This window comes from Podarcis pityusensis (genome assembly GCF_964106645.2).
Source record: "Podarcis pityusensis genome assembly, chromosome: 8".
Classification (NCBI taxonomy): Eukaryota; Metazoa; Chordata; class Lepidosauria; order Squamata; family Lacertidae; genus Podarcis; species Podarcis pityusensis.
The window spans coordinates 28,167,063-28,425,028 of NC_138033.1; the positions used below are offsets into that span (position 1 = coordinate 28,167,063).

Genomic DNA, 257,966 nt, shown 5'->3' on the forward strand with positions numbered 1-257,966 from the left:
TGCTTGCAGCAAGGGTAGCATCATTAAGCTTTTTATAGAGCTGAAGGATTTAAGGGACACTGGGGAAGAAGCCGTCTCAGAGAGAACAAGGGGCCAAGTTAGGTCATACACAAGATATGTAATGCCTTTCATGTATCTGGTATTTACATATCAAATAGAAACCATGTTGGGGGTGAGAGATTGAGGCCATGCCTAGGGGTGAGGCACTGATTTCTATTCTAACCTATGTTTTCTGCATGCTGCACTATTTCTGTTCTGCTGCAGTTCAGCTTCCGACAAAAACGTTCTTCGACTCGCTGACTGATGTGACTGAATTTTACGAAATTACATTATTATGCTTTTCCACACAATTCAATTCAATGCAAAGGCCAATCAGTTCAATGCAAAGGAAACACAATGCAAATGAGAGGGGGCAAAATGTCACCAATCATGTATTGTTTGCGGACTGGAAACAACAGTGAATACTGATAATATTTGCCAAACTCATTTCTATTCTGAACATGAGACAAATTAACAAACATTCATTATTTTCACTCCCACTTCCACTGTAATTTTCCAATATCCATATCCATGCTACCAAGAGGTGGGTCGGTTGTTAAACCTTCTGTCCTATGCCATGGTCCCTAATGAAAATTGCTTCCCTGAAGCTGCTAACGTCCCTGGAAGAGGTCTCCATTGGGGCTAACAGAAGTATCCCTCCTGACATGAACTGCAGGTTTGAGGGAGATGTCACTGCTACTGTAGTGAAGGAGGAATGAAAGATTAGCTGCTCTCACCACATATCATGCTTCTGATCCTAATCTGGTTCCCTTTCTACCCCTTGAGGTTGCCATTTAAATTTTTAAAACAAAGATAGCATCCAAAGTGTAAGGAACTCTGGAGCTTGAACTGGGAATGCTTAACATGTGGACACTTGTCTTAATAGCTAATTTACCCAGCTTCTTCCTCTCTCAATTCCCAAGGAAAATAAGCACAAAGGGAGTAAGGGAGATAAACAAAAGATGGGGAAAGTCAGCCAGGAGTCGCTACACCACAAGAGGAAGGGGTTTTTGTATTTCTCAGGGGAGGGGTAGTGGGAATTTTCTATCTAACTTTTCCTGCCTTTTTGTGGAAAGCCTTGAGAATTCTCAACACTGTTGAGTCAACAGGAAGAATTTTCTTTAACATGGAGAGGGTATGCTAGACTCTGAGAGAAACAACCACTGCTTTGAAAAAGATAGAACACAAATACTGTAGAATCAACCAATTACATGGCATGCCCCAGTTGTGCCTCAGTTACTTCCTCAAAAGTTTGCAGGGTGGGTCCTTCCAGAGAAACCTGATGACTGCTATTAAAACAGCAGAGCAAACAATTCACCAGCTCAAGAACTGCAAAGTATTTATTTTCTTATCCAAATACACACACTCATTAAAGGTTTCGTAACCCTTACAAGTGGCTCATGCAGTTTTCTTGCACAAGCACTGTGACCGCATGACAGCTGACTGAACTGCTTAAACAGCAACTGCGTAGGGGGAAAGCGTGCTCTGCTAAGGACCCATATCAGTGTCATCAAACAGGCCTTCTCTACACAAAGAAAAGTCAAAGTTGCTTGGATGCTTATGATGGAGCAGCACTAATGCAAGATTTTTACTTTCACAAACAGCAGTTGTGGAGTGGGGATCCAGATTGAGGCTCTGGTGTAAGGCTTAAACTCTTTGCCCCCTACTGCTGTCCCAATTCAGAACAGGAAGACAACATACCACCGAGGATAATGGGAGCTTCTCCCAGCCAAAAAATGCCCCAGGTGGTTTCTGAAATTTCTAAAATAATGTCAGCATACAATGAAAGCAATTCCAAGATATTGTGAATTGACCATAGGTTTTTATCAGCATAATAGCTAGGAACATGGGCTGAGATGTCTTCATTTTAAACTCTCTGGTTGTCCTCTCATTAGTAAGATTAGAGCAGGCTTCCTCAAACTCGGCCCTCCAGATGTTTTGAGACTACAATCCCCATCATCCCTGACCACTGGTTCTGCTAGCTAGGGATCATGGGAGTTGTAGGCCAAAAACATTTGGAGGGCCGGGTTGAGGAAGCCTGGATTAGAGTAATACAATACTAGGCTAACCTTATCAGGTTGTTGTAAATATGACCATAAGCAGTACTTTGAGCACATAAAAATGCTGTTTAAGCATTATTTTTATTACATGTATTAACACAGACTGCAAGATCATCAAACCTATCCTTCTTAAGGAAATCAGCCCTGAGTGCTCACTGGAAGGACAGATCGTGAAGCTGAGGCTCCAGTACTTTGGCCACCTCATGAGAAGAGAAGACTCCCTGGAAAAGACCCTGATGTTGGGAAAGATGGAGGGCACAAGGAGAAGGGGACGAGAAAGGACGAGATGGTTGGACAGTGTTCTCGAAGCTACCAACATGAGTCTGACCAAACTGTGGGAGGCAGTGGAAGACAGGAGTGCCTGGTGTGCTCTGGTCCATGGGATCACGAAGAGTCGGACATGACTAAACGACTAAACAACAACAACACAGATTGTAGCCTACACTATTGACCTTATGTTTATTACAGGCTTAAAATAATGAAGTCAGTTACAGATCTTTGATGTTCCAATGCAGCTCTCAGAAGTGAACCAGTTGCTGACTTCAGATTTACCACAGCACGTTATATTAGCCTTATGTTGCCTCCAGTTTAGAATAAAATCAATCAATTAAGAAAATGCAGTTTTGCCACATTCATGAATCTTTCTCTCTCAAGAGATTGTAACTAACTCTGACAGGGTAACAGAAAGAAAGAAAGAAAGAAAGAAAGAAAGAAAGAAAGAAAGAAAGAAAATTTCACTGCAACAATTTGCAATTACATTGTTGTTTGAAAACAATGGTGGCTTTTTAAAAATTGCATTGTAACAGCTAGACAATATCCACTTTCTACTGAATAAAAAGCTGTGTGGAACAAAGAATTTCATTCTTCAGTATGTGAATATTCATTATGGAGGTGGGAGTTAAGAAGAGACAGATTGTGACAGTTTAGTACGCTGGAACAATAATTCTAAATTCCAATAAAGCAATTCTGTAAGTTATTTTAAAAATGTCCAAAATCATCCTACTACTAATCTTTGGGACTCATTTTGTTGTGTGTATAAAAGTGGGAACAGAATGCACTGAAGTAGGCTTTTCAATGGCAAAATGTAGGTTTGTAAAGAATTACATTCAAACAAGGCCACAATACCTTCCACCATAGAAGCCTCAAGGTCCCCCTACCCACCCACACAAATTATCATAGCTATGGTTAAACAGACAAAAAAAGCCAGTGGTTTTTGAAACACGACTCCAGTAGGCTCAGGAAACAGGAAACTAATCTCAAAAGAAGAAAAAATAAAAAAGAAGCAGATCCATTCTAACTTAAAACATGTAATGATTACTACTTACTCTCTACAACTAAAAAGATAATAAACCATGAATTTTAAATCAACTTTGTGTGACAAGCTGGAGATTAATGGTTCACTTACTGCACATCAGCTTAATCAAATTTCCCAATTGCCGAAAGTCAGAGACAGCATAGGATAATTATGGAGATTACAGCAGCAGCCCTGTCCAGAAGGCAGAGATTTTGCTAACTATAGTACTAACCCATTGAGATCAAATGCAACTGAGTCAGTATAAGTGATCCCTCTATTCTCTGAAAAAAGAGTAAATGTTACAAGTTTGCCAGCTGGAAGGCTTATTTTTAAGAACTTTTCAAGTGGCAGGGGGCAGTGGGGAATTAAGATAGAAGAAATCTGTGAAATAAGTTACTCTTTGAGAGGCCTTAACAAACCACTCCACTCCACTTTCCTGCTTTCATCTGTTTCAAATGTTCTTCGTCATTTTAGTTTAGTTTATTACATCTAATAAATAAAAGTCCCAATGTAATTTAGAGCAAAATACAAAATGTAGTAATAAACATAATTAAAAGTGTAGCCAGAGTAAAAAACAACAACACATCCCATTGTTGCTGCTGTCCAAATGCACATGAAAATGAAAACAGATTTGATTGCCACTGAAATTAGACAAATTTGATACCAGGTTGCCTCCCTGGTAGGAGAATTCCATAAGAGGGAAGCTATTACAGAACAGGCTCATTCTCTCATCACCACTCTCTGGACCTCCCTTGGAGGAAAGCACACAAAGAAGGGCTTCATCTCAGGGTTCATATGGGGAGAGATGGTCCTTTAAGTATAGAGGTCTTGAGCAGTGCAAGATCAAAATCAGCACTTGTCACTGTTACTAGTTGTGACAACAGTAACAATGTTGGATCCAAGAGTACCTCAGACTGTGAACCAGCTCCTCAAGGGTAGTGTGACTCCATCTAGAACAGGATGCATTCCATCTGTCCAAATAATAGCACCAATAGTGCCTGTGTTTTATCTGGATTAAGCTTCAGTTTGTTGGTTCTCATCCAGTCCATTACAAAGGATAGGCACTGATCCAGCATATGCACCACCACACCCACTTGAGATATAAACATTGTGTGACATCAGCATACTGATGACAACACACATCAAAACTCTGGATGGCGCCAGTCATTGGTTGATGTATGCCAGGCTGTATCAGAAACTGTTTTTTTTAATATAATTCTTATGTAAAACAATTTTACATATAAAATACTTATATCTTTATTTTATTGTGAAATTGCCTTGAGGTGCTTTGTAGGAAGCAATTCATAAAAGAAATAATAATGCTGATGTTTAAAAGCATGTGGGATAATACTGAACCCAGAAACCCCACATTAGAGACTCCATAGGACTGAGCAAGCACCATGTTCTAGTTTAGTCCCTGCTCAGTTTAGGAATCTTGCTGCTACAGCTTCTCTGATGGTAACCCCAACCATCACAATCTTAAAATAAATTATCAGAAAGAGAATTGTGAACTATTACCTGCATATGAACAGGCGGCATTGAGGCAGGCACACATGTAGAGAAGATGGAGATGGCCCGGGCACGTGGCAGCTTTTCTAAATAAGTATCCCAATATGTTCAGAGAGCTGGTGCTGAAATTGTCTTCCAACCTTTTCTCCATGGCCTTTGTGGGAAGACCCAGAACTCTCTAAATATTAAATACACAAGAGACACAGTTCACCTTCAGGAAAGATGAATTGAGACCACTTTATGCAAAGCAATTACATCTCTCATGCGGGTACGTAAAATAAAGCACACAGAGCAGAAGCAAATAGTTGCCACAGTTTACCATTAAGCCTCAAAGTTTGTTACTGAATTATTACAAAATTCTCCCAACTGTACCTTAGGACACAACTTTTAGTATATGCCCATTTTCTGGAGAAATTTTGTGAGTTATAAAGTCAGTTAGCCTTTGAACACAATGAGATGAGAGCAAACCTCATTTATCCACAGCAGTTGCCCACACAAACCTAAAAAGCTGCCTTCTTGGCACTTGTCTACTGTTGGCCAGCTGCTTTCACACATTACAACAGACAGCTCAGAAGCAAGCTCACATTTGTAGCAGCTTCCAGGATTCAATTCAAAATGAACCAAACTCCAAGCAAACAGTGCTGAGCTGATGAATTTTAAACAGGTGGATCTTTTGGACGCTCTGTTTGAAAGCCTCCAGTGCAAAGGTGGAAGTCACTTCTACCTAGGGTGTGTTAAACGCCAATAAATACAGCCCAGCTGCTGAGCAGGTGGACCTAATATCAGCAATTGCTTATTTGCACTGCCTGGCACCAGTAAGAAAACAAAAGGGGAACAGGAGCTGCACAGCCCACACAAACAGCCAATGAGAAGCTTCTCATGCTGCCATTCACTTTGCTCTGATAGACACATAGCCTAGTGTTATTGGTGTAACAAGCTGTTGAGCTGTTTTGCTCTGCCAAGAGAAAGAAAACAAATGTTCAGATAGAGAATAAATTTAAAGCTGCAATCCTTTGGGGACTTACCTTGGAGTAAGCCCAACTGAGCATACTGACATTTAATTCCAAGTAAATGTGTACAGGACCAGGTAACTAACAGCATAACTCTATACTTCTTTACTCAAAAATTCAATTCAACAGGATTTATTTCCAAATAAGTGAGGACAGGATCACAGCCTTTTAAGTCCCAGTGACTTTAGACTGGTTCACTTAATTTGAACAGAACCGATTCTCTGTGTAGTGTACTTCTAAAAATCATCTCCAACAAATACGTTGTTTTTTTTTGTTTTTTTTGCCTTCCTTATTGTGTTTTCTCAAGGGTTCTGAGACACATGAACAGAACAAAGCCCATAAAAGTCTCAAGTGGCTATGTTTTTCATGTCTCTAGAGAGTTTGCATAACCCCTAGTGAAGAAAAGGCCACAGCTCTGAATTTCAGGTAACAAACTGAAAGTAGACAGACCATGACAGAGGGTAAGAGTTGTTCTATCCCTCAGACATGCACATACTCTCCTCTTTGGTGCAAGCCTATTTGCCTGGCAACTGTCGCCACGCAGACAGCAGCATTCAATTTGATAACTGTTCAATTGTCAATTGAACTGCAGTGGAACTAGAACCTCTTCATGTAACCTGAATCTATCCATTCCTCAAAGCAATGTCCATTCCTCATAGCAATGTCTACTTATCTATAATCTAATTAGCACAGGCCACTCCAGGATGCATCCAAGAATTGGAACTAAAAGGGAAGCAAGGGAGCCAGTATGTGAACAAAAGCTGTGCAAATTACATGGAGGAGCAATTACAATCCCAAGACAATTCATCATTTGGAGCATGCCACCAGTACCAATACTAATAGCCCAGCAGTTAGCAAGCTATACATTTCCTGTGCTCCTAGTGGACCCTGAAAACTCTACAGAGCAACAGATTCAAGTGACTGCTGGGGTCAGGACTCCCCCAGTGCCATGCATCATCCTAGGAAGGGAGAGATAAAGGTGTTCCCATATGACCTAGAAATATGATCCATCAAAGAGGATCTTAGGGATATCCTCAGATTGCACAAGGAAGGAATTGGCCATGCAGGAAGCAATGCAAAAGCCCAACCTTCTGCAATGCTGTATAAAAACAGAAGATACACCTAAAAACCCCTTCATAATGTTGCAGAGGATTCTAAGGGCATATTTCCAGGTTAGCAACTCTGGAAGAAGCATGACAGCCTGACTTACACTACCTCCAGCATGGCTAAGGTACCCCTGACCGTTAGGTCCAGTCGCGGACGACTCTGGGGTTGCGCATGCTTCTTGCTCTATAGGCCAAGGGAGCCGGCATTTGTCCACAGACAGCTTCCGGGTCATGTGGCCAACGTGACTAAGCTGCTTCTGGCGAACCAGAGCAGTGCACGGAAATGCCGTTTACCTTCCCGCTTTCGAACTGCTAGGTGGGCAGGACCAGCATGGCTAGCACCAACTAAATTGTGTCAGCCAACTGCCCAGTCACTCTGTACCACTGGGCTGATGCTGAGATCAGCCTATGAGTAGCATCTAATCCCATGTTTTGCTCTGAAAACCTATGCAGGATGACAAATTAAATCAAATTCCTGCTGTTGTGCAAGTCTTTAACAACACCCTTTGAGGAGTCAGGAACAGCTCAAAGTTTAATTCTGTCAGCTACAGGCCTGAAAGTCCGTTTCCACAGAACAATGAATAGCTTTCTGATCCAGAAGCTGTGAAGCAGGTTATTCAACTGCTATAATGAGGAGTTCTTACAAAAAAATTGGATGAAGTAGGCAATAGCAATTATGAATTGTGATCAAATGTCCAGGGAACTTTGAGAATTGAATGAAAGTTTAAACACCAGCTTGTGCTATGACTAACTGTAAGACATCCAGCTAGGTTTATTTTATTTCAGTGTCTGGTTCTCAATACAATGGAGAAAATGTGATGGTAAAAAAATGTGCCAAAGAGGAATAAAACTGCAAAAAGAACCCAAAGAAACATTTTCCTGTTGTCACTTCAAAGTGCCAAACTAGACAATACTGTATGTTAAATGCCTTCATGAATTTAGCCCTTTCACTCTGCACTGTTTTCTCAATTAAAGTTGCCCCCAAAGGAAAGCTGACATTGACACCAAGGCAGCTTCACTTCTGGAGCAAATAGCAGCTTAAATTCATTGGGACCATGACTGGAGTGGCAAGATGAAAAAATGGACAGGGCTCCTCCAACTTTAATAGTTGTGTAGAAAAGAGAATTTTGACAGTTGTAGCTTGTCATGTAAGCCCTAACAGCGATGCATAAAAAATGGGGAAACAAGTACATTAAATGCTTTCACACATTTAACACATTGTATAGTTTGGCTCCAAGATTACACGAGGATCCTAGTAGCTACAGCTTTGCCTCCGTCTGATTTACAAATGACACACACATTAATTAGCTGCCCCTAAAAAGTGCAAATTAAGCACAGCCTTCTATATCACTATGTGCTCCCCAAGGGTTCCTTGACACAAACCACTGTACTCAGTGCTAAATCAAAGAGGCTATTAAATGCACTTACTGAATGGCATTTCAAACGGCTTATTAACAAGGTATTTCTTCTCAGTTAGCTTTCAAAATCTAATGCATTCCTACAGAATTTACAACTTGCTCATATTCAGTAGAATATAATACTTTCTTTATACTTTTTAAGGTACTTTCATTCTCCATTCTCCATCACAAATAAGATTCCAGCCATTCAACTTAAGTGAATGTATTAAGCTCTTCTTCCCACTATATGCATGCTTTTAAAACTTTCACTCAATGTCTAAAAGTCTACTAGACACACTGTAGATCACTTGACTCAATCTGGATATATTTGCTACTTTGTATAGTTAAATATTCTATTTTGCAACAATGCTCTTGATCAAGCAGATTAACTAGAGCTGCAAAAGATAAGATACAGTACTTAACAGCATTAGAAGAAACATTTGAATTCACGAGGTGTTTTCAAAACCAAAACAAGATTTCTGTGGCCAACTAGGTTCCTCAATTCTTCCTTTATTTATTTATTTATTTATTTATTTATTTATAGGCCAAGACAGTAAATTTTTGCTACCTGAGGTTGAGGTTGACTTTTTCTCAGAATTAAAACTGGAGCCACATATTTATCTCAAAATTTCTACTTTCACAGTTAAAATGAAAATTACCATCCTTTAGATGTCCATCTCCTATGTGTCTGTGCAAGTCACAGTTCTGCATGAGCCTCCAGATGGGAAAATGTCAAGACCAGAGTAATAACCCATACAGTCACACAACAGACAGCTTTGGTGGGTAATTTTGATATGTGTTTACATGAGAAATGATCCCATCCTTTCTCAACATGAAGAAATACCTGTCTCCAACTGAAGCTGATTGGAAGGAGGCAAAATCAAAGCACCAGTTAAATGCAGAGATATAATGGACAATCTCCTTTCTGGGTGGCTACTTTAGGTTCACACCAATCCCAGTAAACAGTATAGGAACTACCGGGCTAAGAGAAAAGAGATTCAAAGTAGAATTAACTGGTACAAAATTAGTAGTGAAAGATTCCTTAGCATTTATATACGCAAAAGCTTCCAAACTAGCATGAAGAGTGTGCATCCTCAAGACATACATAAATAAAATGCATCCCACTGATACCCATAGGGTTACTAATCTCTACTCCTCAAAAATTTTATGGGGCATGAGCAGGCTCACAAATAAGAATAAATCAGGTTGATTTCCTCCTCCTCTGGAGAATCATGGAAGTTTTTAAAATACAAGAACAAAAGATTACAGAATTTATTTAAAACACACACCCTGCCAGAGAACTCAGCAGGAAGATAATACCTAATGCAAACAACTTGCAGGAAGACAATTTGATACTTTTGTACGGAGAGGATCAACAAACCAAATCTTTGCCCAAGCCTAGAATCAAGTCCTTTTCACTTCAAGCTGCTCATCTTGGGGTTAACTGAGGGTTTGGGCTAGGAGAGGGTCCTTAAAACTAGATTGCCACACTCCCTGGCACACCTACAAAGGCTTGCTACAAAAATAAGCTACTTCTGAGCATTGTTTCGTCCACTTATTGGTACTATTTTGTCCAGCTTCAGGCCACAAATCCCTCCCCGTGCCACTTTTATCTCTACGTATTTGCAGGAAGAGACTATGATTCAAGAGTACCTGTTTTGCATAGGTAAGGTTGCAGGTCCTCTCTCTCTCTGCTTAAAGGATTTAAACCGAAGCTGCACTTCCTACAGCCCCAACAAAAGTTTGATTTCTCTGTTCAGGACGGAAACCGCCACTCTTGAGTGGAGCCCAGCTGCTCCAAAAGCCTCCAGCGTCATCTAGGTACAGGATCTCCCTCGCGTCGCTTCCACCCCCCACTGCAGCGCACTCGGCGCCGTCCAGGCAGCCAGGACCCCTTCCCTCCGCGCTGGCCATGCCTGTCACAGGAAAGGACGGACAAGGCGGGAGGCCCCACCTCGGTCTCCGCCGTTCTCCACCCGCGCCCTACTTTCAGGAAACGCAGTAAGAGCGGCACTTACCAGAGGTGCATGGCGGACGCGGAGAGAGAGTCCTCTTCAGTTACCCGCTGAGGGTGGCGAAGGGTCCGCAGGCCCCGCGACTGGGAATGGAGGGGAGGCTGTGGGGTTGAGGGGGCAGCGGAGGAGGTCGTCGTAGGCTTGACAGGCTCAGGTGAGGGGAGGGGGCGTCACCCTGTCAGCATCCCCCCTCAGGGTGGAGGTCTGGGCGGCAGGCCTCGCGTTCACCATGGTAACCACGTAGGCCTCAGGCTCCCTCACCAGCAGCCGCCCCCCGTCAAAAAAAAACACCACAACACACCTCAGTGTCGGAGGCTATTCAGCACGCGCCTACAGACGCTTACACGTCAGCGCGACATTCCTAGAGCAGCAGCAGCAGCGGCACCTCACTCGACTCTGCCTAGCCCCGCCCCCATCTCTCTCTCTCTCTCTCTCTCTCTCTCTCTCTCTCTCTCTCTCTTTCTCTCATCCGGAAATACAAAAAGGTACGCCTTGCAGGCCAGGCCGGCCAGCCAATCAGGGCTCGATTGGCCGGAAACGGAAAAGACCGCGCGCCGTTGCTACGATTGTGAGGTTTTCGCGAGGGACAATGTGTTTCGCCCCCCCAAACACCACGGTTTGTTTTTTTTTAAAGAGAGGGGGTTTGTGGAGGAGGTGGAAAATGTCCATATCTGACATGGAGGCGGTGGCTTCTTAGGGCACGTCTTATGAACTCGAAGCGCTATTGGCGAAAGGGGTAGTAAGGGGGAGGTTGATTGGTTAAGGAGCGCGTGCGTGGGCTGGTGAGGCTAGTAAGTGCGGGGGCTGAGAGGAGGTGAGACGGAGGTAAGAAGGGAAGGGGATGTAATATAGTGTTTTTCTTGCGCCAGTGACGGATCCCGCTTGGAGGAAAAGGTGAGTGTCGGTGTTTGCGGAGATGAGGCGGGTGGAGATTAGGGGGGTGGTCTTTAACGAGAGCAAAAACGAAGTGCGTCACGTATGCAGGGGATGAGGGTTTGGGTGGGTGTCTGTGGGTGCGCTATTAAGGAGGGAGCAAATGCACCTCTGGCAGAGCCTGCGCCTTCTAGCATGCGCCACGCGCGCAGGGTCTTCCTAGTTTAGTGGCATTTCGCATCTCCCGTTTGGTGTCCTGGGGGAGACTTCCGGTCAGCTTTTGCACGAGCCTAGAGCTGCGATCCTAGCAGGATTTGCTTGGCGGTAAGTCCCACTGAATTCTATGAGGCTGTCGCTAAGGTAAGCGGGGTTAGGAATGCAGCATCGATCTGTTTTATGCTGCTGGTGCTGCTTCTGCAGCGGCTGCTCTCAGTATTTTTTTAGATGCGTTTGCAGAAAATGTTTTATGCTTGCAAACATTTTTTTTGTTTTGTTTTAATATGTTGTGAGCAACCTTGGAAGAGGGTAAGCAGTGAAATATTTTTGGACCTGCACTGGGTAGACCCAGGTGCAAATCCCCACTCAGCGACTGGCCTAGTGAAAGCTTTTTAGCTATCTCCTCTGAGACTAGGCTATTTCATGTTAATTCCTGAGGGCTTTTTGTCCAGAAAGTTCAGCTGAAGCAGAATGCTTGTAGGGGCTAGGCAGTTTTATCTTATCTCGCCGATTTTTCACCGGTTGCGTTGGTTACCCGTTTCCAGACGGTTAGCCATGTTAGTCTGTTGCAGTAAAAATAGCAGAGTCTTGTGACACCTTGTGGCAAAGACTAACACTTATGGCGTAAGTGTTTGTGGACTGCAGTCTACTTTATTAGATGCAAGACTACTTTATTAGATGCACATCTGAAATTCAGGTATATATCCACATGGTTTAAGGAAGGAATTGTGCACAGTGTGATCGGAGAGAAATGAAATGCAGAAAGTACAGATATGCTGATAATTACATAATTGGCAATGGTAATTCACAAAACAATTGCAGATAATGCAGACAGATGGTTACTTATACGGTTCAAGGTTCAACTTGCACATAGTTGTATGTATGTACACCTTCCTAGAAGTATGCCCTGTTGATTTCTCCGGGGCATAAATCCAGATAAGGATTGCATTTGACAGACCACTTACGGTACTCCTATACGAACCTGCTCAGGTGCTAAGAGCAGTCCTGCATTCTGGTCCATCACAATGGTCAAACAGGCCAGTAGCCTGATGTCTGTATCAGGGAGAATGCCTTTTCAGTGGTGGCACTGTATTTGTGAAATTGCCTCCCCCCCCCCCTTCCCCAATCTATTGTGGCTTTTAAGTAGTCCCCTTATTTTTCCAAGCTTTTTATAGATCTTATTGCTGCCTGTGTTTGACAAGTTGTTTTTGTTTAACATTTTTTATTTTTAGGCTTTCAGAGGGCTTGTTCTGCAGGGGCGAATAGAAATATGTTAATTGAGATTGTTGTGAGGATGAAATGGGAAGGTGGGAAAAACCATGTCACCCTGGAGAAAAGAAGGGATATAAATGTAATGAATCTCCACAGATGTTAGAATAGTAGGAGTGCAGTGTTATTAGGACAGGGGTCCCTGCCTCAGAATCCTTGCTATACTGGTCTAATCATAGATCACAGTAATGGATCGTTGTAAGCCATTTTCCTGCCTCCCCACCCATCCCAATCTGCAATTTGGGTATACTAACAATGGACAATGTTACAGATTTGTCATTGGTTTTCCTTCTTCCACCCCCCACTTCCAGCCCTGAATGAGTATTTTGGCTTACAGGATATGTATACACACCCCATCTGTGGGATGGGAAAAATAATATTGGAAATTTTATCATTCCTAGCCCACTGCAGTTAATGTCTGCAGGGCAGCTAATGAAAAATTCATTTATTTTTCACACAAGAAGACACATGCATGCATTTCTGTCTTTTGGGGAGCAGGACTGGGGGCAGACATAATGTGACCGCCAAGTCTTGTGCTACATTGTTACTGATGAGCAGATGTCGCTATTACCACTTAAACAATCTGTTGGTTTGTTAAAGTGTCACAAGACTTTTTGTTCTCTTTTCTTCACTGAGGTACAGCCAAGTCTTCAAAAATAACCAGGAAATCTGGATTGCAAGCAAAAAACTGCCCCCACGTGAAATTTGTTTTAAATTTGGGTGGGGTTTTGGTGGTGTGTAGTTTTGAAACATTCATGGTCTAAATACCTAATCTTTGTCTATTTTATGTAACTTTGTGGTTTATATAGTGCCTTATTGCCACATATATGAATTTTATTAAACAAAAATAAATAAACCACTTGATGGGGGGAACGAACCAAATAAACTCAAAGGAGTTTACAAAAATTGACTTGTTTGCCATATAATCTACTGCAGAATCTTTGTGTCTCTCTCTCTCTCTCTCTCTCTGTGTGTGTGTGTGTGTGTGTGTGTCAGGGTAGAGATGTGGTGCCTTTGGCCCTGCAGATGTTGCTGGAGTAAAATTTCCATCATTCTTTATGACTGACCAGGGCTAATGAGAGTCGGCCAAATTAAACTTTTATTGCTTATCACCAAAGGCCTTTGCAGAAATTCAGACAGGCTGAAGAGTGTACAGTAAATCATGTTTGCCAATGCAGGTACTAAAAATATTTAATGAGAGCCAGAATCAATTATTTAAAAAGCAAGAAAAACAAACAGTAAAAACAAGGGATGAAAATGCAGTAAAATAATAAAACTATCATCAAATCATGGCATTACCATGACAATTTATAGCTATCTCTGAAAGCACTATTTGCACTCACTGCTGCAAAGATCCAAACATAAAAAAGACACAATATAAATCTTTGAATGCTGACGATATAGCTCTTTACCCTGGCCTTTGACATTCTAGTTGGCAGAGTCCTACTCAGAGTAGACCCATTGAAATTAACGAATGTAAGTTATCCTTGTCCATAGTGATGTGAGATGAGAATATTCTCCAAAAGCTGTAAATTCTGTGTCGTCTACACAGCTGCTTTAAATGTGCACACCTCATTAATTGAGAATATTCTTGAAAATATTCTCCAAAAGATTATTCTCTAGAATAAATTATTATTATTATTATTATTGTCCAAAAGCTACAATAATAAAATGTGTCGTATTCAGTCTTTTACTACTCAGAACAGACCTATTGAAGTTAATAGAAATGGCTAATTTAAGTTTATTAATTTCACTGGATCTACTTTGAGCAGGACTTAGTTGACCACATCCCTATATTTCTAGGGCCTGCTCTGGTTATGATAGTAAATTGTTCTAAACTCTTTTAATGTTGCACTTTACATTAGTGGAACCCTGCCTTGGACTTTCTAGTGAAAAGCAAGTAATTAATGATGATAATATCTGGCAATAAACAAAGTATGTTTTCTAGGATGGTTTTGTTTGTGTGTAATCCCAATAAAATAGTATCTAGAATCCTTAAAACAGGATTCCAGGCCTAAAGAACAGAATTAAAAGTAGTGATTGCATGAAAGTATCTACATTGAGCCAGAAAAGCTTTGCCTGAGTTTAGCAGATGTAAGACTTAACCAAACTGGCAACTCTACCATGGTCATTTTTTTACTCTACCATGGTAATTCTTTACCTTAGAGCATTAATTTTATCAGATGAGATTGACATCTCTGTTGAGGTGACCAAAGTGTATGTAGAAACATATTAAGATCTGAGTATCTTCTGATATCTGGAAACCCAGTCCTTGCAATTCAGTATCAATTTAGACAGATTTTATTTTTAGTAAACCAATTTATAGACTGTGACACAAAGCGTAAAAACAGAACGAAACACAGAAGCATAAACTGAAAAACAACAGAAACCTTTTACCAGGTATAAAATTTATCTTTCATAAATGACTGGGTTACACCTTGGGGAAAGCCTTCCTAAACAAAAATGTCTTCAGAAGGCGCCTACACAGCCCCATGCTAGGCATCTGTATGACTTCATCTGTGTGATTTCAGCTGGTCATCGGTTCCAGAGAGCTGAAGCTGCCGACACTAAAAGCCTGTTAAATCTATCTGAAGAATTGTCCATAATTATAACAATAAATTATAGCATTATGGTTACTGGATGAGACTGAAGAAAGTTGTATTTCTGAATGAATTAGGAGTAGTAGGGCAGAGCCAACAATTTCTTCAAGAAACTGTTCTGTAAAGATTCCAGCTTCAACATTTGGGAAACATCCCAGCCCTGTACTTTATTTATTATTCCATTGTGTATGCTGCTTCTGCACACGTTTGCCCAAAGCAGCTCCCAATGTGACAGCAAAAAACACAGAACAATGCATCATTACTATAACAGTCTAAATGCTAACTCATTTCAAAACAGAATATGCCAATCCGAATAAATAGATCACTTTTGATGATATGGATATTATAACATTCTAAACTAATTATAAAATAAATGATCAAGCACATGTATCAGTTAACATCAGTGAGCTGAACTATATCAACCAGAATCAGCTTGGATAAACATTTCCAATTCAATCAATTATTAGCAATGATACAACCAGCACACCTTCCGTGGCAGTACTAACAAATAAAGAGCATAACATTTTTTTATAGAAGTTAAAAATTAAAGTGCACACATTTCCTAGCAACGCAGAAATTGCCTCTCATTAATCCTTGCAGGGAGCCACTCTTCAGTCGACAATAGACACTTCAGCCCTATACAAAATCAGCTCTATAAAAAAATCTGAGTCATTACCTTGTTTTGAAACCACTTTAAAGCAGGGTCTATTAGAACACCCCTTTCTATACAAAAACAGTTTAATATGGTGTCCAAAGTTGTAGAAGCTGAAACATCTCTCTACAAATTTCCCAAGAAAATGTATCATTAAACTGAATTCTGAATTTCTAGGCATTTAAATTCACCTCTTAGGTCAATCAGTTACTCATATGTTTACAGTTAGAGTTTCTGGTGTCTCTTTCCAAATACCACAGCCTTGCTTTTTGGGTACTTTAGGGTTTTTTAACTGCCTTCTTAAACCTACACGCGTATGAGAGAGAAGATGAATATTTCAGAGCAATTGCCATTTAAAAAAATCTCTGAGAGAATCTACCCTGGCACTTGGCAAGAGCAGATAACTATGGAAAGCTGACTGTCCAAACCCAAAGATGGATGTCCTCCCTCTTTGCATTTACTGGCACTTGAAGATGGTGAGTGTTGGAGTCCCAGCAACATGTGGCAGACCATAGGTTCCTCATCGCTATTTTGGGCATGGTCTAAAGCTGACATTGCCTACCTTTTTGAGCCCACCGGCACGTTTGCAATTTTGAATGGATACCACCTCTTCTAGTTGCATTCTTTCTCCCCTCCCCTGGAGGTCACTACATAAAAGAGAGCAAGTGTGCACACAGGTTATTTGTTTTTACATAGGGTGTGGGTCAGGGGTCTGCAACCTTTAAGACAAAAAGAGCCACTTGGACCCGTTTCTGAAGAAAAAAAAAACTGGGAGCCACAAAACTCGTCATTATAAAAATAACGTTTTTGTCACTTTTTTATTATTTCTTTGTTTGACCCCTCAGAATTACTCCTCCTCATAGAAATAAACGTTAAATTAACAAGTTACCTTTTTGTGTGTGTGTGTGTTCTTCACTCCCCTTCAAAACAGTGACCAGCGTACATGCCCCCTTTCAATGCAGTGACCAGCGTACATGCCCCTTACAATGTAGCGGACGGGCGGGCGGGAAGGTGACCTCGGGACAGTGCGTGACTAACGCACGCACCCCCCCCATGCGACGTCACAGCCAGTACAGCACCCGCCACAGTGGGGAGTGTCGGGGCGCACAATGCGCCTCCTCCCCTCGCTAGTATCCGCCCTGGAGCCGCGGCAAAGATGTAAAAGAGCCACATGCGGCTCCGGAGCCGCGGGTTGCAGACCCCTGGTGTGGGTAAAGTCAAATCAAGCAAAACTGCAACGTATGTTGAATTTGCATTGCTTTGCTCAGAGTCCCCCCAACCACCATCAAGTTAAAGTTTGCATTGGCACAGTAGAAACCACAGATTTGGTGCTTGCAAGCACCACAAAACAGGTGCCTGCTCTATATCCCCACCCCACCTGACTCCTGCAGCACTCCCCCTTCTTCCCTTGACTCTGCCCCCCCCCCCCCATTTTCATCACTCTGCTTTCTGTTCACCTGGCCAGGTGCTGTTCTGAACCTTAAGAATCATATAGAGGTGAAAGAGCATCACTTTGTCTCGATTCTTCATTCAACTCTACCTTTCTAAGAGGAAAAGAAGGTAATTGCCCATACTCTCTCTCGGGACAAAGGTTGCAGTGCGAGAGGGTGGGGTCTTGGATTTTTTGTGAAAGCGATGGCCTCAAGGGTTCCATTGCATGCACCACTGTCATGCTGGCAACCTCAGATCTAAAGTGACTTCATTTGGAGTGCTAAATAGGCCTATTACGTAGTTATCATTGCCTTCTAAGAATGTGCACGGTACCACAGCTGCCTATTTCTGAAAAAGCATCGAGGCAGGATGCTTTTTCAGGAAGCTTGCCCATCACTTTTACTGATCTTACTGCGGTATCCCAGTAAGCATCAAGCTTCATAGCTCAGTCTTTCTTAACTACTACATTGTGCTACCGTTAGCTGCCTTAAAACTTGGGAATCCTGAAAGGTCAGTAAGTTTTGGGTTCTTCCCTGTTGTTAGCCAATTAATTCTAGGCATGAGCATTGTTTCTTTGCCAGTAACAGCAGCCACTGCTGTAGGGGAACTTGGTCTATCCAGTGTCAATGTGATAGGTGATCTTTTGTCTATCCTGTTGTATGAAAACAATGGTGGTCTTTATGTACAGAGCTGACATCATGGCTTCAAATTCGGGAATTGTCCCTGATGATGGTGAGAGCAGCAAGAATCCTACACTGGAGAGATGCCTCAATGTGCTTAGAGATGCAAGCAACGATAGCGAACAGTTTGCTGCTCTACTTCTGGTAAGAATATGGCCTTGCACTGGCAGGAATAGACTGCTTTGGAAGCAAATTTGGGAAGGAAGATAAGCTTTTTGAATCCAGCTATTCATGGTAGCTGGCTAACTGGGTGAGTGATCAGTAGTTTTCTACCTGTAAAATGACAGTCATAATTACTAATAATTGCTTAAGATAAGGACTTGGGCTAGATAATAGCATCCACTCTTGTCCTGTAGACTTAAGATGGACACAGATCCTTGTAACAAGGAAAGAGCAAAGCCTTCCATGTCTGTGGCATGCAAGAGGAACTTAGGGAGGGGGAGACCTAGTAAGCAATTATAGCTGAGGAAGGGAAACTGCTAGCTCAGTCAAGCCATGTCACAAAACTGCACGCTTCTGATGCCTCCTGATTTTATCCTTCAGGTGACCAAAGCAGCAAAAGCTGGAGAAATCAATTCCAAAACCCGCCGGAGGATCTTTGACGCGGTTGGTTTCACATTCCCAAACAGGCTTCTGACGTCTAAGGATGCCCCTGAGGGCTGTACACAGCACACATTCCAAGCCCTGGGCCTCACCCTGCTGGCCTGCTTCTGCACCGATCCAGATTTAGCTCGGCATCCCCAGGTCCTTAACAAAATCCCGGTTTTCAATGATGTGATTTCAACTTGCAAACCAGGAGATGCTTCCTGTAATGCCATGATTGATGATGCTTATCAGTGCCTCAGGGCTATCATGGCCACTCCAAAGGGTCCCAGAGAGTTGGTGAACAGGGGCACTGTCCCAGCACTGTGCAGGGCTTATGTGAAGCATGGCTATGGCTTTGATCAGGCCTTTAAGCTGCTTGTGGGGCTTCTGATTGCAGCCGAAGCAAAGTGCTGGCAGAGAGCCACTGTTGACCTCATGGGGGTGCTGAACGTACTTAGTCTAGAATTCCAGAAGGCTGAAGACATGACCAAATTCCAGCTGTGTGAAGTGCTGCCCCGCTTCATCCCTCCCCTTCTCTCGCCCAACGCCGAATGCCTCCTGCCCCTCTACCGAGGCCTGGCTAGCATCCTGACCAGCAAGCTGAGCACTTCCCAGCGGGACCCTGCCTTGAAGCTGGCAGCCTGCCTGTCACAAGCCTGTGGCTCAGAGTGGATCCAAGGAGGGGGTGCTGGCAGCAAGTTCTTTGCCTTGCTGTCCAACCTGGCATGTGTCGAAGTCCGCCTGACTCTGGAGGAGCTGGATCTGGCAGAGGTGGACAAGAAGCAGGAACTGATGGCTGCTTGCTACGTTCTGATGGAGACGGCAATTGTGGAGTGCACAAAAGAGAAAGGTTCTTTGCTGCTGGAGACGCAGAAAGTGCAGCTGGTGGGGATCCTGGAGGAAGCCTTCGGGGCTGTCATACACTACTTGAGACAGGTATAGTAAGACTCCCAAAATCTTCCAATCTTATAAGGCTGCCTCCCTCAGGAGTTCAGGAAGCAGTTAACAGCCTTACCTTTATGAGGGTCCGAGGCTGTCAACTGTGCCAGGTTGGTAGGAGTCATCTGGTGTCCAAGTGAGGCAATTCTTGTGGGTAGGAAGCCCAAACTAGTATTGAGGGAAATGAACCATAGTACAGGACAAGGAGCAGAGGAGGAAAGGGGGAGATAGAAATGGCGTCCCTGGACTAAATGAAAATGTGGAAGTTCTGAATAACACAGCAGGGCAAAGAGCTCTGAAACGGGGGCTGCCTTAACTTTTGTTTATGTAGGAAAGACTGAACTGGGAGCCAATCAAGGCCTTTGAAATCCATCAAGGATGGTAGAAAAGGTGGAAAGAATCTACTGCTTCCCCAGATTGCTGTTTTGGCCAAGTAGCTGAAGTGCTTGTGGTCCTGCAGGCTCTGCGGCTTATCAGCTTGGATTTAACAGATGGTACATGCTCACTTTCCTTTGTCTGGCTCACAATGTCACTCATCCCAGCCTCACTGACTTACAACATGTTTGTGACTGCTTTCTCTGTCCCACAGGTAGGGCGAAAGAAGCTGGACGACCCTTTCATCTTTGCCTCTGTTCGAATCCTTGGGGCCTGGCTGGCTGAAGAGACATCTTCCCTCAAGCAAGAGATCTGTGACCTTCTGCCTTTCCTCATCTACTATGCCAAGATGCGGTTTGAGGAGGAGAAGAGAGTCAGAAGTAGTTTGCAGCAGGAGGCAGAGCAGGCTGGGCAAAGCAGCATCCAGCCTCCTGTTTGGCAAGGAGATGCTATAAGGTAAATTACAGCGTTGGGTGTTGAAATATGTTGTTTTGCTGCTTTATGCCTTCTAGATTCCAGTTTGGGAATCAGAACCACTTTAGGTTTATTCTGCTTAAACACTTCTAATGATGAGCTGAGGATCAGGAGCATTCTGGCTGGAGTTTCAGCTTGGACATTAAAGTCCTTGAGGGGCCTTAGGCAAACCTCTGCCTCGCTGATACACTGATAAAATTCTGCGCTGTTACATTTTTGGAAACGTTCTTCACAGAATAGAATTGTAGACTTGGAAGGGACCCTAAGAGTCATCTGGTCCAACCACCTGCAATGCAAGAATCTCAACTAAAGCATAATATGAAGCTTTTCTTTTGTCATCTTAGTTATCAGTGTGGAAATGACTTGGACTAGATTCCATCTTGGGGTGGCAGCTTACTCTCCTCCGGAGATAAGAGGTGTAGAGTTTTTACAGGGGTCTTATATTGCCACCAGGGCTCTTTTTTAAACATTTACATGAAACTGTGGGGCAGAGTGTTGATGACTCCCAGTGCTGCATATTTTAGCTAGGCAACCAAGAGCAACAGCAGTGGCTGTGATCAGTTGGATACAGGCAGGGAAACTGAGGCTGAATTCCAGGCAAGACAGAAGTGATGCTAATTGGAAGCCCAAGTATTTGATAGCAGTAGATTTATTGTTGTTGCAATTAGCGTGTATAAAACTTAGCAGTTAACAGGATTCCTTCAGTAGTGCTGCCCCCTTCCCCTCTACCCTGGACCAGGATGCTGTTGAGGGTAAGCTGCTTACTTGCCAAGCCTTCTTGTCTATCTAAGGCAGCTTCTGGCCACCCATCAGCAATGGCATGATGAGCACTAGAAAGGCTTATGCAACAGCTCTTACTGATGGTTTCTAATCCCGAGACCATGTGGGAACAGCATTTGTTCGTGGGCGCCTGACTATAGCACAAAGGTTCCCAAGTGAGTCATCTGTGTTCCCTGGAGAACTCTTTGCAACCTTCCTGATGTGGAATGGCATTACAAGCTTGGGTCTGGAAAAATCAACCCATCAATATTGACTCCTGTGATTCAGTTTACTTTGAGTTCACTCTCTCTGCTTGCTTTTCTTTTCTTTTCTTTTCTTTTCTTTTCTTTTCTTTTCTTTTCTTTTCTTTTCTTTTCTTTCTTCCTCTTTTCCCCAGTCTCTCAGCTCTGAGGTTGGTTTTGTTGGATATGTAGGATCAGGAGCCATGTAGGAACAGCTTCCAGGATGCAAATCCACCTTGATTTTAAATATGCAAAGTTCCATCAAGTTCCTTTGTTCCCATCTTTTAAGCAACAAAGGCTGGTTCATTAAGGCAAATGGGGCACTGCCCCACCAACTTCAGCCTGCCCCATAGCCAGTCCTGCCTGCCTTCTTACTTAACAGCACTGGTTGTCGGCTTCCTCCTTCTTAGCCTCAGTGCTGTCACACCATATATACTTCAGCAGGGGGCAAACCTGGAATTAGTTGGCTCTGGCCTCGCCTGCTGTTGATTATCCTCCCTTCTATCCTATCAGTCCCAATGATCACCAACTTCCACTCTAGTGGGACCAGTAATAAAAGCTGTGGGAAGGCCAGACCACCAATAAGCTTCTTGAGTTGAAACCAGCCCTTCAGCTGCGGTCAGCTGTGTCACTTGAGAACCAAAGGTAGGATGTGGTCCTGGCTCTGTTAAGGATTGGGCACGGAGTCCCTACCAATTAGCATCAAAGGAGGGGAGAGAAGACCCAACCATGTGCAGCCTTGTCATGTTCCCCAACTGTTAAAACAGGTCTTGCTGGAGTATGTGTGATTCCCAGCAGTCACTGCATACCCAGTCCCCTCCTCCAAAATTGGCCTCCATCCTGGGTGACCTATAACCTTTAACCAGGTTCCTGAGCTCCCTTGTATGGCTGTACTCTTCTAAGAATGTTTGAATTGTTTGGAGCCGGTCCGCGCTCCTGCATTTTACAATAAGGCTATAATGTGTAGTGTAATACTGCCTAGCTGCTGCAGTGTCACGAGCTACAGTACACCTACCTGCCATCTGCTTAGGTGGCGAGGCAGGGGTATGGAGCGGTGCCTCTGGTAGTTGTCCCAGTTCTGTGCAACTACCTCTCCCTTCATTCTGTTAGGACTTACATAATTTCCTCCTTAAAAAAAAAAAAATCAGGACTTTGACTAGTGTAAGAAAGGAGCCAGGGGTATCTAAGGCTAACTTTATAAACCTGTCCTCCTGCGGTCTGTTATTATGTGTTAATCATTGTGGGCTGCCCGGAAAAGAAAAGAAAGACTTAGGAAAGACTGGGTACAAATGCTTTCAAGAAACAAACTTTATGGGATAAACAAGACAAAATGCCCAGACCCCATTATAATAAGCAGTCTGAACATTTGAACATTTCAGATCTTACTGTGATATTTAATTTCCCACCCCTAGTCATGTTTTCTCAAATATAATGAGAGGGACCCCATTATTGGTCAGATTGGCAGAAGGTGCAGCAGGGTCGCATTACTTTGTGCAAAAATTGTTGGGCCTTTTTTTGAATATATTCAGCAGTAGCCAGTGCTAGGGTATGGCATTGGGCTGGCTGTTGAGCTGACCTAGGGTGGCAGCTCTTCACCAGCAAATCTTTTGTAACTGGCTTGGGTTTTTTACTATAGAAAATCCATATTCCAGGTTGAAATGCATTTTAATTTCACCATGGTCATAACAACTTCCTTGTTAAACTTTGCTGTCAGAAGCTTGAGGCCATGGACTATCTAGTTAGTGGTTTTTGTAAGCTGCTCGAGGGACTTTTTTGTCTTAAGAGCTTGGGTATATAAATGTTTTAAATAAAGGGGAAAAGCCCTCTGCTTTTAACTTAGTTCCAGCATTTCCATGTCCCCTTTCAGATTCCTCTTACCTGGCTTAAGCCACTTGACTGCAGAGGATCGACCCCGTGGAATCCTCATTTCAGAGGGCGCGCCAGTACTCCTGTGCCAATATTTCTTGTACCGGTGGGAGATATTTGTTTCAAATACAGATACCCTGACTACATCGACTACTGTGGAAACCAGCCTTCAGACGTGTTGTGAAATTTTCCTTAATTTGGTTGTGACTGCTCCAGATTTAATCAGGTAATGGGTAGAGGAGGAATGCAAATGAGTTAACGACACCTTAACATGTTACAGAGGCAAACCTCTGTTTCGAAATGCAGACTTCTTATTCACATATTTTTAAAAATATGTTATAATTTTAATATGTATAATAATTTTTGTAATACAAAATGAAGAGCATGAAATATAATACTTTAAATATTCATCAAGTGCTCGCTCAATGAATTTCTTTAGTAAGAGATGTACACCTAAAAATGTAACAAATGAATTCACACATGATTGAGGAAATCATGGTTTAATTCTTCACCCAGGGTTTAAATCCCCACTCAAGTTATGAAACTCAAAGGGTCCTAGCCAACCCCTCAAGCTGGTGTGGGAACAAAAATAGAGAAGTTTATGCACATAACCTTGAGTACTGTGGGTGAAGGGTGGACTGCAGATATGATTAACTCAGAAAGCATCTCGTGTTTTGCTTTCTCTCTCTCTCTCACCTGCAGCCGAGAAGATTGCTTTGCGACCTTGATGGACACATTGCTGAAGTCCCTTCCTTCTCTGCTGCCACAGAGAGAACATCTCGGCCTGACAGCCAATGTGGCAACACTGGGACTCATGATGTCCAAGAGGCTGTTTGCTTACCCAGGCAAGAAATAGCGCTGTCAGCTTCCACTGCCAAAACTGAGTAGGAAGTCAACAAAATGTAGCCATGCCCTAGTTTTTCTTCAGCGGCAAATCTGTTGCTAGGCTGTACCTCTTCAGAGTGCAGGTGTGTGCCCACATGACCTGAATGCTGTCTTTACAAAACAAAAGGCCAAAACCCTTTCATGTAGAAAACCAGAACATCATAAGAGAAGGGTTCTAGCCAAACCTCCTCCCTGATGCAACTCGTTTTTCACTGTGGGGGGATTATTTTGGGTTTTTTGTTTTTGCATAGAACAGCATGCGAGCACCCCTGCAGTAGCCTGAAGTGGTATAGCCCAGGCACAGGTTTATTAGCTCAGTGAAAGCTAGGCCTGTGTGGGCAGACAAGTGGTTCATTACCATCCATCTCCATGGCAACTCCGTATAGTATCGTTTTCTTTCTTGAGTTGCCCAACATGAGACTCTCTCTTTCCTCCTCCACTACCCTCCCGAGTTGGGAATTGACAAACAGTGCGCTCTAATTATATGGGGAGTCAAATGAGAAGGAAAAGAGCTGGGATGAGAGGGTGCAAGCAAGAGAAGCCTTACAGAGGCAGTTCCCTCAGAATAAGCTGCTGATCACTCAGCACAGCAAGTGGCCCAAAGCCCACACAGCCATCCCAGTTGGGCTAATTAAAATGTACTTATTTTAAGTATTAAGCTTGTGTCTTTCCCTCCTCCGAAAAACTAGGCGTAATGCACATGGAGGTGCTAGCCCATTCTGTCCTTGCAGCAGCACTGTGAGGTAAATTAAGCTGGAAAAGAGCAGCTTGTCCCAGGGGTGATGCCGCCCGGCGGGTACTGGGTGGGGGCGGGTCATGCGGAGGGCTATCTCTGCGCTTGCTCATCCCACCCCCAGCCTGGCTGCTAGGCAGAGGCTGAGATGTGCAGAGAGTGCACAGCAGTGTCAGGGGGTGATGGCCCCTCAATATTGGGGGAGCTGAAGCCCCCTCCTCCTATACCCGGCGCCACTGGCTAGTCCTGAGGTCAGCCAGTGAGAGTCATGGCTGAGTCTGGCCCCAGGCCTCCCAGGCAAAAGGCTGGGACTTCATCTTACAATGGTGAACCCTGTTATGACACTGAATGTACTCCTGCGATCAGTTCTGATTAGTGTCACCTGAAAAGGGAGGGGGTGGCATACCACTTCTTGCCCTATTCTGGAAACAGTTTTGAAAACTGACCAAGGAAGGGGTCATGGGGGGACGGGGACTCAGGTCTCTTCTTTGTACTGGCCTGGCTCAAGTTAAAATATTCCTAGAGGGGTTTCAGCCTGAGGAAGTAGTAGGAAGGCAATGTCATAAGAACCTAAGAAGAGACTGATGGATCAGGCCAGAAGTCCAGCATCCAAGCCACACATAGGCCGACCAGGCACCTGTGGGAAACCAACAAGCAGAATTCAAGCGCAAGAGCCCGCTCCCTTCCTGCGGCTTCCATCAGCTGGTATTCAGAAGCATTTCTGCCTCCACTGTGGAGGCAGAGTATAGCCATCCTGGCTGATATCCATTGATAGCACTCCTCCATGAATTTGCCTAATCCTCTTTTGAAGCCATGCAAGTCTGTGACCATCACTGCTTCCTGTACCTGCCCAGACCTTGGAAGGAAGCACATGTTGTTGGTGAATGCCCACATTACCTCTCTTTCTCTCTCTTTTTTCTCCCTTTCTCTTCCTCTCTTTTTCACTCAGGTCTGCAGGGGACTCCAGAATCTGAGGGCTTCTTTGATGCTGCCATCCGCTTCCTGGCAGAAGCCCACGTGGCCCAGACTGACCTCGATGGGGAGAAGGTGACCATGAGCGTTTCTCCAACCTATAAGGCGGCCTGGCCAGCCATCCGTGAGTTGTGGTTTCTGGGCATGCAGGCTTTCGCTAGCTGCGTGCCCCTCTTCCTGTGGCTGCCGCAGGATGTCCTGCGCTCTGGCTGGCTTCAGGAGCTGCTGGCCTTGCTGGGCCGTGTGGCGCCGTCGTCCGTAGACTTGGAAGTTGTCCGTGCTTTCCAAGGCATCCTGGTGGAGCTGGCCCGAGCTAGCCAGCCGTGTTTGGAGATGATCCAACAGCACCGGGGTTTGGAAATGGCCAGCCTGTATGGCATGGCTGCCTTGGAACAATGTCTCTCTGAGCAGTGAGCAGTGCTCAGAACACGTTGTGGTCGGGTGGGGGGAAATGTTTTCCCTGAAGCAGTTTTTTATCATCCTGTTTCATGCAGATGGATGATCTTCTTAATCAGTAGGGCATGGGATGTGTCGGGCACCTCTTCCCAGATGGCTGCACAAAGTTTTAAAACAAAATATGATGTCTCATAAAGCATGTGTCCTAGCTCTCTGTGATATCGTAGAGTAACATGAAACAATTGCACAAATGTATGCCAGTGCACGTTAGTGCTGTTCAGTTGACTCTAATGCACTGTGGAAAAAGCTAGTTTTCCTCTAGAGGGGAGAGTAAACAAATGCTAAAGGAACTTTGGTGGCATTCTAGCGTGGAAGGGAAGGAATGTTTTAAACTATGTATAGTGATTGTTTCCAAGGTGTCCTTTTGCTACCTTAATCAGGCTTCAGGGTAGACTTAAGTAATGCACTTATGAAGGGCATACTGGATAGACTTCTGGCCATCTAATTATTGATTACCTCAGGACTGTGCCATTGTTGGAGCTCTTTTCTTGAGGATACTATTTATTTACCTATTTATTTATTTATTTGAATATTCAATTTTTAAGGATACAAATTCTTCCTAGGCAGCTTACACGTAACATTGAAGTGTATTGATAAAATCACAGTGAAACAGTATTGAATAACATACAAGCCTTTGGGATCCTTCCCACATGGTAGCTGATGTCTTTATTTAATAAATTTGTACCTGCCTTTCTGGACAAAACAAAACAAAACACCAAGGTGGCTTACAATTTTTTTAAAAAGCAGGGACAGTTTAAATGTGATTAAAACAATTGGGGAGGGAGGAAGTTCACTCTGTGGACTGGAGTGACGACATCCCTAGTTGGAGCAGGACCAAGGTCTCCTTTGCTTGCCTGCCTGCTCCCACATGGCTGCTGGCATTAGATGGCCCTGTGGGGGGAGATGGGGCAGGCAATGAGGGGGAGGGTGCAAACTATTTTGCTGTTAAAAATAATTGACTCCCTTTTGAATCAACTGCATTTCAAGGAAGAGGGATTTCCGGGGCCAAATATATAGTATTGGGATCTGTACTCTCCGGAGTGTTAAATGTTTGCTTGTTTTTCGCTTCTCTGTATTACTCCGCATGTAGGCTCTTGCATGCAGCCAGTAAATATTATGTTCATGAGTTGGAGGCTGGATTAGCCCCTGAAGCTGTGGCCTTGGCTTAATATCTTGGTGTTTACAGTTCAGTAAATAAAAGTGCTTTGTCTTGTAATAAATGCCTGGTTCTTACTGACATGTGGGTCTTGTTCACCAAATGGATGTCTGCTGGAAGCAAGCATCGCCTTTCCTCTCATTCCCTCCTGTAATCCCTGTGAAGCAGAAGGGAGAGGGAGGGAGAGCCCTACTGTGTCAAATCAAAGGTTCCTCTACTTCAGTCTCCAGCAGTGGCCAACCAGATGTCCTATGAAGAGTTCACAAGCAGGGCATGGAGGTCTTAACCCTTTGCAGTTCATCCATAGCAGCAAATATTCCAAGTCCGAATGATTCTGGACATGGCTAGTAGCCGTTGATGGGCCTCTCCCAAAGCAATACATATTAGCTACTGATCTTTAGTCCGCCTTGAAATTTGCTTTGATAAGGAATTTTCTGTGGTGTCTCTGGGTCGGGTGGCTGGAGAGCCTCCAGGGTTGGCTTGGACTACAACTCCCATCATCCCTAACCCCTTGGCCATTCTTGCTGATGGGAGTTAAAGTCCAGCCAGTCCATGAATGACCACAAGCCCTGATCCAGATCCATCTGATCTGTTGGGTAGCAGCTCCCTACTTCGAACCTACAAAGTAAGGGCAGAGTGGTTGGAACTCACTCAGCACTTGATGGAGAAAAGTATGGCTATCTGGCCGTTGTCTTCATGCCAGTTGGGCAGCTTTATGAGGCTGGTGCCGGTTGGTTCTTCAAGCAAAATTCAACTTTATGGGAAGAAACGTCCTTTTACAAAGCAGGTACAGTCTTCTCAGTGTTCTGGTCACAGACTATTTCTTTCTCATTTATGCACTGGTGGTATGAAGTGGGACAAAAGGGCCATTGATACTCTTGGGCTCACCGGGATGACATGCAGGTTCTCAGCGGCAGATGAAGGCAGCCATCTCCCATCCAAGCCTATAAAACCTTTTAAATAGCATTGCTCTTGCTCCTAATCACAGACCTGTGTGTACTTGTGAGTACAGGAAGCACCGTGCTGCCTCTTTTCTGCCCCCCGACTGAGGGAAGTTCAAGCAAGGTTCTTTATTTCCCAGTTAAAATATTTCACCTCAGTACCAGGAAGCACCTATGGGGATGCGGTGTGTTCAGAGCCCTGAGTAGGCATTGTGATGTGGGAGTTGTGGTTCAGCTGATGGGTTCATGGGATGTTAGGGGAGGGGTAGTACCTCTGGTGGGGGACACGTCATGCTCCAGGGGTAGTTTGGCCACCTTTGGTCCTCACCATGCTCTCAGCTCTCACCTGTGGCTCCTAGCAGGTGTCAAATGTGACAGCATCCACAGCCTGGGAATGGATTTGACTGGTCGGCTAAAGCAGGTAAGGGTAGCCAATGAGTCAATGGTCAAGCAGGCGGTTTCTTCATGTGCTGTAGAGGGAACTAAGGGGCAGATTGGACTCAGCCTGGGAAGATAGCTCCTAAACCTCCGCTGCCTTGTGGGAGATCTCCAGGAGAAGAAAAAGCTAAGGAGTAAACCCTTCACAAATCCAGAGTGGGTTCCCTAAGATGGTTGGGTGGCACCTTGTCCACCACCTCCCAGCTGTTGCTTCAGCCAAGCTGGTGCCAAGTGTATTGCTCTGCTTTCCTTCCAGTGGTTCTCAACCTGTGGGTCCCCAGATGATGTTGGACTACAACTCCCATCACCCCTGAGCTCTGGCCTTGCTAGGGGTGATGGGAGTTGTAGTCCAACAACATCTGGTGACCCACAGGTTGAGAAAGGCTTTTTTAGACCACATCAGTGAGGCTGAGGGGTGGTGGTCTTGTTTTCTAGGCAGCCCAGGACCTCCATACACACTTCCCAGGCTTGGTCACTTCAGCGCTGCTAGGGCAGCAGTTTGACTACCCCAGAGGCGCACTCTATTGTCTCTTGAGACAGATGGATTCCAACAACAATGGTTCAGTTGACTTCTCTGCCTTTAAGCTCTTACTCAAGCTGGTGGATGCAGCATCACAGTGCCAGGTGCTGCACTGGTACAACTGGCAAAGAGCATCCTTGTTCCATGATCTTTGCCTGGAGAAGAGCCATAGCTCAGGGATTAAGCACCTGCTTTGCATTCGGAACATCCCAGGTTTGAGATCCGGCTTTAAAGGATGGGATCACCTTAGCCTGAGATCTAGGAGAGCTTCTGCCTGTCAGAACAGACGATGCAGCTGGGCGGATCAGCGGAATGGCTTTATAAAGCAGCTTTTATTTTGTTCGTAATGAAGATTCTACATGAATAACCAGCTCAAAGTGTATCTTTACTACATACCTGTTCTCATATCACTTCCTGCTCATGAGAACAGTGCTGCACACAGTCATGCCTATAATAACCTTTTTAGGCTGCCTTTTCTAGGTGTGCAGTGTAATTTCATTTATGGGAAGGAACAACCTCTGAATCAGTTTAATGTGTAAGGCGGTGTATGGCCCTGGGGGCAGAACTGGAAAACAATTCAAGAGGCAACAAAGGCTGCTATTGCCCAGGCAAATTCCCAGCCCTACAGGAAGCCTTGGCCATCCTTTAAAGGACAACTATGGCAAGCTTGGGTGATGGAGTCATTCCACTGCTTGGTAACCCTTTACTGTCCAGAACAGGGGTGGGAAGCCTGGGGAAGTCCAGTGGGCACACAAGTTCCCCATCCCTGCTTTACATTTTTGCTGTCTCAGACTGTCTTCTTTTGCCCCCCACTATGTGTCCATAGAGGAAGGTAAACGGCGTTTCCGTGCGCTGCTCTGGTTCGCCAGAAGCGGCTTAGTCATGCTGGCCACATGACCTGGAAGCTGTACGCCGGCTCCCTCGGCCAATAAAGCAAGATGAGCGCCGCAACCCCAGAGTTGGTCACGAATGGACCAAATGGCCAGGGGTCGCATTATCTTTATGTGTCCATAGGACATCTCACCGCCACAATGTCAGTCAACTTTGTGGCTATAGACATTTCTGGGACTAAAGGCATTTCTCATTGACAGTATAATTCCTCTGCATCTTATTTTCTTGTTCTCTTGGGCAAGTCACCCTAGTGCTGTTATCAGAGATGAGTATTTCACATGAAGTATCAGCCCTGAGTGCTCACTGGAAGGACAGATCGTGAAGCTGAGGCTCCAATACTTTGGCCACCTCATGAGAAGAGAAGACTCCTGGAAAAGACCCTGTTGTTGGGAAAGATGGAGGGCACAAGGAGAAGGGGACTACAGACGACGAGATGGTTGGACAGTGTTCTCGAAGCTACAAACATGAGTTTGACCAAGCTGCGGGGGGCAGTGGAAGACAGGAGTGCCTGACGTGCTCTGGTCCATGGGGTCACGAAGAGTTGGACACAACTAAACAACAACAACAACAATTTTCACATGAGTAAGACAGTACTTCAATAATAGTGAGAGCAAGTAGGTTAAGGAAACTTAACAGTGAGATCCGAACCAGGTCTGCTCAGAAGCAGGGACAGATGAATCTGTCAGTCTGTGGTTCTCTCATTTCTCCAGTCTTAAATTCATTTTTCCACATTTCTGCAGCAATCTGCATTAAGAAGGAAAAAAACCTTTTTTACAATTTGTGTGCAGTTCTCCTAATAAGCACATTTTTGTATTTTGACAAATACACACATTTTTGCAAGCCATGCCTGCTGCTATAATGCATTTATATCCACACTTTACCCCAATGTATGCATTTTTTGCACACATTGCAAAATTTGGAAACACAGCTCTCCAGTCAAGCAAAGTGCCAATTTCAAAGGAAATTGTTTTTGGGAAAGTACAAGTTTGATAAGTTTGCCTTTAACTGTGAACTGAATCGAATTTCCCCCATATCCCCTACTTGGAAGTAAGTCTTGTTGGATTCTGTGGTGCTTAGTCCCAGGTAAGGGAGAGAGAGAGAGAGAGAGAGAGAGAGAGAGAGAGAGAGAGAAGCTTTACTCTGAATACAGTAGTTGATGCATTGTGCTGATGGGCAGTAGAGAAAGAAAACACAGGGTACTTCTTAGGGTGTGCCACTAGGGGTCACTCTTATGTTAAAAAAGGGCTTGCCCTCTCTGAGAAAACAGGAATTCTGCTTGTCCCTAGAGTCACTCCTGAGATTTTTCTTACCCAGCTGTACATGATGTAGGTGGGCAACTTGGCTGCTCATATATTCAAGCCGGGATCTATGGATAAAGGGTTGTATACTACTACCACTACTAATAAATTGAATTACATAAAAAAATTTAAAAATTGTCCAGTAGTACCTTAGCTTCTTCAGATACGCTGAAACAGAAGTCACCAGACCCTTATATATAGTGGGAGGGTGGGGTGGGTTTTTTCCAGAAGGGTAGTAGGAGATGGGTGATTGACTCAATGGGTATGGTAAACCTGTAGACGACTGTTAACGACTGCAATTAGCCCTACAGGAAAATGCAAGGTATAGTATGCAGATGACCAAAAATAGCTTTAGCATGTGTAATGAGACAAGAATCCAATATCTCTATTCAGACCAAGTCTCTCCGTAGTTTTCAGTTTAGTAATAAGTTGTAATTCAGCAACTTCTCTTTCAAGTCTATTTCTGAAATTCTTTTGTAATAAGACAGCTGCTTTGAGATCCTGTATTGAATGTCCTGGGAGATTGAAGTGTTCTCCTACTGGCTTTTCTGTCTTGTGATTCCTGATGCCAGATTTATGTCCATTTATCCTTTGGCATAGGGTTTGGCCTGTTTGTCCAATACAGAGAGCTGAAGGGCACTGCTGGCAAATAATAATAATAATAATAATAATAATAATAATAATAATAATATAGAAAGCTCACACGTTTCACCAGAATCAGTACCTCCAGTTCCATTCCTGACAGGCTATGGAGAGCTTCTGCCTGAAGCTTCTTATACCTCAGTTGCTGGAGCCTGATGCTCTTAATCTCGGGGTTGTGGGTTTGAGCCCCACGTTGGATGAAAGATTCCTGCATTGCAGGCAGTTGGACTTGGGCTCCTCCTTTCCAACTCTATGATTCAAAGCAATGGTCCACCTGAGGCAGTTGTCTGATTCTCTGTAAAGCAGCTTATATGTTTACATGGACACATGCCATCATAAAAACTGGTATGGTTTTCACATGGGAAACTGCACAAGCCTTCCCAGCCACCCAGCTACATTTATGAACACAGCCAGGAAGGTGCGGGGGGACATCATGGCTGAGGTGGCAAAGCATTAACCCCTGTTAACACAAGACTGCCATGGACACACTTGCTATGGCAGGTGCACTGGGGGTTGTCACAGACTCACTGGCAGAGGAAGGGGGTGCGGTGGGTGCTGTCTGCCCCAGGTGTCATCTGGGGGGGGTTGACATCGGGCCCCCCGCTCCCCTGGGATGCTAGCCCCGCCCCCACAAGCGGTTAGCCCCACCCCCGGGTGCGCAGCATGTGTGCCGCTCCAGGTGCCGCAGCAGCTAGCTCCGCCTCTGCACAGACTACATGGGAAGGATTTGCTCAGTGTTGGGCATTTGGAAGATGTGCTATATTTGCATACACAACAAATACCCAATCCTGTCTCCTGTTAGAAAAATGTGACTGGGCCATCCCCAAGAATGTTTGTTAAGAGCATACAGTGGTACCTTGGGTTACATATGCTTCAGGTTACATACGCTTCAGGTTACAGACTCCGCTAACCCAGAAATATTACCTCGGGTTAAGAACTTTGCTTCAGGATGAGAACAGAAATCGTGCCGCAGCGGTGCAGCAGCAGCAGGAGGCCCCATTAGCTAAAGTGGTGCTTCAGGTTAAGAACGGACCTCCGGAACGAATTAAGTACTTAACCCGAGGTACCACTGTATTTACTCTTACTCCTTAGGCCAAAAGGCTCCATGAATGGCTTGCATGCAATTACAGTGGTACCTCGGGTTACAGACGCTTCAGGTTACATACGCTTCAGGTTACAGACTCCGCTAATCCAGAAATAGTACCTCGGGTTAAGAACTTTGCTTCAGGATGAGAACAGAAATCGTGCTCTGGCAGTGTGGCAGCAGCAGGAGGCCCCATTAGCTAAAGTGGTGCTTCAGGTTAAGAACAGTTTCAGGTTAAGAACAGAACTCCAGAATGAACTAAGTACTTAACCCGAGGTACCACTGTAATTCAAACAAGACAGTTTCCTGTCTGCAGGCTTACAGCCTGAAGGAAATGACACAAAAGGAAAGGAGATGAGAGGGAAGGGGGGGGGGAGGCAAACTCCGGCACCAATCCTTTAAATTACATGAGAGTTACTCTATGTATGAATGAACGACTGAAACAGAAATGGGTTTGGGAGAGGAGGAGCTAGTCTACTAGTTGAACTAATGGGATCATCCTGCTTCTCATCTTTTCCACTGCTGCAGCTTGCTAACCTGCTAGTATGTTTTGTAATACTGTATTCAGATGGAACACAACAATTGCTTTGCTGGTGCAGACCAAAGATCCTTCTAGTCCAATACTGAGTTTCTGTCAGCAAGCAGTCTCTGTAAACTTACAAGTCGGATATGAAGTTGAGCATCTCCACCCCCATCATTCTGCCCTGGACACTGAGGTCCAGCTCCGAGGGCCTTCTGGTGGTTCCCTCACTGCGAGAAGCAAAGTTACAGGGAACCAGGCAGAGGGCCTTCTCGGTAGTGGCGCCCACTCTGTGGAACGCCCTCCCATCAGATGTCAAGGAAATAAGCAACTTTCTGACTTTTGGAAGACATCTGAAGGCAGCCCTTTTTAGGGAAATTTTTTATGTTTGATGTTTTATTGTATTTTTAACATTTTATTGGAAGCCTCCCAGAGTGGCTGAGGAAACCCAGCCAGAAGGGCAGGGTATAAATAATAAATGATGATGGTGATGATGATGATGACGATGACGACTTCCTCCTGTTGTTCATCCCAGTTCAGGGATATCCTCCCCCTGTATATGGAAGATCCATTGCAAGTGGGGGCAGTTGTGACAAATCAGGATGAGCAGAGAAGAGTATTAGCTTTTGTTCCTTCTCATGGTCCACCTCTGCCTTTTTAAACAAAACAAACCACATCGCTGCATCTCAGCAGCCTCTCTTTCCGCACAGAGTTGCCCCCCCTGCATTGTTCTGACTCTTTCCCTGTAAAAAGAGAATTGGAATCATACACAGACTACTAGATGAGCAATGGGCTTTAAGAATTAGGTGGAAAATCTCTACAAAATATAGCATGTCTGATCCAATTTTAGCAAATGAAACAGATCTGGTGGAAAACAAATGCAATCCCACAGAACTTTCAGGCACTGTGTCCTTGAAATTCATTTTGGGTTGTCTTTGTTAGAGACAGAGCAGGAACCAGGGAGGGAGGGAGGAATAGCTCCTCTGGTTTCACTTCTACCTCCCCCCCCCCCCTTCCCTGCCTCTCCCCCGCCCTGCTTTCATTGCTCCTTTTAATGCCATATTTAATAGAAATAAATTAGAATAAACAGTCAGCCCTCAATGTCTAAAGACAGGTGGCAGAGTAATATTAAAAGAAAGGAATAAAAATTCATTTAATGAGCATTGTTAATTAAACCTGGAATTCAAAGAGGCCTGAGTTGTGGGAATTCAGAGGAAAAATGAAAATGAAGGGAACAATCGCTCCGGGCAGGAAGAGTGGAATGAAATTAAATTTAATGTGGGATTCTGTTTGTTAATGTCTATCACACATCATAGTGTATTACAGTTTAAGCTAAAGTGTTTCCCCGCTCCCAACCCTCTTCACACGCAAATGACCCCCCCTCCCATTTTTCAAGCAGGCAGATTTCTGGAATGAAGTGGACAGGCTAGTATAACAGCAGCTCCTGCCCAAAAACAGAAGACAGAGAGGCCCAGAAAGAGAGGGCTGATCTCTTGACCACACCTTAGTAATTATTAATGGACCTTGGTTGTGTAGCAAGAGGCACTGTTTTAGGAAGGCTCCCAACTCCTGGTGTTTCAGACCATTTGCAATTATTCCTCAGAAGCATCAGTATTTCTGATCAGCTCTCTAGTTTGACATACTGTTGTTACAAACCAGAGCTGGAGAACCTTTGGTCCTCCAGATACTATTAGACTTAGACTACAACTCCCATCATCCTTGGCCTCGCTGGCTGATGGGAGTTGGAGTCCAGCAACAACTGGAGGGCCAAAGATTCTCCCCACATCTGCTGTAGTGTAAAGAGAAGTCCACAAAACTTGGTGGGTTCTGGTGCGGCACGACTCCAACTCCCACCATTAGGAATGGTGGAAAAATTATATTCACATTTTAAGTGGAATGTATCAAAACTGCACTTTCCAAAACAATATGAAAAGCACAACATAGCCATCTATTGAAAGCTGCACTTATCAGAATTTCAGCGGAAGGATGCCTTTGGCTAAGCTGTGTGTATGTTCCCATTCCACACAAGCATAGAAACAACCAGGTTCCATATTCAGTATGAAATTCCTGAGAATCTCTTTTCTTTTTAAAACCATCTAGCTCTCATGGTTGCAATAATATGCTTGAGAGTGTATGGACAATGCCTGGCTAAATCTCAAAAACCACAGAGTTGATTAATTTTCCGGTGGTCAACAAGTGGCCTGCATAGTTCCTTCTCCCTTCCTGTAATGAGCAGAAACAGAATAAATAATGTGAACTATGGTTATACATGGTTCCAGTTACAGATGGGTAGCCGTGTTGGTCTGCCATAGTCAAAATAAAAAAATTCCTTCCTGTAGCACCTTAAAGACCAACTAAGTTAGTTCTTGGTATAAGCTTTCGTGTGCATGCACACTTAGTTGGTCTTTAAGGTGCTACAGGAAGGAATTTTTTTATTTTGACTATGGTTATACAGATTTATCTAATTTGCATAAGGTTGCAGAATTCAGTTTTTCTTGGTGCAGATTATTATTTTTTTAATCCCAATCAGAGTACATGTAGGCTTGTAGAGGTAATCTTATAAGAGCCATGCAAATCCTAAAGTGGACTCCTCTTGAAAATCCTTAGAAAATCCTCTTGGTGATACTTTCCTTAATAGGCTTCCATCATCTTCCCGTTGCTCCCCAAACACTTTGGCACGCCAGAGCCTTTTGGTCTGAAAATTAGGATGGGGAATGGTTTGCGGTTTGCTTAATCTCCTCCAATAACAGTTTTCATCCACAAGCGCAGGGAATTTTTCCACTTCCATTGGAGTCTGTATCCCACGGAGCCCTTACTGTACCACCAAATATTGTACCACTACCACCGAAACACAAAAGCAAGAGGAAAAGGTGGGAGGAAAGGGAGCAGGCGATAATGATGACCAATGGGAAACACCCGGTAAAGATGGCATGCAAACATTGTGGTGGAGCTGGGAATCTAACAAATACTTATTATTTCTAGTATTATATTTATATAGACTGCAAGAAGATCAAACCTATCCATTCTTAAGGAAATCAGCCCTGAGTGCTCACTGGAAGGTCCGATCCAGAGGCTGAGGCTCCAATACTTTGGCCACCTCATGAGAAGAGAAGACTCCCTGGAAAAGACCCTGATGTTGGGAAAGATGGAGGGCACAAGGAGAAGGGGACGACAGAAGACGAGATGGTTGGACAGTGTTCTGGAAGCCACCAGCATGAGTTTGACCAAACTGCGGGAGGCAGTGGAAGAAGACAGAAGTGCCAGGCGTGCTCTGGTCCATGGGGTCACGAAGAGTCGGACACGACTAAACGACTAAACAACAATAATTATATTTATATTATTGTGCCAATATAGCTTGGGGGGATGGGCAGCATACAATCCTGCATTTGCTATTCCTAGTCTGGTCCATTGAGCTGCCTGGGCACTGTAACAGCCAGCATTTAGCTGGTCATAAGGGGGAGCAAATGCTTGATCTAGCCCCACTCCCAGCTTCTTCCAATCAATGATATTGAAGTTTAGTAATCCACCTTATCTAATTTAGGTCATAGAGAGAGAGAAATGGTGTGGCGGAGTTATTAGAGTGTCAGAACAGTGCTGCAACAGACTAGCATTGCCTACATCTCTGGAAGAGACAAGAGTGCTTCTGAGCATACTCAAAGTACCTGCCGCTGAGGCTGTGCGCACATTTACCATTTATTCCACTGCCAGTGCTCTGTTTGATTGTTTGCTAGTTACCATCCCTAAGTATTCCTGCACTTTCTTGATGATTGCTACTGATGGATGATATACCGCCCCTCAGACTAGCTTCTGGCACAGTTAAGATGAGGTGTGTACATTTCTGGCAGCTGTTGCACATGCTCAGATAACAGCTTCACTGAACAGAAGTTTGGTACAGGAAAACAAAGCAAGTACAGTACAGTGGTACCTCTGGTTAAGAACTTAATTTGTTCTGGAGGTCCATTCTTAACCTGAAACTGTTCTTAACCTCAGGTATCACTTTAGCTAATGGGGCCTCCTGCTGCCGCCACGCGATTTCTGTTCTCATCCTGAAGCAAAGTTCTTAACCCGAGGTACTATTTCTGGGTTAGCGGAGTCTGTAACCTGAAGTGTCTGCAACCTGATGTACCACTGTAGTGTGTATAGGAGCCAATTCCTAGGGTCTGAGGTCACTTCAGCTTCCCCACCATAAAATACTTGAGGGGGCCAGCCCTGGTGGTGTGCATCAGATGAAGACAGTCTGCTCCCTCTCTGGTGTTTACAGTCAATTGAAAATGCAAGTTGAACTGGTGCTGGTGTGCACATAGCCTGAGAACGTGGGACTCTTAATCACAAGGTCATGGGTTTGATCCCTACATTTTCAGGATGCAACACTGGGCAAAAGATTCCTGCATTTGCAGGGGGTTGGACTAGATGATCCTCGCGTGGTCCCTTCCAACTCTACCATTTATGATTCTATGTCTGGAATGTGTAGGCGGGGCTAAGAAGTTAGTGGGTGTGTCTTCCGGACCATTCTGAGTCAACTCTGCTTCCCTAGTGAGGGCTGTTCTCTAAGCCACGACTATAGCAGAGATGGGGAAGCCACAGGCAGGGAGCGGAGAGCCAAGCCTCTCCATCTAGCCCTCAGGACTCTGCCGAGGCCACTCCAGCTACAGAACTACATCCCTCCCCAGTCCTGCCTTGCACCCTCCTTGAGCGTTGTTGCCTTGCTGCAATGTGTCCTTGGAGCCTGTGATACTTCTTGCGCAATTACCCCTGGAGTGTGAACATAACCAGCCTACTATACAAACATGAAAGGAGGAAAGGGGGAGGCTTTATGTTCGGTGGGTGGGGAGCAACAAAACCTCACTTAGTTATTTTTATTTATTTACTTGATTTAGGAAGGACAGCTGCCCCCCTTGGCTACGCCCATGGGGCTTTCAATGGCTACCAGCCATGCATAGTGACTCTGCTCTACCTCCACAGCAATGGTTCTGAATACCAGTTGCTGGAAACCACAGAAGGGGAGAGAGGCTCTTGTGTTCGAATCCTGCTTGCGTGTTTCCCACAGGCCATTGTGAGAACAGGAGGCTGGATTGGATGGGCCATTGGCTTGATCCAGCAGCTCTTCTTATGCTCTTAGGGAACTCACATGTATTGCTCTGCTCGTTTTTGCACGAGGCCCCTGGAAGGCACCTAAACCCACCCAAGCCCACCCCCCAAACATCTACTCCTGGCCTCTTGGCTTCCTCTTGGCTTTGTTAGGCTTTGTTTTCAACTTCCACAGCAGCAGCAGCCGCCCAAGAGAAAGGGTGGTGTAAGGAGATCGAGAAGTCTGGATTGCACGATCGCCACGAAGGCCGACCCGTCTCTCTGCTCCTTGCAGCCAGAAATCTCTCTCGCAAGTGTTGCTCCGAATTTGGGGAGGGGGGCGGCTGGCTGGGCTGGAAGAGCAAATATCCCCCCGCAGCACCCAGGAAGAAGGGCTTAAGAAGAAGAGGCCTCCGAGGTGCCAGAGCAGCTGCCGCCCCCTCGGGGTTCCGCGCAGCCTCTTGGACTCTGAGCGTCTTTCGTGGGGGGCTGCTCCGAATCGCCTCCAAGGTGCAACTTTCCTGCCCACTCAGACACACACGCAGAGAGAGAGAGAGAGAGAGAGAGAGAGAGAGAGGGAGAGGGAGAGGGAGAGGGAGAGGGAGAGAGAGAGGCTCGCCTGAATCTCACAGGAGTGGCAAGACGGAAGGAAGGAGGCAGAGGAGAGCTGGGCTTGGGGGTGTCCTGTCTCCACCGCTTTGCGCTTCGCACCTTTGCACCGCAGGGATGCATTGGAAGTCGGGCAACATCAAAGAGGAGCGCTACTACCTGCAGGTAAGCAAGCAGGACGCATCCTGGCTGGGTCCAAAGCCCCCCTTGCCTAGCTCAGCAGCCACGCTGGCTGGACGCGCCAGGCAAGCGCGCCTGAGGCCGGTGCGAGAGGTGAGCGGCTTCCTCGAAAATAAGGGGCGCAGAGCCTCCGGTGCGCGTGCTTCCTCGGAAGTAAAGCGCCGCTGCACGCAAGTCGGCTTTGTATCCGTGCAAACCTGCAGCAGACGATCTGGGCTGTTAAGGCTGGCGGTTTTCGTTCTATTTGCAGCGGAACTCTCATTTAACGCTCGTTGTCCTCCCTGGGTTTTTGCTTGGGAGTCAGCTCCACGTATGTTCGCGGGGGTTATTTCCACGTAAGGGTGCCAGCGCGTAGGCACGATCCCTCGGGAGTAAATTCCCTTGAGGTCAGACGGACTTACTTCCGAGGAAACATGCACAGGCTCGGGTTGCTGCTCCAGATCCTGTACACGATTCCTCGGAAGTAAGTCCACTGAGCTCAAGGGGACTTTCTCACAAGCAAGTGGGCATAAGATGAAGGATGGAGGCCCGGCAACCTGCCATGGACTTACTCGAGAGTCACTGGCGCTTAAATTTAAGTGAGCCCAAAGCATCGAGGGAGTTATTGAATAGAGTTACAAAAAAAAATGTATTTTATTGTATTTATTCGCAATTAATGTAAGTTGCTAAAACAGTGTTTTATTTTTATTTGCCTAATTAAAGTATTTCCATTCAACTAATAAGACAGCTGGTGTGCGTGGCGCTGTAAGTTGCCCAGGAATGCCGGGCCAAACTCTCTCCGCTTCAGCCCCGCATCTGTAACATGGACATCATAATATTTGCAGGGCTAAGATCGTGAGATGGTGCGCGGGAAGTATGTGGGACGCTGGAGCTGAACTATGGAAATGCTGCAGCTATCAGACGCAAAACGGCGTCCCTTTAAAGGCCTCGATCCAGCACAAGTTAGGCACCAGCTCCACGGAGGGAACTCAATGGAAGGCATCTAGGGAAGAGCCCACGTCTCCCAGTGAGATCAGTGGAGCTCCCTCAGAAGTCCAGTGCCTTGTCTGGATCGTGCCTTTTACTCTAGAGGAATCCCTTGCACGTCAACTAGGAGCAAGCTCAGGGATGCCGAAAGCGAACCGGATGAGGACCCCTGAACTTTACTTTGCCTCTGGCGGTCCTTTTAAGACCTCTTAAGCCTCTTCCTTTTCGATATTTCACCTAAAAGCAACCGACTTCAATCAGGGCAGGATCCGTTTCCTCCTGACGGCCAACAACCTTCCGGATCGGTTTCCCACCCGCCCAACCCACGCCCTGGTAATCCGAATTATGAGTTCCTATGCAAAAAACGTTCCCCCAGCTGGTTGGGGGGTGTCCTTGTTCTTGTCGATATTAGTGGCCTCGTGACGCTGATTTGCCCGCAGAGCGAACCATTAATAATAATAAAAAGACTATAGATTCTCTGTCGTGGCAGTCATCACCTTTAAAGCAATAGCCAAACGGCACATAAAATAAATAAAAAATAAAAAATCGAAAAATATTCCCCATACTGAAAAACCCTGATCGAAATGCTGAAAGAATGCATTGTATTTTTATTTATTATTTTTAGTTTAGTGTTTATTTAAAGTTGTACCTCTCCATTTAGCTTCCTTAAGGCTCCGAAGGCAGCACCGGCTCCTGGAACAAATATGGTTTTGTTTGTTTATTGCCGTTTCTTATCATTATTGGCCACGATCCAGCCAAAGTCCGGCTTCCTTTCCCCCATCCTGAGCCTATCTTTGCTTACTTGGAAATAATTCCCTCCTGTGCTGAGTGCGTCCTAGTCCCAGGTAAGTATGCCTAAAATTGCAGCTTTTGAACCCCGTTGGTTTGCAGGCACGTGCTTAAAATTCTCCGGGCGAAATTCATGGGACCTGGTGCCTGAACCTAGCCTCGTGCACGAAAGCGAAAATCCCTGGGGGCTTCCACCTTTTCTAAGCAAGTTTGCTGAGCATTGCACCTTAGCTAGGAGTGTTTCTAAATTTGACTGGAGCCTGTTGTGGTGGTTGTTGTTATTTCTTCTTCCCTCCCTCCTTGAAGGCTCTCCCCCCGTCTCCCCCTCCCTTCCCCTGCACCTGCCCCTTTCTCTCCCCCACCCCCCTCGCCCAAATAAAAGGAACCAGCTGTAAGAAATGCCACGCGACCATGTCCTAAGGCTTCGCAGTGATTTATTGAAACGGTCTCTAAGAGATTCAGAAGCCACATCAAATGAATGAAGCCCACTTTAAGTGGCGGGAGTGGCACTGGCAGAGGAAGAAGCGGGGAGGGTGTGTGTTGTGTTCCTGCTGCGGGAGCCGCTTGCTGTGTTTTTCTGTTTCTTTTTCCCGCCTCCCCCTTTTAAAGATACAAATAGGTATCTCCACTGAGTATGCGTGGGCGCAATTCAATCCATAGTGAAGCACGGGTTCAGCCCGATCCTGTACATAACTGCCAGGAAGTCGATATTAGATTATGCGCCTGCGGCCCCAGGGATATTCATTCATTCTCTCTCTCTCTCTCTCTCTCTCTCTGACACACACACACACACACACAGATGCTTTTTTGCAAACCGCTTGCGCCACCCCCCAAATAAGCGGTATATATAAATGTTATCAAATAAATATATTAAGCACCTTTGCAAATAAATAACAGCAACCAAGGAGGAAGTTTCCTTCCGTTTGCACAGGACTTGCTTCCAAGAAAGCGTGCCGGCGCTGCAAGGCGACCCCCTTTCGCTCTGCTGCAGTTCCTTCGATGTGCAAAGACTGGCTCGCCTAGACAGCAGAATCTTCCCCGCGCTGTCCTGAGCAGGGCCAGGGCTCTCTCTCCCTAGTCAGAAGCAAATCTTCGCATGGGTTCAACCGGAGGCTTACTCCCATGGAAACCTGTATCGCCAGCCACCGCTTCTCCCCCCATGAAATGGTTGAGATTTCAAAGCGGTCGCCTTGGGATGGATCGTGTCCAGAGAAGTTTTGGAGAGAGCGAGTCTTCGCAGGGACATGAAGAGAACTGCGCGCCCCACTTCCTTTTTCCCTTTTGAAAAGTTGCTTTTCCCTGTCCGGCTTTAGGACGAGCCAGTCATTGCTCTGTCCACGCTGGTGGCGGAAAACAAATCCGCAAATATAAACTGATCCGAAAATGCTATCCTTCCAACCCAGCTTGTCTTCGCAGACCTGAATAAAAACCGAATATCTGTCCAGTCTTCCTCCTCCAAACGGGCGACACACGGCCTGGTTAGGCTCTCCTCTTTTCCTCTTTGAACTTCCAAATAAACGGTGGCAGTCCTTGCCTTCAGGTATTGTGTCCATTATGACTTTTTAGAGCTTTTGGCAAATCCATTCCTAGATGCCCCGGTTCTTCTTTCTCTGTTCCAGCTGAAAGTGAGGCGGGTGGAATCGACTCCAGGTCTTTTCGGATTACTTCCAACTATCCACAAATCCCGGGGTCCTCTTCACTTCGTTTTTGAAAGAAAGCAAAAAAAAAAAAAAAAAAAAAAATAGAGACAGAGAGGATATTGTAGATCTTGAGGGAAAGTTCAGAAAAGGGGTGGGGAAGAAACGTTCAAAGGGCTGGAACACCGAGGAAAGACTTGCCTTTCAGATCGTCACGTCTGCAGCTTTTTCGTTTAGTGGAAAGAAACGGGCGAGTGAGTCAACAGCGCCAACTTTTCAGCGTGCTTACCAAGAAGCAAGTCCTGCTAGGTTCAGTGAGGCTTAGTCCCAGGGTAGTCTGCACATACTTAACCTGAGAAGCCCTGACGTATACAGAAGTCTTTCAAGGACTGTTTAGCTATGGTAGCTCAATTGAACCTGCATGTACAGGACCAGTATACCTCTGAATGTCGGAGGCTGCTGGAGCAAAACGACAAGGAACGCCACGACTCCCCATCACCTCCTTTGTGCACACACCATATCGCACATTAAAAGCATGCATCTCAAAATTATCCTGGGAAATGTAGTTTAAGGGTGCTCTGTGGGGAACAAACTATAGTTCCCATGATTCTTTGTGAGGGGACAGGGCGGTGCTTCACATGTATGGTGCGCGTGTGCCAGGAACGGGCCGCTCTTGTAACGTCCTTGCTTTTCCACTCAATGGGTTTTTGGTCTCATCCTGCGAAGGTGGCTCTTGTGGAGAAAGGCTCGTTCGCCTTTCACGGGTGCTCGTACTTTTCAGTGCGTGTGTTGAGGTATGTAAAGACTGGGTGCTGAAGGAGACTAACTTTCTGCGCCTCCTGGAGGCACCTATGGGTGCCTGGGCGGCCAGGCAGCAGGACGTGTGTTGATGGGGAGACTAAACGGAGGGCGAGGTGGATGGGCTTGAAGAAGGCGCTCGGCAGTTCTCCAGTGAAATGACACATCACTCAGCTTATAGATGGGTAGGTAAACAAATTGTGCGCACATCAGAACGGGATCTTGTTGCACGGAAAAGGAGACAGATCGTAGCGAGGGGGACCTTTGAAGGGCCAGGTCGCTGGGTTGGATATTTGCTCGTATATTTCAGTTTCCTTCTGAATATAGCTTAATGTTGGCTCTCTCCCCCTCGCGCCCCTCTATAATGCCTGGTTAACCCTCTCATTACTACATAGACATACATAGTTTTTCTGGACAGAGGCGACACATTTGTGTCTCTTTGAAGTACATGTGAAGAGGGATCCCATTCACGTTTACTCAGTGGTAAGCTTCTCTAACTTCGGTGGTGTTTCACTCAGGAGCGAGTGTGAGCTGGGGCGCTCGCCTCTTGGGTACGCTGTATTAGGCCGGCTGTTAACCAGCGAGTTACGCGTGCGTTCAGTTCCATACGCAGCGTGTTCGCACGTTACACCGAACACAGGTACAAGCTGTCTCTACCCATGTGCAGGCGCTTGTGTGAAATTGTACATTTGTACACTTAGCTATTAGGCACACAGACTGTTCATGACACTTCTTGAACGCACAGGTACGCAGATTGCGCAGTCCTAAAACGTTAATCGTGAGCGTCCCTCGTGCGTGCGTGCGTGTGTGTGTGTAAAAACACGTTTGTATCTAGCTGAAGCGTCATAGATTCTACAGCGGGTGGGATGTCTCCAAGGGTTCTGGGATTCGGGCCCCAGCTGCTCTGTGCGGAGATAATTTCTGCATGCTGAGATACGTCTTTGGTACTAGTGATATTTCAGGCAGACACTGTTAACCAGCGCGCGGGGAAATGCACTGCTTGCTAGTTGTGCTTTCTCAGGTATTTGCAAGATTGAAAAATGAGCTGGCCAATCATGCCACCTGCGACAGAAGGCGGGGATCTACTGGGACTTCCTCCTGTTTTCTTTTGGGCCTTAAGAAATAGTAATCGTGGGCCTTCCCCCAGATTTGGCCTCAGGAACTAAGGACGACCTTCGCCAGCGTGGCGGCCTCCAGATATTTTGGACTACAATTCACACCAGCAGGGGCGTAGCCAGGGTTTATGTGTGGTGGGGCAGGCTTCATATTAAGGGGAGCAGAACCTCAGTTAGTTAAGTATTTTTTATTGATTTGCTTGATTTGGGGAGGGGGTAGCTGCCCCTCTTTCCCCCTTGGCTACGCCCATGCCCATCAGCCCCAGCCAACATCTGGAGGGCGCCCGGCTGGCGAAGGTCGTCCAAGGAACTGCGCTTCCAATGTTATTCTAGCATTGATTTTGTTCTTGAGGTCAGAAATGTAAGCACCGTTTCGTAACTCTCTGGATGCGCAGCTTTTCAAAGCAACCTGCCTTTGTATATATGGCAAGCACAGGGACAAGATCCGGACTCAATGAAGAGAATTCTTAAGGCTGCAGTCCAGAGCACACTCACCGGGGAGCAAGTGCCACTGAATTCAGTGGGACTTCCTTCTGAGTGAAGACGTTGCACTGTAAGGGTGCCATCCTGCGGGCACAGATTCCAGAGGCAAACCTTATAGCACTTGAAGTGTCACAGTCGCTTTTTGTATTATTGTGCAAAGACTCCAGTCCCCCACCCCTTAACTGCCCCCTGGAAGTCGATGAGACTACAAGGCCTGCACACATCTGACCTGAGCCCTAAGACGTTCCCTTAACTCAGCCCTTGCTAGGACCTAGATAACTGATCTGCCTTTGGGCGAATTGCTGCACTTCAAACCACAACCACCACCACGCACCCCAATCCTCCCCCTCACCCCTTTCCTTCGCACCCACCTGAATAAAAAACGATGTTAAAATTCATTTCCGACGGGGGAACGAGGCGCGCCGCTAGGATTAAACCCATCACAATCCTATAGCAGGCGCGTCTCAATATCCAAATTGGGGCCTTGAGTTGCGTGTGTATGGGTCGTTTCCCCGGGGGCTGACCCCGTGGGATTTACTTCCGAGAAAACTTGCTGCAAGGCTCCGATGCTAAATACCCCCCGCAGCTCCAGCCTTTGCTTAATAATCACACTGAACTCAGCGGATAGCACGCTTGAATCTGCGGGGCTGAAAACGCGCCACGTGAAAAACAGTGGCCTTGGCTCCCACGTGCAATGCAATTAAAACGGCGACGAGAGTTAATTTTTCAAACTTTTGACTGCAGGGGGGGGGGGGGACGACTGTGAAAGGGAATATGGCCTGATTAAAACACAACCACCCACCTAACAGCAGCAACTTCAGGATGAATCAAAAGTGGAGGCTAGCTCCCTTCTCTCTCCTAGGGATGCCGTTTATCCATCGCCCTTCGTTTTTTAAGAAGGAGCCAGCCTTCCTTAAATAAATAAAAGAAAGCTCCAACTCCCCCCCCGCCCCCGCCGCTACTACGCGTCCTAAGCTGGAGCGCTTTTTCAAGCGCAGCAAAGCCCTTGTCCATTTCAGCAGCCGCGGAAGTCGCGCTTCGCTTGAGAGTTTCTGCGAGCTAGCTGGGCGGATCGATGTTTTTCCATCGCTGCGGGGCCTTCGCTTTCCTTGCTGTCTTTGATACGGAAGAAGCAGCAGGAAGGGAGCGGGGAGGTGGGGTCAGAATTATCACCTTGTTGGGCCTAATAAAATTAAAGCTAAGAGCGGCACGGAGAAAGCCGCCGCTCTCCCCACCCGTCCACCAACAGCCAGGAAAGAGAGTCTTGGGGACCCCGCTCTTCTGCCCTGCGCGTTCCCCAGATGTCGGCTCACCCGGGACACGGCAGGCACTAGTGGGGCTCGGGTCCTTCTCTCCCATTCACCCCGTTCTTTCACAAATTTAAGTCGCTCTTTTGAAGTTTAATGAGAAATCGCCAAAACCAAATCTACCCGCCCTTACAAACGCAGAAGAGGATTTGAAGTTGTAGCCAACCAAATATACTCAGAGGACAGCCACCGAAATTAATGGACCTAACTTAGTGATGCTCATTGATTTCAATGGGACCACTCTGGGTAGGATCCAATCCGCAGTATTGTCATAAAAAAGTAAATAATAATATAAAATGCCCCTTCTCCTCGAGGATGAAACACTGGCCATTTGTGAAAGCGGCACTTCCACACATCCAGATGTTTTAGGTTGCATGAAGTGGGATTGGAAGGGATGTGTAGCGAGAACAGACCGCTATTGAAGTTTCACCTTTTATTAAATATAAATCTTTTCCCCCCAATAAAAGCTAAGAACGACAATCAAAGCAGGGTTTGAATTTCTGGCAAACAGTTGTGCCCCAGAGATAGGCAGATCTACTAGCAGGGCAAGCCTATACAAGTCTACTCGGAAGCAAGCCCCACTGAGCTCCATGGGACATGCTCTCAAGGAAGATTGTGCACAGGATTGCAGCCTTAAGTGATAATTAACTTAGCTTTACTGCTAAGGGATACTCTGCAACCCTAAAGCTACTCGCCCGGAAGATGCGTCCCGAATCAAAGTCTGTTTAGTGAGATTTACTTTTAAGTAATTATGCCTAGGAATACAGCCCTGCCCCTCGATCCTATGTCTGTTACACTCTGACTTAAATCCCACTATATTCAGTATGGATCTATGTGCGGGTAGGATCGCAGCCGGATCCTGAAATGATTCCTCGGAGATACCGTAAATCTACGCTCTGTTCAGAGGGGCTTATTCCTCCTCAACCTCCCTGCTAACTTATTTCGTAGTCACCACATTTGGGCTGCCATGCGCTGGGTCTCTCTTCCTCCGCGACCCCGCGCGTTCAGACGCCGTTTTGAAGTCGCTGCGGAAGCCGAATCTATCCTCGAAACACCCAAGGCGACGGCTGTGCGCTCTGTCTCTTTAACGCGCGCTCCCGGCGCTCTGGGCGCGCTCCCGCCTCTATAACTGGAGTCCATGGAGTTGCATTGGGCTCAGAGGGAGCAAGAACTCGGGAGCATAGGCTGTTAAAGGGAAAGGCTCGCGGGGAAAGAAGCAGCCACCATCCCACCGCGCCGCTCGCTGGGCTACCGGCGGCGAAGGCCATCCATGGCAGCGCAGATCACCACCAGATTTTGACGGATTCTTTCGCCAGGGTTGGGGGCTGCTTTCGTCGTTGTTATTCTCATCCACCTCAAACAACAAACACCGCCCCCCCCCCCGGTTTGGGGGCATTTTCCTAGAAGATTTTCGTTGTTGCTTTTTTGGCTGCTGTCCAGATGTTGGTTCACACTTATTCCGCCATGGTGAGTTGGACTTTGTGTGTGTGCGCGCATTTGCGGGGGGGGGGGGAGCCGGACGGGGGACGGTGGGAAGGAGGAAAAAGAAAAGAAAATACGCTTTCCGCTTTCTCTATCAAGCTCATTCGAAGAGAAAGTTAATTGAAGGAACCCTATACCTCCAAATTAAGAGAGATTTCACCCTTTAATGTTGGCCAGATGTCAGGGCTCCGCAGCGTCCCCAGTTGATGGTTTAATTCTTTCCTTTGGAGGATTGGGAGGAGGGGGACACACCGAGGCGGCGGAGTCGATTACAAAAGCAGGGGGAGAGAGGAGGAGAAGCCAAGGAGACCTTTCCGACGTGCTGCTTCTGGTAGTTTGCAACTAGCAAATAAAAGACCCGCTGTCTATGGATAGAAGGCTTTTTAAAAATTAGTATTGTTTAGGCAACGGCTGCGCATTGTTGGTTCTCTTCCCCCGCCCTGTTCGGATTTCACTATTTTTCTCCTTGCTGAGAGCAAAACGAGATGCGGGAGGGAAGGGGTTCAGTTGCTATTGGGGGGGGGGAGATTACAGTAAACAAAGCAAGGTCGATCTCCACAATCGGGCACCCTCAACAAACTCTGGTGCTTTTGCTGTGTCTTGGGTGCTTTCCACCTCACAGTTTAAAAAGTTAAGTTTGTTTCTAAGCGGAAAAGTCAGGCCAGCTGCAAAGAGAAGATTGTTAAGTGGTGGTTTCCCCCCCATCGCCGTCGAATGCCCAAAGCGGTGCGCTTTTTGTCGTTTTGGCGCAGAGGCTGCTCGGCTTGCCCTGGGGTTGCGGGGAGAAGGCGAGGAGGAGGGCTCGGCGGGCCGGAGATGCGCCTTGCCTGCGGCTCAGGTGTTTCTGAGGCAGGGGGCCCTCGGGGAACTGCGATCTTAGGCCCGGTAACGCGCCCTTCCCTGGCGACGCTGCGTCCCCGGAGGAGCCGTGCGCTCCCGGCAAAGAGGGAGGGCAGAGTCCCTGGCAGCGTGGCTCTCTCCAGTGACCATTTTTTCTTTTTCTTCCCTTCTTCCTTCCTCTGCTCGCGTGTCTAGGACCGCTCCGATGGGCTGAACGGGAGCTCCACCGGAGGCCGCCTCTCCCAGCTGTCGTCGCTCAACCAGGCGGCGGCGTACTCGTCGGCTCCCCCTCTGTGCCACACGCCGGCCTCGGACTTCCAGCCGCCTTACTTCCCGCCGCCTTACCCGCAGCCGCCGCTGCCCTACTCACAGAGCCAGGAGACCGGCTACCCGCACCTGGGCGACCCCTACACCGCCATCAACCCCATCCACCAGCACCAGCAGAGCAGCTGGCACTCCCAGCGGGCGCGCCAAGAGGAAGCGGCCGCCGGCCTCCTCTCGCAGACGCACCGCGCGCTCGGCCTGGACCCGCGCAGGGACTACCCCGGCGTGCCGCGCTTGCTCCACGGCCTGGCCGACGGGGCGCACGCCCTGAGCGACGGGCCGCTGGGACTGCACGCCCTGGGCCACCACAGCATCGAAGACATCCAGGTAGGCACGCGGTTGGCTCAAAGGGGGGAATATCCGGCTCAAAGGGGGGAATATCCGGGAAGGGAAGGAAAATTCGGGTCCTGGTGGCGGGCGCTTTCGTCGAGGGGCGCGCAGTAAAAGGGACAGTGGCAACCACCCGGTTGCCCCTTCTCCAGCAAATATTGCGGGCTGCTCGGAGCCTGTCGCTTGACGCAGAAAGAAGTCCCGCCGAGTTCAATGCCCTCCATCCGCCCCATTGGAATCTAGCGTGTGTGTCTGCTTACGTCGGTGGTTGGCTTGCCACTGACTTGGGAAGCCCCCTGGGAGAAAGAAAGGCAGGAGAAAGGGATGGGGTACAAGCAGCGGAGCCTCCCACTACTCGTCCCACAGTTCAGGCCCGCCGTCCCGTCCCCGCGCCTATCGACGTCGAATTTCGATGAAACCTATTTCGAGTGAAAAGAAACAAACGCCTCTCCTCTGCTGAGACTTTCCCGAGACGACCCTCTCCAACCGCCGGGAATTGTAAAACGGTGGCGAATATATCAAACGAGGGTTTGATGTCAGCTTTAAACTTTAAATGCCTCCTAGGTGATCCCCCTCTTCTTTCCACCCCCTCTAAAAATAATAATAATCGTAATACATTGCCCATTTCTTCCTCCCCAAATCACTGCCTGCTTCAAGAGAGGCTGCGCGTCTTTCACAGTTCCTTTCTTTGAAAGCCATTTTACTAAATACCCCAAATCGTTATTGTTTTTAAAAGATGCAAGCTTCACTCCTGTCTTTACCCAAAACCTGAGCAGATGCGTTTTATTTATTTTAAAATGAAGTGATGGGACGTATATTTCCAATACTTTCCAGTAAGAAAACGGCGCTGATAACTGTAGTTGACGAAGATGAAAACTAAACACGGGGGCGGGGGGGGGCACAGAGGGGAAAAAATGCCTCCCCAATGCTGAAGTCCTACCGGGGAGTAAGTTCTATTGAAATCGGTGGGACTTACTTCCAATGAGATAATGGTCAGGATTTGTTAGCTTTGCGCGACTGGACAGTTTTTCAGAATATTCGACCCTCCTTCTTCCCTGGGAAAAATGGTTTCGCTCTTCTAGAGTCAAACCCAGAAACCTCTTGTTGGCCATCGCGAATCCTTCGCTCGCCTTATTTGATTTTCTTTCTTTCTTTCCGCCCGTCCCACCCTCGGATCTAAAACGGCCAAGAATCGTTGAAACGGCTAACAAACAAAAGGTCTTGATCCGGTTTCAAGCAGAACACACCGCTGCAAAAACAACACAACACAACACAAAAAATACCGTTTCGGATTAGGCTGGACGGGACATATTAGACTGAGGGAAGCGTAGAAAAGGGGAATCCCGTTTTGGATCACGCACGATCCCTGCTTCAAGAAGTGCCTTGAATCATTTTAATCCTTTCCACCCATATTTGCCCACCCCCAACCAACCTGGTCATGTTTGCTCCCAAGTAAGGGACTTTGGCTGCGATCCTAACCATGTCTGCTCAGAAGTAAGTCAAGCTGAATTCAGTGGGGTTTACTCGTAGGTAAGTGGGGTTAGGATTGCAGGCTCAGGGTTTTTCCTTACTTTGCATTGCTGCTCCTTCAGACCTAACAAAGGGCTCGATCTCTAGCCGGAGTTGTTTTGCATCTCGTGGATTTCCATAGGAGGTTTAAGTAAAAACTTGCTTTTGTTTTTCACTCTCTCCCGTTGAATTCAACTGGATTTTTAAAACGCTTAATTCCGAATGGCTCACCCCCAACAATAAGAATCTGCCCCCTGCATTTTTAAAATACGTTCAAGGCTGAGAAGTTACTAAGGAAGGAATCTCATTGAACTCGGTGGCACCTACTTCTGAGTAATCCTGTGCAGGATCGCGCTACTCCTGCGTATTCGTGTGTGTGGACCTGAGGTCTTTGGCTGCTGCTGCCGGTAAATTTGGTTGTCTCCGACTAATATACACCTAGAGTAGACGCATTTAAATCAATGGAGCGAAGTTAGTCATGCCCATTCATTTCAATGGCTCTAAAGCGGTACACAACCAGTAGCTCCCTGATTTATTTATATTTTTTAAAATAAGTGAAACGCTTAAAAATAATGATGGACTTTCCCCAATCATTTGGTCGTTTTTGTCATTCTTATTTTCAACAATCTTTCTTCCCCGGGGCATTCTGCCATCTTTTTGTTGGCTACTGACTGAGTCTCTCAAAACTATTTGCAAGGAGAGATGACAGTCAAGGACCCGGGCCATTTTGGGTACATATCTACAGGCGGGGGTGGAGTTGCTGGCTTAGTCCAGGACTTTCTCTGCTAGGAACCAGTTTGAACAACTTGTCCAGAACCAAAAATAGGAAAATGACATTGTGGGGTGGCTTCTTAGTAAAGCAAAACAAAAAACCTTTTAGGTTTAAAAACCAAACAAACAAAAGCCATAATTGCCGTACTGATGTCTCGAAGCAATCACTTTCTGAGTTTTGAAACATACTCAGAAAGTGCAAGGAAGGGAACTCCCAGTAATAGTTAACTAGAAGTAAGATGCGGGGAGGGAGCCCCTAATTGGGTTTTTGTTTTCCTCCTGAACACAGCAGTAATTTGGCTCCTGGTTCCAGCAAAAAAAAAAAGAGCAAATACAATTCAAATGCTCATAGTTACTCCTGAATTCAAGTTTATTCAAATAAGGGCTTGCTCCAAAGCTTGAATCTCAGGCTTGGGTCCCAGATGTTTCCACGGGAGCTAAACAGTTGCATAAATCTCTCCCAATAGGGGCTTAATGGGGGCTCAATGGGTTTTAGCAGTGTTTGCCTTTAGCTGAATTATGCCATGTATCTTGAAAGAGCAGTCCTGGATTCTCTTGAGGCTTATTTCCCTCTAGAAACATGGCCTTCTTGGTGTGTGTTTGTTTGTTTTGCTTGCTTTTGAGTAATAAAAGGGGAAGGGCCTGCCAGGGTTTTTTTCTTTCCTTCTCTCTCCCTCTGAATTATGAAATAAAGTTTCTCAAAATATGAAAAAGTTCTTTAACGATTCCAACGCCTCTTTAAAACTCCTGTTTGAGAGAGATGTTGTAAGGAGATAGTTTCGTTTCCTCTTACAGATTTTTTTTTAAAAACCACGTTTAATTTCTCTAGGAAACCCCTATATTTGATGGAGATGTGGGTTGGCTTCTTAATCTCCCCCTATCCCACCCACCAAGCCCCACACAGCTTAAACTTTATATTCCCATCTAGTGTCTCGAATGTTAAAAACGCTTCATGTGGATACTTGCAGTAATCCTTGCACAACAACTCTGCATGCTGAGGCCACGTAAATAATCTTTGCCCGTTGTTCTTTCAGGCTGTGGATGAAACTGGCATGAATCTCTTGGACCAGTCTGTGATCAAGAAAGGTAAGGAAACTTGTCTCATTCGGGGATGGTTTCATGGTTTTGTTGTTTTTAATTTTTGAAGGGGGTGGGCATGGAAAGCTTGAAAATGGGAATCGACATTCAGAACGGGACGGGGTGCTTTGGCATAGCCAATTCATGTTTGCTTGTGTTTGGATCCAGGCTATTGAGACCATCCCTAAGACTTTGGCTTCTCTTCACATTCCCCATCTTTGCTCTTAGACGTAAGCCCATCGGCTTACCGCCGTTTTTCAGATCTGGGCTTTGACTGAAGCTCTGCTTTTGTTGAGGGATACAGGGGGACCCTAGGACAGCTCAATGCTTTTTGGCACCTGAGGCAAACTTCACAATGGTGCCCAAGGAAGAAAAGGGTCAATAAAGATAGACAAGAGCAAAGGTTGTGGGTGGGGAGAAAGAAAGATTGGCATTGGGATCTGCTGCCCTGGTGGACCCTGTCACCTGAGGCAGTTGCCTCACCTTGCCTCATGGGCAGCCTGGCCCTGGGGGACCCCAACTTCCCCGCCCCCTGAACATAAGTAATTAGTTACAGATAGGTAGCCGTGTTGGTCTGCCATAGTCAAAATAAAAAAAATCCTTCCAGTAGCACCTTTAAGACTAAAGGTCTTAAAGTTTCTTAGAACTAACTTAGTTGGTCTTAAAGGTGCTACTGGAAGGATTTTTATTATTATAAGTAATTAGTTCAGGGAGCCTTGACCTGTGGCCCCATACATTCTCTAATGCTGCTAGATGTATATAAAATAACACTAACATGTGGACTTGTAGTGGGGAAGAGAATAGGGGTGTGAGAGAGAGTGCATAAAATCTCCCCCCCTTCTCTTCCCTCTGCCCAGGTTTCCAACTGTGCCATATCAATGCCAGTTTTCAGATTTGGGGGCACTCCAGAAGAGGACAGACCCTGAGAGCTATTGATTTACCCTTATCTCTGCTGCTGTGTGGGAGATAAGGGCTTTGTGGTGATGGTGGTGGCTTTTAAGGCTTGGGTCTCTCTGTTTCTTTACCCCCCTCAAGGCATTTTTGGCTGGCCTCTGTCTGAGTGTACCCACCACCACCAGAGCTAAATGCGCCACAGTTACTGAGGCAAAGACATTTGGATTTTGAAGTAGAAAGCAAGCAAGGAGGCAGAGCTTTCCAGTCCAGTCTGTGATTGTTTCCTTGGCTCTTCCTGAATGCTCCTCTTGGATATATTAAATATATTATTCCCTGAGCAAATTGGTGATTTTGTTTGTTTATGCAAAGGCTTGCTCATCTCCAAATTGTAGAAATAGCTGTAGACCTGAAATGGTTTTGGAGAAGTGAGGAAAGGACTTGTAAGGCCGGTGGGAAGTTGTGTGTGTGTGTGTGTGTGTGTGTGTGTAAGTAAAGCTAGTGCATTTTGTACAGCACGCCCTATACACTGTCAAAATGATCATCGGAACAGATGCCACTTAATATCTCATGCAATAGTCTTCAATGTTTTTCAGACCATGGGACCCCCATTAGCCCAAACGTGCGTTTGGAGACCCACTTCCTAAATTTATTTATTTTTATTTATCCTACCACATTTGTATGGTGTTAATGCTGCTGTCGCAACCCACCTTAAGCCCAGTAATGCACTAGTGAAAACCAAATATCAAGAGGATAAAATTTGGTGACTTAATGAGACAGGGCTAAGACCACACCATGAGTTTAAAGGACATTAAAAGCATACACCTACCTCCAGAATTCTGGGAATTATAGTCTACCCTTAACAAACTACAGTTTCCAGGATTCTTGGAGTGCGGGATGTGTTTTAAATTTATGGTGTGCACAGAGCCCAGGATGGAACCTTTTGTATTTATTTCAGTCATAATGACACCGGCCTTGGGATGAAGCCCACTGGACAATAGTGAACCTTTTGAGTAAACATGTCTGAAGTCAGGCTGCACAAACAACAAAATGAAAGAGGAAAGAGAATGATAGGCTCAATATTTTCATCAGTAAATTTGAGTGTTGTTTGTTTGTTTTTTCCCTGGGGTGGTGAGGGGAATTTGAACGCTTGCATCTCTTGACTAGAAAGCTCATTATTAAATCAAGCCATTGTTTAATGTGCTCTGGTGCTTCTCTGAAGGCCTGAGATAAGGATCTGCTGTTCCCTACCTATAAACTCCTAGCACATGGCAGGGGCAGAACATGGCATTGTGTGTTATATAGGCTGGAACGTTTTATGTTCTAGGAAAGCATGATTAGTAAGCATAGTGATCTATGCTGCTTCTTAAGGTGCTCAACCTCCTGGAATGGGGTGGTTTGAGTGGGGTGGTGGGAGCAACAGTAGAGTGATCAGTTAACTCTCCAATTGAAATCTCATCAAAGCAGACCTGGAGTCGAGAAAAACTCTGCCCAGCTCTTCAGTAAAAGTGAGTGGGTATGAGAAAAGACACCTGTAAGATCAAAATAGAGCCTTCAGGAGGTAGAATCTGGGTCCATACCTACCCAGCTATTTGTCTTTATTAGTGAACAGTTGTAATGTTATTTCGCAAACTTCTCCCGAACAGTGTGTGTGTTTTGTGTATGACTTCTTTTAATAACACTGATCCTTAGCTTGCCTTTTTATTTATCATTTGACCCCACAACTCTATGATCCTATGAATTCAAGCTGCTAAGAAGGCCAGCAAGGTGCAGATTCGCAGTAAAACAAATAGCGTAAGATTAAACCGGCAGACTACAGTGGTGTTGCAAATCACAAAAGGAGACATGGTGTTAAAGCTGACTTTACAGCCAAAGGGAGAAAGTCATTGCCATCTTCTGAACGCTCTGAAAGGATCCAAACAGTCAAGAAGCCAACCCCCCCAAAAGTCTTGCTTCTGGCAGGTGTCACTCTAAACTTCCTAGGTCAGGGTTTGCTAGGTTGGTGCTTTCCAGATGTTTTGGACTGTAACTCTCATCAGCCCCAGGCAGCTGGGAGCTGTAGTCAAAAACATTTGGAAATACCAGGTTGGGGGAAATGTTCTAGAATCTAAATGATGGCACAGTTGATGGTGCAGTATCATGGCTAAGAGAGCTAACTGGAAATCCCTTGTTCATACTGTATGTCTGCCACAAATGACAGGCAACTGTCCTTTGGTAATATTGGAATACTGTAATAATACCAGCCAACAGACACCAGGGTGGTGTGGTGTGTACAGAGGACTGCATTTGAATACAAATCCCCACTCACCTGTGAAATTCTCAGCGTATGCATTCGTCCATACTAACCTACCTCATAGGGTTGTTGTGAGGACAACATGAGGATAAGTCAACATATGATGCACTGAATACATTGGCAGAAGGACAGGGAAAAGATGAGACAGTTTGTTCAATGTACATGGAGATGGGGGGGGGAGAGAACACTCTATAATTATTTAAAATTATTATCACATTTTGATAGGAAGACCCTAGTATAAGATTCCTGCACGTGACATAAATTATGTAGGGCAGAGGTGTTTCCAGACCAGCTTTCCCTTTTAAAATACATGGAAGAAGTGGACTTATACATTTCCTATTCTGTATAGGGTTTGGTTCACATGTAACACTAAACAGTGGTTTGTTTAAGGCTAAGCCATGGTTTGTTGAACAAACCACGAGTTGTCCCACAGACAATCAAAGAAACCATGGACTGTTCATTTTCCAGTTCCTCTAGCCTTGTGCCTTTGTGGTATTGCGAGTATGTCAGGTGGAGTGGTCAGGCAAACCATGGTTAAGGAGGGGTGCTGGGTTTGTACATAATGTAAACCATAGTTTAATAGCTTTCTCTGTGAATCAGGTCTGTGTATTTCAAAGAGGAAAGGTACGACCTTCATAATGTGGTTTATGCTACATAGATGTATTCTTATCTTTGTTCAAGTACAAAACAGCACAAGGCTCTTGTGTGTGCATGTGTAGATAGCAGAAGGGAGACATTTTAAAAGCTGAATTCCCCAGTCCAGCTATCGTTGCGATTTCATGTGAATTGCAGCAACCCATGACTTTTAGTAATGGTGCAAGATTTAACAATTTAAGTCAGGGCATTAATCAACTGGTAAAGTTAGTTGATTGATTGGTCAGAACCTATTTGAATAAGTGGGGCTGAGAGGGATCCTTTGAAGATATTTGTTTTTGCGTTACTGTAGCATAGTACAAGGAAATGGGGGTGAGGGGAAGAAAAGAAATGGAATTTCTGTCCAACAACGTGTAGCGGTTTTTGTTAACTTTCTCACACATTTAGTATTTAGTGATAGGGAAATTCGTTTACATTTAATCAATGGGTTTAAAGGTAGATGACCAAGCAACTAAAAATGTTCTAAGTGGTGAAATGTTCCCCACTGCCCCCCAAAAGGCCCTAGGCTGATCTAACAGATCTTGAGATACAAGAGAAATGTATACAAGCCATGCAGAAAACTAGTCCTATACATGAGAATGTACAAGTACTGGTACTTCAGTCCAGTGTCTTTCTTTCTCCCAAATGTACCTAGTTTCTAAACTCCTAAACTGAACTTTCAGCCTAAGCCAGAATCATGGCAAAACACAGACAATCATCCTGCTGCCCCCAATTAAATAGCAGGGAACTGGAACTAGGTCTGTTTCCCAAATAAGCCAATATTTGCTGATTGATTAATCAATTCACTAAAGTTGCACACTAGTCAATACAATAAGTCTGGAGAATAAAATAATACTACTTCTGTTTTGGATAATGCACAAGGTATTTCCTCTCGGGGGAAGGTGAAGGCTGCGATGGCCATGTACAGCTTTTAGAAGCAGTTGTATTTTAAAATAACAATTAAACTGCAGCTCAATTAACCAGGGTACTTTTTTAGTGGGTTGAAAGTGTTTCCCCTGCATCGGTTCATCTAATTGATTCAATGCTGCAGCCCTAATTAAACCCATTTCCTGCCAAATCCAATTCTGCTATTCAAGAGTAGAGGCCAGGCATCTCCCAAAAGAATGACACGCAGTCCAGTCCGAATGAAGGAGAAATGCAATCCGCTGTCAAGAAGCAAATTATATTTTGGGGAGGGGGAGGCAGATGAAGTGTTCTCAGAAGAATATTGCCCACCAGAGATCTGAAGTCCAAGAAATGGAATGATTTTGGCTTTAAAATGGTTCTTTGGGAAAACTCCAGTTAGCTTGGCTTTTGGCAGGCAGGTTCTAAACCAACGCCCTTTTTCCAACCATGGGAGAAACTGTTTTCCCACCCCTTTGGAGAGAAAATATGTTTCAGGCCTGAATAAGGAGAACCTGTGGCAGAGAAGGGGGAATCTCAGGTTTGGGGGCCAAATGCAGACTTCTCTGGCCCTCAGGACACTACACAGATGAGCCACACCCCTGACCAGCCCTGCTTTGCAACCCCCTGGGGTGTTTTGATCTAGTGGAAGGTGTCCTTGCGCTCCAATAATGCTGCTTGCTTGCCTGGTTGAAGCATGGGTAGGTGAGGCCTGTGTGTGATGTGTGTGTGTGTGTAGATACTACTAGCCTCTTGTAGAAAGATTAAAATGGGCATTCCCTGCTCTGTCCGCTCCTGCCTCTGGCCCCTCCCATCACCGACACATGGCCCTCAAAAGGTTATCCAGAAAGGAGTGTGGCCCTTGGGATGAAACAAATTTTCTCATCTGGGTCTATGGGCCATCATAAGCCAGGCAGGTTCTTGAGGGAGAGGATCTGGAGCGAGCCAAGGCAAAGAAATTTGTCACTGATAAAAAAACCTTGGCCTAAACTGTGTTTTTGCCACTTAATTCAAATACAACCTGGGTGGACCGAGTGGTGCAGCCCACCCGAATCCTGTAGTATTTATCCATCACATTCATAACCCACCTTTCTTTCATGACTTCAAGGTGGCGTACATGGCTCTCTCCCTCCCCATCCTCACAGTAACCCTGGTTAGGCTGAGACCCAGGCCGCCCAGTGACTTTCATCTCTGAGTGGGGATTCGAAACCGTGTCTCTGAGGTGGAGCTAGAAGCTCTTCCCCTCCGTTGCCTTCTGCCAATTGGTTGTGCTGGTGAGAGACAAATGCGCTCTTTGCCTGTGCCAGCCTCCTCCAACCTGGCGCCCTTGAGATGGCTTCCACTACAACTCCCATCAGTCCCAGCCAGCACAGCTGAAAATTTAGTTGGGACATGCTAAGCACCTTCTCATCATGACATTACTTCAGGCAGAATCCTCATACTGAAAGGTTCCTGAAGTGACTTGGCTCCAGCAGGAACCCCAGCTTGGAGTTGGGAAATCTGCCTTCAGGTTTCTTGCTCTGCCCTGGCTTTTCCTGGTAGGCCTTGGTTCAGCTCCCTTTCTGTAAAATGGGTACTATGAGTGATGGAACTGATCAAGCTGAGATTATATTGATTACCATCTCTGGAACACGGTGCCTCACAGCGCCGCGCTTTCTAGCACAAGCCTGCCTCAGGTCCCTATTCCCAAAGATTTGACAAGCTAAAACAGAGCATGGGGTTCAAATGCTGCTGCCTCCGTTTGGCTGGATCGCGCTGCATCTTGTACAACAGTCGGCGAGGGAGAAGAGGAACGAGGAGACTTTGTCCTCCTAGGACATCTTTTCACATTTCGTTGTGCTAGGCAGGCAGACAGGCAAACTGCTCGATCGCAGACGAGGGCCTCCTTGGATGGGATCGACTCGTGGGACTCCCTCCCTCGCCCTCCCCCGTCCAGATTTTTGCTGTGGCGCTCCTCCCCCACGCTTTTCAAAGTCCTAAAATGCCCCAGAAAAAAATGCATCTTCCCCCTCCCCAAAATCTGTGGAGCAATTTCCTTGGCACGTCCAGGTGTTCGCCAAGCATTTATAGCCGAAGGGGAGATGGGTTTCAAAAATAATAATCAAAGATGACAGGCAATGCCTTTTAAACGTCTTCACCGCGCCGGGAAAGGCGGGGGGGGGGAGATCCCCTCGCTTCTATAAATAAAAGTTACACTCCAAAACGATCTCTTTTCCTTCGCTTCTGCCCAAGCTTACTCACGAGTAAATGTGCCCAGGATCGTAGCCATTCGTTTTGAATGGGTGAGGTTTTGTTTTTGTTTTTTAAAAAATGTTTGTATTAAACTATTTTAATGGATGAGAGTTTTAAAGTTTCAACCGTGGGCACGCTTACCTGAGAGTAAGACCTGTTGCCCTTGTCAGGACTTGCTTTAGAGTAGATATGCGTAGGAATTGCGCGGTGAGGCTGAGATTCTATTGAATTTGACACGTGGGAGTCGCGAGAATCTGAAGCGAAAAGCTCAATATTATATTGTATCGGTTTGCTTGCATTTTCAGGAAGCCCAAAACGATTCGACTTTCGAAAATGTTACGGAATTAAGCTGAAAACTCGCACCTCGTTTGGGGTGGTGGTGTTGTTTATGATTTTTTTCCTTTATTTCTTTTTTGCTGAGGGAAATAGTTGGAGGGGGTGTTTTCTCTCTCTCCTTTTCTTTTTACACAGGATGGTTGAAAAGATGACAGTTAAAAGTGTCATAGAGCATTTACATCTTTAGAGAAGTATTCGGAGTCCCGAGTAGAAAACTTAGTGAAGAGTCACTAGTAGGAGACGCCCTGCAATCAAATGAGTGTCTTTTAGTTTACTCATCTCAACGAGTCTACTCGGAGTAGGGCTTTAATGGTGGCTGACACCCTTAAGACAAGGAAGGAAAGGCAGAAATTGAGAAATGCGATCACCAAAATATAAAATTCATAAAAAGTTCCGAGGTAACTATTAAATTATCTCGAAAGAAAAAGGAGAAAACGCACACATATTTTCCATAGAGAAACTGAACCTTTCGATTACCCCCTAGACTGACAGCCCATTTGGTCTTGAAGTATTGGTTTATTTATTAAATTTGTCAGTCGCTTTATCTCGCCGAGGGCAACTTGCCCAGCGACTTACAAGTGATTTCAGTGGAGAATTCGCCATGGGGAATGTCGGGGGGGGGGTCAGGCAGCCTCTGAATCTCCCTGTCTCTCTCTGCTGTGGGTTGTTGGATCTGTTAGAAGTGAATCAAACAAACCAGAGAAAATGGTAGAAGTGGAACGGATTTAAACACAGGGTGAAATTTACCAGCAGTGCTCATAATCGTAGCGGCGAGAGGCGCAGAGCGGGCGACCTCGGGTTTCTTCTCCTTGCGTCCGGAGCGAAGCTGCTCTGCGTCTTTGAGCGCGCGGCGGCTGCTGAGTCTCTTTTCCGCCTCTTCTTTGCCAGGAGAAGCCCGATCGGAGATATAATAGAATCGCAGATTTGCAGAGCTGGAAGGGACTCATGTGCGTAGCCAGCGGGGTGCGGTGGGAGCAACTGCCCCCCTAAATCAAGTAAATAAATGAAAATACTTAACTAACTGACCAACTGCATCACTGATAACTCGGTTCTGTCTCCCCCCAAACATAAAGCCTGCTCCGCTGTAATAAATCCTTGATACGCCTGGGGACCCCCAAAGGTCATCTATTGCAACCCCTTACAATGCAGGAATCGCAGCCGAAGAATACCTGGCAGATGACCATCCAACTTCTTTTTAAAAACCTCCACGGAAGGAGAGTCCCCGACCTTTCGAGGGAGACCATTCCTCTGTCGGATCAGGGCCATTTCCCCACCTCAACAGCCACTTTCACTCAGCCAGAGCGAAGTTCCACGGGGTTTACTCCCAAGGAAGTCTGCGGTTTTAGCCCCGTTTATCTGGGATTAAGCCCCATGGAATGCAGTGGGACTTCTTCATAGCCGTGACTAGGAGGATTGGGCTCTAAGCGTGCCTCTAGGGGTTGTTTCCAGCATTGTCGTACTCGGAGTAGCCCCACTGAAATAAATGGATATCTTAGGTCCTTTCATTTCAATGGGTTGTATCTAAGTTTTACTCAGTAATGGAACAAAGTCAAATGTGTCTGTTAATTGCAATGGATCTACTCTGAGTAGGTCTTGCATTGGCTGCAACCCGTACAGTGTGTAACCCCTATACATGTATACTCAGGAGTAAGCCTCATTCAGTTTTTCATTGGATACAGAATCCCAGCCTGAGAAGTATTTCTTTCTTTGCATCAAATGCTTTCAAAGTCTCTCACTTTTCCAATCTGCATACCCAATTTGGGGTGGGGGTGGGGGACTCGGGATTAACTCTCCTTGGAACCAACCCCATTGATTATATGGATCCTGATTCTCTGCAGCTCTACTCTAAAGCAAGCTGTCCCATTGACTTAAGTGAGGGATCATTCCCATTTTATGATTGCACTGCCTACAAGTCTAGACACATTAACTTGGAATTTAAGTCCCAGTGAAACCAAGCAAGTTCACAGTTCTATACACACATATATCTGAGTCTTCAACTAGCCCTCATCTGTGGATAGGATTTTACTGTAAATGTGGTTAAGTTCAGACTCCAGTACAGTACTTAGTTTGCATTAGTTTGGGGGTAAACTCAACTGAAGAAAATGAGGCTTGCTTGTGAGTAAACATGCTTTGAATATAGCTCAGGTAACTGTTCGCGGATTGGGAGCTGTGCTTTAGTTTCCTAACCCTCCAGTCAAAGCCAAGCCCCACCTCCCTTCTTGAATAAGCATTATTTTGCAGATGTAATCCCTGGATGTATTGAGAGACAACTGTGTTGCAATCTTCCTTTCATCATTTCTTACCCTGGCCTCTCTTCTACAGGGTGGTTGAAAGAAGTCTCAAATCATATACGGATCGATATCCTTGCTTTTTCAAAAAAAGAGAGAAAGATGCCACACACCCTAAAACAGCCCTACCCAGATTGGGTGCGGCATAAAATATCTGGCTTCCTCCCCCCCCCCCCCCCGTAAATGGTAGTGAATAAACTGGGTGAGATGGGACAGAATGCGTGGGAAGATGAAAAGCTTCCAGACAAGTTTACGATTGTTAATATTGTTTTAAATTTATGTCGTGTGAGTTGCCTCCAAAATTTTGGCTGAGAGATGTAACATAAATATATTTTTAAAATATATATATTTAGGTGTGTGTGAGAAAGAGAGAGAGAAAGTTTGTCTTCTTAACTTGTTTGATGCTGTCTTCCTGCATCAATATAACCAAGAAACCCATCTTGGGGAAATACTAGTTGAAAATGGCCTGGACGACTAAAAGGGATGCAACCCTCCAGTGGTTAACCACAAGAGGTTCATGTTTAATAGCTTTTTCCAAGCAGCTGGTTGCTTGACTCTTGGAAAGAAGCAATTCAGGGGTGTATCTCCAAGGCGGAGGGTGCCTACATTTGCCATACGACAGGCCTAAGTGGTACTATTTTTTTTTTTATTTAAAATGGACACAAGCAATATTTGTCTATTTGTGCTGTGTTTTAAAAATAACTTGCACGTGGGCAGTAAAAATTAGTCATGCTGTAGGACGGCCAGATTATAAAACTTGCAAAAATCAGGGGGAGGGGAGAGACAGAAAGTTCATGCTATTTCATCTGTTGCACATCAGAGCCTGAGCTGCTCCCTCTTCTTGCTCATGAGATTCTGCAAAGCACCTTGTATACTGGGGGCACTACTGTACGTAGAATCAGAATTGTAGAATGGGAAGGCTTCCCAGGGGTCATCTAGCCCAACCCCTTTCAATGCAGGAATCAGAGCTAACAAATCCCTGACAGGTGACCATCCAACCTTTGTTTAAAACCCTCCAGTGAAGGAGAGTCTACCATGTTCTGAGGTCGTCTGTTCCATGTTGAACAGCTCTTACCATCTGACAGTTCTCCCCTCTGTTTAGTCAGAACAATCTCCTTTCTTGCAATTTGAATCCATTGGTTTGGGTCCTACGTCCTGCAACACAGGAAGAATTTGGTTTTCTGCTGTTTGCAAAATGAATTGCAATTTGGGTTGTCAAGAATCATTGCGTAGTAATTTCTGTAAAAACATGAACTTTCAGTCCCACCTTAACCACATTAATATACACAAGTGGGACACGTGAAAATGACTGTTTTTTTAATTCATTAAAAATATTTATATACCCCTATTCACCGACAGTTCATTAGCAGATATCCTTTTCAAAAATCTGGTCTGGGTGAGGCTCGCCTAAGGGGCATAATTTAGCAGATTTAGGCTTTGCATATATACCATTCTCACACAGAATCCTGGGAACTGCAGTTTGCTTAGAGTGCTGGGAATTTAGATCAGTGAGGGGTAAACTACAGTTTCCAGGATTCTTAGGGGGAAGCCAGGTGCTTTAAATGTATGATGTATATGTAGCCCCAGAACCCTGGCCAATACATGTCTACCCATTGGTAAATAGCCTGATTTCAACAGGACTTACTCTCAGGTAAGTGTGTACAGGTCAGGCATCCAGCCCTAGACATGCTATACAGCACTTGTGCACGTAATAGGGCGCCAGATCTTAGCCACTGGATAAATGAAACTAGAAATTGTAGCAAAAGAAAGGGGGCAGAATAGGTGAATGAAAATAGGCGTTGCAGGCTTGTGTGTCTGTGTGCATGAAATAATATTCATGATGAAGAAAGTCTTTAAGCCTTTTTTGTCTTAAAAGATGACAGGAGAGACAGGACAAAGCATGTGTTATGCTTTGAACACTTGAAAGAGCACAAATGTTCAGAATTATTAATATTGGGTGGGTGGAGGTGCTCAAACACAGAATATTGAAATAGGTGGGGAACTAATAAGGACATAATATTAGTGGATTTAACTACAGAAGCACAAACATCACAAGCAAAACTCAGCATTAACTGGGCCTTTAAAACAGAGTTACTGACAGGTAAAACGTCAGTATTCTTTTTATGGAAACATTTATGTGTGGGGACGTAGATGGTAAACTGTCAACAAAATGCCAATCTACTCTATTAGTTCCCTAATCCTTTCAAAAGAGCACTTTATGCTAGCAGCCATCCCAATGCCTTGTGGCAGGAAGTTCCAGAGACTTAATTGCACAGCTCGTTAATCTATGCCTTCTGTCTGTATTGAAGTTAAACCTGCTTACCTGTCCATTTCAGCTGCACATTAAAAAGAGGCAATGTGTGACTTCACTATCTCAACTGCACCTTTGAACTTGTAAGCCTTTATCTTGTCTTCCCAAATCCCAGACCTGGGAACTGCCTCTAGACAGCACCTTCATGTTATCAGTATGTGGGCTCTCATCTGGACAATTCCTGCTTCTAGGCACTGGTCCACATGCACATATCCTCTCCTGATTCAGGTGGAGTGGAGAGCAAGTGAGGTGGGAGCCACCTGCATAAATTGAAGACTCCATGCTCCAAATGCAAAAGGCACAGTGCTTGCACCTTCAAACCCACAGAGAGCACCGCTGGGGCGGCGGCGGCAGCACCACTGAGCACTACTGAGAGGTTGAGCAGAATTAGTAGGGTAGCACTCCTCTTCTCTCCCAGTTAAAGTAACCAGTCAGGGTGGCCAGTGCTCCAGACCAGAGAATCCAGGTGCATTTGCAGTTGATGGCATTTGATTATGCAGGGCCACCTCCTCCCTGACTGCAATCGCTTGCACAATCCTTTTTACTACTGTTACTTCAGGCAGATTAAACAACAGCTGTTTCACATCACACAATTGGAAGATGTACAAAGGCTGCTAGTGAAACATCTCCCATTGTATGGAACAATGAAACTGGCATGTTGGGTGTATGTGCAATATCCGTACCTGTGCATGCCAGATTCCCACAGTCATCCCAGCGCCCTCCCCCCACCTGCCAAAAGTGTGGGAGGACCATAAGAATAAAGCATCCCTCTCATACAGGGGTGCACATCAAATGTGTGTATCAGAAGACAGAATGCACAGGCACATAAACCATCACATATACAGGGTTGCATGCATCCCATGGTGTCTCTTGCATGAGCAGAAGAGATTTCCACTCATGCAATGAGAATTCGCCTTCCTTTCTTGCCCCCTCCAGTCACCTGCACACCCTCAAACTCTGCTCTAGGAGGCTGGGGAACCCTCCAGAGCATATTTTGGGGGTGCACACAAACGGCACCAAGAGGAGAGAAAGCTACAATTCAGTTGCACGACTGGAAGTTCTGCTCATGCCTTGTTGGATTCTGCCCTCCGTATTTCTGGCCATTTGGACCAGTATTAGGAAACGGGGGGGGGGGGGCGGGGGGAGAAAGAAGTCATGCTTCAGCATCTAACTGAGGTGGATTTCCAAGGCTGCATGCACACCAGACATTTTAAAACACAAAGCACGCCTCTGCCAAATCGTGGAAATTGTAGTTAGTTAAGGGTGCTGGGAATTAAAGCTCTACGAGGGGTAAACCAGGATTTTGGGTGGGTGGGTGCTTTAAATGTATGGTGTGGACGCAGACCAAGCAACATTAAAATAGAGTGTATCTAACGGTGTAAAAAGTGCTGCTTAATGTTCACTTAAATGAAATGGAAAGATAGTGTGTTTCGTTATTTAGATGCAGCCCAGCACCAAGGTCCTCTGGGCAGCATCCCATTGCAGTGAAAACACAAGAAAGGCAACAAACAAAAAACAGGCATCAATAAAGCCCACTAATTGAAACACAGAGAGCAAGGAGATGAAAGCACAGAGCCTGATCACTTAGGGGGGGGGGGCATCCAGCTTATTCATCCTTGGCTTGAGAAAAGGGTTTTCTTTTAGGAAAGGTCAGGTGTATATCTCACGTACTCCACATGCAGACGGTCCCTGTCAGCATCTCCAAGGAGGGCTGGGGAAGACGTAGGAGCTGCCCCCTGTTAGTGGTGTCACTTTAGTTGTATAACTTTAGCTTTGATTTTATAGATTTTGGAATCTGTCTCTTGTATTTTCCCATGTCTTGCCTTGCTTTTCTGGTACAGCCTTCCCCAACCTGGTGCCCTTCAGAGATTTTGTGCTGCAACACTCATCAGCCTCCAGACATTGGCCAGGCTGCCAGGGCCCAACAGGAACTGTAACCCCAAATATTTGGGGAGCACCAGTAGTGCCTTTAAGGAGTTATACTTGATATGCCCCCCGATGAGCAAAGACCAGGTGAAGAGGGTGGGAAGGCACATGGGCTAAGCACACACCCCACCATGGACGGGCGCCCCAGCCATGCCTCTCACTGCTGACACACATGACAGAAACACTTTCCCGCCATCCAAAGGTTTGGGTGTTGTGGGGAAAGGTGCTCTCAGAGTACTGAAATCTGTGGGGAGAGTTCCTTCATGGGTCCCTCCGTAGGTGAACAAGATGCTTTGACTCAGTATGAGGCAAGTTCCTCTGTTCTCTTATTCATTCACATCGCCCTCACTTGCCCTCAATGATATCCTCATTCAGATTGGCTACTTAGCACTGTGATGTCAGCCTGTTCACTACGTGGTCCCTGTTGGGGTGGGATCAGCCAGGATGTGACGAAAACGAGCAGCACCTGGGATAAAATGACACTGACGCCACAACAGCAGCCCAGGACCAAAGTGGAGTGGGAGAAAAGTTGAGTATTTCACACCATCTCAGAAAATACTCTGTCCACGAGAACTGCTAGTTTCATCTCCCAAAAATGAAAACTGGGAATGATGAGCATGTAGCTGTACAATCTCAAGTACACCCAGCATGCATTGCTTTTCTCATTTTGCTTTCTGAGAAGCTTAGGAAAACTGACAGCGATCTCTGTTTTCCAGTTAAGGGCAGGTTATAAATATTTGCTGCTGTGCAAGAATTCTGAGAGATGACAGGCTATATATGCAGAGCAAGCGGGACGAACATCTGGGGCATGGCTGCATGCTCCTATTCACCCTCTGCTCTCTGCGGCTTCTTGTTTTGCAGCAATCTGCTTAAAGCGGTGCCAAGCCCCATCATTGGAGTGGCTCACCTCTCTGTAAAATATTTACCCTCTTTCTTAAAAAATACTTTTATTGAACCATCGTTGGGGAGGGAGTTAAGGTGGAGGATTGGTTTATGCTGCAGCACGAGGAGAATAGCAGGCATGAAATATTTGAGCCCTGCCTTGGGTTTCCCATCAGTGGTTTTGAAGATGGCAAATACCCAAATATGTGCAGGGAGCCAGTGTGGTGTAGTGGTTAGAGGGCTGGACTCCAGCCTGGGAGACCAGGGTTCAAATCCGCCCTCGACCATGAAGCCCCCTGGGTAACCTTGGGCCAGTCACTGTTTCTAACCCAATCTTGTAGGGTTCCTGTGAGGACGAAATGGAGAGAGGGAGAACCATGTATGCCACTTGTGAGTTCATCGAGGGAAAGATGGGATATAAATGTGAGATACACACCCACACACTAGACTCTTAAAGCTTCAAACAACACTCCAGACAAGTTTGTGCTAGATCCCAGAAGGATGCCATTAATCACCATAACCATATATTTATGCCGATGACTAACATAACAGAAATATTAAAGTCTTAAAGCAAAACAAAATGTTTTGCTCTATGTCTTTACTTGCTATATCTCTCTTATGTTAGTCACTGTAATAAATACATGTGGGTAATATATATATGTAGCCACAGGCTGGCATAAATCACAGAACTGGGAACAATGTCCTGCAGATCACTTTGTGCCCCCCACAGGCTAACCAGTTCACACTTTGTACATTAGATGTGTCTGTTGTGTGTAAGTGACATGTCTCCTAGTGAAAGGCATAAGTGTGAGGGGCAGAAGTGTGTGCAGTGGTAACTCAAGAGAACAGGTACAGAGTGTGCTCAGGGGCGCCACCCTTAGTCACGGCTGCCTGGCATGGTATTGTTACAGATATGTGTCTTTCCCCCCTGCTGTTTATTGTGTTGAAACACTGGTGCATATGCAGCAAAAATATTTGCCCCCTAAATTGTAGATTGTCTGCTTTCTCGGGTAAATGTCTGCTATCAGGGTGCTGCCTACTCCTTAAATCCGTCCCCCCCCCCCATAATTACAATGCCATGCCAAGAAATCCTGAATCCTATCAGTTGCACAGATTTTGAAATTTGATTTTATTTGCATCATTTTGAACAATTTATTCCAGTTTGGCTAGTTGGGTGGGAGCAGGTGAGCAAGGAGCTATGCAGGCCACTCTTTAGACTACTGGATATCATGGTCAGGTGCCCCCTTTGACCTTGGAGGTTTCAGGTATACCTTTGCAACCCTAAAGCTTAGAAACTTGTGCTTTTTGAAAGAAAGAAAATTTCTGAGGCTTTCAGAAGGGTGAAACCTGGGCATCTTTTCCCGCCCTCTTCCTGCAAGGTAGTGACAGGCCTTCTACGAGGCCCTGTATATGATAGAAGCAATTTTGTGACTTACCACAACAACCAGCTCCATTCTTGAACTGCTCTGCAGCTTGGAAGCTTCCACCTCCCCAACACTTAACCTCCCCAACACATCATCTTGTCATTTAAACCCCGGGCTCTGTGTCCTGCGATCCCCAGTGGATACCGTAAAAGATAGCCCTCCTCCTTCTTTCTGACATTCTTTTAAATATTTCATAGCTATCAACATGCCCCCTTCCCAAATTCCACCCTCTCCCCGGGCTGAACAGACTGATTTCTTCCACATTTCCTCCTAGGACAATATCTTCCAGCCCTTTTAATCATCCTCCTTTGAGCGTTTTCCAATTTGTCTTAAGACTTAGCAATCTCAAAGTGGGCACACAAGATTTCTCACAGGGAGTCTTGCCGAAGCTGAGTGAAATGGCTGTTTATCATAGCCAGAGGTTGGCTTTATTTTAAAATTTTCATGTAATAATATTCATATACTGTTTAGCATTAGTGAATCATCTCATAGAGGTTTACAAGATTAAAAATGGCAAAACTGATTCATAGGGGGAAAGGGGGGGAAACCCTCATATTATTGCATTTATTAAACTTATACTGTACTGTACTCTTCTTCTTAAAGGAGCCCTATACAGGGCAATTGTGTTAGCGCTAATGGTCAGGGGAAGGCTGATCAAACAGGTGGTTCCCCCCCTTTTAATAATAAATTTTACTGAGTTTTCCATATTTAATTACATTTCATTACACAGAGCTATATCATAAAGCATTGCTCCAACAAGAGCATCGACTTCCCCCCTCCCTCTTTCTGACTTCCCAACATCTTTTAACAAATTCTTCGTATTTCTATAGATACTTTTTTACCTTATATCTTCTTCTTCTTATTTTAAAATCACCTCCTTATATGTAAATCGGTTCCATGTTTTCTCATTACAAAGCATTTCATTATTCAAATTAAGCTCAAAATAGTCCTTCAATGTCTTTTGTGCCTTTTCCAGTATTAGTTGATTGTCCAGTAATCCATCATTCATCCCCCACCTAAATATAGTCTCTTCTTTCCCTTTCAATTCCATTATTAACACATTATGGTCTGAAATACTTTTAGGAAGAATTTCTGTTTTTGTTACTCTTGTTGCCAACTCACAATGGAAATGCCCAATGGTTGGTTATGATGGTTAAGTTCATGCTTATCAGCAGAAGTATTGTCCTTTCAACCACAGATGTCTGTATAAGGAGATTAGACAAAATCATGGAGGCTATTGATGACTACTAAGCGTGGTGGCTATGTTGTACCTCTACTGTTGGAGGCAGTATGTATGCTTTGGAATACCAGTTGCATATCCCAAGCATATTCTGCATCCTGATTCAGATTCCAGAGTCCCAGGCCTTCAGCCTTCTCCACAGGGCAGGTGGGGTGGGGAAGGCGCCCTAGAGAAGGTTGGGGATTTCATAGCAGAAGGACCTCAAGCTAATAGTGGTGAATGACGGGGAGTCATTGCGGAGGCTGCTCAGGTTCTGTGATCCTTGCGGAGGGAGAGAAAGATGAGTTTAATACTTTGGATGTTTCTCCAGGCAATAGAACTGGAGCGGGCCATACGTCACAAGTGCACGTGCAAGAGTGACAACTTGGGAGGGTTTCTTCAGGAACCTGAGGAGAGATTGGCAGCAGCACAGCACTCTGTATGCCGGGGGGAGGGGTACTTGGAGAGGAGGGGCTTCTCCTCACCCCTTTTTAGTCCCACCAGTGCCTGGAGTTGCCCTCTGGCCGACCTCAAAACAACGTGGTGGGGGATGCTAGAACAAGGCCCTTGGGAGCAGGGTGTCGACAACTCCTCCTGTTTGTGCAGTATCAAGCAATGCACTGGATTTTGTGGAGGAAAAGGCTATCCATGGCTACTAGCTTGGATGGCCATGTTGCACCTCATTGTTGGAGGCAGTAAGCCTCTCTGGATACAAGACAGTAATCAAAGTACTGGACTGAACATGGATTAGAATCTACTGTAAATCTGATGTGACTAGTAGAGTAGAAATAAAAGTGTTCAGAATGAGAAGAAAAAGTAGTATTGGTCTGATAGTGGGCAGGCTGGCTTACCATAACTGATGTCCCTCCCTGTAAGGTAAAGGGACCCCTGACCATTAGGTCCAGTCATGGCCGACTCTGGGGTTGCGGCGCTCATCTCGCTTTATTGGCCGAGGGAGCCGGTGAGTAGCTTCTGGGTCATGTGGCCAGCATGACTAAGGCACTTCTGGCGAACCAGAGCAGCGCACGGAAACTCCGTTTACCTTCCCGCCGGAGCGGTACCTATTTATCTACTTGCACTTTGACGTGCTTTTGAACTGCTAGGTTGGCAGGAGCAGGGACCGAGCAACGGGAGCTCACCCCGTCATGGGGATTCGAACTGCCAACCTTCTGATCGGCAAGCCCTAGGCTCTGTGGTTTAATCCACAGCGCCACCCGTGTCCCGTCCCTCCCTGAGGAACCCTCATATAAGTTTCCAAAGAGCTGCATATTCCACGGAGCACAGCTTGAAAATCACAGTGTTCTGGTTGATTCAGGAAGGGAGTATAACAACATTCAAATTAGATTAATTTGCATAATTTAGACAGGATGCAGACATCAGCCTTTCCTGATGCAGAATCCACGTGACTTTAGTGCAGGGGTTTGATGTCTGGGTTTTGTGGCACAAGAAGGCGTCCTTCCTGCTTCATGCCAACTCCTTTTTCCTAGTTTGCACTGCAGTGTGCAAACTTGTTCCTCACCTGGAGTAAATTCATGAGCCCTCTAGGGGTTATGTGGAGCAGGGCTGTCTCCCCTGGGGATTTCACCTCAAACTTTGTTAGCAATGCTGATCAATCCATTGGCCTGCGAGGAGGAACCTTGCAGTAAAGGGAGTGTTCCAGAAAGTCCCAAGTTTATTGAGAACAGAATGGCAAATTTACAGGGCTAATTTTGTTCATATTTCTAATTGTAGTGCATTCATACTTACACAAGCACGCTTCTTTGGGGGGTGGGGAGCAGCCCCAAGTGTAGCTTCTTAGTCTTTGGTTGGGATGAGTGGAAATCTTTTGATATTCTTCATAGCCTCAAATGGGTCATGTTGTTCTCTAGACCCAAGTTCTTAGCAATCTTTATTCTGGGATTTTCTGTGGGTCAGGTTTCTGGGTTAGGAAATATCTTTCCATCCACTGAGTTAGTAAACCCCTCTCTAGCTGGTTTATCAGACAGATGGCTGCACCTTAACACATAGTTGTTTCCCTGTGGTCACCATTGGCTCCTATGGACCATTTGTCTGTGGTGTCCATTATCCTTGCATTCTAGGTGATGTCATTGGTTTCTTCACTGGCAGCGCAGCGACTCTTAACCTCTTTCCCTTTGGCCTTATTAAAGAAAAAAATGCCACAGACTTGCCAATTCATACTCTCACTCTGTTTCTTTAATGCTATAATCGTTTTTCATGTGTCAACATCATTCCAGACCAACACCCGCTGATGATGCAGGAAACTTGCTGCTGTTGCATCCCTGCTAGGTGGCCTTCCAGCCTCTGCTTAAAAACCTCCAAGGAAGGTAGGAGAGCCCGCCACCTTCCCTGGCTGCCTGCTCCACTCTCAAACATGTCATGCCACCAGGAAGTTCTTCCTCCTAACATTTAGTCAAAATCCCCTTCCTTGTAATAGGAACCATTGCTTCCTGGTCCTCCTGCCCTCTGGAGCAACAGAAAAGAAATCTGCGCCATCATTTTTGTGTAACAACCCTTCAGATATTTAGATGAGGACCTGGCTGGCTTCAAGCTAGCAGGTTCTAATTCACCACTGTTGTATTTATTAGAACCCACTGACTGGAGGCAGAGAAGAAAATGGTGACTCAATGGGAAAGAGCCAGTTAGATACTGCACCACATGAGTGATGTGCACTTGGGGTGACCAGCATATATAGCATACATCTATGTGTGAGTTCCTAGAGGTCAGGGATTAAAATGAGACACTCTAAAGCTAGCCGGTAGAGCTGCCCAAAGACTGAGGTTGCTGTGACCTGTTTATTGTGCATTATCGTCCTGATTTGCTTGCACAAAAAGTTTTTGGAGAAGTTAGATGATGTCTGCTATTTATTATTTGCAGGGAGGTTATATGACATTGCATCAATCTAGTGTTACCTTGCCAGTGCATTTTCCTGTCACTTTCCTTATTGCAAAAATTTCAGTTTTTGAAAGAGAAGTGGGTTTGTTCCGCAAGACTGCCAAATCCCCATTTTATTTGTGCAACCTGAATTGACCTGATATGTGATTAAATCCCATCTGAAAACAGGGACAGTGACTTGAGTGAAAGGCAATGGGTGAAAACTCAGAATTAAGAGACAAGGGTATCTCCGAGTATCGGTGAAAATAACATACAAGATGGAAATTGCTTTGCAAAAATATTAGAAGAAATTTGCAAACTGATGTGGAAATGTGGAAGAGAAAGTAAGACTGGAAAAATGAAAATCGAAATTGACCTCTGCCCATTCCTAGTCCCAGAGCTGAGCTGACCATCTTTCTGTGGCCACTTCAAAACTGCCACTACTTGACAACAGTCAAGTATGACAGCATGATGAATTCATATGCCAGTAAATTTAATGTTGATTTTAGTGTTCTGATACAACAAGCCACTTCCAAAACAAACAAACAAACAAACAAACAAACAACATTTTTGTGGTAAGAAAATTGATGGGAAAATGTCCTGGAAAGTGTGGGATAATGACAACATCATATGTCCTTCTTATGAACAAATCAGAATGGATGCTCAAGAAACAGCAATGTGTAATAACCTCAATGCAATTTTTGTGCAAACACATCAGGATGAATGCTCATCTGGAAGCACCCTTCATTTCAGCAGTCATAGATGCTGTGTATTTGTGTGTGTGTCAGAAACTTCTGCTGTTCTGCTGCAGATCATCCAGTTGATCTTGATCTGCCCCTGTACTGTTTCAGATGTTTGCAGGAAAAGTGGGTATTCCCTGCTTCTCCATAAGGAACTAGCGTGAGGCAAGCCTTCCATAACTCCAGACAACTGCTGTGAAAGATCAGGCTGAAATCCATTTAGTCCAGAAAACACTTTCCAGAGGCTCACTAGTAAGACATGAAGATGATGCCCTCCTTGTTTGTCCCCAGTACACTGCTTCTCTCTATGAAGTGGTAGTCAGCAACTTGGATGGCTTCAAAAGAGTGTCAGACAAATTCATGGAGGATAAGGCTATGATTCTGTGATCTAGTTTGCTTAAGCCAGCACCTTCACCCCCCAACCTTAGACATTTTCACACTAGGAAGGGAAAAACGCATCCCTATACACTTAAAAAGCGAAGTAGAAATATGACAGCACGGTGGATGTTGGAGGCACAGAGAAACAAGATGAAATTGCTGTTGTCATTTTGCTCAGCCTTTTCTGGTTACACAGGGAAATTGTTTTTCTTGCAGATTAAGAAAAAAAATCATTATGTTACATTAAAAAAAAGACCAGAAAGGGGGGGAAAGCAAGCTGAGTGCTAACAACCGTAATGATTTTTGCTTTAATTAGAACATAACAGGCTTTTTATTAAATACCGCTGAATAAGAAATGCTTTACCAGCCGGGTACACAATGTGGGTTTTGTGCATTCATTACATGCCACTGTTTGCTTGTTTCTGCATGTGTGCCAAGCGAGCAGAGAGATAATATGTAGAAAATGTGCTCCAGCAATATATTTATTATTTATTACAAGGCTGGAAAATTTGGCTGTAATCACAATGTTGGGGTTTGTCTTTTGGTTCAAATCCTTGTCAAAATTTGCAATTTTGTAGAAAATCAACCCGCCCATTATTCCATCAGATGAGGCTATGATCCATTATCACATGTCTCGAGGATTTATTTATGTTTTGGCACAGTCTTTGTTTAAAGAACTGTATGTTTAGCAAGCACAGGGATAAGTGCCTGTTTGGCTTCTCTGCCATTTCTGTGTGTTTTTAAACATTCGCTATTTTTAGACTAAGTAAGTTCTCAACAGGAGGGATTCTGTCAATTTCTTTTTTCTCTTTGTTTCTCATTTTTCCAGCCTTAAGTTCAGTTCTTCAACTTTCAGCACCAGTTTTGGGATTATTATTCTTTTAATTCTCATGAAAATGTGTCCCAATTTTAGTGCACAGTACTGCAAGAAATTGTTATGAATATAATGAATTTTATATATTCTTTTCATGAACAGTTTTATGTACAATTTCCCCAATGGGGTTTTAGCTGCATTTTTTCTACACTTTCTGTTGCATGCCATTTAGAGAGCAGTTTGATCAAGCAGTTTATAAATCTTTTATTTATTTCAGAGAATTTATATGCTGCTTAGTTGTAAAAAGAAAACCTGCAAAGAGGATATTAAATTTATACTGATATAATATATACTGGTTTATATATTGTATTGATTAACAAATGTATTATCAGCGGCGTAGCGTGAGTTGTCAGCACCCGGGGCAAGGCAAGTAATTTGCGCCCCCTAACCCGGGGCAAGGCAAGTAATTTGCGCCCCCCCCAACCCCTAACCTGCCGATCTGAGTCGAGTTGCTGCTGGCGCTGCCGCCCAAACCACGCCGCTTGCCCGGAGGAGGAGGGGGGCAGAGAGGCGAGGAAAATGCAACATGGCCCAGCAGCTGCAGCAGCAGCAGCGGAGGCGGGGCTGTGAGGAGGGGCTGCCTGGCACGTCCTCCGCGGCCCTGAGAGCCGCTGCCTGCCGGACGCCTTCAGCCCGGGCGCGCGCACAGCTCGTCGGTTCCACGAGACATGGGGCTCTGCTACAGCCTGCGCCCGAGGCTCTTTGGCGACTCCGGAGGCAGCGAGCGCGCCCCCCCCCAGATGTTGCGCCCAGTGCGGCCGGCCCCCCTGGCACCCCCCACGCTACGCTACTGTGTATTATATAATTACACTCCCATGACCCCTCTGAGACTTTGGTGGATGGAAACGGTGGAATCCTCCTATGTTTTTGCCAAGTCTCTCTCCCCCCTCCCCACATTCCATGGTAGTAGAAAGAGATCTGTCCCAATTGAGTTTCACAGCATTTATATCAAGAGAAAACACGGCTCTCACTTCTGACCAAATCCGGGGTGCCTTTTGCCTAGGCTGCTGTAAAAGGGCTGAGATTCCTATTTATGTTGTACTTCCAGCCAAGGCTCCCAGAAAATGTGAACAGAGAAACGGAGCCTTAATTGGCAGTGTGCAGAATTAATTCCCTCGCAGTCACGTTTATTTTGGTGTAGGATTGCATCATTCTTCCCTTCCTTGCTCATCTCCACCTACACGTTAGAAGCATTGTCCAAAAGAGCTGCTGCTACACTTTCCCTAAGGAGATGGAAGCCAATTCTTGAACGGATTTGGGGGTGGGAACGGGGTCAGAAGCAGGCACACGGGAAATTAACTGAGGATGACTACAGCCTAGTGGAGCTGCTGCCTGTCGGACTCCAGTGAACCAGCCACTTTTTGCTGGTGGGTTGAGCAGCTGATCGTGTCCGCAGGTGAGGAAAAGCTTGATGGTCAACTGACTTAGGTGCCTGGGTGGCTCACATTAGAAGCCAGATAGCAAAACTGAAGAGTTTGCAAATTTACTCCTTGACCATTGGGAGTTCAGCGACACCTGGAGGTTCTCCACCTTGTGCATCCTTAGTCTTCTCCGATTTTAACAGCCACATCAGGGCAGGCAGCTGATCCTTGACAATGATGGGAATTGAGACATGGTGCAATCCTCTTCCTAGTTTTATAAAATGTTGGAGGGTTTGCGAAGTAGGTGGGTTCTGCAGTCCCCACACAGGAGCATTTCAGCAGGTGAATTATTACAATTGCATTTTTATAACTTTTGATATTTATGTTGTATCGCTATTATGTTATGTATTGGCATTTAAGTTCTATGCCCTGTGGTCTTTTGACAAAGAACACTATACAAATTCAATAAAATAAATACATAAATGACTGCAGAAGAGGTTGCAGTGTGTGCATGCGCAAGGAGAGAGGCTTGAAACTTGCTGTCCCAGCCAATTTATAGCCCCGACATTCCGAGTACAGATGTGGAGAAGGTACAAAGCGAGTTGGATTCACTTTTGAAAAGTGTTCGTCTTTCCTCCCTCACTACAGCTCCATCTTCTCTGTTGCCAATTGCTGATGGTTGAAATCTCCCTTCCTGCCCATCCCTGTTCCTCCCTTTGTCAAGCAAGCCTAGCCGAGGACTTTTATTTTAAAGGGTGGATAAATATCTGCCAGGGATGAATGATGTATAATTAATTTATTCTGTTTCTGCATAAGCAGGAGGAGGCAGGCGATGTCATGAGAGCACTGCACTCAGAGCAGGTCTCCAAAATGAGAGGAATCAAGGGAGAAGGGGGTCTGTATCGGTTTTGTCACAATCTTGCACTCTTTTAAAAAGCCAGCCTTGCAAATTGGAATTGCTGACTCTGGACTCCAGAGGCTTTTTTTTTTTTTTTTTTAAGAAAAGGTTACGACTGTCGCCTCCCTAGTAGCCGAGGTGCCTGAAAGATGGCTGCCTTTCAAGCCAGAGAGGCATTTATTGCAGCAACAGCAGACCAAAGCTAGGAAGAATGGGACCTCTCCATTACTGACCTCTGAGCAAGCTTGTAAACAAGAAGACCTGCCTGGCTGCGAGTCCCCGGGGTATATTATTCCCCATCTCTTTAGTACAGCGCTGTAATTATAGATCTGGTTGGAGCGGATCCATATTCCCATTGCACAAATTGATACTTACACTGAGTCAGTGAGTATTTAACACAATCTGTTTAGCAATGGAGTAATTGAACTGCAAGGCAGCCGTGGAAGGCTGGAGAGGTGGAGCTGCCAGCAACTTGCTTAAAGGCCTTGTAAAGAAAAGTCAGTTCCAGGCCTTGCAATGAGCCCGGCAGAGTCTATTGTAGATCACTGTCACAACTTCCCCCAGTTCCTAGTTATGGTGCCTGTTCTCTCAGCTCTTCATACAGGCTGCTGGCCTGCGCATTCTTGACCTTGTGCCTAATACAGTGGTACCTCGGGTTACATACGCTTCAGGTTAAATACGCTTCAGGTTACACACTCCGCTAACCCAGAAATAGTGTTTCAGGTTAAGAACTTTGCTGCAGGATAAGAACAGAAATCGTGCTCTGGTGGTGTGGCGGCAGCTTTAGCCATTAGCTAAAGTGGTGCTTCAGGTTAAGAACAGTTTCAGGTTAAGTACGGACCTCCGGAACGAATTAAGTACTTAACCTGAGGTACCACTGTACTGGAGCATCTTCTAATCAACATCAATACCTACTTGGACCCTGCTAGACTTTCCAAACTGAAATGCACTTTCATAGCAATCTGTAATTTTGTAATCTCATCCCCACCTCAGACATGGGATTTCATAATCTTCCATGTTTTTGTTCAGTTAGCTTTTATCGTTTAGCCCGTGGCCATGACAAAACTCCTCGCCTTTTGAAAAAATTTCACAGATCTTTGCTACCAAAAAGCCTGAGTTTTATGGGAGGTAAGGAAACAGTGCCTTTTGAAGGTTTCTTTCATGGGTTCTGTGCTTTGTAACAAGACGCCCTTGGCAGGAGTTTGGTGGAGCAATAGAGCGGAAGGGGCGTAGCTCAGTGGCAAAGCATCTGCTTAACATGCAGAACATCCCAGGTTCAATCCCTGCATCTCCAGTTAGGGTTGGGAGGGAACCCGGCCTGAAGCCCTGGACAGCTGCTGCCAGTCAGCAGCACCAAGGTAGATGGATCAATGCTCTGACTCTCTATAAGGCTGGTTCCCATGTGCAGCTTGCTTGCTACCCCCTTGTGAGTTATTTCTTCCATGCAGGCTCAAACAAGACAAGGCATAGTTGTGGGTAAAGCAAGGACTTCTTGGTAGTGGAGGGAAGGTGGAGGTCTCACTACAAGGCTAGAACTATCACACTCCACAACTTCCTTCTTGCCGTCTGTATTTTCCCTTGAATTTAAGACTGAAAAATGAGAAACCAAAATCATCAGATCCACCCACCCTTGGTTCAGAGTTAAGGAATTTGAGCATCAGACTGTCAGGAAGTAAGCTCTAGAATGGGAAACACTTTGCCCTCTTTGTGCTTAAAATCCAGCCTTTGTCTAAAAGAAAATGCTACTTCTTTAAATTTGTCAGGTATTGGAGGGTACGGTCGCACTCTTGGATTGTTTAATTCTCTGAGAGTTTCCCAAGACAGAATGGAGACTATGACCATCTTGTGCCTTATGGGTTCCTTTAAAATTCCCTGCACCACAAAATATAGTGGTTCTTATTTACTGCTGAAACATGAGAAAATGTGGCTTCTTAGAGATCCAAAATGTTTGTAGTTATAATATAATAAAATAAACTATTGTACTTGAGCTTTTGCAGGATCTGACACCAAGGTGGAATATACACACGTATAAAGAAACACTGTGAAAATGCTTTTTAAAAAAAGTTTCGGGGGGGGGGGGGAATAGATTGAATTTGCCATAGCTCACCATCACCATCTAGTGTCACATTTGCATATTGCACTTTACAGATGCAACAAGGAAGCGACCACTGTACAGCGCTTCCACTTCTGCTGGGGAACAGACGAAATCCTGGACATTTTCTATTAAATTGAAAATTCCTGCCGGGCACCAATTTAGCCTCCTCCCCACCCCCAACATTACCGGAATTTTCTGATATATATGGCGACCATACTTATTCAAAACAACAAATGAATTTGCTACAATTCTTTCCTCATTTTACAGTTAAGGAGACTGAAATGTAAGAACAAGGATTAAGGCAGCAAATAGAAAACTGAAGCTATGTTTTCTCACCCATATCATGTGCAAACCACAATACCACACCACCACACAAACTTGCCACCAAATTATTCATCCTCCAATGAGCTACAATTCTCAGAGTTCCCTGGGAAGATTGTTGCACCACTCTGAGAATTGTAGCTCTGTGAGAGGAACGGGGCCTCCTACCTACTCTCAGCGCCCTTAACAAACACAGTCCCCATGATTCTTTGGTGAAAGCCATGGCTCTTTAAAGTGGTATGATACTGCTTTAAATGCATGGTGCAGATGGGGCCTCTGTCTCAAGATTTAGCCACCTACAACTTGAAGAGATTTGGGTGAGGGGTGTTAAAGGGCTTAATTGCGAGTTGTCCTGTTTCCATTCAAAACTGAGCACTGTTCCATATGTAACGCAACTCTCTTCATCTCCCTCTCATGCATATTTTGCTGCAGTAACTTTGTATAAAATTACCTAATCAGCAAAACAAAGGAAAAACTTAAAAGAGAGTTTACTGCCCCAGGGCTAAGCCCCAACAGCAGTCCCTTTCTTTAAAATGATATTTATAATGCTTAATTAAGGAGAGTGTAGAATCAAGGTGTGTGTGTGTAATAAAGCACTCTGGGCCATGTGGAAGGCTGTGAGCTTTTCCTCTGCCCTCGCCACGCCTGCAAGGCACCAGTTATCGCAAAGTTCCACATACTTTGTTACGACTTGCCTAATTAGAGGTGTGTGTGTGTCAATGAATCTGGGTGGTTGGGGGGTTTTTTTGCTGCAGGTACAGCAGATTTTTTTAAACAGTTTTGCTTTTGGGGCGCAGACTCTCATTTGCTTTCCTTTGTGCAACGCAGGCGATTCTCATCTGTTTGGCAAAATGGGGTCTCTGGTGTTGTGGTGCTTCAGGGGGAGCAGAACATGTTTTCTTTGTGAGGGGCAAAAATCCTGACAGTTCGGTTCTCGCCTCTTGCGTGCGTCTGCGTTTCTCCAGTGAACTTGTGTGTTTGCATGACAACTTTGGGCCAAATTCATTACAGTGTCAGAATCCCTTCTCAGGTTTGTTACTGTCAGTGTTAGTGGTTGTGGGGAAGCCATTAAGCGGTCACAGAGGAGCTCCCTACAAATTGGCCAGTGCAAAGTTTGGGGGGAAAGCACACTGCAACACCCCGACATCCCTCCAAGTGTGTGTGTGTGTACATTGAACCCTAATGGAAAGATATGTTTTGGTTCTCTGTTTCTCGTTTTTGCAATCTTAAATACAGTTCTCCACATTCTGCAGCAATTTGCAAAAAAAGAAAAAAAGTGTTTTAAATCCCCATGAAAATCCGCCAGCGTTTTAGTGAGAATTTCTCCTAATAAACACACTTTTATAACCAATTCCCCTTAACATAATGCATTTTCTGAGTGTTAGCTTCACTAATACCTTCATTTTTATGCACACGTTCTTCTACTGTGTGCATTTTTGTAAGCGCTGGTTGGAGAACTGCATTGCAGAATGCGGATAAACGCATATTTCGAAAAACACCTGCGTTATGCATACTGTTTGGGAAAGTGCAAATTTGATAGATTTGGCTTCGGATGTGAACTGAATAGAATTTCTCCTCCATCCCTACTTGAAAGTCAGACTTAAAGGAATTTCTAACCTACATGATTTTACTTAGAACTCAAAAGTTAGGGTCAAGCCTTTGGAAGTTGTTCTTCTTGGATGGCGGGAATTGCAGCTGTTATGGGAGTTGTGGTGTTGCAGCCACATATTGCTTGTGGGCTTCTCATTTGGAATCTGGTTGGACACTGTGAAAATAGAATATCAGACTAGATGGGCCTTTAGTTGTTCTAATGACTAACAGCAATGCTAGGGAGCAGATACTTTTGCCAGAATTGTGGCAGAAAGTATGAGTTAACTTCCTCCTGTTAGCGCTGTCCCAATCCTGCTCATCTGCTCCCCGGCCCCCAGCACCCATTTTTCTAGAAAAATAGCAGTTTAGGATTATTAGGGGCCTAATCCAGATCCCCCTCTAGTTTCACTTCTGATTCTACTGTATTCATTTGCCATTAATGCAATGCTTTTCTTTTGCAAACTGTGTTATAATCTTCATTGCGTTTGCCCTCCAAACAACCCTACGATTTAGGTGACTGTTGTTGCCATTTTGCAGATAAGAACAGCCTGAGGACTTGGTTTAAATGCGAGCCCTGATTTAAATGTGACCCTGCAGCGTGAGTAAAAAAAGGTATCCGTGCAGAGCAACATGTGCCTGGCATCGCATCTAAACCAAGTTGCTGGCTGCTGCAATCGTGTACAAAGTTGGCACACTAGTAGAACACCTGCCTAGGGATGGGCAAATCTCTCTGTTTCAGTTTCTCATTCTTCCAATCTTAACCTTACTTCTCCACATTTCCATGTCACTTTGTGATTTATATTTTTAAGTCTTCATGTAAATTCACTGGCATTTCAGTGCAAATTTCTTTTACACGTCTGTATACAATTCCATCTAATATACACATTTTTGCAAAGCGATTTCACCTAATATAACCCATTTTTATGCACATTATCCTAGTAATGTGTATCTTTTTATGCACACTCTGTCTTAATAATGTGCATCTTTTACACGTTACTTGGGTGGAGAACAGATTGCAAAATTTGGAGGAGTGTGAATTTCAAAAGATGGCTGTGTGTTTTGGAAACTGCAAATTAGGTAGGTTTGCCTTTAAATGTGAACTGAATTGAATTTTCACCTCATAGCTTATATCTGCTCACAACACAAACCTGTGGCAGGCTAAGCCTGCTCAGGCAGCAGCCAGAAACGTGGTTTAGACAGGACACTGAAAATGCAGGACTCTGCGTGGGTAGGTTTCTTTGCACATACCCAGCATTATTAGCTATGACTGGGTTTTTTAAAAGAAATTTTAATTTGTTTTTTGATGTTTTTATCACCATGGGCTCCTTTAGAAGGAAGGGAGGAATAGGAATCCAATTAATTGATATTTAACGAATGTTAATAATTCACCTAGGGTTGCCATATTTCAAAAAGTGAAACTCTGAACACAAAAATTGTCGAACCATTGTCTTCCAACATTGAGCACAGCACATCAACTTCTTTTGAATAGCAGAACTCCAAAACTTCCCTGTTTTTGTTGTTGTTGTCATCATGGCAACCTTAGGGCCAAGGAACTCCAGCCATAAGGATATAAGTCCCATCTGTCTCTGCATCTTGTTTCCACCAAGAAAAAGCGAAAGGTATAATGGCAAAAGCCTTCTCCCACTGTTGCTGCCCAGCATCTGGCATTTGGCTTCTGAAAATGGAGGCTCCGTTTATCTATCATGCCTACTAGCCATGTAACAGACCCATCTTTTCACAGACTGGGTGAATCCCCTATTGAATTCAGCTATCCCACAAAGTATCTGCACCCTCATCGTAGCCGCAGGAGGCATGGCTGGCTCCTAGCCTCTGGCATTGCTCTGAGGAATGAGGTTCGTCCAGAAAGACACTTCATCCCAGGAAACTCCCTTCAGCTACTGGAAGCCACCTTGCATACCCTTTGACATACCTGTTTGCCTTTGGTGTCAGACTGTCTGAACTAGCCCTCCCTGCCACTGTTTATATCGCTGCTTACCATTTTTAATTTGCCAAGCGTTTGCAGTTCTCTGTGCATCTGCCTCACCTCTGGCTCCCATTCACAGGCACGGAGCTGAAGCTGCAAGACTCTTGTCTAGGGCCAGACTGTGAGTCCTACCTAGTAGCAAAGCTGAGTGCTCTTCGTGCATCTATAGGAGGGCAGGATCAGGCCAAAAGGGGCCCATCTAGTCCAGCATCCTGTTATCAGAGTGGCCAACCAAATGACTCTGGGAAGCCTGCAAGCAGGACTTGAATGCAAAGGAAATTCTCCCCTCTCAGATTCCTCAGCAACTTGTATTTAGAAACATACTGACACTGGAGATAGTAGCAGCCACCATACTAGCGTTCATTGATGGTGCTATCCTCTGTGAATTTATCTAATCCTCTTTGAGAAGCATCCAGGCTGATGACCACCATTACATTTTGTGGCAGTACATTTCTTGTACATATTTCTTGTTGTACATTTGTATCTTGCTTTTCCTTCCAAGGCTGTGTACATTGCCTTTCCCTGCTGCCACTTTATCTTCACAGCAACCCTTTGAGGTAGGCTAGGCTGAGAGTTGTGAAACCGCGCTTATTTATAGTATTTCTTGCTTGCTGTTATTTATCAGAGTTAGCAAATTTTGCTGGTGTTTTGGCTTCAATTTCAGGACTCTGAAAAATTGCTGTTAAAGCAATTTCTGGCATTTCCTAGCTTTGTGCGTGTTTGTTCATGCTTTTCATACGGGAGTTGTTCCAGCATGTTTGTTCATGCTTTTCATACGGGAGTTGTTCCAGCTCCATGATTGTTTTGGTTGCCCTTTTCTGAAACTTTCCTGGCTTAATAGGGGAGAAAAACAAACAATTTAAAATACAGGTTAAAATGCAATTTAAAATGCAGCCTCAATTTACATTTACTCCAGCATATGATCTACAAATCAGAACTGATCCGTGGTTTGAAAACAAACTTTGATGTAAACAAGGCTCTGGATTACACTCCTCCCAAACTGCTTCCTCCAGAATAATCGCACTGAAGGCATTAGGATAACTAGGGTGCAGTCCTGCAAAAAGAAAGTTATGGATTGCAGTTCAGATGGTTTTGCAACTTCTATCCAAGGTCTTTTGCCTGGAGTTAATTTCAGCCAAGAATTTCCAAAATGGCAGGTGGAAATTCGCATTTTGCATTCTGCCCGCAGAAAAGTATTGTTATGGTTGCTGCCGTTATTATTTGCCAAGCATAATCTCTGCTGTAGGGCCTCTTGGCCCCGAGAAATCAAAATATGTTTGAACAAATGGAGAGTGACACTACCATGGCTTGCGCAGAATACAGAGCCTCCCCTAAAGAACAGCGGGACTTTGTTCCCTGCTGTCGAGGTTCATGTATACCCAAAGCCGAACAAATCTAGGCCTTTCTGCAAAGAAAACAGAATGTCTCGAGCACACTATTTGTAAAATGGATTATACTGTTGAACAGCCACATAAAGAGTCCTCCTATATACCTTGCCAAGAGGCACCTGGCGCTTTTGCAAGACTGAATGACTCAGCTAGGCAAACTGGAAGCTCTCGGAGTGAAATGTAGGAAGAGCTTGGCTGCTGGATCAGACCAGAAGCCCATCTAGTCCTGCATCTTGTTCCCCCAGTGGCCAGACACAAGCAGTCCCTGCTCCCATTCCCCAGCAATTAGCATTCAGGGCCATACTGCCTCTGATACTAGGGTAAAAAATTATAGCCAGGTTTAATGCTCTGTGTGGGGCTACCCTTGGGCCTCCAGCTGGTACAAAATGCTGCAGCTAAACCACTGATGGGGTTGCTAGTATATAGCCCTGGCACTTGAAAGCTTGCACAGCCCTCCCATAGCCTACGGGGCCAGGTTCAAGGTACTTGCATTAATTTACAAGGTACTTAACAGTTTGGGTGCAGGATACCTCAAGGACCACCTGAATCATTATAATCCTGCCCAGTCTAAAGTAGGACACAGGGCCACTCTGCAACTGATAATCTGTAGGCTTTATTGATTACTTGTGCCACTAGCCTGCCTTTTGATGAATAGTGCTAGGTCTTTGTTTTGAAAGCAAAAAACCACAATTGAAACAGGCTTTGCTTGAGAGTTGTATGCTTTGTTCTGTGTTGGGTGACTCAGTGTTGAAACAAGGAAGACTGAGTGGCTGAGGGGGCTTCCAGCCTGTTTTCGGGTGGGATTCATTCTACCACATACTGGCAAATTCGGATGCTGCTGTTATAGTTGATTGGAAGGTCTTGCGTAGCAAACCCACTTTCCCTCTAGATCAGACCTTTAGCAAGAAGGGAAGTAACGGGAATCTTGTGAAGTACCATTTGTTACAATACCTGGTAACTGTAGCTTTGTGGAGTCAACTACTGTTTCCAGGATAATCTGGAGGAAGCTGCATGCTGTAAATGTGCTTTAAATGTATGGTGTGTGGGCGCGCAGCCTTGCTTTGACACAGTCATATCATCTTCCCATAGTCGGGGTGAATGCTCAGTTCACAGGTTGGCTAGAAGTGCCCTGACTGGCTCCAAAAGAGCTATGGGGCAGCCCCCCTCGAGGCTGTGTGGCACTTTCCTGTCACCTCAGGAGTGTATAGCAAAGGGGGATAATGGGAAATAGATATTCCTTTTCTTTGCGGTTGTAGGTTTTTATGAAAACACACATTTAGCCCTAATCTAAAAACGAAACAAAAAGATATTTGTAAAGGGAATAATTAAGTAAGACAGTAAATAAATGTTTAAATGATTAATAATTAAATAAATGAATAAGCAATGGCAAAAACATTTTGCTTAAATAACTACTTAATTAAGAAAAGTGTCTATAGGCATGCTTTCTACACATACTCACAAAACGGAAGGACAAAGAGAGGCAGGGGTGGTGAATAATGTGGAAAAAATTGTAAAGTAACTCTTATAACTTGTGTTTGATATTACACATTTGGGAAATGGGATTAGTGGGGGGTTGACGTTTCCTTTATACAATGTTATGGTCTGGGTGGTTTATGCTCATCTTCTGGGTATATATTTGGGTTTGTTTTCATTTGGTTCTGTTTATGAATGTAACTTTTAGAAAAATCAATGTACAGTGGTACCTTGGTTTAAGAACAGCTTAGTTTAGGAACAACTTGGATTAATAACACTGCAAACCCGGAAGTAGGAGTTTTGGTTTGTGAACTTTGCCTTGGAATAAGAACATGTTCCGCTTTCTGTTGAGTGTGTTCTGTTGAGTCCCCCGCTGCTATGGTTTAAGAACACTTCGGTTTAAAAACGGACTAATGGAAGAAAAAGCTGTATTTTCCCCTGCATTACATTTGGCACAAGGGAGGAGGGGTCTTGTGTGGCAGCTGGGCCCTTCAAAAGATCCTAGTGCATCACTTCAGCAGCTAAGGTCTATGTCAACCTTCCCCAACCTGGTGCCCTCCAGATAGTTTGGATGACAACTCCTGTCAGCCCCAGTCAGCAAAGAGTTACAAAAATATTACAACCACATTGTCAGTCAGTCAATTTAGCATTTTTGTTTCAGCCACAGAACAAAAGTAGTCATAATTGCAACAAAAGGAAATATTCACAATAGCAATTTAGTCTAACTTTATTTATCATATGTCTGAGAAGGTAGTAAATTGGGCCAAATTTTAAATTGCTGCAAAGGCAAATCCTGCAACAGCTAAAAGGGTCACCCTTTCATGAGAATCCAGCAGGAAATGGTTTTTATATATAGTATTTACCTGGATTTTTATATACGGTAGTAAAAAGCAGATAGATTAAACACTCCAGCAGAGCAAATGTGCAGGAAAAAACAGCTTCATAGCACACTGCTAGCCATCTTGAGCTCAGGTCATTGGAGAAAGACAAGAATGGAAACATAGTTCAGTAAATAAAAGGCCAGCTTGACCTCAGGGAAAATTCCAGCTTGACCCCAGAGTGATCGGTTAGCCCTAAACATTGTAGCAAAACTTGTTTGACAAGGTTCTCCCCTCTGCAAGGGAAAATTCCCCCTGATCTTTTACCCAAGTCTTCTTCATCTGATAACCTTGTGTCCAGACCAGTTGTGATTATTCCTGGTGTCAAAGAAAAGACCCAAACTCCTATACCTGTCTACTTAAAAGTAAGTCCCCCTGATTTCAGTGGGACTACCAGGCAAATGTGTATAGGATTGCAATCCTAATTTATTATTTGTTTTAACTCTCTTGTTGATTTGGGAGCTGCTCTGAGGATGTTTGTACTGGTGAGGGTGTTAAATCTATCTGTCTATAATATATACAGTATTTCCTGGGCTGGTCCTGCTAATAGGCAGAATGAGGCAGCCGCCTCAGGTGGCAGATGCTGTGGGGCAGGAAGCAGCAGTGAAATGTTGGAAGGAGCTTTGTGTGTGTCACATGGCCTGTCCTGAACTGCCCAAGCTAGCAGGATTTTTAATTTATTTTATTTGCCAATATTTATATACCACTAAATCAACAAAGTGGTTTTAGATAAAACAATACCAAGTGTGGTGGCTTTCACCAACATGGATGGAACCTCTGTAATTTGCACTTTCCGAAATATTATGTGAAGTGAAACGCAGCCATCCTTTGAAATTCACACTTCTTCAAATTTTGCAGTACAGTTCTCCAGTCAGGCAAGGCATACAAAAATGGACATACTGTACTAGGATTCGGTGCATATGCATGTATTAGTGAAAATAACACACTAGGCAAAAATCCCATTAAAATGTTGATGAATTTTCATGAAGTAAAATGAATAAATCTGAAAGTTAATGTGGAGGACTGTACTTAAGCTGGAAAAATGAGAAGCTGAGAGGAACCAGAAATGACAGATTTGCAAATCTCTATTCACCCATATTGAAATAAGATTCAACGGCTGGTCCAGTCAGCCTCTATACGTGGAATCTGAAGGTGGGGAATGGGGGTGTCTCATCTTGCCCTTCTCTTTGGGCCAGCCACGATATTTAGGAACAGAATTTTGAAAACAGTCCAGGGGGTACCAACTGCAGTTTCTCTGCATTTTGTACACTCACAATTTGCACACCTGTGGAGTCACCGCTTTTCATTACCTGCATGCGTGCTACAACTTAATTCGTTACTCAGGAGCAATTGTTATGGAGGAATTTTGTAACGTGTCATGAAGCAAGCTGCGTCACACACTTCCTCCTTCACCTGGTGACATTTATATTTTGTTTTCCCTCCTCCGTACACCTGAATGACAGAGCAGAATGTGGGGTGATTTTAAAGATTCTGGAAGAATCTAAGCAGCCCCTTCCATTTCAAAGGCTTGTGGTACCTGAGAGATCTCTTTGACACAAAGGCCTTGCTCAGGTTGCGCATTCAAGATAAGACAGAATACCTGAGAAATCCCCTCAGGGAACAAAGCTAATGACAGAGGACACCTTTGAAATATAGCTGTGGGCTCTGACCTCCTCTGCGGGTGCTGCCATAAATACCTTCTATCGTGGATCACAATTTGAACTCTGAAGCACCTTTGGATTGAAAAAAGAAGCTACTGGAGTTATTGAGAGGAGTATATGCCCCGTGGAGAACCTGTGGCACCTTCCTACAACACTTCTGCAATGGTCCTGGCTAGTCTCCCAACCAGCCCTTTCACCTCAGTTGTGTATGGAGTGGCTTTGTGCAGGGGGTGTTTTCTTTCAGGAACAGAATATTAGCGACTGAGAGGCTAACTATACATACATATGGCATAAAAGAATGTCACTCTGTGGATTTTGGTTTTAAATGAGAAACTCTTTCGGGAGAAGGAAATTTTGAGCTGAGAAGCAGTGCCAGGCTGTTTGTGTGAGAGGTAATACTTAAAACTTTCCTGTCACTCACGGCCAGAATCGGCACCTGGCAGCTCAGGGCAGCTGCCAGAGTGCCAACTTCCTGACAGGGCCACTTTTTACATATTTTGTTCCAACGTAGAGCTCTGAGTGATGCCAAGCAGCTGGATCTAACAGCATTTTTTATTTCCCACCATGCCCCTGCACAATGCCCACCTGAAGCATTGTGGGAAATTAAAAACCACAGTTAGGCCCAGCTGCCTGACATTGCCTGGAGCATTGTGGTTCTTTGCTACCATCAGATAAACTCAGCCCCCACCCAAGAGAGGAGGGGGCCTCCCTTTTTGCCAAGGACCACCTCAAACCTGGAACCACCACTGTATGCTGGTGCTGGCCCTGCCTGGACCTTAAAACTGAGCTCTCCCTCAGAGGAGCGGGTCCAGCTGGAGCCTTCGGACCAGGTCCAGAGCTAGCCCTACAGAGAGAACATTGCAACTATGGAGCCTTGAGGTTACCGATGCATGAATCATTGCGGCCAGACTGTCGCTGTCCAAGAATGTAATCGGCATACCAGCCATAGCTGGTAAAAGTATCCGGCTGGTGACACATGATGCTAGATGGGAAGGGGGGGAGAATGTATGGCTGACAGCCAGGCAAGGTTAGACCCTCCAGAGCCTATGTTAGTACCCAGTCTGACCAGCTGAGTTAGCAGTTCTTATCCCCGTTCCAAGCTCCAGCCACCCCAACTTAGTGAAAGAGACACTCACCCACTGGCCTACTCCACGTTGCCCACCATTATTATACAGGAACATAGGAATGTGCCTTAGATTGAGACAGGCTATTGGTTCACCTAGTTCAGTATTGTCTACAATTACTGGCTGTGGCTCTCTGGGTTTCAGGCAGGGGTCCCTCCAGGAGATGTCAGGGATTGAACCTGGGACCTTCTGGGTAGCAAGGCAGATGCTCTCCCACTGAGCTACAGCCACAGCCGCTCCAGAGGGAGATTTGGAGTGGAGAAGTGGTGTGAGAAAGGTGACTTACTGCAATCCATGCAGAATCTCTGTGTTCCAGATTCTCCTCTCCCAAAGCACTTTCTCATTTTGTAAAATGGCACTGAGGCTCTCTGACGTTTTGGCATGTGACATGTCACTAGTCCCCTTAGGATGTCTTTGTTAAAAGAAACAAGGGCTTATTTGCAAATTGGATGTGAACAAAGATGTCTAGCACCAAGAACAGTTGTGCTAGTGAAGGATTGATGTCATAGTGGCAAAATTCTCTCAGTTATGTACTGGTAAGGAAGGCAGACGCGGGACATGGGTGATGCTGTGGTCTAAACCACAGAGCCTAGGACTTGCCGATCAGAAGGTCAGCGGTTCCAATCCCCGTGACGGGGTGAGTTCCCGTTGCTCGGTCCCTGCTCCTGCCAACCTAGCAGTTTGAAAGCACATCAAAGTGCAAGTAGATAAATAGGTACCGCTCTGGCGGGAAGGTAAACGGCGTTTCCGTGTGCTGCTCTAGTTCGCCAGATGCAGCTTAGTCATGCTGGCCACAGTCATGCTGTCCACGGACAAACGCCAGCTCCCTCGGCCAGTAAAGTGAGATGAGCGCCGCAACCCCAGAGTCGTCCATGACTGGACCTAATGGTCAGGGGTCCCTTTACCTTTACCTTAAGGAAGGCAGACAGAAAAGAAACAATATATATTTACTTTTTAAAAGGAGTTTCTGGGGATTGCACCAACATTCCAAGAAACTGAAGTTTTCTATGACTGAAAACGAAGAGTGTAAGGCTCTTGTTTGTTTGTTTGTTTGTTTGTTTGTTTGTTTGCTTGTTTGTTTGGTTGGTTGGTTAGATGTTTGTTTGTTTTTTGAAAGACAATTCAATCCAAAACCAGTAATTTTGCAAAGAATTGGGGTTAACTGATGGGATTTTCAATACAGAAAACAGTTGAGCTAAACTGTTGTTGTTTATTGTTAATGTTAATATTTCTTGTAATCTGCTTAGAGGTTGTTGTTTTGCTTTTACAATCAAGTAGCTTAAAAATTTGCTAAATAAATAAACAAATTTGTATCCCCCAGAGCAGCTTGCAAATGGCAATGGGAAGACAGTCCCTGCCCTCAGGCTTACAATCTAAAAGTCACAATACACAAGGAAAAGTAACTGGGAGGGAGGAGGAAAAAAGAAAACCCCAGACACTATTTCTTAGTTACGCATTTTCTTGTCGTGATCAGCAGGAATGGAAATATTTCAAGGAGAGATGGAGCCAAAAAATTGCTGGTCTTTTAGCAGAGCTGATGGAAAGACCCTGCAGTCCCATCTTATTCACTCTCCTATGGCTCGATGGAACAGCCCTGTTGGTCTTCCATTGGAGAGTCAAGGCCCACAAATAGGGTAGGTCCTGACATCAGAAGAATTGAACCAATCCCACTCGCCACCATTATTTAATCATTATTTTCCATTGGTCTTAAAAATTAAGTTGGAGAAAGATTGGGAAAGAGGAAGACAGACCAAGACTGCATTCACACAGCAGTTTGTTCTGTTTCCGTGACATTTGCCTAACTGTTAATTTCTGCATTGTATTTGAGCTTTCGCGTGACGTAAAAGCCCATTCCATAAAATATAGGATTAGGGTACAATTGGATCAAGTTAAATCTACTCTGTTTCAGAAAGCTGTCTGTTCACCTCTTAAGATAGCATAAGCAACTACAGCATGTTGGTTCGTGACACCAAGGAGCAGGGTTTTTTTTTGTCTCTGTCTATATACAACTGGATGCCATTTTGAATCAAGCTGGTGGACTGAACCTTTTGAAACCGCTAAGAGAATGAGTTACAAATAGGGAAATCTTACGTCTGTCATGAGTTTACTAGGTGGCCTTAGGCAAGTTACTCCTCTATTCAGCAGCCCCTCCATTATCTATTTATATGATAATAATAGTATATTATAATAAATATTTATACATACATACATACATACATACATACTCTTCCATTCCATTTGTTACCATCTACAAAGTGGCTTAACAGTAGCACAAAATGATATAATTAAAACCATGACAAGACAAAATCGTCACTGTACAGGAATAAACAGCACTGCAGAGCCAAACAGGACACAGGGATGATCAGCTATTGTTCCCAAATGCTCTCTGACTAAGCGGAGTCTAAAACTTACTTCTGATGTTACTTAATGAAAGAGACAGCCATGTTTCCCTTGAAGTTTTAATAGTTCCATATAAAGAAGTTATCTCACAATGGTTTTGCTATTATGGTCTCTTTTGTTTTATGTTTTAAATGTATTTCAGTATATTGCATGTTGTCAATGTTGTTGTATGTTTTGTGTTCTGTGATTTTTAACGAAGGGTGGGATATTAATTAATTGCGAACCTTCAAGTTTATGCATTGCTAACAGTTGCTGTCCCAGAGGCATATGCAACCATTTAAAAAAGCTGTTTCAGTTCAGTCCAACCTTAGAATGGCAACCCTCATCTACTGAACATTAGTAAGATTTTAGTCTCTTCCCTTTCCCAGTAAAAAGTACAGGGAAGGATGACAGCTCGGTGGTAGTGTACCACTGATTTCCATGCAGATGGTCTCAGGTTCAGTCCCCAGATTAGATTTGGAAGGCACCCACAAGGCTCATCAAGTCCAGCCTTCTGCAATGCAGGAATCTTTCGCCCAATCTTTTGCACCAGCTAACTTCTTTGCATTAAGAATATTTTCCATTTCAGTGGTTTGAGACCCCATAGGCCCATTCATTTTTTTGCATCTCACTTCTATACCATTATGAAAGAGGGCCTATCCAACTTAGAATCTTCTTTCATTTGATATAGAAAAGGAGGGTGATTCCTGACCCTGGACTTTGTTTAATTTGCTTAGACAACTTAAGGCAGAAACAAAAGTAGTTCCCAATGCTCTCTGGCAACACGTGATGTGCAGGCATCCAATCACCCATTACAAAAACAACTTACATAACTCAGGAGTGCATAGACAGCAACTAGCAACTTATGAGTTTGTGACTAACCGGAATTGCCCATTTGCAGCTACCAAAGTAGTCAATTGTGAATTCATGAGCACCTAATGAATAGTGATTTATGAATTAAGAATTTAGGGAGGACCCCGCCTGCACAATGCCATTTTCCATTTCTTTTCTATTAAGATTGATTACATTAGTAGTAGTGAATGAGTCATAACAGCAACCCTGGACTCTTCTTTATAGCGATGCCTGACCTTTCCGGGTCAACTATCTGTGGATGTGATTTCTGGATTGGCTCACATACCTGTTATAACAATTTGGTGGCTCAAATCAAATTATCTTGGATTAATTCAAGTTATCATTAGCATCAGAAAACAGTTTGGGCGCTTAACCAGAGCTGATCTGAATCAGTTCAAACCCCATTGCTCCTCTGATCCATGCAATCTGGTGTGATTCATGCAGCCTTTCCAGCCGACAAGCATCCAGCCCCCAAAACCTCCCTCCCTTCCCACCCAGTTACCTTCTGCTGCGCCTTAGAAAGTAAGTGTGAGAGAGGAAAGAAGGAAGGGGACTTCATTTGTTCTCCCCTTTAGAAAGTAGACCTGGGAGATGTAATTTCCCCATGGGCTTCTAGATGTTCATAACCCTTGGGCATATTGCATTTTCCAAGTTTAATGCCTGCTACACTGCACCAATTCTTTGGGCAGAGCTAAGGGCCCCTCCCCCTCTTCTGCACCCATTGCCAGATGCAGTAGAAAAGTACGCCTCATAGTCCTTGAATCTGGAAGCGAGGCTTGTGGTCACCAGCTGCTTTTGAACGACTCTGCCAGCTCTACTCTTTGGTGAGATCTCAAGCTGAGTAAGAACTCCATACTTAGGGATCTGAACAAAGTTAGCATTTTTAAAAATTTAGTACGAAATGACACATAATTGGCCATGTTGTGCCCTCATCGAAGTGCGTGGACGTTGAGCACAATTCTGTGACAGTTTGTGGGATTACAATGCCCTGGACTGCATTAAAATAATAATAATAATGATAAACTTTTTTCATAATAACAAATCCTGCTAACATTAGCTTCACTTTACACAAGTCATCTCCTTTCCACGTACACATCTATCGCAGGTCTGTGGAAAAATTACATGAACCAAAATCTGTTCTTGGTTATGTGGCTGGAATCCATGCTACAAACACATAGCAAAGTTTTTGAAAAAGATCACGAAATCTTAAGAAACAGCCTCAAAATGCCAAGAGAGAACAAGCTGCAAAATGGGGTGGGCTCAACAACGCACAAAAAATGAACGAAGTGGGACGACATCACCAGTTACATCACTGCTCCCTGCCCCTCAGCTGACTTGCATTCATCTCTTAGCCCCGAAAGCATTTGCCCGTTTTTATGTAACATGTGCTGGCTTTTTATAGTTCTGCTAACAAGTTGGGGAGCTGCTGGTTCACAATGTACCGATTGTCATGGCCCCCTTAATGGGTTCCCGCTGCTTTGCCTTTTCCAGTTGAATTTTGAGGCTACTCTTTCCAATTTGAGCATTTGCATTTCCCTTATTAAATGTGGTGGTTGTGGTTGATCTGCCCATTAAGCCTGGCAATGTTCTGGAGCAGTTGCTACGTAGCAAACTGGAATGAATGCCAAGGCTTCGATAACCAGGAGCAGCTACCCGAGGCATAGCGTTTGGGGTGCCGTGAGGGCTGTGGCCGTGGGCGCAACTTTCAGAGGGGGTGCAAACAGGCACCCCCACAGCAGGCTCCTTCATTGAGAGAGCAGCCGTCCTTGGCCGTGGTGAAGTGCGCCCGGCTGCAGCAGCTCTGCTGCCAGGTCAGGCCTGACCCTGTTCATGTGCCGCTGGCATCTACGTTTGCAGCCAGCAAGGATGCTTTTGAAAACCTGCACTGAAATTAGGCCTGATTTCCAAACAGATCTTGGCATCAATCTTCCATTCTGGCTTTAACATTTCTTGGTAGTGCCTGAAAAGGCTTAAAAAAACAAAACACAACACAAAAGGGGAGAAAGAAATGAGCTGGTGTCATCACACATGCAACATTCAGCTGCCAAATCTTTCGATTTAATTGCAAGTCTTGTGATTTTAGGAGTTTCTCAAAAGCGAAAACCACAAGGGTCAAAGACAGAAGTGTGAGAAAGTTAAAACGGCGGTTGAATAAAAGCGATCCAGCGTGACCCTGTTTGGCCCACCTGGGAGGGGCTGGATTTTCATTTCATTCTCCCTTTCCCCATTTGTAAATTGGGAATTAAACCAACCTACCTTATAAGGTTCTTGTTAGGATGAATGTGAGATAAGATGATAAACCTAAAATGAAAAGAGCTGTGTAATTGTTGTTAGTGCTAAAAATCAAGTGTCTTGGAGGGAATCGGGGATGTAAGTGTAATAATAAGATAAAAAAAAGAGTACTGATATAAGCATGTTGGACCCCTCCACATAATGACCAAATGATTGCTTCACAAAGCATCGTGCTAACCCCCTTCACCTGCTCTTTGACTGCATAGGAAAGCGATGAAACCCACCTGCTCCTGCTGTTAGAATACTTGAGAATACTTTTGTTTGTATCATTTAATTCAACTTGGTTCTATTCTAGTATTAATTTACGTTTATTGACTGCTGAGCATTTAACAATGCCATAGCCAGGTACAAAATTAAAAGAAAATACAACAAAATGCGTAAAATACGGTTCTCATAAAACAGTATCAACAAATACTGTTAGTGAATAGACTTCTCTCTCTGGGAAAGCTGCAGAAAAATCTCAAAGTTTTTAACCGATGACGAAAAGTCATGATTGTCAGTGCCTGTTTGATTGTGATACGGACATGGTTGCTGTGTTTTGAATTGTATAGTAGCAATTCTGATTCTGCCCGTCTGCAATTGTTTAGGCATTGTGATTTTGCATACAGTGGTACCTTGGGTTAAGAACTTAATTTGTTCTGGAGGTCCGTTCTTAACCTGAAACTGTTCTTAACCTGAGGTACCACTTTAACTAATGGGGCCTCCCGCTGCCGCCCTGCCGCCGCCGCCACGTGATTTCTGTTCTCATCCTGAAGCAAAGTTCTTAACCCGAGGTACTATTTCTGGGTTAGCAGAGTCTGTAACCTGAAGCGTCTGTAACCCGAGGTACCACTGTATTAGTGTGCCATGCCACAATAAAATGTTGCAGTCCCATGTCACATCCAGACAGTGGTGACTGGTGCCCAGTGAAACTGGGAGGGAAGAAGACCAACAGGAGAGGAGGCCAAGCCAAAGTCAGGCAGGTCCGCCTGCTAAGGGGTCATAAGAAAGAAGACAGGCATATGGGTTGGCTAAGGACAGACTGAGGTTGGTGGGGCAGTGCCCCATTCATCCTAATGGATCAACCTCTACTGTGTTCAGCCATTCAGTACAAGCACGTCATTTTACCCGTTTTCCATTTCTAATGGACGTGCAGCATTATGTGGTTACTGATCATGCTTGGTCATCATCAGGCTGTTTGTGTGTCTCTGTTTGGGTTGTTGTTGTTTTTAAAATTAATAAACGAGTGCTTCAGTAAACTTTTGGAGTTTCCCTCAAGCATGCTGATATACCTCCCTCATGTTTGTGACTAGCCAAGTGTTGTCTCCAGTCCCATTGGCTGGAATGTACCACCTGAGTTGGCTATTAGAAATGACGCTATGCTAGAGGCTCTTTATCCACCCACAGTTTCTCCTCACTTTTCTCTATAAAACCTCTCTTGAGTCCCCCTTCCCCCACCATCATCTCTCTTTCAGTGGGCTTAATTAGAAGTTCAGTCAACGTTATGTCTTGTTTTGATAATCGTAAACACTTTTCCCCAACACTCCTTGATTATTTTTCAGCGTCACCACATCTGTAAGAACCAGATTTCTTGTGGCATCTTAAAGACTAACCATTTTTCTGGCAGAACCTTTTCTTTGGACTAGAGCCCACTGTGTCAGATGCATGAAGTCTCATTCTCAGTTGGCAGATAAACCTTTGCATTTCATGGTGTTTTGGTCCCATGGTTTAGAATTCTTTATGCCCATCTGCTAACCAAAAACAAGGCTTCATGATGCATCTGACCAAGTAGACTCTAGCCCACAAAAGTTTCCTTCACAATAAATTTGTTAGTCTTTTATACTTCTTGTTTTTGCTGCAGCACACTCATTTAGCTACCAGGGTTGACTCTGGGTTTTAGCATCCCACCCACCATGGCAAAATGTCCTTCCCACAATTCCCCCGGGTGGGCTTAACTGCTGCTAGCAGCAGCAAACAACAGCATTGTGATATGTGGTGAGCAGCTGTGAGTTGACCACCATTTTCCCTTCCCACAATGCCCTCAGCTTAGTGTGGCTCCAGTGCATTGTGGATAATTAAAATGGAAGGCTTGATGCTGGGTGTTAATACTGGTCCCAATGGCTGCTCTTCTGGAGCTGGTCACAGCTTATAATAGACATTCTTGAGTAGGGATGCGGAAGAAATTTGACTCAGTCAGCATTGAAAGGTGAATCTATCAGAGTCATACTTTCCAAAACAATATGAGATCCAAAAGACAGCTGTTCTTTGAAGTTTGCACTTATCTAAATTTTGTGATGCAGTTCTCGAACCAAACATTATAGTGTGTGTGTGTGTGTGTGTGTGTGTGTGTGGCAGAAAGTGAATAAAATGCATAAAATGAATACCAGGCAGAGGGAGGGCCTTCTCAGTAGTGGCGCCCTCCCTGTGGAACACCCTCCCATCAGATGTCAAGGAAATAAACAATGATCTGACTTTTAGAAGACATCTGAAGCAGCCCTGTTTAGGGAAGTTTTTAATGTCTGATGTTTTATTGTATTTTTAATATTTTGTTGGAAGCCACCCAGAGTGGGCGGGGTATAAATAATTTATTATTATTATTATTATTATTATTATTATTATTAGTGAAAATAGCATATAGAATACATTATTTGGGGAAGCTGTTTTCACAAATGTGTACATTAATAAAAAGGATTTTTCTTATTTATTTATTTTTTATAAAAATGCTTCATAAATTTGGAGAAACAATTTGAAGATTGGGAAAATGGGAAACTGGAGAAAACAGAAATTCACAGATACTTTCATCCCTACTCTTGAGATACAATTCTTGTTTTGTGGCTCCACGCCTCTTCACTCTCTCATGAGTGTGCTTTTCTTCCTTCTAGTGCCCATCCCGTCAAAAGCCAACGGCACCACCATCTCCGCCCTTTCTATGAACAAAGACACCCTGATTGGAGGGGTGACAAACCCCAATGAAGTCTTCTGCTCTGTGCCTGGCCGCCTGTCTCTTCTCAGCTCCACCTCAAAGTACAAAGTGACCGTTGGTGAGGTCCAGAGGCGGCTCTCGCCCCCTGAATGTCTGAACGCTTCTCTTCTTGGCGGAGTCCTCCGGAGGTGAGAAACCAAGAAAACTGATCCAGTTCATTACGGATCTGGAATGAGTTCACTCATTTCTGTAACTCCATTCATTTTTGTTTATTGTTGATTCCCATAGCAGACCCCACCCATATCTTGCTGCCTGTAACAGCAATGTTTCCCGACCTACCGGCATGGATTTTTTCAGATCACCTTTTTATGGGCAGTTTAAGAAAGATCTATATCCCATAAGCTTCCCAGTGAGAAAACCAGCTCTCTGATGGCATTTGAATACTTTTCGTAAGTCTCTGCCTTTTGAACTACGTGAGGAAAGCCTGGGGAGAAATATTTTAACAAAATAAGAAGGAAAACAACCTATATCGCTTGTCAGTCCCAAGTGGGGCTTGGACTCTCCACAGGATCCAGCTCCTGACTCCCGTGATCATGGCCCCCTCCTCTGGCTCAGACATTTATTGGGGCTCCACTACTGCTAGGAGTCATCTAAGCTCCAACGGCCTGATCTCTTCCCAGTTCTCAGGATCTGAACATCCCCTCCACAGCATCTCCACAAGGCTTATAACAGCGGTTAACATAATATTATTACAAGGATCAGCATCAATTTTATTTCTTTTTTAAAATTACAATGGAAATGTTGGCTTTGAAAGGCTATTATGGCTTGCTTCTTCTCACTCCCCTCAGGGCAAGTGGGTCTTCAGGCTCCCCTGGTGGCAGTTGGAGGAGGGAAGGACCACTGTGGGAGGTGGATGGTGGCAATTCAAGGAATTGTTTATTCTCGCCTCCCCTCTCACGGCAAGAGTTGCAATCCAAAACATCTGAAGGGCACCAAGCCAGGGAAGGTAGGGATAGGGTGAATGGTGGTTTCGGCATGTGAGAACAGCTGCAGAGCTTACATCCACGCTGAACATTTAAGGCATGTTTAAAGCCATGGCTTCCCCCAAAGAATCATGGGAGCTGTCATTTATTTCTCACAGAGCTACAGTTCCCAGCACCCTTAAAAACTACGGTTCCCAGAATTCTTTGGGAGAGGCCGTGTGCTTTAAATGTATGGTGTAGCCTTTTAGTGTCTTTGCATCTCGAAATAGACTTCTGAATTACCCTGTGGTTGTAGAAGAACAATGAATAATAATAATGTATGGTTTCTCCCCATATGCCCACACCGCTATTTTTCTTTCCCATCCGCTCAAGTTGTCTTATCTCTCTGCTTTCCTCTTCTAGGGCAAAATCTAAAAATGGTGGAAGGTGTTTAAGGGAAAGGTTGGAGAAGATAGGATTAAATCTACCTGCTGGGAGGCGTAAAGCAGCTAATGTCACCTTGCTAACGTCACTGGTGGAAGGTAAGGCTCCTTCCGTTCGGGAGCTCAGTGGATTTCTTGGAGGATGCACGGGGTGTTTGGTGCTCAAAATATCCTCTCCTGTTAGACATGAGAGGGCTTCATATTATTTGTCTTCGATACCCTGTCTGTGGGATTTGCGGGGTGCTGCATTTATATGCTTCTTTAAAACACATGTTGTGCCTTAGCCATTAAAACTCCCCCAAGGTGGCTTATAACAAGATTTAAAATCGAATATAAAACCAGCAGTAAATATTATTGGCTGTAGCTACCTAATAATAATAATAAATAATTTACTATTTATACCCCGCCCATCTGGCTGGGTTTCCCCAGCCACTCTGGGCAGCTTCCAGCAGAATATTAAAATACAATAGTCTTTTAAACATTAAAAGCTTCCCTAAGTTCTACTCAGAGTGGAATAATTGAAATGAATGGACCTAAGCTGGTCAATGGGTCTGTCCTGAGTAAGAATAGCATTGGAGACAACTCTAAAAATGAAAGCACAAAAGTAACAAATACAGAGGATAAAACTTCAAACAGCAGGAGAGAAACTCAGTTAAGGTCAAAGACCTGGCAAAATAAAAATTTAACACACAATTTCTGTTCTCATCCTGAAGCAAAGTTCTTAACCTGAGGTACTATTTCTGGGTTAGCGGAGTCCGTAACCTGAAGTGTCTGTAACCTGAGGTACCACTGTATAAGTAGAGATGTCTTTGGCATCATCACCCTGCACAGAAATGGGCCCTGATTAATCTGTGATTAATATGGGCAAAAGATTAACTAACAGGCACCTGAAGGGAACTAAGGAGGCAGGATGGGGTTATTCTCTGGCCTTCATGGTAAACGAGAGAGGTTGTCATCCTGGCAACCTCGATGTGAGAAGTGTGTGTGTGCGCGCACACACACACACACACATACGGTGACAGGAGTTTTTGGACTGTGCATTTGCTTTGCTCTGAAATCCATTGTGGCCCAAAAGGCAGCTGCCAAGGAGGAATAGCCCATCTCTTTTGTTGGCAGCAAATGAAACGAACAGGTCTGTGAGGCAGCGGTTGTTCCCCAGGCAGTTGGGCCTGGCTCCTTTGAATGGTTGATTACCATCAGAAGAAAAGGAGGACAGGGAAAGACACATTTTTGACTCAGCCCAGACAGCTGGGAGCTGTCACTGGCTGCTGTTCAGGGGGGTTGGAGTAAATTACAGATGATGGCATGTTTGACCAAGGAACAAGGCTAGCCCTACATATCGAAAGGGCTAGCCTTACATTTCAACCAAGCCCTGACAGCCCCAGGGTCCTGCCTGTACTACTTCTTCACATTTGTTACTCACTTTCCTCCCCACAAAAACTTACCCAAAGTGACTTACAAAGTGCAGAGTCTGTCCTTTGATTTTTTGCATGAATTTCTGGTTTTGGCGCCTCTCCTTCCAGTTTAGGTGGGCTCCACTAAGGGTGCATCATTCTTACTATGGCACACTCTAACAATAAATCCTGTTTTGGCTGTGAAAGCCAAGGATACCCCCCAGCTTTAAATGAGAGAAAACAAGTAGAATAAAAATTAAAAAATCTAACTATATCTCACTTTCTCCTTTGATAGATTAGTATTATTTAAAACAGCAATATACATCAATGTATGGGTGACCGTGGGACTCACAGGCCAGTTGCATCCTACAGAGCCTTTGGGTCTGATCCATGGTCTCCCCTCCTTGCCCCCTATCCCACCCAACATTCATGCTTAGCAGGAAAAGGTCCCATTCATGTATATAAGACATTTCTCCTAGACCTGTCTGACATGTAGAGCGGATAGATTTTCAAAGGGGGCAGCTGGGGAAAGAAGGCACAAACTGCTCACATGCTGCCGTCCCCTCCATTACAGTCCCTGTGTGGCAATTTGACATTCTAAAATAGCCACCGTCACACAATTGGGTCCTTTCTTTAAGCTTACTTGCGACAGGGGAGGATAAGGCCAAAGCAGGAGAGGGTTGTTCCCCAACCATTATTACAGATACAGAGGTACCTCGGGTTAAGAACTTAATTCGTTCTGGAGGTCCGTTCTTAAACTGAAACTGTTCTTAACCTGAGGTACCACTTTAGCTAATGGGGCCTCCTGCTGCCGCCGCGCCGCCAGAGCACGATTTCTATTCTCATCCTGAAGCAAAGTTCTTAACCCGAGGTACTATTTCTGGGTTAGCGGAGTCTGTAACCTGAAACATCTGTAACCTGAAGCATCTGTAACCCGAGGTACCACTGTAATAGCAAAGCTGTATGGGAGCCAAGCTGGACCGCTCAACAATAACAAAGAGCTTTCTACATATTAAAGGGGGATCCTTAGGCAGAATTTAGGAATTTCTATATTAAATGATAAATAAATTTGTAAACCCCCTACAAAACATCCTGACGATGACCTGTGAGCCTGCAGGACAGGGTTGGGGAACAGATAAACCTCTGTTTAAATTATAGTCATTATTTCTCAGTTTGCAGCTATACATGCAAATTAGCATGCTCATATATATACAGTGCTATTTTTCTAGAAAAAGAGGTGCTGGAACTCACTTTGAACACTTCCCTTGTTCCTTTATAATGACAATGGTGCCCACCTGAGAGGTGCTGGAACTGAGTTCTGGCTTTTAAAAAAGCCCTGCATGTATGTTTGTAATCCATTTCCTTCTTTCTCTTGGTTTTAATGTATCTGTGTGGAGATTTTGTCTGTCTGTTTGGTTGGTTGGTTGGTTATAAGTTGCTTTGGGTTGCCCTGGGCAAGATAAAGCAACTAACAAATTCAATAAATAATAATAATATGCAGAGGTTCCTCAAATCCTCTCTCTGTTTGGGTGGCATGTAAAGCTCTACTCCACCCCCTTTTCCAGCTGTGTTGCAACCCCAGATCAACCATAGAGTAGTGTGTTTTTCTTTTTGCTGGGGTTGGGTAGGAGGGTCCACATCTGATGGCTTTTCACGTGGAAGGCAAGAGGAGTAAGAGAAAGAGATGGCCCTGTCTGCATTGTCTGCGATGAGCACTGAGGCTTCCTTAGGCGCTCTGGCTGGGGTATTCCATCATTCCATGGAAATGCCCTCTCATCGGTGAAATTGATCCATCTTCAGGCATCCCTGCGGAAGTAATCAGAGCTGATGGCAATTGATCATGCTCAGCTTCTGAAACCCTGGTTAGACAGACAGAGTTAATTCATCTCCGCTCCCCTGCTGATTGCTGGATTATGCCATCCATCCCAAGTGCATTAACCTAGTTGCCAGAGCATTGCTTCCACCCTGCTTGTGGTGGGAAGCCAGGCTGCTCTTTAGCCGTTCTAAGCAGAATCTGCTCTTGGATACCCAAGCAGAACCAGCTTTTTTAAGTTGCTTAAAAACTTTCTCAAGTTTCTAGTTCTCATGGCTGTGTGCACATTTGAACCAAAAGAGGACGCTTGGCAGTTCTGTCCTATGCTTTAGGAATTTTGCATTGTTTCATCATTCAGTTAAGTTATTTTATGCTTTGTACCCTGCTCTGATATTCTAATGGATTAGAAGTGGGTTATAAATGTTCAAAAAAATAAAATGTACTCCACTGTACTTGGGATAGGGAGACGTGTCCAAGCAACACAATAGGGAACCATCTGTATCAGATTTTGGGACCTAAGTGCTCCTTTTCTGCAGTGGGGCAGTGGGCATGGGACTGTATTCAGGCTTCCAGCCACTCCTTTCAATTCTACACCCCCTGGTTTCCCCTATGCCTGCTGAGAATACTCAGTTGTCACTGGGCCCTCTTACAGTCACGCCCCTGTAGATTTTCTGTACTTCTGCAAACCTTCGAGCTCCAGTATTATTATTATTTATTATTATTATTATTATTATTATTATTATTATTATTATTAAAATTTCACAGGGTGTTTCTACAGCATAAAACCACAAAATACATAATATAAGAAGCAAAACAATTCCCCTGTGCTCCCACAAGAGGTGATGGTTTCTCCTTCCACAGAGGTTGTTAAGAAGTTGGTTGGCCATCTGTTACTATGATCTAGTTGACATTCCTGCGTTGCAGGACCATAGCTGTCTACTTTCAGATTTGAAAATAAGGGATCAGCAGCCTCACCTGTCCTGGGGATAGTCTACAGGATATCTAACAATCTGTGATAGCATCGGGAAGCAGCAGGAAACGGCGCTGGAATAAGGGAATTTCCCGCAAAAAAAGGGAAGGTTGACAGCTATGGGTTGGACTAGATGGCCCTCAGAGTCCCTTCCAATTCTACGATTCTCCCCCTGTGCTGATGCTTCCCATGTGTGCGCGCCATTATTATTATTATTATTAATTTGTATATAATAAATTTGTATACTGCCCTTCATCTGAAGTTCACAGGGCGCTTCACAACATAAAAATACAAAATGAGAAACACAAAATACATAACATGAACAAGAACAAAAAACCAAACCAATAACCCCCTTCCCACAAACACATTTAAAAGGACATCGAATGTTAATCAGCCAAAGATCTGGTTAAAAAGAAATGTTTTTGCCTGGCATTTAAAGATATGTAATGAAGGCATCAGGCAAGCCTCCCTGAGGAGAGCATTCCCAAAAGAGGGAGCCACTGAAGAAAAGGACGATTTTTGTGTTGCCACCTTCCAGACTTTTCATGGATGAGGTACACAAAGGGCCTCAGATGATGAGCACAGGATCTGGCAGTCCTGAGCCGTTTAAGGCTTTATAAGTCAAAACCAGCACTTTGACCTATACTCTGTGTGTGTGTGTGTGTGTGTGTGTGTGTGTGTGTGTGTGTGTACACAGTATACTGCTGTTTGGACTATGTAAGAACCAGCAATATATATACTATTAGTATATCTGCTTTTAAAACATTACAAATAAATTTTCTTCTAACAATAAGCAGCAGCTTTTGTTTTCTAAATTGTGACCTTATTTACTAAATTTTGGCACCTATGTTGAGGCTTTCATAATACATCAATTGCTTTGCTCAGTCAGGTCAATCAAAGAGCAGGAGATTTATACTTAGCTGATAGCCCTGCTTATTCATGCTGTTGAAAAGTCTAGAGACCCACACATAGGGATGGGCAGAAATTAAATTCAGTTCACATTTTAAGGCAAATTTACCCAATTTGCACTTTCTAAAACAAGATGTGAACTGAAACACAGCCATCCTTCGAAATTCATGCTTCTCCAGATTTTGCAATGCAGTTTTCCATCCAAGTAATATGTGCAAAAATGCATCTTCTTGTTAAGTGTGCATAAAAATGCATGTTTTAGTGAACATAACGTAAAAAATGAATTTATGAAGGGAAGAATTGCTTTGCGAAAAATGTGTACAATGGGCAAAATTGTATCCAGACGTGTATATTAGGATAAAAATGCACTAAACTGCTGATGTATTTTCATGAGGACTTTCTTTAAAACAGTGATGTGATAATTTGGAGGACTGAATTTCAGAGTGGAAAAACAAGAAACTGAGAAACTGAAATTAACATATTTCACCCATGCTTTTAAGAGTCTGCCTCTCCAAAGGCTACTCTGCTTTATATAGAACTCTCCTGATCACAAGCAAAATACACAAAGAGAGATATTGCCAAGCGACTTTGACTTTCTCACCATGAGATAGTGATAAGTTGGGAGTTTGGCTTAGAAAAATCAGAAACTGAGAGAAAATGAAATTGACATCCCTATGAGCTCCACCCCATGCAGAGTTGATTATGCTGAGTATCAGTAGCAGACAAGACCATACATGCTCATGAATATATTTCTTTTGCAGGTGAGGCTGTTCACCTCGCCCGAGATTTCGGTTATGTGTGCGAAACAGAGTTCCCAGCTAAAGCTGCAGCGGAGTACCTCTGCCGCCAGCACTCCGACCCCGGTGAGCTTCATGCTCGGAAGAACATGCTTTTAGCAACCAAGTGAGTATAGAGTCCATACAATTACCCTTCCCCCTTTTGCCTTAAAAGGGCGAGTCTCCAAAAAAGGGAGAGCCACAGTTGTGAAAATTAATTTTGAATTAATTTTGGCTGTTGGGAACTCTAGTTTAGGACACCTGGAAGGTTGCTGTAGTCTGGCTTAAACAAACATTTCCCTGGCACAATGTCAGAATTCAAATGTGACTTTCTTTTGGAAATAGAATTTTTAAATGTGGAATTCAACTCTGTGAAGGATAATGTTAATCTTAGGCCATGCAGAGAGCTTTTAAGGTAATAATTTCAAATAGTTTCTTTGAACATTTAATACTTTTATATTTGAAATAGCTTCCAAATTCTCCCTGGAATCTTTTGCAGCTCTTATGTTTACTTATTTAAATATTATTTACAATTCCCTGGTTTCTATTTTTGTTTGCAGTTCTGTTATGATGGTTGTGAACTATTTAGGCTGCAAAGCTACAAACGGTTATCTGAGAGTAGGCCCTATTGAACTTAGTGGGACATACTTCTGAGTAGACATTGTAGGATTGTACTGTTAACTAGTTAGTAGCTGAAGGATGGGGAACCTTTGACTCTCCAGATGTTGCTCATCTGCTACTCTCCCATCATCTCTCACCATTGCTTACGCTGGCTGGGGTTGATGGGGCTGGAGTCCTACAACTCCAAAGGTTCCCCAGCCCGGCATTCGTTGATGTAAGTTGTATTATCCTGATGTTCCAAGTTAACAATCTGCTAAAGCCAACATCCAGTAAAAGTATAAAAGAAAATGTTGGATCACTGCTCAAGCCTGGTCCAAAGAAAATTTTACAATGCTTTAAAAAGAATTTGAGACAGAATCTGGTGGAATCTCCTGGGGAAGAAGCTTTGTAGTTCTCACACAGACATACCAAACATGCCTCATTCTCTGCCTTCATTGTATACAGATTCCCAGGTGGAAAGATCCCCAAATGTGCTGAACAATTTTCTGGGCAGGCCTGTATTTCAGTGTTTAGCTTGGTGTTCCAAATTCTGTAAGACAGATCCCATCACAAGACAGTTTCCAGGCAATTTCTCTGCCCACCAAACTCTCAAAAGCAATCAGAAAATTGTTGTTTCATAAAATCACCAAATGAATTGTAGGCTGCAAATTATAAATTTGCAGACTCTCCTATTGGAGAAGTCAGATTCACCAGCTATGAATTATACTGGTTACAAGTACACACACACAAAATACTCTGTGAAGAGTCTAAGCTGTTAGTTCTCAAAGGCAGGAAAGAGCAGACTTTAGCCTTGTGGGATCTAAATTGTTTTTCACTGGTACCCCAACATCCACCAACTGAAGGCAAAGGAGTTATCAGTGCTGGACAAATTCCAACTAGGCAAAAGTTATTGGTTGTGAAGCCAGGCCAGGAGAGACTTTTGAGGGGTCAAACAGAGAGGTTTGGAGGGCCACATTTGGCCTTTGGTACCCTACCCCTGCCCTAAGGTTTCTTGATTTCAGCAGCCTCATTTCAGTGGGGCTTTTTGGATTTGCTATCAATGAACCACTGGGAATCAGAAACACTTGTTAATTTACTGCAATCCCTAAGAACATAGGAAGAGTCTTGCTGGGTCAGGCCAATGGCCCATCTGGTCCAGTTTCCTGTTTTTACAGTGGCCGACCAGATACCTGTGGGAAACCAGTAAGCAGGACCAGAGCACAAGAGCAATCTCTGCTCCTGCAGTTTCTATCTCAAGAGCCGTCTACTCACCTCTGTTCTAAGGCACAATTTAGCTAAAATGTAAACATGTTGCTATGTGTAGATATGATGCCAGATGTGCTGCTGCCGTGTGAGCCTGGGACATGGCAGCTCCTCCTCCTGCCACAGAGGGGAAGCAATCCCCAGCCCGTGGCAGTGGAGCTGCCAAGCTACACCTGCTTGTGTCATTTTTTGTCTTGTTTTACTTAAGGTTATATCTCCCCTTTCTCATTCTAGGCAAATCTGCAAAGAGTTTGCCGATTTGATGGCCCAAGATCGCTCTCCACTTGGAAACAGCCGCCCTTCCCTCATTCTGGAACCCGGAGTTCAGAGTTGCTTGACCCACTTCAGCTTAATAACTCATGGTTTTGGGGGGCCGGCAATCTGCGCGGCACTTACAGCGTTCCAAAACTACTTGGTGGAGTCGCTCAAAGGGCTCGATAAAATGTTCATGAACAGCACAGGCAACGGCCACCCAGTCGGCGACTCCAAAACATCAGAAAAGGAAGTGAAACATCGGAAATGACGCCACAGTTCCCCAGCCTACCCAGTCAGAGGGTTTTTCCCCTTTCCCAGTTCATGAGATAGGAGGCTTGGGTCTTATCGACGTTGGGAAAAGAAAAGCAGCAACAGCGAAGACCCCCCCCCCTTTTCTCTTGCCATGTTTTCTGAACTGTGACAGATGCATCTCTGAAACCAACTCAACAAAATGTGACTGGAGAAGGAGGAACATCCACATGGGCCTCACAGAGATGGAAGTAAAATCAAGAGCAGTTGGTGGTTGCCGTTGACACTTTGGGTATTCAGTAGTGGATACCAAAAGCCAGGTTACATGTGCAATTACTTTTTCTTTTTTAAAAAAATACATTTTCTTTGAAAAGCCCATAATCATGCAATGTTGAGCTGTTCCAAGAGAGAAGTGAGCAATGTAAAATGAAGAGGTCTTAGTGGGATCAAGAAGGGCAGGGGGATGTTTTTAATTTGCCTCATGGGACAGGCCCAGAAAGATGAGGCAGAAAGAGCAAGCAAGGTGTCTGCTGATGTTCACCTCCGTTGCAGATTTATGGGTCAAGGAAGAAGGAACCTCACCTGTTCCACTGCCACTGTGCAGCTCTGCGACTTCGTTTGCACATTTTGACCAATTGGAAATCACAGTGGGTTTTGTCTGATTTAGACCGACACACCAATACACACGTTTCAGCAGTTTCCCCCCTAAAAGGAACAGAGTTCCCTGCAAACGCTCTGTTCTGTCGAGTTGTCATTCAGCTGACCTGGACCCAGGATGAGTGAGATTACACCACCAGCCTCCACTCCTTGAGTTTTCAAATTTTTTAGTAATATTAAATAATGAATAAATGATTATACTTATAATAATAAATTAATAAACAATTAAAGCACAAGAAAGAACTTGAAGGAGGCCAAACCGAACTGTTTTGAAATCTGTATATATTTATTTATGTGTAATTAAATCAAAGTTTTAAAATGTCCAGTGCGCGTTATTTATATCCAATTAAGTTGGGACTTCTTTTAAAAAAAACTTTTTGAAAACTAAGTCAGTCTTTGGAATTTTCTGGAATGAAGTTTTGGATACAGAACCTGGTAGCATGGACAATAGCCTGTGACACTAATGATTAGAGACATTTAGCCCGGTTTGGTTTTTTCTTTTCCTTTTGTACTTGCTGTTGTCTCTCTTAAAAAGCTGCAATAGATGTACAATGCCACCACCACAACAAACAAAAAAATGTCAGTCATTATCTTAATAAAACCTCTTTTTATTTGGAAACAAGCCCCTCCATCTCTGTGTTTGTAATGTTGACGATGGAATAGTCAGAGTTGGATCTATGAGAACAAAAATGAAAAGCCCGAAAGCGAGCACTCTGGGATGAGTTGACATATTGAGGAAAATGTTTACTGCATTGATTTCATCATTATTGAAAAAGGTGATATTTGTATTCTCAGGGGCCAAATATCTATGGCAATACCTGAGTTATCCATCCACCTCATCTTTCTGCTGAACAGTTCCATTGGAGCCCACAGGAAAGGGAGGAAAAGAGGGATAGCCCAATCCTGTTACAAACAGCAGTAAAGAAAAGGCTTTCTCAATGCAGTGTTAAGGGGCTGTTGTCACATCAGCAGCGATGGGGAAGAAATGTGATTTTGTCTGCAAATAAATGAGAAACTACCTAATTCACACTTCACAAACCAAAAACATAGCTATCCTTCAAAATTCATATTTCTCCAAATTTTGTGATGCAGTTCTCTAATCAACTTGCATGTACAAAGATGCATATAATAGGGAACTTGTGCATAAAATTTTGGGCAAAACATAAAAATGCATTATTTTGGGGGGAATTGTGTGAATTAGAACTGAAAACAAAGGTTTTTATTAGGATAAATTTGCACTAAAATGCTGGTAAATTTTCATTGTAACTATATATATATTTTAATATATATATATAGTTACAAATTGCTGTGGAAATGTGAAGAAATGACTAAGACTAGAATAATAGGATACAGAGAAGCCACAATTGACATCAGGGATCCTATCACTCTGTCCTCGCCTGGTTTGCATGGTCTAGAACTCTGAGCTATATCTTGCTTCTGAATTCAAAATTTCTACCACTAGCAATACAGCCAATAGACCTACATGGGCATTAATACTGCTATGGTTACAAAACCATAGAGAAGCAACATGGAAGGGTATGTTAACAACTTCAGCCCTTTATTGTGAAATAATCTATTCCTTTCCATTTTCACAGATACCATCTTCATCATCTATCTAATTGTATGTCATTTCTCCAGAAAATTATGCCCAAAGTGGCTCACAACATATGAAATGAACAGTAAGCGTAACAATTCAAAACATATTATGATTATCTATAACTGTTTCTAATATCAGTAAGTCCTTTAAAATAATCAATCCACACAACATTGTTGAAAACTATGGGCCAGATTCAACAAAGTTGCCATACCAGCAGGAACCAGTGCAACCAGTCCTGCTAGTGCAATGGGACTTTCTCCCTTCTCTTTTCCCTGTGCCCCCTGTCCCCCAGTTCCTTGTGAGGGTTGGATAATCTCCCACAACAGAGCATGCAGGGTGGGGAAGAGGGGAAATTGTTCCACCAGGCAACTGGAAATGCTTGCACGGATGAAACAATTGGAAGAAAGCAGTGTGGAATCCCTCCCAATACAAATAAGCTAACCTAATTTAACAGCTCAAACTAAACAATATATAAAGCAATACAAATAAGCCAACATAATTAGGTAACTGAGACTAAACAGGAGGTAAGATACCACTTCAAAAATGGAATAATCAAGTACAGAACATCACCCTGCTCCAAAAGGCGAACCAGTGGTTTGCTTCCAAGACTCAGTTGTTAACATCCAAAAACTCCACCAGGGGTACAGAAGGCTCTCTCCCAGAGGGGCCTCATGTCTGCCATCACTGTGGGCTCTCAAGTGATCTCACCATAGTTCAGATATGTCTGGAGGGAACCACTTAAGGGAAGGGGAACTGTATCAGAAGCTGTCGTTGAGTGCTATCTTCTCATGCATGACATCTATGTGTACAACTACCACAGGTAATCACACCTTGCAAGACTCGTTCATTATGGTTTCCACAAGATTGAACTTGAAGACATCAGTTGAACACATTTGAAAGAACAACTTATCATTGTCTTCCCAGGTCATCATGAGCATAAAGCAGGCAGCCTTTTGTTTTGTTATTAAAAAACTACACATAAAAGACCTCTTGGTTTAATTGCCTTAATATTTTTTGGAAGCAAATGAGATATGGAAGGGGACTAGGGGGGCAGCTGCCTTACTAAAACCATTGGCAGCGGTTAACCTCAAATCTTTAGCCAGCTGAAGCAAATATTTGGGGGATTTATCCATTCAGTGATTCATCCCAGTCACATTTTCACAGCCAATTTGCCTGCTGTTCCCTCAAAGCTTGGAAAGGAAACACTGAGGTAAATATGAATGCTCAAATGCAGGAATATCAGATATACTCAAATACAAAAAATCTAAGCTGGGGTAGGTGGGGGCATACATTTTTCTTTCACCTGTAAAAACAGGTTTTGTACTTTATAAAGAAAACAGGTCTAATTGGCCTTTAAGGGAGCAGAATCCTGCCCCCCCCCCAATAATACCCCTGAATCCTCTCATTAATTAGAAAGCAACATTAAACACCTTGTTAGAAATTTGCGGCATTTGTAACCACAAAAAAATTCAAATGCATGGCCATATAAACTAGGAATATTTTTGTTTCCACCATGTATGTCCCCCTCTTTAACTTGGTAATAGCTACTCCAAACCTAAATTGGTTTGCCCATTTTCCTTTCAGACAGTTGTACCACCTCCTCTCAAATAGTGGTGGTGGCAAAAGTGTGTCTAAAACCATGTAAGAAAAGGGTATAGATGTTTTAGTCAAAACAGAAATGTCATCCTTTTTTGGGGGGGGATTATTTCAGAGGCATATAAGGAATGATTAAGGGCTGAGCTAGACATTATCTCAGCAGCTCAAGTGGATTTTCCCATCCAGCACCTGCTTTGAAACATTTGTGTCGACTACCAATTTGCTTTGTCTACCATTGCTTCACAACGCAGGTTATACCCTTTAAAGCTGTGGTGACTGGCCTGTGGTCCTGCAGATGTTGTTGGATTCTGTCAATCTGCAGTTCCAGGATTCTTTGGGAGAAACCATGACTGTTTAAAGTGGTGTGATACTGCTTTAAATGTGTAGAGCATATGGGCCCTAAAAGCAGCAGTCTTGTGCTTTTGGGAGCTACGTGTTCAGCACCATCGTGTTTGCTTTTGTGTGTTTACGTTCACAATTGGGCACGCTGAGCGTTGCCCCAGTGTGGGAGAAGAGACGATTTAAATGTGTGCGAGTGAATGGATGGGGACGGAAGACCTACAGATGTCTGCCTAGGTTAAGTTTGCCAGAATCGGAGGGCTTCCCTCCCCTTCCTGTAAGTTCTTAACCTCAGCTGCTCCTGCTGTTGCTCTCCTGTCAGAGTCGGCAAGTAGCTATTTAGCAATTAGCTTGGCTTATTTACCTGCTTCTCCCCTGGTACGAGGCACCTGTCTGGAAAACAGACTGAGCCTTATTAAGGGATCTTTTACACAACAGGAGGGAGAGGAATCCAAACAGCCTCAGTTGCACAGACTGGGCCAGGCCCCAACTTCTCCCCCCTGCTACAAAGTTTTTATGACTGATGCAGAAGAGGGGTTTGTTTTCCCAGCCACAATGGGAGATGTCACAGGGCTGAGATTCACTCCTCTGCAGCATAAAAGATAGCAGCTCCCAAGTCCTCAGTATCTAGCCCTCAAAACTCTCTCCCTCTCCCCCAGGCCACTCCCCCTCTCCACAGAAACATCTTAAATTAAATAACCAAGCCAAAAATATGTCTGAGTTACAGGAGGTCCAAGTTTCTTCAAGCAAGTGTTAATAAAGGAAATAAATACAAACGAATCAGTGCTGAAAGTATATTTTTGTAAGTCTTGTTAGTCAAAGCCAAGTACCACACCATATCATTCCATTTGCAGATAGTGTATCTGCCCGGGTCTTTCGCAGCTGCCACAAGAATCTGGTTTATCAGATTATTACAAGAAAGATCCTTGCTGCACCCTCTGAATAAAGAGAGCAAATTAATCCTGGTTCCATTTCAGTATCTCTGGGAAGGATGGGTGCATCCACCCAAGACTCTTGCAACTTACTAAGAGTACACCTACTGAAATCAATGGGCAGGACACAGAGTCATCAGAAGCTGCCGTATATGGAGTCGTAACTTTGTTCCATCTAGCTCAATATTGTCTTCACTGACCAGAAGTGGCTCTCCAGGATTTCAGGCAAGATGAATCGCCCAGCTCTGCTTGAAGAAGCCAAGGACTGGACCTGGGGCCTAAGCCTTCTCAGCGGCGGACTTTAGGGTCTAAAATTTGGCAGCACACCGTGCAATGCCAAAATTTGCAACATGAGTTCCAGCCATGTCAGTGATAACACATTTTGGTTTACGGAATTTTACTGCAAAAATGTTTGTGTATGTGTAAAGCAGATTACTTGCATAACTGAAGCTAACATAGGATTTATTACTATTTCCCCCCAAAAATTATTATTTCATAATACAGCCCAGACACTGGTGGAGGAAGAGGAGTGCAGGGGGAACACACTGCCCCCAGCAGCGCGATCCCGGTGGGGTTCCATTGTGGGTGGACCCCCCCACTGCGCTGGGCTCCACGCCCCCGGGACGCACGCCAGCCCCGCCCCCGCCTGCTCTCCGCCACTGGGCCCAGAGCATCATAATCCTGAGACCACTCATGGAATCTCAATCCATGTGCACCCACCTCAACGAGGGCGCGAGATAGCAAATGACGTGGTATTTTGTAAGCAACTTTGAAAGACACAAGCTTCATTCACATCCCTATGCTCTGCTTGAAACATGAAGTGGAATATAGTCCATTATTTTAATTTATTGAGATCTAGCTCCTGGTTCTGAGTGCTACCCACACAATTGGACCACTGTTAACCATTAAAACAAATGTAGCCGTCTTCCAAAATGGGAACTGACATTTTAAGGCATTTGGTTCGGTGCTAATGTGCCATTAGGTAGTTATCCAATAAGTGCATTCATGTCGCTTAACTCGAGCCAGCTGTCTGTGGAGCAGAGGAAACTCTTGAATGCGCTAGCTTTATTTATTTATTTTTTCCTTGCTCGTTTTAAAAAGTAAAAACAACACAAAAACAAAGCAGAAACCTATACTGAAATTGCGGGTATTTGCTACTTCCCAAGCAACCGCTTTTCTTAAGAGAGCTCTGGACAAGACAGGGCTGTTGTTCATGATGCAAATCAAAAACCTTTTTGACCCATGCAAACCCAGGCAGGAAGGCTGCAGCCACAGGGGGCTAATGGGGGCTTGAAGCCCCAAGGGGAAATCAGACCCCCTCCTGGAAAGATCTGGTTTCATTAATGAAGATCCTGCTAAGCCTTTTACTTGTGGAAACTTAAGAAAAGCATGCAAATGTTCCACTCCAGCCTCCACTGGTCCAGTGACCTCCAGATGGTTTGAACTACAACTCCCATAAGCTTCAGCCAGCACAGCTGTAGGCCACGGAGCCGCCATTTGCACTAAGGTATGCCGCCCCCGTCATCTAGCCCCATATATTGTGGTTGCTTGAATTATGTTTGGGGCACAAAGCCCAGCCCCCTTGCCAGTGGAGGGGATATACAGCCCCTCTGACTTCTGAGCTTTCATCACACACTTTCAAGCTCATGCCTATGGGCATAAGGACTAGAAACTATTTTTAGAAAACAAAACCAGCTGATTTTCAGATGCTGAATGCTGCACCCAACACTAAATCTCATGCTCAGGGTTCTCAACAAGTGAAGTGGAAGGATCTGGGCGTGGGGGACAGGGGGGAGTTGAGCTATAGCTTTGGGGCTCAGTCCTAGGACTCCACTGCTGCCAAGCTACATACTGAAATTATACACCAGGAGTGGGGAAGCTGTGGTCCTCTAGATCATGGTAGCCCAACTTTTCATCCAAAGTGGGTTGCTAGAGTACTTAGACATGGAAACTGCAGGCCGCACACTGCCTTGTCCTGGAGCAAGGCCGAAGTTTGATGCCCCTCCCAGCCCTTGTGCTGCCTTCCCAAATCCACCTGAGAGGCACATCAGGCTATGGGAAGGAGGCATGAGGGCTCTGGCAGGGTCCTGGAGCCCTCCCACCTTCCCAAAGCTTGGAAAGTGCTAACTAAGCTTTGAGAAGCAGGTGGGAAGCCTCTGGGACCCAGTCAGAGCCCTCACGCCTCCTTCCCAAAGCCCAGCACCTCATTTACCCCAGGCTTTGATAAGGGCTGGGAGGGATGTAAAATGGTGCTGAGGGCCACTAGAAAAGGCCTCAAGGCCCTGCTGGCTGGGGTTGATGGGAGTTGGGAGTCCAACAATATGGGGGGGGGGCGCAGGTTCCTCAGGACTGTTTGACATGTCATTTATTTTATCATTAAAATCAACCCATGCATGGTCTTTTTATTTTTCATTTTCTTCTCCCTTAGGTTTATAAACTTATTGTTTATAAAAACACCACCACCACTGAAAGCTAATCAGTTGGGGGGGGGGATGAGAAAACCCAGGTACTTCATTTGAATTCTTCCTAAAAATATAAATATAAAATAACAAATGATGAAGCTCCTAGAAAAAGTGTCCCACTGATGACTCTGTTTTGAAAACCCCACCCCCTCTGCAAACTCTTTTGTTCTGTGGCTTAACGTGGGACCCCTTTTCATTTTATTCCAGAGGCTGCCACTCTGCCCTCTTCCAACACAGCCTCTCCCATCTCCCCTGTCAGTGGGGATTCAGTGCTTGTTCCTGTGCCCCGAGGCAGAACATATGCTCCCTTCTAACCCAACTCCAACCAGTCTGTTTGGGGGCGGAATCATTAATAAACATACAACTATCACCTGCCTGTGGAGGAGGACTAAGCATCAAAAAACATAAATATGTATTCCACGCACATCCATTCTGCTGGTGATAGTTTGCAGTGTAAAAACCATCCTAGGGTTTTAATTTATATGTATGTGGTAGGGATGACTGGATCTGTCAATTTCAGTTTCTCCTTTTTCAACTCCTAAGTTCTCCGCATTTGCAATTTTTTAAAAAGCATGTCCTCGTAATAATCAAGCAGCATTTTAGTCCGGATTTCTTAGTATGTAATTTTGCCTATGCACATTTTTGCAATGCAATTTCCTCTTACATAATACATTTTTGAATTCTGTTTTCACAGAAAATGCATTTTTATGCACACTTAACTCTGGTATATACAATTTTGTTCACATTTCAAGGTTAGAGAACTGCATCACAACATTCAGAGAAGTATGAATTTCAAAGGATGGCTGTGCTTCGATGCACATGTTGTCTCAGAAAGTGTGAATTAGGGAGGTTCACTTCTAAATGCGAATGGAATCAAATTTGGGGTCAAGGCCCAGTTCCCCCAAGCTGCAGGTAGCAGGAACAGAGCCAGGGACCTTCAGCACACTTTGGGACCTCCCCTAAGACGAGGGCTCCATTTGAGCACATGGGCTCCTCTGGGAATGGAGTCCTGACCAGAAACCAACTAAGACTTTACCGTGAGCATTGTGCTTTAGGGCAGTGATGGGCAGTTGGCAGATCAGGGCCAGGCCTGTCCCATGTGTTATGGACCACCAGTCTCCACTTTCTGCCCTGTCCTGTTTGGACTGCCTGTTTCTTTGCCTGATGCAGCCTTCAGGCAGGACACATCACTTTACAATGATAGACAGGCAGTAAATTCAAGACAGGCGAAAGACATCTCTCTTCGCACAGTTCATAGCTAACCTGCGGATGTAGAGATGGCTACCACTAGCTCAGATGCCTTTAAAACAGAACTAGACAAATTCATGGAGAGAGACTCTCAAGTTCTGAGAAACTGGACCAGGTTGGACTTTGGTTTTTTCAGGTTTGCTCCTTCTTATGCAAGACACGAAAAATACAAAACGCATATGCCGTACTAAAGAATCTCCCTCACTTGGTACGCAACATGGGGGAGATGTACAGGTGAGTAGGTGGCCCAGGGAAGTTAAGGACACCTTAGGGTTCCAATGTCAGCCAGCATCTTCACAGTCCAGGGTCTCCATCTATAGATATCCTACAGGGGATTTCACAAAGGAAAGGCAGTTCTGATCAGACAGGCGGCCTGCTGTCTACTCGTAAGCACATCAAGCCTTATACCAAGTCAGATCATTGATCCATCTAGCCCATGATTGTCAGTAGTGACTGACAGCAGCTCACCAGAATATCAGACATCACTAGTTCTTACCTGGAGATGCCTGTGACTTTCTGCTTGCCCTTCTCAAATGAAAGGTTTCTGTTTACACATCTCAAATTCCCATGTGGCTCTTAGCTCTCAGGTTGGCTCCACCCTGTCTTTGGCCAAGTGTCTAATAAGGCTCCTGTCACTTTCTATCAGCCATGCTGGTCCTCTGCTGTATGGGCAGAGAGTTCTCCTCAACCCTGAAGCCACTGGTACATCTCTCAATCAAGAGGTGGGATGACTTTGGCTGCACTCAATGCAACCCAAGCACCACATAAAAACCCATCACAGCTACTCCTAAGAAACTAATTGAACATATGCCCCAGATTCATAAGGAACTAGGCCACTGGCCCCTTCAGCCCTGTATTTGCCCACTCAGATTGGAAGCAGCTTTTCTCACTTTCAGACCGACGTCTATTCTACCTACCTGCTTGCCCCAATAAACACTTAAAATACTCCCAGCAGCTGATCTGATAACATGCTTTGGCCAGCCTCCAGGGGGCAGCACTCCATGAAATTGCCAAGACACCAACTAACCCAATCCACTCTCCCTTCCCTCTCCATCCTGGTTTTATGTATTGCTAAGGTTGCATTTGTTATACTGATTTAAGCAAACAAAAAAACCCAACAAACTGCAATAAAAACTGCAATAAACTAATTTTAAACTGCAATAAAATAATTTTTAAAAATGGGAAGAAACTTTTGTAAAACAACTTGAGCCCAAGCAGGATCATAGGAAGCTGCCTTATAGTGAGTTAAGACAACTCAGCCCACCTACTCCAGTATTGTTTCCAATGACTGGATGTAGCTCTTACCCCGCCCTACCTCAAGATTTCACATTTCCCAAGTTTTCCAACATTAATTTGAACCAGCACTGGGGTGGATCTAAATGATGATGGCTGGGAGTTTAAGAGGGAGATAGTAAAAGCACAACGTCAGGCAATACCAATGAGACGGAAACATGGAAGGTGCCTAAGGAAGCCAGGGTGGCTATCTAAAGAACTTTTAACTGAGTTAAGATTAAAAAAGGATGTGTACAAAAAATGGAAAAGGGGGAAATCACCAAAGAGGAATTCAAACAAATAGCCAGCAAGTGTAGACACAAAGTCAGAAAAGCTAAAGCACAGAATGAACTCAGGCTTGCTAGAGAGGTTAAAAGCAACAAAAAAGGCTTTTATGGGTATGTTCGTAGCAAAAGGAAGAACAAAGAAACAGTGGGGTCACTCAGAGGAGAAGATGGTGAAATGCAAACAGGGGACACAGAAAGGGCTGAACTCCTCAATGCCTTCTTTGCCTCAGTCTTCTCTGATAAAGAAAACAATGCCCGACCTGAAGAATTTGAAGCAAATGATTCAGCAAAGGAAACACAGCCCAGAATAACTAAGGAGATAGTACAATAATACTTGGCTAGTTTAGATGTATTCAAGTCTCCAGGGCCAGATGAACTGCATCCAAGAGTATTAAAAGAACTGGCAGATGTGATCTCAGAACCACTGGCAGTCATCTTTGAGAATTCCTGGAGAACAGGCAAAGTCCCGGCAGACTGGAGGAGGGGCAAATGTTGTCCCTATTTTCAAAAAGGGGAAAAGAGAGGACCCAAATAATTACCGCCCAGTCAGTCTGACATCAATACGAGGGAAGATTCTGGAGCAGATCATTAAGCAAACAGTCTGTGAGCACCTAGAAAGGAATGCTGTGATCACCAATAGTCAGCATGGATTTCTGAAAAATAAGTCATGTCAGACTAACCTGATCTCGTTTTTTGACAGAATTACAAGCCTGGTAGATGAAGGGAACGCAGTGGATGTAGCCTACCTTGATTTCAGCAAGGCATTTGACAAGGTGCCCCATGATATTCTTGTAAAGAAGCTGGTAAAATGCGGTCTTGACTATGCTACCACTCAGTGGATTTGTAACTGGCTGACTGACCGAACCCAAAGGGTGCTCATCAATGGTTCCTCTTCATCCTGGAGAAGAGTGACTAGTGGGGTGCCACAGGGTTCTGTCTTGGGCCCGGTCTTATTCAACATCTTTATCAACGACTTGGATGATGGACTCAAGGGCATCCTGATCAAATTTGCAGATGACACCAAACTGGGAGGGGTGGCTAACACCCCAGAGGACAGGATCACACTTCAAAACGACCTTGACAGATTAGAGAACTGGGCAAAAACAAACAAGATGAATTTTAACAGGGAGAAATGTAAAGTATTGCACTTGGGCAAAAAAAATGAGAGGCACAAATACAAGATGGGTGACACCTGGCTTGAGAGCAGTACATGTGAAAAGGATCTAGGGTCTTGGTTGACCACAAACTTGACATGAGCCAACAGTGTGACGTGGCAGCTAAAAAAGCCAATGCAATTCTGGGCTGCATCAATAGTAGTATAGCATCTAGTTCAAGGGAAGTAATAGTGCCACTGTATTCTGCTCTGGTCAGACCTCACCTGGAGTACTGTGTCCAGTTCTGGGCACCACAGTTCAAGAAGGACACTGATAAACTGGAACGTGTCCAGAGGAGGGCAACCAAAATGGTCAAAGGCCTGGAAACGATGCCTTATGAGGAACGGCTAAGGGAGCTGGGCATGTTTAGCCTGGAGAAGAGGTGGTTAAGGGGTGATATGATAGCCATGTTCAAATATATAAAAGGATGTCACATAGAGGAGGGAGAAAGGTTGTTTTCTGCTGCTCCAGAGAAGCGGACACGGAGCAATGGATCCAAACTACAAGAAAGAAGATTCCACCTAAACATTAGGAAGAACTTCCTGACAGTAAGAGCTGTTCGACAGTGGAATTTGCTGCCAAGGAGTGTGGTGGAGTCTCCTTCTTTGGAGGTCTTTAAGCAGAGGCTTGACAACCATATGTCAGGAGTGCTCTGATGGTGTTTCCTGCTTGGCAGGGGGTTGGACTCGATGGCCCTTGTGGTCTCTTCCAACTCTATAATTCTATGATTCTATAAATAACAAACCAGTAACTGCTGAAATCTTAACACACCATCAGCCCAGTGTAGCAGCTTCCACTATTTTCAGGCTGTTATCCAGCATGTTAAGGGTTAAACAACACCATTGCCATCCCCCTTCCTAGATTTTACACTTCGTTGTGATAAAGTCTTCCAGGAGCACCACCTCAGGTTGGGGAGCTGTATGTTTGAATGCTCCCTCTTAGAAAACTAATGAAGTCATCCCTGCATGCAGAAAATCTAGAACAAAGCCTTTCCCCCGAAGCTGCTGGTACATACTATATATAGGAGAGGTAGGAAACTTGTGCCCCTCCAGGTACTTCTAGACTGCAACTCCCATCAGCCCCAGCCAGGCCAGTTTATCTGGGATAAGGGGAGTTTGTTTTCTGAACCCCTGGCTTACCTGGCAGCAAGTCAGTACACCAAGCCCAAAGGTCTGGAAACGAGGTTTAGGGTCAATCCAAGTAGGCCAAATTCCCGCAGTCAGGATGCAGTCAAACCTGAAGCACTGTCCCACAGAGGTCCAGGAACACCCAAATCAAGATCCATCAACATGGGCAGTTGAGCAGAAATAGCACCTCAGCTCTGCTTCCCTTTTGTACTTTGCCTGCTGATTGTAGCATCTGGGCTTGATGAGGCAGCTGACCCTCACTTGTTCCTACCAGCTGAGAAATCACAGCCATCTCCCAGAGCTAGCGAGCCCCACCTGGCCAGCTAGGGAGTTGGGCTGTGGGCCCTTGCCTGCCTCAGCCTCCTGGAGAACTGCTTTCTATACCTCAAAGCCCACCGTGTTCATGGAGACAGGGGCCTCTCTGGCTCTGGGTCCTGTGCACTGACCATCTTCTCTTCATTCTCCACCCCACCCCCATGAAAACTTCCCACACCAACCTCTCCTTTCCCATCCCCAGCTAGCCCCAGAGTGTCCTAGTGCTGGCTACCATGACCCTCCTCCCCCTCCCCGTTGTCCTGCCAGTTCATGACCACTTGAGTCCAATACCGACTTAGGTGGATCAATGGTCTGATGTGGCGCAAGTCAGATTCTTCTTCTTCCTGTTCTCTGAATATGTATCTAGAAGACAGGAAAAGAAGATAAAAAAGGGAGAAGTTTTGAAAACACTGCAAGCCAGCCTTCCCCAACCTGGCATCCTCCAGAGGTTTGGGACCTCAGCATGCTGGCTGGGCCTGATGGGAGTTGTAGTCAAAAACCTATGGAGGGCACTAGGTTGGGGAAGGCTGCTGTAAGGGAGCAACTGAGGAGCATTTTTGCTGACAGTGTTTTCAAAAATGATGAAATGATGTTTTAGAAAACCTAAAAGGAATGCCTGTTCTGGCCAAAACAAGTTGAGCATTAATAAAAAGTCCCAATATTCCTTTCTTTGGCATCTTGAGATTGGTCCCCCCCCCCTTTTGTATTCTTCACCTGATGCTGCCCATTTTGTGTGTATGAATATGTATCTGCCTTTTGAGCAACATGGAGCACCATTAACACTTCGGTTTGCACTGAATAATATATAGTTTTGGAAAAAAGTTTTTCAAAAAGCACATAAGCAAGCCAAGCCTGTGAACTCTCTCTCTCTCTCTCTCTCTCTCTCTCACACACACACACACACACACCAGTGAGCCAATACAACCTTCTATAGTGGGTGGAGAAAGGAAACTACAATGGAACCTTGCAAAAGAGCCATTTGAATGGCATGTCTCAATGAAACTCATCTGCTGCCAGGTAAAATCCCCAACCTGTGGCTCAAGCCGTGGGCAGACAGCACAGCCAAGACCGGTGATGGGAGGAGGAGATAAAAAGGTACTATTCACTGAAGAGGTATATTGCCCCTCAATTTGTTCGTTTTGGAGAGAATGGAGAGAGAATTATAACAGAAGATCTTTATTTGTATTTGCAAAAGTGCAGTAAATGAACTCTGGATTTCAAACAAGTAAAAAACAAAAAAAGCCAAATGGAGGCAGGAAGAGGAAAGTCTGGGCATTTAGGCCTCTGCTGTCAAGAGTGGTATATTAGTCACATCGTGGATGCCATCTTTATCGATGAATCGAGCATTGAATGAAGGCAAGTTCAGGATGAAGCGTTTCTGAAGCTGTGGGAAACAAGAGTTGTGTTTACATTAAATGTTTTTAGAAAGTCACCTAAATGTTTGCAAGAACTCTCAGCAGCCCAGCACTGTCTCATTTTCTCTGCGTGAGCAGCTGGCAATAACAAGCACCCAACTAAGAAATCCAAAAAGTTTGAGCAAAATGTTCCCTGTGAAAGTTTACTCCTATTCTTAGGGAGCTATCATCTATTGCGGGGAGAGGCAGAAGGCAGGCAGAGATCACCATGTGATTTTGGACTTCCAATAATTAAAGCATTAACAAGTAAATAAATAGACATTTTATTACCATAAATTTGTATTTAGGGCCATTAACCCAGAAGGAGGGCAATACCACACGGAACGTCCTCACTCTCAAGGAGAAGGGGCAAACAACAGACTTCAGAATAATGGCTCCTGTCCCCATCTTCTCTCCTTTCCCTCAGCCACTCAGGCAAACAACAGGTCTCAAAATTGTCCATTCTCAACCCTTACATGAATGTCACCCAAACGGATTTTTTTTTTTGCTGGAGGGGTTGGGATCCATGCCATTGCTCACCTTACACTAATCACTTATCTCTTGGCTTCAGTGCTCCTCACCTGTAAAATATGGGTACTAGTTGCCTGCCTTTGTGCATCTCTTACGTTAAGAGGTGCATGTTAGAATCAATGATCAATATAGTAACTCTAATGCAGATCTGTCGCCCCTGGAAGGTTGTTCAGAAGGAAATGTGGCCCTCAGGCTGATAAAAGTTTTCTTCCTCTAATTTAAAGTAATGATGATACCATTAAATGTATGAATTGGACAAAGAGCAAAACCTCCCCCAAAAGGGGCAGAAGGATGGATTATCAATATTAATTGTGGAAGAACCAGAAATTTAAAATGTCAATAATTCTAAACTTTACTACCTAACTATGAAGTAAACTAAGAAGGTTGGGGTGGGGAGAGCAAGGAATGCTTATTCTCCACTAACCAATTTCACATCTGGCTGCTCTGTATTTATTTCCCCTTGTGGCAAGAATAATTTTTTTAGCGGGGGAGATGTAGCAGGAGAAGGAAGGGGGAGAGTTAAATCACTGGCCAAACAAAGGCAACCAAACATTAGTCTCCTGGGCAAGGCAGGTCACTCACCTCCTCCAGACATTTCTTGAGAACCTCCAATGCTTCTTCACGGGTGATACCTGCAGGAGGAAAAGAGAGCACCACAGACAGCTTTAATTAGCCGCCAAGTCTCCTGGCCTCCTAAAAATCTCTCTGATGAAGTCCGAACAGCTTTTCAGTTGTGCACAAAGGAACGAAAGGCTCTTTCCCAGCTCTGAGAAAACTCGTTCCACATGTATGAAGGATCACCTGTGGCCCAGCTCCCTTGCCCAACGAGCCGTCAGAAATCGATTTGTTCCACCCTAACGGGAAGCCGGGCAGAGTCCTGCCTCCCACGGCCAGGGGCTCAGGCGCTGGAAGAGCTGGGCCACCTCAGCCTTCTTGAGCTTATTACCACATTAAATCAGCTCCATCTGTCCGCAGCCGGTTGCAAATCACTCAAAGGAGTGTGTGTGTGTGCATGTGTAGAGGGGAGGTCAGGAGGGCTGGGCTTTAAGTGCTACGTTCCCTGTTGGGTACTGATTTTTAACAATGGAAATGGCACGTGTGAGAAGTGCCCCAGCTCTTCTCACACATTAGAAGAAATGGTTTGCCCATGCTTTTGGGTGGGGTGGGCGGGAAAGAGACAGCAAACTGTCAACATGTTAGGCTGGGGGGGGAACGGGACATAATTCTGCTGCCACCAATCATGGGGGGTAAGTGGAAGGAGACCCATTTAAAATGAAATTTTAAGGAAGCAGAGAATCAAAAGGCAGAATTTGCACACTTCCTGCTTCTTCAAGGCTGGTCTCCAATCAACAGCTGGTCACAAATATTATTTATTAAATTTGTATCCCACCCTTCTTCCCAAAGGAGTCCAAGGTGGCAAACATCAACATATTAAGACAAGGCAATTTAAAATAAAATAAAAACATATTTAAAAAATCTAAAACATGTAGTGCATCTAAAAACATTAAAATATTAGCAAATATTTTCAAAGTTTGTCAGAATTTCCATTTTGCCCTCTAAAGTTTGAATACAAAGCTGCCTCCGCTGTTAGAGGAAGTAAGTAATTGTCAGTTGCTGGGAACTGCAGAGGGGAGAGTTGCATTTGCAATCATGTCCCGCTTGCAGGCTTCCCATAAAGGCATCTGGCTGGCCGTTGTAAGGACCGGATGCTGGAGCAGTTAGGCCTTTGGGCTTGATCCCGCAGGGCTCTTCTTAGTTTCAGATTCAGATCTACAGCATGATTGCAAAATTCTAACTCAAAGTTTTGGAATTAGAGTGCATTAAACTTGCTTCCTTTACAGGCATCGGCTATGTAACAACTGTCCACTCTCACACACATTCTGCGCTACTGCAGGTTAACCACTAGCTAAATGGCCATTCTCTTTACCACTTCAGATGTTGCAGAGATCAATGACAATGATCTCCAGGGCAACCTGTTGGTCTTCAGCACTGTGCAATTGGGTTTTTTTGTTTGTTTGTTTTAAATGAGAGCTTGATTTTGTTTCCTCCAGCTTGAGGAAAAGCTCAAGCGTACAAATGCTTTAAATGAAATAAATGAATAAAGTCAGATACTAAATACAACTGCATGTCAACCATCAAACACTATCAAATACTAAAATCAAACATCTTAAGATATCAAGTGGAAATAAGAAAACATTCAACATCAATAGTCGTAGTAAAGTGGTGTTAAGTTGGGGGAGCAAATTAGTATCAGAAAAACTCAAAATCTATTAACTGCCAAGGAGGAGATACTGAAACCCTCATCAAAAGATTGTATGTGTTTGTGTATCTGCACACTCATCACAGAAGCACCTGATATCTGGATTTTAGAAAATCTGAGCTTCTAGCCCTCATGCAGTTTGGAAATGAATACTGGTAGCATCCATAGAAGACTGAAAAGCCAGGGAGGGGGCTAGGAAAGGGTTTCGGCTGTTAGGAAGATCCGACCACTGCATCTCTTCTTGCCTCCTTATCACGACTGATCCAGAGATTTTTGGTGTTCCAGGCAAATTCAAATTTTGCCACTACCTACCCAAACAAATCTCATTGCATGCCTGATAATCAAGAGTCAACAGAAGATCCATAAAATTTCTGTAACTTAACGATCATACGTTGTTGCTGGGGTGATGCTGCAAAGGTGCCCTTGCAACACCAGTGCTGCCACAACTTACTGGGATGGCACTGGGGTGATGGCAAGGTCAGGACTGTGTGGGCACACTGGCAGGAGCACTAGATTGGCTCCTCCAAAGCTCCAGCACTGGGCTGACCTTGCTACTGCCCTGCATCTTCACCGTTAGTGGGAGCAATGCCGGTGCTAGGAGGACAGCTCTGAACTACCACTCTACTGCACCAGCTGCTCCTATCATATTGTGGCCTGATTTTTTTTTTAATACTGCAAACTGCTCTGTGACACCCATATGAAGGGTAATATTTCAGCAACAGAAACAGAAACAACACATCATCTCCCAGATTCTTGGACACCAGAAATCTGAACTCAGGTTACAATCTGCATTTGAGCTATGAGCTGAAAAAGCAAATAAATCTCTCTTTCCTCAGGGTGCTTCCCTAGCTAAGGCAGGCTGCCTCATTTGCCTGTACCACCAAGGATGGCCATGCTGCGAGTGATGAGGTTCCTATTATAGTGTGGGGGAATGGGTTAAATCCAGACTAACTTAGTTGTTCCTTACTCCCACTGATATCTGGAGGGACTTCGGTTTGTCATAACTAATTTTTCAAATTGACTGTATTGATTATAAAGCTGTTGTCTCCAATGGTATTTCGTGATATGACCAAACAGTGTTTGATTATATGGTATGTAACTTGCTGCATCTTATATTGGGTACACAGTTTTGTGAAAGCTACGCCCTAAAAGGCAGCCTAGAAATACAACCGTGGGTGGGTATACTACCAACCCCAATAATTTACGATTTTGATGTGCTTACCTGGTCTATAGTAGCGATCAAGGATGCTGAGCGTCAGGAAGGCCCCATAACCGTGGGCTGCAAAGGGAGCTTTAGCCAAAGAGGCCAGGTAATCCATGTAGTAAAGGGCAGGCCCATCTTGCTCATCAAAGCCTGCCAGCAGGAGGTTGACATGATAAGGAGTCTGTAAAAGAAGCAAAAGAAGCTGTTAGAACACTGATCTGGATATCATAGAATGACTTCTCAATATTCTGCGTTTTTTCAAAGCACGAAAGAGAGTGCCACAAAGGGCTAACTATATTGTGACCAAACTGTGTTTATATTATTCAACTCTCTGCAGTCATCAGACCAAACATTTATGAATGTGCACTAGTCATTGGTTTTAGTTTCTTGAAAACAAAACAAAACACAATGAAGTATAAGGATGAATACATTAGCTAAGTAGGCTGTGTCAAGTGTAAAATCACAGGCAAAAGAGTTGAAAACACCACAGCGTCTTATTCACTTGCTCCCCCCACAGAATGCAACCATAATATTTTCTATTGTACATTATTTAAAAACTAAGACATTAAGTAATACAAAACTATTAAATCAAACAAATAAAATCAAGGACAAGACCTCCGCCGACAACCACAAACTGCTGTTGAGCTGTCACAGAGAATGTTTGTGGGCCCCACCCACCACAAATTGTCCAGGTCAGTTCTTAAGTACCGTCTTAAGACGAAATTGGAGCAGTAGACAGAGATATATAAAATAAAAGGGCTCAATTTAATTGCTTTAGAATTCAGGAACAGAGCAGGCAAGTAATAATGATTCAGGATTTTCCTATTCAAACTGTGTTTTTATTCTGTGTTCCACCTTGCGATATATATGAAAGCATGGTTTATAAATATTCAAATAAATATATAAAGTTGAGGGAAAGAATGACTGGGATTCACTTCCAATATGACAAATCACAGCTTTTGATTGTTCTGTTCTAGTTCTGGTTCCCACTCTGCACACTACCAGATGGATGCTTTTAAAAGTATAAGGAAAGAAACCTCCATACAAGCAAAGGAATTTTTTAAAAGAACATGGAAGAATGTCAGAAGGGTTTCCGAGATTGCAAGTTGCTCCCCAGCTCCAGCAACATTGATTTAATTAGCCCATGTTAACACCCCTTATTTACGCCTAAGCATGTTGCACATGCAGAAGCTGGCAAATCAAAGCTATCTCGTAATTGGAGAGTCGGGTTCCAGGCCACAAACGTGTCTTCTAAACACCAACTTCTACCCGAGTCTGTGTCAGATGTCAAAGCATACATACATAAATGATGTGCAAACTAATTAGACCCGGACAGCTGTGCAGCACTTTTCTTGGGAATGCTTTTTTGACACAGGCAACTGCAGAAGACATTTCAAGACCCTTGCCTTAAAAAGTCATATTCTCTCTTCCCTTACTTTTTTTGGGGGGGGGGGGAAGCTGTAAGTGTATGCAGGGGAACCACACACTGCAAGAGAGAGATCAGTCACTGAATGTAGTGGCATCACACTCCAAATATAAGCTCAATTTACCCAAGGTCCTGCTATTAGGCTGTCTGCCTTTCCACGCACCCACTGTTAAGGCACTGTGCTGGGGCACACTAACAACACTTGCAAGAAAACTTAACTTGCTGCTAGGTAAAGTTAGTTGCTACAGACACAAGAAGAGCACTGATTGATGAGGCACATGGCCCATCTAGTCCGGCATCCTGTTCTCACGGGGGTTAACTGGATGCTTGTGGGAAGCCTGAAAGCATGACCTGAGCACAACATTGTCCCCCTGCAACTGGTGTTCAGAAGGAGACTGCCTCAAGCAGTAGATGGAGTGCAATACACAGCAATTGTGCCTAGTAGATGCTGATATCCTTCATGAATTTGCCTCATCCTCTTTTAAAACCATCCAAGAACAGAAGGGTGGGGGGCATCTCCAGGTCATAATGTGTTTTACACAGTTGATTGTAGTTCCAACCTTTCTCCTCAAAGGTTCTGTTCAGGTCGCACATAAAGCTCTCTTCTGCACCAGTGGTGCCCAAAGTCTTTCAAAGAGCAAAATCAGCATGCTGTCTTTATAAAATGGGAAGGAATCACACCAGAAACGAAGCGCAGATAAATAGAAGCAGTTTCATCAAGGATCCAACAAGCACAAAGTACTGAGACATTGAGACAGGGCAACCGGCGACATCTCTGTATGAGCTGACACCAGAGCCAGGCCTCCCTTTCCTGGGTGTGGAGGAGGAACTGTGGTATGATCTTTGACTCATTTGGTACACACAATGACCCTGTGAGATGGGCCCAGCCAAGACCACAGCTGTTCCAGCAAGTGTTGTGACGGAGCATGAATTTGAACGTACATTAAATACAGTCGTCACCTATCTATGGGCACCTCGCACAAAGGCTCATGTGGATTTTAGACTCAAGGTAGGCAACCTGTTGTGGATGACAACTCCCATCATCACATCAGCTCCCCCCGTTGCAGACCCACCCCCCAATAAAACACTGCCTTTTTTGCTTATTTTCTAAAAGCACACTTCAAAAAGTTCAGCTTAAGGGAAGGCTGGTTAAGAAGAGTCAAACAAGAGTGCATAAAAAGCAACAACAATGCCAACTTGAGGAGTGGGATTCTTGCCTCTCTACTGCTGGATTTAAAATAACTGCAGTGATTAGGAAGAGCGTGAAATCCTTCAGAATTTACAGCTGAAGGGAAGAGTGGTGACAGCCACACCAAAACGCGCAAGCACGCACACAACACAAAATCAGCAATGAGAGGTTGGGGCGGGAGTGGCGGTGTGACATCTGGCGGAAGCCAAAGTCGCCATGGAGGGGAGGGGGACGCAGTGGGCGCGAGGAAGGCATCCTACTAAGCGTGGACAACGAGAGAGGAACTGACAGCCTCTCTTTGGACCCAGGCCAGGCAGTGCCACCTATAATTAAATGTATCATCGTACGGAGCAGCACTTTAACGGGGAAGTGTATAAATGCCTGCCTGCGGGCGGCTTTCATTCTGTGCACAAACACACCAGTATTTGCATTCCCAGAAGGTGAGGGGGAGGGGGGGCGGCAACAAGAGGATCAAGAAACCTTGTTCTGTATCATGTAAAATTGCAGCATTATGTCCTAGAGCTCCTTTGGCCCTTGGAAGCACCCTTCTGGTTTGAGGCCAGGAGCCCCACAGCAGCCTGGTGCACAAAGCCGTGGACTTTGTTTCCCTATGCTCAAAGCGGGAACTGGACTCAGTTGAGGAACCCTGCATTTTGAGGTGAAGTGAGACGAAGTGTTCGCTTTGTGGTGGCCCACTGGTACATGCAAAGGCATCAAGTGACTGCATACGCTGAAGAAGGCAACAGCGTCCTGTGACCAACAGCGGCCAGCCAGGCACCTTCATGTTCTGGGAGCCTCCAGAGGCAAGAGCCTTTCCCTTCAACTTGCCCTCCAGCCATCTGGCATTCAGAGCTACACAGCCTCCAATCTGGAGGTGCAGATAAGCTGTCATGGGACAAGCACAGGGTGAAATGCATCCCTCAGGATTCATGGAGTTGTATCTTATGCTAGCTTTACTCAGAGTAGACCTGCTGAAGCTAATGGACATTACTAAGTTAGGTCTAAGTTAATGTCAATGGGTCTCCTCTGCTGCGGGAGACTGATCAAATCCAGTAGAGTTTAGTTTCTCTGTCTGGTTCTTGAGACCCTCTCAGGTTCACACCCCTCAACCATTCTGCTTTGCATCCTCCATTAGCTTGACTGGAAATGGGTCCTTGAAATGTTGATGCCTCTTGCTTGCCTGGATGGAGTCCAGGGAGGACAGTGTGAGCTTGTATAGAAACTAGCCTACAGTATAAAATTTATGTTTGTTGCTCCACTCACTTTTGCCTCTGCCAATCGCAAGGTAAACAGCAGGCTGAAAACGGTTCCTTACCCCACTTCACTCCTCTGAGCTTGTAGTGGGAAGAAACAATTGTGGTTTGTTTCACTCCCAACAAACTGATTTGTAGCCAAAGGCTTATTCTTGGCTTACTGATTATGGTTAGTCATGAGATGCTAGTTGGGCCACGGTAGGGTAATGAAGTGTAACATGATTCACACTGCAGCAAAAATTCCCAATTTCACATATATAAACATTGAAAGGGTTTAAAGTAGCAACTAATCTGAAAACTGATTTGGAGGTCATGGTGGATAGCTCAACAGAAAATACGAAGTGTCAGTCCTTTAATTTGAATGTCACATTTTTCTTCACTTATAAAAGAGAGCTACATTTGGATTCCTTCCAATCGGGATTCGGGCCTCATCATGGGACTTAAAACTGCCTTGGTCGCGCTGGTCGATGATCTCCGGTGGGCTAGGGACAAAGGGCAGAGCTGTTTCCTAGTTCTGCTGGATCTCTCAGTGGCTTTTGATACCATCAACCATAACATCCTTCTGGACCGTCTAGAGGGGCTGGGAGCTGGGGTCACCATTATACAGTGGTTCCGCTCCTTCCTCCTGGGCCGTGTTCAGAAAGTGGTGGGGGGGGGGATGAGTGTTCAGACCCCTGGGCTCTCACTTGTGGGGTGCCTCAGGGTTCTGTCCTCTCCCCCATGCTTTTCAACTACCATATCTTTCGCCCCATAGGACGCACCGGCCCATAGGACGCACCTAGTTTTTTTTTTGGGGGGGGGGAAATAAAGGGGAAAAAATTTATTTCCCCCCCAGGCGCGGGGCTGGGGCAGGGGATGCCCGAGCTTCCCCCGACCCCAGCCCCCAGAACAGGCTGCTATCCGCAAGCCTAGGGAGCCCAGCGGGAAGTCGCGCCGGTCTCCCCAGGCTTGCGGATATCTGTCCCCCGAGCTTGTGGGGCTGGCAGCCTCCAAACCAGGTCGGGGAACAGCGGGATGGCGGCGCTCAGTCTCCCCGCTGTCCCCCGAGCTTGTGGGGCTGACGATGGGGAGAAGCGCGCTTCTCCCCACCACCAGGCTCCAAACCAGGTCGGGGAACAGCGGGATGGCGGCGCTCCGCTTCCCCGCTCTCCCCCCGAGCTTGCTTCTCCCCACCACCAGGCTCCAAACCAGGTCGGGGAACAGCGGGATGGCGGCGCTCCGCCTCCCCGCTGTTCCCCGAGCTTGTGGGGCTGCCCGATATCTGCCCGAAGCCCGGGGTGCGCTCTGGAGCGTGCCCTGTGCTTCGGGCTGCAGGCTGCCGCCCGCAAGCCTTGCGAGCCCAGCGGGAACTCCTGCCGGGCTCGCAAGGCTTGTGGATAGCTTCCTGAAGCCTGCATTCGCCCCATAGGACGCACACACATTTCCCTTCATTTTTGGAGGGGAAAAAGTGCGTCCTATAGGGCAAAAAATACGGTACCTCCTTTTGCCATGCCAGAACGTTTAAGCCCAGGGTGGGGAACCTTTCACAGCCTGAGGGCCACATTTCCTCCTGAGCAACCTTATGAGGGCCACCCAGTGGTGGGCGACAACAGAGGCAAAAGTCAGCAGAGTAACAAGTATAAATGCTATCTTTGTATAGTAGCCAACACACCCCTCTCTATCCTCCATTTAGACAAGCAACAGGTGTTATCAGGGTTCAAGGACACATTCCAGCTAGGCAAGAAGAAAGACAGGGTACAATGCAGGGCCAGGGAAAAGTGCAGCCTGGGACAGTTGCAGGCAGCAGACAAAGAGGCCTGGAGGGCTGCATCTGGCCCGAGGCCAGAAGTCCCATTCCCTTGCTGCATCTGACCAATTTCACTGGATGACCCTAAATTGTAGAATGAGAGAGGGTGAAACCATTTTCTATCCATAGCACACATTGCCTGGTAAGCCTCTCTCATGCCCTTCCTTTTAATCATTTCTCTCATTTTCTCTTTCAAACTAAAAAAAAAAAGCCACAAACACTTTGGATTTTCCTTGCTGGGAATGCGCTCCAATCTGCCGAACGTTCCCACTCCTTGGCATCAGCTCCAGATTGCTCTCTGTTCTTCTCATTAGAGCAGCAGTTGCCCGCTGTAATTAAAACCACTTCCAAATTTAATGACTTAAGCAGCAACATGACACAGATGCCTTATTATACCAGATAGTTAACACAGTATTCATTTTCCCAGCCAATTTCACTTGCTAATCTAAAACATTGCCACTACCTTATAATCAAGGTGCTGCAAGGGGGCACGCAATGGTGCCGTCAGCGCAGGACTTTGGGGCAGATGTCCAGGGGCCCCCCACTCAGTAGAATGAGCAGGAGGGTTCCCCAAATGCAGCAGGGCTGGCTTACGACATTTTGAAGTAATACACATTACAATCTAAAGAGGGAGGCCCCCATAAGACCATTAAGTCCAAGTTTAAGGGCACCTCAAACTTTTCCCAAATGGGTTCTCCCAAACACCTGTTTGCCCCATCCAAACCATGAGCAGCCGATGTCATGTTCACAGTGCAGTAACACAACCACAGGACCCAGCAGCACTGTGGGTTGTGTTATAATGGCAGGCTCATCGCAGTGCAGCCTTGGTCAGGCGGTGGTGGTTTTTTTAAATAGGCTCCTACTCCCAAAGCTTAATGTTCTATTCAACAGCTTCATATTATTCAGCAGCAGGAACATGAGAAACTGCCACACAGAGTCATATCATTAATCCTAGGCTCAGTATTGTCTACATCCGTGGTTCTCAAAGGGTGTGGCACACTACAATGGTGAGGTAGGAGAGGATGGCAAGTGTGGCAAGAAGATTCAAGGACAGTCAAAGAAACATTTAAACATTTCAGTGTAGTATAGTATAGTATAGGATAGGATAGTATCTATCTATATATTTGCAGAATATGAATATTTTGGGAACAATACATGTTTGCATGTAACTGCTTTGCTTTATACCTTCAGGATGTCTGGTGAGCATATTATAAAGTATTTGATTTATATATCAGTCTTCATCACAAGATCTCAGAGAGGTTCACAAGATAAAAATACAAGGTAAAAAGCACAAATAAACAAGGTAAAAGCACAAATGGTTAAAACAGAAACAACAAAATAATAACCTCCCTCACAAACACATTTAAAAAGCTATAGAATGTTAATCAGCCAAAGGTCTGGTTGAAGAGGAATGTTTTTGCCTGGCACCCAAAGATTTATAATGAAGCTACCAGACAAACCTCCTCATAGTAGTTGTGTTCTATGTTATAAATCAAGCACTGCTAGTTGTTATTTCTGTTTTCCAATATATTTCTTACCAATTAAAAGAATTGGTGTGGCACAAGCAAATTTTTATTCTGAAAGTGTGGCCCAGAGAAAAAGGTTTGAGAACCACTGGTCTACAATCAAGGGTGGGAAATCTGTGGTCCTCCAGATGTTGCTGGACCACAACTCCCATCATGCTCTCGGGGCCGACAGGCATTGAAATCCAACATCCGGAGGGCTCCACGTTTCCCCTTCTTCATCTACACTGAAAGACAGCAGTTCTTCAGGGTTTCAAACAGGAGTCCTTCTAGTCGTACCTGATCCTGGGACGCCTGCCGGCAAAGCAGCCATTTTACCACTGAGCTGCGGCCCCTCCCCATTTCCCAAGCTCTGCGTGCAGCTTTGCTTCTTGGCAAACTCAACCCTGCAGGGCCAAAATGGCTCCAGGTTTCACAGAACAAAAGCAGCTGTGTTCATATTTTTAAATATTAGTGCGTGTTTTTTAAAGGAGCAATCAACTGAGCCCAACCTAGGAGACAAATTCTAACCCAGCCCCCAAATTTGGTGGTTTTATGCCTGCAGGAATTGGAAGCGTAACATGTGCCTCCCCCTCCCCAAGAGGCAAACACTGCTAGGGTTTATACAGCCCCACGTCGTCAGAGACCCCATATCTTGTGGGGCCCATCTCTTTCGACTTGTGCACAAAGGGAGAAAATAGGACATTGCCCTTCTGACTGCTGAGCCCTGAGGGCAAACGTTTGTGAGCCCATTTTAAAATGTCTTCTGATTAGAGTCACACGATTAAAGAGGGGTCTGGTCAGCAGCAGGAAAAAGGGGGGAAGGGGAGAACAGGGTGCCATTGATCCACGGCAGCTAGCAGAGCCAGCAACGCCACTGGATGGAATAGGCCTGCCCACCCAGAACACTAGCCACCGCTCTTTCATCCTAGAGTCAGATGTGTGCACACTCTGCGTGTGTGCGCACATTATAACAGCGTTTATACAAACCTTTCACAGACACTGTTGTTTCAGAGAGCTTTTTGGCACACACCGTCACTATATGATTATTTGGCTCAAGAATTGTAGAGATGGAAGGGACCCCGAGGGTCATCTAGTCCAATCCCCTGTAATGCAGGAATCACAACTAGATCATACGTGACAGGTAGCCATCCAACCTCTGCTTAAAACCTCTAAGGAAGGAGAGTCCACCACCTCTTGTGGGAATCTGTTCCATTGTTGAACAGCTCTTACTTTCGGAATGTTTAGTCGGAATAGCCTTTCTTGCAGCAATTTTCTGCTGGGGGGGGGCATATTTGTTTGATTAAAACTTTGTTTTATCCATCTGCAACTGCTGTATAATGTATTATTATTATTATTATTATTATTATTATTATTATTACCCCGCCCATCTGACTGGGTTTCCCCAGCCACTCTAGGCAGCTCCCAACAGAATTAAAAGCACAATAAACCACCAAACATTAAAAACTTCCCTAAACAGGGTTGCCTTCAGAGGTCTTCTAAAAGTCAGACAGTTGTTTATTTCTTTGACATCTGATGGGAGGGCATTCCACTGGGCAGGCGCTGCTACCGAGAAGGCCCTCTGCGTGTAGAGGTGATAAGATGGAAGCAAGCAAGCAAGCAAGCAAGCAAACAAGCAAGCACTTCCTAAAGTACAAGAGGAAATGGCTACAAAAACTGTTTGCCACCCCATACTGAAAGAACAGAATAAGAAAAGCAGCCCAGAAATGAAAGCATGTTCCTCAAAGTGACCAGGAGATGCTCGCTCTGATGCCAAGAGCTGCAGAGTCCCATTGTAAGACTGTTTGCCTTTCATGCAAAAGAAGGGTAGGGAAATAATTCAGAAAGCAAGGAGTCACCCCACCCCCCTTACCCCCCTGCCCGAAGTGGCACAACCGCGGTGTCAAAGTGCACTGTTTGCTGGAAGGCACTGCCATCTGCAAGAGCGCAACATTTCATCTCCGGTAAATAAACACATCTGCTTCTGCCAGTGTCCTCCCTGCTGTGTGGCCCATCTGGAGCAGGTAAGCTGGGAGGCAAGCGTGGGCACGGAGGGAGAGGAACAGGCAGGATCAGGCCTCAAGGGACCTGGCACGCAGAGGAAGGAGGCAGAGTCCCGCCCTGTCGCATCCTGCTACCCCCTCTTCGCCAAGTGGCATGTTAAATTGCCCTCGTTAGTGAGGATGCTCCAAGCCAGTGTCACCTGGGCCATCTGTTCCAAAGGTCACATGACCTTGCAGAGCAATGCAAGCAGGGAACACTCAGTAACCAGGACAGTTTGGGAAAGAAAACCCAGTAATTGCGGTGTATGTTTCTTTCTCTCAAGGAGTCCCCTACAGGCTGGTAAGGGAAAACTAGAAATCCATATACAGTGGTACCTCGGTTACAAACTTAATTCGTTCAGGAGGTCCATTCTTAATCCGAACCAGTTGTTAACCTGAGGCATGCTTTCGCTAATGGGCCTCCTGCCGCTACGTGATTTCCGTTCTCATCCTGGGGCAAAGTTCTCAACCCGAGTTTGTAACCCGAAGCATTTGTAACCTGAGGTACCACTGTATATGTGTGTGTGTGTGTGTGTGTGTGTATATGTACATGTGTACACACACACACACACACACACACACACACGGGAACTGGCCCAAAAAGCATTCCCTATTTTAACCTGCTGTCCTCAATATCCAAATATGCTATTATTTTGCAACTTGGTGTTCTACATACTGGTGCAGACAATATCACACCATGTCAACCAAGGTTAGCTGCTCATTCAAGAGCCAGGAGGTTGCCCAGGATGGTGGGGAAGGATGGGAGAAAGACTAGTCAGTTGACCAGCCAAATACCGTCAAAATAAAAGTCATGCATTAATTCAAGTATTAACCTTGTAAAACTATAACACAGACAGAAAGATCTATATAGAAGTACAACACTGGAAGATTTATACAATGGACAAAAATAGTGATTAAACAATGAAATAAAACACTATTATAAACCATCATATACATCCAGCAATGCTATGTACATTTAAACTCACATCAACAATTTTCAAGAGACAGAGTGGCTTTGGGGGCTTTTATTGAGAACTCCCAAAACAATACATCTAATTGAAGGGAGGCAGTAGTGAAAGTTGCAGCCACCCCAAGGCCCAGTTCTGACATACTAGCAAAGCCATGGAATGGCAGTCACAAATGGTCTTTGCATTCACATGCTCCCTTCTCACTACATGCACTCCACTTGCCCCCCAGGTTTGAGCAAGCTGTCTCAAAACCAGATATGGAGTTCTAACCTGGTTGGCGTAAACTCGAGAAAGTGCATGACCCTGACACAGTGCAGACAGCCAGACCATGGTTTCCCCTGGTGGTATGAGTCAGGCGAGGGTTCAGGGCAGTGCCCAGGAGCCTGGAGTGCTGGGAAGCAAGAAGGCCCCACTGTTTCCTTTGTGAGGAGAGACACAAGAAAAGGCTGCCTCCCACATAAGAATATCTCACCATAGTCACAATATTATACAACCAATTGACAAGGTGTCCCACCAGGGCCCTAAGAACGTAAGAAAAGCCCGCTGGATCATTCAGTGGTCCATCTAGCCCAGCATCCTGTTCTCATGAGCAGAACCTGAAATCAAGAACACACTGTCCTCCTGTCATTTCCAGCAAATGGTATTTAGAGGTGTACACCGAGGAATAACATCGCCGTCTGGGCTAGCAGCTATTGATAGCCTTCTCCTCCATGAATTTTCTAGCCCTCTTTTAAAGCCACCCAAGTTGGTGGCCATCATTACCTCTTGTAGGAGTGAATTCCGTAGTTTAACTATGAACCGTGTCTTCTGTCTTTCATGAACCTTTCAGCGTTCAGCTTCATCGGGAGTCCATGAGTTCTAGTGGTCTGCCTACTTTCTCCATATCATGAATAGTCTTTTCCATCATGTCCCCTCTTCGTAGCCTTTTCTCTAAACTAAAAAGCCCCCAATGCTGCAACCTTTCCTCCATCCCCATCATCATTGTGGTTGTCCTTTTACCGAACCATTTCCAACTCTACAATATCCTTTTTCAGGTCTGACCAGAATTGTACACAGTATTCCAACTGCATCTGCACCATAGATTGGTATAATGGCATTAAGATAGCAACATGTTTTCTTTTCTTTTAGAGATGCATCTGGTGCCATTTGATGGCCAGGAAACAGATGAAGGAGATAACAAGCAGAAGCGATAGGAGGAGGGAACTGCATTCATGTTCCTGTGCTGGAAAAGACGGCTGAGGAAGGAGAACTTTCTTCAGTTTCTTGCAAAAGGACCATGAAAAGCTCAGTAATGGAATTAGGGGGAGAGGGAGGGAGAGGGAGAGAATGCGCACATGTGCGCACACAGTTCAGCTTCATATGATATTTACTCAAAGCTTCATGTTCAGTTTTGACAAAAAGCACTTGTTTGGCTCAGCACATCAAACAGCTTTGCTCCATTAATCTTTCTCTCAAAACAATTTAAACAGAATCTGCGCATTTGCATGAGAAGTGAAGTCCTTATCAGTAGGTTGTTTTTTTAAAGGGCTTAATTCCTTTCTGCTGTCTGTGGCTGCTTGAGAGAAAAACAATTCTTCACTCTGGAAACTGAAAAAGTTAACACCACGACCGTTGCAAAGAACAGCCTATCACAAGTCTGTCCAACTTGCAATTCTCAAAGCCAAATGCAGTAAGACTCCTGGAGTTTGCTTCTTAAGTAGGACTGGAGGATGGGAAGGCACTTGGCAGGAGACAATTCTTAATTTATGCGTGTGTGTTACATTTGGCTCACTAGATTACAAATGGTGCAGACCTGGCCTATTAACCAGTATTTTGTTATAGTCTGTCAATCTCTGCAACTCAATCTGGGCCAAGGCTCTTGCTTGTCAGGATGGCAGGTGGAGCCTTGCATGGGGTGTTTGTACATGTAGAAACTGATTTCGACATGCCTGAACATCGCCTACTGAACGAACAAAGATAAAAGCAACATTTATTGCTCCACCCACTTTTGCCTCTGGCTCTGCCCACCAATGGTATGCGGCCCCCAGGAGTTTGCCTATAAGCCTTATGGTATAATACTTAGTCTGATCCAGCATCTGAGTCCCAAGTTCTGAAAGGGAAGGTTCTGAACATTCATGCCATTCTACAGTTAACACTGAGAACACCCCAGCTAAACCAATAGCATCCAGGTGCTATAAAGCCTCTAGCTGCGGAATGAAATCAAGGGATCTCAGGCACATTGGGCTGTATGTAGCCAATGTTAGTCCTACTTGGAGCAGATCCATTGAAATTAATGGACATGGGTAATTCAGGCCCATTAATTAAAATGAGTGGGAAATCCACAACCCACTGAAGTTACAGTAAGTACAGTAAGCCAATTTTACTTTTGAAGATGTCTACTGCACTAAGTCACACATTTCCCCAAAATTCAATTCAGGCAGTCTCAACAATCTTCCTACTAATATATTTTGTCACTGAAAGGCGTTCTCTCTCTCTCTCTCAAGTCTGAGTTCAGACTTCTGTGAAAATGTACTTTCAGATTTGGTGCAATATCTGGAATAAGCACAGGCAAAGGTGTCTGCCTCACTTGTGAGTATCCAGATATCAAGTGGTATCTGGATGGTTGCAGTTAGAACAAAATGCTGGAATAAACAGAACACAGTCAGATCCAGCAACAGTGTTCCTACTTACTAGTTGACGTTCAAGCTGTTACAATTAATATATAAAGCCCTTAATAGCTTAGAACCAGTTTACAGTGGTACCTCGGGTTACAGACACTTCAGGTTACAGACTCCGCTAACCCAGAAATAGTACCCCGGGTTAAGAACTTTGCTTCAGGATGAGAACAGAAATTGTGCAGCGGCAGCAGCAGTGGGAGAACCCATTAACTAAAGTGGTACCTCAGGTTAAGAACAGTTTCAGGTTAAGAACGGACCTCCAGAATGAATTAAGTTCTTAATCCGAGGTACCACTGTACTTGCAGATTACCTTACCCCATTTGTGCCCACTAGATCTGTGGAAGTGGCACTGTTACAGTTCCAGAAAATGCTCACACCGCAATAAGAAATAAATCTTTTATCATGGCAGCACCTACACTTCGGAACTCTCTGCCTTCGCTGTATTCTTTTTGGCACCTGTTTAGGAAAGTCTATACTGACAAGCTGTAATACGCCTACCTTATTTTTTAACAACAACAACAGTTTTATTTGTACCCCACCTAGCTGACTGGGTTTTTAGCTACTGTTGATTCTAAAACTCTTTCAGATGTTTTAAAATACCTGTTTTAAACTGTATTTTATCAAGAGTTTTAATATTTTATTTTCTATATTTTAAAGTTTTTTTCAAGTGATATATAAATTTTGTTGAATAAATAATGTTCATGGTAGATGTAATTCTGTTATCTGCATGTTTCTACAGTCACAAATATGGTTTCAGCTCTTGCAAGGCACCTTTTTGTGAAATGCCTTTGCCCCATAGCAAAAAGATACCAAAGCCAGTTTGCAGAACACTCAGTTATTAACTGCTTGCTGCGGTTCTTTTTTTGGTTTTTAATAACTCTTTGTAGTTCTTTTTTTTAAGTTGTAACTCCAATTTAGTGATAGGGTTAGGATTTTGCTGGAAGACCTTAAAGCATTCCCTGAGTATAAGTTTTGCCTGAGTGCATTCGTGGTCAAACCATTTTTTGTTGGTAGGGGAGTCATTTTGGTTAGATCTTCTGGGTCTTGACAATAACGGTTGGAGTTTTCGGATTAATGTGTTATAATGGTCAATTGGGGAGGTCTCTTCAGTGTCGTTGGAAGTCAGATCAGCCCAGAGGAGTTGACCTTCCATTGATTGTGTCCAAATACCAAAATTGTTATTAACATAAGGGGACCATTTAATTCTGGATCTGCCTATTTGTTGTAAAGCGCTAGGATCAGGAGTCTGCGGGGCAAGCCCACATCTAGAGGGTTCCCAAAATTCAGTCCTTTTAAGATTTAGGGGTAAATGGTCACTTTCGGTTCTTATATCTACAGTAAATTCAATATATTCATCGAAGAGTTCTTGGGAGACAAGGATGTAGTCAATAACAGAATGCCTTAAGCCTGACCAGTAAGTAAATTGGCCAGGGCAGTCCCCCGAGGAGAGGCCGTTTAAAATAACAAGGTTTAATCTAAGTGCCATTAAAAAAGACGTACCAGCAAAATTGGTAACTGGGTCAAGTGAGTGACGCCTGAATAGGGGCCAATGTTCATCATTAGCATTTAGGGGACCCATTCCACTTTCCTTGATTAACTGTTCGTCTGAGTGGCCTAGCCTTGCATTAAAATCCCCACCAATAATTAAGGAGGCAGAGGGAAACTTATTTGAGACAAGGAGAATGCAGTCTTCCAGTTCGTTCCAGATGTTTTTAAGATCAGTTTGTTTCATAAGTGGGTGAATATAAACATTGATGCATATGATCTTAAAATGGGTGGAGAATATTTTAACGGCCAAAATCCATTTTTTATCGATTTTCAATTGGATAGGGGAGGCTCCTAGATCTGTCGATACGAAGGTGCTCAAACCTCCCGCCGGTCTTCCGCCTTTTGGGCCGATTGAGGCAGGGGAATGGAAAGCAAAGTAATTGTGTAGTTCGAAAGGATTTTGCATCCAGGTTTCTTGGAGCAGGATGATCTTGAACTGTGATACGTAGGTTAAAACGTCTTTGTCCCTTGTTTTCGATTGCCATCCAGCAACGTTCCAGGATAGTAGTAGGGGTGAGAGTCATTTTGTCTCTTCAATAGCATCTAGGGCTTTCCCGGGGTCGTGGAAGATGCAACCATTGGATGGTTGAGTCTCCGGTAATGTGATTAGGGGCGCCACAGAGATTTCGGCGTGGATTTCAGTTGGGCAGAGTAGGGGTGTGTGTTCTGCTGTGACCTGAGGAGATTCATGACCCATTTTTCGCTCCAAGTTAGGTGGAATATTTGCCTCTTTTGTGGGCGCTAGATCTTCAAAGTTGCGGAGATAGAGTAATAACTCATCTAGTCTGTCCGTTATCTCTGTTTGTTCGGCTTTTGGCAGATGGGAGAAGGAGACAAGTAATTCCTGCTCCATCGAATTCTCAAGATGAGTAGCCTTTGATAGGAGGGGCATGGGGGTCTCTGTCCAACTAATTAAGTCTGAGGGTGGAGAGGTAGAGCTCGTAGTAGATGGAATGCCCTCATTTTTAATTGCTTTCCTTTTAACTGGAGAGTAGGGAATAAGAGGGCAAATCTTAGTGTTGATAAAAACTCTTGTGATAAAAATTCTATAATTAGTCAGGTAGCTTCGTAGGGACATCATATAAGTTGGAAGCTTTTTAGAATCAAAGGTGAGCAGTATCCTCTGCATGTGTGGCTTGCTGTAAATGTGGACAGTAGATTTCAGATCGATGGAAAGAGGATCTACGCCCAGAAGCTCAGCTAGATGCCTTCTTGCGACATGTGTAGACGACCAGTTAACAACCTGACCTTTGAAGGGGAGGATAATTAAACAAAGTCTAGTGGCTTGTAACGAAAGATTATAGGAAGATATGGTGTGTAAATCTTCCATAGATTGTTCGTTTTCAGATTTGCAGCCAGTCTGCGGGGTTGAGCGTAATAGGGCAGGTACTCTGGGTGTTGGTTCAGCCCTATCCTCCGGTGAAACGTCTACAGGGCTGACATTAACTTTTGGGGATACAAAGGATGTAATCTTCTCTAAGGAGCCTTTGATGTCTCTTATGTATTTAAAGATACAGTCCACGGTTTTAGCCACTAGGTCTAACGTGGTAGAGTGTTCAAGCAGTAATTCAGAGAGATGGTTTGCTTGTTCTCCGATGCAGTCTTCCGCCTGAATGGGCATAGTTGGAACTTTTTTGGGGCCTTTTGGTCTCGTGATGGTGTTGTTTAAGGAGTTAATGGGTTGTTTAGTGGGTGGTTCCTTCGGTGTAATTTCCTTATCTATTATTATCTCCAGTCAAACCAAAGCTCCTAATGAGGGCACAATAATCCCTGCAAATTCATGGGAAGAGCACTATAAAGTGCTGTTTAGGGAACATCGTCCTTCTGCGCCGCTTAACATCCCCTTAGATAATGATACACCATGGCCCCCAACATCTGAAACTGAAATCACTTCGCTAATTCTACAAATGAAATCTGGCAAAGCCCCAGGAAGTGATTTCATTGTCGCTGAACTTCTGAAAGCGCAAATAAACTGGTGGGCCCCGGTCCTTGCAAATCTATTTTCATATATAGATAAGACAACTGAAATCCCTAAAGATTGGGGACTAGCTATAATTGTTCCCATATTTAAAAAGGGCAACCCCTCTGATCCATCTAATTATAGACCAATTAGTCTCCTGAATGTGATCTGTAAACTTTATACAAAACATCTATGCCTAAAATTATGGGAATGGTTAGATCATAATAACTTGCTAGAAATTGAACAAGCAGGGTTTACATCCGGACGTTCCACCATTGATCACTGCTTAGTGTTAGATTACTTTGTCTATAAGTATGCGAAATATTGGAAAAAGTCATTATATGCGGCCTTTGTGGACCTAAAGGCAGCATTTGATTCTGTATCCAGGAGCAGGCTCTGGGCCAAATTGGCCAATATGGGTATTAACAGAAGGTTATTACTTCTGATGATTAAGCTTCATGAGAACAATACCCTCCAGATAAGACTTGCACAGGACGGCAGACTCTCTAGAGAAATCCCAGTCCAAAGAGGAGTTAGACAAGGATGCCTATTAGCCCCATTCCTATTTAACATCCATGTTAACTCCCTGGTCACATGCTGCCGTGAAATTGAAACCCACCCCCCTGTGTTCTCTAATGGCAGAAAAGTACCAATTTTAATGTATGCGGATGACGCTGTTCTTCTCTCTCAAACCAAAGTGGGTCTGAAACGTGCCTTAGGAAAGTTTAGCGACCAATGTAACACTGAACTGTTAACAATTAACTTTGCCAAAACCAAAATTGTACATTTTAACCGCTCCTTCAGGAAGGATAATTGGAGCGTAAAGGGAAACGCCATTGAACAGACTAAGACCTTCCAATACTTAGGCATTACTTTCTCTTATAATGCCAAATTCTCAACACACTTGACCACATCAGCTATATCAGCAGAAAGAAGTGCAAATGCTATCCTTAGATTATTCAGAAGGAAAGGAGCTGGCTTCCTCCCGATGGCCCTAACAGTCTTTCAGGCAAAATCTTTAGCCCAACTTCTATATGGCTCTCAAATTAGCCCCTCTGCCAACCTTAAGACCCTTGAAACAGTACAATCTAAATTCTTAAGATCATTATTTGCTACCCCTAAGTGTACACCTAATGCAGTCTTAAGGCAAGAGGCAGGACTGCCCAGAGTGGAATTAAAAGTCTGGGAACAAGCAATATCCCTCTGGCTGAAAATCCATTACAATCCTAAGGGTCTATTACCTTGCTTCCTGGCCGCAGTTCCCTATCCTCCTTGGCTTATGCAAATAACTAACAAGATCAAACAAATTGGCCTAAACCCTGAAAATCTTTTTATTGGAACTCTGAACAAGGCAAAAGCTACTATCACTCGGAGACTTTATGATATCGAATTACAACAAGAAGGCGCCCTACTCCCAGAGACGTATAGATGTTTAAAAGCTTGGCCTAATTTTGCAGCTGCCCCTTACTTAACTAACATCACTAACGAAGCCTATAGATGGGCTTTCTCTAGAGCCCGCTTTGAGACAATGCCCTCAGCAGTGCTGTACGGCAAATTCACGCGGGTTCCAATGCATGCGCGTCTCTGCCCTTGTATGTCTAATAAGGTAGAATCTGTCACACACATTCTTCTATCTTGCGAATTCTATAGTGAAGAACGAGTTCAACTTATTTTACCGCTTCTATCAAAATTTATACCCCTTCAATATTATTTGGAATCCTCCCCTGAAATTCTTCGAAAATACCTCCTGGAAGATTCCTCAAGCTCAATATCATATGAGGTGGCTAAATTTTGCACTTTAGTAATTAAGAAACGTAAATCTCTTCTGTTGAATGGCACACTGCGAAGTTCCCTTGTGTAACCTTTTTTCTTTTCTGAAGTTGTTGCTGATTTCTTGTTGTCTGATCTTGTGGTGTTTAGTGTCACTGGCTTTGGCCGCAATAAACTTGAACTTGAACTGCTTGCTGCTACCCCAACAACCATGGTGAAAAAAGCAGCTGTCTGTTTCTAAAGAAGAGGCTGGTCACATGCAATCTCCATTTTTATGTGGTGCGTTCTGCCCTGCAGCACTCAGTCATGAGTAGGCACATGCCTGTAATTTTACTTTTTTTAAAGCAAAGAACAAATGTCATATCAGAAAGACCTGGAGAAGAAATACTGCAATGGTAAAGAGCTGCAACAGAAGAAAAAGGGAAAACAGGAATGATTTCTTTGCTTTTCTGTGGAGACCTGAGTAACCTTAATGCTCATGGGCTCACAGCAGGTGTAGAGTAGTAGCTACAAGTCAGGATCTGCAGGTCTGAATCATACCTCTGCTATCATCTCACTAGCCAGGCGTAAGATAATCACTGCCTGAACATCACATCTGCATTATGAGTATACTACTGTCCTACCTTAAAGGGCTGTTGTGAAAATGTACAAGGTGATGATGATGATGATGATGATTATTATTAATTTCCTTTATGAATTGTGTCCTATACCATTACAATATAGTGGTACCTCGCAAGACGAATGCCTTGCAAGACAAAAAACTCGCTAGACGAAAGGGTTTTTTGTTTTTTGAGCTGCTTCACAAGACGATTTTCGCTATGGGCTTGCTTCGCAAGACGGAAACGTCTTGCAAGTTTGTTTCCTTTTTCTTAACACCGTTAATACAGTTGCGACTTGACTTCGAGGAGCAACTCATAGAACGCGGTGTGGTAGCCTTTTTTGAGGTTTTTAAAGACTTTGGTGATTTTTGAAGCTTTTCCAAAACTTTCCCGACACCGTGCTTCGCAAGACGAAAAAAATCGCAAGACGACAAAACTCGCGGAACGAATTAATTTCGTCTTGCGAGGCACCACTGTACAACAGTGTAAGAAGGTTGCATATATAAACAGTTTTAAACACTGCATATATAAAACAGTTCAAAACAACAGCAGCACACACATAAAATCAATTCAAATGTAATATAGATACCAAGCAGCTGGGTTTCGATGTCACAACAAACTGAGCACAAGGGAAGTACAAGTTTCTGTTCATAGTTAGGAACAAATCAAGTTTCCCTTGTTTGGAGCATGGCTTGTTGAGACATTTAGATGTAGCCCACTGCATGTTAAGAGCTTTGAAAATTAAATGCATTGTATAAATACTAAGTATAATGCAGTTTAATGTAAACTCTGGGGTACAGCCCTTCCTCTATTACCCTTGGCATAGGGTTTCAAATTTAGTTTAGTTTAGTGATGGGGGTCCAAGCAGCCTCCCTTTGGGAAGCTTTCACATATGACACCAAATAAACATTTTGGCACTTGTGTTTGCAAATATGTAGCACATTGGTCTTTAGCTGGCAGGTTGGGTTGAGGTCTGATCCAAGGTGGGTCACAACAGGACCACTACCACCATGCATATAAAAGGCAAAGGATTAAGATATGGATCCCCAAATGCATATTTGGTTAAAAAGTGGGTCATAGCACATAAATGAGGAGAAAGGCTATTTTCAATTAAAATATATCACTCAGCACCGTAACCATTTAAGAACCATTTGAAATGGCACATGATTTCCCATCCCTGTGAAGCAACGCAGACTCAGCAATGCCTGCTACCCGTTCCCAACCGCCACCTTCACTAAAGGTAAACGCAGCACTCAAAAATTCCTCTTAGGAATTCCTACTAATAGTCATTACAAAAGCATCAGGAGAAGTGAGTTGGTTTTCTTTAAAGAAAATACATTCAAATATCCTGATTATATTCGCCTTATTCCCTGGTTCATTGCCTGTATGGCAGTGGCATGTTCAGGGCCGTGCTATTAGATTGGCTCCCAACTTTGCACCTGCTTTTCCCAGAGCAACTGTACGGTTGGAAGGGTTTTTTTCTTTTTCTTTTTCTACTTTGTTAATTATCTTTATTTTGTATTTTCTACCGCTTTTATTCTATTTGGTAACACTTTGAAAATTTCAATAAATATCTTATAAAAAAATAAAATAAAAGAAATCTGATTTTTTATAAAAAAAACCGTTGATTTTTATCCACCCTGAAAGCTGACATGCCACTGCCCTACAAGTAATACTGTACATGAGCAGCGATCAACAAAATCTGGCACTACCAATAGAATTGAGGCAACTATGCTTGCCACTTTGAAATCATTATTTAACAAAATCAGTGGAATAGAGCTTAAGTTTGCAGAAGGAAAATCCCCAATCTCCTGCTCTCCCCTTCACCGCTCTGAACATGGGGCAGGGGTTGCTGGTGGAGAGGAGTGCTGACCAACCTTGTTGTGGACGATTCTCCCCTCTTCACATACTGAAAGGTCAAGGGAACCTCCTGAACAGAGAGAAAGCACAACTTCTGAAAGCTGCCTTACTTACCCTACTCCGCAGATAGTCAGCCAGATTTCGGCGTGTGAAATTGGCAGCTGCAGTTGGAGACAATTCATACCCTGTTAAGAAAAGGAAATAAGCATCTACTATATATTTTGGCAATTTGTTTGCTGTTCATTTGGACACCTCTTGAGATATCACAGAGGCTTTCAGCTGTTTGGATGCTAGTGAAAGACATTTTGAATCAAGATGGCAAACTGAACTTTTCAAAACCACACTGATTTTAACCGCTGATTTCAAAGCTGCACTGATATTTTTATTTCTTGGAATTCCTAAGCGCCAGGTACAAGGCTGCTAACAAACAGAAGGTGAGTGGAAATTCATTCTAGGAGAATACCTAACATTTGTAAAGCAACATCTTCAGCTGGTTTGCAAAGAAAAGAACAATATTTGTTTTAAAAAAATCATTGAACAAATACTACAAGTGGAGCAATGATACTCCAACCTCTTGCAGTCAGGACCAGAAGCCTTCCTCAACAGATGAGTTGGGGCAGAGAATGTCAGCAGCCTTGTCACCTGGGCATCTAATGTTACTTCCTTTCCAGGTCTATGGAGGGAGAGAACAGCTAGAATTGTAGATAAAAGGGACCCAAAGGGCCATCTAGTCCAATGCTGGAATCACAGCTTGCATGCAGCAACTTCTAGACAGTTGCTGGTTTCAGGTGAAATTGAATTATGTAATGGCAAATTCTGCTTTTGTGCAATTGTAGTTGATTACAAGGTCTGTGATCACATAGGTAGAAGTGAGGGAACATGGGCACCAAGGGTGTTTGGAAGACATGAGTTAATCCAAGGATGAAGAATTATCTAGTAACACTCTTTTAGGACTCTCCCTCCCCAAACTGTGGGTGGGTGGATAGGAAATCAATATTCTGAATGACTCCTCAAGTAAAAAAACTCCCTCCCCTTAGAAAATGTGTGTATTTATCCTACTTTCCTATTCTTGAAGTACTAGTCTCCTAAGGACAGAGAGTTTGTTTGCTCTTTGAATACAGATGGGGGAAATTAACTATGGGAGCCCACCCCAAACCTTGACCTTGACGTAAAACACCCCAGTTATGCTACTGTTCCGTATGTGCAGACTGACTCTTAAGAGTCGAAAAGAACTGCAAGCATGTAAATTTCCCCCCAAGTTGGCAGAAGTGCTCTGTAGACTCTCAGCAGTGTCATTCATGAGAAGTGGGGAAAGAAGACTGCTAGAGTGACAGATTTGAGACATGGCGGGGAGGAGGCACAGATCCATTCTCTGCAACTGAGCCAAATCAAGGTGCATGCCAAATCTGGGGTGAGAGAGAGTTATCAGCCTGGAACTAACATAATCATAAGTTTTGTGGTTTTGTCTGAAGTGTTTAGAAAGCATACAGCTTACCAATGCAGAATCCTAGACTTCTTTATTCTACTCTATACGTTCAGTGGCACAGCACCACACAGTACTCACCATTCCTCATCTTGTAGAGCTGGACATTTTTCTGGATATACTCTGCAAACTGGACAGTGTCCCCAGCCTCCCCAACACATAGAAGCAAGATTTTCTCACTCATCTTGAACATCTTGTCATGATCTAAATCAAGAGGATGGAGGAAAAACACACCAGTCAGAAATAAGGACAAGCTACAGTGAAGTGTTTCATTTTGAGAGACAGAGTGAGAGCAAAATGAGCAGAGGGCTATTTTCCCCTGCATGGGCAAAGTTAAAACATTAGTAACTTATTGAATAAACAAGACTTGCACACTTGTGGATTAATTACAGAATCAGATCTGAAGAACTTAAATAAGTTTTTTTTTATCTTTAAACAGCCATCCAACCCAACATTTTCATAATATAAATGTTTACAATTACTAGATCAATCAGTGACAGACAGATGATTAATTTGTTGGCAGCAGTAAAAAAACGATAAGGAAAAGAAGTCTGAAAGCACTAGTAGAGTTTAGGAAGTGCTGAAAGTCATGGGGAGGGAGAGGGGTAGAAAGTCATGAAAATCATTGAGATGCATTTTCCTCTGGAAATAAAATTTTGGAAAAATAAGTGGTTTTTTAAAAAGAAAAAGACTTTACTATTACTACAACCAATCAGAGGAAGAATGCTTTTATATGCCACTAATGGTTCTGCAATCTCATCTTATCCTCAGCCTGCATTAACTAGATGATAGATAAATGTATTAAATTCATTTCCCAGAAGCCCCTTGTGTCTTTGGGAAAAGCAACATTCTATGTATTTAGGATCCCCTCCACAGAACAGTCTAAATCTCCGTATCAGAACCTCTCCATCATTTGCTGTTTACTGCTGAATAATCTTCCCTGGAGGACATGTTTAAGAGTTTCTGATACGTTCCATCCTTTAACAGGATTAGCAGAGTATTTTGCAGCTGTTAAAATAATTTAAACACACACACACACACACACACACAGATTTTTCCTGGGATCTGAATGGGAAAGCTAACAAAATGCCAAGAGAGTCTTTGTCACCAGATCTCAAAAGCAAAAGGTGGCAAAGGCTCAATGTGGTGCCCTCCAGATGTGTTGGGCTATAAGCCCCATCAGCCTCAGCCAGTACAGCTGGCCTGAAGGGAGTTGTGGTTCAACACATCTGAAGAGCGCCGGGTTGGCAAAGGCTGCTCTGCATAATGCACTAACAAGGAATGTTGCCCATCAGGCTACTGAGGTACAAACAAATCACTCCAGCATTCGAAATTCCCTGAGTCCAAGGAGGGTGGACCTCCTGAAAAAACCCTTGACTTCTGAGCATGCTCAGTGGCCACTGAATGCTGGCTGACAGGGTTGGGGGGTTTTTAGAATGGGGGTATACAGTAATTGAAAACAAGGGGGAGAGTTTTGTAGTACTTTATATGGGAAGCTGAAATCTTGAAAAGAAGCACTACACAATGCAACATTTGGTGGCAGGTTCCACCTGCAACAATAAATGTAATCTATAGAAGAATGGGAAACTGCAAAACTCAAGATGTTGCTGGACTTATCATCTCTAACCATTGGCCATGCTGGCTGGGGCTGATGGGAGTTGACCTAGAGCACTGGTATCCAACTTTTGGGTTGAGACTTACAAGTGATGAGTTTTCCAATAATCAATAAATTAAAAAACACACACCAATTGCCATAAAAGTGTGGTGCTCTGATTGTAAGTAGTATGTTACATTAGTTTTATATGCTATATAACTCTCAAAAAAAGTTTTTCCAATAGCTAAATGTAGCTGGAAGTACTGAAATAATATGGAAAAAATGATAAAGTGCACTTAGTACAGTTTAAAATGGTGCATTAAAACAAATTCAAGACTTTACTTGGAACAGCAACTCAATAGCACACGCTCCCCTTACATTATTTAAACTTTGGGGTGAGGGAAATGAAAGTCCTACAAGCTATTAGCATACATATTTTACCACACTTGAATTGCTGCACGTAGTATTGTATTCATTCCAGTTGCTCAATTTAACTTGCATCACATTAATTACACTGCAGATGGACAGAGCGATCTAAACCCCTGATCTGTCATGCACAGGAGGTTTGAATGAGACAGTGTCCCTCTGCCCAGCCTTGCTGGCCTCCACTCTGCTGCCCTGCTGATGAGAAGCACCACAGTGCACCTGGTGAAGCAGCTGTAGTCAGTGGACACCCCCAAAATGGCATAGAAATAGCTGGATCCTGAGCTGCTGAGCTTCTTTCTTGCACGAGCCTTGGAGCTGGTACAGAGAAGAGGCATTTTTTATGCCCTCTCCCCTTTCAACATGCACACCAGGACTGTGGATATAGTAGTGGCGGCCATCCCACTCTATCAAGCCCTGCCACTGCAGGCCAGGCATTTGGACTGCCCTCTCATTTTATGAAACTATGCATTTCTAAATAAAATATACAGGAAAATAAGGCATTAGAATTTTTTCTACCCTATATCACTAGCTTTAATTGAATATGATATACAGCAATTTCATCACTTCTGTTTTCTATTTTATTCAGGGCTCGTTTATAGAAAGAGAACAACCAAATGCAAAGGAGGTCATGGCTCCTACGTCTTATAATAGTTGTGAAGAAGGAATTCTGATAAATGCATGTTTGCTCATCCTCACCATTACAAACTGTTCCATCAACACTTCTATGCAACAGTTCAAATTAACAGAGCCCACTTAACCCCACTTTGGACATGGACAGCCTATGGGCATTTAAATAAGAAATGGATCTCATGTTGTACGATGCAGTTAAAGTTTGGCGTAAGTGGATTTTTCTGTGGCAAAACAGCTCAACTCTGGTGCTCAACAAATATTCTTCAACTCAAAATCCATTCATTTTAAGTGGAAATATAGGAAGCTGCCTTACGCCGAGCTGGACCATTGGGCCATCTGACGCAGCACTGTCTCCCAGGAGCTCACTAGGGTATGAGACGGAACCTGCAAACTTCTACATGCAGAGCCCATCCTCTGTCACTGCGTTAAAGCCCTTGCATGTCTTTTGCACAAGCTTATGGCTGGTGGGGGAAAAAGTGGATCCTGGAAGTCCATCCCAATCTAACTGCTAGGAATATAGGAAGCAAGATCAGCCAAGTTGCCTTTCTAGCCCAGTACTGTCTGACAGGAGCTCTCCAAGATAAAGGAACATTCCCATCACCCACTACATAGACCTTTTAACTGAATATTGAACTTTGGATCTTCTGCATGCGAAGCATGTGCTCTTCCACTGAGCTATGCCCATTCCCACGAAATAATACAGGAAGAAAAGGAGCTGCTTTATACCTAGACCCACAACCACAACTATGACCAGTTGTGACTTTCCGGGATTTCCAAGACCCCTCCTGCATACCCATCTATATTCTGCGGAGATGTTTTTGTATCACCCTTCTCCTTAAAGTGAAGATTGCAAAAACCGAACCTGGTACTCCCTGCCATAGCTGTCAACTTCTCCCTTTTCTTGCGAGGAATCCTATTCAGAATAAGGGAATTTCCCTTTAAAAAAAGGAAACCTTGACAGCCATGCTCCCTGCACAGAAAGCACGTGCTCTGGTACTGAACTGCACTCCCTCCCCTAAGTTGTGGAATCATCTCCACACCGAAGTGTGCCTGGGATCTTCATTACACAGCTTTCGAGAAGCCGCACCTCTTCACCTTGGGGTGCCCACCCCATTATTGCAACTATCATCTGTTTCAAACTATTTGCAATGCTTAACCTTAACCTGAAACTGTTCTTAACCTGAAGCACCACTTTAGCTAATGGGGCCTCCTGCTGCTGCTGCGCTGCCGGAGCACGATTTCTGTTCTCAACCTGAAGCAAAGTTCTTAATCCGAGGTACTATTTCTGGGTTAGCGGAGTCCGTAACCTGAAGCGTATGTAACCTGAGGTACCACTGTATAACTACCGGGTTGGAATGCAGGTCCTGCGTGGAAAGTTAACTACTACTAGGCCAAATCCCACCGATTCCACCAACGGGAACTCGAATGAGACTAACTTAGCCTGGATTCAGTTTCGTTTTCGAAGAAGCGGAGACGCCAGGGATAGATCTCACCAACACTACGCGTGCGAAGCAAGCGCTCGGCCCGCTGACCGCCCCCCGCCCGCTCTGACAGGCCCCTGCCCTCACTTTTCTCCACCCCCCCCCCCGCTTCCCAGGGACTGACCGCGCTTCATCTGGACGACGCTGGAGGCGGCGATGGTGTCGGCGGCCACCAGCACGAAGTCGGGCCCTTGAATGCCGATGAGGTACTCCATCGGGCCCGGCCGGCAGCGACTAAAGCAGGAGCGGGCAACTGAACTTAGGCTGCCGAAGGGAGAGAGCGCGGAACAGTGACACAGCGAGACGGCGGAAAAAGAGCCGGCGCGCCGCGGCGCAGGGAAATGACGTCTACGGGGTAGTTTTTGAAGCTTCTCGCGAGAAACGGGTGCCTCTAGGCATTCAAGACTCTATGGTTCCTGCTCGCTCGTCCTTCTCTCGCTCTCTGACGTGCGCAGACGGGCCCCGCCCACGGAGTCCCCTTCGAGCCCACGTGATGTTTCCCGCCCTCCTTTCCCTTGATCCGCCTGTCCGCTTTCGCGTTCTAGTGGGCGGCGGCTCAGCGAGCACCTGTCCTGCAAAGCGCTCTCACAAACGGTCCAGATCATTAAAACACGCAGGTTTTTGCAGATGTCAGAGAAAGCCACCAGGGAGGGAAATCACTTACAAGCAGCTATTTAGTCTTAAAGGCTGAATAGAGCCTCCACGTGCAGGAACAGTATACCTGACACCGAGGAAAAACCGGGTAGGTGGGTGAAGGGGCGTTACCCCGTTTCTCTGCTTTGTGGGCTTCCTAGAGGTATCCTGCTCTGTGGGAAACAGAGTCCCGGACTACTAGGTCCAAATACTCAAATTATTTTGTTACTAATACTCTTAAACTGCACCTTTTCATTTTTGTTTCTTACTACTCTGTTAGCAACACTGGGAACATAAATGTATGCTGAAAGTGTGGATGATAAATAATGTAAATAGAACATTACTAAGCAAAGCCCTTTCTGTGGTTCTTAAACTGGCTACCATTCCAACAGGTACCTAGTTAGTTCCAGAGGTGGCAAAGAAAGACCAGTGCCCATCTTTGATCCCTTTTTGCATCTTCAAGCATCTCCGTACATATTTTGGGCATTCCACTTCCATATTCTAGTACAGGGATCAGCAGACTTTTTCAGCAGGGGTCCGATCCACTGCCCCTCAGACCTTATGGAGGACCGGACTATATTTTTTTGGGGAGCGGGAATGAACAAATTCCTATGCCCCACAAATAGCCTAGAGATGCATTTTAAATAAAAGGACACATTCTGCTCATGTAAAAACACGCTGATTCCCGGACCGTCCATGGGTCGGATTTAGAAGGTGATTGGGCCAGATCCAGCCCCCGGGCCTTAGTTTGCCCACCCATGTTCTAGTACTAGCCTCCTTTAAAGCTTCCTGGTTTAGCCGCTGTCTCTTGGACACCTTTCTTATGAACTGTGATTGACTCACATTTGGCAAACACACACCAAAACCCACTCAAGGATGTCAGAAGAGGGACCAGTGGCTCCCACTTCCCTGTGTGTTTACTTAATCTCCTGCTTTCTCCATCTCTATCCTGGAGAGTTTCAGGATTCTCAGAAGTGAGAGTGTAGCCTAAGCAGATCTGTAGGCAGGAGTCTGCAATTGCACTAACTACTCACCATGGTGAGTGAAATTCTGCCCTTTTGGTAGCATGACAAGCCAGCTACTATCTCTCAGCCGAACCTACCCCACAGGGCTGTTGTGAGAATAAGGCATTCCACTGAACTGAACTTCTTATCTTATGGTTTTAGCTGTTGTTGAACTGGTTTAGTTGTCAGATTCAGGTAGGTAGTTGTGCTGGTCTGACACAGTCAAAATAAAAATAATAAAAAATAAAAAATTGTCCAGTAGCACCTTATAGACCAACTAAGTTTGTTCTGATATAAGCTTTCCTGTGCATGCACACTGTGTATATGAAGAAGTGTGCATGCACACGAATCTGAAGAAGTGTGCATGCACAGGAAAGCTTATACCAGAACAGACTTAGTTGGTCTATAAGGTGCTACTGGACAATTTTTTATTACTTTTATTTTGGTTTAGTTGTCATGCTTCTTCACTGGCTTGTTTTACTGCATATTTTAATTAACAACTTTGAATTGCCCTAGTTGAATTGCTATTGTTTATTTTAATTTAATCTGGATTTTACCATTGATTTTATAGTTGCAAGCCACTTAGAAGCCACTTTGGCATATAGGCAATATATAAATAAATAATAAAGTAGTGGAGGAGATCTGAGCTTCTTGGAGGAAGAGTGGAATATAAATGTAATAAATAAAAATATATAATAAAGAGAATCTGAAAATGCTGTCCTCTGACCTACCCCGATAGCCCCCTTAATTTCTTGTTCCCTCTTCATCCCTTCTCTAGCACCCACTACTATTATTGTGTTTTCATCTCACCTTCCCCCCCCCCACAAGGGATTATAATAATCCAGGGGTGACAAGCATGGCACCCATGGGGACCCTCTTGAGGTCTTTCCCTGGTGTCCACAGAGTCGCTGTGTACTGCTCCAGCTGTCATGAAGTTGGTTTAGAGTTGAAGGAGGAAGTTGGAAGAATGGCGCTTTTCCCCACTTCCTATTTCAGCTTAATGAGCTTCTTAAGGGTCGAATTAATTCTATGGGATACAACTTTTACCCAGGTCCCTTGGAAAAAGTAAAATGTATGTGAGTGGGTACACACTCTCTCTTCATGTCTCGGAGAAGGGTAGCTCACCCGGGAGAGGGAAGTGACCAGAGGGGCTGGCATGCCCGCAACAGTCATTCAAAAATCCGAATGTGCCCACAGATCTAAAAAGACTGGTGACCTCTGATATAACCTACCTGCCTTGCGCTACCTGTTAGTGGATTGCACTTGGATTACATATGTTTTGTCTAGGCCTGCAAAATACACCAGGCAAGAGGCAGGCCTGTAGCTTTAAAAACATGTCAGGAGAATGAGTGATGGGGGTGGGAGATGGGGGGCCCACAACAGCAACAAATTGTCTTTAAGAAACTGTTTAAATGAGAGTAAGGCGGGTATTCACCATTTTGACTGTTTTCCAATCGCCCACAGCTACACTTGTTAAATTGAGCACCGCATGTGTAAATCAAAACAGGATGTTTTCCTTTACTGAACAATGGCAGAGCCCCATGCCAGTTTTTTAAGTGTGTGGATCCAATTTGGATTTTTAAAATAGGTTTTCCCTGTAGATTGTGAAGCGTAGTGCTCGCTACACACAAAGCCAGGCTGCCTAACTTAGGGGTTTGCATTATTTTATTTCCAAAAGAAGTTAACCAAAACCAGGGGGGGGACACTAACCAGCAGCTATCATCCTTGCCGATTTTTATTGTGCCCTAGGGTACAATTAAATGCTAAGGTTGTTATTGAATTGTCTTGACAGATTGAATTTTCAAAAGAGAGGCGAATCGGAAAGAAGGTAGGGAAAACATATAGACTGAATTTTCAAAAGGAAGGAAGAAAAATAAAGATTTATACGTACTAAGCACTGTACGTCAAGAAGCTCAGTCCAAAGCTGATTATGTATTACCAAACAGGACTGGAAAATTCTGAGGCGCCAATTTGACCTGGTGCCATAGGATATGATATTAGTGCACCTGGTAATTTGAACTACAGGCGGCAACTGCTTTGCGACCATTCAATTGATGTGCAACCGCCAACGCATGGGTTGTTTTGGACCTGGAAGAGCGTGGAATGGGGCAGAATGGGCTTATGTGTGCTCCACCGGCATGCACGAATGCCTGGAACGGAATGGGGGGTTGCCTGTACAGTATTTTGTCAGCTTGGTGCAAAGCTCAGACCCAGCGCCACACTTCTCCATATTTTGCAATGCTGTTCTCCAGCCAGGTAATGTGTACCAAAATTTCTGTACTAGGGTAAAGTGTGCATATATTACTGAAAATAACACACACAATGATAAGGAAAAAAATGCTTTCAAAAATGTGTAAGTTAGGCAAAATTTACCCAACAACGTTGCAGTGAGCCTCTAGAAAAGCAGGGATTAGACTAGATGGTATTTTAGTTCCTTCCTTTGGAAGGTAGTGTGGGGACGGACACATGGCTTCTACGTCTTAACACCCTCCACAGTGGCCCCCAATGGGTTAATGGAGCCAGCTTCTTTCCTGGGAATGGTTGTCTTTTGCCTCTCACCAATCATCAGAAATGGTGTTTATTCTCCACCTGAGATGGGGGAATCGATTGATGTGCACAGGTGAAAATGGATTGCAGCCCACTTGTCCAGTAGTGTCAATGGAGGTGATTAGCACTTGTGTCCATTTCCAGCTGATTGATAGCGCAGGTGAGAATCACTGCAAGGTCAGTCAGGACCACATCAGCGTGGTGCCCCCTCGCTTGGCTGAGAGTCCCTGTCAGCTGTCAATATGGACGAGGACATGTTGGAAGAAGACAAGCACTTTGCCTGAATTCATAGATGCTCGGGACAGTCAGACGTCTGGGCACAGTAAGTTCAGTTCAGAGAGACCAAAGAAAGTACTTCAGCTAATATATAATTAGCTCTGAAATAACTCTGAATAGATGAAGTTAAGACTTTTCAGAGTCCTGGACTACATGTGAAAAAGCCTTGAGGCTTTAGTAGACCATGGGCAGGATTCAGCTGATTCCCACTACCAGAAGCCAATGGAAGAGCTACCCATAGCACAATAGGGCTTCTTCTCTCTTCTACCCCAATGCACTCCCTAAAGCTCCTGAAATTGGCCCAGTGGGGTTAGAAGTCTCAGAACAGCATGATAGTGGTGGAAGGATTGCCATGTGTGTTTAGTAGTGTAGCTAAAAAGAACAATGCAGTTCCAGGGTGCATGCAGCAACAAAAGAACCTAGTGCTAGACTACAACCCCCATCAACCCTGACCAATGGCCATTCTGGCTGTGCTGGATGGGAGTTGAAGTCCCAGCAACATCCAGTGAGTCACAGATTCCCTTCTCCTGCTTAGGACACGTCTGCTGCTCACTACAGTTCCTCCAAGTCTTGGCTTGTATTCAGGAGATAGTAGCTCTAGCGTCACAGAGTGATGCAAGGTGACAGGCAGGCAAGCGTGGTTTTGGGGAAATGACCTAATGGGGCAAATTTTACTTCTGGTGGTCCAAAGTTAGCTCATGAGCCAAATTCCTCTGCCCCTGCTTTAGTGCCTGATAATAGAAATGGCTCAGCCAAAGCCTCTTCTGCTGTTCACACTGGGAGAGAAAGGTTTAAAAGCCCTTTGCTGACCTTGGGAGAAAGTAGGTGTGGTCTACATAATACTGGTAGGGAGGTGTGTCTACCGCAGAGGTGGGGAGCCTCTGACCCTCCAGATATTGTTGGGACTCCAGCTCCCATCAACTGTAGCCCAGTGGTCAGGGATGATAGGGGTTGTGATCTAGCAATATCTGGATGGCCACATATTCTTCATCTTTGGCCTTTTTTCTTGTTGATAATCTGTGGTTTAATTTGCACCAAGGCTCTATTGCCTTATTACTAAAAACTGTTTTAAACAGTAGGAGTGTTGGAGCAAACTGGGGTGTGGGGAGATAAACATTTTGATAACATAGCTTCTGAGAAAGCAGCGGAGTGCAATTGGATGGGGCTTTCAGTCCTTTATTAAATTAGCCATCTAACACTTTTTTCACTAGAACAGTTACTGTATGAACATTTTCTTGTTTATTTAAAAAAATACTGCCCCCAGAATGTATTTGCCCTAATTAAAAGATCATGAAACTGAAAAGGAAATATCAACAAAGTAGCACGATCAGAATGATAATAGGGAAAGTAGGCTGAGTGACAGACAGAGTTTTCTGCCCAGGACTTCACTGTACATGTCAAATCCATGACGGCTTCTAGGCTGCCACTACTTTGCAGGAATGAATCAATCATATACCAGCAAATTTAGGTTGTGTAGTTAAAGTGGATTTTGATGCTCTTGTGCAATAAGCGTGCCCTCCCCAACTTTTTTTGGAAAGAAAGTGACAGAAGAATGCACTGGAAAGGTGAATGCAAACAAATCAGAATGTATGCTCAATAAATCTCCGTACGTTTTTTGTGTGAAAAGAAATCAGGATGAATCCCCAATAAGGAGATCGTCTGGATCAGCCTCAGGCCCTTTGGAAAAGGTGGAAGAGTAGCGTAAATACTTTCTACATCTCCAAAGACTGCTGCTTCTGTATATTTAAAAAAGAAAGAAAGAAAAGGAGGTGGATTTTCTGTGGTCTGAGAAAAGATAGAAGAGCCACAGAGAAAACATAGGATGACAACACTTGGGTGAAGATGAATGTGTGTAGATGCCCCATGAAAGTGACTGAATGAAGCATAAGAACATATAGCTTGCCAGATCAGGCCATTGACCCATGTAGTCCAACATCCTGTTCTGACAGTGGCCAACCAGATACCAGTGGGAAATCTGAAGTCAGGACAATAGCAGAAGAGCACTGTCCCTTCCTGCGGTTTCCAGCAAGTGGCATTCAGAAGCATTACTGCCTTTGACAATGGAGACCAAGCATAGCCATCATGCCTAGTAGCTACTGATAGCCTTATTCTCCATGAATCTTAAGAGTCATCCAATTTGACAGCTGTCACTGTCTTCTGTAGGAGTGAGCGCCATAGTTCAGCTATGCTCTGTGTAGAAGCAGCCCTAACAGGAAAACAACAACATTGGGGGCTGGCTTTGCTCCCAACTTATCCCAGTGACTTATCCCTAGACCAGTGACTTATCCCTAGACCAGAAATGGGGAACCTGTGGCCCTCAACTCCCACCTTCCCTGACCATTGACCATGCTGGCTGGAGCTAATGGGAGTTGGGAGTTAAACATCAGGTCCCCCACCCCTGCCTTAGACAGGGGAAGGAGATAAACTGGGGAGGAAAAGGAGTTAATGGGATATTTTTAGAACTGGTGGCGGCACACGTCAGTCCATGCGGAAAAAAGAAACACTGTGCTCCACAGGTCATGGGATGCCTGTAATGATGACCCTGAGTGGATGGAAACGCCACGTCTTGAAACAAATCCTATCTGACAGTTTTTACAGTACGTTCGTTCAGAGCAAAAATGCCCTGTCCCCTGTCACCCAGATTGAAATTATTAAGGAAGACAGACATTTCACTGACAACGCTAGCCCCAGGCGAGAAAATATTCCTTCTGTTCCTCTCTGAAGGTCAGAGCTCACATCATGCAAAACACTTAAAAACACACACGCGCACGCACAGGCACAATCATGCATGCACTTACACATGCAGGGCCAAAACTTCTTCACTGCAGACAGCCTTAGATTTATTTATTTTTTTAAGAAGCAAGGGATTTATTTCATATTTAGCAAATCATTCTATCTATAGGATTCTATTCCCTGATTTATTTTGGGGGGCTGTTTCCCAACTATATAATGTCCTTTCTTCTTACTTGATGCTTCTCTGTCCATCCGTGTACCTCACCCCCACTCATCCATCCATCCAATCCCTTCCCCTCCAACTCGGGATGGGCAAATCTGTCCATTTCAGTTTCTGATTTTCCCAACCTTAAGTTCAGTTCTCTACATTTTCATATCAGCTTGCAGATTTGTTTTTTTAAAAAAGTGCTCTCAGAAATTCATCCACATTTTCGTGTGAATTTCTTTTAATATACACTGTTTGTGGTGGGGAATGCATTTTTGTCTCATATACATACTTTTGCAGAGTGATTCCCTCTAAAATAATGCATGCTTGTATGTTATTTTCACAGATATATGTATTTTTAAGGACACTTAAAAATACTCATGAAAATTAATCCAGCATTTTAGTGTCTTTCTTCTAATATACATATTCATATACAATTTTGTCTAATACGCTCGTAGCTCCGCTTACGTAGCCTCCACTTACGTAAACTTCGGGATAAGTAAGCAGCAAAGCCGGCAGTATATTTCTGGGTTTTTGCCGCGCATGCATGAAACCTCGGGATCCGACTGGAGCTCCGGAACGGATCCCGTCCACAACCAGAGGTACCACCGTAAATACATTTTTTGCACAATGCAAAAACATGAGAACCAATCTCAAGATGTTGACAAAAGAGTCATGCGCTTTTCGTGAATGCTGTCTCCCAAGCCATTTCCAGATATCCCTCATTCTCCCTTGATATAGTGAGTCATTGGCCTTTCCCCCTTTATCCTTTAAAAATATATAATTTAAAATTTTGGAATCGCCCACCTAGCCACAAACTGTGGCTTTACTATGGTGGGGAAATGGCAAATTACTGCAGCACTGGAAAGAGAAGTCCACACTCTCCATCCAACAATGGGCTAAGGAACTACACTGTCCCTTTTTGAACTCGCGATATTCTGGCAAGATGGCAGGAGGACTCATATCTGGAGATCTGGGCTGCCTTCACAGGCACACATGCAATACAATCAATGTAGCAGGTGGCTTTCCTTCATATAACACCACAGCAAGGCATCTTACACCTCCTCCCCGCCATGCTTTTCTGTTTCAGCTTGGGAACCACTGGCAAAGTGCAGTGGTGGAGGATGCCACTTGGGTGCCTGGGGCAGTGCACCCAGGGGTGCAGCGAGCTGCCCATAGGGGTATGGCGCACCACAAGGCCTTAAGAGTCTGCCTTCCTCCTCCCACTCAGCCGCCCTACAGCTGGGGGGGAGGCAGTAGGCGGACCATTTGGGCAGCATGAAGCCTGTGGGCGCCCAAGCCACCGCGTCTCTCCCAGTGAGTGCCACCCACCATTTTGTCACCCCCCTCAGTGGTGACACCGGGAGCAGCCCGTACCCACCACACACCCCTTCCTCCGCCCCTGGCAAAGTGGCGATGAGTACCAGAACTTCCTCCAGTTCATGGCAAGGCAAGCTCCCAGTGGGCCCTGCTAGATGTGTTTGTGTAGATGTTGCCTCAGCAAAGGCTTAGAGTCATCTGAAACATTCAAAAGAATGGCAGGGCTTGCCAGATTTTTACCAAATTTTGCATGGTGGTTCCTGAAATCAATAAGCAGCTTTTTAATGTGTGCATCTCATAGTATGTATTTTAGAAAATTGCTTGTTCAAAGGGTCTCCTGGATCAGGCCATCATGTTTTCGCAGTGGTCTACCACATGAGAAACCCGCAAGGAGGAGCTAAGTGTATCAATGCTCCCCGTCAGGTGTGATTCCCAGCAACTGGCGTTCAGAAGCAGACTGTCTCTCGCAGTGGAAGTGAAGCATGGCCACGATGCTTTGAAGCTGAACTAGATGCTGGACATTGATGCTGGACTAGATAACCTTGGTCTGATTGAGTAGGGTTCCTCTTAGGTTCAAGTCCAGTGTTGCCTAGTGTTGCCTGCCAGCAGCTCTCCCGGGTCTCAGACAGGGGTGTCTCCCTGCTGTGTCCTTTCTGTGGGGTGGGGAGAGATGCATGTCCTCAGTTTTAGCTATTGCTCCCATGCAAAACAGGCTACTTCTCACTTAAACAGGCCATTGAGCTTCCATCACACATGTTTAGACCCAAGGAAACAAAACTCTAGGGACTAGTAACCTTGGAATCAAAGGGGAGTTTTAACTGGGAATCCTTCTGCTGATCGTGGATCTTTTCTCCATCTCCTGCTTTAAACTTTCTCTTTCTTTCTTTCTTTCTTTCTTTTTGGAATTTCCATTTCCATTCAGAGGAAAGTTGAAAACTTTCCCCTCCTTTCTTTTTCCCTCTCTTCCACACTTCCTTTACTCCCACTCCTCCACCCCCCAAGTTTAATTCTAAACAGCCGGCTGCGTTCAGCCTGACTGGTTTGTTATGGCTTATAATTTGTGTTAGGATTAATTAACTAATTACCGACAAATGTCCGTTGGCAAGATTCTGCTTCTGCTTGTCAACTTGAAGTATTTAATTATTTTAATCATTTACTTTCATCTTCAGAATTTATGCTCTTCGAAGAGCGTTTCTAGGCATCTTTTAATTATTATTCTAGGTTTTTTTTTACCCCTCCCTGACATGGCAGTCCGGGTAGGGGGCTGGGAGCAGAGGCTGATATAATTTCACATTAACTATTTCAGCTAATCAACTTGCTGCAATTTTGGAAAATTGTGTTAGATTTCCAAACCTTTTGATGCATTGAGTTTCATTGTGGGTTTCCCCATTTTGTTTTCCTTTTTTGTATTAGCAAATAAAATGGGTGAGCTTAATGGGCAAGGGAGGGAGGGTAGAAATCCAGACTCACTTCAAAGTATCCAAAATATGAAGTCAAATAATAGCCGTTCTTCCATCAATATATTCCACCACAACCATCCGATGATTAGAATGGTGCTGAATGTTGTTTCCTGTAGACTCCATTTTGCAGGGGCACAGAGCATTTTTGCAATCAGCACTAATAACATATTTAAGGTTGGAATCCTAAATTCTAGTGAATATGCCCTATTTAATGCCATGGGAGTTACTTCTACCTTCTGTGTCTCTGTAGGGGTGAGGTAGAAATTAAATTCACTGCTCATTTAAAGACAGATCTACATAATTCTCCAAAACTCTCCAAAACAATACATGAACCGTGACACAGCCATGTTGTGAAATTTGCACTTCTCTTAAATTTTCGGTGCAGTTCTCCAACCAAGAACTGTGTACAAGTATGCATATTTTATGGTAAATTGTGCATAAAAAAACAAACATTAGTGAAAACAACAAAGAAGAGCCATATAAGTCTTGGTCATTTTCATCTTATCTCTAACATTAGGGGAGATTGGTTTGGAAAAATGTGCATATTAGGCAAAATTGCATATAAACATGTACATAGTTTTTTGTAAGCTGCTTTGAGGGGTTTTTTATTTTACAATCAAGCTGTGTATAAATTTTATGGACTACGTAAACAAAATAATAGTAAGAGAAGGTTGTACTAAAATGATGATGGATTTCCATTATGACAACTTGCAGACTGATGTGGGATTGGGAAGCTGAGAAGCTGCAATTGGTACAGATTCACCCATCCCTATTGAAAACTCAGGTTGGCCGACGGTTGGCAGAGGATGGCTCACTATCTGCAGGAGTCTTCTGTTTGAAGGGCTGCCTGGTCCAAGTCCCTGAAATGGTAGAGCAGAAGCGGCCTTGCAGTTGCCCGTTCTTGAAAGAAAGATGCATCCACATTAAAGATCTGATTCCTACATTGTGAGCAGGGAGGGATGGATGGACCTCTCTGTTTCTCTCTTTGTCAACCTTAAAATTCAGTTATCCACATTTCTGCAGCGATTTGCAATTAAAAAAAAACACTCATGAAAATTAATCAGCGTCTTAGTGTGAATTTCCCTAAAAAACATTATTTTTGTATGTAGTTGTAATGAATGTACCTAATTTGCAAGCAATTTCCCTTACTATAACACATTTTTGTACATTATTTTCAGCAGTATATTCATTGTTATGCATACAACACAGACACATTTTTGTAAACACTGGAGAACTGCATTGTAAAATTAAAAGAAGTGTTGAGTTTTGAAGGCGGGCTATGTTTCAGTTCTTGTTTGGGAAAGTTTGAATTGAGTAGCTTCACTTTTAAATGCAAACCGAATTGAATTTCTCCAGCATCCCTAATTGTAAGGAATGTAAGGAACAGACTTCCGGGCAAGGAAGTAACTCTGGGAACTCACTGGGGAATTAGCCAGCCTCTAGAGAATCTTGTTTAAAGTGCTACTTTACGGAACGTTATGTGAGAAAACTTACAAAGCCTCTGTTTTCTGTCTCCTTTCTTTAAAGCTTACCAAGTTTGGCCATTTTCAGCCAGTGGGATCCTAGCCTGAAGGAAGATGATCTTATAGCACCTGGAGATGAGACATTATTCTCTACAAGGATATGGAAACTCTGCAGCTCCTGTTTACTTTGAACCGGGCACCCCTCCTCTTTTCCCTTATTCTTCGCAAAGTTAAAACTCCTGGATCTGGTTGCAACCGTTTAATTTTGCAGTTTAGGGCTGGTTTCTTAGGGGCATTTATTCATTTATTTTATTACATTCACATCCCACCTTTCCTCCAAGGAGCTCCATTGTTCCCCTGCTCCCCAGTTTAGCCTCACAACAACCCTGTGAGGTAGGTTTATGCTGAGACACAATGACTGGCCCAAGGTCATCCAGTGAATTTCATGGCTGAGTATGTTATACACCATTGTTAAGTATCTGGGAACTGAAAAGACATGAAGCATTATTTTTGCTTCTTGACAAAAAGTTTCCTAGTTTTTCCTGCCTTATATTATCTGCAAAGGAAGAGACGTGTTGGCTTAGAGAAAAGTCCACCCCTCTTTTTCATTCTCCAAAGTAAGGAGCTAGAAAGAATCTGCCAACAAAAACTCTGTCCCTAACATTCAGAAGCACAAATGAATCCCTCAGATTAAATAGCAGACGAGGCTTCACTATTTAAAAGATTTCTCCGGGGTACATAACTAGAGAGGAGCTAATTAGGGACAAAGCAGCAGTATTATTACGACTGATCATATCACTCTCGGTGTAATCTGGAGTGATGTCTAAGAAGACCCAGGGAGGCTAGCCTTTTGTAGCAAAAGTTACTCCATATTGCTATCATACTGATACTTGGCAACAACTGAGCAAGCTTTTTCTTGGGAAGAATTTGCCCACAAACCGCAGTTGGTATCCAAAAAGCTACATGTGGGTGTGTCCAGTTGAATGTTCTACTTTTGTTATTTGAATGCTAGATGGTAAAAGCTATGGTTTTCCCAGCAGTGATGTATGGAAGTGAAAGCTGGACCATAAAGAAGGCTGATCACCGAAGAATTGATGCTTTTGAATTATGGTGCTGGAGGAGACTCTTGAGAGTCCCATGGACTGCAAGAAGATCAAACCTATCCATTCTTAAGGAAATCAGCCCTGAGTGCTCACTGGAAGGACAGACCGTGAAGCTGAGGCTCCAATACTTTGGCCACCTCATGAGAAGAGAAGACTCCCTGGAAAAGACCCTGATGTTGGGAAAGATTGAGGGCACAAGGAGAAGGGGACGACAGAGGACAAGATGGTTGAACAGTGTTCTCGAAGCTACAAACATGAGTTTGACCAAACTGCGGGAGGCAGTGGAAGACAGAAGTGCCTGGCGTGCTCTGGTCCATGGGGTCACGAAGAGTCGGACACGACTAAACGACTAAACAACAACAACAACAAATGTTGACACACAGGCTAAATGCATGACTGACAAGTGCCCAGTTTGTAGGTGTTCCTTCATCTCTCTCCTCTAAATATACTGTGGGGCATAGCTGGATTACCTTTACAGCAAGGTTGAATTATATGGGACTGCCTTCAAAAAGCGTCCAAAAACTTCATCTGGTACAAAATGTGGTGCTTTAACCAGAAAGGACATTGTTTCTGGAGCACACAACTCCTCTTTTACATGAACATCATTGGCTTCTGAGCTCAGTTTGAAGTACCGTGGAAGGAATCTAGCTCAGTGGTGGAGCACCTGCTTTGCATGCAAAAGGTTCCAGGTTCAATCCCTGGCATCTCCAGGCAGGGCTGGGGGAGAAGGCCATCTGAACTCCTTGAGAGCTGCTGCCAGTCAGTGCAGACAATACTGGGCTAGATGGACCAAGATTCTGACTCAGTATAAGGGAGTTTCTCATTCTCCTCTGCTTGTTCTTACCTTTAAAGCCCCCCAAACCTTGGGTCCAAGATGTTTAAAGGACCAGCTTAGCAGCCTTGTAGCTGGCTTTGCTTTGGAATTTTAAGAAACCAAACACTCAAGTGCTGTTTGGAAATCGGTGGTTAAAACCAGTGCAGTTTTGAAAGGTTGAGCCTGCCATCTTCATCTTCATCATCTTCATCATCATTTTATTTGTATGCCGCCTTTCCATAGTTAAAACAATGCTCAAGGCGGCTTATAACATGACAAGATTTACATAACTACCAACGTAACAAAAGTCATAAGCAATAAATAATTAAATTCAATAAATGATTCAAGATAGCATTTGATTGTATCCAAACACAGGCAAAACTCTGCTCTTTGTTTTTTTCCCCAAAGATATTTATTAAGGTTTTCAATATATTACAAAAATAGAAAAAAGAAAAAAGAAAAATACAAAATAAAAATAGTTAAAAACAATTCAGTTTTTCAATCACTTATCATTCATTTGCTTATTTCCCGGACCTCCTCACACCTCCCTTTTCTGTATTCCAATTCAGTTTGTTAGTTCAGCAAATCCCTCCCCTCTTTGTTTATCCTAATCTTCAATCTTAAAATATTGTAACATTAAATTTTTACCTATTAATAGTCTATTTTTTCATATTCCCTTATAACATTACAGCTGGAAACCACTTAGTTTCTATCCAACATCATTCTAACATTCATTAATTTTACAGTATTTCTGTAGATAGTCTTTAAACTTTTTCCAATCTGCTTCCACCGACTCTTCTCCCTGGTCTCGGATTCTGCCAGTCATTTCTGCCAGTTCCATATAGTCAAAACTCTGCTCTTTGAAATCAAGGATCATGCAACATGTAGTTTCCGTATCCTAAGAGGTGTCGCAATGCATAGCAAACAAACACTTCCAAAATATATAGTTTATATAATAAATGATTTATAAACCACAGGATGAAAAAACTCTGGGATATCCAGCCTCATATAACTTAATTTGCTTAAGTCTAATTCATACAGGAAGGTGTAAATACCATAAAGTGAGCTGTCCTGCCATGCTTAGCTATGTCACATCCCCTCACCTTGGAAGAAAATAGGTAAGCAAACCTATTGTTGTACCCAGTACACCTGAGATGCTCTGTGTGTGAAGAGGTTGGACTGGCTTCACCAGCTCAGCCACATGGCTCTCACTAGTCACTCTTGAGTTCCAATACCAATAATTTAGAAGCTTTGTAACTACTTTGTAACCACTTTGCAACTAAGCTAAGTTTTACTGCCTGTGCAATTTTTCTGACTTATGTATGAGAAAGCACATGAACCTGACCTTTGATGAGTTTGTAAATAAACCAATTTTAACTTGCCAAATGTGGTCTTTTCCCATGCTTGGGGAAGAGGAAAATTTTGGAACTCACTTGGAAGGACATATTTTAAAGGCCTTACAGCCTATATACCCATGCTTTGCTGGCATTTTTTGTGACTTTAAATCTCTGCTGGGGTTCTCTCACCAAAGAGTCCTTGCTCCAAACTCGTATCTTGGTATCCAGGAATTCTTATATATATACAGCCTCAAGCAGACTGCTATTCTTCCTTCCACAACTGGCCTTGCCCTGCCAGCAAGTCTTGGGGTGAACTATTTGGTGATTAACCCAGGGCATTCTGAAATGCTGGCCTGGACTAAGGAATGGATCTGTCACAAACATTACAGCCCTGCCCCATAAATCTGTATGATTCAGACTCCCTCCTTCATGGTGTTTCCACATTGGCTGAAGGCCTTTTTGTCTCAGCAGCCCTTTGAGCTGTCTGATGTTTGAATGCTTTACGCATGGTTCCCAGTATTTGTTACTGGTTTTATCTGCTGCTTCTTTTGCTATTCCACATTTAGCTTTAAAGTGGATGGTTTTACATTTTTTGATGTTAGCTAATTTAGGCTTCTGAGTGTGCAACTTTAAGAACCTTTGCCCCCCTCTTCCCTTTGCATTCCCTTTTCCTTTTGTGTTCTTAGCCTGAGGGCAGGTATTACATTAGAAACAATTCTTGTAAGCTGCTCTGAGAGTCTTTTTGTCTACAGAGCAGGGTGGAAAAGGCTATAAATAAATAATAAATACAATAAACAAAATGTATTCATAAAATAATAAAAGTAAATAACTGGAAAGGTGGGACATAACATAAATGTTCAGCTGTATAAATTACTAGATCTTGTATTTGTTGAAGAGGCACCTTGTGTCATTAAAATTAATCAGCAACTTCTTAGCAGTGACCGACAAACATTTCCAAAAGGTGAACATTTGGAAAGGGTTCCAAATTAGAAAAGTCCGATTTGGATTTGGACATTATGTGGAATGTCAGATTTGTGTGGATTTTCATTTCAGTTCTACTGAAGGTGCAGATGGCACTGGATGTGTAAGCAAGCAGAAGCCTGCGTCTTGCCAATCTTATGAAAGTGTGCCTTGATTTGATCTCCCTTCTTGAGTCATTACAGACTCTTGCGCCTTGTGTTTCTTTCAGTGAACAGCTACTTCCCAGTAGCTCACCAAAAGCGACGTGCATTGCCCTAACAGAGAGATCTAAATGAGATTGGAAAGATCGTCTTAATTAGCTTCGAAATCCTGCTAATTAGAGGCCTCGCTACATTAAAACATTGCTTCAGTGACCAGACCGGGTCACAGCTACAAATGAACCCTGATGAAGAAAAAAGTGCTTTGCTACGGCAAGCAGCTGGATCCAATCCACCTCCAGGGGTTTGTGAAGGGAAAGGATGTTTTAAGTTTGACTTCGGTGTCTCCTGAGGATAACTTGGGACTCCCCCTTGCCAGCACATGTGACATTAGGGCCCCCACAGCCTTTCAGCCTAAGGCCTTCAAGACAAGTTTCATTGCCACCACAACAAGTCATGTCCCCTTAAAGGGAACAGGAAAAGACAGCTGTGCTGGAAAGCAAGACTTTGTGTGTGTGTGTGTGTGTAGAAGGCCTAGACTGGACAGATCAACTCGTCCTTTTGACAGACAGAACATCCGTCTTAGGCTTCTGTCACTGTGGTAGGGCAGCGTTCCTGTTCATTGCACTGTTTTCATCTTCATCCCATGGGTCTATTCAGGGGACTGCGAGATGGGCATATATTTGTGGGAAAGTAGTAGAGCATAGTATGAATGGACAAACCTATCAGTTTTGGTTTCTCTCAGTTTCTAATTTTTCCAGTCTTAAGTTCACCAAATTTCTGCATCATTCTGCCCTTTTTCTTTCCATTTTTAAAGGCCTCACAAAAATTCATCAGCATGTTAATGTGCATTTCTCATCATAAATTCACTGTATATTTTGGATATATTACTGTATATAAGTTGTTTGTGTGTCCATTTGCCAGTGCTCTTTTTGTAACAGTAGTCACCAGCATGGAATACCATCACTGCTTGTTTTTTTTAACCACTCATGGCAGCTGTTTTGTGCTGGGAACCCTGGTATTTTTACCATGGTATGCATGCCAGCACATCATGTTTTAACAACAACAGCAATCCTAACCCAAACCTATTGCTGTTTGGTGTGCATTTGGACACCTCTATTGGAGATAACTAGACACAAATTTGAATCAAAACAGCCAACTGAGCCTTTCAAAACTACAGTGGTTTCTTAGATTTTCCCAGCAATGCCAGGCACAAGTCTAAAAAGTTAAAAAGTTAAGCAGCTTAAAATCCTTATGAAACGACAGGTAAAATGCAGCTAAAAATTATTTGTACCTGGGCCTAAAGTATGATGCTAAAAGGCTTGTGGAAATAAAAAGGTCTTTAGCAGCTGAATAGATGTTAATATGGGTGTCAGGTAAGCCTGACTAGAAAAGGCATTCCAAAAATAGCAAGTCACCAGAAAAAGTCCTTCTCCTTTAGTAACCGGCTACCTCATCTGTTTAGACTCAACAAGCATTCAGGGGGAGCCTGAGGAGAGTTCCAAGGGCCACAAAGAGAAGCCTGGAGGGCCACATTTTGGCCCTGAGCCTGAAGTTCCCTACCCTAGTTCCTGGGCATTAACATGGAATCATGGGATGCCCCAGCAGGTCCCTTGGAAAGGCAGCTGGGATGAGCATGCTGGGATTTGCAATCTCCAGCTGAGGGGGATGGAGTCGAGTAGAAGAAAAGTGACCCAAGTTACAAAAACATGTGAACTGTACTAGGTATACATCTTTTTTAAAACAATGGCCATCTCCCACCCTAAAAGGGCACTTCATAGTTTGGTTTATCCAAATGCACCTCCATAGGAACATATTTTGCTGCATCCCATTTGTCCATCTGGCCCAGTATTGTCTGCTCTGACTGGCAGCTGCTCTCCAGGACCCAGGCAAAGCGAGGCTGTCCCCACAATCAGGGGCTGCCAACCCTTTTGGGCCAGTCAGCCTTTTGGGAATGTTGAGAAAGTACCAGGGGCACCGGTCACAAAATGGCTGCCGGGGGGGTGGCATCATGCAATTTGGCCACCATACAGCATGGTTTAATAGCTGCCACATCTCAACTGTAAAAGAGAAAGTACTGTTAAATGGTGTGGACATGGTCTCCTGCCCACTCTGCCCAATATACATTGGCCACTGTTGGTATGGGAGAAGCCAAGCCAGTGCAAACAGGAAGTGAGCAAGAACAGCAAACACTCTCCGATGCATTGTGGGGGTTTTTTAGAAGATAGCTCCCAAGAGCTTTCATAGGTGCCATAAGAGATACTGGCAGGCACACTGGTGCCCATAGGCACCACATTGGCAACCCCTGCACTACCTGATCATTTTTACTGGGGCTGAACCTGCAACTTTCTGCAGGCAAGCCATGAACTCTACCCCTGATTGGTGGTCCTGTTCCCCCATTGTTAGACGGGTGCAAAGGATGCAAAAAGATTCCAATCACTCGCCCTAAAAAAACCCCAAGCAAATCTATTCTCTTCCTCTTTGAGGTCTTGCTAGGATTGCCCCAGTTCTGCAAAACACGAGATTCACATTGGATCAGAAAGGTGTATAAATGTGGGGCTGCTTTCCGGAGCACTGAGGCTCGCCCTATTGCAGGCTGACAGAATGAACTTCAGTTGACGCCCCCGGCTGTTCCTTTCCAGTTCAGCTGTTCCATTTCAGGCTGCAGAGCCAGTGGAAGGAAGCTAAAAGATCGCTTCACTGACCAGCCAGTACATTAACTGCCCTGTTGCCCTGATCAGATGCGGTTTTACAGACAATGGCCACCGGCTGTTTAGGCAATGTATAAATTAACATAGGCTACACATACTAGGAACATATTTAAATGAGAGGCGAAGGACCCTTTATTTGTCAATCACTTCGCGCTCCGCTCACATTTGCTTATTTCTTCAGAAGCATTTTTTTTTGGGGGGGGGGTCATTAATACCTCCTGCTGTTTGCCACCACAGAATGAGGAAGGGGAAGACAGGAGGTGTAACTTAAATGATCCAGCATTCCCTTTGCCCACTGCTCCTCTCCAATTTAATTAATACAATAATAAACAGATCCCTTGGAATTTGCTTATCTCTCTCTGCCTCTCATTCAATCTCATTGTCCGGCTCTGTAACTTATGACCTTCAAGTCAAAACACCTTTACTTCTGCACGCTCTGTAATAGGCCTAGCACAGAGGGATCCAGAATCTCGACTCCCACATGAGCAGCTTGGAAAACAGGAATCCTATGCAATAGTTTTCCTAAAAGCTCAAAGGGGTTACCCACCTCAGTCATTCTTTTACAACAGCGCTGTAAGGTAGGCTGTCATAGCACAGTAGCTAAACTGGAGCTGCAATTCCACCCCCAGTTCAAACATCTCCCCTTCCATGCGACATTTTGCTGTTGGGAGTCTTGCACTTTAAAATGTGTCTGTTTTAGAAGCCTTTTTGTATTTGGGTTGTTGGAGTCAAATTCTGCAAGCCACCTCAAGTATTTTGTAAATTAAGGCAAGTCCAATAAAACAGAAAAGTTACTGAACATTCGTCCCTCAGCGGCAGTCTACAGTGGTACAGTCCAGCAAGACCTGCAGTAGTCAAGCTCTGTCAACAGACTAGGGTCCTCCTGGAGCATACCACTTTAGAACTGAGGGAACCAGTGAGCAAATGACAGAGAGCTAGAGAAGAGCACTGCAGCTTAGGAGGCTGCCTAAGTCCAGAATTGATCTGCATCCAAAGTAAACAAATAAGCACTAATTTATATCCCACACTTTTGCAGTTGCATTTCTCTTTGGTACTTCCAATTATATATCCACTATTATGCACATTTTCCCTTAATATATTCATTTTTGTAAACATTTAGTTGGAGAACTGCACCACAACATTTGTAAATATGTGTGAATTATGAAGGATGGCTATTTCATTTCTCATACAGTTTGAGCTGTTGTTGTTGTTGAAAATGTCAATTTGCTAGATTCAGCTTTAAATGTGAACTGAATCAAATTTCACTCCCATTCCTACTGGCAACACAGCAACATCTGCAGCAGGTGCTTAAGCAGAGGTTAGGCAGAGACCTGTCAGGGACGCTGCAGATTAGAAGACCACCAAGTCCCATTCCAAAACTAAAAATCGTAAGATTCTGTGGTGTGAGGTGGATTTGATCCCACATGATTTTGTGCCTCATGATTCTAATGCTCATGTAGTTTGGCTCTCACCAGGAGCAGCGAGTGTGGTGGGGAAGAGCAGTGAAGCCACTGCTGTTGCAGCCTACCTGGATGTGGATGGATCCGGCAGAGCAGTGATGACATCAGGGCTGCACAGATGTGACGGCGGAGGCAGCCAGGCACTCCCACTGCTGCATTTGAGCATCCCTGACCTCACACCTTCCAGGTAAGCTGCAGTGACAACGGTGTCCAGGGGATGTCTCTGCATCTCTGCCCTGCCACACTGGATGCTACTGGCTCTCACTTCTCCTCAGCGCAACGGGCACAGAGGGGCCTTTGGTAGCTGATACTTTGAAGCCCCAGTAACAGAGATCTAGGGCTACAAATTTCTGCCATCTGTAGAAATCAAACAATGTTTTCCTTGGAAGCACTCGGAAGTGGGTGAAGCACCAAGTTAATGGGACTCATATGTCTTAGTGTTTTTTTTTTTAAAAAAATGCTTCTAAAGCAAGAGTGGCAGATGCAGGTCGGAGCAAGAATTGAAGGGGGAAGCCCTGGGAACAGAACAAGATGAGAGTTCCTGCAAGGATGCTTGGTGCCAGACAGTTTATATCTCCAGAAATTTGTTTGTTGTTGTTGTTCTGCTGCTGCTGCTGCTGCTGCTGCTGTTAACATTTGATACCATCATTTTTCTTCATGTCATATTCCTTGAGCACCAAACACTATATTCCTCTATCCATCTACCCAAGATCTTGAACTTTATATTTAATTGCAAAATGACTCGAGCCAGAAAGAATTGAAATAAAACTTCAAACGTATATTCAGCATCTGATTGTTGTTGCTGTTTGCTCTGAAATTCAGCTTGGTGAGTGTCAGGGTTGGGTCACTAGCAGCAGACTGAGGTAAGCAAGAAGTTGGGAACCAGGAGCTTGTTGGGGAAGCCAGCATTCTAGGCCGAAGGATCAGTCAGGACCGAAGGGTAATCCAGATGGCAGGATGAATGGGGATGATGAAAGTCAGGACCAAAGAATATGTCGGAACCAAAGGCTTGTGCCCCGGGGGAGGTCACTTTGGTGCTGCTATTGCAGCAGTTTGACTTCACCCCTGGAAGTGCACCCCATTGTCTCTCAAGACAGACAGGTTCCAACAACTTAGGCTGCATAGAACTGCATTTCAAAATTCAGAGAAGTATGTTTTGGCTCGCATATTTTTTTGGAACATGCATGTTAGGTAAGTTTGCCTTTAAATGCCAACTGAATATACTGGTAATTTCTCTCCCATCCTTACTTCCTAACCAGGAAGATTCAGTGGCCAGTCAATCCAGTGCTGGAAGGTTCTTCTCTAAGATGTTCAGTGGTTCACCATATAGGGTAGTTGTTTCTGGCAGCCAGGGACACTTTTGGAAACTATGACACCATAATTCCCTTCCTGCATATGAAAAAAACCTCCAACTCCCAACCTAGTGGGCTGCTGCTGTGCCCAGTGCAACATGACGTATTCAGCCATCATGGATAATAATTGCAACCAATTTCCCTAACATAAAGCATTTCATATGCTATTTTCAATAATACATGCATTTTTAGGCACGCTTTATTCCAGCACATGCATTTTTGTACATATTACATAGCTGGAGAACTGCATAACAAAATTCAGAAAAGTGTGAATTTCTAAGAATTGCTGTGTTTTGGTTTGCATATTGCTTTGGAAAGTGTGAATTAGGCAAGTATGCCTTTAAATGAGAAATGAACCCAATTTTTCTCCCCCACCCCAATTCCTACTGGAAACCCAAATCCAGGAGCGCAAACCTGTCTCTGCGTCTTCATAGCTTAACTCTCCACCCATGCTTTTGGGTCCTGCTTGCTTCGCAGCGCTGCAGACTGGAGCAGTCAGAAGTACAGGAGCAGAAAAGCCCCTCAGGCAACCTGTGTTCAGTGAGCCTCTCATTGCGAAGAGGTGATTAATGCCCTTCTGCTCATGTGCCTTGCCGTTCTTTTCTCCTCCTTGAGTGCCTTTCTCCATTCCCCTCCGCAAAGTTGGTGCTGCAGGTTTCCTGCAGGTGGGGAGACTCTGGACAGAACTGATTCTTAAAAATAAAAATAAAAATCAGAGGAGAATGAAGTAAGCAAGAAAAAAGAATGAGTGCCATTACAGTAGAAGGCCAGAGGGCATGTCCCACGGATCCACTTATCCCTTAGTTTGCAGAAAACAAAGTTGTGGAGGATCATATGAAGAGCCAGGCTAGATCAGGCCAAGAGCCTATCTAGGCCAGCATCGTTTCTCACAGAGGCCAACCAAATGTCTCTGGGAAGCTCACAAGCAGAATATAAGCACAACAACACTCTCACACTCTTGTACCCCGGCAACTGGTATTCAGAAACATATTGCACGACTGAAGGGGGGCTGGAATGCAGCCTTTCCAGACCCTTCAGGGTGCAAGAAAGTAGCAGCAATGGCACACACTGTTTGATGAAACTGCAACTGGATGGCAAGGCTGGAGGGAAACAGGACGAGAGGCTTTTCCCATAGGCATTTTTAGTTCACATTTTCAGTTGAGGGGGAAACTTCAAAACTAGCCCCTTGCACAGCGTGAGCTAAACAAACTTGGAAGGTTTACAAAGGAGCAGCAGTTTATAAGGTGTTTTTAATTTGTGTTTTATATATGAAGGGACTTCCTTAGCAAGGCTTTTTATTGAGAGGCCTCTCTTGCCCTAAGATGTCGGCTAGAAACCCTGTTGTGCATGCTTTGGCTCTAGGTCCTTAACAAACTAACTAGTGTTTATTATCTAAACAATAATAGTAAAAGCAGAGGGAATTGGTGGGAGGGGGCTCAGGGCAAATTGTCAAATGGCTGGAAGCCTGCTCAAGTGTATATCAATTGCCCTCTCCTGGGTTGTTGTAAATGCTTTGCGTCCTGTCCCCCCCCCTCCCCCAAAAGTCTGCTGACAGCATCCTAAGCATTTTATTCCAAAAGATCCCGATTGATGAGGATATGGACCTTATGTTGTGGCGTGCTGGTGAGGTGTCTGTCTTTGGCCACAAGAAATAGATGTTAGAGGGCAAACTTTGTAGTTGCTCTTTGTCTTTACCATTCCACCCCGCCCCTTAAACATAATTTAGTAAGCCTGGATTGAACTGGTATACAAAGTACACGATAGAAGAAAGCTGGAACTAGTTGTTGCAGAGCAGTTGCTAAAAGGAACAGCTAGCATTTACTTCTTCCTCATAATATCTGGAGTGTGACATGCCTGACATCACATTTCCTAATGTGGGGAGAACAGCTCATTTGAAGCATGGTGATGTCTCATTGCATTTTGTAGGACTAGGTATCACTGGGTTGAAGGGGAGAGGGCAGTAGCAGCCAGTCCAATGCTCCCAGAGCTGTGCTTGCACTGCATCGACCTACTCACTGCCTCACCCTTCCCCCCCCCACCTCTCACAGTTGCCATCAAGGACTTCCAAATCAGTAAGAAAATATACCCCCTGCTACTTTGCCAGCTGCTACTGGGAGAGGGAGAGGCGTGGCTGCTCTTTTTAGCAGAAGTTCCATATTATTTGCAAGCCCTCATTCCAGGCCAAGGTTCTGGATAATTTGATGACTTAGCTGGATCATAATTGCCTGGGAGCTCCTGAGACCCGGCTCTTAGAGCTCCCTGGTGATAATGTCCTTGAGCCTGGGTCATCGTCCCAAGAGGCCTCATGTATTCAGAGAAGGAACTTCCTGTAGACTTCAGGGAAGGGGAACCTGTAGCCCCCTGTATGGCCTAGGACCCTCGTACCTATGGGACCGCCTCTCCTGGTATGCCCCACAGAGGAACTTACGGTCTTCAAACAAAAACATCCTGAAGGTCCCAGGCCACAGAGAGGTTAGGCTGGCCTCAACCAGAGCCAGGGATTTTTCGGCTGTGGCTCCGATCTGGTGGAACGCTCTGTCACAAGAGACTAGGGCCCTGTGGGACTTGACATCTTTCTTCAGGGCCTGCAAGATAGAGCTGTTCCACCAGGCCTTTGGCCAGGGCACAGCCTGACTCCCTCCTTTGGCAATCCTCACAGAACTCTAGCCCAATGGTTGCCTTTAATCTGTTTTGAATTAATTTTATAATGAAATGATTTTAGAATGTTTTATCATTTTACTGTTGTTAGCCGCTCTGAGCCCAGCTTCGGCTGGGGAGGGTGGGATATAAATTTTTTTTTTAAAAAAAGATGTTGGGACTTCCAGCTCCCAACAGCCGCAGCCAGAATGGTCGGTGGTCCAGGATGTTGTAGTGCAACAACATCTGGAGGTCCACAGGTTCCCCGTCCCCTGTGTTACTGAATCCTCTTAACTGAAGATGCCAGGGGCTGATCAAGATCTCTTCTGCACACCTGAAGCATCTGCTCAGCTGCAGACCTAATGTCCTTCCTCTGGAATTAGCCATGGAGGCCAGGGGACCTAAAACAAAAGAGCCATTCTCATTTCCCTCTTCAACCTGCCTCCACCTGACCAGTTTTTCCACACTTTATTTAAAGTTTACAAATGTGCTGAAGAGAAGAGAGAAAGTGGCACATCCCCTTTGTGGAATGGTGTTTAAAATAAAAAAAATATTTTAAAAAATCCCCGTTAAGTTCCTGTACATGCTGACAGTTTTACAATTTACATGACAGCTGGCTTGCTCGGAGGAGGGCTCCGTTAATTAAAATAACACAAAGAGGGAGAGAAGCGAAATCGTGTCAGCGGATAATTAATACGGAGCAGGGCAACCGGGCCGTGTGCTGCTCCTGCGAACAAAACTCGGCAGGAATTCACAGCATTGCAGGGCACAGAGATGTTTACACCTCCTGGAACCGCCCTGGCCTCGGGGGCTCTGCATTGTGGCACACTATGCAGTGTTGCCAGAATGCACAGTGAGGTGTTTTCTATGCACGCCTTTCTACGTTGGACGCTGAGCAGGAGAGCGTGATACCTTTGGTTGCTGTCGATATTCAAGTGTACCCTTGGCCGGTCTCCCTTCTCGTGTTGCATCCTTCATTCAGAAATAGATTAGAGATGACCAAGTGCTTCATTTGCAGGGCCCACTATATTTTAAGAATATAAGAAGAACCTGCTGGGTCAGGCCAAAGGCCCGTCTCGTCCAGCACCCTGTTCTCACAGTAGCCAGATAGATGCCTCTATGGGAAACCTGCAAGCAGAGCATGAATCAACAGCCTCTCTCCTCACTCTTGCCTTCATTTACACAAGAACCTCACTGGAACAGACCAACGTGACCTATCTTGTCCGGAATCTTGGTCTCCACATTGACCAGCTATGGATGCTTAAGAACATAACAACAGCCTGGTGGATCAGGCCAAGGTCCCATCTAGTTCCGCATCCTCTTCTCACAGTGGCCAACCAAATGTCTGTGGGAAAGCGGGACATGACTGCAACATCCCTCTTCCCCAGGTGCAATGTCCAGCAACTGGTATTTAGAGGCATACATCCTCCAACAGTGGAGGTACAACACAGCTATCGTGGTTAGATAGCCTTATCCTCTGTGAATTTCCCTAATCTTCTTCTAAAGCCTTTAAGGTTCGTCACCTCTTGGGGTGGGAATTCTACAGTCTTAACTACTTTCCAGATAGTGGTCTAGAGGTTGGGTGTGCAGTTTGCCACATCGTCCAATCCATTCATTGACTACCTCCAGAATCAGAGTCGATGTGCTGAAGGACATGAGCGGCAGAGTCTTGCTTGCAATGCGTCTTGCTTGCAAGGCTTCCGGCAGGCATCTGTTTGGCCACTGTGACAACAGGATACTGCACTAAATGAGCTTTGCTTTGATCCAGAATGGCTCTTCTAAGGTTTAGGTATTTATTTTAAGAAATTAGTAGACTTAAATCAAAAGGTCACAACACAGTAAATAATAAACAACATTATGTAAATATGTAACATAATATCAGTAAAATACAAAAAACCTACACCATTTATATAAATACATTTCATCATAATCAACAATACATAATAGTACCTGTTACATGGTAAGCAACGCATAGCCAATCCAGCAATAAAGACCCAATGATATATGAAGTCCTACTCAGAGTAGACCCATTAAAATGAATGACCCAAACTCGGTCAAATTCATTAACATCAATGGTCTTCTCCTGAGTAGGACTGGCATTGAATATCACCCCCTGTTTTTTTTGGCCAGGCTTTGTAATAAATTTGGCATACCAGAACAGTGAGGATTACTCACAGTCAAATAACCTGTGCAGGACTGGAAGGCAACAGTCATCGGCATCCATGGGAATTTTTTCTGGTGAGGCAGATACTACAAATGAATGAACATATGTAACAGGCATCAGATATCAAACTCCACTTCTCGTAGATCTGGTGACTAAGGCTGTGTTCATACTATGCCTTTAAATCACATTCAAAGTACATTCTTTCCCTCAAATAATTCTGGCACTGAAGTTTAAGGGTTGCTGTGAATTGTAGCTCTGTGCCCAGGATTATTTGAGGGAATGCGATTTAAAGGCATGGTGTGTTTGCAGCCTTCTGAGAACCCTGAATTCTAGGCCCCTGTTATTACTGAATGACTAGATCTGTTGTGGGTAGACCTGGCACCCAAACTCAACACTGAAACCCTCAGTTCTTTCTCTGGTTCCTTTCATTCCCTCCAGCTCTTAACTAATTGACCTGCTGCTGCAGTCAACTCCAAATCCCCCCACCAACTGCATTTCCCTAAAAACCTCAATACAGAAGGGTAACAACACTTTAGTCTTATGTCCAACACCACTCTAATTCCCACCACTCCCTCCAGCAAAATAGGTGTAGCAGGACTCATGTAACCAGGCTCTTTCAGCCAGGGGATGGGGAAATCTGTCCATTTCAGTTTCTCTCAGTTTCTCATTTTTCCAGTCTTAAGTTCAGTTCTCCACATTTCCATTCTTGAAGATGAATCAGCATTTTGATACAAACTACTTCTAATAGACGCGGGTGGCGCTGTGGGTAAAACCTCAGTGCCTAGGACTTGCCGATCGTATGGTCGGCGGTTCGAATCCCCGTGGCGGGGTGAGCTCCCGTCGTTCGGTCCCAGCTCCTGCCCACCTAGCAGTTCGAAAGCACCCTTAAGTGCAAGTAGATAAATAGGGACCGCTTTATAGCGGGAAGGTAAACGCCATTTCCGTGTGCTGCGCTGGTGCTGGCTCGCCAGCTGCAGCTTCGTCAGGCTAGTCACGTGACCCGGAAGTGTCTTCGGACGGCGCCGGCTCACGGCCTCTAGAGCGAGATGAGCACGCAACCCTAGAGTCGGACACGACTGGCCCGAACAGGCAGGGGTACCTTTACCTTTACCTTTACTTCTAATAGACAGGGATGCGGGTGGCACTGTGCGTTAAACCACAGAGCCTAGGACTTGCCCATCAGAAGGTCAGCAGTTTGAATCCCTGTGATGGGGTGAGCTCCCGTTGCTCAGTCTCTGCTCCTACCAACCTAGCAGTTCAAAAGCATGTCAAAGTGCAAGTAGATAAATAGGTACCGCTCCGACGGGAAGGTAAACGGCATTTCTGTGCACTGCTCTAGTTCACCAGAAGCGGCTTAGTCATGCTGGCCACAAGACCCGGAAGCTGTACGCTGGCTCCCTCGGCCAATAAAGTGAGATGAGCGCCGCAACCCCAGAGTCGGCCACGACTGGACCTAATGGTCAGGGGTCCCTTCACCTTTTACTCCTAATAGACACTTTTTTGTATTCAGTTTTGCCTAATACAGACATTCATGCAAAGCAATTTCCCCCAATATTCTTCTACACATTACTTGGCTGGAGAATTGCATTGCAAAATTCAGAGAAGTGCAAATTTCAGAGGACGGCTGTGTTTTGGATCTCATGCAGATTAGGTAAGTACACCTTTAAATGTGTATTGAATCTGACTTGCCCCTCCATTCCAACTCTCAGCCGCCGCCACCACCTTGTTTTTTTGTGATAAAACCAGTCTATCCCTAGTGACACCACACAACCAGAGGCCCTGATAGGAGCCTCTAGTCAATCGCTTTCATTGCTCTATGGACACTCGATCCTCCACCATCCTCCCTACAGCCAAATAGCTTCCAGGCTGAGGACCAGCTGCAGCAGAGGCTCTTAGGGTGCTTATTTATCTCACTGACACAGCTCTCATCATCCCATTGCATGATAAGCTATCCAACAGAAGTCAAAGCAAGGCATGGCACCCTTCTTGCATTCCCCCACCCCAATGTAGTGGGGTTTTTTTATGTTGGTCTTGCCAATATATGCATTTTTAGACATGTTTTACCCTAGTATGTGCATTTTTCTATGCATTACTTGGCTGGATAGCTGCACTGCAAAATTCAGAGATGTACGAATCTTGGAAGATGGTGGTGTTTTGGTTCACATGTTGTTTTGCAAATTGTAAATTAGGTCTGTTTATCTTTAAATGTGAATTAACCGGATTTCTCCCCATCTTTAGGAGCAAGCCTGACCCTTGGATGTTCCTAAAGTTGAGAAGCGTGAGTCAGATTATTTCTTTTCCATATCAATTTCACATGTCTTCATTCATAATTCTGCCCTATCACTTTTCCACACTTATCTGCATATTATTATTATTATTATCACCACAAAAATCTGTATTTAAATCTATATCTCATTACATATTTTATCACAAAGCAGGCACTACAATATGTATTTTTAACTCAATCCATGCATTTCTAATTATATTTTATACATGATTGAAAAAACAACTTTTGGTACATTTTGATCCGACTTTTATTGTAAAATTGCATTGTAAAATTCTAAGAAGTGCAAAATTTGAAGCATAATTATATTCTGATTTGCACATTAGTCTGGTAGATACTCTTACACTCATAGTAGAGTGTAAGAATTGATCCATTGAAATTAATGGGTCCATGTTAGTCATATCCGTTTTTTTAAATGGATCTAGTCTACATAGGATTAACAATGTGGATACAACTGGAAATCGCTTATGCTTTTGATTGCATTCTTACTGTATGACTCATGGGGTTCCTTGGAAACTTTTGGGGAATCCTCATGGGAAGATAAGTAATGGTGGAGAAATAACAAGTTTCTTGAAAGATAGTATGCTCTGCATTACTGATTTCCTCCTGCAATGTGCAACTACAGGAGAGGATCGTGTAAGTGAAGAGACCTGAGCTGTGCACTGCACCATGAACTGTGTGTTCACCCTAAAAATATGCCCCCAGACATCACAGCAACATGCTGGAGTTCCATGGCAGGATTTCAATATTCCTTAGCAGATGGGTTAACATGAAAGTTCTCTAGAGGCAGAAAGAATGAAAAACCAGTGCTCAGTTCAGCTGGCCGCCTCTTCTCCCAACTTGCCTAGCTCATACCTGGGGTGTTTCTGGGGTGGGTAGGGACTAGGTGGGATAAGAGTTAAGAGATGTGCATTATACAAGTGAAACATGAACACCTTCTCTGTGCAGACCCTCTTGAAATGCTGCAATACTCTTGTTTGGATTTGACGTCTACCAACTGCATTGAGATTGGACGCGGGTGGCGCTGTGGTCTAAACCACTGAGCCCAGGGCTTGCCGATCAGAAGGTTGGCAGTTCAAATCTCCGTGACGGGGTGAGCTCCCGTTGCTCGGTCCCTGCTCCTGCCAACCTAGCAGTTCGAAAGCACATCAAAGTGCAAGTAGATAAATAGTACCGCTCCGGCAGGAAGGTAAATGGCGTTTCCATGCACTGCTCTGGAAGCGGCTTAGTCATTCTGGCCACATGACCTGGAAGCTGTATGCCGGCTCCCTTGGCCAGTAAAGCAGATGAGCGCCGCAACCCCAGAGTCGTCCGCCGTCCCTTTACCTTTACCTTTAACTGCATTGAGGGTCAAGCTGGAGGGTCTGTGAAGGCTGCCTCTTGCCACGTTCACCCCCTTTGCCAGAGCCTGTATACTTTCCCTGTTCTATAAACCCCCACAAATGTAGACCTCATTCCCATAGTGATATCCAAGCAGGCCCAGATGGGTTTTCGCCAAGCGTCAGCAAAGTAAGCTTCCTTCATGTGGGAAGATTGCCAAAAGGCCGGGAACCCCTCCAGAGCCCCAGATCTGAGTAAACCGGAGCTGGTGTGCGCCAGGAGCACCAGCTGTGGTATTACCAAGAGACAAAGAGCTCCTCCACGGCAGGACAAATAAACAGGATTTTCTTGTGGCTGAACTAAACCCTATCGCTTGTGACCTCCGGCTGCCAGCTGGAGTGACAGACGAGCCAAGCACACCTCCTGCAGAAGAGCTCAAGAGCCCCATGCTGCCAAGAGAGCTTACCCTTTACACTTTCATCATGGGCCTGAACAGAGGAACACAGGAAGCTGCCTTACACTTAGGCCATTGGCCCATCCACCTCAATATTGCCTACACTGACTGGCAGCAGCAGCTCTCCAGGGTTTCAGGCAGGAGTTGTTCCCAACCTTACCTGGATGGGTTGGAGGTTAAACCTGGTCCACCAAGACCCTCACCAATTTTCACATGGCCTGGGGGAGGGGAGTTTGGGAGCCACTGGTGCAGACAATACTGAGCCAGATGGACCAATGAGGCAGCTTCCTATGTTCAAGACCCCCAAAAGCATCCCTTCTTCTGGGTTTCTCTCCTGAAATTGGACTTGGACAAGGCAGCCCTCCAAATCGAGGCCTGTCCTCTGACAGTCTTTCAAATTATTATTATTATTATTATTATTATTATTATTACCCCACTCTTCTGGTCCTCTGTGACCACCCTATGCAGCACTGGAGTGAGAAAGAACTTTAAACTGCATTATATTCCAATGAATAAATTAATTTACAGTGCAATCCAATATATCTAAAGGCTTTTATCTAAGTAAGTTCTACTCAGAACAGACACTTAACCTACTTTACAGGATTCCTGGGAGAAAGTATGTTATGTGCTAAAAAGGTGGGGGTTTTTAATGTCTTGAGAGTCAGTGTGATTAGGAATGGGGAGGGAAGTTAAACATGAATCTACTTAAGTCACACTTTTTGAAAGAGTAACAAACCGAAACACAACCATCCGTTAAAAATTCTCACTTCTCTGAATTTTACAATGCAGTTCTTCAGCCAAGTAATGTGTACAAAATGCATATACCAGGCTAAAGTGTGCATAAAAATGCATAATTAGTGAAAATTGTGGGGTGGTTTTAATGGGTAGGAGAGGATATATTAAACGCAATTCATCCTTCCAGGAGCCCACACGTGTGGACTGAACAGAGTTTCAGAATCCTATCCTTGGCAGCAAAATTAAATGCATAGGAATTATGCTGTTAAACCTTGTTTAGAGCAAGTCCAGCTACGAAGTAAGCTAGCTTTCGCCTTCTTACACTGCTTAATAAAGAATCAGACAACAACCTGTGTAGTTTAACAATAAGGTTTTCTTACTTAAAATCATGCATTGGTTCATAGCAATACTAAAAACTATGCAGGCAAGTACATACACGGGTGGCGCTGTGGTCTAAACCCCAGAGCCTAGAGCTTGCCGATCAGAAGGTCGGCAGTTCGAACCCCTGCGACGGGATGAGCTCCCATTGCTCGGTCCCTGCTCCTGCCAACCTAGCAGTTTGAAAGCACATCAAAGTGCAAGTAGATAAATAGGTACCGCTCAGGCGGGAAGGTAAATGGCATTTCCGTGCACTGCTCTGGTTCGCCAGAAGCGGCTTAATCATGCTGGCCACATGTGTGCAGATAAACGCCGGCTCGCTCGGCCAGTAAAGCAAGATGAGCGCCGCAACCCGAGAGTTGTTTGCGACTGGACCTAACGGTCAGGGGTATCTTTACCTTTACCTTTACATATATTTACAGCATAACCAGCTTCAGGCATGTATCTAAAGCCAGAGCAAGCAGAGGCATGTCTGCCTCCAATGCTGGTCAAAGAAAGAAAGAAGAAGAAGAAGAAATACTATATGCTCCTTCCTCTCCAGGACAGGAGGGGAAATGACATCACACAGAGCCCTCTCTATGAATTGCATTTCTATGGTCTGAGTTTCTGTCTTTCAGAAATACAGCTCCGTGGGCTTTGCTCCATCTCATGCTAACTCGCAGGAATATGAATTTGTTAGGTTTGGCTGCTAAAAAAAATTCACTATATAGGGGGTAATACATGTCTATTGGGAGAAATTCACCAATTAATTTTCATGAGGACATTTTTTAAAACTGATTTGGAAGTTTGGAGAGCTGAACTTAAGATGGGAAAAATGAGAAGTGAGTTGTTGGGTCATGAGTTCAAACCCCGCTTAGCCATGAAGCTCAATAAGTGACCTTGGGTCACTCGCTCTTTCTCAGCCTCAACCACCTTGCAGGGGTGTTGTGAGTATATAATGATACAGTGGTGCCCCGCAAGACGAATGCCTCACAAGACGGAAAACCCGCTAGACGAAAGGGTTTTCCGTTTTTGAGTTGCTTCGCAGGACGAATTTCCCTATGGGCTTGCTTCGCAAGATGAAAATGTCTTGCGAGTCTAGAGATTTTTTTTCGCTTTCCCCCCCCTTTATCTAATCTGCTAAGCCTTTAATAGCCTTTAATAGCCTTTTAGCAGCTAATCCCCTAAGCCTTTAAGCCTTTAATAGCCGCTAAGCCGCTAATAGCGCTAATCCGCTAAGCCGCTAATAGGGTTGCTTCGCAAGACGAAAAAACCGCTAGACGAAGACTCTCGCGGAACGGATTAATTTCGTCTTGCGAGGCACCACTGTACCAATAAATGGCAGGCAATATTATTTAGCTAGGCTTCAATATGGGGATGCCAAGCATGGAAAGAATGCACCCTGACTCTGTGCTAAGAAATCCTGAATTATAATGAGCCGTAAGCAACCCGGGGTAAAGAAAATGATCTGTGCCACACAGAGGAATCATTCAGTCTCCAAAGTGTGCACTGAAGAGGATCTGCACACAGGGCACTGTTTCACTGTTCTCACACTCCACCCTCTCTAAACACAGGAAGCCGATAAATAAATAAATACCCCCCCCACACACACACCTTGCTCTTTCTAAGGTTCTTAAAATAACCTCATGCCTCACAGGGGCGGACTGAGATCGCACCCGCAGTCATCACTTGCTTCTCTCCTTCGCTCAGAAATGTTTCATGCCTTGGAAAGTCACACCCAACGGGGACTGGGGAGGCTGGGGGGAAATGATGTGGTGCCATGGGGGGAGGGGATACAGTAATAAATTAAATAATAGCAGAGAGGAATCCTTTTGTATGTGGGTGGGTGTTGCATACACACACATTTCCACTTGCATCTGCAAGTACGGTCGCTCATCTCTCTTGCACAGATATGCAAAACACAACTCTCTCCCTCTCTCTCTGACGCACACGCACAGCACCTACTGATGACACACAATTATGATTCCAATGTGGATCTTAGGCCAATGTAACTGCGTTGAATACAGCGACAGTAGCACACTGGCAATCTGGGAGGCAAAAGAGGAGGCGCTTCACAGTGGAGGTACCTATCATTGGACAGGGTTGAAGTGAGCACCGCTGGGAAGATGCAGGGGTTGCTATTCGCGGCCCCATGCTGATTCTGCTACTACAGAAGCGTCAAACATATATGCCATGGATTCTCTTTAAGGGCTTACAATGCAACCATCACCTCTTTTATTACACTCTACAATTTTTTGAAAAATGGCGGTCTTTCACCAATGGCTTGCCAGTGTGTGCTGTATGTCAGGGGCTGCCAGTGTGGTGCCCTCCTGATGTGGTTGGACTGCAGCTCCCACCAGCTCCATCCAGCAATGGCCAATGGGTGAGGGTGGAGGGAGTTGTAATCCACCAACATTTGAAGGGTGCCAAGGAGGCGACCCCTGCCAAGTACTGAGTTGCATCAGAAGTGTCTCCTACAGTTCAGCAACATAGGCATCAGGGAGCGTAGCAATTAAGCACGATATCGAATACTCAGCTGCAACCCATTTTAGGATGGAAATGTGATCTGGGGAAGGCCAAACCCAACCACTCATTCTCCCCATCATGGCTATGCCCCCTACCTCATGGTTCATGCTTGAGAAGTTGTTTGACCAACATAAGGCTGCGCTTCTCCATAGGAGCAAGAACCCAGACAGGAAAAAAAATTGGGGAGGAGGTGACATAGTAGCCAGATCAGGAGGAGGAAGTGGGCTAGCCTGCAAAGCCCTGCATGCCATAGCTGTCAACTTACAGATTTAAAAATAAGGGACCAGCAGCCAAAATAAGGGACCTGCAGCCTTACCTCTTCCAGACACTCCAGTCTTCCTGTCGTCCTGCAGTCTGGTCAAACTCATGCTGGTAGCTCCAAGAACACTGTCCAACCAACTTTGTAACCAGAGGTTCAACTGACTAGAATCTGAATCACATGCACCACAAGGCCTATGCAGCCTCAACTTAAGATGGCTCCCCGGCCTGGCTTTGCACTGCAAAGTTTGCAGCAACACGTGCAACAAAATGGCGTCCAGCATTCAAAAACCCCCTCAGCTTGCATTAACTAGCCACACACAAGGCATGCAAGCTCCACCCCCCAGTCGTTCTTAGACTTCTTATTGGGTGAGCAACACAGCCAAGCAACACAGTTGGAGCCTCCCTCCTCCCTGGCCGGCAGGGTAGGAGGGAGAGGAGCTGCTTCCTTTGAAATTTAAGGGACATCATTTAAGGGACAATTAAGGGACATCCATCAATAAGGGACAGCAGCAGGACATGGCCCTGGAATAAGGGACTGTCCCTTCAAATAAGGGACACTTGACAGCTATGCTGCATGCATTCCTCACACATGCCCCTGCTAGGGGAAACTGTGCATACACACACATATATATATATATGGTTTATTTGTTTTTGCAATATGCCGTGTGTTTTGGCCACAAATCCCTTTGTCAAGGGCTTATTTCCTTGTTTCTTAATGAACTTAATGGATTCTTAATCAAACCATTTGCCCTAACAGTCTTTAAAAACAGAAAGATTCTGTTTTCCTTGGCATCTGTGTGATATATTTCTCTCTCTTCTTTTTTTTTGTATGCTATCCTTGCTTCATGTTTTGGGTGTGTTTTTCTCTTTGGTGTGTGTTTGGGAGTGTCTGGATTGGAGGAGATCTGTGTGATAGCTGCAGGGGGGAATTTTTATTCAGTTCATCTTTAAAGACAAATCTACCTAAACAGAGAAATTTTAATTATTTTTGCTTATACTTTAAATAAATACAATAGGAGAACTGAAACCAAACCATCTTTCAAAATTTGCACTCCCCTGGATTTTGCAACACAGTTCTCCTGCCAAGTAATGTGGACAAAAAAACAAATACTAGGGTAAAAAAAATCAATATATTAGTGAATATTACATATAACAATGCATTATATTAGGGAAATCTGCATATTAGGAGAAATCTTCACTAAAATGCTGGTGATTTTTAATATGGACTTTTTGTTGTTTAAGAAATTGCAAACTGATGGGGAAATGTGGAGAATTGAACTTGAGTTTGGGAAAAAGAGAAATGGAGAAAAACTGAAATTGTCAGATTCACCTGTTAGTGACACCCTAGAAATGCCCCCCCCCCCATTTCACAGTATGGGCAGCTGTTGGGTTAAATGCTATGACCCTAGATCACACAGCTGTCATTTTTTAAGCTAAAGGTTTCATGGATAGCTCAGTTGGTTAGAGCATGGTGTTTATAATGCCGAGGTTGCAGTTTTGAGCCTCGTATGGCATAGCTGCATATTCCTTCATTGCAAAGGGTTGGACTAGATGATCCTCAGGGTCCCTTCCAACTCTGCAATTATATGATTCTATGCTTTTTACACGCCTAGAACTAGTGAGCTGGACAGAAATGCAGACACATTTGAGGAACGGCTGCCTGCTGTCTGGAGTGCAAAGGAGGGTGGTGCCCTGCTCATCACTACCACCCTCAAAATAGCAAATCTGTAGTTACTGCCACAAATTCTTTGTAGTGTTCTTAACATCCAAAATATTATTTGCAAAAAGGTACAGTGATACTTAAACTGTCTTCCCTGGTGCACTTTCAGGTGTTCCCTGAGACCACAATGACAATAGTCAAAAAGAAGACGAGATGGAAGAGCCGGGGGTGGCTTTGAAATTTATCCCAAGTGCTGAAGAGGAAAGCCACTTACCAATTTGCATTTTAGCCAAAGAAGACAGCTTGCCTCTTTAACAATGTGTAAGTCGCTGCAACTGAAACATCAAAGGAGCCCTTAGCTTGGGTGCAAGGGTTACTTCCAAGTTTGCAGGTCATTTTTACGGATCACAGACATAATGGATGAGAGGAACACTTGAGTTTCCACTTAGAAACAGTGTCACGGCCATAAATAATGGCCTGTAAAGAAGAAGCAAATCAGAATAGTGGTCCTCAGTGAAACAGACCCTTAGTACAAGACAGACTTCTCTTTCGCATTCTGCATACAAATATATTGAAATCCAGCCCATCAGTGTTTCCACTTGTGTCAACTGCACAATTCTCATCCATTCTCCTCACCAGTCTTTTTATGTGTGCTGATCAGGCTTGCTTAGAGAGGGAAAGGGAGAAAGGAGGGGTGGGAGGAGGCAGGAAAAAGATAAGTTAAAAAAAGGGGGGGGGGAAACCAGAGAGAGAGAGAGAGAGAGAGAGAGAGAGAGAGAGAGAGAGACGGAGAAAGAAAAAAGGAGGAAAGCAAAGAGAAAAAGAAGCCCAGGGCAGCAAACCAGCTGAGGTGTCAAAGACAAAGATTTAATGAATGCGCCTGCGGTTTTACCTGAACAGATTATCACAAGCTAGAAGGAAAATACCAAGAAAATGGGAAAAAAGCAAGGATCATTTTTCAGACTGGCAGTTCCCCTTGCAGACATCTTTTAACAAGAAAAAAATAAATAAAATAAAATAAAGAGGAGCCTGCCTTTTTCTTTCCCACCCCTCTTTTTAAAGGGCCAGCATCATTATTCAGGTGACAGCAGCAGCAGCAGCAATAAGAAAGACTGGGGCTTACCCAAATGAGCAGTCCCGATTACAAGGCAATGGCAGGAGGGATGTGATTGGCCAGCATTTTCCTTCTCAGAACTATGATTTATCCCAGACCTAAGTATTATGGGCATTATCTTATTGCTCATCTATGAAACAGTGTCTTGGTCACTCGGCCCACATACCCTGGGGTTAACTGAACAAGCTCTTTTGGTATTCTGATTATCAGGGGTATTGTGGGAAATTATAATGGTGGGTAGCCCCAGCAGCCAGGTGCCATTTAGAGAGAAAGAGAAAAGGGAGCCTAGGACACACATCAGTCCTACATTGGGTCCTGCCACTTCTGATATTTCTTACAGCCCTCTGTTCCATAGACGGAAAGGATAATCTTAACATACAGTCCTATAAGGAGAAGTTAGAAGAAAGTGCCATGCCCACGACTAAGCCACTGAGCCATGCCAGCAGTAGATCTGACTGTGCCTGGCAGTTCTTTTACTTTATGAGAAGTCCAATAGCATCCTCAGAGCATGCACATAAACACACATGGCTCCCGCACATGTTCACACATTCACTATGCATGTTTTCTCTTGCTTTCCCTTTGCAAGAGAAGAAAGTTGAAACCCAGAGCAAGGTGTATGAGGAATTGAACAAGAAGTTTTTTTTTGCATTTCACAATGAGATTAGCTTCTTCCAAATGTCTTTCTGCAGAGGTATTTCTGTACACACACACCCCATGAAACAATTTCCCATGATTATTTTGTTCTCCCCTAATCACAACCATATCCCAGCTGCGTCTGTGATTCCCCCAGCTGCGTCTACCACCCGCCACAGCTTATGTTTTTTCAAAGGTCCAGGGGAAGCTATGCTAATAAAGCTATATTTAACACAAAGGGTTCTCCTTCCTGGGTAGTGGCTTCTTTCCCTTACAAACTTTCAGTCCAGGGCTGCAAAGGGGCATTGAAGAAGCAAGGCCCAAGGAAATACTTGTGGCACAGCAAAGAGAACCAGTTTCTATCTTAAATGAGATCTCCAGGCCCTGAAAAGTAAGAACAACACTTCACATTCCTGTTATCATTTTGATTCTAAAACAAATTAGCCGGCACACAGATACAATCTCAAAAAACAACAACCAAAGTGTTCTTAGTAGGAAATGGGAGTGCCTGCTTCAGAACAGCCAGTTGGCACCCCTTAATCAAATACAGCGACTTGCCCTCCTGAGGAGGGTCATGTCACCACCATAGCATCTCAGAGGCAGAACATCTCCTTTGCATGCAGAAAGTCTCAGTTTCAGACCTGGGCATCTCCAGGTAAGGCTGAGAGAGATCCCAGAATGAAATCTTGGAGAATCATTGCCAGTCCATGTAGACAACACTGAGCTAGGTATGACTCAGTATAACAGGGCTGAATTGTCTGAGGAAGGGCTGTAGCTAAGTAGAGTGTTTGCATCACATGCATCGAGTCCCAGGTTCAGTCCCCAGCATCTCCAGGTAGGGCTGGGAGAGACGCCAGTATGGAATAGAGCTGTTGCCCTTCAATGTACACAATACTCAACTAAATGGACCTATGGTCTGACTCGGTATAAACAGCTTCCCAAGCTCCTTTGTTTATTTTAGCAGATTTGTTGGCCAGCTAATCTACAAAGTCCTCTGGTTCACACAGGGCTCAGATGATAAACGAAACATCATCATCATTCTTATATTGTCAAACTCAAAGTATGGAATTAATAAACTGAAATTAATAAACATGGCTAGCTTAGGTCCATTATACATACTCTGAGCAGAACTTAGTTGGATTCAACCCTGTAACATTAAAACATTTTTTTAAAACATCACTTGTTCAATTTACTACCTGAAAACAATACCAGCTGCATCCTAGTCTTTTCTACTGACCCACTTTTGGCTTCCCTCTTGCCTACTTCGCGCGCTTCTCTCCTCCTGCTGCATTTTTTCCAGCATCAACTTTGACTCCTTTGACTAAGTTTTTGCATCTTCCTTCCCACCCGGCTAGCTGGAGTACCTCTTCCCTCTGTGGCTTCAATGGCTGGTCTAACAGGAGAGCTGAAAGTAGATTTCCTTTGCATTTCTCTAGGAGTATGGGGGGCCTGAGGCAAATAACTCCACAATAAAGGCCCCATTGCCTTTATCTCCCCTCTGCTACACATCCTGTTCCTCATGGTGATGGTGGTGGTGGCAGCCCTTCCTCCTTCCCCTAGCTTACTTGTTCTTTTGAGGCTGTTTTAGCGGTGACATCCTCCCCCTGCCCCGCTTTTAATTCTTCCCTTTGCTGTGGTTTTAGCAGCAATGGTGGCAGCAGCAAGGCCATCCGCCTCTGCCTCCTCTCCTCTCCACCTTGCTCCAGGAAGGCAAGAAGTGGAGAGCCTCACAAGGGGGGGCAGGAGGCAGCAGGGACAGCCAGACACTGAGGCTGCTGACCATGGCTACGGATGCCAGGCATGCCCCCCTCCCCAAAGCATCCCCTTCCCAAAGGGCAGGACCGGGGGCACTCATCCTATCCCCCCTCAGATGGACAACCATGCCTCCCAAAATAGGTATTTGCCCACCTTGGCTTCCAAAGCAGTTACACATTACATCCTGACACTCCCCTTTCCAACTGATGAGAAATAAACGCATTGCTACAAGACAATTAGTGGTTGCTAAGTTTCCGTATAGCTGCAGGACAGCATTTTTCTGAAGGTAGAACTTTGATCTGCTTTCCTAATAGAAGAGTGTTCCCCCCACTTTTCCTTTTAAATGTTCATTCCCCCCCCCCTTTCTTTTTCTTTTGGTCTCATTACTTAGGTGAATGTTGACATTCCCCAAGGCATGCAGGCTCCAAAGCCAGGCCCGTCCCTCCATAATCCCAGTTCCTTCCCCTCCTTATGAGCCCCAAAAAGGGGTACCCGGAGGCACAGGGATGGGGGACGACAGAGAGTAGCGGTTGTGTGGGGGGGTGAGGGATGTTAAGATATAATTTAGACTTCAAGCAAGTTTGTTTGCCGGCTCCCTTCTGAAAGGAAGCTGCCAATTAGACTCAAAGCGCTGAACTCTTGTCAGTTCAGGTTTTTGTCATGGAAAACTAGGGTTGGACTTAGTGATATTGTTGTTGTTGTGTTTAATGCGTCCCTTTAATGACATTAGAGTTGGGACCCTAAGGACAGAACTGAAGGGGAAGCCATAGCATCTGCTGGGAGGATTCTTCAGCATTCCCACACACAACGTCCCTCAGGCTCCACTATCCTCCACGCAGGCCTTTAAGCCTCACAATATATAATATCTGTCTCTCACAAAAATCATATTGGACAGCTGAGGCGTCCCTCAGAAAAGCCTGCCCTCTCTGTGGAAACACCACTGCCCTCTGCTGGATGAAAGCTAAACAACTCAGCAGTGAGGTGATGTTCTCAGGAATCTATGGTCACACATGGCTTTTACTGGGGGTGGGGAACAATTGGCCCTCTAGATGTTGTGGAACTACAGCTCCCATCACGCCCCCCCCCCCCGGCTATTGGCCATGCAGGCTAGGGCTGATGAGAACTGTAGTTCAGCAAAATCTAGAGGGCCAATCGTTCCCTGTTCCTGCAATAAGCCTCTCTAGAAGGACTGGAGATATGAGGCATGAGCTCCTTTCTGACTCTCCATGCTTGGCGTGTGCATGCAACCAGGGTTGCCAGCATTTATTTTTCTAGCAGCCTGGCACACGGAAAAGTAGCAGAAGTTTTCTCTAGCCCAGTGAAGATGGTGGGGCAAGCTTGATCTAGCTAAACACCAACATCCTTAGAAGATAAGAATGCTGGGAAGGATTTGTGTTTCCCCCCTTTCTTCCTGCTTTGTTTTCTCACTTTTTAAAAAGACGGAAAAGGAAGGGAAATAAATCACAGACTAATTGCTGTTTAAATATAATTCAACACACTGTTTCGAGCATCTGACATGATTAAGACAACATTTACCTCCTCACCAAATAGGACCTGCAACAAAGTTTTGCAGTCTGCAGTGCGCCTGCTCAGGTTTCCAACCTGCTATGGCCCCTTCCAGGATACTCCATTCCATTCCCCACCCCCGCAACAGTCAGTCAGCATTCTGTGTCAGATGGACATGCCCATTCCCCTTTGGGCTGCTTTGGGATCACTCCCCTTACCCCCCCCCCAGTTTATTTTTTTACCCTACTTTCTTGCACATGGGTGATGCTTCTTTTGGCTACATAAGGGTCCATACATAGTTTGATAATGAAATCATAGAACTATATAGTTGGAAGGGATAATAAGGATCATCTAATTCAACCCTCTGCAATGCACAAATCTTTTGCCCAATGTGGGGCTTGAACCCACAATTCTGAGATTAAGAATCTCATGCTCTACCAGCTGAGCTCATACACACGTGTGTGTGTTATTATATAGGATAAAACCAGAGTATCTGAGCCTGACATCTAGAGGCATTTTTGTATGTTATTTTCACTTTTTTATCTTCATTTTTATGCACACTTTCCCCTAATATGTGTGTTTTGGTAAACATTGTTTGGATGGAGAACTGCATTGCAAAATTCAAGGCAAGATGTGTTTTGGTTTGCATATTGTTTCTGAAAGTATGGATTTGATAGGTTTGGCTTTAATTGTGTACTGAATTTAATTTCTCCTCCATTCCTAGATGGGAATTTGCTTGCTTCTGCTCTCAGGAATGTTAAAAGTATCGCCTCTCCATGTTAGGTGGGGAGGTTTCAAGATGAAGAGCAGGGAAAGGAGGACCACCCCACTCTCCAGAGAGATCCCTCCCCACCATATAGACAGCCCCGAATCCAAGTCCTTTACTGCTTTGTATTTATAGCACAGTGTGGGAACATTTCAGGAGACTGAGAAAGAAAAGAAAAGAAAGTCTCAGAAATGGAGATGGACTTTCTTCATTTAAATAGCTTTTTAAAAATCAATTTAAACAAAGAGAAAAACAGCATTGCTAAAGAAAAAAAGTTAATAAATGGCTATTCCTCCACAGATTGCTGTGTGTGTTTCTTTTGGCATTTACATTTTTCAGATTAACATGCACGAGAGAAGATAGAAAGTGTGCGAGGCCCTGAGGAAATAATTTGAGAAATCTTTGCATATTTTATTTAAAAGCATGCCGTGTTAGGTAGAGTAATAAAGCAGAGAGATAGTGATTAGGTTAGGCCTGGAGGGATAACATCCCTCCTTCCCTCTCTGTGGCTTTCTCTGTTCAGCTGCCCCTTTCTCCCTCTCCCCTCTTTCTACCCTGCCCTGCCCCACCCCCTACTCCCAGACTTTCCCTAGATTCAGCTAAACAAGGTGGCGTTTTTAATTTAAGAAGGGCTCTAATGTGAATTTCAGTTGGGCAGGTGTTTGTGGATTTGGTGTTACATAACATAAGGTTGCTTAGCAGTATCCCACAGCTTGGTAGGAAAAGCTGAAGAAGTACTCTGAGTATGTAACAGAGGAGTATGGATGTCAAGGAATGCTGACAAAAACAGAAATCGGAGCAGAAATTGCTGGTGTTTACTTATTTGTTCCATGTCCAGAACTGAAATCAATCCACCAAATATGATTGATGCCTAAACAATACGTAATTGATTCCACCCCCCTCATCTCATTTGCATTGTGTTTCCTTTGCACTGAAATGCATAATGTCATGGCAACATAATGCACACAATTAATTATATAAATTAGGTAAATGTGAGATCGCCCCAGCGGACAGTAAGATGAATAACACAGTTTTTGACAGAAGGCAAACTGCAGTGGAAAGGAAACAGTGATGCTTGTGGAAAATGGAAAATGCTCCCGTCTTACATCTCTCTAGAGAATGGGGCTTTTTGTGGTGCTCTACTTTGAAACACACTCCCCAAGTACAGGGTTGGGTAGAGATTCAGTGCAGTCTACATTTTAATACTAATTCACACCGCTGAAAATAATATGCAAACTGAAATGGAACCAGATTAATACATTTTTATTTGCTTAGACTTTTCAATGGATTTTTATGGCCCTTATCTATTTCTTTCTTTCCTTCCTTCCTTCCTTCCTTTCGTTATTTATTTTCTGTACAGTGGTACATCAGGTTAAGTACTTAATGCGTTCTGGAGGTCCGTTCTCAACCTGAAACTGTTCTTAACCTGAAGCACCACTTTATCTAATGGGGTCTCCTGCTGCCACCGTGCCGCCGGAGCACAATTTCTGTTCTCATCCTGAAGCAAAGTTCTTAACCCGAGGTACAATTTCTGGGTTAGCGGAGTCTGCAACCTGAAGCGTATATAACCTGAAGCATATGTAACCTGAGGTACCACTGTATTTATAGGCTGCCTTTCAAGGTTGCCCTTCTCAAATAGGCATAGCCCCTCTCAGTTTTTATAATTTTTATAATTTGTTGCTTCTCCCTTTCATTGCTGTATGAAAAATGTCTCTCTGTGTGTGAATGTGTTACAGATGCATTTAGCAAAGGAAGAATCTACAGCACTATATTTTTGCAGGGTACCAATAAAGAGGATTGGCCCCGAGGGAAAAAAAATATTGTTTCCAAAACACATCAGCTAACAATAAAATATTCTGATAACTTTTTCTCTCTGCCTTATTCCAGCATTTTGTGCCTCTCCTGTCCCCTTTTGGTTTTTGTGGGTATTACACAGACACCCACACCCTGCCTAGAACTCATTAGGGTGGCTTTAGACAATTACAAATAATTAATTACATCCATATCCTTTGTTCTTTGCTCACATTGCCAGGACAGATCAACTGAAATCAACAATCTGACCAAGAACATTGGTTCTTCAACTGGTAGGTCGGGACCCATCTCTGGGTCACAGTCTCATCTAAAATGAGCTGCAGCAGTAGCACTACTATCATATAAATATATGGTTAAAAAAGTAATATATGGGTCCCCAAATGTATGTTTGGGTTATAGATGAGCCTCATGCCAAAAAAGGTAGAAGAATATTCATCTAGAGCAGCCTTTGTCAAGCTGGGTTCTCTCCAGGTGTTTTGGACTACAACTAGAATCAGCCCAAGGCAGCTTGCTTGATGGCATTTATAGTCCAAAACCACCCTAGCTTTCACACATGGGCATGGTGCTCAGACTCTCTTGGCACGATTATTTCCAAAAGCTTTATTCCAGAATTCACTACAATGCTGAAACATAAATCAGGTACAATATGTGCAGGTCAGTGGTTAAAACAGAGCTCTAAAGTTCATGGCTAGGCATAAATGAAGATGTCCCAATACTTGACATGCTAGTGTGGTGTAGTAGTTAAGAGTGGTGGACTCGTAATCTGGTGAACCGGGTTTGTGTCTCCGCTCCTCCACATGCAGCTGCTGGGTGACCTTGGGCCAGTCACACTTCTCTGAAGTCTCTCAGCCCCACTCACCTCACAGAGTGTTTGTTGTGGGGGAGGAAGGGAAAGGAGAATGTTAGCCGCTTTGAGACTCCTTAGGGTAGTGATAAAGTGGGATATCAAATCCAAACTCTTCTTCTTCTCTGAGGAGTTGTTGCTGTTGTTGTTTACTAAAAAACAAAAAACCCTCCTCTTGTCTTGTTCGTTTCATCAGAAAATATAATCTTTTCTGTTTTGTTTTCAAAGCATTTCTAGTTTGGCAGGTTGAACCAGTATTTCCTTAGCCCTAGTTTTTAAATGGATGACTTTTTGCTTGAAGCACTGTTTTGATGTATTTTAATTACAACATGTAATTATTTTACAACTGACCATTGAGCTTTTAGGAACAGTGTCCACAATTCAGTGTTTTTTGTTGTTGCTTTTTAAAACAAACAAATAATACTATTTTTTTATATGAAAAAATTGGGTGCAACATACTGGTAGCACAAAATGAACACATTATTAATAGACTTGGGTGAACATCTGAGCAACCATTATAGATCTGGTGCCACAAGGGGGCCTTCCTAATGTCACACCATAAACTCACCATCATCCTTGAGGCCTGCGATGGATGTATAGTGTCAAATGCTCCTTCTCCTCCTCCCCCCAGACAACGCCTGCCACTAAAAATAGAAGCGCATTTGCAGCTGCAAGAAGGGTGTTGTGGGAACTCTCCATACCCATTAACGCCCAAGTCCCAAAAGGAAGAAAGATACAGTGAATGTGTAGAAAACAGCACTGATCGCCCAAGTTAACAGGAAGCTGGCTTTCATTCTGTGACAGCCTATCTCCAAACTTGGCGTTTCTCTGCAAAAGCCAAATGTGAAAGCCATTGTGACAGTGGTGCTAAACCATGGATCTCATAGTATGGACCTGACATAGTTGTGCTCATTGGTTTCAATGGGTCTGTTTTGATTCTGAGTAAAATGCAGCTGAAGACCACCCCGTATCTGTTTCTCTTTCCCCCTCTCCCACTTTGCCCCTCTCCCAAATTGCAGCAGGAGCAATTGGGATCAGGAGTGCGGAGGATGGGGTAGTTTTTAATCCTGCCTCCTGCATGCACACATAGAGAGATCCAAACAGCAATCCCACCTTTCAACATTTGAAGAAGAAGAAGAGGAGTTTGGATTTGATATCCCGCTTTATCACTACCCTAAGGAGTCTCAAAGCGGCTAACAATCTCCTTTCCCTTCCTCCCCCACAACAAACACTCTGTGAGGTGAGTGGGGCTGAGAGACTTCAGAGAAGTGTGACTAGCCCAAGGTCACCCAGCAGCTGCATGTGGAGGAGCGGGGAAGCGAACCTGGTACACCAGATTACAACACCACCGCTCGTAACCACTACACCACACCGGCTGGGCTGGGAAAGAGGGACTGCCCAGTTGGCTCCAGGTTGTTATTTGGATTCCATAAATTTGGAAGCAGAGTTGCTGTTCCACTTCCCGCTTAAAACAGAACAGCAATGATGGGGTACTGCTAGATTATCCAGGACTAAAAGCACCTTAAATCCTGGATCGCCACTTTCACTTTTCACCTGACACAGCTCCAGTCCTTCCTCTCTTTGGTACTCTGCAGGCAAAGTTCCTAGTGGAATGACAGAATAGCAAAAGGATTCGCTTTTACAAGCCTCATTCGAAAGGGGGGAGGGATAGCATGTGGAAGAGCCATGAATCACATAGCTGAAGGATTTGTATCATCTTGCCCACTTTGAAGCCAGCCAATAAATCAAGGATCCTCTCTTTAAAATACAGCTCAGCACCCAGCGTTTTATGCAGAATATATTTTTGAAAAACAGGCTTCCCGGAGTTGTGAAGCCCGCAGGAAACCAACAGGAAATTGGAATGATCCATCATAAAACGCTTCTCACTTACGTTTCATGCGGTAACTTCCACAGCTCTTTGAATACATTGATCGGGAGCCGAATGATAAAAGTGTTAACAAACGCCAGTTCCCTTTATTTGTTCCTTGATCAATTTCAAAATTAGAATGCATGGCTTACCTTAAGACCCACTCCTTATTCCCCACCCCCTTTCAGTTAAAAAATGGAATTCCTTTCTGCAATTTTCCAATTTTATGCTGACCATAGCAGCTGCCCCCTGTCCATTCCAGTTTGGCAAATAAAAGGTGCAGTCTGTTCTCCACTGCCATGCTCCTCTCCACTTTTCTGATTTTTGTCTGTAATCATAAGGACTAGACGCTTCATTTTTAAAAGCTTGTATCCAGTCACATGAGCAAGTGTTGAAAAAAATGCAAACTACACCACCTTATATTTTAGTATCTATAGGGGATTTTTTGCGATGAGAGGGCAGACCCATAATATAACTCAGCAGGGAAAGGTAAGTTTGAAAAACAGCTACTAGCAAGCAGTGGGAGGAAGGGGAGAGAACGTTTCCTAAGATTTATGAAATGTTATCAAATTCAGGAAATAAATTTGTATATGGTAAAGTGGGATAGAGACATTAAGTATGATATGCCTGAGGAGGTTTGGTCTTGGATCATCTTTCTGTTGCAATTAATTATAAGGGAAATTGAATTAAGATGGCCAGGCAGTGGCATTTGACAGCCTAGAGGATGTCTAAGGGCCTTTCCACATTTACCATTTATAGTGGCATAACTGCTGTTTGATTCAACTTTTTTGAGAATGTGTTGGTAGCTGATTGTCTGCACCTTTGGTCATATATCCCTGTTATTAGAGAGCGACTGTGGGGTTTTTCTTTCCACACTAATGGTGGGCTGGCCCCAAATCAAGAATAGTCTTATGGCTATAGTCACAGCTGTTACATATCCTCATGTTCCTCCAGCCAGTAAATGTCAGTGTTATGAGCATACACACAGGGATACCACTTTTGCTGTTCGTTTGTTTTTAAATATGATTTAATGCCTAGTATTCCTGAATTCTAATCCTGCGTGGAGATAGGGGATTAAAAGAGAAACTACCTGTCTGCTTGGTTATTGTGGTGAATTTTTGTCTGCAGCTCGTGACTGCTGTCACGGGCAGCGCTGTGACTCAGAACCATTGTCTCTATTTGCCACATCTCTCCTCTAGCCACTGGTCAGAAGGAAGTGGCACGAAACAGACATCTCCCAAACAAGGCTCATCAGTCCCCACCTCCTCCACACAGAAACCTGGGTTGCACACAAACGAAAATATTAAGGATCCAGTGCAGATCTTTCACCTTTTTCTCTTTTTTTGCAGTAGAACAAAAAACAGGGTTTCTCTTTTTTTGCAGTAGAACAAAAAACAGAGTTCTAAGTACAATACGTTAGCTATGTAGTTGTCCCTCTAAGGGCAGGAGTCCCCCCACCCCACAATTTGCCAGCACAGGGGCCCAAATTATATTGGGAACCAGTAGGGTGAGGAAATTGGAGGGCTTTTAATGTTGGCCCCAGCTGTGGTTCCACTCTAGCTAACACTCCCCTTGTGCCTACAATGTACATTGGAGGGGGAGACCATCCCCCCCCCCACCATGGGAATCCTTGCCCCCTGAATCTGGATCAGGGTCATAGTAGGGAGCAAAGGATTAAGGCCTCCCTACTCCCACCCTGGCAACTTGCGTAAAGCAAAAAAGACCTGCTCTTCATCCAAGGGCGCAGATGCATAGTGAACGTATCATTTTATTTTTATAATCTTCTTTGTCAGGTGACTCATCTTGTGCCTCTGTTTCTTTAATGTATGTTGTTTTGGTTTTATTTGTTTTGATGTTTTGGTTGAGCTTGAGATGTTGTTTATGGATTTTTAATATGAGTTTGAAGTATAGAAATTAATAAAAATAAAATGAATAAAAATAATCTGGTTTGACCCTTAGAAAGGCAGGCAGGGGGAAGGCAGATATTGGATTTGTAAAGGAATGAAGGGTGACATCTATCAAAAGCAGAAATGCGAGAAAGCTGTAGAATTTGGATCTTTTATAATGAATGCAATCAATTGTGGGGGTTTTCAGACCGACATATTTTTGAATTATTTGATACGTTTACAGTGAAATCCTACTTAGGTTTACCCAAGTCCCAGGGGGTTCATTGAGACTTAAGTAAATGTGCATAGGACTGCTGTCTTAATGGATGATGTGAAATATTATATTCCTGTAAGTTTTCAAAAACAAGCTTTATATATACATGGACAGACTTCTAGATCTAGTAAAACAGAACTAGTTAGGAAGTTACTGAAATGGTTAGAAAACATTTAATTAACTGGGTTATTGAGAAACGCAGAGGAGCCTGAAATAAGTGGAACAGAGGAAACTGCCTTAGACCAAGTCAGTATTGTCTAAACAGATTGGAAGTGGCTCTCCAGAGTTTCAGGTAGGGTCTCTCTCATCCCTACCTGGAGCTACCAGGAACTGAACCTGGGGGCCCTTCTGTATGCAAAGCAGATGCTCCACTGCTGAGCTTCAGTCCTTTCCCAAACCTAGTGTTACATTGCATTAAGAAGAAATGGTGGGCTGAAGAATCAAAGAAAGGTCACAAGGCACCATATCTTATTTATCTTTTAAGTAAGAAATGCATTGTGATTATGGATAGGAGGAGAACTCAGCTCAGATTGCATTTAAAGGTGAACCTACCTATTTCATACTTGTTCATACTTCAAACACAGCCATCCTTCCAAATTCACACTTCTCCGAATTTTGCAATGCTGTTCTCCTGCCAAATTATGTCTACACAATGTATATACACTAGGGTAAAGTATGCATAAACTGTAATATGATTAAAGGTAAAGCAACCCCTGACCGTTAAGTCCAGTCACAGACGACTCTGGGGTTGTGGCGCTCATCTCGCTTTACTGGCCAAGGGAGCTGACATTCGTCCGCAAACAGTTTCCGGGTCATGTGGCCAGCATGACTAAGCCGCTTCTGGCGAACCAGAGCAGCGCACGGAAACGCCATTTACCTTCCCACTGGAGTGGTACCTATTTATCTACTTGCACTTTGACATGCTTTCGAACTGCTAGGTTGGCAGGAGCAGGGACCGAGCAACGGGCGCTCACCCCGTCACGGGGATTCAAACCGCTGACCTACTGATTGGCAAGTTTAGACCACAGCACCACCCACGTCCCTTTAGGAGGAATTACTTTGCAGAAATGTGTATAATAGGCAAAAATGAACACAGAAATATTTATATTAGGATAAATTCATGCTAAAGAGCTGTTGAATTTTCATGAGAATGCTTTTTCTAAATGCAAACTGATGTTGAAATGTGGAGAACTTAATATTAGAAAAATGAGAAAACTGAAATTGACTGATTCACCCATCCCTAATTGTGATTAAGGTTATTTAAATGTGAAATCAACAACAGTAGATTGTTCCATATTTGTTGCTTTTGTACTTTTCCTAATTTCAAAACAAAACAAAACTTGACATTCTACACTTAAAGGATTTGGCATTTGGATTTGTCTCCTGGTCCGTGTTTCTTTCATCTGATCTTTCAAAAGAGGCAAGTTAAAATCAATCCCTTTCTCCTCTCTACCCACCCTAGATTTTTCCAGCAAATCCAAGCCCCTTGACAACTCTCTGTTCCTTCTCTCAGCCTTCAGATCTGAAGCAGTTGGAGAAAAGAAAGACACTTAAATGCCGCTTTCTCTCTTGTCCATTCCCATTATTAATAAACTCTGAAGGCTTCCTTTCTGTGCTTTAATGAGATTAGTGTTATTTCTATGCATTGCTGGAGGGGAAAAGGCTGGCAGGGAGGCAGGGAGGCAAACCCGACTGATCTGTTAACTAAAGGGTGCTAATCTATATAGAGTGTGGGTCCGGCTCTTCCCCCATCCCCATAGCCCAAGGACAGATGAGGTTTGGGTCGAATCAATTAAAAAGGGAGGATTAGTCATCTTGGTCACTCACTATATTAAAAGCACCCTAACACGCTTCTGAAAACAAACAGCCAGTAGGTTCTTCCAGGGCGTCAATCTGCCGGAGGGCTGGTGGAGGGAGGTGATGGATAGCCTAAGAAAGGAGATTGCAACTTTGAGGCGGCTAAGCTCTTCAAGGCAATTGCCTTGATGGTCCGTCTGCCTGGTTTGCAAACCAGAAATCGGAGTACGTAATCATCAGCTAGCAAAACCATAATCACCCAACTGTGTTTGTTTGGCCGGAGCTTTAATGCTCTTATCAATTTTTGCTGTATTCCTTGATTACTAATTTTCAGGCCTTACTCTTGAAACAAAAGGTGGAAGAAGGATAAGAAGTTCCAGAAGCATGACCTTGTGAGTCTGTTGCAGCAAAAACAACAAAACACAAAACCCCGAACAATCAAAGCAAAAGGGGAGAGAGAGAAGCAGGACACCCTTTTTATGGAGTAAAAGATCCAAATTATTTTACTCAAGGACACTTTGTTGTGTGGAACTAATAATGACTTGTTTACAGTTAACTAGTATGCAGAATAATGTAGTATGTGGAGATATTTAAGATTTGCACAATGCTGTGCATGTGTACTGCAGGAAGGGGCTGCTTCGCACGGCACAATGAGCCAAATTATGGAGCCGCATTGCTCTTCCCCAATTCTTTTTTGCTCCCACACAGTGCTGAGCTAAGCCAATGTATGGATTTAACCACAAGTCTCAGTTTGGATGACATGCTAATCCAAACCTTAGCTTAGCTCAGCACAGCGTGGCAGTAAAAAGGACCCAGGAGGAGCAAAATAACTGTGAGCTCCTCTCCAGCATATTTGCATGGTCCTGGTAAGCCACAGTTTGGCTTATCATTTCATGCTAACCAGGGCATTGGCATTAATACTTTAGGCTAAACATGGGGCACACTGGCCAAGGAGAATGGTCACCACGAAGCCAGTGGGTTCAAGGCCAATTTATACTATACATTCAGCAGTGATGAGCAGTGGGTAAACTCAGGAGTATTCACAGTGGGCAGGCTCACACACGGCACTAAACCTAGGGCAGGTGGAAAATAAGTAAAACTTTAGACAAATGAACCATGGTTCATTTGGTTGTCTCTGGGACAACACAGGGTTTATTAAACAAATGATGGCTTCAACAAAGTAAATTACCCTGAGTTAAAGAGAACTTACACTACCATTGTTAACTGCATTTACTTAGAATTAAGCCCCACTGAATTCTTGTTATCTTCTCTGCATGCTTTCTCCTAATCTATGTTTGTACAGGTTTTGGTTGGAGAACTGCATTCAAAATTTAGAGAAGTGCAAATTTCAGAGAATAGATGTGTTTTGGTTTGTGTCTTGTTTCAGGGAGTGTGAATTAGGCCAGTTCACATTACAATGCAAAATCTGCCTCCCCATCCTTATTTGTACAAATGGAAGGGTGTGTTATGCACATAAAACTAGATTCTCCTTCTACATGGTTTCCCTATTTTGTATTGAAGAATGGCAAAGGATGAGACTGAGGATGAACAGTTCAGCCTCAGTACTCATTGGAGGTGTGACTGATTTAGCATTAATGTTCATTTTTCCTGGCTTGTGTGAACACACTTATGCATAGAGCCCATGTTCAGGGTCAGGCAGGAAGTGTGATTGTGCAAAAACCTCCAACACCTCATCGCTGGTAAGTATGGCTTGGTTCCTTCCATTTTGAAAGAGTTTGAAAGACAGTCTCTTCTTTAGGCATCCCTCATCAGGCAAAAAAGGCAATGGGGCTAGAGTTGGATTAGACTGTGTGTTTTAGTCTCAAGATTGCTAGCTGTCTGGCTGATAGTTCTGGGGTGCTAAACACATTAGCAACTTCATCTGTCCTTCTGCGCACAAGAAACTCTGGACAGTTCTTTGCTTCAGGATATAATGCTGAAGCAGCAAGGCAGAAGGCGATGAGGATGGTGTGTGGAAATGTTACTGCTTAATTTGAGAAAGAGAAATAGTGTGATGCTATCAAGGGAAGCAGATATCTTCTTCCTATTTGGAGTGGTGGTGCAATATGAACCCATGTTTGTGTTACAGCTTGAGATCTACCGTAAGTATCCGAAGCAGCAGCTTCTAGCACACAAGCCTGCCCAAACCTTGTAGGCCCTTCTCTGAACAGATTTCACCATAGATTTGTATAAAGGCAATTTATTTTATATGGACAGTTCTACTTCTGTTCCCTTTCCTAATGATCTCCAACATGGAATATGCCTTTTCCCCAAAAGCTGCACATTGGGTCAGATGTCAAAGAAATGAACAACTACTGGTATATGACATTTAGAAGACATCTGAAGGCAGCCCTGTTTAGGGAAGTTTTTAATGACTGATGTTTTAATGTATTTTTAATCTTTTGTTGGAAGCCACCCAGAGTGGCTGGGGAGACCCAGCCAGATGGGTGGGGTAGAAATATAATAATAATAATAATAATAATAATAATAATAATAATAATAATAATTTATCAATTAATATCACTAAGCTTTCCACTACAACCCGCAAGTCCCTTTCCTGGTCAGTCACTGTCAGCTCAGACTGGAGAGGCATTGTTTTTTGTTCTGCCCTGTATTCATTGCATGCAGCACTGTCTCCATTCCACTACAGTTTGTCTTCTTCCAAAAACAACATTATCCCTCTCACTGTCCGCTATGGTAAATTTACATGACTTGCATAATTAATTATGTAGATAATGTAAATTGCATAAATTACATTGTCATTAGGTTATTCCACCCAATTCATTTCAATGCAAAGGAAACACAACGCAAATGGTGTGGGTGTGTAATAAATTCCATAGCATTTGCTGAAAGCAACAACAGTGAATATGGATCATATTAGTTGACTTGGTCTTCCTTCTAGACATGGGACACATAAGCGAACACTGGCCATTTCTGCTCTCATTTCCATTTCCATTACAACTCTCTGACATCCTTACCTCAGGCCCCATCAGCATATATGTCAAGTATGGGGAACTTTTGGCCCTCAAAGAAGTTGCTGTGTTTATACTTACATCAGTAGATTGATCAACAAAAGTGGAGATGATTAATCAATGAGGACCAATTTTAATTGGTGAGGCTTGGAATTATGGACATGCAGACCATTTTTTCCCTGGTATATAAGTGTAATAAAGAAAATGTTAAATATGAGCTCCCTGCTAAAAAAAGCTTGAAAAATACACTTCTGCAAAGGGTCTGGGGTCCTGAACCCTGATATCCTTGCCGTTGGCCAACTGCAATTCTCATGGTTCTTTGAGGAAAACCGTAACGTTTAAAAGGGTTTAAGAAAGGAACTTGCCCACTACCACTCAATGAAAGAGCTGCCCTACGTCTTGAGGAAAAAACATGCTGTCACCCACCCAACTCCGAGAGGCGCAGCTTCTGCTTCAGAGTTGTGTGGAAGGAAGCCAGGTTTGAATGCTTCCCACCATGTTTCCGGGAAGAAGGGAGTGTTGGAGAACTCTGATGAAAATAGAAAAGGAAGCGGAAATTAGGGCAATGGGAAGGGTTGGGGAAAGCTGCAACTTTTGAAATTCCTTCTTCTGCCCAGCTGTTAGAAAGAGGGTCCTTGCTTCCTTTTGCTCCTGGCTAAAGCAGGTGATGGGGAATCAGGCCCAGGAGCCAAATGCAGACATCTAAGGTCTCTTCCCAGGCCACACCCCATCCCAGTCCCTTCCTCCAGGAATGTTTTTGCCTTGTTGGAATGTGTCCATGAACTCTGATAACATCTCTTGCTTGCCTTGATGGAGGATATGAGGGTGTCAAGAAACTAGCAGACTGTACAGAGGTGAAATCTACATTTATTACTCCACCCACTTTTGCTTCTAGCCCCACCCACCAATGGCATGCAGCCCCCAGAAGACTGTCCAGAAAGGAATGTGGTGGGAAAAGGTTTGCTATTGCTTTTTTAAAACATCCACACCCACAGCAAAAATGCAAGTAGCTTTTGCCATGGCAATGATGATTTCTTTAGGATTTGTTCTGCTACATAGTCTGTCTGGGTGATAATAAAACATGTGGTGGCTTTGTAATCTATAGGGTAGATTCATATGCACTAGCAGCAAGAAAGTTTGACCCAAAACAGTGTTTACTGCCAAGTAGGGATGCAGGAGAAATTCTATTCCTTTCTCAGTTAAAGGTAAATTTACCTGCTCCACACGTTCTTAAAACAATATGCCAACCGAAACCCAGCCATCCTTCAAAATTCAGACTTCTCTGAATTTTGCAGTGCAGTTCTTCAGCCAAGTAATGTCTATAAAAATGCACATACTTGAGTCATGTGTATATGTGCATGTATTACTGAAAATAACATACAAAAATGCCTTATATTAAGGGAAGTTTGTTTGCAAAAAGGTGTATATTAGGATAAATTGCATACATTTAGGAGAATCAGGAGAAATTCACACTACAATGGCAATGATTTCTTCATGAGAACTTTTTTTTTAAAAAAATTGCAAACTAGTGTGGATATGTGGAGAACTAAACTGAAGACTGGAAAAGTGAGAAACTGAGAGAAACTCAAATTGACAGATACGTCTTTTCTTATTTGTCAAACGGATTAAAAAATTCTAAATGGTCTGGGGAAGTTGACCATTTTAAGTTTTGATGGCATGTATTTCCGAAAGTTTGTATGTTTAACTCACTCTTGGATTCTCTAGTTTTGTTTTTCAGCAGCTACCATTGTAATGGCTGTTGGCTACAACCAAGCAGTAAATATCTGACTGGCTGATGTATTGCCCTCAATCAGATGTTAAGGTGGTTTGTAAGGTAGTGGGGGGCATAAAAGCAAAACAGTGTATGGGGAGGCAAAACCAGTGAATGTTTTCAGTACACAACAGCACCTCTTATCCTTCTTTGGCAGAAAGGTCTTTCTCAATTCCTAACATGCCGGAGGGGAAAAGAATCACCCTAAACTTCCAGTTTCTTCAGCAGCAGGCTTAATGCAGCTAGTCTCATAGTTTCATACACTTCATTATCATGTGTTTGTGGATTAGGTAGCAAACCCCTGAACTTCCCTTTGTCCTAGCCTATTGTCGAGCATTTTGCTTGCCTGAGCTTAAGAACCTTGTAACCATTTTGCTTCCTTTAAAAAACAGGATGAATGGGGTGGGCAGGGGGGTGGATAAAACTAAGGAAAAAGGAGGGGGAGGCCTCTTTGAGGTCAGGGAAGCATTCAGGCTGCAGCTGCCCCATTCCCAACAACTCCCAACGGGCGCCCAAACACTGTGCCAGCAGCTTGGGGGTGGGACGAGGAGGAAAAATACACCTGCTTAGGGCTGGGACGATCACTTTCACGCCTGTTGGGATTAGAGATTTTAAGTGTCGTTCCAAATTGTGTGGATAAACAGCCTTGTGAAAACTTGTTAGTGCGGCAAAAAGGCAGCTTAGTTGCCTGCCTTTTGTTATGCGTGATTTTTATTGGCGGATTGGATTTGATGAGGTTTAGGGTTTATTCTAAGAACTCCATTGAAGAGCTGGGCCTTTTGTCTCCCGCCACAGAGCGTGAAGCTTATGAAACATGGGCCAAGCTAAGCCTGCATTTTGACAGGTATTAGCTGCTGGGATACATGAGGACCACCAGACACAGCAAGGCCTCGCTGCCTGCCACCATTCCACAGTTGCCAGCCTGACTCCTGCCCATCCATCTACTGCAGGCCTGCTGTCTGTCTTGTCCACCTGAGATGCCTCTCACGGGTGGCACAGGTAAGGTGATGGGATGCAAAGGAGGCCATCCACTTTTACATATCCTCCAACTGTATTGTTTAGGGGCAGGTTTTCTTTCCTGTTCCCTGATCCTAGAATTCCAAGCTCCTTATTTTGTCCCTATTTTTGCTTTAGTAGGATGCCATGTTAAAATGTTCTTTACTGACTTGTTAGCATTGTCAAGCTTTGGGGTTCAGCTCCATCCACAGGGTCTCTTGGAGAAGAATGTAAGAAAAGCCTTGCTGCTGGATCAGCTTCCTCACAACTTCACCAGCCATGGGCTCTTTTCTTCCCATCCACAGGGTCTCTTGGAGAAGAATGTAAGAAAAGCCTTGCTGCTGGATCAGCTTCCTCACAACTTCACCAGCCATGGGCTCTTTTCTAAGGTGGAAGATGGTTTAGATCAGGAGGACCCCGGAATTGGAAATCTATGGCCTTCCAGATACTGCTGTATTACAGCTGCCAAAATCTCTTATCATTGTCCATGATAACTAGGGTTGATGGGAGCTGTAGTCCAACAATGTCTAGAAGGCCACAGATTCTCCAGCCTTGGTTTAAGTAGCAGCAGGTAAGAAACCTAACAATGTTTTTGGCTCTTGGAAAAGTATGTAGCCCTCATGGAAGTCAGGTTTCAAGTTATCTCATACAAGAATCTGATATATATGTGCTGCCAAACCCTTGCTAAGTCCACATTTTCTTCAAGTCATCCCACTGTTTCAGTTATGCAGCTTCCCTTATCCACGGCTGGCCCCACCATTAGGCAAAGTGAGGCACCAAATACTGCAGGGATGAGCAGTGATGGTGAGGTGTTGGGCGGCAGAGCTGTGCATGCTCCTTAGCCTGCTCTGTTCCCACAAATCTAACTTGCTACTCTCTGGTTTGACAGATGATGTTGTTCCATCGCTTGGTGTTGAAGTAAGATTCAGCTTCCCTGTGTAAAATATGGGTGAAAGGAACTGTTGTGTCCTTCTCCTTAGGAAGCAAAATGTCTTGGGCCAGCTCTCCCCTTCACATGTGTACTGAACTACAACTCTCATCATCCCTGGCCATGCTTGCTGGAGCTGATGGGAACTGTAGTTCAGCAACATCTGGAGGGCCAAAAGTTCCTCATACTTGCTTTGTCCGCTTGCTCCAGAATCATTTTGGAAGCTCCTGGCAAACAGGGAAGCTCAAGCCTTGCCTTGTAACCCAGCATAGCTTAGCCAAATAGCAAGGCTGAGTAGCTGTCACATTTCCATTTGATTGCTGGGCCCCAGAGGGCCGTGGGGCCTACTTTTCTGCTCTACGAAGGCCATTCCTCAGCTCCAGTAATGGGACATGTCAGAGCAAGTCCCGCTCTGTAAAAGGTGGGACTTTCTGAGGAGCTGCTTTCAGATGAAAGCGAGCCTGTAGGGCAAAGCTTCTTCCCAAATTGCCCTGTTGATTAATCTCACCCAAAAGCGACTGACGATAAACAAAACGATTAAAAGATGGATCTGCCAATGCAAGTTGATTGTTATCAAAGTATGGAGTGGTGTTGGTGGGGAAAGTGCGAGGGAGTCAAAGGAAAACGTCACAGCCAGCTTCTAAAGCACCAATCATTTGAAATGTTATCCATGAAATATTGTAGAAAGAGGCTGGCCCACCTATTTTTGTGACAGGTAGAGAAAGAGAAGGACTGTGGCTCACGGATAGAGAATCTGCTTTGCAAGCAAAAGGTCCAAAGTTCAGTTTCTGATATTTCCAGGTAGGAATGAGAAAAGATTTGTGTTGGAAATCCTGACAAGCCACTGCTGGTCAGTTCAGTGCAGCCCAAATATAATATATTATTATCATTGTTAATCAATATATTTATCAACCACCCCTTCATGAGGAGTTTTACGATATTCATTTTTAAACAATTAAAAACAACAATAAATAATAATACAATATCCTATCTTATGGATAGAAAACCAGAGGCTTGGAGAAGACCCAAAATTGACATTCAGATTATCCCCATCCTATAATTGCTATTAAAAACCAAGCAATCAATAAGTCGATTCAGCTCTTCAGAAGATGTTCAGGAAAAGATTTTGGTGACTCTACAGGAAAAGTGCCGCAGTTAAAAAGCAGCCACAAGGAGCCCCTCTGTGTGTGTCCTCAGGATTCCGGTTTGGTGTAAGGAGGTTTCAGGCCAGGCCAGAGGTGACATCTGCACCCATAACAACAAACCCAGCTACTAAGATCTCAGGATCAGGCCCTCTTGTGTTCTCAGAATGCAGAAATACATCTGGTGGCAACCAGAGGGAAGCTCTTCTTTGTCATGGTGCCCAGTTTATGGAACCATCTCCCCCTGGGGGAAAAGGCAGGTGTCAAACTTTCTGAGTTTTCAGCGCTGGCTGCAAACACATTTATTTACCCAGGCCTTTGGGGATTTACTGCTACCTGGCCTTGAGAATTGTTCTGGTTACTGAATTGGTGGCAGTGCTTTAATTTGCATCCATTGCAATGTGTTGTTACTGGTTTAAAATTTTGTTTATTGTCTTTTATGATAGAAGCCACCTTGGCAGAAGTTCATCTGGTAGATCTTATGACCGAGTAAAAGACATTGAGCGGCTCATAGGAAGCTGCCTTATACTGGGTCAGACCATTGGTCCCTCTCTCACTACTGTCTACACTCACTGGCAGAGTCTGTCTAGGATTTCAGATAGGGAACATTCCCAGCCCTGCTTGGAGGTGCTGGGGATTGAACCTGGGACAAAGCATGACAAAGCAGATGCTCTACCACTGAGCTATGGCCCTTCCCAAGTACACATCACAGAATATCTTGCTACACATGACTTGCCTGGTTTTGCAGAAATTCTTTCCTACTCCCTGCATCTGTGCAGACAGCTATGACTTCACTCGCAAAGCTTCTAAGCAAATCTGAGTCTGCTGCCTGTCTGCATTCTGCTGTCAGGTAATATTCCATCCGCATGGTAGCTTATGAAGGAGCATCATGCGTGGCTTGCTTGAGGAAGGTTCTGCAGCCTTTCCCCGTCACAATAATGTATTTGCTAGATGGCATCGGATCACTCCCGTCTGCTCTTTCCAGGACAAGGACTTCCTACTGCAACTTTTGTTATGATGGCAATTGGAGTTTCAAGTAGGGTTGCCATATGTCTGGAATTTCCTGAATGTAACCAAAATACTGCATTCGGCAACAGTGTCAGGGCAGAAATTGGAGAAAATGACACATGGCATTTCACTGTTTGAAATATGGCAACCCTAGTTTAAAGGCATGAGCAGCAACTTGAACTGAACACTGAATCCTTGTTGAAGGGGCACACTTTGCCCTGGATGTAATCACACTGAGACTCTGGGTTTGGAAAATAAGAAAGCTCAGGTTTTGTTTTGTTTTTTAAAAAGAAATGTATACTTGATAGGAAAGGTCCCAATTCTAAATGACTGAGGAGAGGGGGATACACAGAAGAGACATACAAATACCTATGTCTCCTCTCCCAACGTAAATCTCAGTGTTGCAAGTACATATGACTGAGCATACAGAGGTTGAGTGAGATGAATGCATAGTTTTGGTGGAAGGCAAGCTACAACGGAATACAATGCTGCATGCAATTACAGAGTAGAATGGAAAACAATATGCTCTTACGTCCCAAGCTTGGAGAGGAGCCTTTGAGTGCACTGTACACCAGCTGCAGGAAACCTGCCTGTGGGCCTCACTGAGCCCAGCACACGTCCTAATTTGGCCCATGAAGCTGTTTTCCCCAAGCCACACCCTCCCAAGCCTCACCTGCCATCATAAGTATTACATCAGCTGTGGGGTAGGTGAAGAAGACACGGCTGCAAAGGAACAATCATGAGCCTTGAAATATGGGCTTGCAGTCAGCACCTTTTAAATTGGACACCAAAAGCAAGCCATGCTGAGATTGGATGGAAAGCTCCTGAGTGGAGCTGATCCATGCCAAAAGCAAGGCTTGAAGCCAGTGCTGATCAGCTGATTGGCAGTGACCAAGCCCCAACTGGATCAACTCCTCCCCCTTTTTCCCTGTCAGGGAGGGGCACCATTTGGTGATTCGCCTCAGATGTCAAGATGTTTTGGGCTGTCCCTGACAGCACTCTTCCCACTTGGGATTCACAGCAACTGGTATCCAGAAGCATACTGCCTCTGATAGTGGAGGTAGAATATAACCATTGTGGCTAGTAACACTGACAGCCTTATAGCCCATGACTTTGTCTAATCCTCTTTTAAAACCATCTCAGTTGGTGACCATCAGTGCCTCTTGTGCGTGCAAATTCCACAGGTTTAATTATGTGCTGTGTGAATCTGTCCTGACTCTTAGCAACGTTGTGCTTCACTGGATGTCCATGCATTCTAGTATGATGAGAGGGCTTTGCAGTACACCTTGCTGCCCTCTAACAACACCATGCACTCTCCACTATTAAATATGACAAGATACTCTGATGCACACAGAAACGTAGCAAGATGCATGTGTACTTCATGCTGTCAGAAGTGGTATAAATTCACTCAGTTTGTTTTCAGACTGTTTCCGCTGGTACTCCCACCTCCCCTCCACTTCCGCTGCCTGATAAATGAAGCATGTGGGGTGGGTGGGTTAAGCCGTTTTCCGCCGCAAGGCCTGAAGCTCTGGCTTGCCTGCTATCACCAGGATAAATGCAGGCTTTTCGGCCTCAAGGCGGGCCCCAGCCCTCCCTCTTTCCCTCTTGAGTTGGGTTATCAATCCAAAGCTCCACATCGCTCATCCCAGGCTGGGCTCGCTCTCCACTGGGAGAGACTTGTCTACCCTTAGGCCATGAGCAAGACCATTGTGACTTAATTCTACACAGTATCGACACCAAACAGACTCCGTCTCGGGCGCTACTAGCTACCTATCTTTCTCTTTTGTGTTCTTCTGTTTTTTTCCACTTTTTTTTTAACGTTCTCTACCTCCCGCTTTTTAAAATGAAAAAAAAAAAATTCATGCCTCTGTGAACCGTGTACCATGTGCTGGCTGGGAATGATGGGAACTGTAGTCCAAAACATCTGGAGGACACCCAGTTGATGTACGCTGTGGAAGGCCATTCCTTGTTTGTTTCTCAATTCCATGAGATTTTAAAAATCTTTTGTTTTGTTTTGTTTGCTCTTAATTGCAATATCATTTAGGAATTTTGAATTTCTGTGCTTTCCCTTATAACCCCAGCCCTCCAATTCACGCAACCTTTTGGAGGGATTTTATAGACTCTTTTGACTGGCAAGAGAGCAGGCAAAAATGAAACAAATACGTCCCTGCCATTTGCGCTCTATAGACGTCAGATGGCATTGGCACACAAACTAAAATGCCATGTGTTACCATGGTGCCATTGTCAGGACAGCCAGCACCAAATCATGATTTTTTTTAAAAAAAATGCATGTTCTATTGCTTCTGCTTCTTCGTTATCATCAGGGCCAGCCTCAGACATTTTGCAGCCTGAGGTGAAGGACAAGGTGGCACCCGCTCCCCATTCTATGCTCAGAAGCAGTGGGATCTCACTACAGCATTCTCCACTAGGGAGGGCAGGATCTCTCTATTTCAGTTTTCACAGTTTCCTGCTTTTCCAATCTTAAATTCAGTTTCTGCAGCAAACTTGCATTTTTAAAAAGCGCGTGGGGGGGGGAGAATCCTAATGGAAATTCTTCAGCATTTTCATGCAAATTTATCCGTATAAACACATTTTTGTATGTAGTTTCAGTTTCACGTAATGCATTTGTCTATGCTATTTTCACTAAAATGTTTGTTTGCATGTACATTTCCCCTGATATATGCATTTTTAAAAACATTGCTTCAATGAGTGCACATTTTGAAGGATGGTTCTTGTGTTGTTTCAGAACTGTGAATTAGATACATTCAGCTTTAAATGTGAGGGGACTGACTATTTTTGACACCCCCCCAAAAAAAGAGCTCAACAACCCTGGGCAATCACCCCCCTCAAAAAGCTCAACAACTCTGTGCCATCTCCCCCCATTTTCTTAAATTTGAGTCTCCAAAAATATTGGAGCGTCTTATTACATTATCTATATCTTATTATTATCTATCTCTTATTACATTATCTATAACTATAAAACTATAACTATAACTATAACTATAACTATAAAACTATAACTATAACTATAACTATAACTATAACTATAACTATAACTATAACTATAACTATAACTATCTGTCCAGGCCTAGCCCAAGACATTTTGGCACCTGAGGCAAACCATAAAGTGCCAGGGAAGAAGGGAGGAATGAAGAACATAAAGGTCAACATCAGAAGTAGGGGGTGGGAGAAGACTAGTAGCGCCTCCTATTCACCCAGGCTGCTGTAGAGGCAGCCTTGGGGCAGGGTGCTGCCAAGGAGGTGGAAGAGTTGGCCTCCATGGAGAATGCTGCAGCTGCTGCTGGCAGCGCTGAATTTAGGGTGGTATAGGTGGTTGCTCCCGCACAGGGTACTGAGCCATAGGGGTGCAAAATTGAGAAGATCCATTTTGGGATGCGGAATTTTGGCCTTGCACAGGATGCCATTTTACAAAAGATTACCAAAGTCTACCCCTGCTTCTGGCACTGCAGCAGCACTGGGCAATATGTTCCTTGGAGGCCAGATTTGCTGCCCCTGTGGATCCTGCTGCCCAAAACAGTCACCTCATGGGTTGGCCAGACCTATTTCTTTTCTCCAACAAAGGTGGGTGTTTAGGAAGAATGGCCAGGGGGCTATTATACACATACACACACACCCTGCCAGCAGATCTGGGGGCTAGGATTGCTCTCTGCAAGGCTTTTAAATGCACACTTAAAATTGTAAATTGTGAATGTGTCGAATACGTGTATCATACAGGTTTTCTAGTGAATGAGTTGCAGCTCTTTTTTATGGATATGCTTAGTAGCAAACCTACTTTCCCTCAGAGTAATGTTACTTGCTTAGATTATATTCCTTAATGGGTATTTTATTGCTTGTGTTTAGTTCATAAACTATTTTAAAATTAATATGAAAAAGTGGCATGTGCAGGTTTAAAAATAAATAGTACACAACATGGCCCTTGGATAAATTTGACACTTCCCCTCAGGAATGTCTCTGGCCCAGTAGAAGTAAGCAGCATTTGTTCAAACAGGGCTCCGGCCAGATCGAGTTATAGGCCAGGAGGAGAAGGGAGGATGGAAGAAGGAAAGGATGTACCAGGAGTTTTCTGATAAAAAGTTAACTTTAAGGCTGCATACACACAATATACATTTAAAGCACATGGCTTCCCCCAAATAATTGTGAGCACTGTACAGTGGTGCCTCGCAAGACGAAATTAATTCGTTCCGCGAGTTTTTCGTCTAGCGAATTTTTCGTCTTGCGAAGCACGAAATCCCATAGGAATGCATTGAAATTCAATTAATGCGTTCCTATGGTCAAAAAAAGTCCAAACAAAGCCAAATTTGGTACAACAAGAGTTTATTAAGTGCTCTTTAAAGTCACACATACTGTAAAGAGCATTTCAAAAATTGAAGGAACAATAAATTAAGTTTCTAAACATGACAGAAAAACATTTAAAAATCAACAAAGTGTACAGTACATTTTCTAAGACTCTGGGGGACAACTCGAAGAAGGTTCCTCTTCCACTCTTTGCTTCTTGCTGAAGAACCTGTCCATGGTCTGCTGCTTCATCCGCCTTTTCAGCACCTCCCTGAAAGGCGACATGACCCTCGTATCAAAAGTGTTCGCAAGGTCATGTGCCACGTGCTTGTCAGGGTGGTGCCGCTGTGCAAAAGCCTGCACATGCTTCCACTTCAGGCAAATGTCCCTCAGTTCTTTGGAGGACAGCTGTTCCTCAGTTGCTTCCTCCTCTTCCAGAGAGGCCTGCTCCTGCGCAGCCTCTGCCTGCAGTTCGACCAGCTCCTGGGTGGTCAGCTTGTGGTCGTGCTCCTCCACCAGCTCGCTGATGTCCTCCTCTGTGACCTCCAGGCCCATGGTCCTCCCCAAGGCAACAATGTCCTGCACCACTGTTGACTCTGGTGCATCAGAGTCACTTGGTGCCACACAGTCCGGCCACAGGCTGCGCCAAGCGCAATTCAAATTTCTCTGGCTGATCCCGTTCCAGACCGTGGTGATTATCTTCAAGCAGGTGACGATGTCAAAGTGGTCCTTCCAGAATTCCCGCAGGGTGATGGTGGTGCAATCAGTCACCTCGAAGCATCGCCTGAAAAGCTCCTTGGTGTAGAGTTTTTTGAAATTGGCGATGACCTGCTGATCCATTGGCTGGAGCAGTGGCATGGTGTTAGGCGGCAGGAACATGATGCTGATGAAGCTGAACTCCTCCAACAAGTCCTCCTCAAGGCCTTTAGGATGAGCAGGAGCATTGTCCATCAGAAGCAAAGCCTTCAGCGGCAGGTCGTTGTCCAGCAGGTACTGTTTGACATCAGGGCCAAAAGCAAGATTGACCCAGTCCACAAAGAGCACACGTGTGACCCAAGCCTTACTGTTGGATCGCCACATGACACTCAGCTGCTCCTTGTCGACCTTGTGTTTCTTGAAGGCCCGTGGGTTCTCCGAGTGGTACACCAGCAGGGGCTTGATCTTCAGGTCGCCGCTTGCGTTGGCACAGAAGAGCAGGGTCAGACGGTCCTTCATGGGCTTGTGGCCAGGCAACTTGGCCTCCTCCTGTGTGAAGAAAGTCCTTTTGGGCATCCTCTTCCAAAACAGCCCGGTCTCGTCGCAGTTGAAGACCTGCTGTGGAATGTAGCCCTCCGTCTTCACAACCTCCAGGAACTCTGCTGCAAAGTCTTCAGCCGCAGAAACATCAGAACTGGCAGCCTCTTCATGCCTGACCACGCTGTGGATTCCAGATCTTGTCTTGAACCAGTCAAACCAGCCTCTGCTTGCCTTGAAGACTTCTGGCTCGCCTGAGGTTCCTGGCTGTTCCCGGACGAGGTCTGCGTGCAAGGCCTTGGTCTTCTCACAAATGACGGCCTCAGTCACTGTGTCCCCTGCACGCTGCTTCTCTTCTAACCAGATGAGCAGCAACTTCTCCACCTCCTCCAGAACAGCTGGGCGGTTCTTCATGATCCTGGTGACTCCCTTGGCTGCATCAGTCGCAAGGATCTTTTCCCTCATCTTCAGGGATGGTCGATGGATTCCTCCCGTACTCCCTGGCGAGGTCTGTCACACGCATTCCACCGTCATGCTTCTGGATGATCTCCTTCTTCATTTCCAGCGTAACCTTCTCCTTCTTCCCCTCGCCGGCCTCTGCAGCAGCAGTCTTCTTGTGTCCCATGGCAGCACAGCTCCTACCTGCGCAAACCCCCCCCAAAATAATCAGTGCTTCACATCCAAAAAATTCAAAAGCACCCAGCCACCCGCCACACCGAAATTCAAACCCAGAACCAAGTCCTTGAATTCCAAACACCCCAACCCAAAATCCAAAAACCCCAAAAAGTTTTAAAAGTTTAACTTACCGAATGGCTGCAAAAGAAGTTTTGGAAAAGCTTCAAAAATCACCAAAGTCTTCAAAAACCTCAACTATTCCCCCAGCCATCCACCACACAGAAATTGCAAACCCCTCCCCAACTGTTGCAAACCCCTCCCCAACTGTTCCCCCAGTCACCCACCACACAGAAATTCAAACCCAGAATTTTTTTTTAAAAAAACAGCAGAGTGGCCCAATGGTCACAGAAAATCATAAAAATGCAGGAAAAAACCACACAAGCTTCCAGATTCTTGCAAACCCCTTCCCAACTGTTCCCCCAGCCACCCACCTCACAGAAATTCAAATCCAGAATTTTTTTTAAACAAACAGCAGAGTGGCCCAATGGTCACAAAAAATCATAAAAATGCAGAAAAAAAAACACAAGCTTCCAGATTCTTGCAAACCCCTCCCCAACACCAAGTCCTTGAATTCCAAACACCCCAACCCAAAATCCAAACCCCCCCAAAAAAGTTTTAAAAGTTTAACTTACCAAATGGCTGCAAAAGAAGTTTTGGAAAAGCTTCAAAAATCACCAAAGTCTTCAAAAACCTCAAAAAAGGCTACCACACCGCGTGCTATGAGTTGCTCCTCGAAGTCAAGTCGCAACTGCACCTCTTCAAGCAATGCACCCTGGGTATTAACGGTTTTACGAAAAAGGAAACAAACTTGCAAGACGTTTTCGTCTTGCGAAGCAAGTCCATAGGGAAATTCGTCTTGCGAAGCACCTCAAAAAACGAAAAACCCTTTCGTCTAGCGAGTTTTTCGTCTTGCGAGGCATTTGTCTTGCGGGGCACCACTGTAGTTTGTTAAGGGTGCTAGGTGCTCTGTGAGGGGTAAACTACAGTTCCAATTACTCTTCATGGGTGCTTTACATGTATTGTGTGTACGCAACCAAGGCAGAAGTTGAGAATGCAAAGCCTTTCTATTGCTGTGTTCTTTTTGAGCAACGGTGTAGTGAAAAAGGCCACTTTTTCTAAAGGGTCTTCTTATCATCAGAATGTAAAAACAAGGAAAACACACAGAAAATAATCTGAATTTCCAACTGAGTTGCTCTTGCTTAATATTCTTCCCCGAAGGGTAGTTTTCGTGCACGTGGTGGCATTTCAAATGGGATCATTACAGGAGGCTCATACTGTGTTTGCATCAGATGCTGCATCTTAGTTAAGAACTCAGAGTCTTACCCATTATGATGCTGCCGAGAAAGGAACAAGAGTAGAAATGAGCTTGGCAAACGGGGTCATTACTGCAAGCCTTAGACACCAATGGCAATAATCCTCATTATAACATATATATTACAATAACACCATTATTATAATAATAACAGCTAGCATGGCCACCCCTCTGGAAATAATAATAAGAATTATTATTATTCGTTTCATGTGTCCAAATCTTTAAGGTACCACAAGGCGGTTGTTTATGCATTACCTCATTACAACAGGTCTGTAAGGTAGGCTTGTATTGTTCATCGTACCTCAGATTCAGGGATGAATCTGAGAGACAGCTTGCGGCCATTGATTTTCAACACGTTAGTTCCCTTTCCAGGACAGAGAGCACCCATATGTCAGCAGTGTCACTACTGCTACTGGCGAAGGGAAAGGATGAAGACGGCAAAGCCCCATTTGAAGTGCTATGCCGCTAGCTTCACGAGACCTGACAATCAGCTGATTGTCAGCGGTTTGCAGACTGTGCCTTTGCCCACAGTCTGATATCAAACCATGGGGTGGGGGCAAAAATAAGTGACCTGACGTCATTGTAATGTGAAGAGATATTGTTGTTGTTGTTGTTGTTGTTGTTGTTACTATTACTACTGTTTTATTTGTAAATTTAACATACAAAAGAAAGCAGGAAGAAAGGATAAAATAAATAAAATAAAAATAATGCCAACAACAAAAACCCACTATCAGTTCACATTACAGATACAATAACCATCAGTATATGTATGTCAGCCACACAAAATTGACCTGAACGATGTTCAAATGTAGCCAGGGCCATGTGGCCCTCAGACCATTGCATAATGGATAGAGGGTATTCATCCTTCCAGGCTCAACATATAAGTGATGGCAAGTGATTGACAGGTGGCGGCCACACTGACCTGTCAAATTTGACTTGAGAGGGCTGAGGGGAAGGTAATAATCTGGCCCAGCATGTGGACTCAGTTTTCTGTCCAGTCCAAGTCTTGTTTCTTTTTTTTTAAGAATAATTTTTTATTAACCGACCAATCACATCAAATCAAACCAAATTACATAAATTCCAAATTACACAGCCGAATTTTAAATTTTTGTTGGGGGTACCCATATTTCAAGTTCCGAAGGGGATCCAATCAACTTCTTGCTTCTTGCTGCTGTTTTAATGTCCACAAATCTAACCATATGATGCTCACAGTACTATCCAGTCCTTTCTTATTGTTTTTCCACATCTCTTGTTGTTATTTTCATATATTTTTCCTTTCTCTTTGTGACCTCTGATAGTCTCCACAAGCTGGTTAAAACAGTTTGTAATCCTGCATGGATATTATTATTTTTTATCCAGTAGCCATATCCAGACGTTTTCCATATAACATCACTTCCATACATCAAAACAGTCTTAGCGTCATTAATCTTCACCAATCTGCCTCCTTTCTCAAACCTCTGAGGAGATTCACCAGGAATGCAGTCTGAAAACAAGTCCGTTCCTCCTCCCGGCTATAAATCCTTTGGCAAGATGGCGACTCTGAATTAATTGCTGCGCCATTCCAAAAGCTCTTATTGCTTCTCGATCTCCATAAAGCATACTTTTGGTTAAAGTTTATCTCCACACAGACCTTAATCATCCTGCTTGGGTCAGTTAAACCGACGGTTCTAATGAGGAGGGGTTCTTGGTAAATCACATAGAAGGAAAGTAAAAAAGGTCCCCCCCCCCCCATTCAGTCCCGTTGCCGACATACCCAGCCTTTGGTGTATCTTCATTGTAAAATATTCCTGTTGCTCCAACCCATCGTCTTCTTTCGGAGAGGTCACTTAAATTAGCAGTCTTCACTCCCCTTTTTCACTTGAAATATGTGCATTTGCTTCTTTTGTAATTAATTATTCCAAATTGCTGCAGCTAGTGCACGATCAGAGACAGCGTCCAGGAGAGCCGAGGTCCACACGGGGGCATTCTGCCTAGTGCCCTCACCCCCTTCTTTTGAATTTGGGGGTGATTTATGGGCATAACAGGCAAGGGCAGTGTTCCCCATTCCCTTGGGGCAACAAGGGAGGCTGCCTACTCCCATAACAGCCTCTTAATTACCCCGTGTGGGTCGGAGAGATGGTATTGTCGGCCATCTTCCAATGCGCCCCTAGTGGCCCCCCAGTCCAAGTCTTGTTTCAATATGAACCCTAAGGAAGCAGGAGGAGCCCATTAAAACCTGGACAACGTACTGAGCAGGCACACAGGTCACCTGTCTGTCCACAATCTCCACTACTAGGGTGAGAGGGATTATATTTCTGCTTAAATTACAGAAATTTCTAAATCTGTACCTCTACATATAAATCGGCTTGTGTAAATATTATGCAAAATTGTGCCCCTTTTCAATCTTGTTTCATCTTTTCTTGGGGGGATGCATATGTAGATACGCCACAGGTTTTATAATCTATTCAGCACACACTTTCAAAAGGGTCGGCTCTTGAAGTTTCCGTCAGTGGAAGGAATGGAGCAAGTTGAGCAATCTCCTTTCGCCCATGATGACACAGATAGATGCCCCTACCCTTCAGTTGTTGGTATGAGGATATGAACAGAATAGGCTGCTTTGTGTCCTTTCTCAGGATGCCACGGTAGAAAGATTACGGTATGTCCTCTCTAGAAAACAGAGCAAAGGAATATCCTCCAATAACTAACTCAACTTGGTACTCCTTGTGGGCCAAAAAGGTGAGGGAGGCATATTCTTGCACATTAGACATGTATGACTCACACAAAAGTAAGGTGTACCCTCCAGAATAAACCTGCAAAGGGACATTGGGCCTGTGCATATGTAAATATGGGCGGCCCTAGGTCAGACAAGATGTCTGTCTCCCCCTCTGAAGAACATCCTCCTCAAAACCTCGTAAAATGACTGCCTCGGTCTCTGAAGAGAATGCTCCCAACTCCTCACAAAATGTCTGCCTTCCTCTCTGAGGAGCATCCCCTCAATTCCTCATGAATGCTGCCAAGGCCCCGGTTGCAACTCTGCAGGCTGCATCAAAACAAAAGCACCAAGCCATTTAGAGAGCTTCTAAATACCAGGTATAGGCTGAAATCCTACACCCATATACCTGGGAGCAAGCCCCACTGAACATTATGGGTCTTAGTTCTGGGTAGACATGTATAGGGTTGCACTGTAAATTTGTCTTTTGCTCCACAGCCTGTCTCAGGGAACCTAAATATAGCCACCATGACACAGAAAAGCACCCTAGGCCATTTTGTGGCAGCAAAGAAGACAAGAGCGAGGATGACACATCCCAACTGATTTGGCTTGCAAAATTCTCTATTAGTGATTCAAGTGAAACAACTCCATGGCCAGGCTCTTGCTATAGGCCTCTGTCCTTGCCTGAGAAATAGTTCAATTCATTAATTCTTTTATGGCCTATGTTCTGGCTGTACAGGCTAACTTACCTCATGGCTAAAAATAAATAAAGAATTTCCTGAGGAATAACCATTCTTACCCTGGTCACTTCCAGATGACCTGTTTATTGAGCATTCATCCTGATATGTTTGCAGGGAAGTTATACAAGCAAGCATTATTCCAAACTTTCCTGTGCATTTTCCTATAACTTACCTTGCTTCAAAATCTCGATTTTTGGGGGGTGGCGAAGCATGTTCTGTTCTGTTTTATCATTTTAAAGTGTACACCCTCACTTTTTGAGGAACTTCCCTCACAGAGCAGCTTGGAATCTCCAATAAAAACTGCCTGACAATAAACTATAACAATACAAGAACAGGGTAACAAACAATGGACCACCATAAAAAGCATCCCCTCCAACATTTCTCCAATGAAAATAGGGACGTCCTAAGGAAAAGTGGGACATTCCGGGATCAAATCAGAAACCGGGATGGCTTCTGTAAATCCAGGCCTGAGAGAGGTATGCAGCACTCAAGTGATTAAATTCTCCCAAACTGCCTCAGGGCTGTCAGTTAACAAGGAGAGATGGGTAGCTTACTAAAGGGGCCTATAAACACCTGAGCCGTGACTTAAAGGTGACTCTGCCCAAGGCTTTGTGGAGATTAAACAGACTATTCAAACACTCATTTGAACCTTTCTTCACCTTGTTTTCCCATCTCTTCCTCCTCTTTTTCAGTCTGCTGAAATTCAAGGATGCTAAAAGCCAACAAACACACAATCTATATTTGGAATTTGCCAAGGGTAGAGTTTCATTTAAAGAAAGAACAAGGTTTCTCACGGTATCCACTGTTCTCTGGAAGCCAGGGAAGAATTTGCTCCTGACGCTCTGTGCATAAATGTGGCCTATTTTCAGAGTGATTTCTATCAGTATCTTTACCTCCCCACCCCCAATCCTGCATTCAGTGGTGTCAGTGAAAAACAAAATCTCATACAAGTACTATAAATCTTGGAGACCTACTTTCCATCTCTTTCTACTACATTTGGCCATGCCTCCTTGTGGTTCAACCCCAACATTGTAATGGTGCCATGTGGCAATTGTGCAGAATGGTCAGAAAAGACTTAAGAGGGACTGTTGAAGGTGACTGCTTCCTGCACCCCAGGATGGCTGCCTGAGATGGTCATTGCACTCTGCCTAAAGGTGTCTTCTAACTGTTCCCATTCTGTGTGGAACTGGGAGAACTCAACCAGTCTTTTGACTATTCCTTTGAATAGCCTGTAGATTGGGAGCCTGTGGCTCCGCAGATGTTCCTGAACTGCAATTTCCATCACCCTGACTATTGGCCAGGCTAGATGTGGTTGATGGTAGGAGTTGGAGTCCATCAGCATCTGGAGGGCCACAGGCTACCCACCCTTGAAATAAGTGATTCCACCATGTCTGCCCAATAACAAACTGCTTGAGAAACTGCAGTTTCAAAATCAGCTTGCCATGAGGCCCAGAGTGAAACTAGCTACAGTTATGTTTCAAGAAAAACTAACTCTCCCTTGAATTTGCATTGCTGAACTTGTTTCACGTTGCTTTAGATCCTGGCACTAAAGGAGATCACACAGATCAGGCATGGGGAAACGTTTTCAGCCCAAGAGCCACATTCCTTTCTGGAAACCCTTCTAAGGGCCCTTGGTGGGTGGGCCCAGAGGCAAAAGTAGGCTGAGCAGCAAATGTGAATTTTACCTCTGTACAGCAGGCATTTTCCTACAAAAGTATCACACTTTTCTGTTTTCCATTTATAGAATATGCAACATCCTACAACCAAAGAGCAGGCATGTGGACTTTTTATTTTAAATGAAAAATAACACACAAGCAATACACATGCTTACTTATTGCACATACAAAAACCACCCATTTATACATAATAGTCTGTACTATACCACAAACATAGCAAGCTTTTACCCGTTTAGCGGCATCCAGGAATGGACACAGGGAATTATAGTTTGGTAGGGTGCCCAGAGATCTGTACGTGACACCTCCCACCATACCCTAAAAACTGGGAAAGGGGAATGACTATTAAATCAGTTTAAAGCAGTCATATAGCTATAGAATCTTCCATCATTTCTGACTGGACCATCACCCACAACAGAGTGATCCTAATCAGTGCAGAAATACCATTTTAAAAATGCAGCTTTTGCTCCCAGCAGCTTCTAGCATTAGAGGCAAACTTTTTGGTGCTCCAGCCACCACAATATGGCCATATATGAGCATGTCCTAGAGCTCTACATTCAACTGCCTTCCCCAGGGAATGAACAGCAAGTTCTCACTTTATGGTCTTGTGGATTATTTTGCTCAGAACAAACACTTGCAGTATGGAATGTATCACATTGTCATTTTTGAGTTTCGGTAAGAAGGTTTTTAGCTATTTAAATATTGTTCTGTGATGTTGCATTTTATCTGTTTTGTAAACCACCCTGGGATCCTATAGGTAAAAGGGTGGTTTAAAAGTAAATAATAATAATAATGTTTTGCCCATAATTAGAACTGAATTTTCTTTTCATCTTTTGGTGACATGTGCAGTATTGTTCCTAATTTGCATTACTGATTGCAAATAACAACAAATACTCCCAGGTAGTAATGCTAATTCATGCCACTAATCCAGTCTCCTGATATAAATATGTTATACTATGCAATAAATTCATTCTGTAAAAAAATACACAACAGTAACATACATTTCACATTACATCTTGTCTTTGATGTTGGACGCATAATCTTCATTCTCTTCAGCCTGATAAAACATCAGAGTTGAGTTGAGACTCATTCTCACCTCAACCCAACCCAAGGATTTGAGTTTCTTGATATGGCACCAGTTGTTTAAAATACATAGATATATATATACTATAAATAGAGCTATCTGCATTTTTTAAAAAGTCTAAAACTAAACACATGACATTCAAAAAAATACTCTGCATGTAACAAGTAAAACTTGAATATAATTTAAACAAAGGTCAGTGGGGTAGCAGCTTTAAACACGAATGCATCTTAAAGACTAGGGATTGTATCCAACTAAGTTCTATTCAGAATAGACCTATTGAAATTAATGGACCTAAATTTGTCATGCCCATTCATTCAACTGGGTCTCCACCAAGTATGGCTAATGTTGGATACAACCCTATGGACTTGGTCCAAAGACAGGTTCGATTATGGGAGATGCTTTCATGTTAAGGTTGGATTTTCATCAGTCTACAAAACAACAGCAACAAAACAAAACCCTTAGGCAGTTCTCAAGTTCAATATTACCAACTGATGCCCGAATAGTTACAGTAATGGGAGATGAAGCCTGTGCTCCTGTTATCCTATCCACTAGACACAACATCTGGAGGGCCACAGGTAACAGCATATGTTCCAGCAGCAGAAGCTAGACAGAGAGGGATGTGAGAGGACCAAGCCTCTCAAGAGAGAAGGAGGCAGGAGGTGGCTACTTCTAAGTGCAACAAAAGTCCATGCAGGTGAGCCCACTTTCCAGACCACAGGGCACTTAAACATGAGGTGTTGTATTCAACGTAGTGACAAGGACAATGTTTCAGCAGGACTTCTCCTTGTGCAACAGAATGTTCTCCCCGTCTCCTCCCTGCAGCACCGCAGGTGCCTCTTAAATCAGTTCTGGTTTTTCCCCCAATCCTTCAGAGCAGAATTGGGGATGGCATGCATGCAGAGGAAAAAGGGGGAAATCCCATTGCACTAGAGCTTACTCTTTTGCCAGTGCAAATATTTAGCACCTCGAAACGTTTGACAGTTTCTGACCAAGGTTGGTCCACTGGAAATATTTGACTAGGTGACAGCTGTTCCAGCCCTGACAGCTTTAAAAAAACAAGCCCAACCTTAATATATTGGACAGCAGCAGTGAAAATATTCAAGACCCAAAAAGTTATAATAGTTGGAAAGACAGCCAGGAAGAAGCAACTTCCCTCCTTGCCAGATCACTGTACTGCACCTGACACCATTTGGACCAGATGGGACTGGTAGATCTGCAAACATTACAAAAGATTTCAGCTGGAGACACAGTGTCTTGTCCATTCTTCTAGCAGGCTAGACATATTCAACCTGTTTTATTAAAAACCATTTTGCTTCAGACACATGCAGGGTGGGCAGGAACCTGCTGCTCTGGACACGTTCCAGCTGGCTGCACACTCCCAGTTTTCATAAGCTTTGAGCCATGTGACAGTCATTGTTCACCAACAAGATCCAACACTGCGTGCTTTTGCAGTTGTGCAACTGGACTGATACCTTCCCAAAACATAGCAACAATCATTACAAATAATGAATCTCTGGACATTAGTCCAGAATATTTCTTGAGAACAACTTTCCTTTTGGTGCAAAGCAAAAATATTGATTTGGTTTAATTTATTTAGAGAAAACATTTAGAGCAATAGCCCTAAAAGCCTAGACCACCAGGGTTGTATTTTAGCTCTTATTTCCACTAGAGGAAATGCAAAATATAAATGCTTTAAAAACTTAAATAAGACATCTTGCAAGCAGAAAGCCAGTATTCTGTCACAAGAATGTTGTCTTATAGGATCAAAATCCATAAAAGGTGCAGTTTTTACAGACAATGCAATTATGCATTTGAACCTGTAGATTTAGACTTGTGAAATGGTTCAGCACATCCTCAAGGATTGGCGCAGAATCGGAAAGCTTAACAACTTTGGGGTAGTTTGCATGTGAGGGGTTTTTTGGGACACATGCTAAGCTATGAACAAAAGCAATATCCTGTGCATGCAAAGTCAACCCACACTAACTGGGGCAGCAGCAGGGACGGAATCAACAATGGTTATATAAAAAATAAAAAGCAGAAAAATAATCATGAGAACTAGTCACATTTTCTAATCATTCTAAATCTCTCCATGCTTCCCCCCCCCCCCATTCCAGGCACCTTGTTTTTAGTGCTAGCAGGATCAGCAGTGCATGAATATGCTGGAGGTACCTGGAAGCAGAATAGGAAATGGAATAGGACAGATAGCTTGGACCTGGATGGGAAACAGAGCCAACACCACTGTTTCTGCAGTTGACAAGCACAAAAGGAAGATGGAGCAAGTTTGTTTTTTGCTGCTCCAGAGGTTCAAATTACAAGAAAGGAGATTCCAACTAAACATTAGGAAGAACTTCCTGACAGTAAATGCTGTTCAACAGTGGAATGGACTGCTTCAGATGGTGGTGAACTGTCCTTCACTGGAGGTTTTTAAACAGAGGTTGGATGGCCATCTGTCAGTGATTCTTTAGCTGTGATGCCTGCATTGCGGGGGTTAGACTAAATGAAACTCTAGAATTCTATGATTGTATGACAGGGAAATGACCAGGAGACGGTGTAGAAGGCAGGCAGCAGGAAAACAACCTGGAAGCACAGTGGGGTAGCCTTCTGGCTTCACTTAGAAAAATAAGTAGCTCAGACTCAGGGAATGTAACAGATCTAGAAGCTGCAACGGGCAAAGTATCATCAGGATTGACTGTCTTGCATCACCTGATATTCAGGATCATGAGGATTCTGCTCCAAACTGTTTGTATCATGGTTTGAGCCAGATTGAAGTTCCTTTCTCCAACACAGGGCATAAAGGCCAATGGCAACTGACCCCTTTCAAGCTCCTTTCTCCTGGTCCCAGACATCAGGCTTCAAGGCATATATACCAATGTCCTTCCCAGCTTTTATTCATGTTCTTGAGACCTTATCATAGGATCAGATTCTCTGTATTCCATTTTGTTATCCACTGTGTTTGCATTTCACCAAGAGAAGCCATGCACCAAAATGAAGAGTGAAACAAGCTTGAAAAGTTGCATCTACTTGTAAATAATATGGGCCATGTGCTGGGCTCAATATGCCCATGCTCAGTGGGCTACTGATGCTCTGGTATACCACAGGAGGAACATCAAACATTTTAAAAAGCACAAGTCTCCCACCCATGCAAATATGGAAATCTGTAGGCACCTCGCTTGTGTGACCAACCTAAGGACTGAAGGGCCCACAGAAAGAGAAAAGTGCGAATGCGTGTCATGTCCTTTACAATTCTGCCTGAGCTGGGTTCTTGGCATAACCCATGCCTTGCTGGACACATCGAATGAGTTCCTTGCGGTTGTCCAAGATGGTGTCAAAGCTCTCCTGCAGCCGGTTTTGCTGGTCAACCACCTTCTGCTGGAGGCTGCGGATCCAGCGGAGTAAAGCCAGGCGACGATACATCACCAAGTGGACATGGTGCTTCTCTTTCTCCTGCTCCTTGAACTTCTTCTTGTCCTGAAGATTGCGGAAAGCCTCAGCCAGTGCTGGGAAGAGGGTCTCGGAACTAGGAGGTGAGTTCTCTGGCTCAGCGTCAGCAGCGGAACATGGTTCTCCATGACCCTTCCAGTCTTCAGTGGCAACAGCAAGCATGTCCCAAGCACTGGCTGCCCCGCTGTCAGGACTATCAATGCTTAGGGAACTGCTGGCATAACCATTGTCCTCTAAAGGGGAGCTGGCCAGCTTCCTTTCTTTTATCCTCTCCTTGGTCACCACCTTCTCATGCTCTGGGTCATTGACTTCTGCTCCTTCTGGTGGTCTGCGGATGTCCTCTTCCTCCTCCTCTTCTTCTTCTTCTTCCTCCTCCTCCTCCTCCTCTTCTTCAGAGGCAAAGGACATGCCACCAGACTTCAAGCCCTGGGGGACATCCTGTGGTTGGCTCATTGCAATTTGCCTCTGCATGAGCACTATTTGGTTATCAGATGCCTCCGGTTCATTGTTCCCTCCTCGCTGCTCCGATTCCCCTGGCGTGCACTGGCTCCAGTTCTCATTGGTGTCATAGGCCTCCTTGCCCATGAAATTGAGGTTTGTATCTGGCCGACAGTCCCTTCCACCAAGGTAAGCAGTGTCCAGTTGAGAGTTCCCCTTTGCCTCATTGAACAGCGGGTTAATGGGTATCTCTGGCTGACACATGGCGAACATCTGTGCACCCTCCCTGCTGGGGAAAAGAGAGTAAGAGAGAGAAATATAGGAACAAAATGTGTAACCCACACACAGGTCACATCCACGTAAGAAAATAATAATAAGAATAATAATGATGATAATAATAATAATAATAATAATTTATTTGTACCCCGCCCATCTGACTGGGTTTCCCCAGCCACTCTGGGCGGCTTCCACATAACATAAGCAGAACATAATCATAACATAAGCAGAGCCTGCTGGATCAGGCCAATGGCCCATCTAGTTCAGCATCTTCTTCTCAGTGGCCAACCAGGTGCCTGTGCAAAACCTGCAAGCAGGACTTGAGCACAAAAGTGCTCCCCCTGCTTGCAGTTTCCAGCAACTTGTATTCAGAGGCATAATACCTCTGACCTGTGGGCAGACCATAGCTTCCATCACTAAGGGCCTTTTTTGGACTATGTCAAGAATGGGGAACCTGTGGCCTCCAGATGTTGTGGGACTCCAATCGGCTAACATGGCCAACGGTCAGAGTTGATGGGAGCTGGAGCCCAACAACATCTGGAGAGCCACAGGTTCCCCATCTCCTGGTCTGTGCCATGTGTGAAACAGCCCTCAGCTGAAACCCCACAAGTCACAATTGGGTGGTAAACCATTTTGAGAGGCTGTGATAAGGCACACATCCGCAGAGGACACTCACAATTTGGTTTCTTTCTTTCTCTGCTCCTTCCAAATTTGCACCCCAGCAATGTCATTGCCTCAGGCTGTGGAACTTTGGCAAACCCTGGCAGTAGCATGCAATATATTTTTTCAAAAAATAAAACACCTACAACGTGACTTGAAGAGAGGCTGTTGGCTGTGACTTTTGACAGACAGAAAGACAATGGAGATGGAATTCACCTACAGCTGGGGCAGGGTGAGGCTCATGGCTCTCTAATGTTTTTGCTGACTTACAACTCCCATCATCCCTGACCACGGGCCATGCTGGCAGGGGCATTAGGAGTTGGAGCCCAACAACACCAAGAGACACACAGGTTCCCCACTCTTTGACCAAGAGCTGGTAACCATTTTTAAGTGGCCAGTGACCTGTTTCTCAGAGCATCCTCTGCAGGCTGATGGGGTGCAGAGATATTCCTGCTTGCCTTCATGCACCACCATTGTAAAAATAATTTAGTTCACCAACCCAAAGCATTTTCATGACTTTAGGCAGATTACAGGCCCAACAAGGGAAAGGCAGTAGGTTTGGGAGCCTAGGGTGTCCTGGAGGTTGCAAAATGAACACTGGGCAATTCATGGACAAACTGAACAACTGAACAGAGGGTGATGAGGCCTATAAACAGAGAGACTCTGCTACTCAGCTGCAGCACAGCTGATTCCCATACAGCAGTTTTTGCCAACCTAGTACCCTCCAGATGTTGTTGATCTACAACTCCCATCAGCCCCAGCCAGCCCCATATGGTGATGGGAGCTGGAGTCCAGCTACATCTGGAGGACACCAGACTGGCAAAGGCTGCTGCTCAGCAAGGATGGGGAACTTGTGGCCCTCCATATGTTGCTGGAGTCCAGCTCCTAAACCTTGCCAGTGATCAGGGATGATGGGAGTCGGAGTCCCCATCTGGAGGGGCACAGCTTCCCTCTCCCAGCTATACACAGTCTAAGGGGAGGCTGGGCAGTTTCCACCCCTGCACCTAAATACCTCCTAAGCGTGTAGCAGTTTTGTCTACACACACAAACACACCGGTCCTAATCCTCTCTCGATCCCACATTGTTTAACTTTACGACACACGAATTCAGCAAAGGAGCGGGGGCGTCCATCTGGCATCCTGCCAAACGCAAGTGGTTGCGCAGAAGGGCACGGTCGCTGCTGCAAAAATCCCTTCACAAGCAACAAACAGGGAATATGATGCAGTTTTGTCCCAGCTTTGGCACCGAAGGGGATCTGGTTGCAACCACCACCACCACCCCGCCGCTCTGTGTGTGTCAGTGCGCCAGCCCCTCACAGCTTTCTCGCTTGCTATACCAGGCATGTAACCGGCACTCACCGCTAGAGCCTTGCAGAAAATCAGTGGGGAGGGGTGGGGGGTGTTTCAGTCTGCGTCTCTTGCCGCTGAGCTGCTGGAGAACGGAAATCGCATTAGGCAATGAAGCAGGAAAGCGTCACGGGCTGCCCGCTTCCTAGAGCAGGCAAGGTTGCTGCTGGTACTGCTGGCATGCAGCGGGAGGAGGAGAGAGCTCGGCGGCCGAGCTGTGAATGGCGCGCTCTGCAGCCACACAGGACCGCCGCTTGGGAGCACGACAGCAAGGCAGCGCCGCCACAGCACCTCCTCCGTCCGCAGCCAGAGAGGGCCCAAGACCAGTGCTGGACTGGTTTCCGGAAGACTAGCTAGCGCCTCCCCATACACACACCCGCCGCCTGCCCGGGCCAGTTCACACGACCCAAACTAGCGTGTAGAGAATGCGAGTGGGACAGAAGGTGGGAGCATTTGGGGGCGGAACCGACCTGTTGCTGGCATTCTGGCCGCTAAACGAGAAGAGCGCCAACGTGCGTAAATAACTCCTTACGGCTTCTCTTGGTCGACAGACACGGGTGAATCACATGGCAAAACTCTCTGCGGTGGACCGACTCAAAGTGTGCCGGGGATAGGCGGGCCGCGAGGAGGAGGAGGAGGATGATGATGATGATTTCAACTTATACACGAGATTGAATGCTATGTATGTGTACACTTGTGCATCAGTGTATACATGTGTGTCTGTATGTGTATGTATGTATGTATGTGTATGTATGTATGTGTTTGTGTGTATATATATATATATATATACATATACATATATATATACACACACACACACACACACACACACACCCCTCCAATATCAGAGGGCGTGAATGCCATGGGGGAGGGTTGTGGTTCAGTGATGGAGCATCTGCTTTACATGTAAACACTCCTTGATTCAACCCCTGGCATCTCCAGGTACCGCGCCCATCTGAAATCCTGAAGAGCTGCTGAAGGTCAGTGTAGATCAGAGATGGCCAAACTTGGCCCTCCAGCTGTTTTGGAACTACAATTCCAATCATCCCTGACAACTGGTCCTGTTAGCTATGATGGGAGTTGTAGTCCCAAAACAGCTGGAGGGCCAAGTTTGGCCATCACTGGTGTAGACCTTTGGCCAGATATTGCTGAACTACGATTCCCACCATCTTTGGCCATTGGCCATGCTTGCTAGGGCTGATGGGAGTTGTAGTTCAGCATCCTATGGAAGGTCAAAGGTTCCCCACACCTACTGTAGACCTCCGAGCTAGATAGAGCAATAGTCTGATTCAGTACCAGGGATATAGGAGTGGAAGAGTGTGGTAGCGCTCATAGAATTGTAGAATTGGAAAGGACCAGGAGGGTCATCTAAGTCTTGCTTGTGGCCTTCCTGTTGGCTTCTGTGAGAAAAGGGTGGAGGACTGAGTCTTTGGCCAGATATGGGAAGGCCCTTCATAATCTCAGACTGTTCTGAACACCCTCACAAAAATTAGCTCCCTGCAGTGTGAGTAGAAACCAAGGGAGGTAATCAGGTTTGAATTCATTTTAGGGTTCTAAGCTGTAAGTGCCCTAAACAGCTGTGCCACCCTTTGGCTGTACTGGAGTGAGAATTACTATAAGTACTGTTGGTCATCAGTTATGGGGAAGTGCCGTAGCTCAGTGGTGGAGCACATGCTTCGCTTGCAGAAAGTCGCAAGTTCAGTTGCCAACCTTTCCAATACAGTGGATCGTTCTGAGTTTGCAGGGTGTGGCATGATACTTGCCCAAGGCCTTGGAGAGCCATATCCAGGCAGCAGTGGTGGCTGGTGCCCATTGGGACTGGTAGGATGGAAGGCAGGGAGACCCAACAGTAGACAGAACCAGAGCCAGTGATAGGTAGAGCCAACTAATTTCACTTTTGTCCCTGTTCTCTTACCTGCTGAAATCTACAAGGGCAAATGGGTGGTAGTTTTTTTTCTTTCTGTTCTGTACCCCACCCTGGTATCTGTATTGATATGACAGCTTCATATGTAAGCTCAGGGCAAATCTGTATCACTTGCCCATTCCTTCATGTCTCCCACACCCTTCCTCATACCCACTACCATCCCCACAGATAGTATGATCTCAAAAGGGTCTCTTATCACTACTCTGTGCCCCGGAGGCTTCTTGTCAACTTGAAATGAGAAGAGGGAGATGCTGGAAGAAGACCAAAATTCTGTAAAAGAATTTGGGGCACAGGAGTGTCTGGTCACATGAGAAGCCACATAGGAAGTGGAGATAAAGGGGCCTTTTGTGTTCACTTGGAGGACATTGAAGCAAATTTTATAATTGCGGTGTTATTTTTATTGCAAAGTATCAGCTGCTTTCTACACAAGAAGTCTCTTAAGTGACTTACAAAATGCTAAGAGCATAAAGCATGTCCCACACAATTCTCTCCTGTTTTCATCCTCACTACAACCCTGTAGGTAGTTTAGGTTGAGAGATAGTAAATAGTCGTAAGTTGAACTTCATAGCTCTGGAGATGAGAACCCCTAGTCCTGGTCTGACAGTCTAATGCACTAGACGATCTTACAAGTTGATTAACAAAAAATTGTCCAGTAGCACCTTAGAGACCAGCTAAGTTTGTTCTGGGTATAAGCTTTCGTGTGCGTCTGAAGAAGTGTGCATGCACACAAAAGCAGAACAAACTTAGTTGTTCTCTAAAGTGCTACTAGACAATTTTTTATTTATTTCAATTGTGTCAGACCAACACAGCTACCTACCTGAAAGTTGATTAACAGTACAGTGCTATACATGGTCTACTCAAAAGTAAGCCCTAGAAAAGTAACTTACCCCAAAGTTTGTATTAGGATAGCAGCCTGTGCTGTTTATTTATGTAACAAGCAACATACATTTAATAACAATAACAACATACTTATAAAATTCTTTAACCAGTTGATAACCCTGCTAAAAATGCAGTGCAAAAAGCAAGCGGGGAGCAAGGTTTTATTTTTAATTTTTAAAACACATTATTGCCCCAAACAAACAACACCCTGCTGATTCTGTCCAAAGTGTGCTGTGGGTTATTTCATTATAATTAAGAGCAATGGGCAGAAGTCCTCATTTGACAGCTGTGGGAATAGTAAATGGGAAAGTCCAGGTCATCCCTGCAACCGATTCAGCAGCCTCCGCTTTTCATCCTAGCAAGTCATTCATGGGGAGAGGCATTTTCTGATAGAAGCAGATCTCATTTGGGCTTTAAAAGCTCAAACCAGCACCTTGAACTGGGCCTGAAACCCAGCTGGATGTTGACACAACAACGGTGGCAACTTTGATAGACTATGCTGGCACCTTCCCTCTCATGGTTATTTCAGAACATCAGTGCTCCCAGTAAACCCAGAGTAATCCAGAATGCCCTTTCCATTTATTGTAATTTTGATCTGGCAACCTCTGCCGAGATCAAATACCCGGAGTCCCTGACATTCAGGCATGCTATTTGCTATGCGCTAGAGATAACAGCTCAGCTCAATATCTGATCCAGGGTTCATGCAAGTAACTGCCCATGCTCCTCTCCTGCCAGCAACCTGCTTTTCATCTGTTGTGTTTTCTCTTAACCAATCCAGCCCAATGTGCCACAGCCTTTGAACAAAATTGTTCCCAGCAGAGGCCTCAAGACCCCACTCCCCAGCCTGATGACGTCGGCATGTGTCACAAGAGCCTGTTGCTCTAACCTTTTTCCGTCAGGAAGGATGAATAATCGAGGCCTAACCAGTCCCGCATGTGAGGGAAGCTTTGAAGGGGAAGATGGCCAGGCACAAGACACGAGGGCAAAACCACCAAATCGGAGGGGTGGGATGTTGCACGAAAGCTGCCTAACTCATCCTCTGGCTGGCTCTTCAGGGCTCCAGACTAACTCTACAACTCATATCAGCCGCGGTAGAGATTAACCGGCTTTGCCCTTTTAAAAAAAAAATAGGAGTCAGCAACTTGCAGAAAGCAAGGATGTCAGCAGAGCCATTCGGGACCAAACTTTGCTGGTCCATTCATTTTTTTTTTTTAAAGCAATTTATTAAATTTTACAATAAAGATAAACATAATAAACAATGTAACATTGATCTTAACGTATTTTCACATTTTCTTTGGACTTCCTCACATCTCCCGCTCCCATTTTCATCGTTGTAACATTTTGTCAGCAATTTATCATCTTATTTAAATTCTTATATCCCTTCTATGTTTCATAATCTTATAATTCTCAAAAGGAGCTAAATTTCACAGTCTTACTTATTTTCTTAAAAAACTTCTAAATTTAGTGGTGCTCAGTTATTTTGATCTAGCATCTTGTTTAGCATTCACTCAAATTACAATACTTTTGTAAATAGTTCTTAAATTTCTTCCAGTCCTCCTCAATCCTCTCTTCTCCCAGGTCACGGATTCTGCCGGTCATTTCAGCCAGTTCCATGTAGTCTATCAGTTGTATCTGCCATTCTTCCAGTGTGGGTAGATCTTGAGTTTTCCAATGTTTTGCGAGAAGTATCCTTGCTGCTGTTGTTGCATACATAAAGAATGTCTGGTCCTTCTTTGCCACCCCTTGGCCGACAATACCCAAAAGGAAAGCCTCTGGTTTCTTAGTGAAGGTATATTTAAATACCTTTTTTAGTTCATTATAAATCATTTCCCAGAACGCCTTCACTTTAGGGCAAGTCCACCAGAGGTGGAAGAACGTTCCCTCACACTCTTTGCATTTCCAACACTTATTATCAGACAGGTGGTAAATTTTGGCAAGTTTGACTGGTCCATTCAGTCCAGCATGCCAGGGTTCCCACAATTTTTTATTGCTTATTCATTCATTTAAAAGCATTTCTAAACCTCATATTTAAAAATCGAAGTGGTATATAAAAATGCAATAAAGCAGTGTCATAAAAACAGGTGCAACATAAAAACCAGGAAAAGTATTATAAAAATCAGAATTCAGTAATAATGGGGCCCTTTCTTATGGGTCAGAGAAAGTCAGGGCAGAAAGATAACCCTGGGAAGCACACAAGCAGGGTACACATCCAATAGATGTCTCCTGCTGCTAGTCCTCATAAACTCTTACTCATTGGTGTAAGGTAGTAGTGGAGAACCTCCAGCCCATAGGCATAATGCCTGACAGGCCTCCCCATTTGACAGGTGAAGCCATTTTGATGAACCCACCTGCCCTAAGCCTGATGCCATATATGGTGTCAGGTGTGGGTAGGTATCTTTGTATCTGCAAGGTCCTGTGCATAACATTTGGCAAACTCTGACAATCAGCTGATTGTTGGGGCTTCCATGCATAACACTATGCAAAGATGGGTGACCTGGCAACCCTACCAACCTGCCAAACCTGGCTTACGGCCTGGGAATATGGCACAATGGAATGGAATTTGATTTCTCTCTCCTTTTGCCTTCACCAACAGGATGAATGGAGACTGACCTGCTTAGGTGGTCAGCGGACCATCAGTCTCAGCAAATAGGATCAATGGTCAGAGATGATGGGATTGGTACTCCAACATAGTCTGGAGGGAGCCATGCTGGCTGTAACCACTATAACATTTAATTCATTTTTAAAAATTTAAGTATTTATATTGTCTGCCTGAACCTAACCAGAACAGGCCTGATGGTGAGTGCTGTACTCTTCACCCTACCCCCTACCAAAGTTGAAAATGTCAAGAATTTAAAGGCAAGTTGCTCTGCTTGGGGTTACACAATGACACCATTGGACAGTGTGTACTTGTGCCTATTGACTCATCCAGAGCAGGATTCAGGTCAGGGGTGGGAAACCTCAGGCTCAGAGGACAACTGCAGCCCACAAGGCCTCTCCATCTGGCCCTCAGGACTCTTCCTAGGCCATGCCCCCTTCCAGGGGCCATACCCCTTATTGGCCCCTTTTCACACCCTTTTTGAGTATTTTTTCTTTCTTTCTGGAAAGTGTCCTTGAACTCAGACAATGCTTCTTGAAGGTGAGTGAGCATAGATACTATGGTACTTTACAACGGTAAAATCTGCATTCGTTGCTCTGCCTACCTTTTGTCCCTGGCCCCGCCCTCTGGTATGTGGCCCTTGAAAGGTTGTTCAGAAGGGAATGCATCACTCAGACTGAAAAAGTTTTCCCACACCTGTTTTAAGTAACAGGTAGGCTTAGGGAGCAGCATTGAAGCTCTCAGATGAGAAATGTGTGCCACAAGACCAAAGTCCAGAGGAATAATCTATCCTCCTCTTCCTCCAACAGTCTCGTTCCTCCTCAGATTCCAGCTCAGAAGGGTTTGGGAGCTGTGGCATTTGATGGGACCCTGTGGATCACAGTCCCCGCAGGTGGGGCTTGGAGGTTAAGCAGTGTGACACAATGGCGACTGAAGCAATTTGCCAGCTCTCCAAATTGTAGTGTAGAAACATCCAGGCAAACTCATCCTCCTCACCAATGGGTTAAAGCTTCAGTTTTCTTTTTAAAAACTTCCTCGGACCATCTGTAACCTAACCCTCCCCAAATGCCTCATCTGAATTTAATAAAGCAAGAGGGGAGTTGGAGAAATCTCCCAAAAAGCTTTCATAGAAATTAAAGTAAACAATGCGTTGACCTCCAGCCCTTCGTTGCCCTGCTGCTGACTTGGGCCTGCTTGTTACGGTTACAGACGGTTTGGCGTTTTTTGTTTAATTGTAAACACATTTGGTAAATACGCCAGGATTTGGTGGTAGCTCCAAAGGGGTCCATTAATGCACCGGTAAAAAAAAGCAGGGAAATGACTCCCATGGAAGGAGAGGAAATCTCCCATGTGAACGGGGGGGAGGCACACTGCTGAACAGGCCAGAGACTGACAACGAGAGGCAGCTGCTCTCTCAAAAAAACCCGTAAGTGGACTGGGGGCCATCTTGGATTCAGCTTTGAGCAAATCAGTCAGGAGCTGCTTGCTGTTAGGGTAAGAAGCCTGTCCTATTTACAAAGCACAATTTAGGCTGCTAGGAAATGTACGGTAATCACCATCCATCCAAATGGTGGCTCAGAAAGACCTATTGGTGATACCAGATGGAGAATTGTATTGTTTGTTACCCATGTTTTTTGTGGGCAATACACTGAACCAGGGGTTGGAAACCTGTGATCCTCCAAGTGTTGCTGAACTACAAGACCCTGTATCGCTGACCATTGTGCAAGCTGGTTGGTCTAATGGGAGTTGGAAGTCCAACAGCAACATCCAGAGGGCCATAGGTTCCCCCTGCCTATGTGCTAAATAGGCTATGGACATTGTTGGCTTCACATGTAAGAACATAAAGAGTCTCCTGGATAGTCTAGCATCCTGCTCCCACAGTGGTCAACCATAGGTCTGTGTGAAACCTGCAAGCAGGGCCTAAGCACAAGAGCACTCTCCCTTTCTGTGGTTACCAGTAACTGGTATTTATAAACATACTGTCTCGACCACAGGGTCAGAGCATAGCCATCATAGTTAGAAGCCATTGATAACCTTACTCTCCATGAATTTGTCCAGGTTGGTGGCCATGGTTGCCTCCCGCGAGACTGAATTCCATAGTTCATGCTGCATGAATAAGTACTTTGTTATATTTGTCCTGAATCTTCCAACATTCAGCTTCAATTGAATGTCTACAGGTTCTAGGGTTAAGACAGAGGGAGGAAACCTTTTTATCTGTGCAATTTCTTCATGCCATGCATATGCTCACATACCTCCACATCATGTCTCCTCTTACTTGCACTTTCTCAAATCTGAACACTCACACAACCTATAGAAATCCTGATACATAAAGCAGAAGTCTGCAGTCACACTTAGAAAATGCTCTGACTCCAAAGAAGAAGGAGTCTCACCCACAGAAGCAAAGAAGTGAAGGAAGTCAGGAGTTTGGTCCATTCATCTCAGTGTTGCCTGCGCTGGCTGGCAAAGGGTCTCTAGAGTGTCCCCTGTTCACAAGAAAGCTGCTTGTGTTGGGAGATGCCTTCTGCCACATCAGGACATTGGTTCTTCTAGCTCAGTATTGTCTACTGCACTGACTGAGCAGCTCTCTAGGGTTTCAGACACGGATCTCTCCTAGCCCTGGGGCCTTTTACATGCAAAGCACGTGCTGAGCCACTCACTTACTGCCTGTCCCGGCCTTGTTCATACAATGCAATGTACAAACTAATTGCAGTCCACTGTTTCTTAACTACCGGGTTGTTTTTTTAAGTCAATGGCATCAGAAATGAACAGCAACCACCACTATCTTGCCATTCTTCTTTGCCTACTAGCTTTTTCCTCAGGTATATTAAATTTGTCATTCTTTTAGGCTCAAAGCAAAGAAACAAACTTGTGAGGGATAAAGGCACTAATCAGATCTTCTGCCACATCCAAAACTGGCAGAATGTTCAACCGCTTACGTAAGCCTCCTTTTTGTTGAATAATAAACAAACAAACAAACAAACCAATCACCAGGTGAAAATGTTCCTCTTCAACCAGGCCCTGGGACGATTAAGATCCAATGCCCTTTTAAATGAATTGTGGGAGGGGCAGGCGGGTTATTGGTTTGTTCTTGTTCTTGTTTGTATTATGTATTTTATTATTTTTATGTTGTGAACCACCCTGAGATCTATGGATGAAGGGCGATATACAAATTTAATAAATAATTATAATTATAAACCACTGTTCTAGTCCATAAAGTTACCAGCCATTGCCAACAATTATATGGATACTGGAAACAAGTGTCAGAGAAAGTTGTGACAAGATGGCGGATTCAGGGCCCAGTGCTGGAAGTACCAGAGAGTTGGGTTCCACACACAGACAAAATTCCTTTGGTTCAGTGAGAAGCCTAGAAATGACTACATTAAGAAACATCCCCAAAGGGGATGTACACACCATACATTTAAAACACGCATCCTACAAAGGAATCCTGGGTAGTTTATCCTAAAGCTACCATTCCCAGCACACTTAACGAAGTGCAGCCCCTGGGATTCTTGAGGTATGGGGGGGAGTGCTTTAACTCTGCTTTAAATAAGTATGCAGCCAGAGTCCCAAAGGCAGTTCCTGGCAAGGGTGTTTTATTAGATGGGGGGTGGTCCAGAGAGCCTAAGCCTCTGGTGTTTCACCCTAGATCTCCCTGCCTTTTTATTTTGTTTTGTTTATAGAGAAGCTGGGTACACTGAGATCCCAGTGACCCACCTACTTAATTTCCCAAAACAGAGGTGGATTTAGGGCAGTGTGACTGGTTCTGCCACACTGGGTGCTGAGCCTAGGGGGTGCTGCAGGGCATCACAATTATGACGTAGTGAATTGAGCAGAAGGGAAGGCAAGAGGCATGGGGGAGGGCTGCATCGGATTTTGGGCTCGCACAGGGTGCCACTGAAATTTGAAAGACCAAAGTCCCGCCCCTGCCCAGAAGCATCTGCAGATGTAAACCAGCCACTTGCTCCCCAACCATATGCAAAGTGATCTCTAATCCACTCCCACTATAAACATCAATAGACCCCCCTCCATTTATTACATACCTTAGCCACTCTCTCCAAATTCCCCTCCAGGGATAAAAATAATAATCAAGATACTCTATCTGTGCCAAGAAAAAGCTGAGGTTCTGAAACCTGTGCCACATTATAAAATTAAGCAAATTTGCATACTCTCTCGTATTTTCCATAATTTATTCTGCATTCCCCACCCCCCAATTTTGCCCAAATGAATCTGCATCTGGCAGTCATAAGGAGGGAGGGGCCCACGGATATTTAGGCTCTGATTCCCACCCACCCCAACACACACACACACACACACAGAGAGAGAGAGAGAGAGAGAGAGAGAGAGAGAATAGTATGTTCTGCAATACATCTGCCTACTTAAATCTTACCAGGCATTGCTTATTTACATTGTCTAATCATAAGGGCTAGAAACTTGCTTTCCCCCCCCCCCAAAAAAATAATTAATATTATCAGGAATTCAAATTCTGAATGGCCAATTCCAAATTCTGCACTCATTCTCTATTGCACAGCAATGCTGAATTCACAGAGCTAGGGGAGGGGGAGGAATCCAGTCAGTTTGCACTTTCATTCACACTTCCTGAAACAATAAACTTCTCTGAATCTTGCAATGCAGTTCTCCAGCCAACCAAGTGTGCATGGAGACGCACATATTAGTGGGAAATAAAGTACAAAACTGCATTATGTTTGCTTTTATAAATGCATATATTAGGCCAAACAGCATACAATAATGCATAAGTTAGGAGAATCCTGTACAATTCTGGGCCGTTTTTTTAATAAAAATATGAATTTGCAAATGGATGTCGAAATGGGGCAAACTAAACTTACGGTTGGACACAAGAAAAATTGGGGGGGGGTGAAATTGACATATCCATCCATCTCTACACAGAGCCCTACGCTTTGCTAACTCTCCATTGTCGCAAACGAGTGGGGTGGGGGAGGTTAAAAATATGTGACGTTTTCCAGGGAGACAATGCCCTCACTGCGGTCTCTGCTTTCTTAACTCCCACTCTTCTCCCTTCTCTCCCCAACCCTCAAAAAAGAAATGTGGCGGGGTAGAGAGTTGAGCAGCTATCTTGACTCCAGCCAGTGCAGCCTGCCAGGAGGAAGGCCTGGTGTCCCTTAGAGGCTTCCTCTGTGGTTTTATCTGCTGCTCCGCTACAAAAGAAGAACTTTGATGCCAGCTCCTTCCCTTCCATTAACGCAGGGTCCAAAAAGAAAAGAAAAGAAAAAAATCCACCATTTCCTCTCGCTCTGTGAATTGCTAATAAACTCCAGACAGAAAGGTCTGATTAGGAAATTGTTTAGGAAATTGAAAGGAAAGGGGGAGGAGGGGTGGGACCCGTTCCATGCTCCAGTTGAGCCAACGCTGCTTTTCTGAGCACGTGAGCCGGGGAGAGTGAGCTTGGCTTCGCAATACGCTTGTCCGCTGGGATCCTGCTCTTCTCCCTTTTGCGCAACCTGTTTCTGCAAGCTGGATCTGTCATGCAAGCAGAGACATTGCCACATGGGTCTGAGGGCTAGGGCTGCAGGGATGAGGCCCGAGCCAAATAGCTGATTTTCAGTTTGTTGCTGCCTGAAAGGGGTGCTTCCAGACTGTCAGTATTTTGCAGGGGAGTGGAGTGGGGGGGAATCACATTCCAGTAAATCCAAACATCACAATTAAAGCTGCTTTGGAGCTGTAGCAAAACCAACTCACTTCCCGGAAAGGATAGGGAAATGCTCTGGATAGTGTGAGATGGCAGTCGATTTGATGCAACTCATCTAACCTCCCCACAAACAAATAATTAAATAAATAGCCAACTTCATCTAATCACTCCAGAAACAAATTAGGCCACCTGAGTCTAGTCTCGAGTCTTGCTCTTTTGAAACCTATTTGAGCAGTAGTTTAGAGATTTTTGAACAAATTCAGTAGGCTTCTTTAAACCAAACTAATTCATTCCGAGCACTGGCTATAGGCCTGCTCATGAGTTTATGTTGCACCAGCATGTGATGCTCAAAGGGAGAGAAGTGTGAGAAGACAAAAATAGAATTATGATATGTACACAGAGTTCTCTCATAGATAATGCTAACAGCCAGTGCCATTTGCAGATAACACCATGTCATATTCCAGTGGTGGTCCTGAGTTTTTAACACTTAACGTTTATTCCCTGTGAAATGAGAACTTTCCTTACCACAATGTTCCTTAGCACTCACAAGAAGTCATCTGGACAAAACATTTCTCAGCTCCTTTTATCACAGTCATTGTTCCACCCTCCTTCCATTGTCAAGGATTTTTAAATTACCGTTACAACTTTGTTTTCCTCACTCCAATTTTCTTCTTAAATTTTGAACACATGCATGATGGCACAGTCTGCAACAGATGAATCAAGGGCCCGTCCAGACATTTATTTGCTTTTACGATGATTTGTACTCATGTTGATATTGGAGCAGTTATATGCGATTCCTCTTTCTTTTATTTTTTATGGAACGCTTCATAAAATTGCGTATCATTCTTGTGCAGGGACCATATATCTTCTCTGTATTGTTCAATATTTTTTAGTGTATGTGCCACCAAAGTGAGCACACAATTCCTCTTTCAATACTGTTTGCACCTGCAAAAGGTTTGGCGTGGACAGACTGCTCTGCTTCCGATTGTCCTGTTGCTTCCTGCTGAAACCCTGTAACTTTTTATACCATCAATGTTCTGCTTTAATTTCTATTCTGCTTTTGCTGCACTATACTTTAGCACCAGAGTGAACCACCCTGTGATCTTCAGATGAAGGGCAGTATACAAATTTAATAAATAATAAAGAAGAATGCCATTCTAGACAGCAATAATGCAGTAACATTTGGGAAGCATCACTTAAAAACTAATGAAGTGGAATGATGTGCAGACTGTCCAGTTTTAACCCACCACTAATGCACTTTTATTGCATCAATGACATGTTGCAGAATACAGCTGCAAAAAAGCACCCGTCTGGAGGGGCCCTAAGTGCATTGGAATCTAGGCCCTGCGAATGAGCTGAAAGCAGCAGATACAACAGTACTGCTCGAGTTAAGGTGTGGTGCTCATCTGTCTCTGGAAGAGAGATGGGTAAAAGCCCTGTGTAAGAGTAGGGTATAAATATAATACTTTTTCCAGCTGCATTAGACTCCAGAGACTTTAAATTGTTCCTTTAAATAGATAAACATGTACATAAGTCACACCAATATATATTGTCTGGTGTTCATAAAAAAGCACATAGGTAAAGAAAACTCCAAGAATAGTTAATATTTCACTGCCATAAACAGCAGTTATGTATCTCCATTTGCATAATGCTTCAGGCAAACGGTATGCCAGGAAACGTAGGCTTGATTTATCACAATTTCCAGCTTCTGCCATACTGCCTACAGGAATAATTGTTAAGGCTATTTGCATAAAGTTTTATAGGAATACCATGCAACCTTTTCTTCAGGATGCACCTAGGTAGATGGAAGTCAAAATGAATTCAGAATACTGATCCAATACAGGTATTAACAAACACAGCTAACTTTCCCCTCTGATCCTTTAGGAATGCCGTATAATAACTCATGTTCCTAGCCTTATTATCCAACTCTTTTACATTATCTGTTAATTCTGAAACAGGATCTCTTATCAAGGCCAGTGATTGCAATTTGCCTCAGGTAGCAAATCTGCCCCCATCCCCACCACTGCCAGTCTAGTTGTGCCACTGCCAGCCCCACCGCAGCTTCAACTGTACCACCATCGCTGCTGCCACAGTGCCCTTGCCCTCGCTGCTAATGCTGCACCTTTGCCGCTGTGTCATGGTGACAGGACGGGTGAAACTGCAAGCAAGGGTGCAGTTGGGGGTGGCGGCAGCAAAAGAACACCCTGACTCTTACTAATCAGTCCCCCCCCCCCCGAGCCACTTATTACTCCACCAAATCCTTTTGGGGTTTATCACTTCCTTAAACTTTTTTCCTCTTAAAATGATTGCATGGGCACATATGTAAATAAGCGCCAATCCAAAAGAATAATGTTCCAAAACTGCAGCTAGCAGGAGATGGGAGAATGTGTTAATCATCATAGGTATTGCCCAGTAGGTGATCACAAGTCACACCAAATGCATCTTCATTCATATGTCAGTTATCAGTTCGACTCCTTTTCTAAGGCCCCATCTGCACTATATATATATATATATATATATATATATATATATATACAGCAGTATCATACCACTTTAAACAGTCATGGCTTCCCCCAAAGAATACTGGGAACTGTAGTTTGTTACAGGTGGTAAGAGTTTGCTGGGAAGAGGGATGGATGATTAAACCACTGATGGGAACCAGTGTTGTCGACTACATTTTACTGACGCCGGAGCTATTCTCAATTTCTACAAAAATGGAAGTGGCTGAATATTTTGGTGGTGACCACCTTCCACTGACTCTATTGTTAAACCTAATAGAGCCAATTTCAGTCCCCTCAAACTATAGAACCACGGTACAAAGCCACCCTGTATACAAAACAAAGAAATGGACAAGCCTCAGCTCCTCTCTTGCCCTGGACATACAAAAATCATTTGATATGTCTGCAGTTCCCTCTGACCCAATCCTGCCCGCTGATCAATACCGGAAATTACTTGATGCTTTCTCAACAACTTACATAACCACCGCCTCGCCTACTCACCAACGCCTCTTCTCTGAATCGCCTTGGTTTGACAAGGAATGTAAAGCCCTAAGAAGGCGAATTAGGAAAATGGTCAGAATCATCAAATTTTCCAACGACCCCCAAACCCGTGCAAAGCTCATAGATATTAAAAGGACATACAGAAACATGATTCATTGCAAGAAACAGCAGCACATCCTTGAGGCTTGGTCCACTCTTCGTTCGGCTGTAGAGAGGCATGACTCCCGCTCCTTCTGGCGCTTAGTTAGACCTTCGGCACCATTCAATCCAGCTACCCAGATTTCCGCTGATGAATGGATTGCCTACTATTCAACCAGTTTCGCTTCTCCAAATCATCTTACAGATCTCCTTCAATCCCCGTCGGACCTCTGTTCCTGCTCTCTTAGTCCCACTTCATCAATAAACTTTACTTCAACTCGCATTTTCAACATCATAATGTCAATGCGAAGGAATAAGGCCCCCGGCCCAGACATGGTCCCGTTGGACCTTTTCCTGTCTGATCCTCTTTGGTGGAGCGAACACCTGACTCCTGTATTCACCGCCATCTCCTCCGCCCTAGACATCCCCGACTCCTGGAGAGAAGCTATAATAGTTCCGATCTTCAAAGGCGGCCAGCCAAACATCCCTAGGAACTATCGCCCCATCAGTTTATTATCCATCCCGGGGAAAATATTTGCCGCTGTTTTACTGGAGGAACTTCTCTCATGGGTCCAGGAGAGGAACATTCTACCGCTAGAACAGATTGGTTTCCGAAAGTCAGCATCAACCATGGACCACTGTCTAACTCTCTATCACCTTGCCAGTAAATACACTGCAACAAGGCAAGGCCACCTATTTGCCGCTTTCATGGACCTGGAGGCCGCCTTTGATTCCATTCCTAGGCAGAGATTATGGTCCAAACTTGCCCATCTGGGAATTGATCCGCACCTCCTCTCCCTAATTATTTCCCTTTATTCAAACACCACAGCTCGCGTCCGAAGTGGTCCCAACGGCTCCCTCACTACTCCATTTCCAACGGCCAAGGGCGTCCGACAAGGTTGTCTCTTGGCCCCTCTACTGTTTAATCTCTATCTTCATGATGCAATTTCCACTTTGAAGCTAGCATCTAAGTACCCTCCTCACTTAGCAGGCCACCCCGTTGCTTCCCTTTTCTATGCTGATGATGCCGTCATCTTATCCAGAACAGCTGCGGACCTAGCAAATGCAGTTAATGCATTTATCGCCTATTGTAAGGCGGAAGCTCTTAATATTAATTATAAAAAATCGAAAGTCCTCCACTTCACTCGTTCCCGCAAACTCAAGTTGGAGCCGCTTAAGATCACAGGTGGCTACTTAGAAAAGGTAAAAGCCTTTAAATATCTAGGCTTAATTTTCACTTATAATCTCTCCTGGACCACCCATCTACAATCTGCCTTTCTCGCTGCAACCACGACCTCTAACGCCATTGTCCGATTTTACCACCAGAAGGGCGGCAAACACCTTCCAGCAGCAATTCAAATATTTAATGCCAAAGTTGTCCCTAAATTATTATATGGATGCGAAGTATGGACTACAGCAATATCAGGTAACTTGGACCGCCCACTTCATATGTTTCTGAGATCTCTTTCCGGCGTCCCGAGATGTGTCTCAGGTGCAGCCCTACGACTCGAGTTCGCCCAGCCCTCAATTGTTAAACGAGCATGGAGTCGAGCCATTTCCTACAGCTTCCACCTATTAGCATCGGATGCTCGAATTAGAGGTGGTTTTTCCAATCTGATCCTAAGAGATATTCATAATTCCCCTTGGAAAACTACAATTAACCTCAAATTCCGCTCTCTTCTCAATTTGAATTGTAAAACTGTTCTTAACTTAGAGTGTATCAGCCCGGCGGCCCTACCTCCAATTAAAAAGAAACTACAGCAACTTGACTTCTCTAACACAGCTTCCTATGCAAGAGGGCCGTGTTCAGGCCTAGCCCTAGCTATTCCACCCCCTGAAGGGATCCCTCTATACTGCTTCACAATTTCTTCGGAGGCTAAGCGAAGGGCCTTTACCTGTGCCCGTCTCAACTGTTTTCCTACAGCAGTTCTGTCGGGTCGTTATTCCAGAGTTCCCATCGCAAATAGAACATGCACCTGTAACAACACGGCCCTGGAGACTATGGAACATGTAATGCTCTTCTGTCCTAACTGGACAGATGAAAGATCTCGGTTTTTAACTCCCCTCGTGAATAAGCTTCATCTCCCAATCCAGCCTTGGATAGTGTCCCTCCTTTTGCAGGATTCTGATTGTTGGATTACCGAGATGACAGCTAACTTCCTGCTTAGTGTGATGAAGAGGAAAGCGGCACTAACTTCTTCCTTAACACCACAGCTGCAGTCGATACGCCGCACAATCGAACGAAGTTCCAAGTAGTCTTATTGTACAAGGACAATGGAGTTAGGATAAATCTGAGGAGCTGAAGGACCCTTTAACGGTCCTCCTCCAGCTTCAGCAGTTTTTTTTGTTTGTTTGTTTCTGTACTATCTGTTGCTCAATGTTTTAAATCCCCTGTCGCTTTAGTAACCCCCCCTTTCCCCCCCTCTTTCTTTAAGTATTCGCCCAGGAAGATATCTACCTTTACCTCCCCACCCCCATTTCATGTTGTTATTTCAATGTATATCATGCTATGGCCACACGGCTAATGCAATAAAATCTATTGATTAAACCACTCTGAGAAAATGGCAGTTGTTCTGCAGTGTCCCCAATGTTATCATGTTGCTGTCGTCATCTGGAGGTGCAGTCTTGCACTATGTTGCAACAAAAGCAGAACAAACACCCCAGAACATTTGTGGTATAAAAAGCTACAATACTGTATTTCAGCAGGAAGTTATGGGATGTGCATCAACTGGTAACAAAGCAGTATGTCCACCACAAAACTTTTGCAGGCTCAAACAATATGGAAAATGAGATTGTGTGTAATTGCCCAGGCATCATCATGAATGCACAATAGAAAGAGCCCTTGTGTGACTGACCAGTGTGGATGAAGGATCAGGGCTGCGCCTTCAAAGGCAAAAACTACCAGCCACCCCCCTCCCGGCAACTCATGGCAAGAAAACAATACATGGGTGGTGCTACTGGGGGGATATACCGATATACCACAAAACCATTTCCCATCACATCAGCAACATGCCCGGGAAGCCCAATATTTTAGTTTACTGTATTGTATTTATCTGCAAACTTATAAACCACAACCAAACTAGTTAACAATAAAATAAAATATAGAATACAAAAACATTACAAACTCAATCAACTAAGGACAAGAGAACCATTTCTACGGCTGTGCAAGTATTATTCCATAAAACAACTGGGTCAGTGTTCAGGGAAAGCCTTCTTAAACAAACAAAAAGTTCTTCAACTGAAGACAAAAAATGTCTTCAAATATGCCACCCTGGGCCAGTTCCAGTACAGATGCAAGGCAAGGAACATTTTACTTGCCTTGGGAGAAGGAGGAGGACACAATGGTACTCGCCACCACACAAAAAACCCCAGAACTCAGTGCAGGAAGACCCTTCTTGCAGATTCCACCATCAGCACTTAGGTCTGGTAGGGTATTGTGCACTGATCCACTGCAACCGATTAGTAAAGCCCATGTGGATGGGAGGCCAGGGGTCTTGCAAGGGCCCCTTTAAGGGATTCCATAAGCAGCAGGTCCTCTGCCTACCATAGAAGGGACTGGGAGCCTCATTGATGCAGATACTCAGATTAAAAGCAGATGGCCAAATCTGCATTCCGCTCAGCCTCCGTTGACTTTAATAAAATCGCCAAACTCCTTGGAAGCTTCTTCCTTCCTTGCCAAGTGACGTCAGCAGCCGGCCAGGAGGTTTTCTGAGCAATCTGTGGAGCCTGGTTGGACTTCCTTCTTCTGGTCCAGAAGGATGGCGCGTTTTGGAACAAAGAGCCTTTTTCTCATTAAGTAATATGAGGCAGTTTCAGGCCCATGGCCGGAAACTTTGTGTTGAGGGGGCTACGGATGTGCTGGTGGGGAACGTCACAATTAGTATAGTCGGTATTTAAAGTTATTTAACAAAATATTAACACATGAAGCTCCCTGAGGCTGAGTCAGACCTGGAGCAGACCACTTAATGCATCATCTGATGATGATATAGAGCAGAGGTCCCCAACATGATGCCCATGGACGCCACCTCAGCCCCCCTTTTTCAATGAGTGTTTTTGGGGTATTGGTTTTGAGGGAGGGTAACCTGTTTTTGTCTGTGTCCTATTTGTTTGGGGGGGGGGGAGAGTCTTTTGCCTGGGAGGGGGTGTCAGAGCATCACCAGTTTGGGTTATTTTTTGTGGTGCTCACAACTGTTTCAGATTTCCAAAATGTGCTCCATGTCCAAAAAGATTAGGGAGGCTGGACATGCAGTGCTGGGGGGTCTGAGAGATCCTGGGTTGGTGGTGAGCATGCTGTTCAGGGTGCTAAAATGGTTTTGGCAACCTCTGAGCTCCGCAAGGCTAAACAGCAGGATAAATGGCAGCCTGAGTCATTGTTTTTCTTTTTCTTTTACGCTCTCCTTAATCACATTTATTTTTCCGTTTCTCAACCATCAAGAAGCCAGAGGCTGACGCACAAGAAAGGAGCCGCTTGTTCTCCAGTGGTACAGAAGGGGCATTTGCTAGATGTTACAAAAGTTGACCAAAGTGGGTGTAGAGGGAAGAGAGAAAAATATAGCTGTATAGATGCTTCATGGTAGAGTATCTGCTTTGCATGCAGAAGGTCCCAGGTTCGATCCCGGACATTTCCAGGTAAGGCTCGGTAAAGACTCCTGCCTGAAACTCTGGAAACCCCCTGCCAGTCAGTGTAGAAAATACTGAGCTCAATGAACCAATGTTCTGCATTAGTATGATCCTATGTCCACACATCAACGTTTGTCGTTGGCTCAACTAAAGCATCTCAGGAGCCATCGATGGGGTTTCCTTGCAGAAAACAAATAATATGATCAATATTTTGGGGCACCAACAGGGTCTAAGGTGGTTGCTTACGCATCACCCAAAAAGAAGACAAAGGAAGACACAGATGCAATGCTAATGCATATGCATATATGCAAATTTAGAAATAATAACTATAATTTAATTAGACATACCATATATCTCACTGGAATGCTGTCCCGGTGCTACTAACTATGGATGGATAACTATTCAAAGGCCCCTGCTGATTTACCTTTTATCTGTAAACTGAAATTCAACTGGACAGCCCTTCAAACAGAGGACTCCTTCAAAAGGTAAGGACTGTCTTTTGCCAGCCCTTCTAATATGACATGTGGCCACCCTGCCAGGGTCAAGATGGGTCTTTAGATCAGCAATGCCAATCAGGGGCAAGGAAACTATTTGGCCTGGGGACAAAGAGGGCTTCAAATTTAGACACTTGTTAATTTTTTGGCCTTTGGTAAGTTTCACAGCTTACTTTTATTTTACGTATTTATTTTAATATTGCTTTCCACCTTTCCTTCAAGAAGCTCAAGGTGGCGTACATGGTTCTTCCTCCTCTCCATTTTAGCCTTACAACATGGGGAGTACCGGCTCCTTTTTTTCCTTTTAGAAGAAAAGCACTGCTAATAGCAACACCTTGAACTTGGCCCGGCAGCAAACTGGCAACCAGTGAAGGTGTTATGCTGAAAGGGTTTCCTGCCAGCAACTGAGCTGCAGGGTTCTGCACTAACAGTAGCTTCCAGGTCAAGCACGTGGGAAGTCCCACATAGAGGGTATTGCAGTAATCCAGTCCTGAAGTAACAGTGTACTGACGCTGTAAGAGGATAGCCAGAAGCCATGTGTAAAAAGTGGGATTTGAGCAGGGGGTTGTAAGAAGGAAAATAGGAACTGCCTAATGCATCACACAGCAGTAGGGTCTTACCAGTGTTTCTCCTTGTCAACCATTGTGGGGAAAGCAGGGATGGACATTTTCCGGTCCAAGGGCCACACTCCCTTCTGGACAACCTTCCCGGAGCGACATGCCAGCGGTAGTCAAGGGCCAAGTGGCAAAAGTGGTCAGAGTTTACCTTTGTACAGCACTCTAGTTTCTTCACACCCTGACTCAGGCCTTAATATCTTCCATCCAGGCAAGCAAAAGGCATTGTCAGAGTTCAAGGGTGCATTCTATACAGGCAAAAGCACTCAAGGGGGGTGCGAAGCAGGGCCAGTGTGGCTTAGGAAGTGGTGTGGGGAGAATCTCAAGAGCCTGATAGAGAGGTTTTGAGGGCACCATTTAGTCCCCAAATCTGCGGTTCCCCCACCCCCAGTTGTAAACACAAAACCTGAGTGAGGGCGTTAGCAAGTGCACATACCTGTAGGCAGAAGATTTCTGTGACTTCTTCGATTCCCCTCTGAGGCTTTTCCCAGGTCATCCAGCACTGAGATCCCTCACAGTGTGGAGGAGAGATGCACATCCTTAAGCATGCAGCTTTCACACCCCAGGGAAATGGCGCCAATCGCACCATATAGTCTCTGGTCTAATGTAGAGTTCTGCTTTTGCTCCAGGTCTCTGTTTGAAGGGCTCTTAACTTCTTTAGCTGAAGGCTGATCTACCTTTATGTGGGTGGAAAAGAACCCCTTTCATGAGCATATGGGGTGGTAGAATTGGGGCCTTGTGTACATTTAATGTAATCCCTTTTCTTTTAAGCCCACTGGTCTTCCAAACCAAAGAAAATAATGCATTCCATTCTCTTATAATTGAGCCCAACCCAAATTAATGCAACCACAGAGCTACTAGGGATGTGGGGAAGGCTGCCAGTGAGCATCCAGTAAGAACATGACATTTGGGCAGCGGCCCCTGTGCCTGTTAACAGGCCACTTTTGCCAATTAAGTCAGAATATCTGGCTTTTAAAGACATCATAAAAATGGTGATATGCCCAGTTGCAAAAGCAGAGTAGCTATTAGGCAGCAGACAAACAGCTGGGAGAGAGATCCGTGGCTCCATCGCTTCCTGGTGACTGTCTGATTGCTATGGAAGAACAAAAAGCAAAAGAGTGTCCCCTAAGCTCCTAAATCTTTAGAGCAGGAAGTAGACACATCTGTCCATTTCAACGGGGGATAAACTCCAAGGCAGAAAAAGATCCCCATGTCCGAAACATACTTAATTCTCTCACATCTCCAAAGGCTCTGTACTGCGGGTGCATCCAGGCAGCAAGGTATACTGGGAGCTCAAAAGGATTTTGGAAAAAAAGTTTGGCCTCTTTCTCTCACGTTCATCATGAGAAACCAGACATGTACCAACATGGGCAGAAAGATCCTACAGGAACACAGGAAGGAAGGTGCCTTATACTGAGGGAGAACATTGGGCTATCTAGGTCAGTATTGTCTACACTGACTGGCAGTGGCTCTTCAGGGTTTCAGACATTCCCAGCTCCCATCAGACCCAGCCAGCATGGGATGATGGGAGCTACAGTTCAGCAATGTCTAGGGGGCCCATCCCTGTAGTAGACTGTGAGGCCCTCCAGGGTTCAGGGCTTGTGGGGCCTGAGGCAATGCCGTGCAGAAAGTGTATTATGTAGCACCAATAGATGTAAAGTAAGGCAACTTCTCTGAAATGTCCACTGTTAAATTGCTGAACTAGGAGCTGGAGAAATGAACGTGCAGGTTTGCCTCAGGAACTCTGAAATGCACCTAGTTGTCCTGGAGGGCTGCTTTGAGGTAAAATACCAGTAAATCAACTGCAGTATTGAAAGCTGTCCACCAACAAATTCTGTTGACAAAGATATCACCTTTGTTTGCATTTTTTTTACCTCAAGGTCAGCAATTTCCCCTCAGGACTTCACCTCAGCTCTGCAGTACTGGCTCTAAGGAGCCTGCCATTGCTGACCGCCTGCTCTAGAATCCTGATTTTATTTTTACTTTTGTCCAAGGCCCTACTCTAGTTGTTTAAATTCATAAGCTTTAGTGTTATGCGAGGCTCTTCCTTAGGCAAATATGTCCCCAAATTAGACTTGTCAGGTATTTGTCATGACAGGCCAGTCCCAGGTGTGATGGCTCTAGTCATGAGGCTCCTCACTCACCTGAGCAAATGCTAAGAAATGTATCATGGTGAGGAGAGGCAGTTGCATAAAATGGGCCCAGTTCTGCCCGCAATAAGGCCATGTTGATATGGCAGTGCGTTTTGCCTCCCGTGGTCTATGAGGGAAAATGACTAGAAAGGAGCCAGCCAGCCAAATGCACCGGAGGCAATGGGTGTGGAGCACATGAGACAGTTGTGAAAACCGAGGCTGGAATTCCTCATGCTGCATGATGAAGTTATAAAATGCCTCCCGATGCATCACGTGGCGTCTCCCCGTGAGGAGGAAGAATGTCTCTTTCAGGATGTAGTTAAACCTCAGCTTTTCCCCCTTAGGGATAAGATATGTGGGGCAGTGCTATTAAAAAGGAAAACAGCAGAGTTCTTCATCTGTAAGGGAAGCTCTTGTGAGTTTTTAATTGCTAGGAATAGGAAGATGGCTGGGAGATGCAAAGGGTTGTCTTCTGGGTTCCAGCTTAAAAAGAGTAATGTCCCCTGGTCAGGGAGGAGAAGAGATGGGGAGGCCAGCAGGCCAGTCTTGTGATAACATCTCATCCTTCTAAAGGGCAGAACTATGTGGGTAGAAATCTCAAAAAAGAGTCAGAGACAACTCTTATGGAGCAATCTTGGATAATCTGAAAGACAGGAGTTAGATCTCTTTTCCTGTATCCCCTTGTTGTTTTAGAGTTCTCACTGAGGCAAGAACCCATATCTGAGCTAAGCAGATTGTGGCTGCATATACACCATACATTTGGAAGTACACGGATTCCCAAATAAATCCTGGGAACTGCAGCTTTTTAAGGGTGCTGGGAACATACCCTCCAACATTTCTCCGATGAAAATAGGGAAGTCCCATTCCATAATCATAATTTTACTATTTATACCCCACACACCTTACTGGGTTGCCCCAGCCTCTCTGGGCAGCTTCCAACATATATAAAAACATAATAAAACATTAAACATAAAAAACCACTTCCCTATACATGATTGCCTTCAGACAGCTCGAGGTCAGATAACTCCATACTCTCCAGTGAAAACAGGGACATCCTACCATACCCTCCAACATTTCTCCAATGAAAATAGGGACTTCCTAAGGAAAAGCGGGACATTCCGGGATCAAATCAGAAACTGGGCCAGCTTCTCTAAATCAGAGACATCCCTAGAAAATAGAGACACTTGGAGGATCTGTGGGAATTGTGGCTCTGTGAGGAGTAAACTCCATTTGGTAAAGGTCCTGAGAATTGTTAGGAGGCGCCTATTCCCCTCACAGAGCTACAATTCCCACAGTTAATTATCATTCAATCCCCTTTCCAAAAGAACACCTAACAACTAAGAGCAGCCTTTACAAACTAGGTAAAAAGGGATGCGGGTGGCACTGTGGTCTAAGCCACTGAGCCTCTTGGGCTTGCCAATCAGAAGGTCACCGGTTCAAATCCATGTGACAGGATGAGCTTCCGTTGCTCTGTCCCAGATCCTGCCAACCTAGCAGTTTGAAAGCACACCAGTGCAAGTAGATAAATAGGTACCGCTGTGGCAGGAAGGTAAATGGTGTTTCTGTGCTCAAACTACCATCCGGACTGGTCTGCATGCTACAGCTATGGATGAGTGCCTGTGTGTATTCTGTGCGTTTAATGGAAGCCCCAGACACCTGATGCATACATAACAAGGCCTTCCAATAGCTGGGGCTCGATTAACACATCCCTTTAAAATCCCTTCTTGTTGAATGTTTGTTGAGAATAATAAAACAGAATAACAACTTTTCACATGCAAGTTGATCTTTCAGGAATGCAACCAGGGAGCTGAGTTTACTTTATCCCATGTAGCTTGCCCCAGGACACTTCTATATCATAGAGCGTTGCCTTCTACCCCACCCCCAACCCAACCCAACATTAAATGCTGGCTTTACTGTAAAAATAAGCTGGAGGCCAGTAAAAATAAGCACCGGAATCTACAACATACACACTCCTTAAGTGCCCTAATAAGAACTGCTGAGAAGGGAACACGTGAGCCTAAAGGATTAAAAGTGGGGTGATAACAGTGTCGGAAACACTGGATGTGGCCGCAGAAGACCTGAGTTCAAATCCTAACATTTTAGCCACACTAAATGGAAAGCAGGAGAGTTCTGCTGTGGACCATGCATTAGTGCTTTTCCACTTGGCTGAAAAATATTTCAAACATCAAAAAAGCAAGCTATCTTTATAGTTCCCAAGTCAGCTTTCTTGTCCAGATCGACTGGCACAGAAATCCCTTTGTTACCATATGTCAGGCATGTCCAACTCCCAAGAGACTGTGATCTACTCCCAGTATAAAAAAAACTGGCAGTGATCTACCCATTGTCATTGGAGGGAGGAGGAGCGTGTGTGGGGTGGGTGGATTGCACAGAGTTTTTTATTCCCCCCCATAACTTTTTGCACACAATAAGGATCCTGTGATCTACCAGGATCAGCTGGGGATCTACCGGTAGATCGCGATCTACTGGTTGGACATCCCTGCCATATGTCAATGATGCTGGACTATTCTCACAATCCTAGGTTGGGTTTAAAAGTCCCATGGCTAAATTCTCAAGCTGCTGCAGTATGGAATGGTTGACGATCAATTATTATATGTATTACTTATTCTATCAAGTGTTATTTATTTGTTTTTATTAGTTACAGTGATACCTCAGGTTACATATGCTTCAGGTTACACACTCCGCTAGCCTAGAAATAGTGCTTCAAGTTAAGAACTTTGCTTCAGGATAAGAACAGAAATTGGGCTCCAGCAGCGTGGCAGCAGCAGGAGGCCCCATTAGCTAAAGTGGTGCTTCAGGTTAAGAAGAGTTTCAGGTTAAGTAAGGACCTCCGGAACGAATTAAGTACTTAACCCGAGGTACCACTGTATTTGTTAGACCCCATCTAAAACCACTTCTCAAACTACCAAGAAATAACAATATTGCAATAAAAGGTCCACAATGAATCTTAAAAATCCAACTCAGCATAAAACGCAAATACAAGACAGAATAAAATACAAAGCCAATTGCAGGATCTGAAAACAACCACCAAATATGAGGGGTTAAACTCACCAGCCATACCAAAGAAACAAAAATAAAAAGATCTGGAAGAGCCTGAGAGAATAATGATCTTAGCCTGATTCCAGTAATACAACAATGTGGCACTCAGGCCTCCCCAAGGAGAGCATTCCATAGCTGGGAAGCCACCATCAAAAAAAGCCCTCTCTCCACGACTGGATTTACTCACTTTCCTAACCACAAAAGTCAAGTTTGTTTGTTTTTTAAGTGGCTTTGTTGCACCAGGGTGTCAGAGCACTTAAATCCACTTTAGTTGCACAGACCTAAATCCCAGAATATGCTTTGAATCCCTCCTGCAAAATACTGACAGTCTGGAGCTGACGTGAGTTTGCTCTTAGTGCTCAGGATGGTGGTTGCACCTGGTGATTTTAAAGTTCTGGAAGCATATTGTGGAGATTGTCCCAAGAGTGTTTGACATTGCTGTCATTAGATCTGGTGGCAATTTTTATTGGTTTCCTCAAAGGAAAGGTGAAACAAGTAACAAGTAGAAGTACTACTGTGTCTGCTTTGAATGATGAAATACATTCCAATTCCAAGATATTCACTTTAAAAATAGTCCCACAACCATTAAGAGTTTTGCTTTCTAAAGTAGAGGAATCATGCAAAATTCAAGAGTTTAAATGAACTGAATGGTGCACATTTTCTTCAAATTAGAGCTGGGTGCCAAGCTACACGATGAGATAGTAAAAATGCAGGACTTGCCAATGTGGCAACCTCTAGTTGTTGACTCCGATCATCCCTAGCCATTGGCTATACTGGCTTGGGACTGATGGGAACTGGAGTCCAGTAACATGTGGAAAGCCACAGGTTCCCCCACCCCTGGTTTAATCCTTTTTGTAGAAGAATAGGGATGTAAGAAGGTATCATTTCCCATTGTGCCCTAGATTTGTTGCATGCACCACTGTTTCCATTCTGCCTCAGTTCATCTTCTGCCAAAAACTACCTTATTTGTCTCAGTGTCTGCTGTGATGAAATTATGTAACTTAGAGAAATACACATTCAATTCTGTAAATTACATTGTCATTACAGTATTCCACACCATTCATTTCACTGCAAAAGGAGGGGATTATCATTTGCATATCACTTGCAAACTGCAAGCAGCAACAACATATTCCCTGAACTGATTTCCATTCTGGACATGGGATGAATAAGCAAACATCAGCAATTTC

The 257,966-nt window shown here is 44.4% G+C and overlaps 6 protein-coding genes and 2 long non-coding RNA genes across 16 annotated transcripts in view; 5 read left to right on the plus strand and 3 right to left on the minus strand.

The window, feature by feature from the left end:
* Window positions 1–2,955, plus strand: part of LOC308482517 (uncharacterized protein) — a 115,583-nt gene extending 112,628 nt beyond the window's left edge. Inside the window, exon 4 of the mRNA XM_081015656.1 lies at window positions 2,202–2,955. Within this exon, the coding sequence (XP_080871782.1) occupies window positions 2,202–2,503 (302 nt within the window). The 3' untranslated portion in view covers window positions 2,504–2,955. The remainder of the gene's footprint in view (window positions 1–2,201) is intronic.
* KIAA0319L (KIAA0319 like) overlaps window positions 1–10,890 on the minus strand; it is a 63,954-nt gene extending 53,064 nt beyond the window's left edge. The window contains exons 1-2 of the mRNA XM_081015642.1: window positions 10,434–10,890; window positions 4,912–5,080 (exon numbers count right to left, since the gene is read on the minus strand). Coding sequence (XP_080871768.1) covers window positions 4,912–5,053 — 142 coding nt within the window. The 5' untranslated portion in view covers window positions 5,054–5,080; window positions 10,434–10,890. The remainder of the gene's footprint in view (window positions 1–4,911; window positions 5,081–10,433) is intronic.
* Window positions 10,891–10,925: 35 nt separating this feature from the next.
* Window positions 10,926–27,657, plus strand: NCDN (neurochondrin). 5 transcript variants are annotated; one of them, XM_081015646.1, is made up of 8 exons: window positions 10,926–11,046; window positions 17,506–17,600; window positions 18,160–18,295; window positions 18,695–19,672; window positions 20,265–20,506; window positions 23,393–23,617; window positions 24,094–24,236; window positions 25,959–27,657. In XM_081015646.1, the coding sequence occupies exons 3-8, from the start codon at window positions 18,170–18,172 to the stop codon at window positions 26,393–26,395; spliced, it is 2,151 nt and encodes a 716-aa protein (XP_080871772.1). In that variant the 5' UTR covers window positions 10,926–11,046; window positions 17,506–17,600; window positions 18,160–18,169; the 3' UTR covers window positions 26,396–27,657. The 5 variants fall into 5 exon arrangements, with proteins under 5 accessions (XP_080871772.1, XP_080871770.1, XP_080871774.1 ...); XM_081015644.1 differs by lacking the exon at window positions 10,926–11,046 and adding an exon at window positions 11,053–11,324; XM_081015648.1 differs by lacking the exon at window positions 10,926–11,046 and adding an exon at window positions 11,053–11,255.
* Window positions 27,658–39,087: 11,430 nt separating this feature from the next.
* TFAP2E (transcription factor AP-2 epsilon) lies at window positions 39,088–109,523 on the plus strand. 5 transcript variants are annotated; one of them, XM_081015651.1, is made up of 8 exons: window positions 39,088–39,768; window positions 49,396–49,851; window positions 53,169–53,220; window positions 72,784–72,873; window positions 98,570–98,798; window positions 99,996–100,114; window positions 105,863–106,004; window positions 107,975–109,523. In XM_081015651.1, the coding sequence occupies exons 1-8, from the start codon at window positions 39,721–39,723 to the stop codon at window positions 108,261–108,263; spliced, it is 1,425 nt and encodes a 474-aa protein (XP_080871777.1). In that variant the 5' UTR covers window positions 39,088–39,720; the 3' UTR covers window positions 108,264–109,523. The 5 variants fall into 5 exon arrangements, with proteins under 5 accessions (XP_080871777.1, XP_080871779.1, XP_080871776.1 ...); XM_081015652.1 differs by lacking the exon at window positions 39,088–39,768 and adding an exon at window positions 48,015–48,345; XM_081015653.1 differs by lacking the exon at window positions 72,784–72,873 and having other exon boundaries at window positions 39,104–39,768.
* Window positions 109,524–122,390: 12,867 nt separating this feature from the next.
* Window positions 122,391–153,116, minus strand: PSMB2 (proteasome 20S subunit beta 2). The gene is made up of 6 exons (XM_081015655.1): window positions 152,918–153,116; window positions 148,744–148,866; window positions 147,294–147,364; window positions 126,638–126,800; window positions 123,738–123,787; window positions 122,391–122,614 (listed from the first exon to the last, which is right to left on the minus strand). Exons 1-6 carry the CDS (start codon window positions 153,006–153,008, stop codon window positions 122,507–122,509), a joined length of 606 nt encoding a protein of 201 aa, XP_080871781.1. The 5' UTR covers window positions 153,009–153,116; the 3' UTR covers window positions 122,391–122,506.
* Window positions 153,117–153,239: 123 nt separating this feature from the next.
* Window positions 153,240–164,883, plus strand: LOC308482519. Its single transcript, XR_013989307.1, has 3 exons — window positions 153,240–153,535; window positions 161,825–161,934; window positions 164,523–164,883. It is a non-coding gene; the product is annotated as an uncharacterized lncRNA (long non-coding RNA).
* A 56,467-nt stretch (window positions 164,884–221,350) lies between these two features.
* Window positions 221,351–225,426, plus strand: LOC308483081. The gene is made up of 2 exons (XR_013989582.1): window positions 221,351–222,383; window positions 222,502–225,426. It is a non-coding gene; the product is annotated as an uncharacterized lncRNA (long non-coding RNA).
* On the minus strand, window positions 225,098–231,832 carry LOC308483080 (UPF0500 protein C1orf216 homolog). Its single transcript, XM_081016630.1, has 2 exons — window positions 231,674–231,832; window positions 225,098–229,668 (listed from the first exon to the last, which is right to left on the minus strand). The coding sequence occupies exon 2, from the start codon at window positions 229,650–229,652 to the stop codon at window positions 228,738–228,740; it is 915 nt and encodes a 304-aa protein (XP_080872756.1). The 5' UTR covers window positions 229,653–229,668; window positions 231,674–231,832; the 3' UTR covers window positions 225,098–228,737.
* Between the last annotated feature and the right edge of the window lie 26,134 nt (window positions 231,833–257,966).

Bases quoted from the DNA above. Each gene is read 5' to 3' on its own strand.
- NCDN (XM_081015646.1), top strand. From the start codon at position 18,170: ATGGCTTCAAATTCGGGAATTGTCCCTGATGATGGTGAGAGCAGCAAG. The intron at 18,296-18,694 runs GTAAGAATATGG...TTTATCCTTCAG, and splicing joins AGTTTGCTGCTCTACTTCTG to GTGACCAAAGCAGCAAAAGC. The intron at 23,618-24,093 runs GTAATGGGTAGA...TCTCACCTGCAG, and splicing joins ACTGCTCCAGATTTAATCAG to CCGAGAAGATTGCTTTGCGA.
- TFAP2E (XM_081015650.1), top strand. From the start codon at position 43,814: ATGTATGGTGCGCGTGTGCCAGGAACGGGCCGCTCTTGTAACGTCCTT. The intron at 49,852-53,168 runs GTAGGCACGCGG...TTGTTCTTTCAG, and splicing joins ACAGCATCGAAGACATCCAG to GCTGTGGATGAAACTGGCAT. The intron at 53,221-98,569 runs GTAAGGAAACTT...TCTTCCTTCTAG, and splicing joins CCAGTCTGTGATCAAGAAAG to TGCCCATCCCGTCAAAAGCC.
- PSMB2 (XM_081015655.1), bottom strand. From the start codon at position 153,008: ATGGAGTACCTCATCGGCATTCAAGGGCCCGACTTCGTGCTGGTGGCC. The intron at 148,867-152,917 runs GTCAGTCCCTGG...CTCTTGATTTAG, and splicing joins CGTCGTCCAGATGAAGCGCG to ATCATGACAAGATGTTCAAG. The intron at 147,365-148,743 runs GTGAGTACTGTG...TTTTCTTAACAG, and splicing joins GCTCTACAAGATGAGGAATG to GGTATGAATTGTCTCCAACT.
- LOC308483080 (XM_081016630.1), bottom strand. From the start codon at position 229,652: ATGTTCGCCATGTGTCAGCCAGAGATACCCATTAACCCGCTGTTCAAT.